General features: G+C 41.8%; 3 protein-coding genes across 3 annotated transcripts; 1 reads left to right on the top strand and 2 right to left on the bottom strand.

Annotated features, from left to right (window-relative positions):
* The first annotated feature begins 15,283 nt into the window (after positions 1–15,283).
* On the top strand, positions 15,284–34,240 carry LOC141468502 (guanylate cyclase soluble subunit beta-2-like). The gene is given in 17 exon segments (XM_074153600.1): positions 15,284–15,432; positions 15,434–15,557; positions 16,329–16,402; positions 17,259–17,353; positions 17,548–17,708; positions 18,082–18,181; positions 19,331–19,551; positions 19,640–19,745; positions 21,441–21,544; positions 23,082–23,298; positions 27,234–27,554; positions 28,317–28,465; positions 30,740–30,886; positions 31,173–31,327; positions 32,863–33,077; positions 33,161–33,283; positions 34,089–34,240. Coding segments are annotated over 17 exon segments (2,613 nt in total).
* Positions 34,241–39,058: 4,818 nt separating this feature from the next.
* CCDC195 (coiled-coil domain containing 195) lies at positions 39,059–43,511 on the bottom strand. The gene is made up of 3 exons (XM_074153598.1): positions 43,247–43,511; positions 41,675–41,927; positions 39,059–39,191 (listed from the first exon to the last, which is right to left on the bottom strand). The coding sequence occupies exons 1-3, from the start codon at positions 43,509–43,511 to the stop codon at positions 39,059–39,061; spliced, it is 651 nt and encodes a 216-aa protein (XP_074009699.1).
* A 13,707-nt stretch (positions 43,512–57,218) lies between these two features.
* Positions 57,219–224,769, bottom strand: DOCK10 (dedicator of cytokinesis 10). Its single transcript, XM_074153246.1, has 57 exons — positions 224,155–224,769; positions 161,514–161,633; positions 153,464–153,553; positions 151,137–151,238; positions 145,136–145,218; positions 140,370–140,442; positions 139,918–140,049; positions 139,509–139,643; positions 135,220–135,403; positions 133,483–133,568; positions 131,898–131,981; positions 130,605–130,760; positions 128,900–129,121; positions 128,041–128,163; positions 127,336–127,418; positions 121,354–121,476; positions 120,145–120,224; positions 112,331–112,518; positions 111,640–111,705; positions 110,689–110,781; positions 108,668–108,791; positions 108,394–108,515; positions 107,632–107,718; positions 107,019–107,111; positions 104,044–104,162; positions 101,182–101,251; positions 98,048–98,161; positions 96,721–96,792; positions 95,935–96,081; positions 93,952–94,035; positions 91,039–91,135; positions 89,703–89,747; positions 89,029–89,204; positions 88,793–88,909; positions 87,663–87,774; positions 86,810–86,931; positions 86,610–86,724; positions 86,376–86,442; positions 85,578–85,625; positions 84,811–84,912; positions 82,455–82,579; positions 81,656–81,768; positions 80,783–80,920; positions 78,994–79,176; positions 78,328–78,438; positions 76,712–76,927; positions 75,954–76,011; positions 75,525–75,623; positions 73,693–73,799; positions 72,991–73,113; positions 71,931–72,044; positions 65,961–66,107; positions 65,252–65,462; positions 62,819–63,009; positions 62,036–62,136; positions 61,575–61,713; positions 57,219–57,954 (listed from the first exon to the last, which is right to left on the bottom strand). Exons 1-57 carry the CDS (start codon positions 224,767–224,769, stop codon positions 57,835–57,837), a joined length of 7,167 nt encoding a protein of 2,388 aa, XP_074009347.1. The 3' UTR covers positions 57,219–57,834.
* Between the last annotated feature and the right edge of the window lie 34,386 nt (positions 224,770–259,155).

The following is a 259,155-nucleotide window of genomic DNA, read 5'->3' as shown; positions in this document are numbered from 1 at the left end:
CCCGTAGCTCCATAAATTGGCATTGTGCTGCTGTTTTCCTCATCTGCCCAAGACAAAGTGTGCTGGTTAGTCCTTTGTCAGCTGTTTGAACTGCCCCAGCGGAACCTGCCTGAAGCAGAGTAGGGTGCGTTTACTCCCCTGGATACCCCGCTCTGGAAGAGCTGTGCTGGTGGCAACTCCTGGCTATGGTGAAAATGCAAAACTGGAGGCAGAGGGAGCAAGGCTTTCAGCAGCCAAAGGTCTATGTGAGATGGTAACGGCACATGACCACCAAGTAGTTAAGCACATTTGCACATTACAACCATCCGTTTTTAGTTCTATGTAAAAAATGTGAAACAACCATCAAAAACACAACTGTCTTTCAGCCGTTAAATGGCTCTCAACTCACAAGGTTGAGTTCAATGCAAAAAGTGATCTTTTAACAGATTTTATATCACAACAATAAATTCAGACAAGCTGCCTCTTTAAACCATGAGGTTATTGCTACTATCTTTACTACACTGTTATCAAAGGGCCAACAAACAGTACTCATATCCGGCACCAGACAGCACAAAAAAATAGATGGTCTTCTGTAAAAAAGCTCGCAAAGAGTGTAGATAAGGCAGGTTATGGGAAAAGTGTGCCAGGAAAGAAAGTCTGAAAGGAGGCCTAAAGCAAATGAGAAAAAAAAAACCCAAATCACATACTAGATATCTTGACCCTGCTGTTAACACGCATGAGATGACCTCTGTATGCACATGTCTCTTGCAGAGAGTCCAGTGGGCTTGGTAAATCAGGCCCATGTGTGCTGAGCCTGGCTTTTTGAACAGTCATAACAGGGACGCATGGTGAGGATAAGCTTTTGTTGCCAGTGAGTTATTTGTTTTACCTTCAGGAAATACCTAAATAAATAATATCCCGGTGAGAGGGCATGGTATGTTAATATGTGGTAGCGCAGACCCACTCCCATGAAATGGCTGCAGTTTCTCAAGACATTAAAAGAAAAAGTGCACGACAAACCAAGATCATAATGTATCAAGAGCTACATACACTAGAAGAAAAATCTATATGCAAGACCATTTTCCCAGAATGGGTGTATCAGATACATGGCAAAATCTTCCTAATATAAATACAGTGTATATTAACAGAAGCTTATTGTTACTGATGTACTTTACACAAGCCTGCTGTGCTGATAATAAAAACCAACAAACAGTAACAGCTTTTCCAGTCAATACTCAGGTTGGCAATCACATTCCTTAGCGTCTCTTTCTGACCCAAATTCTTTCCAGGGATTGAAATCACTTGTGGCCACTTCTCAAGGGTTATTTGGCTCCAGCTACCTGGCTAGGGGATGTTTTATTCATGTCATTACTAAAATCACTACTTCGATTTAAAATGCTGTTAGAGAGTCTACAGATTCTACCCATATAGCTTAAGCCAAGCAAAGTTCCTCAAATGAGCTACGTAGTGCATAGCACTCTTGAAAATATTCCTTAATTTGAGCAAACAGCAACTTTGCTATCACTGTAAAGAGAATCTGAATCTGTAACACGCTTCTGTCTCAGAATGGAGAGAGAACACTAGTAGTAAATTTAAGACAGGCACTAAGAATTATTTCTGGAATATGATTTTCTTCTTCTCAGTTCAATGGGATCCTGCCATGTCTCGCTGGGAGTTGAGGAATAAAAAAAATCCTGGAAAACTCTTAACTATAATCTCCCTTACCTACTTCTCTGGTTCTTCTAATTGAGAAGTTATAACAACGAGGGATAGGCATGTGCTATCATCAAAAACCTTTTTCAGCCAATAATACGGGTTCAGTTATATGCTTCATTACTTTTTATTGGTTGCAGAAATGTAGTATAAAAAAACAAAAGGAAGTGAAAATACAAAACAATGACAATATTCTGGCATTTTCAAAATGATAAAATTTCATTTTTTTCATCAGTATTACTTACCAATTTCCTTCAATTTTACTGTAAAGGCTGCTGTAAGGCATATTTCTGACGTCTCAAACATGCAGGACAACCGTATGTATGCACAGACAGTAGAAACACTTCCCATTCGTTTGCCCATGAAGAAGAGTGTTCAGCGTTAAAGCTCCAGCCGCTGTTCCCCGGAGACCCTGAGCAGATATTTCCCCCAGGTTGCAGAGGTGCAGCAGCAGGGCCAGTCCTTCCGGGGAGGGCTGTCGGAGGAGTATGGGGACGGTGGCACCTGTGGCTCTGCCCCCGGAGCCTTGAGTCCTCCGGCTGGGGTGCAGGAGGGGGGCTGCAGGGGTCCAGCTCCCCCGTCTCTCAGCAGCGGGGCAGCAGAGGAAGGGCCATCTCCACCTTCCCCATGGCCCCCTGCAAACATACTCACCAGCAGCAGCCTCCTGCAGGGAGAGGCCAAGGTGTGCCAGTGCCCCAGCTTGGCTGCCACCGTGCCTGCACTCTAGAGGATCTCACCAAGACCAGGCTGACCCACCAGCCTGGCAGCCAGGTCTCAGACCTGAGCGTTTCTGAGTGTGTCCGGTGTCAGATCCAGGCACCAAGTGCTTTCCAGGTATACACAGGTACTGAACAGGGTTTCCTTTTTATTTTTCCTTTCATTCTCTAGAACATAATTTTTGATCTAGGCACCCAGAGCTTCCCCAAAAAAGGCCAGTGTCCTTTTGTGACCTTGCCATCAATCCACCTGCCTTTAAGAAGGCCCTTAATTAAATTGCAAGGGTTTGGGTTCACCTTACCTGAAGACATTCAAGAATTCTCCTCAAAGATTTCCAATTTTATTTTATTTTTTAAATCAAGTAGGCATCTTAGCAGAAGAAGAATTTAACAAATGTGTGCATTAATGAAATACATGTGGGATGAATGTGAACTGCAAACCTTGTCTCTAGTATCAGATTGTTCAGGAAAATAAAAGCAAGTAAATTCTAGGATAGTCGCGAGGTGTTTTAGAAATAACAGGAGCGACACTTGTGCTATTTTAGCCATTTCATTGTCGAAATGCTATCACAGTTTAGCAACTCCTAGACATCAGGCAAAAGTTCAGCAAACCTCACTTAGTTTGCAGATTTCTTAAAACCAGGAATGCCAAAGATCCTTCTTCTGCCAAATTAGGCTAAGTCAGCCAAATAGAAAGGTGTAAATCCTGTCCTCTTGTGTACTCAGTGCCTCTAGCCGTTCTCAGGACCTGGCAGAGATTGAAGTTGCCTGCTATTAACTAGAAAAAGCGTGAGGCAGAATGCCAGCTTCTAAATTAAACAAACAAAAATCCTTTTCTTGTTAACTTTTAAAGACGTATATTTCTTTCACACCTAGCGCTCAGTGCATGGTCAAGTTTAAGTGAGTGGCTGGAAAAGTACCAAAGACACATACATACTTACATTGCTGAAAGAAAGACTGCATTTTTGAACGCAGCCCAGAGATCTATGAAGACATCCCTCGCTCTGTCTCTGGGCCAGCTGGACCTTTAGGAATTGGGAAGATTTTTGATCAGAGTGGAAAGTCCTAAAGATCATTTCACAGGCCTCATCAATCAGCTGAATGCTGGCCCGGTTGCTGTAGGAGCAACACGTCTAAAGAATTTTTCAATTAGTTAAAAGGGTGATTCATTTCATTGTAGATTTTCACTCAGGGATAGTGGCATGGGTTTTGGGTTGTTGTTTTTTTTAATAATTTTTTTATTAACTGTTGCTTTGACATTTCAGAACTGACTGCCCTGACTTCAAGGTCTTATCCCAGTGAACAGTCAGACCTCCAAAAAAGCCTTTATTAAATACATCTGTTACCCTTAATAACGTATTCCAAACACTTCTTCATCATGGGTAAGAGAACACATATATAAATGCATTTCTGAAAGAGGGGGAAATGATTGAAAGTGACTTGTTTATTGAAGTTTTGTGTAACGTATAGCTGGTACATCATATGCAGGAGCTGTGATGTTACTTACCACACACACTTGGGTCCCAGAAAATACAGTACTGGGCTGTTTAGAGGGTGACATATGGTGCTTACTAACAAGAAAACATGCATAGATGCCTGTGAGAAGAAATGCTATGATATTGCAGAGCTGCTTTTTAGTATTTGTATGAAAGCATGCAGAAATAAGAGAGGAGCGTCAAAGTCTGGCTCTGCATACCTTCTGCCAAACTCTTAGAAAACTCACTAGCAAGCCAGTATGGTCTGAAGAGGGCTAAAGAGCTGAAAAAAACCCCATGGGCAAATGGATGCAATTCTTTCCACAGGGAAAATTAATTTTCTAGTCATATGTCTCCAGAGCCCAAACCATTAACACTCTCTGTCTCTCCATGTGTTCTTCCGCTTCTCCGCTCTTTCCTAGGTATTTGCCACCAAAAAAAAAAATCCGAGCCAGGCTTCCCTGCACAGAAATCTACACCATACCAAGCAGTCCTTTATGTAACTCTGCCAAGCTCTTTCCACGCATGTCAGCATTAGGTTATGACATCATTTTTAGGATTTTTCCCTTCTGATTGAAACTCTTTGCACCAACCTCTGTGACCTCCTCCTCCTCCTGTGTGCAGCTGCCCCAGCTCTGAGGAACTGCCACAGCGCTGGATGCAAACCGGAGCAAGGCAGGAGGCTCTCATTGCTGCAACAGCATTACTTGTGACAGATGTCTTTCTTTAAAAATATATCTATATATACACACATACTCACATACATACACACACACATATATATTTATTCTCAGTAGAGAGTTTTAGCTTGCTTACCAACAATACAGTGCTTAAGACCTACCTCCTCATTCATAGTTGCATACATATTACCAACACATATCTTATGGAGGCCTTCTAAACTTGAAGCTTAAATGTTTAATTAAAACTTAATAAGCCTTTCAGGCCTACTTGTGCACAGCATCCGTTGGAGCCCAGCTGCTGCATGTGGCAAGGCGGTGCCAAGCTGGCTGTTGGATGCACTTGGTGCTTCATCAGACTTGTTGCTGAGAGAAGCTTCATCCAAGGGCTCATTTCTGCAGCCATAAGGAAAAAAAACATCTATTTGAAGTTAGTAGGAATTTAACCACTAGAGCAGGATTTTACTCACAGTGTTTTCTCCCTGGTATTACACAATGAGTGGAATGCAGAGGATTTTGCTCAGTGTTTTAATGAAGACCTGTGGCAATGGCAGAATTTGTCATTCAAGGATTTCCCAGGCCTACAAGAATGACTTGGCTTGAAGGATTGTGCGTCCAAACACACACATTACCCAATAGAATCTATTACTTTCCTGGTGCTCATCACTCCTAGTCCTGTGAATCAAGAGCTCTGTTGGGTAACCCTGCATCTCAATTATATTTTGGTGACACGCATGGATTTGAAAGGTTCTTCAGGATTACTTTGACCACAAAGTGCTCTGGTGCTGGATGACTGTTCTAACAGTTCTACCTCGTTTTCCCTTTGTTTAAGCATTGTGCAAGGCAGTATTTGCAATGCACAAGGAGATGGAGAGGTCATAGGAACAATCCTGAACGTGGGGCAGTTTTTCAGACAGTTATGCCATAAGCAGTACTTGTCAGAAGAGCCCAAAACCGGCACGACAGCAATGACCGTGCTGCTCTGGGCCAGGCAGTATTTTGGCATCGGAATATCCCATTGCTATTGCCATCTCTTATCCCCAAACACAGGAACCAAGGCATATAGCTGAGGATGTTAACCTATATTAGAAAAACAACCTCAAAAGGTAGTTTAATATTTCTTACCCAATTAATAATTCTCTCACCCTAGATTTGGAAGCAAGCAATGATATCTTCTCTTTAATGCCCATACTTCCAGTGAGGCAAGAGAAGACATAGCACCTGTTGCCCCAGAAGCTCCAGCAAGTTCCATGCATAAAACTGCATTACAATTTTTTGTAGCTGGCTGTTGCCAGAGGGCAAAATGAGGAATGAAACTGTTGACTTAGGGGCAGAAACGTGAATTCTGGTGAGCAGTGGAAGCCACTGTAACTTAGCATCTGTCATCTCAATGGCCAATCCTTTGAAAGACTTGTTGCTATAGATTTGGGTTGGCTTTACCTGTGAGATTCCTTGCTGCATTTCTGCTTTCAGCTGTAGTTAAGATTATAGTAACTAGCCTATACACGTTACTGGACAGCAGGATTACTGTTGTTCTTAATGTATTACACCATCAGGCAAGCTGTTGGGACAGAACAGCTGGACAAGTTGGAGCTAGCCTCCTCCCAATTAGCTGCTTGGTGGTTCTGCTTCTCAGTTAGAAACTCACATCTATCCAGTTTTACACGTGTACTTGCTTATTTCAGCTAACAAAAGAAGGTCCAGAGTACAGATCTGATGGCAAACAGCTCTGGAGCTACATGCTGGATCATCTCCCCTACACCCCGTTGCAGGTTGCATTGCTTTTCTGTTTCCCCTTAGGAAAACATGGACACCACCATTCACCTGCGTTACACAGGTCAGTCATGCGAGGCTTTGAAGAGGTGGTACAGCATAATTTGGTAACTGAGGTTTACTTTACACAGTCTACAGGCTGATCAAGCAAAAATAAATCAACATTTTAAAACTAATTCACAAATTAGTTTTAATCTATTTCTCACAAACGCTGGTGCTGGTAAAGGAGTATGAGGATGCCTTGTCCTCAGGGAGGTTCTCACCAGCCTGGCAGTCTTTTCCAGTCTCTTGCACATACTGCGTGCTGTGATGGCTGTGCTGTGCAGCACAGATTTTCCCAGTCAAGGTTCATTTGGAGCTGGTTTGTTTGCATTGCAGTGCTTCAGAAATACTCAGCTTTCCCTTTCCCAGAAGGCTATTCTGTCAGAGTAGGAAAAAGAAGGGAGAAAAGAAAGGGGGAAACTAGCCAAGCAGCAACAAAGGAGGCGAGCAAAGCCACAGCACGCTCCTTGGGGGGGCTGCAGGCACTGCTATGTGTGCAGCAGAGAGGACAAATTACTCCAACAGCAGTGTGGTCCTGCACACTTTGAAACGGTTACACACACGCAGACAAATTACAGCGTGCTTGCTGGCCACACAGACAAAACACAGTGCTGTCTCCGTATTACTCCATGCAGCCAAAGTTAGCATTGCACCTCTGAGCTGTAATTCATATTACAGTACAGCTCCTGGTTTACACTGTATATACACGTCATCCCACTTCACTGATTCCACAGCAATGTCCCACCCTAGCTCTTGTTTCCCCCTCCATGAAAGGTCAGCACTTGGATTTCCCATGCTTTCTTTCGGCAGTGAAAGCAGCAGCCCTGGTCAGGAAAAAAGGAGCAAAGCTGGGACGCACACAGCAGGAAAGGGTTACCTGCAGTTGCAAACAATTTTTTTTAAAAGCTGATGACCTTTCCAGATTTGGGCAGCTTTCTGCTATGTCCATTGCAAGGACAATGCCAGTTTCCAAGTGTATGACAAATTTACACTGGAGCTTGGGACACATGCACCCTAGCTGGCCAGTCCTGATCCTACCAGCAGCCTAGAGCTGAGCTCAAGCTGTTTATCCTGCTTCTTGGACAGCTTTGACAGTCTTTTTCAAGTTCTTCGCAGCTACAACTTAACTGCTTCATCCAGCTGGGGCAGAACTTGTTCAGGCGTAATAGACAGGGGCACAGTCACACCTTGTTCTAAACAAAATGGTCTTTCAACAAAATCAGGCTTTCAACAAAATAGTCAATCTTAAAATAAGAGAGAGACATTTATTCCCTAACCTCACTCAAAGACATGCTATATTTTTGATGAAACCAAGATGGTCCAAGTCAAGAATGGAAAACACTGAGTTTGGCAAAACTAATTATCAGAGGAAAAAATCAGTCTCCAAGGGAATTACTGGAGATCTCAAATGTATGTAGCTCCACATTTGATATTTAAAACCTCCAAATCTTATTTGTATTATATCTAGTATTCGTATCAGTGCAAAGCTACGCATAAATTCAAAATCAGAACAAAGACTTCTGTTGTCCCCTAATTAACCCATAGGAGCTATTGAATAGCCTCAGTACATTATAAACAGACCAAAAAGGTGCAGTGCATTTTCAGGAACTTGCTAGTTACTTGCTTGCTAGTAAGATTTTTTTTTTTTTTTACCATTGCTAATTTCCAAAAAGGTACTTTCTGTTACTGAGGATTAGCATAATCAGCCACAGCAGATGTCAGACCAACAATTTAAACTTCAGGGTGAATCTTTTTAAACCTCTAATGGTTTTGGCTATATCGTTCTGATTTGGGGGGGAAGGACCTCGCAATATAGATTCATTGTATAGAGATAAACAGGGAAGACAGAATACACAATAAACATCAGAAAGTGCATCAGAGAGATCATTTATCTTGTTTTCTTGGTAGTGCAGAGCTTAGCTCTTCTCTGCTCTGCACATCAGCTCCACAGACTGTGCCTTTCAAGTTTGTTCATCACTGATTGGATGCGAGGGGGTGGTTTAGGGCTGAAAGGAAACCTATGGAGATTTTTGGGCAATCCTCGGAAGGGATTCGCCAGGGTGACAGCCACTCCCCCATCACACCATGCTGCTGTCCTCGTCCCTACCCAGCCCTCCAAGGACAAGTGGTTGTCAAGTCAGGTGCTGGTTAGATCATCACCAACACCTACAGTTTCGAAAAGGAGAGATCAGAGAGGAGATTACAGTTGTAGGTGGAGACACAGAAAACACAAGGCTGCCTTCAACTACCTCTTATTACTTGCTATCAGCTAGTCTGTATCTGAGTTTCTTATCCCACCACCTCACCCTACCACAGACAGGCGGGTCACTTTAATTCTCCAGTTACCCCTTGTAGAAAAATAAATCTCTAAAAGCCAGCCAGCACCTATCGCCTGCCTCACTCCTGACCGTGGCATTTCTCCCGGTGCAGGAGGAACAGGAGCCTTCATCCCACTGTGCTTTTAGAGCACCACAGGCATGCACTGGGCACGGAGGCAAGCACTTCATTCTTTCAGGCTTCCTTTTCCTTCCACATTAGTAGAATCTATATTTGATCCTTAGAATTTACTCTCTTTTAACTTGTTAGCTATCCATGCTTGGACATTTAAAAACTGCTGGTTAGTAGTCCTTCTACTTGATAAATCTACAGTTTTCTTAGAGCTCCTTAGTCGCCTCTCTCTGCCCTTCAGACCTCTCTCGTATTACCATCACGGATTTCCCCTGGATTCTCCAGGATAGTTTACTACTCCCTGCCTACCACTTCCTAATTACTTACAAAGTTTAATTCCTTTGCTTAAGCAAGGGAAATTTGTTTTATACCTCCTTCTTTTCCCCAAAGTTTATCACTATCAAAGCTCAGGTCCAGTTCTTGGGGATCATGGGAGCTGTAGTCCTCTGAAAACTGAGGCCGGACTGGGCTTGCGCCCCTCCTAAAGCTGTAGAACAGTTTGGCCCTACTGACAAAACAGGATGTTAAACTTCACCTTTGCACAGAATGGATCCAAGTAATTTTCAAAGATGGGGTATAGCTCACAGGTTCAGTTCAAATTAGGAAAGCCAGAGTAAACAAGTATTTGTTAATAGTGGTATGAGAAATCTAAGCACACTGTATAATTAATGCTATTGCAAAATATTACTCGGAGGAGTAAAAGCAGCAAGGAAGACGAATGTTACATCTAAAGCACCAAGAGGGCATCCACGGTAGGTGGTTCAATGGGAAAGCTCACTAGAAGAAGGAGCTCTTTGCTGTGAAACAAGGCTCGATGCGATGGAGGGTGGGGCAGAACTCAGACAAAAGGAAAGTAAAACCATCAGTGTAATCGAAAAGATTTGCAATTTAGCAGTTATAGGTGTAATTAAGACCCACAGCCACAGGAAACCCAAGTCCACCTCTTAAGAACAAAACCCCCAGATATTTAATATGCCACAATGGAGGGTAGTCGGTTATCATTTCCAAAAGTAAAGCAGCATTTTCTCACAATATTAAAGCCAAATAAAGCTAGTGCCAACATTTAACAGTCCTTGGTTTTACGTTATTGGGGATGTGCTGCAAAATTGCTTTGGGTTCTTGAACTGTGCCCTTGGAGTTGTGTGAATTACATGGCAGACGGTAGGTGACATAAATAGCACCCCAAAGGCCCTCTTTTCAAAGCACAGGGAAGGGAAGCTGGTGGGATGGAAAAGAAATATACCACAGACCCCTCAGCTACAACCTTGTTTAACGGCACAGCCTGCACAGGCTGCTATCACACTACTGCTCCAGTTTGACACAAGCACCTTAAAGTTTGTAGTTACTTTGCCAAAGGAACAAGACCCCAGAAAGTGACCAAACATCTCCATATGGTAATATGTTGGAGCTGCGTGGCTCAGAGTGCAATACAGATGGAACAGCACAGCACCAAAGATTGATGAGCCTTGGCTTTTACCCATTTTTGCATTATTCTTTACTGCATTCTTCCAGTCTCCTGGATAACTGTGCCGCCTGTGAGCTGCAGCAGAAGCGAGCCCGGCCCAGGGAGTCCGGACAAATGATCCTTTGTAGCTCGTTGCAGTGATGTTAAAGCTGGAACAAATTTCATTAACTAGCAATCAGAGGCAAAAATACAAGTAATGAGCTATTTTCTATTTAGAAAGCAAAAATACTGGATGCCAGCTCTTGAGTGTAAGCAGTGATACAAGAGGCAAGCTAAAGAAAATACCCAGAGGAACACGCACAAAGAGTTTCAAGGGAAAGCTTCACGCAGCAAACGTACCCGCAGGGCCTGTTTCTCCTTTGCATCTTAGGGTCACAGACGCAGCCCCGACTGCCCCAGCTCGGGGCAGCCGAGAGCCTGGGAAGCGTCAGGGCGCGTGGCACAGGGAGAGGGGAACTCCATGGCACCAGGAGGGGACAGTGGAGCAGAGGGAGCGATGCCGAAGGCCATCCCGCTCTCCCACCAAACCTTTCATTTCTTCCACCCTCTCCCCGGCAGTGGGGTAAAAAGCGCTTGGGAATAGGTTTTGGACCTGAACCAGTAACTTTTCCTGAGAGTTCAGTGAAGCTGATTTTAAATACTATTGACTCCGTCTCCCATCTCCAGCTCAGCTTAACAGTTAACCAGAGGAGCTGGGTTTTGAAAGCCCTCTTAAGAATAAAGCCTGCACTAGTACAATTTCACTTTTGTTGAGTTAGTCTACTTTAATGACATTTACATTTTGCCCAGGGTCTTTAATAAGAATTCAGATCTAACTGTTGGGGTTTTTAAATATATATTTCAAAAATTGGAGCCATCCAAACTATGCAGGGCAGCACATCTTCGGTGTTTATTTTTATTCCTAATCTAGGCTCTACATCAGCTGTCTTCATGGTTTGGTAGCGTGAAGTACTGGAAGCCTACCAATACATATATATAAAACTTCCTTTTTGGTTTCCATTGGTAGAAGGACAGATTCTTTTTCTCTTTGAGTCACTAAAAAGTCACTGTGCAGGCTAATTCAAGACAAATGTGCACACATGATATCTGAATAACGGATGTGAGGCTGCATTTGAAGGAAGTATGCTAAAAAGGACTGCGTCCTAGGGGTCTTCAGTAGGAGAGAGTGCTGGCAACCGCTTGAAGAAAGGATTCTGTTACTGCTGGGGTATTTTGGGCTCCAGACTGCAATGTTTAGAATGTGCTCTGCTCAGACGGTTATGGGAGCAGCCTCTCCACCATGGCAACTAACATATGGCTTTGCATTGTTGCTAATAATCACACAACAGAAAGAAAAAGAAGAAAAAAGAAGGACACCCTTGAATACACAGACTATGAAAGATTATGACTGCATTCTCCAAGGCTGTAATCAGAATTATAAATTGCTATATTGCATATCTTCACTTCTCATCTAATTGAAAAAACAGTGTATACAGTTTTTGCAGGTAGCCTATTTATTTTGCTGAACTACCTAGAGCTCAAGGATGCTGTTTAGTACTAGCTGGGTACAAGCACAGCAAAAGGCCAGGGGAAATTGGCTCCTGATGTAATTATTTTTTGTCAGGTATGGATGAGTATCTTTTTTGCAAGGCCACAGCACCCCCTTTCTGAATTACTGCATCTTTTGCCACAAAGGCAGAAGAAATACAGGACACACTTGCTCACGAACTGCCAGGAAGGTTGCAGAACTTTACAGGGTTAGCAGCACAGTCCTTTGGCTGCTGTTTGGCTTCCAGACACATCACTTTTAGCAATTTATAAGGGACCGATGCATCTGATCAGTAGTTGACCCCATCCTCGGCACTGGACACCGAGCTGGTTATGGAGGAAGGATGGGCTATGTGCAGGTGAAGCCCATGGAGGACTTTTCAGACATACTTCAACTGAAGGTATCCTGTGCCCTCGCAACGAGGCTCAGCCTCGCGGGATAGAGACCAGAATACTGGTGAGCAGTTCTGTCTAAACTTATCCCCATCTACCCTATGTGTTCTGGGAAGCAAGAAACCCTCTGAAACTACAGACACTCGGCTCCAGCCTCCCCTTTACATACCCAAATACGCCTGCTCCACTGCCCCCGCAGCAGGTGGCAATTGGTGCCAGTGCCAGACCACTGCAACGGGGTCCAGTATAGACAGAGAGACCTGAACACACTGCGCCAAGAGAGACCATAATCCCCGTCACTGGAGCACACCAACAGATTGGGAAGGGGAGTATTGTTGTCTTCATTTTACACAGAGTGGGCTGAGATACAAAAACATGTAGGGTGTTCTGTCTTTGATTAAAGACTGGTGATTATACACAGAAATAGCTGCTGATCTCAAAATTCTAGGAAGCACAAAATATATTGTGCCAAAGGAATAAAAAAATTTTGAAAAGCATCACACCAGAAGTGTACTATAATTTTTTTCTCTCATTCTTTCTGTTCTCTTACCTGGAAGGCTTCTGTTATCCAGCTAGAGATTACAGAGGTGGCTGAGAGCACAGCATGGGCCATGGACTGCGAAGGGCGAGCAGCCCAATGACCTGCACACAAATAATTCTGACTTGAAGATACTTCATCCAATTTTCTCTCGTAATGACAAATAGACTTGAAATAACAATAGGATCAATTCACTTACCAGAGGGGCTAAAGCAATAATGATAAATTCAATTCTGGTATGAATTACCATGTGTAATGTAGATTTAGCAGACAGCCATTAATGTGAATTTTGGATAGCTTATTTGAATTGCATCTCCGAACCTTTTTGACAGTTGTTAATCTTTGTAACTAAAAATCATTGGCTTGTTTATTTAGGTGTCACACATACAATAAGAAAAAGAAAAGATGCTAAAATACATCTTTATTTGCCAATCCTGCCCGTGATTTAGGTTTTATGAACCTAAAAATTAGCTTTATTTATGTATACTAGAAATTAATCTATAAATTGAAGGCAATAAGCAAACCCATACAATTCTTAGATTCTCTTCCATTTCCTTTAGCTTTATCTTCCTGATTTATCATTTTGATTGTAAAATTATTAGCATTCATACCAACAGCAGGTTTATGTGGGTAAAATTCGCACAAACACACAAAAAATCAGTATCCTCATGGTGAGTGAAATTGTATTGATAGCACTGATAGCCATCAACTCCTAATCCTATTGATTTTTAGTTATTTTGCAGGCTGCGCTAAAGCGGCGAGCCCGGCTGTGCCATTGACACCCTATTTTTAAGGTAACCAAAATAAGGGTGTCTTCACCCTTTTTGGAGGAGAGCCGTTCATTTGCGCGGAAAGCAGAACCGCCGCAAACGGCGTGGCCAGAGGGACCGAGAGGGGGGCGAGAGGGGCCGAGAGGGGGGCGAGAGGGGGACGAGAGGGGGCGAGAGGGGGACGAGAGGGGGCGAGAGGGGCCGAGAGGGGGGCGAGAGGGGGCGAGAGGGGGGCGAGCGCGGGCTGGGCGGCCGCGGCAGGTCCCGGCTGCGGCGGGGAGCGGCCCCCCCCTAGGGGCGACCGTGCGGGCTGCAGGGCGGGCGGCGGGACTCGGGGCTGCGGGATGCGGGATGCGGGACCGGGGGCTGCGGAGCTGAGGGTCCGGCGCCGCCTCTTGCTCGGCAGCGGCCACGGGTGCTCCACGCATCAGTAGGGACAGCAGGCCCGGAGACAGGTCATCTGTGGCGCTGGGTAAGGTTAGCTCCGGCAGGTGTATGTTTAAATAAATATTTCCCGTTGTCCAGGAAATACAGAGGGATTTGCGTATCTATTTCTATGCTGAGCTAGTCCTCCCCAGCGCAGCTGCAGGAATACAGAGGGTGTGCAGGCTTTTGTCATTTCTCTTTTCCTAAGCCAGTCTCCAGCTAGTATTTGGCTGAGAATACAGCTTGTGAGAAAAAAAAACCAAACCACCACCCCCCATTTTATTGATCGGTGAGTTCACTAACATCTGCGGGATGGAAAGGGTGAGGGGGTTATATTTTGAGATCCTCCCTGTGGGAGGGCAGGGACAGCACAGGGCTGGCAGGAGGGCTGTGATCGTTAAAAGAGCAGCACCCGTGCCCAGTGTAGGGCTACCACCAGGTTTTGGTGTCCCTGCTCAACACGTGCAACACCGGTGAAGAGGGCTGAGCGATCAAAAGGGTGCAACAAGCACAATGTCTTGGAATCACCACAGCACGAGGAAAACCCTCCCTGCCAGCCCGGCACACCGTGCTGGCTCAGTGCACCGTCCCCTGCAGTGTCCTGCACCAAAGAGCAGCAGCGAGGTGGGTGAAACGGGGCTTTCACCACCCACAGAGCTCCTGTGCACATTTGGCTGACAGAGGACAGAGCCAGAATCAGGGGAAGAGTGTTTTTCCACACACAGTTCTGCATCGTGTCCTCTCAGGAGCCACTCTCAAAAGTGACCTACAAATAATTCTTTCCAAAATAAACCTAGGAAATGAGATAAGTCTGCCAGACACTAAAACCATGAATTCATTGCATCTAAACCCAATCCCTGTATTCCTGCTAACATCCCTCCTGCTGTCCTTTCCTCTCAGACAGGCGGGGTGGCTGCAGACGCAGCCTGGACGATGGGCAGTCGTGGGCAAGCGGCTTCATCTCCTGCTGCTTGTCAGGCCCGTGGCAGCAACGCACGGCTCAGCAGCATCCCCAGCTGAAGGAAAGATGCTGCTTCTCCCTACAAACCTCCTATCCTTGGGCAAGTGTGGTACTTGACTCCACCATCACTGTTCCTGCTCTGCTAAGAGCAGTTTTAACAAAGCTTTGGCGAGAGACACCCTCCCCTCTTGTCACCCTCCCGGGCGCTCGCCCCAGTGGGTCCTCGCAAGGTCAGGACCCGGTGCCTGCATCCTGCCGTCTCCGGCTGGGTCTGACCACACCATGCCCCAGCTGGCCATGCCGCGGGCTCCAGCAGCAGGGAACCGGGGCTGGGAAGCTGCCGTCACCTGCAAACGTGGCGGTGATGCCATTTCACAGAGATGCCCTTCGGCATCGCCCCGAATTCCTGCAACACCGGCCGCCACAGAAAACGCCCGTTTTCTGCCCCAGACCCGACAGCCAAGGACGCCTTGAGCCGCGCCTCGCTGGGCAGCCGCGGCACCGCGCCTCTGCCCGCGGCCACCGGCTGTCCCCGCGCGGGCAGCGGCGGGCGAGAGCGGCGGGGCCGGGCCTGGCCGTGCCGCCGCCCCCCGGGCAGGAGCGGGGCGGGCGCGGCGGGAGGCGGCGGCAGCCGGCGGCGGCGGCGGCAGGATGGTGAGCGGGCGGCCGGGCGGCGGCGGGGGGGAGCGGCTCGGGGGGCTGCGGGGACAGGCAGGGAGTACGGACCCTCCGCCAGCCCCGGGAGGTGCCTCCGGGAGGGGAGAGGGGGCGAGTCGGGACAGAGCGCTGCTGTCGGGGACAGACAGACAGCTCCTGTCGGGGACGGACGGACAGACAAACAGACAGCTCCTGTCGGGGACGGACGGACAGACAGACAGACAGCTCCTGGCCCGAGAGACCAGCCGGCCGAGAGCCTCCTGGCCGCCGTGCCCGTGCTAGCCCGCATTGCTTTGGTGCCACACCATCCTTAGGCTGTTGCTGCTGCGACAGTGCCACTTACGGTTATCCTGAAACATCCCACCCCCGTTCCATCTCCAGTGTCCGGCGTGTCGGGACTAAGGCGAGCACTAACAGTCGGGGCAAAGCCAAACTTACCTGCTGATGCTGGAGCTGGGCACGGCCGGTGGTCCCGCCGCCGCAGGGGACGTGCTCTGGGCTGCACAACACATCCCCGACCTGGTGTCTCTGGGTCCTTTGCTGTGAAACAGGATGGAACACGCTTGCTGTGTTTCTCTGGACGCTTATGAAATGCTGGGATAAAGGCTGTGCTGTTTACTGAAAGACATAATGGCTGTCAAACATTATTACTTTCTCTTTTGTAATATAAAACTAGCAGTGGAATCTTAAATACAAAAAGGTGGCACTTGGGCTGCGTTTTGAAAATCAGTATGTCTTTTCCATGCATTCGTGTATTTGCTTTTGCAGTATGGATTTATAAATACATGCCTGAAGTCTTTGGTGGTTGAAAAGTACGGTGAAGAAACATGGGAAAAATTAAGGTAATCTGTTCCAAATAAATTTAGTGTATTGGAAAAAAATGCTCAGGAATTTAGCAGCAGAGGATTACAATTCCTCACTGGTAAACAGCAGCTGATGTGTATCTCAATTCTTAGATGTAACTAGCAAGGCAAAACCAGGAGTTTCTTACCTTGTAACACTTCATACTCTAATTTGTCCCAATTAATTTGTTTTATCAGATAATTAAGGATGACATTTAGTCTTATAGACAGTTGTGCGATAGACTTGCTGGCTCACTGTGACAATATTGAAAAGTAATTACACTGGAAAGATGTCATCCTTGATATGAAGTCTGTTTAATTCCAGTACTTTCAGAAAAGCAGCTAAAGATAATAATCTTCTCTGGTTTTGTCTTTACTTTGTGAGCTGTATGGTATTTTCCAAGATATAAAGATATAAAAATGATACTTAGATACATACATATAATAGCCATTGAAACCAGTATAAAAAAATGAGCAAGTTTTTGGTCAAGTCTGTGGAGACCCAAGAGCTTGATATTGTGGCCACATTGAACAACAAGCCAGTAAACCAGCAGACAAACTAAGACTCCACTTGCTATAGCCCCATCCCCCCAGTATGATGTCTTAATCCTTGAAAGAGTTTACCGTAATACTATAACATGAAGTAGCAGAAATGGAGAGGTGGACACCATCATTCAGCCATGTTAAAGCAACACTCTTAAACCATTAGGGGAAGTAGCATGTTCCAATATAATGCCTGAAGGAGGTTAAAGAGTGGTTTAACAGCAAACAGTGCTTAATGAATGCCAGTTGGGTCACCCAAGCATGTTATATTTACAGCACTGCCGAGACAAGAATATTGTCTTCTCTGTTGCAGACTGCAGGCCGGAGTCCAGGATTCTTTCTTGACTTTTGAGGTTTACAAAGACGAGATCACAATGCAGCTTGTTGACAAAGCCTGCAAAATATTAGGTATGTGTCACCGTGCCTCAAAAATAAACCGTCCTGAGTGAAGCCTGAGACTGCAGCCCAAGTTTTAGTCTCATGTGCTCTTTGGAGTGTCCTCTGTACATTGCAGAATTTCTGCATTCACTCTTAATCCACCAGATAGCATTTCAAGAACTTCCAAACCTTTCTTATCCATTAAGGTATCTTTATTTTGCCAGGTGTTCCTGCTGATATGGTGCTGAGAGAGTTTGGAGAGTATTTCTTTGAATTCTGTAAACGCTCAGGCTATGACCACATGCTGAGGACACTGGGTGGAAATCTCTATGAGTTCATAGAGAACCTGGATGCATTGCACAGCTACCTCTCCCTTTCTTACCAGGCAAGTTCGAGTAGTAATTACTGAGCAGGTATGGGTGGACTCTGCCAGAGTTCACAACGGAAGGAACAGCATCTCATAGGTGTGAACAAATGATGCAATGACAGGCTCTCCCATGTTCTGAAACATCTTACTCCAAAATGTTAAGACAATTTTTATAATAATTTTTTTCTGAGTATTCCTCAACATTAGATATTATTTAGTATGTTGGCTCTAATGCATAGCATATTTTCCTTCACAGATAAGCATATTTAATTTTCTATATTTCAGCTTATTCAGATTACTGCTTGTTTTATTAAGACATGTGGTGCTTTTGTACAAGTGGAATTCACCAGCAAAAGATACTGAAATTTTGTTTTCCTTTGTTTTTCCTCAGGAGATGAATGCCCCATCTTTTAGAGTAGAAAAGAATGAAGATGGGTCAATGCATTTACATTACTATTCAGATAGAAGAGGTCTGTGCCATATTGTACCAGGTAATCAGATAGAATGCAGAGTACAGAGCAGCTGGTAATGCAGTATGTACACAGAATAATCATATATTCGCTGATAAACCTTTGCTCTGGTTTCAGAATCTTTTTTCAGATGAGCACTGGCCATGGAATTGAAGCCTGGTAGGGCTTAGCCACCAGACATCTGACCTTGGTATTTCCCTACTGCCTGATCACTCCTAGCTCCCAGTAGCTTCATCAAGATTTACAATATGACAACCCAGGCCATAAGTGTCCTTTCCTGCTATAGAATTCCTATAGAACTCCTACAGAATTCCCTTCCTGGAAGAAAAATTAAAGTTCATGGTGTGTCTAACTGTCAATTAGTTGTCAGTGACTCATGCTCCTTAAATTACAGTGAGGTACAAATTATAATTGATTGGAAGACATCCACCCATCCTGTAATAAATATTCCATGCAATCTGTAAAGGTACTATTGAACCCTGTTCAAAACTCAGTCTTTTCCTGGCATTTCTAGGAATCTCCAGAGTTGTACTTGTGCAAGTGTTAAACAGCTGTAAGTCTGTAAGAAATGATCATATTCCTTTCATTCATAGATGCTGCTGAATTTAGAAGTTTATCAGACGCTCCCCCTTTGTCAAAACTCATTTCATATTCCTGTTGAAGCACAGAATTATTTGGAATTTCAGACAGAGCTTTTCATGTCATTGTCCAGTATCTCGCCTAATAGCTAAACAGAAACGAGAGGACTGACTGCATCTTCATGAAAGATATTTCCTTCCTTTCAAAAGAAAATATTCTGCAATGACCGAAATAGATTGTTATAATGGAATTTCTTTAGACCCTGTGCATTTTTTGGGCTAATGGGAATTCATATTATTGCTGTGTATGACTATTTGGACGCATTCTTCAGATGTCCTGCTGAGCTTCTTCTAGTGAAAATAGGCATTTGTCATCAGACAAGACAAAAGAAGCAGTAACTTTAAAGCTTATCACCTATGCACTTATTCTTATCACGGCAACAGTAGTAGGAACGACATACGTTGCTTTCTTCTCCCAGAGTCCTTTGGAAAAGTGATTTCTGAAACAGTGAAATTCCACCGTGGGCTCTCTAAAAGGGAAAATGGAAAAGGTTTGTTCTTGGCAATATTTTGTCTTTTGTTTCCCCTTTAGGAATCATTGGTGCAGCAGCCCTGGATTTTTTTAATGTTGAGATTTCAATGGAAATAGTCAATCAAACGGAAGAAGAAGAAAGAACTGGGAAAAAAGAGCATATTGTTTTTCTTGTCACTCAAACCCCTGTATTTTCATACAAGGAAAGAAACGAATTTTCTTCCTCATCTCAGTACCTTTCTGACTCTGAAAAAAAAATTGAGAACAAACTGAATAAAGAGGTATTTTAATATTCATTATCACTATATTATTAAAATAACGATTAAAATAAAAACATCCTTGAATTTCCCTTTGGATTTATTTCAACAGGACCTTGAAAAAGCCAAGAACACAATTAGAGACAGAGGAAGCTCTGTTTGTCCTGTCAAGAAAAGTCACTGGAAAACAATAAGAGGAATAATCACATTAGGAAAAGGTGAGAAATCATTCAGAGGGAGTTTGTCATCATTTCTGAGCCTCTTCAGTAAGAAAGTCAGTAAGCCTCCCTACCTCCACCCACACATCCGTTTTGAAGTTACCATTCATATTTCCTCTGTGTCTTTTCAAAATGTTTTGGTTAAGTTTCTTTCAGTTAAACATTGGAAATGAAAGAAAAATTGCAGATAATAAGCACGCTTAGTAATGACACATACTTAAATGGAATATGAACTGTCACTTTTGTCTCTTAAAGAAAGTATTCTGAAAATACTTCTGAAAAGTATTCTTCTATAAAACGTCATTGTGTACTACATTTGATACTTCCTTCTCATGTCACTTGGTCTAAGATGATGAATTTAAAAGAGTGTTTTTTAACATGGTAGATGCTACTCCTTTGCTACGGTTGATAACTTTGGAAATTCTGACAGCCAAATTACACCCTCCACTACCAAAAATCTACCGCTAATCTAGTAATCTTTGCTTATACCTTCATATGTTGTATGTTTATATATGTTCATAAAACGGAAGAATTTTTTCAGTTAGGATCTTGGGATTCCCCAAGAGGAATGAGAATCCAGCTGAGTACTACCAAGATGTTTGGATTCTGGGAGGAGTGAAAAATTGAACCTGATATTATCCAGTGCGATGCCACACACATTACAAGAGCAGATATCTTGAGTAATAAGTTAATAAATATTCAAAATTAAATTTTAGAGTAGCATTTTTACTTAGAAAACCCCAACTCTAACAATAAATGCAAGAGTTACCAAGAGCCAGACTTTAAAAGATAAAAAACCCACATTGACTTCCCCTGAAGCAGTAAGAGGTCTAAAAATTGGGTCCTAAGTTTGTAATCTTTTTCACCAGTCTCCTAAGCGACCTGAGCATTTGTTATCAAGCAGAATTTATACTAGACTAACTGTTATAGCCACCTTTTGGGGCAAAGAGATCACTTGAAATAATCATCCTTTTGACTACTGTGGGTTACTGGAGAATCCAAGTTTATACTGTGAAGATCAAAGGCTTTGGGTGCTTCGGTCAGAGGAGCACTTCTGACTATTTTTACTCATTCATTTTACAAAAATGTCTGTTCACCAGCAAGCACAACCTGCTCTATAGATCTGTGACCATTTTGAAAAAAACGCAGGGTAAGTAAAATAGAAACAAATGGTAATTTGGTCTTTGTGCTACAGACTAGAGTTATTTGTACAGGAGATTGAAACCCAGATCATGCTGGGTTTTTTCTCCATAAATGTTCCTTGGTAGCTGGCAAAGTATATTAAATCCACTTCTGCATACATTTTTGTGGGGATATAGCTGTGCTACATTGCTGTGACATCTGCAAATTCATAGAGCAGCAACATCTACAGTTGTTCATCTATTCTTACTGTTTCTGCATAATTTCATGCATCTAATGCTCTGTGCTTTTTGTGTGGTTAAGTTTTAAACTCTCAGCCAACTCAGATTAGTTGCTAATCGGCAGTGTATTAAAACAGCTGCAGAGCATTTAGCACAGATATATGCACATTTCTGGACCCACATGCTGTTTACTTTGTCTTCACTCATGATGATATATGGGTCACTATTCACTCACTATGATATAGGGTCCTGTCTCACTGCGTGCTAGAAAGTAATGCTGACTGCTTTTATGAGGTGTGACACGATTAAAAACTACACATTTATCTTGCCACAGGTAAGCTCCTGAGAGGATTTGATCCTGTTTATCCCAAGAGCCTCTGGATTGACACAAAAACATTTTGCAATGGACTTCCTTTTCATATGGTTTTTGACAAAGAGGTAGGAGAAGCATGTGGTGAGGGCCTTTAGTGTGCATAAACCATATAGCTATTTTCTGCTGGTTTGACTGTCCTGCAGTTCACTGCTGCACGTGCTCTGGAAACAGGGAGACTCATTTGCAGGATTTGCAGAAGTGCTCCGTACAGAGACATGGAATAAAAGTCACTCATAACAACTGGATCATTTCAGATAGGAATCTCCTGTGAATTTATTGAGATTACCATGTCTGAAACAGCTGCAGATATGCCAACAAGGTGTATTGCAGCAGTCTATCCATTACCAAACACCAAACAGAATTTTCTGAGGTTTCTGGCCACCTTCCTGTCCTTGGATATGCTAGATACACAACCCATTCTTTAAAATGGATTTGTACTTACAGCTAATCACCCTCTCCTCCCAGTTACTAATTTATCCAAAGGCTTTTGTAAGGCTCTGCTGGCGACTGAGGCTCTATATGCTTCCAGAGTCTACTCGGACAGGATTCTGCTGGGAAAACCCAGCTACCTACTAAATTGGGCAGCATGCAACCCCATTTAGTAGGAACTGGACCCAAAAATCTCTTTATCTTCTGTGGGAGGATTGAGTGTCCTCTCCTGTGCACACATACTCTGCAGCAATGGAATTGCCTTTCCCTTGGCAGAGACTGCTCCATGGCTGGTTTCCAGCTAGCCTGGGTTCCCACTGAGCTGCAGTTCCTCTTGCTCCCAATTCCGTGCAGGGAATATTGACTTAGGACAGGAGCAAATAGAGGAGAAGCTGAGGATAGGACAGCAGAAGAAAGCTGAATACACTCAGGGAACACCTTTTGGCATCGTCCTGACAGAGATTCCAGAGCACATAGTCTGCTGCATGCCACTGTCCGCGTTAGCCAAAATTCAGAGGTTTAAACCTTTCAAGACATCCAGTCTGCATAATTTGATAAAATTACTAGTGTGGAAAAAGGGCAAGTCCTGCACCCATTATCGGTAGCTAGGTCAGAGCTTTATTAACTCTGATGACAAGCAGTGATGGCAGAGTGGACATTTCTGCGGGAGTTAAGAACTCATGGATGGTCAAGCGGGCTAAAAGAGAATGACTAAACCTTTACACAGTGATGGTTAAGAGAAAGTAACCCATGGCATCCATTAGAAAATTAATATTTGCTAAAATGTTTTATGCCACAGTTACTTTCTTTTTGGAATTCAGGACACGCCCTGGTATCTCTAGTTTTCTCTTGCAGCTGTAAGGCTATTTGTTAGGCCTACACAAACCCAAGCAAGGATAATAGCAGATAGCTTTGTTTCGTTTTTAACAATTGATAGGGAAGAGCATTTGCATAATAACATTCCTTTCTGGGGACTTTGTCTTGCTATGAAGGACACTCATTCAGAGCTTTGCAGTAATACGCTAATAAGATAGAAATTTTGCTTAGAAATAAGCCATGTAGTATAGCAAGGCATATAGTGTGTATACATGTGTAAACAGTGAGCAGCTATAGCTTGGCCTGAGCCCAAACAGGATATGAATTATAACACATTGTCCATATTTTCTTTTTAAGCTCAGAGTGAAGCAAGCTGGGGTGAGCATTCAAAAGATAGTGCCTGGCCTTCAGACCATGGGCATCTGCTTGGATCACTATTTCAGTATCGTTCACCCAGAAGTACCCTTCACCATCTCTAGCATTCAGAAATTCATCAACAGCCAATTTGTTTTCCAAACTAGAAGAGAGATGATGCCAGAGTCATGGAAACAACGGCCAATGCTAGAGCTGAGAGGTACTTCACTGTTTTCAATAGCATAAGTGTTCATATTAAATCAGGGATTATGCTGGAGCTGAACTAATGCCTTTCTGTGGACTCCTGGCTTCACATAAGTCCTATAAATGACCTTGTCTTTGTGCAGTGAGGAGAGGATTAGGTGATTCTGTTTAGAGAAACAGTACTTTAAGATGCTTATAGACAAATTCTGCTGTCACCTCACCAGATTTTGAAAGCTGTCAGTCAAATAACAACACCGCTCCCATTTGAAAGGCTTAGGAAGACAGTGTTTTTCTAATGCTGCAAACCCCACATATTTGCAGCTTTCCTGAGTAACAGGGGCAAAGCCAGGGGAGGATTAGATTGTTTTCTGAACCACCTCTCACCTCAGCTGTTCATGGAGTCACAGAATTGACTCAAATCCAGTTGAGTTTGGAAGGGACTTATGGTGATTTTCTAGTCCATCCATGCACAAAGCAGGCTCAACTAGAGCAGGTTACTCAGGGCCATGTTTAGTTGGGTTTTGAATATGTTGAAGGATGGAGACTCCCCAGCCTCCCTGGGTGACCCATTCCAGTGTTTAACCACCCTTATAGTAAAAAAGCTTTTTCTTATGCTTAAATGGAATTCCGGCATTTCAGTTAATGCCCATTGTCTCTTCTTTCATTGGATACCACTGAGAAAAGTATTTTTCACTCCCTCCTGTCAGGTATTTATACATATTGATAAGCTCCCCCTGAGGCTTGTCTTCTCTAGGCTGAACAACCCCACCTCTCTTAGCTTCTCCTTTTATGACAGATGCTCCAAGCCTTCCCAGGTCCTCCATCCTTTACTTCTTGAAAATAGAGACGTACTTTCTTCCAGCCCTCAGGAACCTCCCCCAGTCACTATGACTTTAAAAACTAATTGAGAGTGGCCTTGCAATGACACTGGCCAGCTCCCTCAGCACTCCTGGGTGCATCACATCAGGTCTCATGGACTTCCCTATATCCAATTTGTTTAAATGTTCACTAACCTGAACCTCCTGTGCCGATGGTAGGTCTTCATCACTCCAGACTTTCCCACTGGTCTCAGGGCCCTGAGGCTCCTGAATGGTGATTCTTACCTGCAAAGACTGAAGCAAAGAAGGCACTGTGTACCTTGGACTTTTCCATATCCTTTCTCAGCAGATCCCTTGCCCCATTCAGCAGCAGGCTCACATTTGCACTAGTCTTCCTTTTGTTGCTTATATACCTGTAGAAGGCCCTCTTGTTCCTCAACAGATACAACTCAAAGTGGGTTTTGGCTTTTTCAGCCCTGTCTCTTCCTCTGGGGTGACCTGACGTAGCTTTCACCTCGGGTATTCTTTGTTTTTTATGTTTGGGGTCACTCAGGAGCTCCTTGTTCAGCCATGCAGGCCCTTGCCATGTTTGCTTGACTTACGACACATTGGGATAGACCATTCCTGAACTTGGAAAAGGAGATCCTTGGAAATCAACCAGCTCTTCTGGACCCTTCTTCTTTCCAAGACTGTATCCCATGGGATTCTTCCAAACAGATCCCCGAATAGGACAAAGTCCAGTCTCCTGAATTCCAGTCTTGTGATCTTGCTTTATTGCCTTATTCACTCCTCTCTGGTTCCTGCGCTCCACCATCACACAGTCGTTGCAGTCAAGGCTGCACCCAGCTTTCACATCCATAGTTCTTCACTGTTTGTAAGTATCAGATCTAACAGGACACCTCCCCTTATTGGCTCATCAGTCTCTTGTGTCAGGAAGCTCACCTGTCAGTGCCTCAGTGCGCTCCAGAAACCTTCTTAATTGCTCATGCCCTGCTGTGTTTTCTGTCTAGCAGGTATCGAAGTAGCTGAAGTCCACCATGAAGCTGCCTCCGCTTGTCTTAAGAAGGTCTCATCTACGTTTTCTTCCTGAGCAGGGCATCTGTAGCAGATGATATCCATCACAACACCACTCACTCTAATCCTTATCTGGAAGCTCTTGGCTGGCTCATGATCCAGCCCTAGGCATAGCTCCTTGCATTTCCCTTGCTCTCTCACATAAAAGGCAGCTCCCCCTCCTTCCCTGCCTGTCCTTTCTAACAAGTCTGCATTCATCCTTTGCAGTACTCCAGGTGTGTGAGCTACCCTGCCTATCCTCTATGACCCCAATGCTTCACTGGGGACCTGTGGAAGGGACACAATGCCAGCCCTCAGAGCCAGCTTCTACTTATGGAGCCACTGGGCTCAGCACGGAGATGCGCTGAGCTGTGAAAAAGTAACTGTCCAGGTCTCACTTCCCCGTATCTCTACACATGAGTCTATGCAGCCAGCACAGAATTGCTTTGCCTTGCTAAGAATTTTCTTTGCCAAAGAAATTACTGCTTTGTACATGGAACAGCATTTTAAACCCAGCCACCCAGCACGGACTGTGCCAGTCCGCCAGCCCACAGATCTGGGATTGCATCTCTGGCACATACAGACGGCGATGAAATGCGGGGTGGACATTCCCACAAGCGGGGTGGACATTCCCGCAAGCATTGCTCCGGCCAGTGCCCGCTTCCCTTCTGCCAGGAGAGGGGCAGGAAGGGCAGGGGACCAGGGGAGAGCTTAGTGACAAAGTCCCAATGACATTGGTACAGCTGGAGGAGAGAAACGGCTTCCCCTGTACCCCCATGCATTTTGATTCCTAAAATGCGAAAACATGATTCATTCTTAATTTATGCCTTTGAGGGGAGTTATTTGCTACTGGCTGGGTTTCAAATGTGGATAAAAATAGATTAGTTCACTAGGCTTTTATTTTTTTGTAGTTGCATTTTCAGATTCTGATTTCTCTCTTCATCCCCCCAATGTTACATAAGAGTTTACCAGTTAAAATACTTTAGCAAAAAACATATTTTTTTGCTTTATTTTTTCTAAGAGGAATGAGAATGGAATGATTCTCTGCTTTTTGTAATTAACTGTAATGACATTTGGTTTAAGTGTTCTGTGACCTCAATTTTGCTTCTCTGAACTATATAATATGACCTAATTTTCCCTTCTCTCCTTTCACCTTTACATAATGAGTGCCAAACCTGGTATTCCTGAGATTCAGAAAAAATTAAGAATTTAGGGAGACTGAAAACAGTGATGTTACCAAAACAAGGAACTTTAAATAGTCACAGGTAAAATCTTACTTCCTCTTATGCTGTCAGGGTTAATTCACATGGTATCCCCGATGTTCCAGTCCTGTTAGTTTTTGAGCTGTTCATCCAGTTACCCTGGGGATGGGGTGAGAGACAAAGAAAGAAATAGGACTTCCTAGATCACTGTTCAGAAAACAAGGGTACTTATGAAGCAGATAAAGACTAATAATAACAAAATATGAAAAAAATCAAACCCATAATCAAATCTCAATAAAGAAACCAAAAACTCAATTGCCACCAAAAATCCCTTCTACCTTTCAGGCATTTTTGTACCTGCTTATTTAGATGATCCTAGTGACTGAAAGCTCCAGCTTCCAGGAAGGAAGGCTCCATTGACTTTACTGGGGGCCACATATTACCCACTGTGAAGTTAAACTTTAAATGTTTTATTTAATCTTTGTGAGTCTCAGATCCCCTGTGCGTGATGCTGACTCACTGGCTTCAGGAACATTTCAAGAACTAGTAGCACAGCAGAGAAGAGGAGAGGCAAGATGTGAGCACTGGGGTTCCTCGTGAAGGGGAGGCACCAGAAACATGGTTGGGCTCTATCTAGCAGTTACAATGAGTGAGGGACTATTTTCTGGGTCCTGATTTTTTTTATTTGCCAGTGTACCTCCTCCAAACAAGTCCACCTCTCAGTCCAGGAAACAGAGTAATTCCTGTAGTGACCTGTGATGACCATACAAAAAGCCACTGTCCTTAGAACACATCCCCCAAAATTAACATCAGTAATACTGAGCATCACACGAAAGTCCAAGCTGCTGAAAACTTTTACCGACGCTTGTTTCAAACAGGCCAGATGATCTGGATGGAGTCCCTGCAGTGCATGCTCTATCTCTGCTCACCTTTGCTTCGCACTTTGCACGAACTGGAGGAGCGACAGATGCATATTGCAGACATTGCACCTCACGACGTGACCAGGGATTTGATTCTTCTCAATCAGCAGCGACTGGCAGAGATGGAGCTCTCTAACCAGCTGGAGAGGAAGAAGGAAGAACTCCGGATACTGTCAAAGCACCTAGAGGAAGAGAAGAAAAAGACTGAAGCTCTGCTCTATGCCATGCTTCCTCAGCATGTGGCCAACCAGCTGAAAGAGGGGAAGCGAGTTGAGGCAGGTGAATGAATAGGATGCATTCGTGATGCATGATTTGTGTACCAGGTGATGGTGATAGAGAGACTGGGGTGCTGGCACAGCCCTATTGCCACTGTCGTGAAGTACATTCTCTACTTGGTGACATTCATGGGTAGGAGGAGGACCACAGATCCTTCACCTCACTGATAACAAAGCTTAGACTATTCTTTCAAACAAAGCTTCGGAAGCTATTTGCCAAAATTGTTCCTCAGGAGGTGAAAGGTAGTAGCAGCTGCCCAGTCAGGGAACAGAGTTCAATGTTTCAACAGGAAACCAAGATTTTGTTTTTAACATAGGTATATAGGGAAATGAGGGGTCAAAAATGGAAGGAATAAAGGAATCTGTCTTTCGTAGAAAATTTTCTTAATTCCTCTATGCTATCTATAAACCTAGAATCATGATTCCTGTTGTTATTAAGGACGGCAAGTAAGAATATGCTTAAATTCCCTTTAGTAAGCACATATATGAAGTTAGGGGTAAAAAGCTAAGTATACTCTTAATATGGATGGACAAGGGGATGCATTCAGATGTCTGGACTGTTTGAGATGTGTGATGATTCTTATATTTGATATACTCTTATATTGACATCTCTCTTTCATATCAGCACCCGTATATGAGTATTACAACTGATAGGTCATATGTCCTAGAAGAATGACAAGAAAGTAATCTTTGCAAATGGGTCTCAAAGAGATGCTGTGATTGTCCAGCCATTACAAGTACTTACTGCTGGTCTTTTTGCTCACAGGAGAGTTCAAGGAGTGCACTATATTGTTCAGCGATGTTGTGACCTTTACCAACATTTGTGCCCAATGTGAGCCTATTCAGATTGTTCTTATGTTAAATTCAATGTACCTGAGATTCGACAGACTGACCACGGTGCATGATGTGTACAAGGTATGTACTGATCGATAAAGGCTATAGAAATAGTCTGGAAAAAGATTTTTTTTTGTTTGGTTTTTTTTTTTTGTTTGTTTTTAAGTGCACTTAAATTCTCTTCCCCTCAGTGTGACTTTTGATAAACCATAAAATATCACAAATTTGTAGTAACCAAACAAAGAAACTAAAAAACAGGCAGAGGTGTGATTAAATGTGTTTAAAATTTTCAGACAGGAATGTGATGTCTATCATGGGCTAGAGTCTCTTTCCACAACGCTAACACCAGAATGGCTGTTCTTTCATACATCTTTCTCTCTCTCCTCTCTTAAATGCCTACCCAACATGACAGTATATCCCAGTTTATGGATCAATTTGAATAATTTTCCTAGTTCTTTTGTTCCAACCCATTGTAAATAGGTAACTATATCATTAAGTGTTTCCTTTGGTGTGAAATAACACTATAAACAATACCCAGATAATACCTAGACTTTGTTTTGCTTCATGGGGATCTTAGGCAATGGTATAGGTCTCCTTCTGATCCCAAAGAGCATTGGATAGATCTAGATTGTAATGTATGTGTTGTCTCCAAACCATGCTGGAAGGATCAGAGCCCTGGTTGACACGTAATAATAGCATTATTAACATCTCCAGAGCTACCCAGATTTGACGAACTCAAGAGCAAGTCCTGAGTTTCTGTCTGTCCCCAGCACATGAAATATTTAGAAATATGTAGAAATGGTAAAGGGTGAATCCAAATCTCATTCATTCCTTGCTCAGGCAAGGCATGTGGTTCGTCCCGCAATAAATTGTACTGGGAAATCAGAAGCATTTCTGCCTTGGCAAGGAAACTGTATTCAATAATTGAAGCATCCAGGACATGGCCCACAAATTTCAGGATAAATTAGCATCATATTCTATCTAAACCATACATCATGAGTAAATTATCTGTCACTATAATAATCTCCTTTTGATGCCTATATGTAACTCCTGTTAATATTGAAGGAGATTACCAGGGTACAGAGAGAGAAGATGAGATTACTATTTCAGGGAACTGAGAAAGAAATGAAATATTGAAATTGATCAAAGAAACTTGGCCCAAGCTTATAAACATCTGAAGTTGTGCATAAATCTTGTTTAATTAAATCTAGTACCATGGCCGAAAAATAATTAGAGTATCTATTTGCATTAGTAGTTTTTTTACAGTTGTTTTTAATTTGTTACAGAAAATTACTGGCATTACTATGGGGTTGGCTATCTGAGAGAAGGCATGCACAGGAACATATTTTTCAAGGCTAATGTGCTGGACAGTTTTAAGTCATTCTGTTAATGAACAAGCCCAAAGATGAGTTCCACTCTTCTATTGGTGTTCATTTTTAAGAAATCAAATTAATCGAATTTAAACTGATCTCTTATTTATTGATGGTAAGTGTAACAATAAAGTCTCATAAGAGCAGTTTGGAAAATTTCCTTACCGTGTAACAGTCTTTTACAGTGAATTTTAAATGTTTGAGGATTCTCTGTTTCAAACAGGCCTATTCCCAGTGAGATCTCTGGTACAGGTACAAACACCAAAGTATTTCTCAGGTGCTTTATCATGCACTTCAAGGAGACTGGTTGCCTGAAGGAGGACAAACCCTTCAGCATTCGTCTCGGAGGCTGCAGCATGTTGTGGAAAAACAGCAGGTTGTAAGGAAGGATATTCCTGAACTGTTTAGTTCACACTTTGCATTCTCTGACATCATGGAGATTGGAGGTTTCTTAATTTCATGTGATCCCCTTAATAATAATAATAATCACCAGTGAATAGACTTCCTTGTTTTATTGTGACTTTTTAAAAAAAGAAATCTCTTTTAAAAAAGAAATATGCTTTTAACACTGCCCTGGTTTGAGGACCAATTGTGAATTAGAGCTAATTAATAGCATTCAGCTAACAGATAACCTCCTGGCTCAGGAGTCTGTGCCTGGAGATAGCTCTTTACATATAGGTCTGCCCTGGGTAAGAGGAAGGCAAGAAGTCTGACACTTTCACAGCATCCCTTACTCCTTAGGGTCTCTCACACCGATGTCTAAAATGGGTCAAATAAGCAGGGACAGAATGCATGGAAATTTTTAGTGTGGAGTCAAGGAAAGGATCCCCATCTGAAGGAAACTCGAATGTGCTAGAGCTTTCTGATGACTGGAAACACCTTCTAGAAGAAAGGGGGAGTTGATGCAGGTAAGAAGAGCCCCAAACAGCAAAGCACTAGCCTGAGCAAGATGGCATACTCATATGTTTGTCCCTCTCGATTAAAGGTGGAGACAATTGGCGATGCCTATATGGTAGTCGGTGGGGTCCCTGTGCCTGTGCCCACTCATGCGGAGCGAGTTGCTAACTTTGCCTTGGGGATGATAATAGCAGCTAAAGGAGTACAGAACCCAGTTTCGGGAAATCCTATCCAAGTAAGTTGTTAATGCAAAGATGCACGTGTGTCTGTCTGCTTCTTGGGTTGGGCTTCTGGTTAATGCATTGCAGTAGGGCATCAAAGAGATCCTTCCGACTCCTCTGTGACTTTGGGCAAGGCCACATGGGTTCATTTTTTCATGAAGAGCCTCTTCCCATGGATATTTGATACTTTTCTGGTGTCCAGTGTTGTGTTAGGATGAACTTTTAGGTGGCTGGATAGCATTAAGAAAGATGTTAAATAACAAGTGACATTTTTGGGGGGTGTTTTATGTCTTTGTAAAGATTAGAGTTGGGATCCATACAGGTCCTGTTTTGGCTGGAGTTGTTGGAGAGAAGATGCCTCGTTATTGCTTGTTTGGAGACACAGTGAATATAGCTTCCCGGATGGAGAGTCATGGCGTCCCGAGTAAAATTCACCTAAGCTCCAGTGCATACCAGTGAGTAACTATGATGGAAACTTTGCCTGTTAAAAAAGCATGCTAAAAAACACTGCCTTGACAGCTGCAGCTTTCAGATGTAGGTGACGCTGTCTTTAGTCACTGATTTATGCAGCTTATTTATAAAGAAAAATCACTGCTTCCAAAGAGTTTTATTTATTCTGATTATTTCAAATGCACTTGTATATGGAGACAGAGGTTTGAGAGTCTCAATCCTAGAGAGCAAAATATGGGAAAAAATATTTGTGATAGCTTATTTGGAAAAAGCAATAGAGTGATGTAGATGTTAGAAAGACGGTCAGAACATTTAATTTGACATCCTGCATAACAAAAGCTTTAAAATCTCTCTGATTGAGCACAACAATTTGTGGCAAAATAGTTCTATTTGCACTTACTAAGGATTAACTGCATAAACCACTATCTTATTCATGCAGTAAGTAATTTACTTTCCTAAAACTCATGTCACTAAAAATTAAATACTACATTTTCAAGAATTTTATCTGTGCATAAAATATGTTTGCAAGAGATGGAAGTGAAGACAGGCTACAAAGGAGGAGTACAACACCATTGTCTGGGCTCGTAGGAGTGACATCAGGAAAGCCAGAGCTCAACTATCATTGAAATGGGCAAAGAAGGTTCAAAGGCAATAAGAGGAGCTTCTGCTATGTTAGCAGAATAGTCTAAATGGAAATGTGGACCTGCTGCGGCAGGTGATTTAGTGACAGTGCCCTGAATATAGGCTTGAGTTACTCAAGGCCTCTCTCGCCTCAGTCTTCACTGACAAGGTCTCAAAGTCCCTGCACCTACAGTCAGGGTTCAAGGAGTAGGTGAAGTACCAGTATTGGAAGAAGATCAGATCAGGGGTCTTTTGAGAAATCTCAATCTATAGAACTGTATGGGAGCAGATGGGATGCCTCCAAGGGTAATGAGAGAGCTGGGTGATGGCATTACACTGCTGCTGACTGTTGTCTTTAGAAGGTCATGAAGATCAGCACCATAGCAAGTGAAGAAAGCCAGTTGTTACACCTATACTGAAAAATGGCAAGGAGGACAGGCTGGAGACCTATAGGCTGGTTAGCTTCATGTCAGTCCCAGTGAGAATCAAGTCCTCTTGGGAGCTATTTTTGGACACTTAAGGTGGCAATTGAGAATAGCCTGGATTTACAAAGAGTAAATCATGCTTGACGAACCCGATTGCTTTCTCTGATGAAATGACTGGAGAGAGTTCTGTTTAACTGGTGTTGGCTGCTTCAGTTCTTAATTTCTATTTACTGATCAATAAGAACCCTTCACCATACTGAAGTATTTGACTATGCAATCCATTGATTTTTTGATCAGGCTGTACGTGTAAAACTGAAAAGCACAGCAGGCTTGAATAAACAGTTGAAACAAACCCTCAGTTGTTCACAGATCAATACTGTTTTTCCCGAACTGTTGTGATTTGATTACTTAGATTACAATAGCTCTTCTAAAACATCAGTGTCATTTTTGCTAATCTTGAATTTTCATGTGTCATTTTGCTTCTGATATTTTAGATGCCTAAAATACAAGAATTTTGAGATGACTGAAAGAGGAGAAATAGAAGTAAAAGGCAAAGGGAAAATGCACACGTACTTCCTCATTAGAAATAAAACTGCAACTGAGAATGAGATAATGGGAAGGCCAATGAAAGGCTTAGATTCTGGCCATGAATCTGTTCAGTCCTTTCAAGAAGGCAGAACTGAGACAATACCAAATTGTCATCAGCCAGGTAGAGTCGACTTATCTTTCCCTCCTTGAACAGATGAACATTAATACAATTCAGTTAAATATTCTTTTCTGTTCTTCTTTCAGTTACTCAGACTCTGCTAGAGAAGGACCAGACCCCAGCTATTGCAATGAAGTATATTGATGGCCCCACAGATGCGCAAAACAGCCTCAAAAGAAGAAATCAAGCAAAAATTGCAGATTTAAGAGGTAGTTATTTAGTTACTGTCTAGCAAAGACAACAGAAGTAGGAAATAACTGAGGCTTAATCTTGCAGCTTTGTTATATTCCTCTTCTGAATAACGATTGTTTTACTTAAGCAAGAAATTCATGCCATGTTGGTGAAACTAACCATCCTGCACACCATTTAGGGCCAAACAAATTCACCTGCAGAGCAATCCCAGGTGTTAATTGTGCACTAGAGAGAAAGAAGATGACATAGCTGTCAAATCCTTGAGTCCTTCTGGTAGACCAAACAGAACAGATAAATGGTAGACAGCTATTCACATGGGCACACCCCAATTGCTCATGTACACATCTGTACCAAAACCTTGCCATACAAACCCAATACAACATCTTTTCCTAGAAAAGCTGCTGTTTTTATTTGTAATTATGCAGAAGCCCTCATCAACACTAACCTGAGAAAGAGAGACCTCTCTGGCTATGCAACCTGTTGGTTGTCAAGCCAGTCTGCTGCAGGGGTTAGAAGAATTTATTATCATGCCCATATTCTGCAACCAAAGTTCATTGTCCTCTGAAGTAGCTAATACGGAAAAACAGATAATGGATTTGATGCCATAACAGCCTAATGTAATGCAGCAAGTCTTGTAATTCTATTTAGAAGTTTTGTGGATTTTATACAGACTAAATATGTTGCCACTGATTACTAGAAAATATTTTACTCCCTTCCCTCCCACCTGCTTAGGCGTGGTAGCTAATCTGGTTTATGGTATGCTGACAAACAGAAACCTCTATGGTCATTAAAAACTCACGCTGAAGGAGTGTTTCCTTTCAGGCAAAACTTATGATTCCAAAAGCGATGGGAGTCTCCATGGCAACCAGCATGCAGATGATGGTCCTTGTCCTCTAAACCAGGGAAGAGTCAAACCTGCTACTGAAGAATCACAGATTAGAAACGTTCGTTCTAATTTTTGCACTTTACTCTAAGTTTCTTACTTTTTACATTAAACAGAGCAATTTTATTATAATTTAGTGCATTTTGCTGTTGTGGGACTGATTTTGTATATCAGATACCACACGATTTTGTAAAAAAAAAAAATACAAAAAAAGAGACATTGCATCACCGGTTTCAGCAAAAAGAAAACAATGGAGAATATATATTTTTTTTTTAATCAATCTACACATGCCATATCATACCCCCACCGGGGAATGAAACCACCACAAGATGCTTTGAAGACCTATTTTTCAGTCTTTGAATATCCCTGTGTAAAAATCACTTTTTTGGTATGTCATGCAGCAAATTGAAAAAGAGGTGACTCATCCAGCTAGAAATATTCCTACTCAAATGAGCACTTGCCATAAAAGAGACATTCCCTGAAGTGACCATCTGTCTTGACTTCAGCACAGCCAACAACTTCTCCATGTAAGGTTAGCAGCGTTTGATCTACATTTTAAGTGTGATGACAGTTTGATCTCCTAACGGGTCTTTTATTGGGTAAAGGCATTATGCAGTAGAAGTGCAGAATAGAGCTAATACAACCTGTTTTTTATCACCCAGAAGAGAAAATTCTGTGTACTCTATAGCTTAGAGCAGTAAAAACCCATCTGCGACCTTCGAATCAGCCGTCCATGCGGTGCTTAGATGGTCATAGAAGGAGACACACATAGTGGAGTTATGTAGCATCAAATTCATCACAACACTGAAGGGCTGTTCAAGGCCTATGAAGCGTTCGAGACCTTCAAACAAGTTGCCAGTTTATTTCTCATTTTCTCACTCCAGCTAAACAAAAATAAAGTCTCAGGACTACAGAGGGAGCCTGTCAGTTCTGGAATTAATGTTGTTTGCGTCATTAAAAATAACAGCGTTAAAAATCAACATCACTTACCTGGTGTCAGAGGCTCCTCAGCTGAATTACTTCCATGCTGCTATATTCTTAAATTATGACTGATCAGAAATGGCAGATAACAATTGAAGTTCAGCTGTCAGGGATTTAAGATGTGGGAGCATAAACAATGGATATAAAGGTTGTGAACAATTCGGCACATCGTAAATTGTGCTCTCGCTCCCATAAACGGAGCTCGGAGTAGGTGAAATGTACTTGCACTGGGTGACTTTGACAGGAGATGCACCCTGCACACCAATTTATTACCTTTGGGCATGGATTCGTTATCTAAGGATGCAAGCATGGGACCCATTTGAACTTTGAGCAAGAACTATTGGAGAAGATGATAATGTTACTCCTCTGTTACAGTCTGGAGCATCACATTTCCACCTCTGTGTCTGCGGCAAGAGTGAGGCTCTTTAAACACCAGATAGAGAGGCAAGACTGATGAAAGGCATCTCCTCCTCTCTATAATATAACAAGATGAAATTTCACCTGGTTAGATTTTCTTTTTAAATCTCTGAGGCAGTAGCTCCCTTGTCTGGGTGCTCTACAGCTCTGTCTACGTTAGCAAGTAGTGCAGACCAGAAGAGGAGGATGTGTAGAGTGAAACCATCAGTGCTGTTTGTCCACACTGTAGATATTTCAGAGGGCTTGCTAGTGTGGTCCCACTCACTGAATACCTGATAGCTTTTGGAGCACCCACCTTACAAGCACATCCTCTGACTTAGTTTCATCCAGAAGATATCCATTCGTGTGCTTTGAGACCGCTCCACAGTGTGAAACAAAGTACGGTAAGTGGGTTTGACCAGGAAATTCAGTCAGGAGGGTGCTCCTGACTCTGAAATGCTGATGTAGACACATCAGGCCACCATGCAAGCACCATTCTGGGTGAGTGCAGTTTTATGAATGGCAGAATTGATTTGTGTATCTAGGCACTGTTCATTATTTTGGCGAGGGCGAGATCTACTGTAGATGAAGATGGATCTACGGATTATTATTGTTGAGTTGGATATCAAGATTTGAAACATTTGACTGTGTGCTACCCTCAGACACACGTCTAAATTTCACCTTCATCCTTGGTTACTCCACCCCATGGGCCCAGTGCTCATGGCTTTGCATTTATGCATTATGAACACATCTTTAAAAAGACTTTCCTAAAGAAAGATAACACCCAACTTCTCCCTCACTTACAATGATTTAAACATGAAATAACAGTTAAATCAGCACTATCCCATTGATCCAAGTTGAGAATCAACTCTGACAAGACTTCTTTGTTTCCAACCTAGAGACACGTTTCACTGCTCTTGAGTAGTCACACTGATGGAACGGAGAACACGTCATTAAACAAATGTCAGTGGTGGACTCTGTCTATATTGGCATTTGCTATGGAGATTTAAAGCCTTGCTGTCCTTGCTGTCTCTTGTCTTGCTGTTCCCTCCTCAAGAGGGAACCTCTTGCAGTCCCATGCTTGTGTGGCTGAGTATGACTGACCATCTCTCCAAAAGGAATGATTTCCAATTGGAAATGCTCTGCAATCCAAAAAGCCTGGCCGTCAGTGACTAGGGCTTGGTATATTCCAGAGTGGTTTCAGGTAGAAGCCCAGGGCTCCTCTGAACTTGTATGGATCCTCTTGGCAAGAAGAAAGAAAAGGACCATGGCTTAATTGCTGCCTGTATCTTTCTGCCCAAATTTTAACACTTGCTTTGCTTATTCCTGCCCTTTTCGCACTGAACAATCTATGAATGTTTAATATTGCAATGTTTTAATTGCCAGTAAGTGCTCCATGGTAAGTGACTTCATGCTGTACTGTGGTAAAACTGATGTGCTAAGTGGTTTCTCTGTGGCCTCTGCTACAGTCTGGTTCTCTTGGAGATGCAGAGCTAGGTCAAATCTGCACAACTGCTTTTAAAAATTAATGTGCCTGTGCATCATCATATGTTCCTAAATCTGTGGGCACTGCTAAAGACTGCAAAAGTATAATTCAAAAATAAATCTTTCCATTAATATACTGTTGGCCATTTGTCGATGACTACTTTGATTCCTTTCCCTCTTTTCCCTTCCACATTTTCTGCTAATTTGCTCTATGAGTCTACAAAAGTTTGTCTGTTATATCTATAATAAATGTCCAGTGAGTTTAATTTCTTGACCATACACAAAGTTACATGTATTTGTGTGACATCAGAATCGGCAGCCTACTACAATTAGCATTGTCATACGCTTACTAATACACGGTCTTAGTGTCAGTGACCTACCTACATTGAATTGACACAAAAAGGGTGGGAGAAGTGCATTCCCATTGCTGCTTCATGGAAGCTGAGGCTTAGAAAACTTAGAAGTTGATATTTTTTTTAAAGCTGTCTAGAGCATATGGAATCCCAAATCCCATTAAATCTGGTGTTCAACCATGAATTTTCAAAAGCGCTTGGGTAAATCAAAGGTCTAGGGGCCAGGTTTTCAAAGACATTTGTTGTTACTTTGCTAAGTGAAATCAACTGGATTTAGATACCTAACTGAACATATATGCAATGTCATGTTTCTTACAATGAAGCTTTCATTAAAACATTTACAAACCACTTCCCTGTAAACGCCTGCTGAAATAAGCTGTTCGGTAGACTTTCCAAACTGTAACCTCAGTTGCTGGAAACCACCAATTCATTACTTCTGACATTACAACGCAACTCTGTATGGACCCAAGCTGAAAATAAAATCCACAAATAAAATAGCAGTGAAATTGAAATTATTACTTCGTTGGTGAGACTATATTAGAAATGTGCTTAAATATACAAAACACGGTGAATTTCAAAATGAAAAAAGGAGCACAGATTTTTGTACAACATTACGTATAATCCAGCAGAGATTTTTTTCCACCAGGTCCCTGCTTTCACTTTTGAAGGCTTGAGTTTATGAATAGACAATGAGATGAAAATCTTCTTTAAAGTTATGGTACAAACATCTACTATCCATGTATTCTCTGTGCAATATCCAACTTTCAGTACTGCCTGTACATAAAGAAATAGCCATGTGCAGTATTTTTCATCCATAAATACTTGTAATCAAAATAAACATGCGGGACACTATCTTTACTCATCTGACTAGAGCCATCAAGTACTACTTATTTTTTACAAGCGGTTTGTAGTTCTCTCTCACATTTATTTTGCGTCTGTTTGCTAAGTTTCTGCTAATAATTGTTGGTCCAAGCCATGCTCAGAAGACATTCCTGAAAAAATCTGATATTAAAAATTCTTCCGATTTTGACTTGGCGTATGGTCTCTACTCTCTGACCAGATGAACACAGCAGGTCAGAAACAGATTTGCAGTCACATTTGCATATTGATTACTACTTGTTTTCCCCTGCACTCCCTTAGAGATGAGCCCCAAATGGACATAAACAGTCATTGCCAAGCTTTGCAGAAATTCAGAGTATTGTTTAAGAGAGCATTATGGATTTGTTAACAATACTAATATAGCAAAGTTAAGTTTCACATGCAGAGAAAACCTCACAGGCTCTTTAACAGCTCTTACTTTATCATTTGCATCAAATACCTTTCTGACAAGGGAATCAGCAAACACAAGCGGTGACATGGTTTCCACTGTTTGTGACAAACGCATCAAAACCAGGTTCAACATCCTATTTACAGCAATCCTAAGGTGAGGGATCCTTGAGACATGTTGCATAGAAGCTAGTGCGTGGAGGTACCTTTGCTATCATGTGGCTTCATCATGGTGTTCAGGCTTCCAGCTGGCTTTGGCGTGGCTTCCATTTCCTTGCTGAACATGGGGCCAGTGACCCGAAACACAGGCTGGGTGATTCTCCACAGGCACCCTGCCAAAGCGTTTTGCAGGAAAGGAACCTGACACGTATCTATCATTTAAGGCCAATTTATCTCAAGAATCAACGGGCCTTTAAAAATTCACCAGCTCACATATCCTTTTCAGTGATGGTGGTTAACTGTTTTGTGCTCTGATTTTGTGGGCTTTTGAGAGAACTTTGATTTTCAGTGTATGATGACATATCCATTGGTAAGAGGAAACTAACGGCCTTTACTTTACCCCTGGAGAAAAACAAGAAAGTATTATGAGGATTAAAAATGTATAAAATATGTAAAGAAACTAAAAAAAAAAACCCACCCTAGCAAGCAAAAGGTAAATGCTTTCAGCACTTGCATGCTGCATGGAAGCAGGATTTCATGCCTGGTTGGGATGAAGCTCGCATGGTCTTCCCAAGGGAGCGAGCATAGTTTGCCTGTCTGCTGGAAGCATCTGCCTTTTTCCATTGATCCTTACAGGTCCTTATCAGCGCCTGACCCTTAGCGTGCACATGCACCCGCATGTATCCAGGGGGTCCTTCAGTGGCTTCATTGTGTATTTGTGTCAGTAGCCAGCTCTGCAAGCGGGTGCGAGAAGAGCAGTTTCCAAGTGGTGAGTGTACTTTTGACAAATTACACTGACTGTGAAAGCAGAGGAACATGCTCCTTTGTGTGTCCTGCAAGTGGGTGGCCAGTAAGAGGATTGGGGTTTACAGAGTTTTGGTTTTCATTGTGACTCTCCTCTGCAATCACTGTCAGTTCACTCAGACCCTTGAGGAACACAAGAAAGGAAAATCATGAAACTATGGAAGTACTTCTTGATGGTTACAGGGGAGTGTCCTGCAGGGTGGAGGACCTCTGCAATTTCCTCGCCCCTTCTCACCTGCCGGTTAGACCTGTCCCACAGGAAGGTGAAACTATCAAGCCTGAACACCCCAATGATGACATTTGTACTCAATGTGCCTTATTCATTTTGGAATTTTACTATAATATTCCTGAAAACAATTCCCAGCCTCTCCTATCCTGCCTGGTGTATTAAAATATTTATTCTTTTTTATTTACCCAAAAAAGTGAAAATTATGGTATAAATAATGTTTTAGCATATATGAATGAAAATGTCATAGACATGCAAATTAGTGAGTATTTGTCAGCAGTGCTGTCATTTTATTGCTTGGATGCAACTGCACTCTAGATAAATCCAAGGATAAATCCTCTAAGGAGTTATTTTTAAAGCAGAAATATTCAACATCACATACAGGATTATAGCTTTGGAACTAAATGTGAGAAAATTACAATAAACAAAGAAGAGGAAAACCTGTCATGGCTCAGCATGCTGGGAAGGGAAAAAGTGATCGCTGAAAAAATTAAGCTTAATTAGCTTAATTTTGCAATGCTGAACTCATTGCCACAAATTATCCTACTAGTTAAAAGCTTACTAAGGTTTCCACCTGTATTAGACCTTTGTGTATATAAGGGAAACATCCACCATTTTTACCAGAAAATATATTAATTTTTTTTTGTTTTAAGAAACACAAAGCTTCATGCTCCAGGATATGACCCGGTCTGCAGAGGGGGGTAGGTAAAAAGCCTTTCCATAGCCCTTTCTTCTCCTGAATCAGCAACACCGAGTGGACATGAGGCATGGTGCCACACTCACTGCTGTTCAGAGCTGACAAGGCAGCTCTAAAGATAACAATAAAACAATAAGCACCGTTCCTGTCGCTGCTGGGTAACCGGTGCTCTTAAACCTGTAGTTCCCAAGGCATTAGTTGTAATTGATCTACGTCGCTATTTCGATTGCTTTGAAAGCTGTCGTTCCCCTTATGAGAAAGCAGCAGCATTTGTTGTTGCCGTCCCTGCTCCTGCAGACTGACCCCGTGTTCCCTAACAACACACACGCGCTTCCACAGGAGGTGGCTTCAGGGCAAACCTCTCAGAAGCTTTGTGTGCACTGAGATTCTTAAGTTTCCCTGAACCCAGCGGAGCATATGCTGAAATCCAGAGTTACAGGGTCAGGGTGCTTTTGAAAACAATACAAGTTCCCTGCCAGGGCCTAAGTTTAGGTGTTTAGATTCTGTAAAACATCTGACCCTGAAAGGTCCTTACAAGAAGACGTAGGTGCCCGTGAGAACTTGACCTCGTTGCCCGCTCCAGCACCTCAGCGAGGAGTGGGGCTGCTGGCCGGGTTTGCACGGGGATGGCCTCTCATCGGAGACCAGAGACACTCAGGGCTTGTCCAGCAGCCATTTCACTTAATGTGGAACTGTCCTGAGAGTATTTTTCTCAAGGCTGAAAGCATTAACCGGTAATGCTTTGATTGCAGGGGAAAGATGATACAGTACACATAAATCCATGGGCCATATTAATCACACTTTCAAAAGCATAGTTCGGAGTTCCTCGATATCTCCACGCTTTTTGTTCAAAGTTTAAAAAGCCCTTTCAAGCTTAGCTTGTCAACCTGCAAAACCCTGCCTGGCCTTAAGGGGGAGAAGATTTCAACCCCCTTCACTCCCCCCCTAAGCCTCTCCTTTCTATAGCAGATTTAAACTGCTAACACTGACAATCTTCACGCATTGCAAGGAGGAGCAGGACATCTTTCCCATCTGCTCAATGGCCATGTACATTCAATTTTGCTGATAATGAGCTAAACCCCAAAGCGTTAATAATTATTAGCTGAAACTGGCAACTAGCCCAGGGCAACTGATGGTGTGAAGGCAAATTGAACCCACCTGCACTTATAGACATGCTCCTGAAACAGCTTCATTTTTCTGGAATGGCTGTTGGAGAGACAGTTGGCCAGTGATTTTTCAAGTCCTTGCTCCTCTCCGCTGGTGAGCTGTGTTGTGGCAGGAAGGGCTGGTGGCTGGGCACTGCCTGGTACCTCCGTGAGCCCATTGCTTGGGGGCCTCTTGTGGGACATCACCCCAGAAGACGCGGGCGCTGGCAAAGTGGTGGAGTAGCGCCGCACCGTCATGGTGGTATCTAAGTAGCAGAGATAAAAGCAGAGCTAGGAACAATAATAATAAGAAGAATTCAGATATTCCCTGTGTATTTTTTATCACTTCCTTTTGGCTCAAAAAAGTTTTGTACATGGGGAGGCCAAAAGGCAGAGGAGGCCAAACAGCCCCTTTGGATCCCACCCCTTGCCCTAGAAGGCAGCTAGAGAGGAAAAGCCACAAGGTTGGAAAGCACTTTGCACGTCTTTCATGCTCGCCGAAAGACCAGTCAGCTATTCCCAAGCTGATGACTTCCATAGCCACAAGCAGCCCCAGTTCAAGTGCACTGGGCTCAGTGGGCTTAGCAGTAGACGTTATTCATAGCTTTACGTAAAGCAATTAGTACTGTTCAGCCTCTCACCTTGTTCATTTTCATAGACTTGTCTCTGTCAAAATTTGTAGGCGCATTTTTCTACAGCCCAGACCTCTCCTGGAGGCTGGTTCACAGCTGAGGCTAGGACAGCCACAGGGTCTGTGGAGCACATGGACTGTAACGGCAGCTGCAACTCATAGCACACACCGTACTAATGCCAAGAATTTGCGTTAGTGAAGCAGTTTTCCAGCGGACTGGATGTGACAGACACCAGACAAGGAGGTGACAGGCCTCAAGCATGTGCAATACCCAACAGCCTGACCCTGCCAATAACCACATCCAATTCTAGATAACTAATTCTCACAAAGCAACATTTTGTTCTAATTCTTGCTTCATTAAATACTCCAGAAGTCCCAACCAGAATTCGGTAACTGAGAAATATTTCCATTTTGCCCCTCTGATCTGTGAAGAGATAGTATTCCTATACAATGGCCCCTCTCTCCCTCAGCCTAAGCTAAATGCATTATCTGCAAAAAGAAACTGCACATCTGGCATGATGTATGCAACCCATCACTATTTGTTACTATTTATAGAATTTTTCTCGTCTTTTAATAAGGCAGGAGAGGTTACAGCACAATTACAACTGTTGGTCCTTTTCTGTCTGGAACAGACAGGGGACAGGCATGGGCAAAACCCCATCAAGATAGTCCATGCCCATGAAAACTCAAAGCAGCAAGTCAAATTCTGCTTAGACAAAGAAAAATTGAACTCTTTGAGTTGAACTCTTTGCTTGAGCAGCAGCAAAATACTCCACTAGGTTCAGCTTGGGGGATGTGCGTACCCCATAGAAAGATCCCAGAGTAAAATACCCAGTTGAGGTGGGTTTGGGTGAGAGAACTTCCATGAAGTTAACTGGGCAGACAGCTGGTGGCTGGTCTCCCGTTCCCCATAGCTAGGGAGATCCATCATGGGCTGCCCTGGCTCTTCAGTACCTGTCTGCTCCTTTGGTGCAAGCGCAGGACCAGCCACGATGCTTCCATGCAGGGATGCTGGAGAGCCAGCTGGTCCTTCCCCATCATCAGTGAGGCTCCTCGCATCGCCATCCCCACCTCCTCTTGCTGCTTCTTTCTCTGGCAGCGCCGTGCTCTGCCTGCAGACCTGCAGCTCTCCTCTCAGGGCCCTATTTTCCCTCTCCAGCTTGTTGATTTGGGATCTCATCTTACGGATGACCTGGAGGAGGTGTGTGTTTCCCTCCATGGTCCCACGCCGCGCAGCAAGGCTCCCCGCTCCCCCAGCAAAGCACCTGCCCTGTGGAGAAGCTCCTGGGCTGGCAGCGGGCAGACCCTGCCTTTAAAAGCCTCCTGACAATAGGAGTCCCTCCCCGCACGCCAGGCTCGGGCCAGTTCCCACTGCTGGGAGGGCTGGAGCGAGCTGTCGAGTGACTAAGAGAGGGCCCATGATTTATTGATTCAGGGTCTCGCATTTCAGAGCGGGGCTGGGCCTTTCACACGCGGCACAAATCACTGTCAACACAATATCGCTGCATCATCGGAAAACCCTCCCGCCCCCTCGCTTACCTTGGGCTTTGGATTTCTCCAAACGGACCAGGGAGGAAGAATCCACCCGGAGCCCATTTCCTTCGGTTTACCTGAAAAGGCCAGCGATCACCTCCGTGGCACAGAGGGAGCAATCACCCTTTGCTGGGCAACAATCCGTCTCTCCCTCAACACCGGGTGAGTTATTCATTTTCGCTTTTCGCAGCTGGAAAAGAATTAGTAATTTCTCAAAGGAAAATCAAATTTCCAAATGAAAGCTGATTTAGTGCAAGACCCCCGCTATTGACAAAGTGCACCAACAGCTGAGATGGATGAGCAGGTAAATTAAAGCTCTCCTGAAAGGCCGCAGCAGAGCCCGCTGCCCCTTCCCGGGCACTCGGGGAGGCTTTGCTGGAGTAGAGCACCTGCACCAGCATCCACGGGTGTAAGGAGAGACAGGCCGGGCATGAATCTTGCATTAGAAAAGGGAACACAATCTTCTGTGCTGCTCTCATCACCTAGTCCCTAGAACGATCTTCCTGCTGGCAATAAAACGCATAAACCTGCAGAATATCCTTTGCTCCCCAAGCCCCCCGGTCTAACTTACTTCAAAATATAAAACTGAGAATGCCAGAAGGCCAGTGGGAAAATACCTCAACACACCTTTTGCTTTGAGACCATTCAAACACTCTCCACCAGCTCAGCAGTGACTCAGGAATAGCTGAGAAAATAAGAACCTGTCAGCCACATGCACTACTCCCCTTTGCTGCTGGAGGCGGGTGGAAGGAAGCAAAGCTGGTGTGAGATGCTCAAAATAAGGCATGACATAGTTATATTTTTACTAGAGGGTGTCCAAGGAGAGCTATCCACAGCATCCATCATCTCTCATGAAATCACAGTGCGAGGGGAAGAGCACATCAGCCCTGCTGTGCTTCCCCTGCCCATTGTGGGGCTGGCAGCAGTCTGGACTGGACGTGCGTGAATCTCAGCAAAGGTCCTGATGGGTCATGGCTCTTCTCTCTCCAGCCCATCCCCGTCCTGATGGGTCACGGCTCTTCTCTCTCCAGCCCATCCAGATTGCACCAGCAAGAAGCATCAGCTTATGCTGAGATTTTTCCTCCCCTCCAGAGAGGTGCATGTTGCCAAGTGACATAACAATATACAAATGGGAAGGAGTGGGCAAAGCTGGGCTCAGAAATGGTCTTGGATCCAGGCTTAAACGTCAGTGCAGGTGCCTGGTGCTGGGGACAACGCGTGGCGAGCAAAACTGCTGGAAAAAAAATACAAATCCCCTCCATTCTGGAGTCATCGAAGGACTTAAGACATAGCAGCAACCCTCTAGTGTTGGTTTCAAATTCATGTTTCTGTTCCTCCAGCAAGTGGATCAGGTACTGGGGCAGGAATAGCACTCGCGGGTGATTGTAATATCGCTGCTGATCCTGCAGCTGGCAGGTTTGGATGGGCAGGGGATGCGTGCCAGCTCAGCAATTAGCTTACCCCGGCTGCAACTGAAGACACCTGCTCCTCCGATGCCACACACCGCTCTAACCAGACCAGAGCAGGCACGGACCTTTTGTTGTACCGGGGACTTCTGAGGAAACGGTGTTTTTCTTGTAACCTTGTCCTGCTGCTCCTGCTGCCGTGACGGGCTGGAGGAGGAGATGAGTCAGGAGTTTTGGACAACAAAAACCTGGCAAAGCTACATTTGCTGGCTGGGTTGGTCGGTGTGTCCCCATAAGCAGAGCCCCACGCACAAAACCTCGTATTTGTAAATTTGGTGGGCTTCAAGACGCGTGCAGGTGCTGCCACTCCACAGGTGGGACAGAGGCTCGGTGCCTTGTCACCGTGGCACACTCTTAGGCTGCAGATTTTGGCTGACCAGTGTACTCTCCTGCTTCCCTGGCAAAAACTATAGCTGTCTGGTTTTAACTCTGAAATACTTCAACTTAAAGCCATTTAACAGAAAGGACAGAGCCTCTTACACCTGAGCTGCTTTGGCAAGTTGTGCTTTGTAGGACATTGAACTGGCTCAAGTTGCACTCACCTTCAGCCCTATCCAAACCTTCTCATCAAGAAAAATACCCAGCCACAGAGGTGGGGTTCCTGGCAGCTGGCGGGCTCAAGCAGCCCCGCAGCAATCCCTGTGTGTGAGTGCCGGAGCGTGTGCTGTGTTTCAGGGGCTGTATGAACTGCATACCAAGTAGGTCTGCAACAGAAAACACGCGAACAAAACGCAGAAGCCTTGTGGAGCAGCTTCATCCGAAACCGGGAGGAGCTCGGCTCTTTATCCTGCCACTGCTTGATATTCTGCAGCTCCCTGCCCCTGCCCGGCACAGCGACACGAGATATTTGTGCATGTACGTGGCTGCTGCAGGGGGTCCCTGGGGAAGGGGCTACGCTGCAAGCAGAGAAGGCGTATTGTGAAAAATTTCAGCAAAAAATGACACTTGCATAGCTAGAGAAGCTGTTCAGCAATGGCGGTAGCTGTCTCGCTTGCCAGATCTGCTTTCTTGCTCCCCGGCAGGTTAGAGAGAGAGGAAGAAACACAGAGGACTCATTGCTATTCCAGTAAAACTATCTTTTTTTCTTTTTTTTTTTTCTTTTGCAAATCACAACATTTTGCCCTTGAAAATCCATTATCAGAAAGTGTGTGGATGTTTTCTGTGGCATTTCCACTGCAGCTGGCCGTGTGTCATGCCTCCCAGTGGCACAGGAGCCCCTCTGCAAGAAGACCAAGTCTCCCCTCTCTGGGGCTAAACCCAACCTGCAGAGCACAAATACCGGGCTTCAGCTTCCCATCAACAAGCACAAAAGCAGCACTGTAACATCCTCACCCTGCACCAGCACAGCGGGGACTGCTGCCTTGAGCTGAAGCTTCCCCATCCCACCACATGTGCTGGTCAGAGCGTGGCTGGGCTGCCACAGGTCAGAGTTTTGGGGAGGAGGAAATGGAGGCAGAGGACCGAGGCTGAACGTGGCTGGAGGTGGAAAGTCTCTTTCTCTTACTACTTAGCAACAGACAGTAACACTTCCTTTTTGCCTGGCATCATAACTCCTCCTAACCCATAGACTTCCATCCTTATGATGCTCTGCTCCCTCTCCAATACATCTGACTGCTGCTGCACCGTCCCCCTGCCTGCCACGAGGCACCCCATCGCTCTGCTGAGGACTAGCAACGCTGCATCCAGTCTCCAGCCTCACTGGGACGGGCTGGAGGGGAAGCACAGCAGCCTGCCCTCCCCGACAGGTAACTCACTGGAAAACCTGGAGGTGAGAGCAGCTTACAGCTCCATCATCCCTCCACCAAGCCTGAAGCCCAGGTCTCCATCAGGGCAGGAGCCTCCAGGGAAGGTTTTCTATTAGCAGGCCACGAATGTCAGCAACAGTGGATTTATGCATCCGATAAAAAATGACCAAGCAAAAGTGTAACAGCAGCACCAGTCAGGGTCAAAGCCAAATTCTTCCTCTTGCCACTGCATGAGAACATCGCTGTGCCCCAAGTCCTTGCTTGATTTCTGACTTTGACTTATGTTTTATGATTCGTTATGGTGCAAAAGAGCCTAATTCTCTTCTGAATCCGTCCACACAACTTAAGGAGGTAAAAAAAGATTTCAATGGGTTTAAAAATGAATAAATGTGTTTTAGTGTGTTGATTCTGTCTTGCTGGCATGCCCTTTTGATCATTTTGCTCCTGTAACCCTGAAGGGATTGAATAGGTCTCATACAAAAATTTTATCCCATATTGGCTGTCTCCTTATTTAATTCTCAGTTGGCTGCCCCATCTTAATAAAAGAGGTAAATTTATATTTTTCCCTGGTTTTGATTTTAATTTCTCCATGTTCACCCTTCTCAAAGTTTAGACATTTAGACCTCTAGGCATCTGAATTACCCATAGTCTATATATGCTTTACTTGGCCAGTCAGTCCTACTGCTTGAGGCTCAGCAGAAGGTTTGAGATTGATGTTCTACTTGAATGCATTTTCTTCCACGCACTTGAACAACAGCTGGAACGTGATGGGACATGTGACACGGTCCACAGGGGCCTTGCTCACCTGAGCCTGGAGTGCTGGCAGCCGCCGTAGCTGGCATCTGTGTCCTGGAGGTGCTGCTCTGCCAGGCCAGGTTGCACCTTGCTTTGAACAAGATTCGTCTGCAAATGCTTAGCCATGCAAAGAAATGCATCCTTCTTGTAACGGAAGGGTTCTGCAGACAAGATTTTGCAGCACAAATTGAAAATGTTCTAATAGTTTGACGAAACAGCTCAGCCTTTAAAGTTTGATGATCAAATCAGTGTTTAATACAGTTTCCTAACGTCCCCTGGCCACACATTCCCCAGGGAGACAGCTGCTGTCAGCCCCATCTTCCTGACCTGTGTGCTCCCCCGAGAGGTCCCCGTGGGGCCACTGCTCCATCCTTGGGTCAGCCTGGGCTCCTGGGCTGAGCTTCCACTGCGAGGGCAGGTACAGGAGCTCATACAAATTTCCACAGCAGTGCCTCAAGCCTACACCCCAGCAATCAGCTAATTACTCACTGGCTAAATTCATTGTGGGGCTGTTTGGAGTGCCCCCCCAGTTTTAGCTGTGGGAATGCCTTCCCCTCCTCCGAGCCGGCACCGCTCTGCTGCTGAACAAAGCAACCCGGAGGCCCATTTTGGTACATTCCAACAACAACAAATGTTGAAAAATTTCCATACTTATTCTGAAAAGTGTGAATTTTGGCTCCAAGCTATTGCACGGTTGAAACCTGCTATTCCTAAGCCCCTTCGGAAGACAGGGCATGGTATGCCGGTGCTGGGGCACCCCTGCCAGCGGGGTGCCAGTGCCATCGTGCCAGCAGGCTGCACTCCCTGCTTCAGGATGTCCCCAGAACCAGAACCCCCCCGCGCTGTGAAGGAACCCCCCTTTTCGCCCACACAGAAGGGCTTAGAGGGTGCCCTCGCACACGCAGCTCCACAGGGGCACGGCAGCAGCTCCCGTAAAGCCGCACTAGCCAAGGGCGAACGTCCCTGCGCCCATCTGGGCTGCCTGGGCTGCAGCCAGCCCCAACACTCTGCCCGGGAGCCGCCTTCCCGGCCACCCGCATCTCACTAGACCGTGACCAGCAGCTGACACGTGTCATTTCTGGAAAAAGCTGTTTTTCTGCGAGCGCTTGGGCAGCGGCTCTCCGGCAGAATGACAATTACCTAGCGGATGGGCAGGACGAGCCCGAGCAGGCGACTGCCCGTCTGCATCAGTGCTCTCCCTCCAGCATCGACGTGGGGAGAAGCAGCGCGGCAGCGAATGGAGCGGGAGGGGGACACAGGGACACCGGCTGCCTTCGGGGCACAGACATGACCAGCAGTGTTTGGAAAGGAAGGTGGGGAGCGGGTAGGGCAGAAGCTGTGGAAAGGTTCACTGGCCTCATGTGTAGCTGGGCGTGAGAGAATATAAAGCTGGCTGCTTTCTATGCTTTTGAATGAAATCTCGCCTTACACTCATAACTAATTAAAAGCTCCCTTTTAACCATGTCTGAGCAGTGACTTTTGCTCATGCTGAGTGCAGCGAGGCAGTTGAGAGGGGGGAGCAAGCTGAACAACCTCCCAGAAAGGAAACAAAATAGCAAAAATCAATTAACGTTTAAAGCATTCTTAGGTTTCATAATCTAATTAGGTAACGATGGCACAAATAAAGTTGTTTGATTAGTCTATTTAACAGGTAATTTTTTAACTTGTTAATGTCCATTAAGCATCCTTTTTCTTTTGCAGGACCATTTGCCTGTCTGTGCCTTAACCCCCCCACACGCGCAGAAAATCCCACACAAACCTTGTCAACAGGAACCCCCGCTCACACCCCCCTCGCTTCAGCGGCTGTGGGGAGCCAAGAACCCGCGCAACAGCACTCAACCCCTGGCCTGGTGTACACAGCCCCATAATCTCATTAGTGTCGCTTTGATTTTGAGTATCCGAGGTTTCAGAAAGGGGTCTGATTTCCAGCAGGGGATGCTCAATACTTTCAAAAAACCAGGCTTAACCTGAACGTGGGAAATAGAAATCCAAGATATGTGAGTCACATCCGAAAACCTTGGCGATGGTTTTGGACTGGGCTGGCAGTGACGCAGGGCTACAGAAATGCTTCAGAGAGCATTTCAGGCCCCCATGTTGCACTTCCAAGCCTCTGGGCCACTCTCCCTTTAAATGGATGCTCAAGTTAGCCTGGAATAATCAGAATTATGCTGCTTTATGCCAGCTCCCTGCAAGCACAACATATGCTACAGAGTACAAAACCATGCCTCGTGCAAGGAAATCTATATGCTCAGCTGGAGATTTTTGTAACTAGGAGCATGCACAGTTACCTGCACAGAGCTTGTGATAGCTTTCAAATGAAAACAAGCCATCACCCACGGGAGATAGCCTCATGATTACAGAGCGGCTCCAAGCAGAAAATCTATCCTAAAATTAAAAATAATAATTACTTCTTAATCAGTTTTCTTTTCTCAAACAAAACATACCATATAACATGTATATGAGGATATTTGAATCTGTGTAGCTATAAGATATCACACCATACGCAACCTATGCAAACACATCTACAATGTGACTCAGAACTACAGGGAACACCGCGTGGCATTTGCAGGTCACGAAAATGTATTGCAGAACAAGTAACACCCCTTAGTGGGCAAGTAACACCCTCGCAGCTGCTCTCCAACAACAACGACTGATTATCCCTAACTGAAACAGCATACGGGAGCAGCTTAAAAAGCACACAGAAAACGCATCCTCTATAGAGCTGGCAGGTAATTAATTGGAAGAAAGGGAAATGTGCATTTCTTTGCTACTGTTCATGGGGAGATGGTCACACTGAAAACTTCAAGATACTTGCTTTAGTGAGTAATTAAAAACCGCATGAAGAACCTCAACAACCTGGACAGATAAACCAGTAATTCCAACTGCAGTTTTGCATTCCTGAGGTTTTTCCAGAAACACCTGTACAATGTCAACTTAATCATAGAATAGTTTGGGTTAGAAAGGACCTTTAAAGGTCATCTGGTCCAAACTCCCTGCCATGGGCAGGGACATCTTCAACTAGACCAGGTTGCTCAGAGCCCCATCCATCCTGACCTTGAATGTTTCCAGGGGTGCAGCATCTGCCACCTCTCTGGGCAACCCGTGCCAGTGTTTCACCATCCTCATTGTAAAAATTTTCTTCCTTATATGTACTCTAAATCTTCCCTCTTTAAGTTTAAAACCACTACCCCTTTTCCTATCGCAACAACCCCCTTTAAGTACCAAAAGGCCGCATTAAGGTCTCCTCGGAGCCTTCTCTCCAGGCTGAACAACCCCAACTCTCTCAGCCTGTTCTCACAGAAGAGGTGCTCCAGCCCTCTGATCATCTTTATGGCCCTCCTCTGGACCTGCTCCAACAGGTCCATGTCTTTCCTGTGCTGAGGAATCCAGAGCTAAATGCTTTAATGAAGCATTACAAGCAACCACACACGTACCCCATGCAGATTGTGACTCCTGGCCTGAAGGACACTCATTACCCTAAATCCCACCGCAGTGGGCCTCAGGGATGCTCCTGAGGGCATGGGACAGGATTGATCCCAAACTTCTGTTCGGCACAACTTTGCCGCAGGGGCAGCAGCACCTCCTTCTGCAGTGCTGAGAGCCAGAATGGCTCGGGTGCCAATGTTTTTTCATCTCAAGGCTATACGTGTAAAAGAGACGTGACCTGCTAGCAAGGAGGCTCTCCCAAATGAGCTTTTTACCATTCTGCCTTAAAGCCAGTCACGTTCTTTTGGCCTGATAATCTGGACACTGTGACCACCTTCCCCTAACCTGCTGGTTTCATTATGCTTTTTATTTTTTCCATCTCCAAATGCTCCAACACGTGCCTGGGAGGCAGGAAAGTTAGTTGATATTTTCCATAGCTAATATTTCACCAAGGAACCGTGCCGGACTTCTCCTGAAAAGAATAATAATGTTCTCATTTCCTCCTTGGGCTGCCCTGCAAGCCGACGGCTGCCCAGAGCCGCTGTCTGCAGACAACGAATCAAAAAAGCGTTGGAGGTCCCTGTGTGGGGGACAGTGTGGGTGCCCAGGCTGGGGTCCACGTGCTCTGCCACTGGCCACAAGCCCACCCTGCCATGGCAGCTGCCTGGATCACCACCCTATCCATGCCTCCTCTCACAGCCCCTGCTCCAGCAATGGTTTTGAGGGTCTGTTTTCCTTCTGATGTACATCATGCTGCACGGACTGGGAAGAGGAGGCTTTGCAGCACTCCTCACTGGGGTGAGCATCACCGTCAGGGCCGGGCGCTGGTGTGCCCAGGTGGGGCATAGCCAGAGGGACCAGCCTCATTTAGAGCAAACTCCAATACATCCCTGATTTGAGTCATTTTGAAAGGAAAGCATCAATTTGGCCTGTACAAGCCAAAGTTTTCCCTGCTCTTCCCAACTAAAATTACTTATTCTGTTCAGTTTGAATTAGCAAATAATTTCAGTTATGTTTTCCAGTAAGAAGGATTAAGTGTTTGAAGCACAGGAGAGATTTGCTCCAGCCCCGGAGGAGGCAGCGGGAGCAGAGCTGTGTGAATTGCCACTACACGGGGTTTGTAAGGAGGCAGGAGCTACTGACCCTGTGGCCTTATGATCTGAATGCTCCGGCCTTGGCAGGTGCCGAGCTTGGAAACCTGACTGCTCCCGCACAGCTGATCTCGGGGAAGCACCGACCCACTGTCCTTAACTTTGGGCATCTTTACGTCTGCATTCAAGCTTCGATATCTCTCGCAAGCCATGTTCTTTCTGTCCTGTGCAGGCAGACCTGTCGTTCCCAGCAGAGAGCTCCCCCGGGGACAGTGCTCTCCTGCAGAGGAACTGACCCACAGCAATTTTGGAGCCTGAAAGACCGGCAAGTGGGTCTTCTCCTCGCTGTTGCCCAGCGTGTGCTCACTGGAGCGGGAGCCGTGGCCTTTCTTGTCAGGATGTATGTACTTGGGGCCACCACAAAAGCAAAAAAACCCCAAACAAAACAACAACAAAAAAGAGAATAACAGCCAAGAACATCAGATTTCTGATGACTCTGTTTTGTCTCAGTTGGCTCTCAGCTTGGTGGCTCTTGCTGTCCCTTTCCATCTCACGGCAGCAAGGTTTCACTGGTGAGGCTCCAGGGGTTTATTGCAGGGTTAGTGGGAGATCCTGGCTCCAGCCGCTGCCCACTCACTTCTGCAGACATTTCCGAAAGCCCTGAGCTTCCACAGCTCCTGGTGCTTTCAAGCCTTCTGTTTGCTCACTAGTTTCTGCTGCAATGATGAGTGCTTTAATTGCTACTGTCTGCCGTGTTTCCAGCCTCCATACGAAAGCAGGTTTGAGGAAATAATGCGTAGAAACAGACAACATTGACCAGACTGTTAATCACTGCAAGTGCATCCTTACATGGCCCAGCAGCACTTTGTGCTTCCAGAGCGGTGCCCGCAGGACGGCTGACACCCAGTAGCCAAGGGCCACCAGTCAGCTCCCCACTGCACACCCCTCTGTGCAGCAGCCGCCCCAGGAGAGGCAGCAGCAGCTCATCTGCCTTCTGCTGTGGCCCAGCTGTGCCCACCTCAGGTCCTTCAGCAGCCCCTCACTGCAAGGAGTGGAGCTGGAGGAGAAACTCTGCTTGCTCCATGTCACAGCGAGGACAGGAGGAGCAGGAGACCTGTGGGGCCATGCCGAGCAGCTCCTGCTTGAGCAGCTCGTGCCAAAGCAGAGGGGATACAGCAGTGGTGAAGCTGAAGGTCCTTCCTTGCCATGACCCTAGTTCTATATGGGGTTGGCAATTCTTTGTCTTTTAAATTATTTATCTCAATGCAATTCTCTTAAATGAGAAATGCATTCTAGGTTGTTTGGGGGGTTTTTTGTGTGTTTGGATTTTTTTTTTTTTCTTTCTTCTTCTACAGTTTTGGGTACTTCAAGAAACCCCATGTCTGTTCTAATTTGATATTTGATTTTACCATCCCTCAATTTTAACCGCCTAGGTTCAAAATTCACTTCATGGCTTTAATTTGGTTGTTGTGAATGCATAACACTGAACATTTTAGCAATAATCTAATTATGAGAAAAAGCTTTTGTATGCATACCAAACTTGTTAAAAATTGGTAAATGCATTCAAATCCATAGCAGATATTTTTCAGATATCTTTGATAGATCATCTTTCTTGAAGATTCATCCTCCCATATCAGTTACAGCTGAAATATCGAGTAGTCCAGAACATTCAAAACTGAAGTAACAGGTACACGCAGCCTGATGCTTCTCAGCACACACGGGACATCATTTTACATACTGAGATCCAAAAGTCAATGTTCAAAGCCAGGCAGGGATGTAATTTCACTTTTTGCCAGATCCAGGCCCATGGCTGGGCAGCACAAGGGCAGCATGTCTGGAGTATGAATGGTACAGATCATCCTCCTGTTTCTCATTTGGATACTAGCCAAAAAAAAGAAGAAAAAAAAAAAATCATCCCTGTTCAGATCAACATTACATTACCAACGTAACATTTCTCCAGTGAATGTTAAGATATAATTACCCTGCAAGGAATGATTCCTATTAAACTTTTAATACATCTCCCTCTAATTGAAATTTAAGCCTTGGGTTGTGGTTGGGTGTCACTAAAGATGTGATTAAACATAAAATATGTATAAATGCTTAACTCCTTTTGGGGTGTTGGGAGAGTTTCCACTCAGTAACAAACATAAATTATTTCTTTTGCACTCTAAAAAGTTTTTAAAGCAGCTCGATGTGAGGCTGGCGCAGGAAGATCTCCTTCCTCAGACGAAAGGGAATCTTTCACCAGCTTTGCCTACGGCAGTGGGGGGATGAGAGCCTCCCTGAGCCCTGGCATCGCTGCCCCCTGCATCCCACCGCCCCAAACCTCTCCCCCTGCCCCCTGCCTCTCCTCTGGCGCTGGCTGCCTTGCAATAGTCTTCTCTGGTGCCGCAGCTTCTCAGCCCACGCTTAGAAATCTTCTTATTCAGAACTGGTTGCCATGAAGGTATAATGGAGAAAAACGTAGATTTTCCTCTTATGCAAGAAATCTGAATGTGAGAGCTGAACATGCCGAGCAGCAGAAAGGATACCAACCATAGTCCTAAATCTAACACTTGCACATATGCTTTTTTTTTTCCCTATTAATAATAACCTTGCTCATAGCCTAAAAGAGTCCTTGTCAAAGTTTGATCTGTAAACACCTATGTATTTCCACACATTATCAAGAACTTAAAGACGTGAAGAAGTACCAGCAGCTGTTTTCCCTGTCCATCTTTACTTCTTTTCTTTAAGCCGCGCCAACTAACAAAATTTTGACTGCCACGTTTCCCTCGGCCACCTTTGCCTGGTCCCCTGGGACCTCTGTGCTCAGGCCACCGAGGCCCTGCACAGCCTGCAGTGAAAATAGAGCTGTGTTTCACCTGCCTTGAGCTGATTATTTGTGCATAAAAGAAAAAAAATAGTGACGGAATTTTGTTGTGTGGTTATTTTAAAATTGCCCTAACATTTGGAATAAAGCTAATCCAGAGAAGCACTTTCAAAAGTGATTGAAAAACAAGCCCAGCTGTAAGAATACACTGTGAAATAGTTTACTGGAGAGAATCTCAGCTCCAAGAGCAGCCGACCACGTTCTTGTGGTTGCCTTAGACAAAAGGAGTCTCAGAGTGGAGCTTTCGGCAGAAAAAAAAAATTGGTGTAGACCTCATGTAATCCTAAGAGTTCGAAAAGCAGCGATTGTATGAAAAGAGCCCTTTCTTACAGTGCCTGCTCTGTGACACGCAATGACCATCAGGCACGAGCCCTTGTGACACCCCTCAGTTGTGTGAGAGTTTCACAGCCCAGGGATGGGGGTGGACATGGGATTCTGCACCGACACATCTAATTTCTGCAGTTTTGGTCGCTGAACTCTATGGCGCCGAAGGGCCAAACCCCATCTTTGTAATAATCCTACAGCCTCGCATGCCTTCTGCATTTCTCTCATTCTCTCCCCTCAAACGCTGGGACAATGCATGGTTTAAAGCTCTATTTCTCTCCCTGTTGCGGCCCTGGTTCAAAGCTAACATTTGCTAATTGCTTTCACGGCACTATGTTGAAAGTGCTTGAACACGGCAGGGGAGGAAGAGCCATCTGGAGTTAGGAACCAGCTACGCTGGAGCCTGAGCTTCTCCTGCACCAGCAATAAGGTAACAGCCAGAACACGGGCTGGATTTTCTAATCCCTAGAGGAGGCTGCAGAGCTGGTGGCTTAAAACAAACCAAACCCCACAACCCTTAGACTTACACATGAAACTCATTTTGTGTGCAAGCTATTGAGAAAACAGTCCAGGGATCTCCTTACCTCTGCTTTACAGACCACAGCTTGGCTTCAGACCAGCCCGGTGTCAGCTTGCAACATTCCCTCGGTGCAAACCACGCTTTTGCAACCTAGTTATTCCCAAAGATGCCCAACAGATTTAGTTACTCAATTCTTGTGAACACTAATTAGAAACAGGCTGCCTCCAAATCACCTTCATGGCTTCTGAAGTACCCATCCATAAACACAAATCATGGTAAACGCAAAATGAGTCCAGTGAGACCAGCAAACCTAGGGACAAGAGGGCTCAATGCTCAGACTTATCTCCTCTCTACTGCGGGTTCCTGCTGTCCTCACCAATGACTGGTTCCTCCCATATATATAAACGAGCAGGTAACTTCTACCTGCTACAACAAGGCTACAACTTGAGTTGAGATTCACCAGCTGTGAACCCGGGGTGTCACAGGAAGATGTACAGGGAAGGAGACAGTAGGGCAGAAGGAGGCAACACACTGGAACAACCCTCCTGACATCCCCACGTAGCAAGACACAGCACTGGCCTCTGACCTGAACGAACACTTGTGAACCTGTGGAGGCCTCAGGGCAATCACCAGGGTTCTCCAGGGAAAATGAGCTACACCTTAATGGAACTGTGGGAACTGTATGCATAGAAGAGATGGTTCTTAACATATACGCACAAGGAGCAGGGACCCTTGAACACAGGGATTTTCTATCGTCAAAGGAAATGAACATGAAGTAGCATGGGAGTGCTGAGGTTAAAAGGAGCTCATGAAAGCTGGCAGAACCACTCCACCTCATCCCAACATGATGCAGAAACCGAAACATCTCACTAGAGGCACAGAGTTTCCCAACGGCCCCCAGACAAAATCTGGGACTATGAACTTCAAAGGAAGAGCAGAGCTTCCTTGGCCGCAAGCAGGAGGACTACACTGAGCCCCTGTTTCCCAGGGCAGCCTCAGCCCAGGGCCACGGAGAGGATCTGAAGCCACATTCTGCAGATGGTCATAAACGTTCCTATCTGCAGCCACAACACAACAGACAGCCAGGATGCAGGGGACATCCTGATCTCCACCGCTCTGCAAAGGGCTGACATGGGAATGAACCGATGCACAGACCTCCAAAGAGAAAATTTTATGGACGCTTTTATACACATACACAAATATTTTAATATAATGGTAACTGAAATGTTATCCATATTCTTAGTACTGTCATAATTAACTAAAAAGATATTTTTTAAATTTTGTAAAAATGACATATTTTACACATCTTCTATTTACAATTGCAATATACTTAAATGTTATAAAACATCCACTCTGACCTTTAAAATATATGTATACTAGGACTTAGTATTAGATATATTATAATTTATAGCAAACTTAGGGTTTGCTGTGTACCTATCTGTTCAATGGGAATTTCATAATCAGCCTGGCTTTATAAAGGCTGCTCAAAACCAAAAATCGACAACAAAAAAAAATGATAGGGAATGTGCAAATATTGGGGTAGGCAAAAAAATAATTAAAAAAAAAAAAATCAAGCTTACAGTTTTAAAAAATAACACTGTGAAGACTTCCAATAAATTAAAATCATAACCCACAAATCCTTTTCCTGGCATTGTCCGTGATCAAATTAATTTTCAGTACTATTAATCTAAAAGGAAAGAAACCCGACCAAACAATAAAAAAATCTTCCAGCCACCCCAGGTCTTCCCAACGCCGTGTGTTCCCACGCCGCAGTCAAGCATCAGGATTTGCTGGGGTGGTTGCTGCTGGCACAGACGAGCTGGCTCTATTGATGACTCGCGAATAGGTGCGCTCAATTCCTTGCTGTTTTGCTGAGTCCTCCTTGTATGCAATCTTTTCATAAAATAGAAAAGAAAAAAAAAAAAAACATGAAACAGTGAGAGAGATCTGAATAGTTTGGTGTCTGAAGTGTCCCTTGTCTAACCAAGGATTTCCCATTTTTTGCTTATTACACAATGATGCTAAGGATCTGACAGAGAAAAAGGACCTTTGCCCAGGGACCCCAGAAGAGACCAGAGGCTGCAGCGAGCGGGAGGAGGGACGTCCTCTGAGCTGGGGGGATAAACGGGGCTGGGATGGGGTCAGCAGCTTCTGCCATGTGGTACTTCATGGGGTTCCCTCAACAACGTTTCTCTAACAACTTCCATACAAACATTGAGAACTCACCTACACTCTATAAACTCAGCAGACACCTGCCCAAGCACCTACTGCCCGTGATACAGACTGGCCCCAGCTTTCCCATGCAGTTTTCGGGGTATGCAGCATCCCCACTGAGCTCCACACTCACAGCAGCTGAAAAAACGTGTCCATTAGCAGGGTTTGGACCAATTGCCAGGCTGAGGCTGTGGGCAGAGCTGCGCTCTCAGGGAGGAGCAGTGGCCAAAGCTTGCTCTGCCCTGTCCTACATATAGGCTTTAGCAAGAAGAAAGATTTTTTTTTTTCTGAAATTCTTTTTAGCCTTGGTAATAGCTATTTTTCCTACTTACTTCTATAAATACAGACTGGAAATCTGCCTTCTTCCATGGGGCACTATGTTGAAGCCTCCACAGCAGACATGGGACATCCCCACTGACCCGCAGCTGTCAGTGGTGGAGGAGAAACGTTTCCCCTTCACAAAGCTTCAGGTGTAATCTTACGCCATCAGCCCCCTGGTCGAGTTTGCGGATCAGCCACACCATTTACGACTCGGGCAAACATGACCACGCTGCCTCCTCCACAGCCTTCCTGCCTGATCCAGCAGCCCAGCAGCTCTGGGAAGGGGCTGCTCCCTCGCCACAGGCTGGAGGAAGCGCCTCGGGACTGGGGCGCTCCCTGGCAGCTCCCAGCAAAGCTGGGGGGGCTGCAAGGAGAGAAGGGCAGCCTGGTCACAGGCGGGCTGTGGCTCACACTCTGCCCAGACCACTGGCCTCACCCAGACGTGACTTCAAACCCAGCAGTGTCCCCAGGGGTGGCAGCAGCAGAAGAGGAGCTCGGGGTGGCTGTTGCTGCACTGGGCTGTACTAGTCCTCCTGAAGCCTGCGCAGCCGGGGCCTGCACACTGCCCACTGCACCCCAGTCCCAGGGTACGGCCATGAGCAGCGAGGTGGGCAGGGCTCTGAGAAGCGGACCACACTCACGGGACAGGGGGGGCTCGGTGTAATCAACCCCTCTCTGTGCCAATCATTTGTCCCTAGCCCTTCCATCTGGCCGCTTTTGCTACTACTGGAACATACTTCTGTCAAGCTGCCCCACTGACCTCCCCAAGTTCCCCAACAGGATCCTAAAGAACACGCATCTCAACGCTGCTCATGGACAATACATCACACGTACACCTTGTCCCTCTTTGTGGACTCCTGAGCAAGGGAGTCATTAGACATGAAACTAAACAAACATACCAAGTAGAAAAACCAGCAAGTGAGGAAAGTACATGACATTAAAAGAAAAAAATAGATGTAAGAAAAATGAACATACCACTTTTGGCTATAGTATTGAGGGAAATGTTAGACAGGGAAGAAGAGAAGCTGTATAAGCAAGGACCATGACAGAGCTGTCAGAAAAGAAAAACAAAACAGAACAAGAAAAGAGAAAAAACATATGGTGATGAAAGAGTCACTGTCAGTGGGTGAGCAAACAAAACCCTCTCGAATACGACAACAGGAAAGATGGCAAATCTTACTGGTGTAAAGCACACAGCACAGTTACAACAGAGCTTCAAGGTTCCCAACTGCGAGATAAATGTTTCGGCCACAATTTATAGCATATGATTTCTCTGAGGCCACGTTCTGCTCAGAAGCAGGGAGCTCATGCATTCATTGCAAGAGAAGTAGAGTTTTCCCAAAAAACCATGCTGCCTGGAAAACTGAGCTGTCACTTACAAGGCTGCCCCACAGGGCTGCAAGTTTTCAGCGTGGACTCTCAAATTCAGATGATTTTGGTTAAACAGATGACAATTTTTACTTTTGCCAGATGAACTCTTAGCTTTTCATATTAACATTGTTATGTACAAGTAATTTTGTATTATTTAGTCTTTTCATTTACATGAAGAAAACTCAGAGTTCACTGATACAAAATATAGGTGTGAGTGTTTAATGGAACTCACCAAATATTTTATGAATGCTGAAACCGATGGGCTGCTCATGCCTCATTTAAGTTGACCATATATTTTCCATTCTTGTGGGGAACAGTAGTTCACACAAGACATATGGTACTGCCTATGCACACTGACTGAATGGCCAAAATAACTTCCATGGGACAGGCACGAACATTGAATAACAAATGACACCCTGAATACTTACATACTTAACATAACAAACAGTGATAAATATTAGTTATGATAAAATTACTGGAATGCTTGAGGTTCACAAATCCTTATACACCTAAACAGCAAGGGAGAACAAAACAGCAACCACCACTGAGCTTGACCCCCACCTGCCATCCACCAAGCTTGCAAAGCAATTACACAGCCCTATGCCCTGGGAAAAACTAGCTCAATTCCACAGTAAGAGTAACAATGGGCCAAAAATTCCAGTAAATCCTTATTCTCTTCATATGTGAAGATGAATAATAGAGTATTGTCTAATGGGGTGCCAATTAGACTCTTCAGTGAGATGCCATCACTGACACCAATGGTTAAATAAAGTAACTGTACACAAACAGTGTTTATGTGTGCAATAGGCACCTGGAAATACAGTGCAACTGCTAGAGAAGAAGTATTTCTCAGGTGCAAGTTAAGGTGGCCTACACATAAGCAGGCAGAGAAATAATTAAGTGTGATTTAATTTGCACTTTAATATGTAGAATCACTTGATATTTAAATTAAAACAGAAAACATAATAAAAAAATATCTACATAGACACAGCAACAGAATAGCTGTAAGTGTGCTCTGAAGTCCAGTTCAGTATTTTGGGATGTATTTCATCTAATGTAGCCATGCATGCTCTTCCTTCTGAAGCTGAAGAGTTTTAACATGCCATGTATTTCAACAGCGTACTTCAAGATAAAAAAACAAAAAAGAAATAACTCTTGCTCTGAAAACTGAACACAAATAGAAGCTATAAGGATATCTCCTCTAGTTATAAGCTAGGTCTTAAAAGCAATTTACTGTTTTAATTAAATACATCACAGCTGTAGGATAAAGCAAGCAAAGCATAAAACACTAGTTTAACTGGTTATCTTTCTATACCTCTAGGCATCAGTCTGCCTTTAGGTTCATGAACATTCAACTTCTCAATATGTAGCAAGACAGGTAATAAGACAAATTTTTGTTCATCAATCAGATTCATTATATATAATACAGCTGGATTTAAAAAAACAGAGAGGAAAAAAACCCCAAAAGAGTAAACTATGTTTCCTCAGTCACTGTTGCACTACCAGGTTTTACTTTTAGTATTTTGCTTTACAGCTTCATTTGTCACCAGAAGACACTAGCAGTCACCCTCATTCAGCCCAATCAGCACCAAAACAGATGATCTAACCTGTTCATTCATAACTGCAGACAGCTCACTGAGCATATCCTTATAATGAGACTTCATCTCTCCCTGATATTCAAATTGGTCCTCCTTAATAAGACGTTCGTTGACATCAAGAGCATGTCCACATGCTTCTGCAAATTGCCTACAAGCACAAAAACACAAAGAACAACCATATAAATTTTGCAGTAATGAAAAATATCTATCTATACACATACACACACTACTGTATCTCTTCTTCCCCTTGCAAATTACACCTTGTTAGAAACGAATTTCAGAACTCATCCTCAGAACAAGAGGAATGTAGGCTACTAGGATAGCCCAAAACTTCGGTAAATGTTTTCTTGGGAAAGGCTTGTAAGATAGGGTAAATGCAGATGTAAATTAGCCCAGTTCAATTCAGCCTGATTTCACGTCACATCTACTCATGCTATGCAGAGGGTGGAAAGTCTAAATTTAATGTTTACCTGAAGATTTCCTTCAGAAGCTTAACTTGATTATCAGGATATCTCTTAGCATTTGTCTCTTCAAGAAAAGCTCGAGCATAGGCCATTGGTCCAGCATTTACCTGGGGGAAAAATACATGGCTTAGGTGCAAAGCAGTTTATTGTCATTGCCTCTTGTATTCCAAGGCTTGGGGACTGGCCTCAGGCAACCAAGCCTCTGTGATGACCATCACTCCTTTGTGTCACCTGAACGAAACCTGAAGAGCTTTACTGAGGAAAAGGGAGCTGGTCAGCCCCGCACAAACTGCATATCTTTGTTGGCCTTTGGAAGTCCTCAGCTAGTTAACCACCTAGAAAGCTATATGTTTGAACTCATTCTAATGAGGGCACCAGAAATACATGCACCTCTCACCAATCCCAACTTTTCTAAATAGGAGATGACAAAACTAATTCTAACAAAACTCCCTTTAAACTGTGTGCATGCTTGGCTGTGTGATGGGCTGTATTCTCAAGCGACATGTGATAGTCTTGTTAGAAAGGTCTTAATACACATTTGAAGAAGATTTGACTGAAGTAGCTATAGTAGCTATATTTGCACATAAATCCAGCAATCATCAACATCAGTGGAGAATTTTCCATTGCCTTACATTTTTAAAGTGCACTCCAACAGCGATGGAATACAAGATATGACCAGAAATATAAAACAGACAAAACACGTCTGGAATGATGAAAATCAGAATAAAAATTTAGGTAGACACATTAAAAAAAAAAAAAAAAGAAAAAAAAAAGGCAAGTTGTCATTACCTTGACACTGACACTTCCTTGGAGTTTGAGCTGCAGTCGGATCATGTCCACTTCTTCCATTGTGCAAAGCTGATTGAGCTCTGAGACTTTTTTGGACATCTCATCAATCGCTACTTCGATAGGGTTCAGCTCTGTGCTGGTTTGGCTTATGACTTGAATACGCTTCTTCACGTAGGGAAACAAGTGACTGGCTACTCAAAAGCAAGAAATATATCAGAGAAACTCACCCAACAAGACAATATTTAAGAAAGCAAAACAATTAAGTCAAAGTATGAGCTTTTGACTTTGTCAATCAATCTATGCAAATTAATTTTAATCATCAAATGAGTGAAAGTGACACAGCAGGTGCAAACTGAATTTTGATGTACCTGGCACAGGAAAAGCATTTCCTTTTGAATTCACCACTCTTTGCTACTGAGATGTCACAACCACGTGGCAAAAAGCTCTCCCCACGTAGATTTCAGAATCCACAAATTTCTTCTTCTGAGTTAAAGCACTAAATGATAAGCCTGTACCGAACTTCAAACAGCTCAAAACATCCCATCAAACATGTTTCAAGTTAGAGGAAGGAGCCTCTAGTTTAGCTGAACTGGGTACTGCCCACCCACAGATGAACTACTATTACAACAACATCCTTAAAGTAGTAAGGAGTTACTTTTAGTATTCAACCTAAATACTGCTGTGGGAGCTGACAGAGGTATTAAAACCCCTTCCTTCCAGTCAAGGCCTTTTCACAGATCTCAGGGAGTCTGGCAAAGGTACAGTTACAGTGCATTAAGTCTGATCTAAACTAACAATCTTTTCCTGATTGTCCCATATGCTTTGGGAGGCGTCCCAAACTGTGTATGCCCTCCTCCGGTGAGCATCTGCTGTCCATCAGCTCAGACCTAAACGAACTCCAGCTTACAGGGTGGCTGTCTCCTTGGAGAACTGGAAACCCAGGACTTCCAGAGCTGGAAGCATGAGTCACAACTCTGCACGGCTGAGAACCAGCAATCCACAGAGTGCAGCCAGACTTGTTCTCTGCACCACACAGGCAGCAGCCGCTGGGGCAGAAACGCTGAGCAGGTACTGTTCCAGCCACCCAGTACCTCTGCCCAGCACAATGAACTTCCATGGCTCCTCCAGTCATATCAGTAAACCCTGCTTTCTTCTCAAACTGAAAGCACCTCTTTTTACGCGGGAAGTAAATGAAAATATATGACTTTATCAAAGGAGGCTGGGAAAGAAAGATGTTTCCTTTACAGAAAAGCACTGAGGTGAGGCAGGTGCCAGAGGGAAAAGCAGGGGAGAAGAGAAGGTCATCAAGTTCCCAGCTAAGGCCAAAGATGGAGGCAGGCTGAGAGAGCTGGGAGCTGATGGCAGCACGTAATAGCCTCGAGAAAATGTTCTGCTGGAAGAACAACCCTCTCTGTTTTTGCCAGACATACCATAACAGCTGCACTTTCAAGTCAGTGAAACTACCTGCTTCAATACAGGTCTCAAAACACCTACTGCTGCTCAAGCACTTTAAAAACCCACACACAAGCTGCTACTCTTTTCTTCTTCTTACAAGCAAAGCTGTGTCACGTAATGATGCCCCCAGACATCAGTGCCTCTTTCCTGACTTGTCAGAACAAAACTTTTGGGTGACCACGCCTGTACTGCAAGCAGCTTTCTTTGCTTTGCCCTTTGGGGGAAGCAGATGCACTGAAGTCGGTGAGGAACTGGATTTTCTGTCACTCAGGAGCCTCTGCTGTGAGCATCAGCCTCTCTGCTCACAACTGCCCATGAGAACATCTTCATCTCAGACAGTTTCTCATACTCCCAGCCAAAATTCAGACAGGTCAAGTTTCAGTAGTACTTTCATGAAGGATGCCTCTTTAAAAAGAGATTTCAATCACGATAAGGAACTAAACATTTCCTGTTTAATAAGACGCAGTAAGAACAGACACAGCTAGCGCTCCTGATATTCGTGTCTTAAAACACTGATTGTGCCCAATGAGATGAAATATTACCTCTTCCTTTAAAAAATGCTCCTATTTTGAACAAAAACTCCTATCTGCTAAGTTTTACTCTTCTTTGCAGAATAGGCACCCTACTTTGCTTTTTCTTTGACTTGTTTGTTATTAAAAGAACAATGGTTCTGAGTGCTAAGCTGCCTCCAGCAGAACCACTCCCAAATTACATCACTCCAAGAACAGCTAAGATGTCAATAATAAGGAAAAATAAGACAGCCGATGACTCCACAAATGAAAATAACTTTCCCTAGGACGGTCAGCAGGATTGTAAGAAAGCACATACTTTGCCAATGGACACACTGAGAAGATTACTTATCATTCTGCACAACACGCTGTGCCCGCTGACTGTGGAAAACCTGGCATGTGAAACGCACTGCTGGGCTCAGCTGGCAAAGGTGGGAGGGGAGGGGGAAAGCAGCCTGAGCAAACATACTTGTCAGGATTGTGCGTCTCTTGCACTGCTCTTCTACACCTCCGTGCTTTTTTCCTGAGAGCGTGAAAGGTGTTTCAAACACAAAACGGTTGATGTTGTGATGCATTTCAAAGTCAGTCTTTCGATCTTCGGCTTCTTTCTCTTCAAAGAAAGGCGTGACATATGTCACCTGGATGTAGGCATATTTTGGATCCAGGTCTTTGGGGTTGACCTGTGTTAACAGTAGCAAACAATAAAATCCTGTTAAGTGTGAGGAACTGTCAAGGCATCCATTATATTTCTGATGCTTTTATCTATCATGGCAATACTCAGTAAAACTGAGACTTCCAAATGTAATATTCAGACCACAGATTAATACAAAGATACTTAACTAATAACAGTTAGACTTTTGAATACAGTCAATGGCAAAAGCGGGTGAAAGCTAAATGAGAGAGAAAACAACCTGCTTCTGCACTGCAGTAAACATCTGCATGCTCTCTGCAGGCATACCCTGGCATATGTTCTGTTCCTGCGATGCCCTGCTGTAACATCATCGTTTCCATACAGCACCTGCCAGACTGTAAGGCTAAGGTCCTTTTTTGGTTGTAGAACTAGGTCATAGTAGTTCACACACGCGCACACTCATTTCACATTCATTCAAAACATAGCTCTCAACATGAACCATGCACTCACTTCTCCCCCTTGCACAAGAACTGCACATCTTTCACACCTTATTGGAATCCTGGATGATCTTCACGTTATCTATTCCAAACTTGTCTGCATAAAGTTTCATCAACCTCTGAGAGATCTCAGACAAGCCAGTTAATTTGGGTTCCTTATAGATATATTCTTTACCTTCCTCTTCTTCAAAAAAGCCCTGTTTGGAAAGAAACGGAAGGATACAGTGAGCACAACTGACAGGGCAAAGCTGGAACGAGGTGCTTACACCTGGAATCAAGGTTGCCTCCCCACCAGAGCCTCCAGTATGCCATTTCCAGCACCTAAGGTAAAAGCTTACCTCTCTCAGCTCCTAGCAGACACATACCTAGATGTCTGCATTTATACTGGTATCTCCCAAGTTACCCAGGAAATAACTCACACATTTATTCATGTAAGAGATCTAGCTGTTTAAAGAATTAAAGTGCCTTCTTGACAATGTCGATGTGTATGATGAAAAAACCCTAATGAATTAAAAATTGGACATTAAAAAGTCTTTAATTTTTAATAATTTGGTTAAATTAACTATTTCGGAAGCACGAGTGTACCAGCTGTTTGCTGGATGCCCAGCCCAGCTGGGTGCCTGCAGCTTGCCACCTCCAGCACATCCCATCTGGGAGCTACGTGTGCACAGGGCACTGCTGCCTGCAGCGATGTGCAGGGCCATGGCATGGGAGCACCTGGGAACTGGTCTGCATCTGTTCAGGGCGGCTGAAGAAGAACTCTGGTGGCATCTTGAAAGGCCATATGGAATTGCAGCATTTTCACAGACAATTAGTAAATGATTAACATTTGAAAAAAAAAAAGAAAAAAGAAAAAGACACAGGGACTGTACTCCTTTGCAAAAAAGCTCAATCTCATTAAGGTCATTTACTTATTACACTGGATGGACTTTGCAGAGCTTTAGTAAAAGGCTCCATTGAAGAGATGAACAAGAACCTGCCAGGCTTCAGAAGAAATGCTGACCTCAGAAAATTAACAGTGTTGCATCGCGTGCAGGTGAGACACTCAACTGCTACAGGATGAACATGTACATCAACACTCTGCAAGCAGCTTTCCCAGCTGAGCAGAACGCAGCAGGTGCCCCATTAATAAGGACTGGATTTGTCCCAGCGCCATGCGCAGCACCAGCCCTCCTCCTAGGATTCCATATGCTGCTGCTGAAATCTGGCAGTGCTAACTGCTGCAGCTGTACCCAAAGCCTCTTCCTTTCACCTTAATGCAAAGTGACCCAAAGGAAAATACCTGCAGCTGCAGGGATAAAGGGGAAAGGAAGACAGCATTAATGATGTCAGACCCAATGCCCTTTAAACTTAACACGACGAGGCTTAGACAGCTAATTCTACAATATGGCTAGGCAAACTGCCATCTGTTGTAAAAGAGAGAAGCACAAATGAGTGAAGTCAAGAGATATCTTCAAAATCTCTTTGGGAAGGTACTTGTGCAAAATACACCCTTTTCATGTTGAAGCATATTTCAAGTTTGGCCACTAAAATTCTAGAGTAGGCAAATCTTCCCCCAAAATACACAGAATTAAAATACATTAGCTGTAAATCTCAAAGTTTGCTTAGGAAAAAAAAAACCCTAAGCTTTACTTCAACACGGATTAACAAATATGTGCATCTGACTTCTCCTTCAGAGAGGACAAGGAGCAATAAAATGGTCTTTTAATTTGTCAAGTGCCAGCAGCAACGTGGGCACTACTGGAAACCAATGACTAATAGCAGCAACAGCAGCTTGTCTGACAGTATCTTAATCAGTCTCACAGTGACCTTCTAACATTGTACATTTTTAAACAATATTATCAATTAAACTCCACAGGCATATGAAGAACTTCACAGGTAATTAGAGATCAAATCTAGAGCTCAAAAGCTGACACCCTATAAACATTTACTGAGCTGGGCAGGCAACTGACTTTCTATTGATTTCACTGAGAAAAGATCTGCAGGATCATAACCTTGTTTCTGATCTTGTTTCCACTGAAGCAAAACTGCTTTATGTGGGAAAACCTCATTAGTCTCATGCAACCATACAGGCTGCTCAGGTTCGCTTCTGTCCAAAAACATCTGTTTTCTGCTACTATTCAATGTTTTCAACAAAAGCCCTCATGTTTTCCAAATTAATCACATAGCAAACTAGAATATAGTTAAACACTGATTCTCTGTATGTTTGCATGCTGGAACACAGTGTTTATATGTAAGTGCCAAACCTCTGTGCTGATGCTGCATGGCACACTGATGATATCTGTATTAATGGTTTTGCTTAAAAAAAACCCCAAACCTGAAAACAAACAACTAACAGATTTAGTCTCGTCTCTAATGCAAGAGACATCATTTAAGTACATATTCCCTACAGTATTTCAGCTGACAAGTGGCAAGATGTTAATTGTGAGCTATAAATAATCGTGTCTGCCATATGCTCTATGTCTGGCAACAACTATTGAAAGTAAGATTAAGTACTTTTTACAAGCCAAATATGCTCCAATTTCAGGAATTTAAAATATTAAACAACCAAGGTCACATTATCAATGCATATCGCTAGATTATTTTCATACTGGTTGGGTTTGCCCTGCAAGATCAATGCAGCCTTACAGATGAAAATTATTACATGGAGCAGCCAAATGTAATGGAAGGGAGATGACCTCCTGGACAGTAGGTTATTGGTTTTCACTGAGCTCTGATGTGCTGTCAAGGTGTGACCTGGGTTGTCACCACTGGAGCACTGAAAAGGCCCTTCCTTCCTCCCCGTACGCCCTCAGTCACAGCCCTTGGAGCTCACAGCAACTCTGACTCTTTCTACCCTTTGTTAGAAGAATACACTCCGTCCCTGCAGCTGATGAGCCAAAAGTAAAGCCTTCTGCTTTACCTGCCAAGAATTAGCATTTAATGGATTCTTCCCCATCTGCATCGAGTGAGCATCACTTCCTATGGTAAGTCAGTACATTCCACTTTTTGGTAAGGAAGCTACAGTTGTGTTATGACATTTGGAAAAGGGAACTTGTCTTCTGATCTTCAGATGTAAACCTGCAGTCAGCTTACTGCTATGAAAATCTGCCCTCCAACTTCTACAGCTTCTTGCACTTCTACAGATAGGAGAACAAAACCTCAGCTCTACCTTTACCTAACACTGCTCAGAAAACAAGTCTTGAACATCTTTGCTTATCAGCACAATATGAGTTTTCAGCTATTCAACATATTTAACAGCTTTTTTTTTTTTTTAATTCAAGAATGATCTTGATTTCTCGAAAGACTTATCTGTAAATAAAATTATAAACACTGGCTAGTGTGGCCACTTGGTGGTGCAACGAGATGTTGTCACCAAAGGTGCATAACAGTTTGCAGTCTAAAACAGCAACTGCCATGAGAATGAGATCTGGCTCCCTGAGCTGGCAAATAAAGCTCTCTGGTGAAAACAAGCGACTACATCCTCCCTAAGGACCACATTCATTCAAATCACCCTTCCAGAGGGTCCCTGCAGCAATGCAGTAACCAAATACTGTCTCCACCTTTGCATGAAGAAGAATAGTTTTCAGATGCAGCTGCAGATTTTCTTTTTCCACCAAGAACCCCCAAAATTCTCTCAACAAACAGTATTCGCAACATTCTTTTGTCCTTTAACCTGCTTTCTCTGCAGTTTTTGTTTCAGTTAAGAAATAGCAGTGTTCCATTTTTACAAAACATATATACGTATGTATTAATTATTGATATAATTGATAAAAAGTTTAATGATTAAATGCATATATGCAATAATGTATGGTTTATATGTGTGTGCTTGTATGTATCTACCCACAGGTATTTTATAGACCAATGTACGTGTAAGACAAAGGGAATCCCATACCTGCATACTGAGCATCCATACATGCATACTGAGTTTCCTTCTAGGGTATTTCCTTTGTAGCGGCCCAAGCAGAGCAATTCATACTGGTTTACACTGGTTTAACTGTGTAATACTAGTAAAATCTGCAACCATTAGCTTTTGGGAGGAAGTGTGCAAAGTCTGCCAGAAGCACAAAGAAGGGAACTGCTTTCAATGTTTTGAATGAATTGGGCACCGAGACTGCTTTCAGCACAGAGGGCTGCAGTACTCTTGGCAACAGTGGGACGAAAAGGACCCATACCTTTCCACTTGCACAGCCAAACTGGAAGCAAGTGGCACATGGGACAAAGGGACTGACAGAAATACAGGAATAAAACCTTCCGAAGGGAAAAATATGCAGGCATAACTGGTATATGGGAGGACACTACTCTGTCCATCTCTCTTCCAGGTCAAGCTCCCACACCTGCCACGGTGCTTTGTGGACTGGTAAGCTCTCCTTAATCAGTTCTGCACACCCACTCCTATTTTCCTTGGTAAATGAGGCACAAGTAATGCTGATGGGAATGATCTACCTTTAATTATTTGCACTGTGCCATCCATTTTTGTCCCTATGCCTCTGCAAGGAGCAATGCAGAGCAGTCCCACTTTCTACCTTACAACATCTCTTCTGCAAAAGGAAAGGACGAAGCTGTGCTTGTTTGCATTTAGAGCTCAGTGTCCGGGGGCACCAGGGAACAGACCCAGCAATACGCAGCTATGAAAAAGTCATATGCTTTAGAGCACTAAAGCTGTTTAAATGAAGTTGTCCTTGTGGCACTGGCGGCTGAAAAGTCATGGTACTTTAACAGAGATTTCAACCCCGTTCAGCAGAACTGCCGCAGCTAAATTACCCACTTAGAAGCAGCTGCCTCTGGGAGAGCCCTGGCAAGAAGTTGCAAGTAGGAGAGACCCATTTCCCCCTCTGCTGCCCTCATTTTGAGGAAGGACTTGCCGTTGCCCTCTGACTCCCAATTTGCTTGCTCCTATGAGGGACGATCAGGCAGGTGGCTGCAGCCTGCCCAGAGAGCTCCTGTTACCACTGCCACACGTCAGAGACTGCACAGGCCAGGACAGCAGGCTTGCATTCAAACAGCACTAATGCTACACCGAGCTTTTCATTGGAGGAAGAAGGGGTCCAATCCCACTCCCAGTGAAGCTGAGAGACAAACTTTCACTGAGATGAGATGATGCAGCATTGGGCCCCACAGTGCACACACAACATGGCGACAGATAGAGCTTGGTAATTCAGGTAACTGAACAAACAAAAATTAGTTTGCAGGATGCAACAATGAATAAAACGATGTTATTTTATCTGCCATGAACCAAAGAATCGAGAGCACAGGAAAGTTAATGTTAAGTAACAGTACAGGGAAGGATGGAGGACGTGTGAGGAGAATTAAACAAAACATGCAAAAGAACTAGACTTACCACAGCCTTGAATAAGATCAAAAGGAGAAAAGAGCAAATTTCTGCATTAAAATCTAATTAGCAAACAGAATGATGCACATCAATCTGTTGTTTACACACCTTATTATTTCAGAGTAAAGGATATTGTGTGCTTGCCAAAACTAGGTCTTAAAAGAATACACTGGATTGCTACATTGGCTTGTAGCAGAAGAAAGCACAAAATAATGCTTTGAGGATGCTGAAGGACAGCAGAGGGAATAAAACTACTCTATAGTATATTGCACAGAATCAGAGGTGGCCTGAAAGCAGAAGTCAGAGTCAGTGTGAAACACAGCAAAACATCTACTGCATACTGCTCTGCTTTAAGCTCTATTTGAAGAGATGGCCATATATCAAAGATGTCTTATCTGGTTTTATCTAAGTTTTACTCTGAGAAAACTTGCCCTGCCTCAGTCTCAGTTTTGCTTGATGAAGTCAAGAAGTAAAGCTGATGTACAGGTCTGTTCTCCATAACACCACTAAATCCATTGCAGCAGATGCACCCCAGTGCTCTCTCTTCTGACTAAAATCCTCCTTGGAGTGTGACCCACGAGGCACTTTCTACCCCATGACCCACTGCCAAGTGTTTTCCTCTTTTACCTTCCCTGAAATACATCAGGATTAGAAGAACATGTCTGAAATCTGGGAATCTGTGGAGACAAAAGAACATAAGCTGACTTACCTGCCCATAAAATGCAACACGGTAATATCGCCCAAAGAGACGTTTCTCAGAGTTCACTACTTCTGCAACCTTCAGGTACGAGCGGTGGATGTCATAGTACAAATCAGACAGTCTCTACATTAGGAAACACGGAGAGTGAGGGGAAGTGAGCAAGCACGAGTACTTTGAGAAATGACACTAAGGCTCTACAGAAGCATGGCTTGCCTTAACTGGATTACCGAATCTTTGAGAAGACGGCTGCACGTGCTCAGGTTTAATGACACATGCTTTGTCAGCAGCCACTAAAGATTCATTTCAAGGTTTCTGTCATCTTCTGAGCACACAGTTTTGTGGCAGTGGCTGCCTTTGTGTACAGGGTCACACAGTAAGGCCAGCATCCCACCACTGGGCAGTGGTAGGGGCCTACTAACAGGTCAGAGAACTCCAGTGTCCTACGTGCAGGCGAAAGCAGGGTGCCAATAACTCCAATCAGCTCCCAACCTTATGCAAAGACATGGCATCCACAATTATCACTAAGAAGCCCTTTCTTGGGACAGTGAACCAAAATTTCAGCTAAGTTTAAATCTGAGGACCTGCTTCCTCACATACAGCTTATAGCTACCCACCTCTCTGCTTTTTTTTTAAATTTAAAACCAGAAAAATCAGTAAATGATATTATTATCTTGTTATCCATTATGTATTGAAATTGCCATGTAAATAAGAAATGAAGATAACTCTGGAATTGTGAAGATATCACACAATTTATCAGCAGTTTCAAAACTTAAATACAAAGTAAATATGTTCTTGGTTTAAAAACACGTATAAAAATTCACATCCACTGGCTAACACAAGAGTTTTGTTTGAAAATGTTTTGTTCATTTATTGTTGTATTGATGCTGAAAAGAGAAAGGTAAGGTACAAGAGTTTTTCATTTAGTGACAGCACAAAACATTAAAAGAAGAAGTTACAGACAGGAAGAAAAAAACATTCTGTTTAAAGAAAGCACCTTTTTTTTTTCCCTAAAATATTTTGGTCTTTACCGATGTCTTAAGATAATTAAAAAAAAAATAAACCAACTTACTTTAAAGTCCCTCTGCTTCTCAAAAACAGCAATGATGGGCTTATTAACCTCAGCAATGAGCTCATATCTCTCAGACTTCCACAGGTATTCAACACACAACTCCAGCTGCTCCACAAGAACACTCTGCAGTTCCACAAATACAAATAGTTCAGTGACTCAAGAGCTGGTGGCATTTAATTAACAGCAATGCAGCAAAAGGACAAACTCACTATTTCATTTTTGTTCTGTATATTCTATATTACTATTTATTTCAACAACACAATGTTTAATCAGGTATTGGTGACCTAGCTCTTCTTTAGATAAAAAAAAAAACCCTGAAATAACAGTAATATGAAAATACTTGAATACTTGATATATAATCATAAAATAGTTTGGGTTGCAAGGGACCCTAAAGGTCATCTAGTTTCAACTCCCCTGCCATGGGCAGGGACACCTCACACTAGACCAGGTTACTCAAAGCCTTGTGAGGATGGGGCACCTCATTCAGAAGAACAGGTTTGCTTCATGGGCTCCCCCCTGCCCTAACTTCCAGCTCTCGTAATTAACATTCTGGTTAGCTAAACACCTATTCCTGCTATTTAGTACAACAGCTATGACATTTCACTCAAAAGCTGTGTGCCTTTTAATATCACCTGAAGTATGTTCTCACTATAATTTGTTGTAACATGCACAAGCAAGTATATAAATTGTAATGCTGCTGACCTCATTATAGGGAGTATCTTGCATCCCAGAGTCCTCCTTCATAGCACCTTCTTCTTTAATGTTGGGGGTAATGCTCAGAAAAGCAGGCCATCCCATGGAAAATAAGCCTTGAAGTGCAAGTCATAACAATGTCAAATAATGATTGAATAACCAAATAATTCAAAAAGTTATTGGATGCCATTAAAAACAGAGAGATTTATTTGACTGGATTAGTTACTGTTTTCACAGCCCAAGTGATGAGAAGCACAAATGGGACCGACTGAATTTATGAGACTATTACACATTTTCTCTACAATATAAACCCACTTGTTCAGCCAACGGGCAACTATAACATTTTCCTGATGCAATCTTATTCCTCTCTTTGGCATTTCGGTTCCTTAGCTGTACAGTCCTTGTAAAACTATACGTGCAACACTCATCTATACAGCAATTACCATCACAGGCTGAGGCCAGGCAACTTACACTCATGAAACCAGGGCTGTGACTCTTGGCCTGACCTACAGACACTTGACGCTACCTGCTGGGACCTGCACTCGTCCCACCCATCAGGTTTCCTAAGTGAGAGGGGCACAGTTCCTAACTGAGGAACTCTTGCGGAAAGCCCAGTCTGGTAGCAGAAGCTGCTGATGGGAAGGTTCACAGGATTAAAACCGAGATTACATTTAATATTTGCTAAGCTAGTGCCTTAGTGCAATGGTTGCAGAAAGAACAACTTACAAAGACATCGCACATTACAGATCAGGCAGTGCCTCACCTGCAAAGATTTTACTACCACTCTTGAATGGCAAAAAGTAAACTTTCCAGTGGAGGCGACAAACTCCTGACATGGTTCATGTTCAATTTAAAAGTAGGAAAATGCTAGTAAGGCACAATTAAAAAGCTGATCTTCACACATTGAGACAGAGGGGTTCCTTCTCATCTGCCAAGCTTTGAAAATCATTTAAACATAGGTTTAAAACAACCCAGGAGTTCCTCACTCTGCATACTGTGATCTGTTATTCATGCAAAGTATTTTACCACTAGTGAACCATCTCTGAAATACTGCTCTTCGCAGAAAACTTCCTTCTAAAAGGATGCATTTTTTCATCTCATCCACAGACACTTCCAAGTATATCAGAGAACCATGGTCTCTCCAAAACTAAGAGCTTTCTCTTCCCCAGATATTTGCCCTTGCCCCCCAGAAATTACTAAAATATCTCATGCCGAGAACTACTTTGAAATACACATTTCATAAACTAAATAACCACTGGCATAGAAGCATTTAATAATATAAGCCTGCACTTTATTTCTCTAATAAGCATCACAGATAAAGAAAAAAGAAAAAAGAAAAAAGAAAAAAGAAAAAAGAAAAAAGAAAAAAGAAAAAAGAAAAAAGAAAAAAGAAAAAAGAAAAAAGAAAAAAGAAAAAAGAAAAAAGAAAAAAGAAAAAAGAAAAAAAATCTTTATCTATGCTAAGTTACATATGGATAACCAGACACTGATTCTGCCCCTGTGCTCTCCCAGCTTTGGCTAGCCAAGGAATTGGATGTGGATTTGCATGCTAAACACCAATTGACCTGAGAGGGATTGCTGTTGCTGATGAAGAGCAGACTGCTCTCTTGGCTGAAAAGCCCTTAACCAGAGACATTCTGAGCAATTCATCAAACCAGCCAAAGAGCATCAGGAAAGTAACATATAAGGTTTCCAACATTACTTGCTTGCTATTACAGCCATCAACATGCACTATCAATATTTTTGCTTTGGTAGATATTTTTCCAGATAACTGGAGAACAGTAATTTGATTCCCTAATTATGTTATTTGACCCATAAACAGGCACGGTTAGAGCACTCACTTCCTCCATTGTGAGTTGTTAGTAACACATTACTATCAGAGACTTGACCATCTTCCAGGAGCATACGTGAGGTACAAATCTTTTCCATTTTCCAGTAACCTATGATAGTGTAAGATGGTATTAGTACACTGCTACTGGTATGTGTTAATACATGCATATTTAATAACAACAGACTAACAAGTGAAGCATTCTCTTTTAGCACTAGCTTACTAAACATTTAATTAACCCTCTTTACACAAAACACACACTTTCACTGTTCCAGTGCTAATACTAGCATTTACAATACATTTAAAAAATAAAATATTTGGGAAGAATTCCAGCAAATTTAAGAATACTTTAACTATAAGAAAGGAAAGCAGGACAGCCAAAAATTATTTTCAACAATAATATTTATAGATACATAGTTGGTGTAGAATATGTCGATCTTACCCTTTCTTTTCAGGTACTCCGCAATTAGAGCAGCAATATGAATATAGCACATAGCAGCCTGTAATGAGAGACCAAGATACACATACACGTTAAAGTACACAGTTACAGAACATATATGATAAGAAGCACATATTTTTCAAGTCATGCTGCAGAAAAGGGAACACAAAATTAATAAAACCATGTAACAAACTAAAGGATTAAATGATGAAATCCTTCTTACATGTTAATATCACTAGATGTCTCGGGTAAAAGCATAGATTTGCTCAAGAAAACCATTAAGATTACTTAGTAAATAAGACATTCCTGGGTTATGCACTGGAGTTTTACATCACCCATTTAGTTTTTTGATGAGAAGGACAAAGTGGTATGAATGAAGCTCCTCTCCTGCGTGGTAGTGAGGGAGAAGAAAATCCTTTATGTAAGTTATGCCCCATTCATAACTTCATCTACGCTACACCTGCTGTGCCCGTTAGGGTTAAGCAGCAGAGATGCTAACGTGATACTGACCACAGCTTCCCGTCAGACATTTTCAAGTCTCACTCAAGCACATATCAGGTAGTCAGAATTAGACAAACTGGGATAATGAACACATGGTATCTCTAGGTGTTTTTCAAACCTGTCTTCTTCTAATTTCAAGTATATGAGAGAGGCTGTATGTTTCTCTTAGATCACTACTGCTGTCTGTCTTTCAGAGCCCCTTTCATCAGAACATCTCAGACTAAAGACAAATGGATTTCCTATTCATTTATTTACATTACCTCTGATAAATCTCCATTTCTTGCATGAATCTTGGCCATGCTTTCAAGCCATGTCCTACGTAATTCAGGTGTGCTGGCATATGAATTTGCTAGGCTGTACTGCAGATCCACAAGCATCTCTGGGTCTTTCTCATGCTCCTTCATCTGAGCTGTGGCCATTAAAACTGTTCTGATGCGTTTGGTCAGATCCTTCACCTCTGCTGGGAAATTAACGTTCTTTGGGAAAGATAAGCAACACATCACTAAAACCATCCAAAAAGCCACATGCAGAACCCCTGAACGACCTAAAGTCCTGCTTATGGAAGACCTTCTTCCCCTTCCCTAATTCAGCAGGCTTCGAAGCAGAGCCACAGTTCCACACTACGTACATATTGTACACAAATCCTTGATGGTTTTTACTGATGTGTCATAGCACCTGCCAGATATCCCAGTCAGTCAGCTGTACAACTGCCTGTGCGCAGCAACACCAATGCAGTCAGCAAACGGAAACATTTGTTCCTCGGTTGATTACTGCATCTAGAATCAGATTCTCCTATACTTCCAGCTGACGAACAGCACCGTGCACGAGAGATAGTGCTGCTTAACTACACTCACAGCACATTTCACCCCAGTGAATAAAGCACGACAGGCTGGCTCCTGGCCTTCTCACACTGCGCGAGATTAAAAGAGAGTCCTTGTATTACTCATATCAGCTGCTCTCAACTCAGCTCTGCAGTTTCTCTTTTTCAGATGGGCAATGAAATACATTTCTATTTTCACACTTTTTTCCCCCTTGTTCCCTTTGTTTAAAAGTAAAAACATCCAGAAAAATTAAGTGAAATTAAATCCTCCCCTCTCTGTCACACATAGATGAGCGTGTTACAGAAGCAGTGTGCCTGACTGCACTGCTAGGAAATCAAAGCTGGACTTTGGAAACGAATACAATTGTAACTGCATCTTATTTAATAAGACATCAAATTACTTATGCTAATTATCTACCAATTTGCTTAACCTAACTTTATTATTAGCCTCAGTGGAGATACCGTAAAGTCACCTTCAGAGAACAAAAGCCAAAGTATAAAATTCAAAATGCATGTTGACAAATATTTGGACAGGAATTGTAAAAATTAAAAATTGAAATCCTTTTCCAATACTTTTAGTAGAGACAATGAATATAATAGCAAAGGTAACTAATCTAAGAGCTAAGTGCCTTTTTCAGGGGGTTAGCAAGCTGTTACAAAACCCAATGGCTTGCATGTTTTTGCTACAGGTTTACTGAACAGAGTAAAGGGACAGTTTGTAGACTATAAATTGTTTGTCAACTGCAATTGTGTTCCATTAGTCACAACGCATGATATCTTCTCTAACAACAGGTGAATGAACAAAATAAGCAGTGAATAACAAAGAATACAATTTTCAAATAAAAATCTCCTTTTCTGTTTTAAAAATTATTTTCCATTATTAAGCTTCTGAGTCACAAACGTTTTCATGGATTTCAGGCAGCCTAAAAAAGGCACACTATGAATGCATAAATCACTGTCTAATAAAAGCCAGCAATTTTATTCACTGAAACACTTGCTCCTCTGAAATTGTTGACCTTTTGCAAGCGGTAGCAATTGACAAAAAATATTTCTTACTTTCATCTGCTTGTCTCCATTAGCAAAATTATTTATAATTGCAAGTGAATGCTGAAAACGAGATCCACCAATCCCCGCATCCGCTATCAGCTGGCTCACTGCTTTGATGAGCTGTTTGGGGGGAGAAAACACAGGGTGCAATTAGCAAAGAAAATCAAAGTTCCTGAATAGATTTTAACCTGTATTTTAATAGAACTTCATGTACCAGGCTAGCAGGGATGCACTTTTATACCTGTCTTAAAAAGATAACATACAAAGGCAAGGACTGTGAGTAATCTTTCCAATGTTTGCAATTCCTCGTATATTGCAGTTTAAGACTTTACATTTCTGTTACTATATCATCAGATTCTGTTTAGTTCCTTCATTAGCTATGTTCTCACTGCTGTAAGCAATGCACGTGAATTAAGAATAGCCATTTATTTGGCTATTTATTGGCTGTGTGGCTACATTCACAGCTGCTGTCTCTCCCTGGAACAGAGCCGGGCAGCCCAGGAACAGCAGAGAAGCCAGCCCAATGTCTTCACACTTGGCAGGAAAATCGAGCTGCCACAGAGAATAGCCTGTCTGAGGACTCCAAAAGAATTACTTTGCTACAATGTATAAAAATAATAATGATAAAAACCAATGCACATAAGCTAAATACTGATGATCTCACGCTTCACTTACCTGTAGATGGGATCTGACTATTGATTTCTGCTTGTTAAATTCAAAGTTCTTTCTCATGAAAAAATAAAGAAGAGCAGATGCTTCTGTCTGAGTTGAACGTGACCTATGGTTACAACACTTCAGGATTTCATAGCAGAGTGAACCACAGAGATCTGCTTGTCCTTGGAAGAATGCTGATGGGAACTATTGAAAAAAATGCGTGAATACTCTCAGGCCATGGTACAGTTATTGAGTCAACACTTCTTTCTGTTAAGCTTTAGTAAAAACAACTCTCCCATATTCATTGACACCAGGTTTTACTGAAAAAATTACCCACTGGCTAAACATAATCCCATGTGCAAATTAAAATTAAATAAAAACTGCACACAGGTTTTCATACAAACACCATATGCAATGCCACAATCAAACTGGCCACCAGGAAGCCCAGCCAGCAGCTGGGCACAGCAAGCATAAAAGCAGAACAGCCTCTCTGCAAGGAATGCAGAGAAGCTAACCAGGCAAAGTGCATGTGGGCTTCTGCACTGCTACAAAAGCTGCTCAGGAGAAAGAAAATACTTTGAATAGCAAAGTCAGCAAATTTCCCGGGGTCAAGGGTCTGAACAGCAGGAGACAACAGAGAGCGAAGGATGGCTCTCCAAACCACACCTACTATTTATCAGCAGGGTGAATACAACAGAAGACGGACTGGGGAGTAGTGGAAGATGTACATAATGGGTACAGATCTCAAGTATTGCCCCAGAGGTTCTGCTGCAGGAGCCATGACAGAACCCTGTTCCCACAGAACTATGAAGAATATGAAGAACTATGAGAATTCTATTCTGAGGATGAATGAAAAGGGTGATCCTGGATATTTTTTCGTGCTCCCAATTGCACAGAGTTCCTCTGTTCCTGACTGTCTGGTATGTCATTTAGAGCTGTCTATGGATGGTGTACTTCCTATTTCCTGCATGTCCTCAAGCTACGTTACTGGGAGAAGCATGACCTCCTCCTTCTTTCCTCTGAGATAACCACCAGGAGGCCACACGGTTTAAACTGATCTACACTGTTGTGCTTCATAGAAACACCTGGGAGATCGGGCCAGCCTTGCTTACTCTCACTTCCCCATAGCAATTGTTACTTGTTCTGGTTAGTTTTAAGGGGATCTCACCTAAGTCTATGACTTGGAAATTGTGCAGCCTTTGCAGAAGGCACAATGAAGCCTTTGCATAAGATCACACAAATATGTGATCATGCCACATGATCATTTATAAATGTGCAATGCAAGCAAATAAACAATTTGACACATGAGCATGTTTTTGTCCAAAAGCCTCTTCTCTCTTGGAAACAAGTTATTTGTAAAACTGTATTAGTTTGGATGAACTTTTGGTGAAGGGTATGGAATACTCTCCTGCAAGCTCCTCTGGAGACAGCTGTAATCATTCATTGCTGGATTCTGCAACCCGGGCATCTGCCAGGAAGACCGTGTACCTCTAGAGTTTCAAGCTTTCTTCCACGGGTGGTAAAAACATGAAAGCCAGTGACATAGCCAGATACTCCAGATCTGGACATTACTTATCTATTTGCCTTATAAGTTTCACTGTCTTAGTAAATTTTTCATTTTCCAAAATAGAACAAATTCTTCAGATATTTTGAACTTCTCTCTTTTAATCAGCAATAAATAAAAAGATCCTTGTCAGGAATAAGCATTAATACAGTGAAGTTCAAAACTCTTTCAAAGTACCTGATTGTCCTCCAGCTGCACTTGCTGTCACATTAATCGGTCAGACTGAGAAAATAAAACTGTAGTTACCTTGGCTACAAACAGCCGTAGAGCAGCAAAGACGTGCTTGAGAGCTGCTGCTGACTGGTTGATTTGCAAAAAGAGCATGTGTGTGTCAAAGACTTTCTTCATCAATGCATTCTGGCAATCAGATTGCTGGAGCTGCCTCTGAGAAGTTCACAGACAAGAAAGGACGTTCTGGTTATTAAAGTGAATAAACAGAACAAGGATCTCCTGGACTTTACATTGGAGTGTTCCTAGGGAGATGCTTTCTTCAATGTAAAATCTCTGTGGACGAGGCATTCCCACCTTGCTGCAGACTTGTTTTACATGGCAGGTTTTCAAGGACGGCACTTTCCTGTGCTTGTACTCCTACTTGCGGATGGTATACACTAGACTTAAGGGCTAGGGTAACAGAAAGGAGATACTAAATCTAGAATGAGCTTCCTGCTTTATTGTGGCTGTGAGACCTTCAGTAAGTCATCTAGGCCAATATTGATAGAGCAATTTTTGAAGACGTACAGAATCCACCTGAGGACTTGAAGAGATACAGATGATAAACAGTTCAGAAATCTTTTGTCTACAACCTCTGAAATCTAGTGGGATAAGCACGACTCAGATAAAGTGACGCGCCAGTAAATGCACCACACTTTAATGCAGCTCAGGGCTGTACATAGCCCTGGATACCTAGGACGCTGCTCTTCCACATCCTTCTATTCAGTTTGGGCACTGTGAGTCAATTTCTTCATAAAATACCTTTACTGAGGACTGGAATATTTTATTTCCCTATCCTGCTGTCTCAGGCTCTTCAAGTTTCCTGTGTGCCTGCTCCACCAGGCCTTCCTTCCACCACATATCCCACATGGCACCAGTTCAAGCAGAAAATGAAACAGCAAAACATACCTGGTGATTCAGAGTGTAAAGACACAAGAGGTCAAGGATCGTGAGGGAAACTTCTGTAGCGATGTTTGCCTCCGTGTCTACATACTGTACAATGTCCGTTTCGTTGGTGCTGCCTGCAACATATAAAAGGCAAGATGACTAACAATCTTCTGAGTGTAGTTAAAGATGATGTAATCTGCAATCTGGTCATTAAGTCTCAGCACAGTAGAGATGGGTTCCTAACTGTACATTTAACCAAAGGGGTATTTTGAAGAAAACTGTTCACAGGAGATGAAAGGGGAGGGAATTTTAGACAACTTTTACCAGCTGCACCAATGATGTAAGTATATTCTTTCATTGCTTCTGCTTGTCGTCAAAGGAGGAGAGAAACTTAATTGGAAAGTGGGATACATGATTTTGATCTCATCATTTAAAGAACCTCTGTCATGAAAAGGTCACTTTTGTTGCTAGGTCTAATAAATGTAATATTTCAGTCAGTGTAATCTGCTCGAACAGCAAGGTACATAATCATAGATGCAAGAGATGCTGCGAAGGGGGGAATAACTTGTCATTAAGGCTATTTAAATGTGTCAGGTTATTGCAATTAATTTTGTTTCCAAATGACCTTTGACCAAATTTAAGCTCACATTTCATAGTCTCCTATAAAAAAAAAAAGGCAGAGTCAGCGGCTCTATTCATGTTTAGGCTCTTCTTTTCAGGCTGTCTTACACTGGCACTCATGAAAATGGATTTAATCATACAGAACCTGATCCAAAGCCCATAGAATTCCAGAGCGAAGTAAATATTTTCTTGTACTTACTTGCAGTGCTGCTGTCTATCATCTGCAAGAGTTTGGGGTTAGAAAGTGCATTTTTGCCACGGATTATTGGTAACGTTTGAGATCTGTGATGCTTGTGGCCATCATGACTAGAAGTAGAATGCATCCTAAAATTGAAAGGTACCATTAAAAAACAGAAACAAAGAATAAAACATCATGCCTACACAGAATTTTTTCATGTCAGAATTTTCTGCAGTACTTCTCAAAAGCCAAGTTAAACAAACTGATGAAAAATTTTTCAGAGAAAGAAAGATGAAGAAGAAAGTTAGAGAGGTGGACAAGACAAACATGTGCTATGATTTCTTGAGATCACAGGAGAAAAAGCCCTCATTGAGCATTGAAAAAAAGCATCAGCTTAAATAGCTGGCTAGTGTTTAGAAACTGCCTTTGGGTAAAGAGAACTGAGATGAGTTCTGTTAACTCAGAATACAAGAAAAATGTATCCTGCTCATGAAAGAACTAATGCAGCTTCTACGAGGGGAAAAAAATGGTGACAAACTGACAATGACAGTAAAAATGTGTGTGCATGTGTGTGTGTTCTTTTAACCCTCTTTGATGCTGACAAACCCATCATTAATTTATAATGAGAAGCTTAGAACTAAAATAACAATGCTTATCATAATTTTTGTTAATATTTTGAATTTGTAACCACTATAGAACGTGGAAAGATTTAACATCTCTCAAAATTTAGGTCACTTATTAAAATACACTTTTATTTAATTTCTTTAAAAAAAGTAGCTTTCTAGACTTGCATAATGTAAAAATATTCTAGGACAGAATTACCTCCTGAACCTAGCTAAACCCTCTTTTATCTTCGCTATTTTTTTACAAAAATAATTTAGAAAACTAACATTTCAGATTTTAAAAAAGGAAAAGTTCCCAACACAGGTATGGAATTAATGGTCAGACTTTTCCCAATCAATGTGATAGTCTTTCATTAAAGGTCACAGTGGAAGGATTTGGGTGGATAACCTGGCAAACTAATGGATTTAGAATACATAGAAATTTGATCTCAAGGGGTTTTTTTATGTTTGGTTTTGTGGTGGTTTTTTTTGGGGGGGGGTTGTGGAAAGTCTGGTTTCATATGAACGTTTCAGCAATCAGAAATTCATAAACGTAAGTGTAAGTTAGAGCTCATCATGAGCAATACGTCAACTCTCAACACATCATCAAAAAATGCTCTGTATAACAAAAGGCCAAACAAATAGCCATTTGGACAACAAAGTGAGGGGATAACGTGAAGGCCCTGGAAACAGCAGAAATGTGACTTAATTTTCTGGATTGCCATCATGTTGGTTCATCTGCAAAATGCAGCAAAACAACAGCCTAAAGGCTGCTTCTCAGTTCCAGCTGGGGTAATGAAATCTGTGCTGCTTCTCAAAAACGGCACACTGGAGGAACAAAGACAGACATGTGGCAGAGAAAGCAACTTTTTCCCCGCTTTGTTCTGTTCCAAGATACGGGCGTGTAATTGCGAGTATATTCTAGCTATACATAAATGAGAAAAGTCAATGATCCAAGCTCATGAGGAAGGGCGACTTTCTCACCATGCTCTTAGATACGAGCACAAGCTGCACAGAGTAAAAAGTTTGCTTTTTCTCTAGAGTTTTACAATATTAACATGAAAAAGATCCCACTTAGCCTTAAAAGGATCAAAAAGATTATTAAAGATGTGCTGCACTTGCTGCTTGTTACCACGCAGTCCATGAAAATGATTAAATCTTGCAATGTTTAGACTAAGAAGATGGAGGAAGAAAAGATTAGGAAAGAAAGATTCTGTAACTAGCAACATGGACATAACCGTACAGAATTATGTTACACTTAGCAGCACGGAAGTAAAAATACGGGTGTCAACCAAACCTACTCTGAAGATTGACTTTGTGTTGCTAGATACTTCCCCCTCTGCAACCCCAGGTTACCGGGGAGAAACGAATTCCCCAATGCTGTAAGTGCGTCCATATTTACCCCTAAAGCAGAAGGATTCCAAGAAACCACAAGACTGCGGACCTATGAGAACTCCTTCAGGTTGGGAGAAACTGTGGATTATCTTTCAGATAGGCATCTGAGCTGAAAAGAACAGCTACTGTTTCTGCAATACTTAACAATACTGACAGTAACTAAGGATTCTTCTGAACATAACATTTTAAACAACAGCTTATAAGTCAAGGTGAATTTAAAGGGACTCAATTCTTTTACAGTTTATGGCTTTGTGGGCTCTAAAATGTGTCACATGTTGTGTCAACCTCTTTTCAGTCAACACCGTGACAGTGAACAAGGGCTGGAGGATGACAACAAAGATTGTGGTTTTACAGGAGTTAATAATACAACGTGTCATTACCATTGCGAGAGCAGACCCGATGCCTGGCCAGAGGAGTTTGAACCTTTAAGGGTTCCATTATTCTGGGTGGCCTGAACAAACTTAAAAGCAGCAGCAATTTTCCTGTTAAGAGAAAATAACTGTTAATCTGTTACGGAACGTGACATTGATTTCGCCATGCCTCTGAAGAATAAATACAGGCCTGACAAAACCTACCATGGAGCATGAACTGGTTCATCTGGTGACCTTTCGTTTTTCCACAGTATGACATATAGACAGTTCACAGCGGTAACATTAAATTAAAAATGAAACATCAACTGAGACAAAGTGTGCATTTCACATTTCACAGCTGGAAGACAGTCTCGTGCTTTTTCAGAAAATGGGTAGAGACAGAAGATTTTTTTTTTATTGCTGTGGAACATTTACCTATGCCCATTAAAACTATTCTTTCCATTATACGGATGGAAAATAAAGTATTTAAATTCCTTTGTTAGGCACATGCACAGAAATACAGTTGAGAATGGCCCAGTTTTGAGTTATAAATGCAGTAGTGGTTATCATATCATCACATGCAATTAATCTTTTACACCAGGTTTGTACTCGGATGTCCAGAACATCATGGTAACATTGTCTGCATTAAAGAAAAAATGAAGCATACATTGGCTTCAGTATGTCAGACTGATGCTTTCAGGAGAAAACTGTTAGATACATTGTTAACCTCATTTAAGCCTAATGTAATGCAGTAATATTTAAATACTGTAACATACAGTCTATAACTAGATAATTACCTTACAATATTGCGTTTTCCTAGATACCTGAAATTTTGCAGACAAACCCTGAAAGATAAAACAACACATTTTATGTCTATTAATGTCTTCCTAATTATGAAAAAATCCTGAATCTTAGTGCCTCAAAGAGGCTTGTAGCTTACGCCCCTCCTAGTAAGCAAACAGAATAGAATACAGCAGTTCCCAGCCTGGGGATGCACAAGATGTGGCACCACTTCCCACACCCTTGTTCTCCTTCTCCATGGTTGAAGATTCCTGCTTGGTGAGGAGGCAAAGTCAAAGACTTGGCTGCAAAAGCATTGCTTCTTCACCAATTGAAGTTAAATAATTCGCATTTCATTTATGAGACGGTGAGGAAATCCATGCTACCTGCATGGATTCTGCAGACATGCACAGATTGGATTGAGCAAACCACCTCGGAGATGTGAAAAGCAGGTAATCTTGCATTGCATGGCTTTTCTTATGGTTTGGAAGTTTTGGGGAGCTAAATACTTTTCTCAAGGAAAGAACAGAATCTCAACCTCAAATATGGAAACTACTATGAAAACCTTTTATAGGAGGAATACCTGAAGCACTATGCCTCCTGTTCACGGAAATGACCAACATGTTGGAGGATAAGGATTTTATTAGTAATGTCTCATTACGACTTTGGAAGATTATGGCAAAATAATCTAAGATACAAGAGCTATTCTCAGCCTACTCCACTAAGAGGACAAACCCAAAGAGAAATTATTTGCAGCAGTCACTTTAGAACATAATAATTTAACATAAAAGCAACCAATCACAAAGTGAACTTACTCTAAAATGCTGAAAAAGTCTGTTATTTCTGAGAATGGTGCTCGCAACCAGTAGGAAATAAGCGCATCTAAAGGGAGATATTAAAATGTATTATGTATCTGTTACAGGAAATTAAACTTGACCAAAAGCCTGTAAAATACACTGATAATTGTTCTAAGTTAATTTTTGTTTGGATTCAGCATTCACAATATTTTACAATAACATAAATCAGGTAGTGAGCACACATTTTCTTACCTTCCGAAATGGTTTTCATAATGTGAAGGAAGCACATAAGAAGGCTTCTAGTTTCAGCTTGATCCAACTTGTCAAAACGAAGAGTTGATCCAATCAAAGACAAAGGTCTCATGATCTGTTGAGTTGACAGCAAGGGGCCTTGTTAAGTATAGTGACAGGTTTCCACCTCTAGTAACCGTTTCCAACATTTGCACATGTACCTTTTCACACGTGTCAGTTCTCTCACTGTTTTTTTCATTGGTACTTGGGTTAGATTCAAGACTTGCTAAGGAAGCTCTGGAGTCAGCATGGTTTGCTGCAGAGATAGCTATTGATGAAAAGGCTGTAAATGAAAGTCATAGCAAACATGCTAAACTAAACATTTATGGAGACAAAAACTAACAAGAAAAATGGAAAACTTAAAATGTGTCACATGCTGGATTGACATCAGTGCTTTGAAATTCCAATAGCAAAGCTATTGATGCTAATGATATTGATATGTTTAGTACTGAAAACATGCAACAAGTTGAAGTAAAATGATTCAGTTTGCCATTATTCATGGCACTAAATTGGCCTGTTGCATTCCATAAGGCCTGACCTAAAGCCACAAAAATCAGTGGAAAGATGCCCATGCACTTCCCTGAATTTTGAAATGGAGGTTTGGAGGAAGTGAAGAACATAAGTTGTTTTTCTACCCTTCCATTAAGTCTGGAAAAATTAATAATACTTGCCTCCAGGAGACTTCAGGAGTTTTCAGAAGAAACCTTGGAACTATTCTTAAGTCAGGCAGAGACTACAAGAATGAACTCAGGCACAGGGATTTGTGAGAGCCTGAATACTGGCATCGTTCCAAAGCAGGAGAGTGAGTGAAGCAGTGGAAGAAGAGCGGCTTCACAAGAGAAATAAAAATCAATCCATAAACACCCAAAGGGAAGAGAAACATCGCATACCATGTTTCCCTGAATATTACATAAAATGGGTTAATGATATCCTTTATGAATACAAAGCAGAAAGCACGATGGTTTGAGATACACAGAAATCTACCTGTGTGCATGTTCAATCTCTCATTTATACCTGCTATAGAGTTCAGAACATCTTTGGAAAAGGACGTGTCCACAGAGTTTGCATGTTTCATTGCTGGCTGGCTCTGAAATCCTCCGGCTGTGCTCAAGTCATCCCTAGATCCCTGTATTTTGAAAGAAACAGAACAAACTCCTGTAAATTATATCACTCATAACTTTCATAATGACAGCACACCAGACAGGCTTTTCTTAGACACTGAGCTTGAAAACCTACTTTCAGTTGCTTAGACATGACAGCCTGAAAAGATCAAGGCTCACCATAATATGCCAAATAGTTACCTGCAATATAAAACCCTCACATAATTGAAGTTGAAAAGGACACATCAAGTGTAACACTGTTTGCTCCTTAAACGCTAGCACAGCATTGGGAAAGGAGCATTACCGGCTGTCAGCAATGATCAGATGAAACAGGCTCTTTTGCTGGAAGGACTGAAAGACACAGCGCCCCTGCAGAAACCTGTTTCTAGTTTTTAAAGCAGGGCTATGATTATAACACATCTAATCTTTTAAGAAATAAACAAAAATGCTCTTCCACATGCACAGTTTATATGGATTTTCTGTGGTGGTAAAGCTGTTTTATGATGTTTCTGTACCCCTTCCCTCCTTCAGCTACTTGTGTGCGTTCTCTCTGCCTCCTGGTCTAGCTCATGGTCCCTCTGTTGTACCAGTGAAACTGCCTGTGGGTGCATGACGTAACCCTACAAAGAATCTGTGGGTGACAGGAGATTTTCCTGACAACAGTGTCTCCCAGCCACCAGCCAAGGGACCCACCTGAGGAAAGGGTCCTCAGCCTCCAGCCCGTGGCACCAGGGCAGACGTACCGGACTGACTGGCTGGGGCTGCAAACCTCTAACTTTGAGTTTCCAGCACCGGGACAGCCAGTGTCCTGGGTCTGTTCCAGACCCACAGTCTGTACCTTGCCACTGAAGACTCCCAGGGCCCTGCAACTGCTCCACAAATCGAGACGTTCCAAATTGTGGATGCAAAACAAATCAGCATTTTCAGAACTGCACTTAGTTAGCTAATTTGTGACCAGCATAAACTTGGACGTCTTCCCACCAGACTGACGGGGTCAGACCTCGGTTTGATCGTTTCAGTGTTTGGAAAAATCACATGAATTACCTGATTGGAAGTATTGATATTGAAAAGGAACATATCCTTCATGTAAATCCTTGGCATATTGTCCAAAAGCATTCCATAAAGTGGCATGTACAGGTTTGCTATTTGTGCCTGTTTTGCCTAAAAAATAAAAGATACAACATATTCCTGAAGAAATTAAGTAAGGTATACTAGCGGCTAAGGAAGTTTCATATATGTTTAGACACTGTATGAACAAGCAAATGAAAAAGTTTCTTTACCGGCTCTGCGTATCGATCATCAAATGAATGCTTTGCCATTAAGTTTTTAAGCACAGCCAAAGCTAAGTGCCTAATATCCTGGTCTTCTTGCAAGGCAAAGCCAACCTCCCGTAGCAGGACTCCAATTAGAAAATGTTTACGACAAAATTCATTGGTCAATGTATACTCTGGAATATCTTGGAACAGAACGGACAAGAATGCTTAAATTATTATATAGGTTACCTAACACCACCACACCCCCCCCCCCCCCCCTTTGCCATATTTTCAATAACTTTCATTGATTTAATCCACTGTTAAACCTTAATTTCCTGATCTGACCACTCCATTTTGCTCCCTCACTTGCTAAAATGAATGAATCTAATATTATTATTTATCAAAATCATGCAGTTTTTACAGTTTAATAATAAAAGACAATTTATATACACATTCCCATACAAGAATCTCAAATGTTTTGCACATAAGACTATTCACTTCTTTAAGGCATAGAGTCCAAATTGTTGTTCCTATATTCTAGCTAGAAGAGATCTAAACCACAGAGATCCAGACTAATTCCACTTTTGAAAACGGTAAATAATTTTTGCCTAAATTTGCCACAGCTCAGTGCCAGCAAAGTAAATCATAAAACCCTTGATGCACAATTCTGCTTACTTTTTATACACTCATTTTGTTCATACCTGATGTTCGATACTCCTGTGTTGATTCTGAAGGCGTCACAGGGTCTTCATTTTTCATAAAGATAAAACAAAAATAGGCATAAACAATGCATATTTTTTACTTATTAAGTGTAAAAGATATATTTGCTTCATTTGGTGTGGTTTTTTTAAAAAAAAATTGGACTCAAATTTGAATGAAACAGCTTCTACTTCTAAAGAAAGCTGAGTGTCAGAACTGAACTAACTTTTTGGTGCTGAAAACTGAAGCAAAAAGGAGAGAAGGGCCCATAGTTTGACATGCTGTACTGAGAGATGATTCTGCCTTCCACTCTCAGTAGCTTAAAGGACCACATCCCAGGTGAACTCCCCAGAGTCCATGGAAATCAGTCAGAACTGGGAAATGTGCCCAGCGCCTTTGAAACCAATAGGAAAAGCACCCAGCACTGGGCATTGGCCACAAAGATAGGTTTGAAATAACAGATTTCAATGCACAGATGGGACACACAGGTGGCTGCTGGCTTTGGGGCATGGGCAGGGTGGATTTCCCTCCTGTGGTAGAGCATAGGCAAAATCTGTTCATGTGTCTCTGCAAAACATGGGTTACACACAGTATCCCCTGCCTTGAGAAGCAGCTCAGGAGACATTTCTAACAGATTCTGAAATAGGCCTCTCTAGCCTCACTGCTCCAGGTAAAACACTGCAGTATGTGGTGACCACGTAAAATTCAGGATTGCCAGAGGCCAAGAAAGTAAATGCAGTTGGGAGAAAAGGGCTATTGCATGCATGGGACCTGCCTGCCAGCCCTAGAGACACTCTGGAAGCAAAAGTACCAATGGCTTATTATCTGAGAGATGGATGTTTCCAAACTCCTGCTGCATGTCCAGTTCAGATCTTCCTCACGAAGGAGGGGCTGTCACATGGACAAGTCATGCTCCCAGCAGCCACAGGAAAGCCTGTTCCCAAATATTTAAGTTTCACAATGCCCTTATCACTGCCTCAGCTTCTTCCCCTTCCTGTCATACCTGTTCAAACCCTTCCCTAGCTCACCACCTCCCAAGGCTACTGCAGCTTTAGTAATTAATCTTCAGAAATAGTCCAGTTCATTTGTCTCAAAACTTCCAGTGAAATAGTCACCTCCCACCAGCTAAGTGGGCTGTCAGGGGTTGCATTTATTTAAAGGCATTCTGAAATGATGTCATTATTTTTTACACTGCTTAAGTACCACACCTGAAAAAACACTTGTGGCTTCTGTGCCCAATGTGCAGACACGATACTTCAGAGAGCTGATTGTTACCTGCTCTTTGAACCTTCCGATAATTTGCCATTGTACAGAAACCCTTTCAGGGTGGCACCTTACCAGGAATGTTTGAAGACCGTATGGGCAGGCACAGGGGGATAAAGTGTTCATGGTGACAGACTTCTTGGAGAAAGTCAAATTTGAACTGATGTAAAGTCTGAAAATCAGAACAGGCAATGGCTCAGTTCACATTAAACCAGGGAAAACAGTAAGACAGAGCTGCACTACTATTTACCTCTACCTCAAAATTCATACCCACTCCCAAGAATGAAACCTTATGTCTTGTTATGCCAAGCTGCGTGAATAACAAACATTTAGGTTTCGTCTCTGATATCAAATGAACTTGTAACAGTCAAACAAGCTTTCTGGATTCCTCAACTCTGATTTTCCATTGAAGATGTACTGATAAATATAAGCTTGATCCAAGCTAAATACTTAAGGCATATTTAAAGCTGCGCTCAGTCTTTTGATGGTATATACTATAGCATATAATCATAGTGAAGTATCTTCTCCAGTTCACACAAATTTGAGACTGTCGTAACTATTATGAACTTTTTTTCACACCCCCTACCCCTTCTTTTTTTTATTTCTTCTTTTTTTGGTTAACCAAATACAAAGTTTCAGCCACACAGATCAGATCCAAAATTTATTGATAGTGGTGGAAACTTCCTCTATTGAGGCCAGTGTGTTACAGCTCTGAGGGATTTGGGTATTATATAACTTTGGTATTATTTCCTTAATATCTCCCTTCCAAGAAGCCATCTATGATCTTTTGTGGAGCCTTGCAATTACCTCAAGAATTTATCATTCCCACTATAACGATGTGCCACTGAAGTATAAAGATAATACATGACATCCGGTAATAAATTTTTATTTCCATCTTCTCAGCAGCAGCAAACAGTCATTCAGTACTACCAATATGACACTGCATCAATCTAGGTCAAGTGTTTCCCCAGCATTAGAAAGCACTTGTAAAGGTCTTTTTATTTGCCCTGTGTTTAAGTCTGTCAGTCCCTAAAATTAATTTGTAGCATTTCTGCTGCCACCATCAAGGTAGGATACCCGGAACACGCACTATTCAGAGTCTACTGAGGAGTGGATGATGTGGAAATTTTTCCCTGAAATGTTTTATTGCACTGTAGTACCTTGTCAGGAAAACAGCTGGACATGCAATTCAGGGTCTAACGGCAAATACAGAAATGAAGCACCTGAAACGTGTTTCCCAAGAGGAACTGTGACATTTTGAGGGAACACAACAATGAACTGAATTCTAATGAGGTATTTCAACTTTTGAATAAATATTTCTCAAAACAATGTTTAAATGTCAAAATCTGGAATACTGTGAGGGATATTTCTGTGGAACAGAAATGATGATACTTCACTCACAATTACAATAAATTCAAAATGCAATGTTATAGACTGATACACCCACAAACTATTTGTTCAAGCAGCAATATACACTGTTAAATTTTCTGATGAGAAAGGTCAGATTGCAGTATCATCTTTTTGATACATAAACAATCCAGTTAAAGCAGCAAAAGACACACAGAAAGAAATCCTCCAGCACGTTTAAATGACAGCCTCTTGCTTAGGTGTCTCACTGAAGACTAAAACAACGCAAGGCCTCTCTCTCCTTTAGGTCAGAAATCTCTGATTTTATTTTGTGGCTATTGTTTTCAAGTTCTGCAAACCCTGCTCCAGTGGTACATCTGTCTCATTTCTGCAGTGATTCTGCTTCCACACGTCCTGGCAGATGGCCCTGGAGGGATGCTGAGGGGCTGGCAACGCTCACACACTTACTGCCAAGGAGGTGCTAAGTTCTGCTCTGCACACTGACTGATCTCAGGCTTTTCCACTGGCCGTTAATTGGCTTTTTTAATTAAACATCTGTTTCTGTGGTTGAATGTACTTAGGGAAGTTTGAAATGTGGAAACAATTTTCAGATTGCATAATATTATTTTCAGAATGATAGACTTCAGGCTATGACATTAATACCGAGAGACTCCATTCTACATCTGTTCCAAAGATGAGGTGAAAGACGCAAGTGCAGCATGAAGCTGGTTTCAGTAAAAAGCAAAACAGACCTGGAGTAATCTCACTCATTACCTACAAATGCCCAGATCACCACTAAAGAATTATAAAAAGTTAATGGACAAAAGTTTTGTAAGCTTTTTCAGGAAAGGTGAGTCATTCGAATTGTATATCTTGAATACATTCTGTTATCTACCATCTTATATGCTCTGATATAATAGCTCAGAAACCCAGTCATGAAAGAGAAAAAGCCTGTGACTCATCCTGATGGATGAAGAGGAAAGGAGTCAAGCTGAATAATTTTGGGATCTCTTGCAGTTTGAAATTTATTGTTCAAACTATATCACTGGCTATTAGAGGGATTATAGAAGAAATTCAGGCTGCAGGGAATTTTCCTCATAGCAAGCACAAACTAATTTGGAGCAGACTGGCTTTCTTGCATCATCAATGAGGTAAGAACACACCACTCATTCAAAGTAACTGAGATGTTACATTCTCACTTGAATTTACACAATGGTAACTTGTTCATATGCTCTTACTTTAATCTCCTCAAAGAAAATTACTGTCAATTGCTGCAGATATTTATAGACCAAACCACAAGTGCACTCTCCAAAGAATCAAAGCTTAAATTCAAGGAATTTCTGACTGGTCAGCTTTCTGCGTGCTTTGGTCTGAGCCGTCTTTGCAGAGCCTGCCTTCACAGGGTTCAGCGTGTAGTTGATTTCACATGGCTATTTACTCCCAGCAAAGGGGATACATGGCTTAAAACCTATCTGTTTTAACAGATATTTACAGTAAATTTTTTCACTGACTTGAGTTCTGATCATGACGAAGCTATGGAATAGATCATAGTTTCAATATAAAAATATTCTGCTAGCAAGTCACTTCAGGAAAATAAACCAAAATACAACACCCCACCCCCCCAAAAAATCAAAACTATACCTTGCTATCTCCTGTTCCAAACATACTTATATAATTGTTGACAATCTTGAACAGAAATCCACGATCCATAAATGTAAAACAGCGCTAAGAAAGGGGGGAAAAAAAGAATTATTATTTTATAGCCAAAAAAGCAGTACATGACCTCACTTACCTGGCTGTTTGCCTTGTGTAACCTGATTCACTTGTGCAGGTGAAGTTAGTCTCATAGCAAGGCAAGGAAAACCAGGTGAATCTGGCTTGATTTTTTAATATATTTTCAGTAATAATAAATTCATTAAACTTTTCATTTTCACTGTGTCTACAGTCTAAATTAACTATCACAGCGTACAGTGCACTAGGAGAAAGCTTATCTAATGGAAGTCATTAATGTATGGCAACACTCACTCACTAGAGGTGGTACGTGACAGGAGCTGACCTGAATATCTCCTTCAGTCACAGAGCAATGACTCTTGAGGAATCAATCCAGCTACAATACTTGCTGTCTATAAGCTACATTATCTCTCTGGGAGCAAATATGCCACTACATTACTTTATGATGAAGGTGTAAAGGCTTTTGAGGGCCTTCATGCTACAGGTACTGACATTTTCTCCTTGCAGGGTCAGCCTACCAGCTAGGGAATGCAATCTGGACTCCCCATCTTCTCCAGTGTTCCTGAACTCTGCAAAACTAGCAAAACCCTGAGCCTTCTGCCACACAGCATTTAAACATGACTGCTGCAAGCCCAGCCTGGAGAAAGCTGTATCATCTCTAACCTGTGTAATTCTTTCCGGCAGATGAGATTCGAAAAGAAATTAAAACACAGCCATATGCCATATCATATAATGCAACATTATTGTCTTCCCAGTTTAGCTGAGTAACACACAAAAATAGCATTCAAATCTGCAACACCTCCACCACTGCAATACCATTTAACTACTGACTGAGCCCCTCCATTTATGCTCCTGCCTCAAACCAGCTTCATCTTCCAAATGATCCAACACTACGGACAGATACAGCTCAACGTCATTATGCCAACAGCAACTAGGGCTTCCATATGATATCAGCAACAGAGGCCAACATGGTGGACAGCAAGCTTATTATTTATTACCTATTTATAAAAGGAGAAAAATCCACCTCCAGTTTGTGGTTGTTTTCCTTATAACCTTTCAGGAACATTTTATTGCTGGAATACTGCTCACTCCTAATGCTGTGCTTCAATTTGTGAGAACAGATTCGAGCTTGGGTTTCAGTGTGTACTATATACAATGTTCTGTACATCATTAATGTACATCACTCCATTAATGGAAAGGGGGGAGTGTGTGTGTCCAGTTTAAATCCAGATTAAGTATCTGGCCACACAACTTATTGAATGGCAATTTTTCCATGCTCCACAGCTAATTCAATGCTAGGAAAATAAAAATGTTTGAGAAACATTAGGACAAAATGATAAAATGCAACTTCTTTTAGAGACTTTTCCAAATAGCATACATATTTTCTTTTATTTGGTAAATCAAAGAGCATTACAGAGTTAAAAAGTTAGGTTACAGTATTTCACATAGAACTTGCAATTTGCTCATTCTGGTTTGTAAAAGCTGCCCACTCCATTGGAAATTAGAAAATATTAATCCACCCACAGTCATTCAGAGCTATAGTATTTAAAGAAAAAATACCAGCTCAACTGTAACTACATTTTCATTCCTTACCAAACTTTTTACCCATTTGAATGTAATGTAAGAATCTGCAAAATTTGAAAACTTGGGCTTTTTGAGAGAATAGATATAAATGAATCAGAATTGCTTTAAAGCAGACTGAGATAAAACTTTTGCATTCTCAAAGACCCAAGGGCATAGAAAAACTGAATTATAGGTCAACACTAAACTTAGAAACTGAGCCATCATTCACTTGGAATCGGCTTTATTCCCTTTGACTAGACTAGAATAGTCTCCAGTTTGCATTAAGTATGGGGAAATAAGTGCATATGCTGTAAGGACAAAACATCTCACCTTGAGAAATTTTGCAGTGCTGTAGTTTGCATTCCTGGTTTCTTCAAGAGCATCTTTGTACTTCCAAACAACATGGTCTGCTAAGACCATCACAAGTGTATCCAGCTCAGTTTGAAATGAATCTGGAAACCTTTGAGTTCGAGAAACCTAAGCAGGGAATAGATCATCACTTGAGAGTGAAAAACGTTGCACATTAAACCTGAAAATACATTCAGGCCACGAATAAAGACAATAAAACACAGGTCATTCAACATAGAACAAAAATATTCCTAGAGTACCATGGATCTATTCTGCGTATAGACACCCAAGGGAGAATCTGATCCACAGGCAAATGGGAAATCTTATCCTCAGATTCCAGCACAAGTATACCAGGAGCATCTTTGATAATCAGGCAGAAAGAGGTCAAAGCACTCATCTCCAGCTATGCAAAGTTTGCCCAAAGCAAAGCAGAGTTTCTAAATCATTTATTTGCTGTCTGGCATAATTACCTGTTGGGTAACCAGCACAAATTAGAGAATTCTCATTCCATTCTAGCCCATCCATTACAAAGTTGATGCAACTGTATTTTCAGCCCACAAGTTCTGTACAAGCAAGAATAGGTTTGAGCCTTGCAGGTAATATAATGTTTTTGTGGGTAAAAACAATATTTTACAAAGTATAACAGGGTTTCTTTTTTTGACCAGTCAAGAAGAAAAGTCCAGGTATGGGTATTTCCCAGGATTCTGTATTTTATATTTTCCATAAGACACTTATTGCCTACTTAATTGAGATCACATATATACTTACCTTTGTTTTGTTTGTATCAACCAAGTGCTGTGCCATTGATTTTAAGATAACTGCAAAGAAGAACCAGGAATGCTGTTCAAAAGAAGGAAAAAAGAGATTAGAAAAAATGATCATCTGATGAATACTTTACAATGCATTACCACTCCTTATAGATGAATTGCATTTGTCAGTAATGCACAATGATAAACTCTACATGACAAATAAATAAAAAAGCCTAAGTGCCAGCTATTTGAGTAACATTGGATCATGTCATTAAGAGAGCTGAAGCCATCTCAGGCACCTTCTCACTGTGGCTCTGTGCAATAAGGAGCCTGCAAACACCACTCCTACAATCCTTCCCTTCCTGCTGAGCACCATCTTCATTGTTTGTTTGTAGGTACTTGGCAGAAATGTATCATGCAGAGAACCTCAGAGAACAGAACCTGAGAATAAACTGCTTTGTTACTTCCAGCAGATCGGTAACTTGGCCCAGAATAAGATGGTACTTGTTTAAAAGAAACTTCAAATATACTTCAAATACCATTTGTAATAGTAAACAAGTAGGATACGATTAATATCTGTGTCCTCACATATCTCAGGAGAGATATATTTCACGTATCTCAGAAGATACATGAAACAAATACACTCAAAAAGCTTACGAATTGCAAAAATAAAAACCCCAGCAAACCCAACCACAAGTACTTTTGCATGGCCCAGGTTTCCTGCAGGCCAGCTTTTCTGCTTTTTTCAGCCTAATTTTGCTATTCCAGTGGCTCCACGCAGGAAATAAGAACTGTTTCACTCTAAACAGTTGAACATATTTTTGCCACTGGGAACTCCAGAGCTGGACTGGCTAACTCCTATACCAGGCTCAGTGATGGGGCTTGCACATGTATGAATTTCTTAGACTCGGTTTGACACGAGAAACCTCAGGAAACCTCAGTCATTCTCATATTGGTCATTGTCAATCAAAGGCAGCAGCTGAAATCAGATAAAAATGTCCTACTTAGAGATGAATATTCTCCCTGCACCTTCCAAAACAAAAATTAAAACAAAGTATCCTAAAAGTAATTGCTCACATGATATTGTGAACATTAGATTTCCAACTCAGACTGAGCTGTAACAAAAAGGAGGAATTTTATTATGCAAACCACGGCATTCTGAGAAATGTGTTATGCTGGGAAACTGTAGCAAGTCTGGTAAGTCTGTTCTGTTGAATCACTTCAGGATGTGATTTGTGCAAAGCTCATACAGGGAAAGAGGAGAGGAGAAAGAGATGTGACAAGTGAGTTTCAGGCAGAAAACCAGTAGTAAAACTACAAATGTGCTAATTCAAGCTATCATTCACCTTTAAAACCTGTTTCACTGTTACTTGGTCATTTAACTTCAGAAGACCAGTCATATTCTTGGCCAGCTCCTCATGGACAGTCCTTTCTTCAAATGATTTGGTCCTGAACACATACTGAAGAAGAGAGGAATAATAAAAATTATCAAAATGTACATGAAAACAAATAGAAAAAACCTCAGCAGGAGAAGATAACTTACTTATACACCACTAACAGCTGACAATCTTTGCCACCAAAATATCCCGACTGACCAATACAGTCACATAAAGTTTAATTCCCATAGCAGTAATGGTACAACACTGCTCTCCTACAAAATCTCAGTTTTAAACATAACTTCCTGTTGATTTCAGCTTAATGTGAACCAAGAAGAATTTCTGCTTAAAACCAGTGCTACAGTTTACTTCTTCAATAGGGCATAGGACCCTGACACCTCTAAACTGCCTTTCAAGCCATTTCACCAGGGAAAAAACAATAAGCAAGCAGAGGAAGGAGGGAGGGTTTTTCACCCACATAGTCAGGGCCACCTTTCACTTGCTCCTTTCTTCCAGGGGCAACAGCTAGTCAGGGCTGGTAAAAATTCTTCATCCTGAAAGGCATAGAGCACCCACTGGAGCTGACAGAAGGGGAAAACTGTACTGTTTTAGAAATCAAGCCCTCAAGCGAAGAATCTATCTACCAAGTTGCTCAGAACTCATAAATCTAGTATGAGTTTTATTCAACATTTTAAGCTAATAATTTGGTACTGGGATCCATTACTCCTTCCCTAAAGCAAAAGCTCTACCAGTCCATCAGTTAGGACGAAATACCTTTTCAGTTCAACCAGGTAGATAAAAGAAGGGGATGTCACTTGAAAATATTCTATTAATATTCAACCTTGTTTCCAAAGCGGATGCCATAAGCTTCTTCCTGTGCAGTTTGATGCTTCTGGGTCCAGTTATTTAAGTCAGTGCAATTTCACATTATTATTGCATCTGAATGACTCACAATTCTCAACTTACTTATTCCAAAAATAGCATTTCTAATGTAGGTATTCATTTCCTTACCGATGGATAACACAGATTAACAGTTATTTGCTTTTGACTGCTGCTGGAAATGGGAAAACAGGCAAAATGGACTTTTTGGTGTACTTGTCACTAAAATTTGACTACTAAAATGCTGAGATGCATCACCTGTAAACATGTACTTTCATGAACTATGAAAGTAAATCCATACCACGGAAATATCAACCAACAGTTGTCAACACTGAAATTAAAACAGTTTTCCCATTTAGTAAGACAACTCCTACCATATTTTCATTATTCTACCCACGAACATGCTAAAGTTTCAGAGCTCATCAGGAATGTATTTGTTTTCACTTTATTCCTAAAGTTAAAGAAACCCCAAAAAACTCCCCAAAACTTATGCCATATATATTACTCATAATGCACAAATGACATGTACATTATGAAAACTACTTGTTGCACAGTGAATCAGAATATCATGATAGCCAGAAGCCCGTACAGAGATTTGTCACTCACAGCTGCTTTCCATGACTAGCGGGGATCTCTCATTGCTATCATGACCTCCATTTGTTCTGTCACCACTGAAGCAGAGCAGGCCAAGAGACAAAGTGATGGCAACATCTACTTCAATTCTTCACATAACACTCAAAGATATTACAACTTCTATGCAACAAATAATGCCTTACTCACTACTGATTCATCTAGTAAGACTAGAACAAAATTTTCCAGCCCTCTCCCCCGCAATTAAAAGGCAGAGAAAAAAATAAAGGCAAGTGAAAAAAAAAAGTGTAATACCCTTAAATGACGTTCATTTGTCTATTAATTTTTCTGTCTATGCCAGTAACAGCAGCTAATTTCTTCTTCTAATTAAAAACACGCTTCTTCATAGAATTCTCAGCTTATAAAGCTGTTACCCAAATATGCTATTGATGAGATACTTGCTGGCCAATAGCATTATTCATAGCCATTTAAAGGATATTAAATTGACACAGGTAACAAACAAGGAGATAATTTTTAAAGACGTCACTCCTTTGACCTTTTAAATAATACTACAGCTTTCCCGGAACCAAACTCCATACATAGAACATATCCATACATATTCTATATATACCCTCCTTCTTCAGAACAATAATAGGTGAAAAAAGCTGAATAAACAGGGAACAGTTACAAAAATCTGAACAGCACACACAACAATACAGGATCTTGAAACTAAAATCATGTCTTTAGAAAATAATCAAAAGCTTAGTTAAAAAGCTATAGCTTCCTAAGAAACATGCAGCTATCTTGCAACCATGAAGAGCACCCAGAAGTACCTCTTCCACAAAAATTGTCACTTGGGGATCCTTTTCAACTACAATGACAGCAACCCTGTACATGTGTAATACAGATGGCCAGCTATTTAAAAATGATAAACCTCATCACGTCAAGACAAATGCTGCGAACTGTGAGCAAAATACATTAAATGTCTCTCACTGGTATCTATCTTGCTGAAGTCTCATGATCTTCCATGTATTTATCTCCCCTTTTCCTCCTCTCAAACCCTGCGAGGTGGGAAATTCTCAGTTTAACACCATTTCACAAAAAATGACACTAAGCCTACACTCCTAGATGCTCAGTGGAAGGGCATTTGCACCAGGTCTTGCTTCTAAAGTGTAAGCTCTAGTCATCACCTGATTATGGGGAATTGTCCCCCCCACATCGCAGTACCCTGTAAGAGTGCACTGCAGCTTCCTCCTCCTGTGCTTGCTCAACTTGGTGTCCTTTGGAAAGCAAACTGCACCATGCAGAGGAAACACGAGCAGCCCTTTGTCCTCCTCAGAGTAAGGCTGTGAGCCAGGATACAGCTGAGTTTAGTTGAAAAGGACACTCCAGGAGTGTCCCTGCTCTACAGGATGGCCTTAAAGCACAAGAAACTTAAGGCAGAGGAGGAGAATTGACTCAGCCTCTTCCAAATGCTACGTTAGTTTCCCAACCAGAGTCACCCAGCCTACTAGTGGCAGAAAACTACTATGCAAATGCAGAGAAAGCTACAAACAAGGACAACTAATAGTAAACAGGAAAAAAAACCCAGAAAAAAAAACCCCAAAAGCAAACTCTCCCACATAAAATAGTTAACAGTATAACAGAAATCATACCGTCACATAAGAACTGATGCAATTGTCTAGTTGTTCTTCATGGCACTTAGCAACAATGTTAGTAAGAACTCTGCAGGATAAAAAAAGAAAAAAAAATATTGAGCTCTTTTCTATCATAAGGCTGAGAAAGTCTATCTAATGCATAACATTGTTTTGTTATTGTAACCTCATTTAAAACAGTCCATAAGGGATGTGATCCAACCAGTGAATAGCAAGTGCAGAAACTGTCCCACTGGAAAAAAACAGTCACTCCTTGGACTCTCCCTTTCTCTAACAAAATGCACCCAGTTTTAATGATAACAACTGTACTGACATTACAACATAAAAGACCATTAACTAACCAAAGCTTATACAGATGATTAGGAATAAGAAAAATTTTAGGATATTAATGAAACAGAAAAGCAAGAGCCTCTTTCTCTGGGAATGTTACTTGTCAGGTTCTTTCAGACCTTGGTAATTCTGTAAAGCTCTGATAATTTGCTTATGACGGCACTGTTAATCAGAGAAAAACACAAGCTCAAGCCTGAGCGTGCCCCTCTCCTGCACTGTTTGCCTGTAACCTTGGACGCAGCCCCAGCCTGAGTGTCCAAGCCCTTGGGAGCAAAAGGCTGAGCACAGCACCCTCTCCTTACTGCGCAGCCGGGACAGGTCGGACACTTGGTGCAACCACAGGTGCTTTGAGCTTCTGCAGATCAGCTTGGTGATCAGCAACATGGAAGAAAATTGCCTGGGTCATGCTGGCACCCACTCTCAAAACCTGAGCTTCTACTAAGAGCGGAGATGGCACCACTTGAGATCAAGTGTTTCAGCAAAGTTTTCTCTTCAATTTGTACCTGAGCCATCTTTGAGACCATCCTGTTTCAGAACACATGTCTGAGCAAGAAGTCTTCTTTAACTTAACCATGAGATTTCCTCTTGATTATAGGGATCTCATTTTTTCAGGATACTTAATATAGAAAAGACTCTGCAATTTTATAATCTGATTTTTATGCTAGAAGAATGGGGAGGAAACAGTTCATGATTCTCAAATGTCAAAAATTAGTGAACTGCATCTCAAATTCCGGGATACACATAATAACAGCATGACTAAAATGGATTATTAATATGCTTCAGTGTGGTCCACACAGATGTAGTCATTTTGACTAGCTTGGTGATTTGAGTGCTTTCTGCCAATTTCTATTATTGGATTCAAAACCTTCGTAATTCTTTTAAGTCAGTATTTTTCATATATCTCATTTCTTGTTGTTAGCAGGAGAAGTAAAACTTGTAGCAAAACACAAAAGCTATGACAAAAAGAGTTGTGTCCATTCCGATCCTTCAGCCTTTATTCTGGCAAAGATAAGACAGAGAAATGATGACAAGGCTTGGCCCCCAGACAAGTAAATAACCATGAGAGGGTATAAAAGGAATAATGTTTTCTCCCCAACACATAAGCCAATCTATGCTCTCATTCTGTTGTTGTTGCTTTTAATATGTTCAACACAAGCTGCTTCAAGCTATTCAGAAAAAAATACAATGTGTGTATATATAGGACACGTCAATGACTGGCATACACAGCAGACGTGTGTATTCCTCTTGACATCAACTCTACCAGCACAAAAGCTACCACACATTCAAGAAAAACATCAAGAATCCTTCTTTTCTTTTTTTTTTTTTTTTTTTGCCAGGTGGGTATACAGTCAAAATTCTTCCATATTTTCACCTAAACAGCTACTTCTTCTATAGCATTTCTTTTCCAGTCAGATAACGGATACTGAAATTCTAGCCTGGGACACAGTTCTTCATTTTTCCTATCTAGCCTTAACATCAGTTGATTCGTTGGCCATAAAGGGATCCCGAACGAAGGTCTGCCTGCCTCTCTCCCTTTGAAAGTGATGATGCAGCAATGCAGTGATGAAATCACACACGTTTACAAGGAAATATTCTTCTAATCCTAGTGCCTGTGTGTGGTAAACCTGGATTTTGCCCTGCAAGGTGCCATGATCCTTTGATAAAGGATATGCAAACTCTAGTTTTCCAAGGCTAAGATGAGGAATTCTGCTTCCTTGTTCCTTTAAGTTTTCCTAATTAATCTCTCTTCAGGAACTAATTCTGAAGAACAATCTGTGGAAAGAAAGAAAATATACTGACAGCAGATTAGTCTAATGGGGTTGCTGAGGACAGTTGACGTTTTTTTTCCTACAAGTTGTAGCATAGTCCCCATGTTTAGCTACTGGCAGAAGTACAACAAAAACATCACTACGGCCAGAAGAAAATGCAATGCAACTTTCTGCCCTCCTACCAATAATAATCTTTCCAGTATTTTTTTTCCTGCTGCCCTGATTAACAGCATCAATAAAGACAACTTCATTATGTGAGGGTGAGAGACTCAGCAAATCATTCCAGCTGTTTGCCTGCTCACTGGAAAATGCCTTCATTGCTCTTCAGTTATTGCTTATATACTCTAATTAAAAAATGCCCCAGAACAGTGTGCCCTGGTTGTTTGACTCTGTGTTGGATGCTGCAAGATGCCAAGCTCTTCCTCTGCTGAACTCCATATCCTCAGACCCAAACATAAACCAAAACTCATATCCAGCTTTGTTAGGAAGCACTTAGCTCCTTAAAAATTAGACCTTCACCTATGATTGCCTCAGGGTACAGAGACATGTCCACCATGGTCAATGATTTCCTGGTTGGTCTCAGAGTCAGCCACATGATACCATGCTCTTCCATGCATATATTTGCATTTCCCCCCTGTGCTAAGTGGGAAGCAGGTGTTCTCACCTACTGAAGTGTAAATATCATAGTCAGCCTTTGTAAGAGTCACTATAATTGGACTAACTAGAGTGAATTCTTTTCCTTGTACAGAAAATATTCAGATACCTGGTCACAGCTGTTGTAACTTCATCGTCATTGTTTTGCACCAAAACCCAGAAGAGTTGATTCAGGACTACAGGAAGAAAATTCATAATTACATGGATCTTCTCAATCCTCAGCAAATTCTGTAACGGATGTAAGAAAGAAAATGAGAGATTTCCAATACAAGCAATGAAAGCTGATGACTTGCTTTCCTGCTTCAGCAGGTAAAATGCAGTGCAGCCACTGGTGGAATACCAGTAGGAAAACAGGACAACTATGTAGAGGACTGGCTCCCAATTGAGTTTGTTTTAAACACGACCATCAACACAACTGTGGTTATTGTCCAAATTTCAGAATTCCAATATTTTGCTCTACCCTCACTTAAGGAAAAAAAAAGTTAAAAAAGAGAAATCAAAACAAATTTTCATATTTCAATAAGGAAAAGTATGTAAGAGCAATAAAAAAATGTAATTACTATTTTCAAGACATGTATTTCCTAATATTTTTAGGAAAAATCATTCTTTTTATGCAGAGATCTGATAAACTGAACGTGTGGCTAAAATACTTATGTTAAAAGCACATTAGTATAAAGTAGTATTAACATTCTAATCTGACTGGACTGACATTATATTGTCTTCTCTGATCAAGGAGGATAAAGAGCTTTTAATTAAAAATAACCCTCCTTTGAGTTCTTCCTAGGTTTTTATTATATTCAGTCATTTCCAAATAATTCCAGAACTTCTTCAAAGGTATTAATGATTTCTAAATAAAAGCAAAATACTCTGGAGAAAATTACTTATTGCCTTGTTACATTGAATAGTTGATCCCTTGTCACATACTACATTGTCTCTATTTTCTAATAAAATTACTGAAAACTTTTTAAAAGGTAAACTACAAACAGCAAATAAAGAAGAGTGCAATGCCGGTAGTTTAGGTAACTGACTTACTGTGTAGAAAGTGGCGAAGTTTTTATGGATTCCTAAACATTGTCCAATATGCTCAATGGCTTCCCAAAAATTAATAGTTAAGGATCTCATTCCATAAAGGTATAAACTCTAAATAACACTGATGCTTTGATTTTTGAAAATATCCCTTAATCATTAATTTAAATCAAGACAACATTTAAAAACAATGCAAATCCTTTCAAGTCTACCCGCATCTATCAACAAAATAGTAGCCACCTTTGGGGACTTGCCCAGAGAACTCTCATGATTTATTGGAACTTATTGTTTGTCTATTAAAACAAAAATCTCTTCCCAAGCAGCTTTATAAAATATGATTAAGGTACACTCAAACAGGAAAACATTAACAACGAAGGAAAGGAGGAAAGCACCTATACAATGGACCTGGACAGGCTGGAGAGGTGGGCCCAGTTGAACCTCATGAGGTTCAACAAAAGCAAGTGCAGGATTCTGCACCTGGGAAGAAACAATCCTCAGTATAAATACAGACTGGGGGATGAGGTATTAGAAAGCAGCCCTGATGAAAGGGACTTGGGGGTGCTGATGGACGAGAAGCTGGACATGAGCAGGCAGTGTGCTCTCGCAGCCCAGAAGGCCAATCACATCCTGGGCTGCATCAAAAGAAGTGTTGCCAGCAGATGCAGAGAGGTGATTCTGCCACTTTACTCTGCTCTGGTGAGACCTCACCTGGAGTACTGTGTGCAGGTCTGGAGCCCTCAATATAGAAAGGACATGGACCTGATGGAGCGGGTCCAGAGGAGGGCCACCAAAATGATCAGGGGGCTGGAGCACCTCTCCTATGAGGACAGACTGAGGGAGCTGGGGTTGTTTAGCTTGGAGAAAAGGAGGCTCCGGGGAGACCTCATAGCGGCCTTCCAGTACCTGAGGGGGGCCTACAGGAAGGCTGGGGAGGGTCTGTTTACAAAGACCTGCAGCGACAGGACGAGGGGCAATGGTTTTAAGTTGGAGAAGGGGAGATTTAGATTGGATATTAGGAAAAAATTCTTTACCGTGAGGGTGGTGGAACACTGGAACAGGTTGCCCAGGGAGGTGGTTGAGGCCCCTTCCCTTGAGATATTCAAGGTGAAGCTCGACGAGGCCCTGGGCAACCTGGTCTAGTTGGGGGTGTCCCTGCTGACTGCGGGGAGGTCGGACTAGATGACCTTTGGAGGTCCCTTCCGGCCTGGACCAATCTATGAATCTATGAATGGTAACATCTAAACCTCCAAACACCTATTAAATTTTACAGACTGCTAAATGGAGTTTAGATGTTTTTAGAGCTAGTACTGTGAAACAGTGTCACAGCTACCCTTCAGTCTTCTTGCTTATCTTCCTGGTAGAGTTCAGTAAATAGATTGCAAAGCAAGAACTCTAAATTTCACCATTCATGAACAGGTAAAGAATCACGGCCCTACATTTTACCTGCTGCTCTTCTAATTTGCTTGTAATACTCCTCCTTTCTCTCAGCTTTTGACCTCTACTGAACACAGTCACATTTAATGCAGCTCTTGCTTATTTGTTTCATCTCTGCAGAAAGGGTATGTTCTTTCTGATTTCAGAACTTGACAGGAAACAAGCACCCTTGATTCATACAAGAGAAATACGCTGGACAGCCCTTCAGATGGCATCCAGGTTTTTAGTGAAAGTACAAAGAGCCAAGCGGGAGGCAAGTATACAATGTATCCCAGACAAGAGAGGACTAGCAGGAATACTGCAGCTCTACAGGCTACAGCTCCTTTTCCCAAACATTCCTAGAGCAACACTCTGCCATCCTTTAACAGGATTTGAGGCTTGGCACAGGCTGGATTATCAAAGTTGATGGGGCAGATGCAGCCAAGCTCTAAATGAGAAGGGATGGGAGACAGCTCTGTGACCACTAATGCATCTGTCACATCAACTAAGTCTAACTGGAGTTGTCATGGACCCATCACTTCCTGGTAAGTCTACGCCATGTTTAGAATTGCGCAGTGATGGATCAGTTGAGACAAAGCCCTAAATACAATTTTATAGCACGGTTCATGCTACAGGTTACTTTACCTTACAGGAATTGATAAAGTTTGAGGTAGGAGGCTGGGATAGATCCTTTTCCCGTTCTTGGCACTGATGGAAAAAATTATTCAGGTATGGATCCTAGAATGATAAACATTCACATTAATGTATATTATAGAAAATATTACAATTCATAAATTCTTCCTTCATAAACTGGTTACAGCAATCACCCCGTGATACTGAAGAACTCACTTGGTCCCTACCACCCCAGATATAAGACACAGAAAGGCAGGTCAACTTATGTAGCCCAACCCATTGGCCAGCACAGCTTGCCATATACAACTTATCTTTGTGGGCCATTAATTTTTTCCTCACAATCTAAGGGATTTCAAGGGCCAGATTTTTTTTTCTTCCTGGTGCTCACAATTTACTTTCCTCCTGCTTAAACTGATATCCCATGATTTTTCTGTTGGTATAATCTTAATAATTAATATTTTTGCTTGAAGTGTGTATTCCATCATTTTCATCTTGCCCTTCTACACTCAAATAACCTTTACATGACAGAAACACATTTATACAAGATTTAAAAACATCTTTCAGACATTCCTTGACACTTTTTGTTTGTAAGCAGGTAACAGAGCTAAAAGGAAATTCAGCTTACCTGAGTATTTACTGTTGATACAACAAAAGTAGAGACTTTGAAAAGTGGTTTCCCACTATCTACCCATTTTACATCACAGCTGATCTGCTATTAGAACAAAAACAAATAAAAATATGTTTTCCCATTTATCTCCCACTTATTTAAGTCTGCATCAAATTTTCACTGCATAGCTTTGCACATGCGTGTGCATGAACTGTGCTAGCTACTGTGCTTCCACAACCGCAGAATTATTGCAATACAAACCCACTTTTCAGCCCATGAACGTTATCATTCAAGGGTCTAGGTCACTGCCCCACCCTGTCCTCATGACAATAGTGAAACAAACACAAGGAGGCAGAAATAATCCAAGCTGGACAGGATCAGTGGGAAAGTATGATATCACACCACAAAACTGGAGAATGAATCATGATCGTGGATCATGTCAGCTGGAGAATGAATGTCACATGGCCTGAGTTTGTGAAGAGGTCTCTCTGGCCACTCTCATTCATGTTTTGGAAAAGTTAAGTATAATATTGCAGAATACACAGTTACAAAATACACTTTTTCCATGTACACCTGTGAATCAGCAACACACAATTCTTGGTTCAGTGGTACACATATTAGTTTATATACTCAATGATATGCACAGCAATATCCTAAAACAGATGCCCTATTTATCATTTATACTTCCAGGCAAGTGCCAATGCAAATCTGATCTCATGTAAAACATCTGCAAAGAAATGCTCTGCACCATTGGAATAACATGAAAGTATGAATTAATACCTTTCCACTGGTTGGTTCTTGAAGGCTCAAGTAATTGGGAGGCAGACTGCTTGCCACGGGCACATTGTGTTCTTGGGAAGCTAACTGGGCTTCTTTCAACAAAGGAAGCCATGCATATCCCACTGTGCACAAAGAACAAATCGATATAACTCTTTGGAAAAACAAGCTTCTCAAGTTCAAAGGAAGACAATAATATCCAGCCAGAAATTCTGCAATCCTTATTTGAATGTACATCATTTATATTTATAATTGAAAGTAATTCTACTACAGGTACCTGGTGTTTCCAGAGCCTCTTTCTTTTTGGCATTAGCTTTTGCATTTATGTCACAGGTGACATGATAAAATGAAAACAGAATGTGGTGTTTCTTATGGAGTTGAGTGGGAAGTTCAATTTTCACCTGAAATGTAAAATGTTACACCTCACTTTAGTTTAAAAATCGATTAAACCAGGCATCAGAGATGGTCTCAATGAGTGACATCTCTCTCTACACAGAGGTCTAAGTACAGCCTGCCTTTACTGGCTAATGTTTGTCCGCATGGGTAATAGATGTTCTCTTAAGGAAATTGTTTAGGAAGATCATCCATCACTTCTACTTAAAACAGCTTTTGTCCTCTCCGTCTTGTGGATGAATATTTGCATTTATGATGAAAGAGCGTAAGATGAAAGAGGACAGAACTAAAGAATGATGCACCCTGCTTAGAAGTGATCACTTGCACTGTAGCAGCCATAAATAGCTATCACCATTCCCATATTTTCAGGATGCCCAAACCAAAAACTAAAATGACACCACTGTTACTGCTTCATCATCATTTCATGGCAAAGACCAAGTAATAAAGGCTGACATGAAAATAAACTTGTATTTACGATTTCTGCTCAGTGTTAAATCCCATATCATGTCATCCATGAATCCCTACAGATTGGGTTTGAGGCATTATTAACCTATTGGAATAAAAATACAAAGTAATCAAAACATGTTACCACAGGAACTAACAAAAAAAGACCCCTTGCCCTTGTGGGCCATGATAGAGTTTACCCAAGCTAATCCTATGCTTAAAGTAAGATCTAGAAATTGTTGATAAATGCTTCCAGTGTTAAATCAGCTTACGGGTAAGAATCTTAGACCATAAACATAGATATGAAATGGGCATTCATACATGGAGATTAAGACAACTTTCTTGATAACATACTACATTCTTTTAAAGACTGCACGTGCTGTACTAGGAACATTTAGGACAGGTGCACACCTCTTCCAGCCAAATCTGCTATTAATATCTGAATTCAGCTCTTTGTTCAAGTTGAAAGTAATCTGCCCAAACCAGATGGCTCACTAGCATCACATGAAGGACATTTTCAGACGTGTTAAAACCCAAACGAAACACTGCTCGCAAAAGAGTAGCGGGGCGTTCAAGATCTCTGAAGATGTAATGGTTTAAGTTCCATCTCAGTTCCTAAACACGAATCTTAAAATTGATACTTCATGTGTAGTTGTACATTATTTGCTGGTCTTGTGCCTGCCATTTTATCAAAGTAAATTTTAACTGAAAAAGGAAGTTTTTCCAAGATCAAGCCCACAGTTTGGAAAACACTGGCTATATACTAATGCTGCCAGCCTCGTCACACATAAAGCAGTAGTGGAAAATCCAGAACAGAGACGTGACATTCGCGGGCCATGAAACACACTAGTCTCTGAAAGGGTGAAATTAAGTTCACCTGCAGAAAGCCTAGGGAATCAGTATGTGGTGTTGGTGAAACGTAAAGATGCACGTGCGACTAACATTTGGCAAAGGCCAACGTATGAAATCTATTCTATAGCTGCATCCTCAAAAGCACCAACTAAATGACTTGCTGCAGCCACTGCACGTCACTGTACATTCTGTTCAGACCACTGGATCAACAAAAATGCCCCAATGCAGATCTTATATCTCAGAGAGGATTTGTTCTGACATTTGGCTCCACCCTTCATCATCATGTTTACTGTTTCCATTAAATTCAGAGACGCAGCTGGACCCTTAATGTAATCCAGACGTGCATTTTAGAGAGCTAGACTGTTCCTAATTAATTCTACAGCATCTTAACTGTACTCAGAACATCTCACAAAAGAAGGACTCGCTGAGTTGATTTAAGACAAAAAAAAACCCAAAACAAAACATGAGACTGTATGTAAATCTACATAACACAGGCCCATCCAGATACACAAGCAACTGTAACAGAACTATTCTTTACACATAGTTTTCTATCTCACTGTCAAACATGTGGGATTGACAGACACTTCATGAAAGAAAAAGCAGACTGACCTCATCATAGAAATCAGGATTCTGGGAATGATGTAGCACAGCGGTGTAGGCTGCTGTTGTAAATAACGGTCCACCTGGCTTCCCATAAATACACTGATAAAAGTAACATGCTTTAGTTACATTGTGAAATTCTGCTGATGATATTAGTCTTGGTATATCTAATATGCATGTACGTTGAAAACAGTATCATGATAATTACTTTGGTAAAATATTAAAAGAAATATTTTAAGTGCTCAAACCTGCAATTTTTTATACACGCTTCCAGTAAAAGTCCATCGATTCTGTGAAAATTACCCTACACTCTGCTAAGCAAGGCAGACTCCTTAGACTTCTTCCTTGCCGTTATCAATTTCAGAGTTTTCTGCAAAAAGCTTTACAAAAGCTTTTTCACTTTTATGTAGTTCAACGCACAATACAATGCCTTTACTGACTTTTCAATGTTACAAAAGCTACACCAGTTAACAGTCTCCTTGCTGGCAGCATCCAGTCTGGATGCTCTTGATTATTGAGTGATAACAACTTTGTTTATTGGTGGGGAAACTACAGTACAATACTATGCAATAGCCCTTCACCAATAGCAAAGTTAAAAGTTTAAGGTTCTTTTAATTTTGTGCCTTGCTCTTTTCAATCAAGTGTCCTGAGCTCAGTGAGAAATGAAGGGTAAATGGTAAATTTTAGAATAAGCAAGTTGCACTGTAAAAAATGGCAATATTTTCTGATATTGTCTTCTTTTCCCTCTACCAGTCAGAAAGCCGGCATTGCAAAATGGCACTGTGAGCTGGAATCATTACGACCAGCTGGGATCAAACAGAACAAGAGTGCACATGTATAAGGATGCATGACAACATTCCCTCTTTAATTGTTCTGGGTTAGTATTGCCCTGATTTTAGGGTTTTGTAAGTAATGTCCTCAGGAACACTGTTCTCTGAATATACTCTTGTTGTGGCTCACCTTCAGTGGCTTCGCTCCTTCTTCATCAGAGCTTTTAAATTCAATGCACACTGTTATATTCCGTGCCTGAAAAGACAGGAACGTATTAAAGCTGAGATCAAAAACGGGGTACCAATAAAAACTATAAGGGCTGAAATAAGCTGTTTTCAAAATCTAGGAGAAACGTACAGAGGGTATATCAACACTTAAAATGCCTTGAAGTCACAGTGATATCACTAGAAATAGTATTTCCAACAAGAACTGGCAAAATGCAAGCCAGGCCTCAAACTGACCACGTCGAAGCAGATTATAGGGTTACCAGCACTTACCTGTGTCTTGTCCTTAATTAATTTTCAATCACCATGAAAACACAAGTAGTACTCATGTTTCATTTAAGAACTACAAATACTATCCAGATTAATTTTATCTGCATGCATCATTTCATTAAAATACAGCCCTTCTTAAAATTGTGAAAAAGCTATTACCATGTTATCTTTGAATCATTGATAGAACTTAACATTAATCCATAGATTCACTTCATTAAAATTGTACCAATGTTATATGATTGCAAAAACTGAAAAAGATCAAAAGCCAAGTCAGTGACTCGCATCACCATTTTCCCCTCCATTAGGATGAACACTCCTTCATTTCAATGAGAGCTCATACAGTACACTACTACCCAGCATTGGCCTGAATTGGTCACATACTGTACCTTGTTGAAGAATTTTTGGCTATCATACTTGAGGTGTTTTGGATATATGTATATTTGGTTCTTGTATACTCTGTAAGGTCGAGAATATTTCGTTGATTCCTGTACAAACTCCTCAACTTCCACTGTAGGTTGATGCTCCTTTATGTCATTAAATGGCTTGATTGGAATAAAAGATGAAGTTACACAGTCTTCAAAAGAACAGAAAAGAAAACCATCACATATTATGTTTGTTTTTACAGTCTTGCTACTAAGAATAAGTAATATTGACATAGAACAAGTAAAATCCTGCCTTGACTTGCAAAGAGTAAGTAATGCTGAGATGCAAGAGGTCAAATTCTGCCTTAAATTGCATCCATGTTACCTCAGAACAATTACGAGGTATCATCCTTATATGGTTTATCTGAGTTAAATAGTACAGCACTGAATACCTCATTTGACACACACAGTATTTGAGCATAACAGCACCATTGGTATACAGATAGTTTCAACAGAATATACTGATGTGATGCTGTTTCTAATTAATTTTAGAGCTCAATATCTCATTTAAGCTTTTCTATTATCTAATAACAGTAAACAAAATGAAGAAACAAGTAGTGCAGAACTAGATTAATTATATGATGCAACTGGGATAACAGAAATCAGATCAAGAAACAGAAGATGAAAATAGGCACTCTGTCACCCAGACAGGAAGAGATTAAAAAAGGATAGAGTATACTCTGTCTGCCTGTGCCATTAAATCAGTGAGATATTTATCTTCAGCATGGGGAACTCAAGGGCTGTTTGGCAAATGTGTCCGATTGACTTGTACGCAGCCAACAGACATAGCTCCTGAATTAAGCTGGAAAGATCTAGATATGAAAACTTCTGTCTTTCCCAATCAAAATTAGCAGCATTAAAAGGGAACATCTAAGTTAAATCACTTGCATTTGTCAGCCAGCAGTGACCACCGCCTGCTGTAGAGAAGCCTTGAGAAGGTTTATTCTCCTCAGCACCAGAAATAGTTCCCTGTACACCATCACTCAAATTCATCCGTTGGTCAATGAAGATACTCAGAGTCGCTTTTGAAGGTTTGCTCTTCTGCTACTAACATTCCCAGGACCTGTGAGACTCTGCTCACTGCTCTTGGCCTACAAGGCTAAGACGAGCACTTTTCTGTTTGGGCAAATCTCAAGCAAACCATCTTAAAATATAAGGATGCGTTACATCTTATAATCTGGCCAGCTTCCCCTCAAACTTGCTATATAAGTATTCTGATTGTGTCTAGTTTTTAACATCGTTAACATTGGTTTTCATTAGAGAAATCCAGGGACCAACCCAAGGATTAGAATGCAGTGCTAAGGCCTCTCTGCAGAAGCCCGCCTGTGCCCTCCACTTCCAGTGGCCCGTAGAAAATCCACAGGGAAATAGGAATAGCATTTAACTGAACACAGAAAGAGTAGTGAGTAATAAATGAAGTTTTTAAATAGCAGTAGCTCAGATGGGAGAGCAGCGATAGCCTGTAGAGAGCGAGAAGAGGCAGCAGTGACAGGAAGAAGCCAGCTGGAAATGCAGGCTCCTGCGGCCACTTGTGACAGCCTGGTGTCTCCCGGCTGCGCTCCCACCGCACAGACACACACACAGGGGCAACAGCCCCCTTTGCCACCAGCCACGTGCCTCTCGGCTACAAGCTACTCTTCCTGATGCCTCCCACAAGAATGGGGCCTCACAGCTCAGGGTCTTAATGGAATTTCAGCAGGGAAAGCAGGAGGGAAGCCTGGCCCTATTCCCAGCTTCGGGGCCCCGACCTTCCAGCACAAAGGACAAGCAGCAGGGACCATGCAGCACAGCTGGGACCTTCGGGAAGCTTCTTCTCTCTCCCCCTTTGCTAGAGCTGTGCGAGTTTGGCTTCCCCCCATGCAGCAGAAAAGGCAGAAGTTTGGTTTCAGGTAAAACACTGTCAGACAGCATCATCGGATACACCACTGCCTCCAGCTCTTGTTGTAGCTATAGTAAGTAAAGTCTTATAAAAACAAAGATCTACTTCTGTTGTCTAATGCAAATCAATGCTAATGTGAAGCAGTGCAGTGTTGGTCCCTGGAGACACAATCGTACTGGCAAATTCTTGACAAGATCTTTGGCCAACTTCCTTTTCAGGGGCTTTTCTTGGCAATAAAGGATTTTAGCACTAGCCTAGCATGACTTATTTTGGGTGGGAAGGAAGTGTCATAACAGAACTGGTTACAGTGATGGTTTTTATCAGAGTTAGGTTGATGGTTGGACTAGATGATCTTAAAGGTCCCTTCCAACCTAGACAATTCTATGATTCTATGGTTACTGATATTACAAGGCTTCCTTCAGAGCTGGCTGAAGTCAATAAGAGTTTTCACAGAGATTTTAACGAGTCCTACAGCATGGAAGTTTTCTGGTAGTTTTTAAATTATTTTACTGCCTTATTCGGAGTAAGACACATTTACCAAACAATGTTTAAGCTGTTACTCCTTAGCGTGAGGGAATCGCGAGAGGGAGCGAGAGGCTGACGTGCCTGGGGGCGGGCCGGGCGAGCCGCGGCAAATTTAAAAGCGGCCATAGCGCGAGCTTCACCCAGACCACGCGGACAGCGACAGCGGCAGCTAGCTACAACAAGGTTAGAGCACGTGCCAGGGGCGTGTGTGAGCAAGGACGAGTATTCTAGCGCGCAGGATCACGTGTGCAGAGCGTGTGGGGCTTGTGCACAGGACAGAGGGGAGTCAGTGAGTGATCGGTCTGTTCAGGCTCAAGGGAGGAAATAGCAATGAAACGCCCCAAAGCCCCTGTGAAGAAGAACATGGGAACTCAGACCGAGCTCCCACACCAAGATGCAGCAGTTCAGGGCCCTGGCTGTACCGAATGCCTGAGCCTGGCTGTGGTACCACAGGGACTCAGAGACACCCATTGTGTGAGATGTGAGCAGGTAAACGACCTGCTCAGGCAGGTGGTGGAACTGAGAGAAGAGGTTGAAAGATTAAGAAGTATTAGAGAATGTGAAAGTGAAATAGACTGGTGGAGCCATACACTGTGGCAGCAAGAAGAGGCTCCAACAAAAATAGATGATCCCCTCCCGCCCTGTCACCGGACAGAGAGAGAGGACTTAATAGAAAGGGGGGAATGGAGGCTGGTCCTTCCTCAGAGAGGGAAGCGGAACCCCAAACAGCCTCCCTCACCTTCCCAGTTACACCTGCATAATAGGTTTGGACTTCTAGATTTTGGGGACGAGGTAAATGAGAACAATGAGAACGATCTACCCAGTGAGGCACCCAGGAGTAGTCACCCACCCCCATGCCTCAGGACGTCATCAACCAAGAAAAAAAGAAAGGTGGTCGTAATAGGTGACTCCCTTCTGAGGGGAACAGAGGGCCCAATCTGTAGACCGGACCCATCCCACAGGGAAGTCACCTGCCTCCCAGGGGCCAGGATTAAAGATATACAAAGGGAAATTCATTCCCTGGTTCAACCCTCAGATTACTACCCACTTCTGATATTTCAAGTGGGCAATGATGAGGTGGGCACTAGAAAGCTAAAAACAATGAAGAGACCTGGGAAGACTGGTCAAAGGATCAGGAGCACAGGTGGTGCTCTCTTCGATCCTACCAGTCACAGGGGTGGATGAAGGAATAAATAGGAAGATTCAAAAGATAAACTCGTGGCTAAAAGACTGGTGTAAATGGCAAGGCATTGGATTCTTCGATCATGGGCAGATCTACAGGTCACCAAGCATGCTGGCAGCAGGCGGGGGAAACCTAACCCAAAGGGGAAAAAGGATATTGGCACAAGAACTAGCAGGGCTCATTGAAAGAGCTTTAAACTAGATTCGAAGGGGGATGGGGTTGGAACCAGGGTCACTAAAGTGGTGTCTGGGAGTAGCGTGCCAGTGCCAGTAGGTAAAGGTACCAGCAAGGCCCTACAGTCTACTACAGCAGTTGATGTAGGGGAGAGAGACACAAGTGGCAGAAAAGACATGAGGAGTAGCGACAAGATAGTAACTGCTGAAAAGTCTGCACATGGACAGGTGGGAATTAGTGCTTGCCCTCCCAGAAAAATAGTGGGACAATTAGCCCGGCTGAAGTGTATCTACATGAATGCACGCAGTATGGGCAACAAACAGGAGGAGCTGGAAGCCATTGTGCAGCATGAAAGCTATGATGTAGTTGCCATCACGGAAACGTGGTGGGATGAATCGAATGACTGGAGTGCTGCAATGGATGGCTACAAGCTCTTCAGAAGGGACAGGCAAGGAAGGAGAGGAGGAGGAGTGGCCCTGTATGTTAGGGAGGAATATGAATGTGTGGAGATGAATGATGGTAATAGTAGAGTTGAGTGCCTATGGGTACGAATCAAGGGGAGGACCAGCAAGGCAGATATTGTGTTAGGAGTCTACTACAGACCACCCAACCAGGATACAGAGGTTGATGAAATGTTCTATAAGCAGCTAGCAGGGGTCTCGAGATCACTTGCACTTGTCCTGGTGGGTGACTTCAACCTACCAGATATCAGCTGGGCACTCCACACAGCTGAGAGGGAACAGTCTAGGAGGTTTCTGGAGTGTGTCGGGGATAACTTTCTGACACAGCTGGTGAGTGAGCCAACTAGGGAAGGAGCACTACTAGATCTGCTGTTTGTAAACAGAGAGGAACTTGTGGGGGATGTAACGGTTGGAGGCCGTCTGGGGTACAGTGATCACGAAATGATAGAGTTTCTGATTCTCAGGGAAGCGAGAAGGGGAGCCAGCAGGACTGCCATCATGGACTTCCGGAGGGCAGACTTTGGACTTTTCAAGAGTCTGCTTGACAGAGTCCCTTGGGAGGCAGCCCTGAAGGGCAAAGGAGTCCAGGAAGGCTGGACATTTTTCAAGGAGGAAGTCTTAAAAGCGCAGGGGCAGGCCATCCCTGTGCGCAGGAAAGCGAGCTGTCGAGGGAAGAGACCGGCCTGGCTGAACAAAGAGATAAGGTCACAGCTCAGGGAAAAAAGGAAAGTTTATGTCCTTTGGAAAAAAGGACAGGCGACTCAGGAAGATTACAAAGGTATAGTAAAGTTATGCAGGGAAAAGATTAGAAAGGCCAAAGCTCAACTAGAACTTAACCTGGCCCTGGATGTTAAAAACAATAAAAAGAATTTCTATAAATATATTAATAGCAAGAGGAGGACTCGGGAGAACCTCCACCCTCTCCTCGATATGGAAGGTAACATAGTGACAAAGGATGAGGAGAAGGCTGAGGTACTGAATGCCTTCTTTGCCTCAGTCTTTAGCAGTGGAGTAGGGTGTCCCCCAAGTGCCCAGACCCCTGAACCAGCAGACAGGGGCGGGGAACGGGATCAAGCCCCCATAATTCTAAGGGAGATGGTGAGGGACTTGCTCCAAAACCTCGACATAAACAAGTCTATGGGCCCAGATAGGATTCACCTGAGGGTTCTGAGGGAGCTGTCAGAAGTGCTTGCAGAGCCACTCTCCATCATCTACCAACAGTCGTGGCAAACTGGGGAGGTCCCAGCTGACTGGCGTCTAGCAAATGTGACGCCCATCCACAAGAAGGGTCGGAAGGATGATCCGGGGAACTACAGGCCTGTCAGTCTGACCTCGGTGCCTGGGAAGGTGATGGAACAGATCATCCTGAGTGCCATTATGCAACGCATGAAGGATGCCCAGGTGATCAGGCCCAGCCAGCACGGGTTCATGAGGGGCAGGTCCTGCTTGACAAACTTGATCTCCTTCTATGACAAAGTGACTCACTTGCTGGATGAAGGAAAGGCTGTGGATGTTGTTTACCTGGACTTTAGCAAGGCCTTTGATACAGTCTCCCACAGTATCCTCCTGGAGAAACTGGCTGCCCATGGCTTAGATGGGTATACTCTCCACTGGGTTAAAAACTGGCTGGAGGGCCGGGCCCAGAGAGTTGTGGTGAATAGGGTGAAGTCCAGTTGGCAACCAGTCACGAGTGGTGTCCCACAGGGCTCGGTACTGGGGCCGGTTCTCTTCAACATCTTTATCAATGATCTGGACGAGGGGATCGAGTGCACCCTCAGTAAGTTTGCAGACGACACCAAGTTGGGTGGGAGTGTTGATCTGCTGGAGGGTAGAGAGGCTTTGCAGAGGGATCTGGGCAGGCTGGATGGATGGGCTGAGACCAACGGGATGAGGTTCAACAAGGCCAAGTGCCGGGTCCTGCACTTGGGTCACAACAACCCCAGGCAGCGCTACAGGCTTGGGGCAGAGTGGCTGGAGAGCTGCCTGGCAGAAAAGGACCTGGGGGTGTTGATCGACTGTCGGCTGAACATGAGCCAGCAGTTTGCCCAGGTGGCCAAAAAGGCCAACAGCATCCTGGCCTGTATCAGGAATAGCGTGGTGAGTAGGACCCGAGAAGTGACTGTCCCCCTGTACTCGGCACTGGTGAGACCCCACCTCGAGTACTGTGTCCAGTTTTGGGCCCCCTACCACAAGAAGGACATTGAGGTGCTGGAGCAGGTCCAGAGAAGGGCAACGAAGCTGGTGAGGGGTCTGGAGAATAAGTCTTACGAGGAGAGGCTGAGGGAGCTGGGGTTGTTCAGTCTGGGGAAGAGGAGACTGAGGGGAGACCTTATCGCTCTCTACAAGTACCTGAAAGGAGGCTGTAGAGAGGCGGGGGTCGGTCTCTTCTCCCAAGTTACAGATGATAGGACAAGGGGCAATGGCTTCAAGTTACGCCAGGGGAGGTTCAGGTTAGATATTAGGAAATATTTCTTTACTGAAAGGGTTGTCAGACATTGGAATGGGCTGCCCAGGAAAGTGGTTGAGGCACCATCCCTGGAGGTATTCAAGAGAGGAGTTGACATGGTGCTCAGGGATATGGATTAGTGTTGGGTTGTGTTTTGTGTGTGGTTTTTTTGTTTGGTTTTTTTTGTTGGGTTTGGTGGTTAGTGGTTTTTTTTTTGTGTGTGTTTTTTTTTTTGTTTTTGTTTGTTTAATCGGTTGGACTAGATGATCTTAAAAGGTCCCTTCCAACCTAGGTGATTCTGTGATTTTTGTTGACTTTCCACAGGAACTGGGCACTTTACTAACACATACCCTTTAAAGTCAGACTTTGATCTGGCTGCAGCGCACAGCGAGTCAGGTAACAGTACAAGGCCCAAGCTGCTTCAGACCATTCTGCCTACTCCAAGCTATCAGCTTGTTTTAATTTCAAAACTAAAAATTTATTTTGAAATGTTAGTGAAACTTTTTTTTTATCTAATGCCGTATGAAGACGGTATAAAGACTTCAGAGGAATTCAATGAACCTGTGCTTTTTGCAACAGTGGGCCACAGAAAGGTGGCCCATGAAACAGAAAATTTAAAAAGAGAAAAAATGATCAAGTTAAAAGCATCTGTCTTAGCAGTTGCTGCACTGATGCCCGAGTGGCCTCTGAAGTAAGTCTTCCACCTAGTCTGCGTTCTTGAAACCTGCTGCATGTCCCACACGTGCTAATTCTCAGAGGATATGAGCACCACAGCCCATCAATAGTGCAGGACTATTAACCTCAAGCTACAGAAGTCCACTCAGCTCTTTGGCCTAATCCCTTAGAGATCAAAAAGTGGTCCTTGGACTTTCATCACACGTGGATTCAGCATGTTGTGTTCCATACCCCTGGATATATCTGGCCAGGTGCAGGATGAAACAAAGAATGGTATAATTCAAGAAAACAAATCAAGAACACTCCCCTGCGTACATTTTTCTATACAACAATAGACACTTCTATCAGAACTGTCTCAAGGTAGCAATTATGGCTGGAAAGCCTAGGACAATGTCCTTTTTAATTATAATAATTAATTATAAAGTGGAATCATACTTGGATGTTCCAAAGGAACACAATCAACCGCAATCTCCAAACAGCCAGGTATAGTCTGTATTTTGCTAATCTTCTCTGCTCTGCAATGACAGAAATGAAAACATTTTAGAAAATTAAAACAAGGGAGATGAGATCCATCATAGGAATTAATCTAAAATGATAACCAGACTCTGATTTAAGATATATTTATATATTAAACACTTTAACATACACCTGTTGGCTATTAAACTCAAATCAAGTATTTCTCTTTCTAAAATCCGAATCAAATGTTCTCTAAAAGGAATTGTGACCACTGAGATGAAAGGCATTCACAGCATCATGGCTTCTGCAAGTGCCATGCTGAAAAAGGACCAAGACATATTCCTCGTGCCCAACCAATTTGAGAAAAGGCAAAATGGTGATGCTGAACTCCCTTTATCTAGGAATTGCTTTAGACAGACCCAGCAGTGGTGACTCTAATAAGAGTAGTGAGAATTTCAGTAAAGTTTCTTGACAAGTAACAGTAAAATGGCATAAGAGGCCCGATCTAATCCCTGTAGTTGATATTCAATCTTTCTACGATCTGTTTTTAAATAAATGGAACAGGAAAAGTTACATAGTTCATTTCTAGGCACATTTATAGTAGAACGGTCAGGAAGAAATTCATGGTTCAATTCTCATGTCACTTATCCAGTATAAACAAAGACTCTGCTCTATAATTAACCTATTTTACACCTGTGTGGAAGACTATATAGCCAAACTGCTATTCACTAATTTACACACTGTCAAACATTTGGAGAAGTTTTTTCCTTCCAATGTCCACTCTGCAGTTTGTCATGGAGACTCTAACAAACAAAAGCAAGGAGTGAGGAAACCATTAAAGAATGTTTTTACCCCTTCTCTCTCTCTCCCCCTCCCGCCCCTTCCTTTTTTTTCCCCCTGAGATAATGTTCTCTTGTTGGTTACTTCACCTGATGGAAGCTAATTTAAGGAATCACTATCTTTAGGTTATAATAACATTTATTAATGTGCCAAATGATGTTTCAGCTTTCCTGGAAAGTCCAGCCTAAAGCACTCTTTGGCAGGTAATAAGCTAATGTGAAAAACACTAATTTAATATGGTCACTTTGGCACACTGTTAAATGAAGAAAAAAAAGCTGTGAAAATTATTCTGCACAGCTTTATAAAGCTTTTATTCCTTCTCAAACCAAATTAAAAACTGTTCCTTACCTTCTGTATTCTGCTATTAGTTTAATCAAATCTTCCATGGAAATCTTATTACTTTCTTGCCTGAATAAAGGTGAGAATCGGGAGTCTCTGTCAACATTTCCCTGATTATCTTTAAACACTGGTCTACAAAGAAAGAAAAAATGACATGTTTATTAACACTTACCCATATATATTTGAACATTTGAAATTGTCATGTAATCTTTTAACTAGGTTATGATATGAATTCTTACACAACTGCTAAGGCCCCCTGCAGAGCTTCACACAAGACAGCTCTTCCGAGCTGTACATTTGCAGAAGCACAGGCAGTTTCAGGCTACTCGAATGTGCAGTCCCAGTCCTGCGAAGACTTAAGACCTTGTTTAATCTGACATGATGCAGAAAGTCCCCACTGACCTCAGGTGGAGCGTGACTGCTCACAATTGGGAGCTGCTGGGGTTTAATGCTAGAACAGATCACCATAGTGTTCAGCATCCACTATTTTTTCCCCTCTTCTGTTGCCAAGTCTCACTCGAGAGAACTGGAAGTGCACAGCACCTCACCGGAGCCAGCCCTATGTCCCACCCACCCCTTCACCGCCCTGGTTGCAATGCTGCCTTCTCCTTATTTCAAGGAAGCATTTTGAAGAATTCATTACATCAGTAGGTAGCTTCGTCCAAGAAGTTATTATCCGATCAAGATCATGATAATTTTAGATAACAGAAATCATGGCAAGATGACAAATCCCAACCACTACATCTCACCACATAAAGAAACGTATGCTCTTGCAGAACCAGGTTAAAGACCTCTACTGAATCTTCCTATGCATTAAATCTGTTCTGTGTCCTCCAGGAGCATGACACCAACTCACCGGGGCTTAGCTTTCCTTTACAAAACAAGTTTGTGGAGCATTGACTACATTTTTGGTGAACTAGCTACAAAGTGCCAAGTGAAACGGAAAAAAAGGATACCCAGCTGTAACTGGGAGCAGTAAGTATTAGCTGTTGTGAGCACAGGAATACATTCTCAGATATTTCCATTCCTGCTCATTGACACTTGCAGGACTTAATTAAGACATTCCAGTGCCCTTTGTATATCCCCAAGGGTCACACATGCTGGCTGGACTGGATAATGTAACAGCTACCCAAATTAATGAACCTTGGATTCAACAGTAGTATGCGAAAACATTTCTTAACAAAAGTAAAATGTTCTTGACACTAAGTGCTGTTTTGTGAATCATTTGGCCAATCTTGCTTCCTTAATTTACTTCTCTGTTCCACTGCCAGCGAGAAGAAGAATTGATGCCAGCACAAATTGTTGCCAGATGCAAAATAATGGAGTAAACCTTTGGAAGAGGATCCCAAGGATAAGTATAAATGCACCGTGTCTTAACTTAATTAACTGAGAGAAGCATCACTACTTAATTTCTTTGTAACTGTAGAGAATAATCAACTCTCTTCTATCAGATTTTTGCCTCCAGCAGTTAGAGGGAATAAGGTCCACACCAACACGTCATGTCAAAAATCTTGTCATTACAGAAAACCAGATCTAATTTCTGGCAGCCACCACTTTACAAATCCTATTAAACTACTGTCAGACAAAAAAAAAAAAAAAAGAAAGAAAAAAAGATAAAATTTAATAATTACTACAGTATTGGTGACACTGATGTTTCTTGGACTCAGCACTGCTTCCTTTTCCCGACTAACAGAGAGGACTAAAACATTCAGTGAGTTATTTCTGCCGTGCCACTGGGTTCTGCAATGTGATGCTGAGCAAAACCAGGCTCTGCTGCAACTTATTAACTAATTCCTGTGCAGGCTCTGACACCGAGCAAACCACTGCACAGCACAGCAGGGCTGGGGGTCTTCATAGTGTAGAAGGAAAAAGAACCAGGTCTGTGCTAGCAATAGCTTACTCCAGGTCAGTGGTGCTGAGCATCGAGCACTGCCTCCCAGGAGGCTCAGGGACACAGCATCATCACCTCCTCCACTCTGGCCATTCTGGTGTGGAGTCAGAAGGGTTTTACAGAGCCTACAGCCTGCCTACAACCACTCCTCCCCAGCATCAGTGCTCCCTCGGTATCTTATGCCCTACCTCTAGAACTGTTCCTCGTCAGTTCAGCGTAATATCCCAGCCTAAATAATACACCCAGGATAAAATTAAAGGCATGAAACCAGGTATCCACAATACGAAACAGGTATTTGTACCCCTCCGACTTACACAGAACACCTCATTAACGTAAAGCTCTTGCCACTACAGGAGCAAATTAGATGTCCATTGAAAACTAGGTAATTCTTCTTAAAACCAGGTATGTTTTGTACACTGAGGGAAGAGTCAAATGGCTTTGTGCTGGTCAAACCGTACTGGTGTCTCTGTTCCCCTGTCTCATTAAAGCTGAAGAATTGCCAGAGCAGCAAGTATTACGCCTGCAGTTAAGTAATCACAATCCCATGTTTTGCTAGATCCTTTCAGGCTGCTGGGCGCAGGTGGAACAAAAGCGATCCTTGTCACAGTGAACATACTGAAGGCATTTGAGAACGACAGCCATCACAGCAAAGAAACGGAAACGTAATAAAACACTTCTGCAACCCAGGAGTCCAATATTTCTCTAATATATTAACGATTCCTTGCTGTCGGTTACAGAGAGATTGTAGTAAGAAAAATTTCATAGATTCTACTGTTCTGACATTGTTAGCTGATAGTCCACAATCATAAAAATTCTTGAAGCATGGAAAACCTATACAATGTTCATAATTCAACATTGAAAAAGCTAGTTTTTAAGTAGTGTCTTATGATTTGTGGGAAAATCGCTCACCTCTAGGGTTAGAGATTCATTGTGAGATCTGCAGCTACTGTAAATCAATGCAGCCTCACTACCTTCAGCTACATCAACCTACACCAGTTGAGAACCGAACCAGCCGCTGCCCAATGTATTGAAGGATTAAACTATTAGGCTCTAAAACATGAAGTTTACGAGGGTGGAGAAGGTTTGAAGGAACAACAGAGTGTAAAAAACTAATCTCTGTGAGTGAAGTTTCCTCACATCTACAATATGTAGCTCAGGCACATATTTGCAAACTTTGGCAGTTCTGTCAGGAATATGAGAATGGAAGATGAATTTGACACACTGTAATTCTAACACATACCATAATTATACCTGCAAGAGCATATAGACACCAGATACCACCAACGCCAGCAAGAAATCAGGGAGGAACCCTGAGTCATGCTTTTGCATGATGCTAACAAACTGGATGCCACGTAAGCTAATTAAGAGTTTCAGTCACATGCACAACACTTAACTGTCAAGATTTTGGCTCAGTGAATGGATATGTAAAAATCGCACTGTGGCCATCTGTAACTGCTTTAAGGGGGGAAAATTTCCACACAAAAACAGGAGTGTGGTTAATGCCAGAATGAAATAACTGGAAAACACATTTCCAAACCCAGGGTTTTGCTATTTATCATAGCCAAACCATTTTTTCCCTGTAGAGTGATAGCCTCCTGTGGAAACTTCTCATTTCAAGCTGTGAAAACAGAAATAGATTTTATAGGGCCAAATTATACTTTGCTTTTACCAAAGAGAGTCCTGAGTAATGTTAATACACAAACAGATGTAAATAAGTGCAGAATTTGACCCAATGAACTAAATAAATTCCTTGTGCAACATCACTGATAACAACAAGTTCATACATGTGGTATATTTAGTCAATGATTTTTAAACTATGTTATCTCATGTGATTTATAATGAAAAACTTTAAAAGCTGATAAACACACCCAAGTATATTTTCTGTAATTAATTCTACAGATGGGAGGAAAGCTTTTTAATGGTATGGGCAGTGAAGCACCAAATTAGGACGCCATCCAGACAACACTGCCTGCTGGAACTGAGGGATGTCCACAAACCCCAGCTATGTCCTCTGCCCACATGCAGGCCATCTGTGTAATGCACACACAGTAAGTCTGCAAAAAGTTGCACTCACTGTGCATTTGCTAACACCACAAGTGTATATTCCTATTTATACCTGGGAAATCGCAGCCAGAAATATTGGCCAGGCAAACATATTTAGGCACGATCTGACCCTGTCCCAGGGAAAGCAAAAATGTATGACGTGGAGATGTTTTTGATTTTATTTTCTAAGACTGTGGACTGCACATTGAAAAAGAAGCTTGTAATTTTGGAGAGAATACCTAGTGAAACAGATCAATGCCATCTCTGAAACTGAAAAAGTATGGAACTAGAGCCAAGGGTTTCCATTGACAAAAAGTCTCAAAGACTGAGGAAGGTTCAGACTCCCAGGTATTCTCATACCCAGTGTACTGAACATCAGACAGGCAAGCTCCTCTCAGACAGAGCTCTATTGTTCTCATCCTGCCTTATGTCCTTTGCCCCATTCCAGCCTGTGTCAATTAACCAATCTGCATGGAATTCCCAAAAAGACAATGTCTGTTCCTTTACCCTATGCATAGCGTTGAGTGCAGCAGCAGCAACCGCTGTGCTCCACTTTGATGAATAGTAGTTAAGCAGAGCAATCCATCTATATAAAACAGTTCTGCTCACGTGGCTGTGGTGACTGGAAGCTGCTGCTGTCATATACCATGTTACTAGAACCCAAAAAACTCAAATGCAGGTTTAAATCTGGTGGAGCATTATTTGTTAGTCAAGCTTGATCTAATCAAAATTTTATTCCTTATTCCAAATCAAACTGGCCTGGTATTAAAAAATAAATTTATGCAGTTATGATTGAGGTAACCAAGGAGTTGCCAACTGGTATTTTAATGATAAAATATCTGAAATAACACAGAACTGAAAAGAGAGGAGAATCTTCTGAAAAGCACCATTTTCTCAGCACACCCCAGCTTGACAGGCAGTTAGGGTGCCATCCACCTTACGGGGATAGAAGTAAAAACTTCATTCATGTCTGTTAGACTTCTCTTAGGCAGAGCACATGCAGACCTGCAGCTACAATTTTGGGCCGAGGCCCAGTACTACGTAACTTGCTTGAGCAGCGCAGCCACAGTGCATACACAGCCCAGCGTCCACCTACAGAATAGGATGGCACAGCCCAAACCCTGTTCCTCCTACTCCCTCTCACCTACAGGCAATAGGCATTGCCACTTGGAGAATCCTATCAAAGGGAAACGTACTTCCTTCAAAATAAGAAACAAAATCTTTCTGGTTTTGTTGTTCCGTTGGTGTTTGGTTTTTTTTTCCCAAGAAACACTCTGAAATAAGATTTGCTGAAGATGTGGAAGAATGTTTTAGCCTTATCCACATGCAAGAGTGACTCGGCAGACTCTGAACTAGTGAAAATCATCACACCACCTAAAGATAGCTACGGCAATGACTGAGTTGCACAGGACATCCCACTGATGGTACCTCCACAGACCACAGGCAGGCAGGACAGAGTTAATAAAAAACCTCAAGTCAGACTAATGTCAAGCCTGCAGCTCTCTCCATTCCATGCTAAAAGTAGCGCTGTCAACCCAGAGACACCCATCAATATAGTTTTGATGAATGGTCCTTCGGATACACAGAAGTAGTAAATATTAATGAGTATCCTTGAGCTTGAGATGACAGAGCACATTATCTGTCTTTCTCTTGAGCACGCACGTACTTCTGTTCCTACTGGATATTGACAAAAATATATGTCAATAAAAAATAAATGAACTCTTCAAACGGCTGTACCTTACTGAATGTTTTCTCCTTTGCCATCTAAGCACCATATTCTAAAATCACAAGCTTTCTGCTCTGCATGGCAGGGGAAACTGTGCACTTCTGGTTGCTCCATACCTCCACACCAGAAGCCCACAGCCGTACAGCTGTCCCTCATGGTCATGGGCAATGCCACAGTGGGACTTTTTCACCCAGCGCTCACTCCTCTTTCCTCCCTACAGCTTCAGGCAGCTCTCCACCTGGCCTGCCATGGTCAGAACAGAAGCCACAGAAGTCCAAGAACAGAATAACCTACAAGACACTTATAAAATTATAGAAAGAGTAATACATACCTCACCGACCAAGCAAATGGCATACGGTATTTCCCCAGCTTGCTGCAGAACTGTTTATTGGATTTTAACACTTTCTGTGCACACTACAAAAAAGAAAACATGAGTTATTTCATCTATATGATTATAGTATCTGAAATGCAGCACAGAGTACATCCAAGCACTCCTCTTCTGAAGAGGCTATAGTGTCCGTAAAAAAAATTAACCTGATACTGCCCATAACAGAAGGTCCTGGGTGGACAGCAAAGATATCACAAATGAATATGATGATACTGAAATATTAACCCCCTTCACCATCCCTTTAGTCGGACCTGTGTAAGTTACAGTTATTTTTCTAGTTTTCTGTAATATACCCAACGCAGATGCACTGCCCGCTCTCAGCGAGTAACAGATGTCTACCCCAACTTTTCGCATATATGAAGTGCTCTACCTCATTATTCCTAAAAGATTGCTGAAGGAGAATTTCACTCTGCTGAGACATAACTAGCATAGGAATGCACCACGAATGCATTATGTTGCAGACAAATGGCACTTCATTCGTTCAGTCAATGGAACTTGGCCATTTGCTTTCTTAGATGTGGGCCACCTGTGAGCTTGTCCTGTTCAGCAACCACACACTGGTGACATTTGTGAGCCCAACTTGCAAAGTCCTCAGCTTCCAACAGGCTGCAGCCGACAAGGAACAAACTGATGTTCCTGTTACATTACCTTAAAAGAATCAGGATTCTTAATGTAAGGTTCAGCACTACTGGCAATGTTTCCCGTAAGCACCTTTTCTATTTTTGCCACTAATACTATCTCAGAATGAGGATTACTTATGGAGAAAAGAGCCTGTGGATAAAAGAGAGAACAGTTAAATAGTATATAGCAATACCGGAGAAATTAAATACTGCCAGTGCTCTCTGTTGATGGAAACAGTAACAAAACAAATTCAGAAAGGATTATTGAGGATTATCATCTCTACATATTCAATACAGCCAGACGGAAAATAAAATCTCTGTGCTGGTGCTGAAGTAGCTTGTGCAGAAGCAGCACCTTGCGAACAGACTGACCCGAGTCAAACAGCAGTATGATCCCAGTAGCATCACCTAACCTAACTGTTCCTCTTGGACAGGACTTAAATGCTGGCCTCAGTCAGTCACACCGCAGGGGAATGACAGGGAGGAGAAAAGGTAATGTGTGGGGTTTCAGGGTGAGGCTTACAGGAACAGCAAGAATGTGGAAGCACTTTTTGATTAATGCAGCATTTGGGTGTCGCTTTAAGTTGCGATTTTGTTTGGCTGGTTTGGGAAAGGTCAGCAAACGAAACCAACGAGCACAGGAAACATGGGTGGTTTCTCCAACAGACTAACTTTTTTTTGAAGTTTTGATTGTAAATGGTTTTAAAGTCTATACAAAAAGCTCAAAAATCAAGCATCTGTATACAAGTACCACTGATACACAAAAAAAAGAGTGTTCTTGAAAATAAGAACCACTGGTAGTACAAATAAATGCTCTGATGAAAATGAATACTACTACTGCACTAAAGTCACACTTCACTAAGTCACACAAGTCACATGTGAAATACCTGTTTTGGATATTTCAGCCATTCTTCTGGGAACCCCTTGACCTGTGGTTCTTCCATTTCACTTGAGTTTATATTGTCAACAGTGCCATTTTCTAACGACAATGTGGAACCTGAAATCATCTGTCTAACGAGTGTGTGGTTCAAATCCACGTGGAAATCAGCAGACATCTTCCTGCCATCCCTGACATCATACAGCGCCACGCTCACAAAGAAAGGCTCTACCTGGAGGAAACACCAGAAACATAATATAGCAGTAACTGAGACCAATGGGGTAAACTATCTTTTAATTGTTTCCTGAGGCTAGGAAAAAAAGAAAGCAAACAAACATTATTTACAAATTATGAGATCCATTAAAAACACACACCTGCCAAAGGTCGTTTCCAACCATGCGGTTTTTGGGGCTTTTAAAGGTAGTTTGTTAACAATGTGACAGAAGAGTAATTGACAGCTAACTTAAAACTTGCAGATTAAAAAACAAATGTATTTGTCACAGATAATTATTAGAGTAAATGAACAGAGAGAATAAAAGAAAAAGAAAGAAGAATCAGGGTGGGCTTTCAGGGATTGCCAGAAACGCGGTACAAAGATGACAAATTTAAGTAGATGAAAAATGTTTACTGGTACAAACACAAATGTGTGGGTGTATTATTCTGTGGGAAACACATGTTCCATTTTGCTACAAAACCAAGAGCATTCAAGTCGCTCTGACAGTACCCACTTATTCTATCACATAGTACCAGGGAACTGAGTCCTATGACTGTAAGTAACCTCCAAAGAGCCTCCATAATATGAAATTAATCAGTCTCAGAATAAGAATAAGACCTTCTGAGCTGTCCAGAAATCATAATCTTAAAACTTTGGAGATAAGGAACAACACATCGCAGGTAGAATATTCTATGCTTTTTCAGTCTCTGTAGTGAATTATTGCATGCCCTCGGTACAGTTATCATGACTTGATTTAAACAGTTATTCCAGTCTGCCAAAACAAGAGTATTGATTACATCATGCTGAATATGCATCACTGTAGAGGTCATCTTCAAATAAAAAAAAAAAAAAAAAAATAAAAAATCAATGCCTCAATATGTAATGTATGAAAGTTGAGTTGCCAGGATGCTAATTTCTCAAAATCTCCTTGCTTCAGAGGAGAACTAACTAAAAGCTATGGACTGGCAGCTACATGTCGCTTTTCCCTGCCATTTTTTCCTAAATAAAAACAAGCAAAATTTTCTGGTTTGTCCTGATTTTATCTGGGCTGTTCCACTAGATGAAGCATCCAGTCCATTCTATTTTGCCTTCCCTTCTGTAATTTAATCTGCTTGGTTCCTGGTCTCTGTCTGGAAAACAGTTCACCAGCAAGTGATACTCAATTGCCTCCTTACAAAGGTCTTGGCAGTGTAAACTTGTTCTTCTTATAGCAATTGTTAAGAATCCTCAAGGATTTTAAAATTTGTAATTCCTCAATGAACGGTAGCTAAAAGTCCAAAATCTAAATCAGCTTCAAAATACTTACTGAGAAGTTTATCAGTTTTATTATTCAATCCAAAGGGATAGGCAGAGGAGGAGTGAATGCAGTATGCGTGCATGATACAGCTTTCATTTTACTTTTTCTTTCCAAAATAAGAAGTACACAGAAAGAGAGGGGAAAGAAAAAAAAAGGAAAAAAAAAAAGAGAGAGAAAAATCGCAGAGAAATAAGTAAAGCTTACATTGGTTGAAGGATCATTTTCATTTTCAGTAACACAGGCCTGGAGATTCAAACTGAGGGATTTGCAAGTTACCAGGATCCTCTTTGCAGGCTTTTCTTCAAATGGCTTGAGCACCGAGTTTGTCCCTGGCAATTCTTTTTTCTGAGGATTCAAGGACTGAAATAAGTTGGGCGATTTGTTATACATAGGAAGAGCATGGCATTCCAAAAGTAAGTTAGCTTGTTAAAGGCCTTGACAATCAATGAAGCACCTGAAAACCTCAAAAAAATCACTGCTGATAGCTTCACATTACTATTGTAAATGAGTGTTATTCCTAATTTTTAGACCAAGAAGCAAAGCAAAAAGATTGCCTGAGGACATAACATAATGTCAGAGGCAGAATTAGTGATCCTATAACTTTAGAACAGATTTTTTTTCTTGTTTATTGATTGCTTCTGAAACGTTAATCTATATGAGGAAACTAAAAGCTAAACAGCCTCATATTTTCAGACTATAACACCATATTTTAGGATTAGATTTTAGACGTTTCCCCTCCTTTCTCCTTACTTAGGCAACACATAATTATTTCAATTTGCTTAATATTTTTTATAATGACGCTACAGTTGATTGACAACAGGTTCAAGTCTGAATATATACTGATCCCGATTTTACTTAAGTCTTCTTTTTAACTAAAGTTTCCAGTTAAATCACCAAAAATGTACATTCAGTGCAAAGAATAACATTATTTGAATTATGAACTTTGACACTAAATGATAAGCAAACTGAAGATAAAAAGCAAAGCAACCTGCACTTCCTACACTTCCAGCTAAAATTTTTTTCACATAGATAGCCCCTTGTACCTCCAACTGTACTTTCCCACTGCTTTTTATATCCATTCACATTTCTGTAGTTAAATTCAGTGTAATGTATAACAATAAAACCACTGTTCTTGTAACTTTCCCAGTCCAAGAGAAGGTTCCCTCCTGCAATATTTCCAGTTTGCTTTAATGATTCAAAGCTTAGCTAGACTGGACTAGATGACCTCCAGTCAAAGCTTAGCTAGACTGGACTAGATGACCTCCAGAGGTCACTTCCATCCTCAACCGCTCTGTGATCAGACATGGGCAGAATCTATAGAGAAATCTCTACTGACTAGAGATAGCTCCCCTCACCCTTCAAAGCTGAAGTCTCGGGTATACTCAGTTGCTTGCTGATCTCCAGTCCACTCTAGTGGCTTAGCTAACCCAGTCAGCTTAGCCCACACGTATTTTAACACTTCTAAGAGCTTAAAAAAAATAATATTATTTCACTTACTGCTATATCAGGATCCAAAGAGAAAAGGTTTAGTCGCTCTGTATTTCGAGAGGCTTTCACTGTTTCTTCTGTTTCTGTGATGTACTGTGGTGACAGAAAATAAATTAGTTTTCTGCATAAGAACAGAAATCCACAGAGTTGCTAGACTTCTAAATGAATGATCAATGTTTCACTTGTAACAACACTTCTCATTTCTGCAGTAGTTATCCCAAAGCATCTTCAAGCACTCTTTGAAGGTTATATGCTTGTAAAGCAGGAATTTTCAGGCCATGATATACTTCTAAGGAACCTCAAAATAGATCAATTGAGTAATTCAAGTTCATATCTGTTAGTAAGGAATCCATAGTGTAAGATGTCAGAACGGTGGATCGCTGCACTAAATGTAGGGATTCACAAGTTGAGGAAGAAGAAAAAAAAACAAACAACCCAGCCCCACAGAAAACACTTGTGTCAGGGGAAGGGCAGAAAGGGGAGCAGGAAAGTGCAGCCCAGCCTCACAGGTGGGCAGGCATACAGAGTGAGCGGGTCACCCAGAGACAAGGCTGGGAGTCCTCTCCTGCCACAAGGCAGGATCACTCACACCCATTTTATTTCTGACGGACACGTGCCTAAGTTAATAATAAGCTCTCTGATAAAACCCACTCAACAACTTCCTGAAGCCACCTGCAGGCCAATAGTAGTCTTTTGAGATAATTTTAAGATACCTTTGAGATACCTGCATTAACTAAACCATTAGAAATTATCTATCCACAGACGAGATGATCAGATACTGCTGTTATCCTTAATGAACTCAGTTGCATTTTTTCTGGTTGGTTAGCTGTTTTGTTTTTATTTTGGGTTTGTTGTTGTTTTGGTTTGGTTTTTTTTGTTTTTAAATTCTATGTGACGACTTCATATACATGAATACAACCTAAAGTAAGATGTAGATCAAATTCTGTCCTCATTTGCATATACAGCTTTCAGTTCAAATCTGTGGGAGTAACATCCTCAAATAGCATTTGGTTGTGTAGAGAGATAGTATCTATAAAAGCCCACTGACAGAAGATTACAAACATCATACATTCATTTAAGAAAAAGCAGTGAAATATTTCCAATCTAGCTTTTCATCAAAAACTTCTTAGCACTGTCTACAATTATCTCCTCCACATGAAGCAGTTTATGAGATCCAGAAGACAAACACCTCCCCTGATACTACATGCATCTTTCAATGAAACTACAGAAGGTGATGAGCAGTTCACAGCTTGTTTCCTTGCAAGTCACACAGGAAATCCTGTCTCTCCAAGGGCTAAAGTCTTCTGAAATGCAGTTAAAGAGAGTAAATATTTCACAGATAACTGCAGAGACCAGATCCTTACTGACTTCACAGGTCTAAATCAAACCACAGTGCAGCTTTTCTCATTTAAACACAGCCATCAGCTGTTCAGAAGAAAATTATTCCTGTCATTTGTCGTAGCTCTAACAAACACAATGGGCTGTGCTCTATTTTCAAATCTTTCACAATATTTATGACATCTATTGGCAGATGTTTTTTCACCTAGATAGCACTTTCCACTAAGCTTGTAAAGACACATATAACATCCATTACTTTTGCGAAGTCTGGGTGCAAGGTGTTCTCTGAAGAATCGGTCTCTTCTTGAGAGTAATCATAATTCACTGAAACTTCTGCAGGGTCTTGAAAAGAAGAAAAAAACACAAAAATATTTTTATTATACTTGCTATAACCATTGGGGTTAAAAAAAAAAAAAGAAAACCTATCCCTCTGCTATTTCTTTTTATTCCCTTTAATTCCCTTTAGTATCATCAGACTAACAAAAGGAAGAGATGCTAATGGAAACCCCTGTCCTCCTCAACCTCATTTCCCACTGTTGCTTACTGTACCTTAGTCTATATTTAGGCTTTCAAACAAGAGGCCTGACTCTACTCAGTGAAATGTCTGACACGTTCGTCCATGACAAATATTCACACCACAACAAAGACACCTTCCTTTGCTCTCTTGGTCCCTTCTGAGGCAACATCGAGGGTTTATATCAACCAAAAGATTTCGGACTCCCAGTAAAGGGAGTCTTGAGTGAGGCAGGCAGGACCTTACCTGCTCTTCGGAAAGGGGACGGATGCAGTCAGGACTCCGTGAGCTGCAAATCTATGGATCCAGAGAAGAGCACGATACAGCAACCCCTTTGCTTTACTCAGCTCACCAGGGACTGTTCTGCTTTCACTAGGTAATTCAGCCCAATGCGAAATAAGTCATTACAGCCATTTAGGACTCTTCTGCCAAGAAACTATCATGCCTTTTCACAAGTTAACTCCATAGCACATTCCTGTTGCTTGTTATCAGTTTTTTTTTAACAGTAGAGACTTCTGTTTTCTGTTAGCCTTATGTCTTTGACCTTTTATGCACATATTTCTGCCTGTTTCATTAATATCCCTTATGGGTGGGATTTTCAAAAGCACTTCTCTGACTCTGAAGTGCAAGCCCCTTGTGCCTCCAAATTATAAACATCTTTGGCTATATGATGAGTACCCTGTCCCTCCAAAATCATAATCTGTTATAGCCACCAGCCTAAAGCCTTCAATTAGCTCTGAACTTCCCCAAGACTCAGATGCATGTAGATTCAAAGCTTTGATTCACTCAGAGCACAAGCAGTTCAAATCCATATTAAGGTTTCAAGTGTTTTCAGTCTTAGAATTTCAGCTGGGGTTCATCCAAACTGAACGTGGATTTATTATGTGGAGGAATGAATTACTGCCACAGGAAGAGTGCAGTATAACAGAGCATCCAATTCTTTCTTCCACAGTGAAAGCATATTAATATGCAAACTCAAAAAGCAAGAAATGAAAAGTCAACAAGCTTCCAGGGAAAGAGCAATATAACAGAGCTAGGTTTTTTTTTTTTAATTATTAGCTCCAGATTTTTAAAGAAAACAAAACACTGGAAAAAGAACTAATCTAACCTCTCTCCAGCACAAAACTCTTTAAAACCTTCAGACTCCCAAGACAGTAAAACACAAAGTACTAGCAAGATCATTGACAGAGAGGACTATATTTCAAAAAGAGCTGCATATGCAAAGCAGAGCCACGTTGCTCCTGCTGACTTTGTGGGGAGCGGCTTTACCTCTCCCACAGCCTCTTGAAAATGATCCGTGGGGAGTTAGCTGAGATTGTTCAGGGATTGCCAAAAGACTGGTGCTGCTTCGTCAGAAATCGATAGGTGTATAATCCATTACAGACTCAGGCAGTTAAAATGAGTCAGTAGCGGTATCTGAAGGTTCAATTTTTTCCATTTGATTAAGAAAAAACAATGCAAGAGACTATTCACTCTTACCAAGTTTCAGATCAGTGAGATCTGCACTTTTCCTCTCCTGAATGGTTCCCTCTGGATTTATTTGCAGGATTTTGTTGAGAGTGAAAATCCAGTCATCCATATCCTGCTCATTTTCAGCTGCCAGCACAAAGTATGTGAGGTCATTCATTTTCAACTCAAAGGCATGTTTCCTAAGCCTATTATTCTGTTGGAACAAAAGGAAAAGAAAAATAATCACTAGAATTAATTATAAAAAGATACTGAAAAAGGCATCCATAAGATGGACTTGTATATGGTATATATATGGTATACATATGTATATGTATAATAGAGATTAACTGGTAAATCTCTCCAGAAGATTGCAATAGGACAAATTCCTCCACGTGAAAAAGTTACAATTTCCACTGCTGCCTTTGTGTTAGAAGGATTTCTAAAACGACTATGGCGATTTCAGTATTTCTTTGCAGAAGGCAAAAGGTTTAATGCTGTTCAGTCATTGCAATGTTACCCTTTTCAAGTATAGAATAAGAACCAATGCCCAGTATATTGCCAACAGATTGAGTTCTGAGATCTGTATTACCAGATTTCACCTGCAGTAGATCATTAATCCATAAGTATCTGTCATAAGAATTAACAGGCGCTTAGTTACTGAAACTAAGTTACTGACACTTGCTCAATAAAATTAAACAAAGTGATGTGATCTAATATAACGTACTTCATTCCTCAAATTTATCGAATTAGTGAGGCTTTTATCTCTTAGTCTTATGGAAGCAGTTGCATCAATTATCTCTCCTCCTTGCTTAAATCTGAAAGAGCACTCACACATCCTACCCCCGCCATTACTTTATCAAACTTCTACAACCACTGACTCTGGACATCAGTGCCACTGTTTTGTTTTCAATATTCCAGAAAAATGCCATCACTTTGTTGACACATCTAACCTTGGAGTGATGCTGACAAGGGAAAAACAATTTGTCCACCGGTCATTTCACTCAATTTTATTCTTCTTCATTAACGGTCTGAAATAACATGACAATGGTATCCCATAGTTCTACATGCTACGACTATTTCTCAGTACAGTCCCATACCAACTGGTTACTAAGAATAGCTTCTAAGCCAGACAGTGAGATGGTAGTGATCCTTTTATTTAAGAGGAAGAGGCAAAATCTGATACAGATTAGCAGAGGAGACCGAGAACCCGAGACACTGAAAATAAAGTTCCATGAACGTTTTTTTTTCCAGCAGCAGATATGATTTAGAAGATTCCTACCCAATCTGTTGTTAATCATTTGCTCCAGTCCTTAAATTACATGTCATGACCCAGCTCAGGAATCAGTTAAGACTGAACAACTTCTTCTGGAGCTACTTGGGTCAACAGTCAGTCAAATCTTGGCTTTTCAAACACTTGGAATTGTGTGTGTGTATGTGCGTGCGTGTGTGTTATTTTTTAGTTCTGCTACTGGAAATTCTCTTGGTAGGAAATAGTTTTCCTCTCAAGTACTTTATTGAGGACAATATTCCTTCAGGGATATAAATTCTTACCCAACATAGGGTAAGAATAGGGTTGGGATTTGTAGCAATTGGTTCTTGGAGTCCAATACTTTTCTTGATCCTGAAATCACTCTAATCCTCCAATCACCACATTAATTCAAATTAATATAAAACAAGGACTAAAATTTCACTGAAACATGTTTTTACTGATGTAACACGAGGGCTTGACCAAGAGCTAGTTGAACAAACCTATGCCAAGAATCCTAGATAGTGGCCACTCAAAACTTTTAAAGACAGATTATTTGTGTATGTGGATTATGTATACCAGTTTATGCACTATCTATAAAGAAAAATGCTACATTTCAATTTATCTTCAGAAAGTATAAAGAGCATTAAATTGAATGCATTTCTTGTCTATATTATCTACTTCCCCTTACAGACACGGCCAAGATCTTTAAATCAGACACTGTAACACTATTAGGCATTATCTAATAGAGCAATACATCTCACATGCTGAATCTTAAAACATTAGGGCAGGAAAACTTCAATATCCACTTTTCCATCTGCACTTCAGACTTCTGGCAAGCAGATGAGATCTACAGCAAAGTCTTTGTTTCAAATCTAAAGCCAACTATTTTCTTCCTGATGAGTTAACAGGAAAAAAAAAAAAAAAGTACCATTTCTCAGTTTGCTTCTCTTTAAGTCCTTCCATATGGTATGCGGACCTTGAGGTTGACTTGTAATCTTCAACACTTAATTTCAAGTTTAAAATTTCTTCCAGAAGGAAATATTCAAAAAGAAACTATGGATGAACTATAAATGAAACATCAGGCTAAGTCTAATGCCTGCAGGGTCATTCTTCCAAAATAACAGAATTGTTTTGGAAGTATTTTTTATTTTATCTGGAGACGATTTCTCCAGGATATTTACTACAATTTAGATATCCAACCTCAATCAAACAGGAACTCAACGTCATTCATAGAGTTAAACGATTTATAGTGGTATTAAAACTCATTAAATCAGAACTTTCACATCACAGTTTTCCTCTAAATCTTCAGTTTTACCCAACTCTGTCTCCACATTCTATAGTCACCCCTTTTTATTGCAACTCTAAGCCAGGTTTTCTTTTTCAGCCCTATGATTCTAAGTTCATCACAGGCTTTGATAGCTGACGATACTTGCCCTATTACCCCCTCAACTAAGATTCTCAATTCTTGCTAGTGAAGGTAGCCCATAAATTTGTGTATCCAATTCTAACTGTCAATCAAAGAACAGTCCCGAAAACTAGTGTCTGGGGGAGGTGAGAGGAGAACATGCAGTTCAAACGGTTTGGGACAATCTGCAGGAACACTGTAGATTTAGAAGGCAGCCATGAAAGTTCAGGAGGAGGATTTCAAAGGTTTCTTGAGCTTTTTTTGTCAGAGGTTAGTCAAAAAAGGCCAGAAATCTTACAGTCAAGACATTTCTGCTACCATGGAGTGTCATCAGAAACAACACAGCAGAAGAGACACTCTTTGGAAGAGCATTAAATCTGTACCTAAAACCACACTTACCATGACATTCAGGGCTTAACTAGAGGTCTTGCTGAGACCCATTTTCAAAGAAAGCACACGCTGCCAGCAAGCAGGTGACACAGTCATTTCTAAACATGATTTCTGTATAAGAATATCCTCTACCTCTTCTGCCACAATTCCAAGCTGCCAGCCAGGGTCTTTCAAGCCAATGGACTGACACAGCCAAACATCATTGTCCTTCTACACATTTATCTCCGTCCTGTCCCTACACCTGTCTGTAAAAAAACCCACCCTTTTCAACTACACAGGGGAAACAGTAACTTCCTACAGAGTTGGGTACTTCCCTGGGTGCAGGAATAAGGTTCTGCAGGGGGCTGTCAGCAAATATGAATTACGCACTGATTATTTTTCTTGCTCTAAAGGGCCTATTTAGGGGCCCAACCAACAAAAGCCTGTATTTATCAGGGGGTCTTCCCTTGCATTACCTGAAAGGTTTATTTCAAAGCAACCTTCAAATCAGTCCGCATTAGCACTGTTACCAGTCTTTACTGCTTAAGTAGTAAAGAGTAAAGTGCAGCTAAAAAAAAAGGAATGTCCTTATATAGTGACAAATGGGGCTAGATCAACCACAGTAACATACTGCTTAAGATAACATCTGGTTTAGAATGTAAAGAAAAGAGAGGAAAAAAAGAAAAAAGAGAAATATATTAACAGAATTAGAGGAAAGGCAGTGCAAGAGGGGGGAAAAATTTAAGAACTCAATCTTAGGGGCAACAACAACAAAAAAGGTGGTGTCAGACGTTTCTGGCTATTTATTTTTCCAAGCCACAATAAACAATAAGGCTCTGTCCTACCTGCTGCCATTAAGACTCTCTATCACCTCCAAAAGTGATGATTTTCAAGCAGGCTCAGGATACGGGATTCATTTACTGCTTGCCCAACAGCTGATGCTTTGTAACCTGAGTCTCTTTAACCCACAATGAGTGAGCATGCTCTTGTTAAGCATGAGGTAAAATCTGGCAGCTAAGAAAATAATTTCAGCGAAAAGAAACATTTTATGATATTTTTTTCCCATGTGTGCTATGGGCAAAGAGCATATGCATGATCTGCTACCAGAATTCAGCTGTGTTTTTTATAACCTGTCAGTCTGAGCACTTGCACCAATTTAAAGAGCAAAACTAATGGTGTTTTCATTTCATGAAGCTGCTAATGGGACCACTATTATATTAATGTATATGTTCTTCTATTTTTCTTTTTAAATTTATCTGACACCCAAATAATACCATGAAATAAACTGAAACTTACCTGTACGACTCCTGTACAAGAATCCAAGAAAATACATCCCTTTGGCTCCTTTGATATTTTTTCATCTTTATAAAAATTCATAATATATGAGTTATCTGACAACTGCGTCAGCTGGAAGTAGCGCTTTTTGAATGACTGAAGTAGTAAAAAAAAAAAAAAAAAAAAGATAATTGTTGTACTGCAAATTATTTTCATTGATACTTTATTCACGAGGTTTAAATAATAGGCAACTCCTACCTGCACTTCAATCACACTATTTTGCAGACAACTACAATATTACTTTACTATCATTTAAAGCAATGTAATCAAACCTGACATACAAACAGCTAAATGACAATGCAAACAAGTATGCCTCTGTGGGGAATATAAAACCAAATGGAATAAAGAAAGAATAATGCTGTCCCCTTACCCGAACAGTAATGCTATTGTTAACAGTGCTGTTGAAATTCCCTTTATAAAGCCATCCAGACTTATAAACTCCTGCTGCTAATCCTCCTCCTCCACCACCACCACCTTTTGAAGATGAGTGGGATGTTGTATCCTGTATGAAAGACATGATTAATATTGCACGGACTTGCTTTTTGAATGCTAAGGCGAAAGAAAGCTGTAATGCTTGAATATCTGCTTGACAACAAATAATCATCCTTTCATTCCTTTTAAAATAAGATGTTATTAATATGTCTGCTCTGCACATGATAACATAAGGGACAAAGCTGTTCCATTAACTTCAGAGTTATTTAAAATATGAAATATTTTATAGGAGATAACGAGCCTCCATTATTATTCTTTATTTGACACTGAAGCAATAAATAACCCTTCCTATGGGAAAAAAAACACACATCAAAAAACCAGAATACATACTTCATCCTTATCCACATCTTCATGATCAATTTCAAATGAATGTGATGGCAGTTTCTCTGGTTTGCATTCATTTCTGGGAGGGGAGAAAAGTCTTTATTATTTTACTTTTCTTTTTTTTTTAATAAATGCTATTTCAGGGAGGCAATCATCCCGAGCCCCCATGGCAACTTCAGTACAGCTATTTCTTTCATCTTATTACCTCTTTTAAAAATCACTACAGTTTCAAAATACAGCTTTTTTCTTAAGCCCCATATATGTTTGGGCTTTTTTCAATACTACTATGAAGTTGCAACAGTTCTATACAAACAATGAAATACCACTTCTTGTTCTCTTTGCTGCTCTTCCACCACAACAGGCAATAAAAACCCACTTCCAAAGAGATACCCCATTTAAAGAGTTCATTCCCATTATTTGACAGCCTTAAAAGCTTTTTCTAACCAAGAAGAACATCAGAACATTCAGCTTAAAGCTTCTGCATTTCTTCACTATTTCAAGATATTTTTTACGATTCAATATGACAAGCACAGCCTTAAAGTAATTTTTAAAAATACACAGATGTCTTTTTGATGTGGTGCCATTTAATAAGTTACTTAACTTTAAGCACATAAGTAATTGTACTTAATCCCAGAGTACATCGCATGTTGCAGAATTAAACCTTAAGTAACAGCTAAATACACGATAAAAATTCAAAGCTATTTTTAATCGGAGAAAAAATAAATTTTACTGTAGCCTGAGAAATACCAACATTGTTTTTAAATTACTGAAGATTACAAATCTCGTCTTGGAAATCTTCAGTTATCATATGAAAACCTACAAAAGTTGTCATGCTAAAAGCCATCATTTATCAGGAAGACCAACTTTTCCAGCACTTACTTTCATTTACCTAGCCCAAGAAGGGGAACGGAGCAACACTACTCTCTACTGTGCAATGAAGCAAATCCAAACAGAAGGTGAGAAACCACACACTCCTGAGCTAGTTTCCTCTCTCGACTTAGCAAACTTTAGCCTACACTACCACATAATGTTAAATGTCACTAATTTAAGAAGTGGTGACTTCGACCTTTTTCATTTTCTATTCATTCATACACAAGTTACAGATTAGAAAGACGAGTAATGAGCAATACCTATCTCCTCTTCACTTTCCCCATTTCAAAGTTGGTGTTCTCATGATGTGACTACCCCACTGCAATCAAAGTCAGCGTTTCAGCAGAGCCAGGAGAACCAAGTGCACACAGAACGCAGGAGTATTTTATTCTCTGTTTTAGTTTGTTTTGGTTTTGGTGTTTATTTAATGTAAACAACTGATCAATATTTTAAATAAAACACTTGAAATCTGTTGACAACTGACACCTGTAAAAGCGTTAATATTCAGAATATTTGTGCTGGAAATCCATTGCAGGTTTTCCAATGCAATCAAAGGCAGCTGTTAAAAATTCTTACACAAACACTCCTTCCCACCCAAAAGAACATCAAAATCTCAAGCCAAATCCCACCTTTACATTCAAGTCTTCAGATTTTTAGACAAAAACCCTATTAGCTTATTCGTTATTCTAATAAAGAGCTAAAAGTGCACTGCAGTGCTCTTGGGGTGATGTGTAAGTAGACTGACTGATGCTCTCTGGCCACACATGGACAGATAACACCACTGCACACATTTGCTTGAGGATCTGTACCAGTAAAGGACAAATTAGTCAGCTACTAAAAAAACCCATCAAAACAAAACCTAAACCCTAATGCCCTTAATGCTTCTGGGAGAGGAAGGAGTCAGAAATCCCCTGGATTAGCGGAGCGTTGACCCCTCACCATACAACACAGCACCTCTGTCACATTATGCCATTCCACGGTCAGGGAGTGAGCCTGTCCCATTAAATCACAGCCCTTCCACAAGCCTGGGCACATGGTAAGCTTCTTAGAAAGAATGAAATCCTTCTGACCTCTCCGCAGAACTATAAAAGAGAAAAGGACAGACCACTACTGCTTCGGGTGTCAGACCTCACTGAGCACCTGCGAAACACTCGTCCACTCAGACCTCTGTATCATTCTCCACAAGAGAAGTTTCACCCTTCCTTGGATGGGAATCTGTTTGGGCATCCTCCTCATCATTCTAGGGCAGGCAGGCAAAGCGTGGTACGGACATGATCCTGTTTAGTATACTCTCTTTTTCTCTGCCTATTGCCTCTTCAGACCCATATGAAGATGCAGAATTCCACAGGATCAGATCTGAGATATCTACCAAATGTTCCAGGTTTTCTATAAACGACAGCAAAAAGTTTGCTAATGACTATTTCTGTTACCAGACATACGGTCACCACAGCACACACCAAGCAACCCCTGCTCTTCCTCAACCCTTCCACTTGCTCAAGAAGCAAGAACACACCAGCACAAAGCATCAAAAATGGTATAAAAAGAGGTAGTGAGAGCACACAGAGAGGAATTTAAGGGGTAGAAAGACCTGAGAAAAATCTCAAAGGAGGAACACACTCAGAGAAAAACTAAAGCAATTGCTAAACATTTTGGTCATGTTGTTGTGCACATGTCATTGAGCTCTTCCCCAGTGCCACGCTACTTCAGTGGAATTGCACCATGGACACGTTGAGTCCTCACTGCCTGCCCAAGGTGGTGGGCATCACATTGCAGCTGCTTTCCAATCAGGAACAGTCAGCATTCAGAAAGAATAACTCTGATATCTGATAAAAATCCATTATGCCATGCAGCCATTACTTGACATGTATGACCGTGTGAAACAGCACAGCATGATCTCATGTACAAACAAGTAGCATTGCTGAAGGCTGCTGAGTCCCAATTTGTGTGTTTCTCAATGGGAAAGCCCATGGGAAAGTTCCGTACACCCTCAGCAAATGGCAGTACTTTAGCCAATGTTAGATCCGGTATTGTAGATGATATTCCTTTCTCATGATGCAAAGCTAACTGCTTAACACTCGTCCAATCTTGCCCAATACAACGATATCCTATAAAGGAATCAATACAACAATATGCTCAGATTTCTGATACTGCAACAGCAGTTTTGCATAAATGAAACAAAAAATTGTGGAAACTGGGCAGCAAAAGCTATCAACAGTGACATGACAAGGATGTATCAAGCCACTATTTTTAGTACAGAGATTTAGTCTAAAACACTGAACTTTGTAACACGCATATGCAAATCAAGGTCCATTGATGCTGAAGAGGCTGGAAATGGTATGAAACGAGGTGGACTTCAAATCAGCTCTGATCAAGGTATGTTAAGCTCAAAAGCCATAGCAACTTTCAGCAAATAAAATACAGACACCCCTGCTATAAATTTGCTTCTGAAACATCATCCAGTGCTGCATCCAAACCATTCCTGACCGCTGTGTTCTGATACAAGACAAAACAAGATCTCTTGTTTTCTTACAATCCCCTATGCAAGGGAGAAAAAAAGGAAAGATGTGAGACACCATAACATCCCTGGAGCATGAAGTCCATGAGAGCAAATCATATTAAGCACCATATTAAAATAACCTTCGCAGAAGAGGATGTATGTAATAATCTAAAACGTAGTTTTGCGCAGAGTAATGCAACCACATCTGTCAAATGCGTATTTCATAAGAGTGAAGGTGCTTAAAGGTTAAATGGAAAACTGCTGTGCTGCAAGCATTTTTCTTGAGCACTAAATGCATTCATTTTCTAAAACAATCAGTAGACTGGCTACTTAAGAAAAGGTATGTTTATAATCTCTGATTAGCAAAACTGCTTTTAATGGCTTTTTGTAGTACCATATTCACTGTTCATAAAAATTCATAAAAAATTCAATGTTCATAAAAAAACATCCAAGAGAGAATTCAGGTCTGAGGGAAGTCTTCCAGCACAAAACCCTCTGAACAAAGCATCTAAAGAGACCATAAGAATCAGTTTATTGATCCCTGCAACAATATGTTTAGTTAGTACTAGTTTCCATCCAGCCCAAGCCTGGAGCACCCATTCCTGTGTTATGTGCACGTAACAACCTTTTTCACCCAGTATTGTGATTTTAATGTCTTGCATTCCAGGAAAGGAGGCAGTAACACAGCTTGTTTGGGCATTCAGTCATTTGATTAACTACTCCCTAAAACACTCCTCAGGACGCAGGATAAGAACCTGCCAGAATCAGGACTATGGGTAGAAACTCACACATGAAGGAATGAGAAGCAAATTCTTAATTTCTTTCCACTCAAGTTGCGGAACTTGTTCCTTCTCCTCCCCACACCTTTACGCTGATTTTAATGTACTGCCTCCAAGCCCAGAAGGGCCCCTGGCTCACCCAGACACCTGTACCATATCACCAGTGCTGCGCCAGCACACACTGTACACATTGCACCTAGATCTTCTGTACCGTCCAGCTATGAAGCGCTAAGTGAAATGCTACTCCTTTGTTACACAGGGTAACTAAAAGGAGAATTAATCCCAGTTAAAGGTGAGTGACATTTATGCATTATTAAGGAAAATGGAAAGCCAGCTTTCCTGTATCAACTGTGCTTTGAATACGCAAATACACTTCTAGGGATTTGAATCAGCACTAATAGAGTTTGTTGATACTAGTGAATTCTGCAGAGTCTTGAACTTTCGCTAAAGGACCTTTTCTTCCCCTTTTTAAAAATGCAAGGTGCCATAAATACGGTAAACCAAGCAGAGCACATAAGACAAAGGAAAGTGCAAATATGGACAAAGCTCAGCAAAATGACACAAACCTAATAGGAAAAAAAAAAAAACAAACCAAAAAAAAAAGCAGAGCTTATGCAAAATCTTACTGTGGTAAGTGTCGAAAGTCTTCTGAATACTGTTCGTATTTGTAGTTCACAACATGCCAATGGGAACTGTAGTATTTACAAGCCTAAAGAGAAAAAACACAAACAACAACAACAGAATTACTACAACTGTTTAGACTCAAGAAGGCCAGAGAACAAAGAAAGATCTGAGAGAGTCCTTTGTGCTAGAGAACATATTCTTCTCTTTTATAGCTGGGTGTACAGTTCTTAAAGGAAAGCAGTCATATGTTTCCACATTTTGAAGCACAATTTCCCTTTTAAATCAAATGCACTGAATCATATCAAATGGAGGAGGGGGCTGATAGCAATTCAACATGCTTTACTCTGTAGGAAGCATCATTAAATTATATCACTACTGCTTCAAAAGACACTGCTTAGTTTGGGCTTGACTTTCTCCATGGGCATTAATTACACATTTTTTGTTTGCATCCTGTTTCATCATCTAAGCCTTCCATTGTAAATACATTTACCCTACTCCTGTTGTTCCTCCTTGTTGCAGCGCAAGCCCTCTACTTCTTGTTCTGCCCTTAAGGATTGATCTTTAACCTCTCAACAACATTCATGAATATATTAATAGGACTATCATTTCTCACCAGAGTCTCATTTTCCTTTCCACACTGAATTTGCTCAGTCATCTCATCACCTCATTGTAGTTTTTATTTTCTGGAAACTTCTTGCCGGTTTTGCATTCATCTTTTGAAATTGCTCTTAATATATCAATCTCCCTTAAACAAGGGAACCAGACCTGAACAAAGACTATTCCAAAGGACTTCACTATGCTGCCATATAATAACTGTGCGATTTACTCGATGCAGAATTTTTATCAATGCAATTAAACACAACATGACATTTTTAAAGGCAACAAGATGCATGAAATACATAGTTATTGATTAGGTACACATCTACAAGAAAAATGACACAATGTCAGAATTTCCAGTGACTCTTGCTACAGAGTGTAAAATGCAAAGTGATAGTTGTACAGTACGTTCAAGAATTTACTCCAGTATTGTATTATTTTCTACCCACACTCCGCCTGAACGGTTGCACCTGCCCATGTGAGATGGACAGGAAAGAAAGACAGCGATGAAGCCTAAAACCTAACAGTAGAAGCTGCTGCCCAAGGCCACAGGGAAAAGGAAGCATGTCAGGAAGGAAAATGGTGGAGATCTACGGTAGAGAAAGCAGCAGCAGCATTGAAAGCCATCTGAGATGGGAACAAGAAAGACAGTCTCACAGAAAGGCATGGGAAGGATGAGACTCCGGGAGACAAAGAGTATAGAATAAAGGATAGATTAAAGATATTTACATATCAAAAACCACACAGAGAAAACAGAAGTAAAGGCAACAAAGGGACAGGTTAAATTAGTACTGCTCTGACTGACCAAGAGTAATCCCTCTCTTCCCTGCCAGCCTCTTCTGAAGCTCCCATAGGAGTCATTGCTTGCACAGCGCTCTCTGCCTCAGAGGGACACAGAGGGGATTATCAGGCTGCTGGAGCAAAAACTGAGAAGGGCTGAAAACTTAAAGGCAATGCTTTCTAAATTACTCAGCATTGGCTTAAAAAAATCTCCTTTTTAAATCTTATGTGAAACATACAGAGTACGTAGCCACAAATGAATTTAGGAAGTAATCTTGGATGTGATCACAGTCTTCTGTGACAGCTTTATCCGTTTTAGAGAATGGAAAAGGTGGCAAGGAAGTGGATGCACATTTATAGGCAGTTCTCTCCTACCCTGACACTGAACTGAGCAGTTGAGCATGACCAAAGGCTGTCCGCAGTAAATGCGTTCCATGTGGATCTAGCATCTACTTTCTGGTCTGACATAAACCCTCATTATCTTACAGGATGCAGAATAAAGTGTGACCATTAGACAATATAAAATAATCCCATACTTGCTGAGAATGAACATACTACTATAGCATTATAACTGACTAACTCTCCACCTTGCAGGGTCAGGTCCAAAGCCTACCCATGACAACCATGATCCTATACCATTCCAATGTTGGTTGCACTTTGCCTTTGAATAGAGTAGGGGCATGGGGGGGCAGGGCAGGGAGAAAGAACCAAAAAAACTCCTGTTTTGTGAATCTTCATGAAATTACTTGGTCACCCTTGTATTTGCGTGATCTAAGTTTTAGATAAAATATTTGCTAGTCACCTGGGCTATAAGAATGTTCTTACAAGAGCAACACATACTCTGTTCTACATGAGCCAGTGAAAAGCTCGTTCACTGAACATTGTGAGGATGAGCACAGACCCCCCAATTCACACTTCACTTGCTTTCTACTTGGCAAACGTAAACCAAGTGAACCCTCTACAGAAAGGACCAGTTTTTCCCTGTGGTACTTTCATTACTAAGTATTCTACTTAACAGATGCAATTAAAGCCCACAGAGAATTCTCAATGCAGGCTTTCATTGCAAGCATTATAGGCTGATGTGTTCAAAAAAACAGTTGTGAATAACATATAGAACGGGCCACAGTATTTTAGCTTATAACTATAAAGGTTTATTGTGCTCCTCCAAGAAAAAGCTAATCAAAATAAAAATCAAAGGAGACAAGCAGCACATTCAAGTATCATTCAGTAAATTCACAAAAGGCGAGCCAATTCAGTGCAACAGTTAATGCTGTTCTTGAACTAGCTTGTTGTGGCTATCCATTGGAAAGTAGATGTAGCTTTTTTTTAAAAAAAGTTAAAAAAAAAAGTTACAGCATTTGCTTCTGCTGACTCTAATGACTTTTAATGATTTTATTTTTTTTTTAATTGGAAATTATTATTACAAATTGAATTTTAGCACGGAGGAAAATACCGGTGAACCTGATTTGAGGAACAAGAAAGACCTTTCTAGAGGCAGATATTTCATCAAGAAGCCAGGGCTGGATCCTACTGTTCTTGGCAAAGAGTAGAGGCACCAGCGCAGGGGCTGTTGAGCTCGAGTGGACTGTGGGGGAGGAAAAATATAGACGGAGAAATGGAAGCTTTGGGACGTGGGAGGGTTGGCAGACGTTTGCATGAACTTTCCTACTGCATTGTTGACCAGGCAGGCTGCACAGCCCATTCCCAAGGGCCCTATCAAATTCAGGTCATTTTCTTTTTCTTTTTTTTTTTTTTTTTTTTTTTTTCGCCCAGCTGGCCTAATTTTTCCTTAGAGAGACAGACAATCCTGCAAGCTTTTTCCACCTGTAACTTCTTAGCTCTGGTTCTGGCAATGACAGCATGATGGCTACCACAGTGAGAGAGGCAGTAAAAAAAAGATTTACCCCGCAATGCAAATGGACCTTCTGGAGAGAAAAAAAAAAAAAAAAAAAAAGACAGAGAATGGGAAGTGAGAGAAACACAAATGAACACCTTGAAACATTTGAAAGCAACTTCCCTGCTCATATTCTCTCTAAGATAGCACCAGGCATGTGGGCTCCAGAAATACAGATGCACCTATGATAAAGGTCACTCGTGGAACACTGGGCGTCCTGCAGAGAAACTGCATGCACAAGAGCAATCCCACCACCTCACTCACCCTTGAAAAGCAGCGATTTCTGACGTGGAAAAGCAGGAGATGTTGAACAGGGAAGCACAAGCCCCTGCAAGAGCTTGGAAACAGAAAGCAAAGACCTTGCAGAGCTGGATGTGGCCACAGTGCTAAAGGGGAAGCTGCAGAGACGGCTCTGTGCTCTGCCCTGTGACCGGGGACATGCGTGTCACTGCTCATAAAGCCTTCCCAACCGCTTCTCCCTCCCGTGACCTCGACTGTGACAACCACAGGCAGCGTGCAGGGATTTGGGAAGGCGGAAGGCGGTGCGATCACCCTGGCTCGAAATTCATCCCTCCACCCCAGGCCTACCCTGCTCCCTCAGGGCCGCGACACGACGGGCTGCTGGCAACCCAGACCTTCGTTTGCTCTTGACGCCGTTTCCAAATTAACACGGCTCACACATATAGTAAAGCCTGGTGACACAGCATTGTAACAAAGCAAAGCATTCAACTACACTACTCTTTTAAAGTATTAAACATTTTTTTTTTAAGTATTTACCTCTTGTGCCATCAAAAGGCCCGCTGTCCTTTACTAATGCATGTTACTGTCCCGACACTACAGTTCTTTAAAGTATTGACAACACTTAGATTTTGAAGTTGGGGAAATCTACACTGTGATGAGCAATGATAAAACTTTCTTTGTGACATTCATCAACAGGAATTCCCATTTTAATTTGACTTTGAAATCTGTGAGAGCAATGCAGATCGGCCTGTAAATAAAAAAGCCTCAGAAATCAACTCTGTGGAAACACAACCACTTTCAGTAGTTATACAGAAGACTGTGGCTCTTTTAACATTATAATTAATAAAACTCACGTTTAATAATTAGTTACAGATCCTGTAGACAAAACCTGCAAAATCTCAAATAAAAAAAATTCCCCAGATGAATGGTGAGGGCTCTAAAAACTTACTGCAAGTGACAGCTCCAACACAGGAAAAATCTACACAGGAAAGGCGTCCACATGAATACTGTACTACAGAAGACAAAATTAACTACATCAGCCACCAAATGACATTTCAATATTCTTACACTGTTATTTCATTTTGATGTAGAGCTTTTCAGCCAGCATGGTCCTTACTGCTCTGAGGATTAAGTGTGAGGACTACAGTTACATCCACAAATGAAACAGAGCCAACACTGGGGTGCAGGGCAGCTCAGTCTCCACAGCTCTCCTCAGAAAGCTCACTTCACTGTCTTCTTCTTTAACAGTCACTTCCGTAAGTTAAAACACCACAACTTGGTGTCCAATATAGAGTCCCTGAACGTGTGTAAGTCCTGCTGCGTGTGCAGAGTGCCACTAGCATACTCTGCTCTGGGCTCCCTCACTCCATGCCGAAAAGGAAGAATTTTACTTTGTTTCTTGTGGAGTGAACGTTTCTATTTGCCAAAATTATGGACCATAAGGACAATGTTGAGTGGGATACACACACAGAGCAGACTCCGTGAGGAGTGAGTCAATTCAGAATTTGGGAGGAAACTGCACAGTAAAGTACAGAAGGACTTCAAGGAAGACAGGAACACTAAGTAAAAATAAACACTGAAGACAATTTCATTCCATCTTCAGAAGTTTCTGGAAACTTCTCTTTTCTTACAACCTAATTTAGCTACTGAAGCTCCTCCTGCTTCAGAAAAGTTAAGAAAAAGTTAAGAAAAATCCACATGGAAAATATCCTAAGACAACTACAGGTATAGGAATGATTGATTCACAATATTTACCTTTAGAATATACCTAAAAATTAGGTATAGATTAATAGAGGGACTCAGATATGAATCTATGATAAAATTTAAAATATTTATGCTTCTTTGCATCCTACAGAAAATATTTAGTTATCAAAGGATTATTTATTTATTCAAGTCACCTTAATTTTATTTTTTTAAATTTTCATTTTACAGTTTCAGCAGAAAGAGAAGGTTAGACACCTTATTTAAAGTAAGTCCTTCCGCCTCACCCATCACTGTAACATCTGAACATCACCAACAGTGAAAGTTTTTGATTACTAAGGAATCTAAAAGCAGTATTAAGAGAACTGATTTAGATAAACTAGAGGCACAAACCTTCCACTACTGGTGGACAGCATCAAATGCTATTCATACTGAAAGCTTTCCTCAGCAACATCAGCCCCCTCTTTCCTTGTCTGGCTTCTCAGCTTTTTGCATCCATAAGCCAATATTGCACAGGCAATCAAGTCATCCTGGAGTGCCTCTAAGTACTGTTTACGATCACTTGAGCAAAGGGAATCTGATCAAATCCCCAAGCTGTCATATATATGGATTTTGGTAAGGGCTGGGTTAAAAAAAAACCCTGATCTTTTAAGGACTCTAGCATTGAAAGAGCTAGAGGTGGAAGTAAAGCCTCCTACTGTCACCAGTAGGAAAAAAATGCCCAGGAACAGCCAGAGTTTTAAGGCATTATCACAGACTTCTGACAAGCCTTTTAAATGACCTAGCAGTACTTTATAGACAAGACCATCTGAACACCACAAAATGTCCAGGAGGATGAGACAGGAGATGATGGATCTGAGCTCTTGACATAGCTTCAGTACCACGTCCTCACACTGCACCATACGAAGAAAATTAGTTTCACCTTCAACAGCAGACCCTTCATTTGTAGTTAACTGACTTGCTCCATGTCTTCATGTCACAACTTGCTAAACTACTGAGATAGCGTAATACACACGAATGGTCAGAGATAGCTGTTACCACTCACGGGGAACACCAAAATGGCTTCAGTGAGGTGAAGCTGTACAATGCCCTCGTACAGCTTCCCTAACAGCCTGATCAGGAAATAGACATTTGATCCCAGGTTGTAACAAGTCCAACCGACCAACAGATAGTCAAGTATGTACAAGATGGATGCCTTCACTGTTCATGATATGATAGTATATTTGAAGAAAGAGAAGAATTCTTCACTTAGTAAAGTGTTAGATTTTTCACAGCTCTAAAAAAAGAAGCAAAGGTCACAAATCCCACACCTGCACATCTATCCAGAAGTGCTGAACACCATCCTCAAACACCACAGACTGCTGCTGGATCACTACAGGTTTGTGCAATTGCTGCAGTGGACTACAACCACAGATCTTTATAGCACCCCATGCTCAGTTTTACTTAATTTTGGACTAGAAGCCATCCTCTTCCTGGAGCTTAATTTATTTTATGAATAGCTTTTGGCTTTGTGGCAAAGTGGAACATGTGCATTACTACTTTAAAAGAGGGTCTTATCCTGCTAGTATTCCATGCACAGATTAGTTCTATAGTACTGTTTTTTTCCACTGCTTTGCTCCTCTCTCCCCCTCCCCTTGGCACGCTGACATTGCAGAGAAAGCTAATAGATGTGCTCAATATGTATTTTACCAGGTTGTCATTAACATCCCCTTGGAGTACTCAGCCGTAATGATTCCCAGACACTGTGTACTATGTTCCATTTTTAGACCCACCACTTTGTCTGTAAAGCCATGAGCACAGTGCTGGCCTTGCAACTTGTGGAACCTTAAAATAAAAAGCATACCCCCAAAGCGCTGAAAGGGCAGTGAGGCTTCTGGGAAGGTAGATAGTTCCACAAGCTATGTTATCTTTTAACCCTACTGTCAGATTAAGAAAGATGGCAAAGTTCAGGCAATTTGAGGTGGCAGTAAATTGTTATTGCTCTTTCTAGACCTGCTGGAGAGAAACAGGGCCAGCCTGTAAAATGTCATGTTGCATACAATTCAACAGCTATATTTCTGCCTAATCTTGGATTTTATGTTTTCTAATCCCTATGTTTGTCTGGAACTGACTTTTCCTCCACAAATTATCTTGCAGTTATAGTGCATATGAAATATCCCATACTCGTTCAAATCAGGAAGCCAGGTGTGAAAAATCCCAATCTGTGAAAAAAAGGCAGAGAATGCATACATTATGGGCTAATTATAAGTGCTTGGAATTATATCCCTTATAGAAGCTGGCTGAAAATTTCGTTTCATAAATCTGTTTTCTTAATGCAAATAACGAGCTATACTTTACATCTCCAGTGAAAAATGGGGAACGTTCAGGGAGCCATCTAAAGTAAATTCCTTTGAACAGTGCATCCAGCACCTCCAATGTCCTTCCAAGTGACAACCTGAAATATCCCTGAGGTAGCAGGAAGAGCAATCTTCTCCTACAGTCAGAGATCAGGCACAGAAACAATGCAACTACAGGTTTTTTTAAAGCTAGAACAATTAATCACCCCTGGTGGGGCTCTAACTGCCATGGAAGAACTTTGCTTGACTTTCTACTATGAAGGTAGAACAGACTCTAAATATTGACAATAAATATAAACCCCTATACATCCTTCACACTGCAACTAGTCCTCAGATAGCTATAATGTACACTTCCAAATAAAATACATACCTTTTAATAACCCTAACAGTCTAAAACAGTATCAAATAATTATCTTTTTTGAAAGATAACAATATTTTAAAAGTGCAAAGCACATTCAGATCACCAATGTTTAGCACTCATGTAAAAATACCAACATCAACATCGGTGGACTAGTAGTGACAGGGAATGCAGCTGGAAAACAGTAGAACGAGAGGCTGATTCAGTGCATTTGCAATTTTTCTTGATACAAACATCTCAGAATAGGCACCTGCAGATACGCTGTTAACCCTCCCCTTCCTTCTTGCCTCCAAAATTCAAACCTGATTCAAATCACCTAAACAATATTAAAAGAAAAAAAAGATGTTCCATTATAATTACAGCAAGCCTCCCACAAACCCCTGGTTTTATTTAGAATTCAAGGATACACACACTAGATATTTACCTCTTTAACAAATAAATTTTCTGCTTTTTGTTCTGCATCTTCAGGTACAGAAGGATAGAGCGTCCTGATTTCCAGTGAAATTGTGTCTGTCTGACAAGAAACAAAAAAAGCGCAAATTAGTCAGAGTAACAGAACAGCAGTTTTGTCTCATGAAGAGGTTAAGAACCTCATTAGTATGGCTTGCGTTTTTCAGTTTGTCATGCAGCCAATACACATGCACACCAACAACTACAACCCAGCTCCTGCCCACACACGCTATTCAATACTATCAGCTAGAGCATTAATTACAAGCAAGAGCAGTGCTTGAAGAGATTTCTGGGAATAAAATTGTTCCAAGCAAACTTTCTTCAGTTTCTGAGGTTTCTGATAAAAAAAAAAATCATCAAGTCTTCCTTACATCCTCTCCCAGAAACGTACGCCAAATCCAACAGAGTTACTTGCTTCCTCCACTTCCCTTCTGCACCTCACGCCTTTTCAGCAAGGAATGTGGAACCAGAACTAAAAGGTTTGGGTCTTTTGGAAGGAGAAGAGAGGAGCAGAGAGCCTTCCCAATAAGATGCAAAGGACTGCCACGGGACAGCTCGATGGCTGGAACGCAAGTGGAACAAGGCAACAGCTTCTCAGTGGGGCATTTCCACCCGCGGGCACAGAGAACAGAGGAGGATTGCCATGGGACTCCTGACCTTTCCTGCAACCTCCTTTCAGACTAAGCAGATCCTGCACAAATTACCCCATTTTTTTTGAAAGCAGCTCCCAACTGATCTGGCTCGTCAGGCCCCATAGAAGGAAACAGAGAAGTGGATCTCCAGAAAGTGTCCACAAGGAGCCAAGCTTCCTTTAGTTCCCACCAGGCCAACAAAAGGCCACGACCACCAGCAGTGGTCCTCTGTGTGACCCAGGGCCTCCATGCTGAGTTCAGGTGAGAGAGCCACTTTGCAAAAGTCACACGAGACGAAGCTTTGGGGTATTTTGAATTTATCCACAGATCTGGCCCATGTATTTCCTCTGCCATAAGAGGGGAAAACAAACAAAACCAAACCCCAGCAGACTGGATTAGGCTCTGAGTTGCAATGGAGTAACTCCACTCAAGACAACAAAGGACTGAAACCAAGATGAATCTGATCTCCCAAGATCATTTTCTCGTCCATTACAGAAAGGCAGATGATTTCCAGAGGAAGGCCTATGGCATACAACTGGTATAGTGTGAAGAATCACTATTTACTAATACCATGAATCAGCCTGCAGTATCTGTGTGCCCCTGGAGGACTTCCTCCCAATTCCCAGTCTCAGACTAAAAAGTGATGTTTTTTTCTGTTCAAATTGAAGCACCCAGACTCTGTGCGACAATTGACTGGATATTATTGACTGCATTTCACCTTACAGGTTACACAGACCACACTGATTCCCCCCTCATCACTTTCCATATAAGTAATTATGAAAGAAATTCATGTATCCCTCAGGCAGATGCAAACATCATGGGATTCCCCCAACCTTTTTGTGCTTCATCTGGATAGCTCAGGATACAATGTGATTAAAACACTTTGGCTCCCACAAATAATGATGGTGCCTCGCAGACACCATAAGGTGAAAAAAACCCTGTTGTTCTGACAAACTAAGTGCAGGTTCATAAATGCAGGTTTCTGGGCTCTACTCAGCTGTACTACCAAAGCCAGCGTGCAGTGGAGATCTACATGGTCATTTAGTCTATGAGTAAAAGAGACAGTAGATGGAGAAGTAGGAATTTTCAGGACACTTTTAGTAATAGTGAAGATGAATCCTTGGTTGCTTAGGGACTTTCCAGCAGTACCCACAGTCTCTGGAACACGCTTCATTGCTTCTACTTCACACATATATGACATTTTAAGACCCTTTTTTTAAGCAGTCCCGAGAAGATGCAATCCCTGAGCACAACTGAAAAGCCACAGGTGACCCTGAGGTCCATCATACGGGGTTCTTCCCAGGGCTGGTGCCCCGTTGCCAGCAGCAGCAGCCACAAAGAACGCACACCGTCCCCCCGTGATATCACCGCTGCTGAAGACCAGCTGCTGTTTCCAGACTAAGGTAGATTGGGAGTCCACAAGAGAAGAGACGTGTGATGCACTCTGTACCCTGCACTGGCCCTATTGGGATGGTGACTAAGCGGCAGAGAGACCAACAACCTCTTCTGCTTGCCCACAACAAAACTTATCTCCCCCACGTATTACGCAGAAGATTGTTTCCAGTATTTTTTTTAGACATACAGCAAGTCAAATTTTTTATCTAATACAGCGCTTGTCGACTGATATCAACACACTGACTGAAACAGCTAATATTTGCCTTAATGGGGTCATTGTGTCTCCCTTCCCTTCCACAGCTTTTAAAAAAACTGTAGCTGAAGATGACATGTAACTCAAGCCCACTGTTCCATGTGTGGTGTCCTCCCCTACTCTCCTTCTCAACAAGACTGCACCTGAAAGAAAGAAACACAGCCATGCACAACAGAAATCAGGTAACACTGGGCTCGCTGCATTTGCAGACTTTGCCAAATATCATCACAGATTTACTTACATAGAACTGGGACATGGAAAATCTTGTGTATTGTTATATTTAAACTTGTTTTAAAAACTACAAAGCACTTCCCTTCCGAGAATTAGTTATGTTCAACCACTTAGCTGCAAAAGCCTTGCCACAAAAACACTTCCTGTTCATAGTTGATTATTTAAAAAGTTAAATGCTTTTAAAGACAGATCAGGCATAGCATGTATTCACCAAAACCTTTTTACTTCAGAAAAAAATAAATTTCAGCAACAGACTACATGCTTCTGGAAGGGCCGTCAAAAAAATAAAGGGTTTTATTTGCAGAATTCAGCATTTATAAATGTGCTTTGAATGCAGCCTAATTTTCCAATGTTTAGGCAATCATAGCAATTGCCTGTTCAAATCAGAGGCAAGTTATCTTCTGATTTGTGTATGCGAACTGTGATAATCAAATAATGCAGGTATCTGCCTAACATATTAAATTCCATAATTCTGAATTTTTTTTAAATCTATTTTATATAAATATCCTATATCCAACAATGATTTCTTGCATTTACCCATGCTGTCTCCTCTGCATAAACTGTTGGCCCCAGGTGTTTGATTAGTTGCAAGGTGCAATTTAATTAAGCCCTCTCTCCTGCTACATCCACTTTCTACAGTGAAAGCCACAAGTTCATATTGCTCCTTATCAACGATTGATTAAGAATAATGTTTTCAGACAGTGTCTGCTTCTCACTGACACGGCGAGTTTAGTATTTGAAAATTGAGTTCAAACTCCATTAGCTATTTCAAACATTTTTTCTCTGAATCTATTCTAATAGCTTTTAGTCTGAAAGTATGTTACCAGTGGTTAAATCTTCAGACGGATGCATCAAAAATGATTATATTTACTTCCTGAAAAGGCAGCCCTTCTAAGAGAGCTAACCACACACAGGCAGAAATGTTCCTGTATATTAATGCTTAGATGCAATCTCTCTAAAGAAAAGCTGGTCAGCCCTGTTTTCATTTACTTAACATTACCAAAAGCTATAATGAGATAGTCCATGAAATGAAAAAGCAGGATAAGATGCAACTTTGCTGTACAAATACCACTGTGCAAATGCTGTCGCTACATGGGGCTCCCAACAGGCTGCTGTCTGCTGTCCCAGCACAGACCCCACCGAGGAGGTGCACACACGGGGGCAAAGCGAAAGGGAAGCAAGCACAGAGCACATTTAAAGGACAGATTTTGCCCCATCACTCACTGAAACACGTTCGGTGTAAGAGGCTACGCTTTGCCCACACAGTGTTTGCTTTGCTGGCTGCATTAGCTCCATTTCAATAGCTGGAGTGCATGCCTCTACATCTAGATAACTCTCGCTTTGCTGCTCCTCCCAGTCGATGCAAAGTTGCATGTCAAGGATACCCACATCCCATTAGTCATGAGAATAATGGACTCAATTTCTGCTCCTCTACGGATGAGCAGATACTGCCTATCACATGGGGAAGTGGGAGAGAAGTCATGTGCTATTGAAAATAACCCATGATCTCACCACTGTAACTCTTCTGATCTTAGAAATAACAGTCAGGTTTACAGGGTTATTTCCAAGGAGGCTCCAATTCCTGCGCTTAGAGCTGCCCCTATGGCACATGCGCTGTGTTCCATGTGAAGAGGCAGCATTGTTGCCTACTCTTGCCCTCTCTGCCTAAAGATGCATCTGGTTCTGTTGTGAGCTTCTGTATCCAAACAAACAACTTTTGTCCCTGCACAACATCTAGATAGGAGAGATTCCACAATCTGAAAAACACAGAGATTTTGACTCTTCCTTGTTCACAGCTGAAAAAAAGAAGCCTGGAAACAGTCACACCTGCAGTGATGGAGAGTATCAGCACTGCACAACTCAGCCACTCTTCTAAGGCCTCTGTGATACCTGGAGGGCACCTTCCAAAAGCCCAGGAGAGCCAGGAGCACGTCTCATACTGAACTTCAATAGGTTTTGCATTACACAGGCAAGTTTTGCCACCTTACACCTGTCTTAATTTAGGCAATGAAATATTATTTGTATTGTAGGTTCAAAACAGACATTCAGCCATATTTACACAATTAGTTTTAAGAAAATCTGAGTTCCACTTTTCAAACAGAGATTTAAAAAATAGTACGTGGGGAGAAGAGAAGGAACAAATTTTCACAACCCAGAGAGTTTAACATGTTTCATACCGTATCAAATTGAAGTACCTATTAAATACTTTCAGCTACCTTTTTATGACAATGAACCTAATTTATCAACATATTGTTAACATATATTTAGTTACTAAACCTCCACACAAGCAAAGGTGCTGAGCCTGTTGCCACTTAAGGGAGGATACCAATGATTCCACACAAAACTTGAGATCCTGGAGATTTGAAAAGAGAATGCTGGGGTTCAGTGAATTTCCTAAGAATTGTGACATGAAGAAAGGACAAAAAAATACTTCTGAAAGAATACAACAAGCATTTTGCTTGGATACATGAAGGGGCTTAGGAGCAGAAGTAGAAATGTATGACAACAACTCCATGCAAGACTAAGATGTGAAAGGCTAAAAGTGGAAGGGAGACCACTCTGAAGAAAGCTGTCATACTTCTTTCACGGCCTCCTCTCCAGTCAGCACCCAGGAGAAAAGTGAGAAACAGGAATGCCAGGCAGCAGAGGTTCCAGTTGTCAAGGGAGAGTGTGGCCAGGTCTGGCAAACAGGAGCATGGTAACCCAGTGGTGAGGATGCAAACCTGACAGCATCACCACCAAGCGTGCATTTTTACGAGCGCAACAGGAAGCCCATCAACTCCCACTTATTACCACCAAGAAGTAGAGTGCAAGCTCATACTCATGTGACAGGGAGCTCCTGTGAAGCTCTGCAGATCCTTCCTCCACACAGTTGCTGTATTGCTGCAGAAATTTCCACTGGCCATTATTTCACAGCACAGCAACAGAAGGGTAATTTGTTCACAGGGTCCAGGAGCAGGTGAAAAATGAAGCTGAGCTGACATGCTCTTTCTCAAATGGAAACTGGACTTCGGGCAGGCAGGAGGAGAGTTAGCAAGCAAGGCATTGCTAGGAAAACAAGAAGTGGAACTGATGTGAATCTGTGATATTTTTTTTTTAAAAAAACGGATTATTAAGCACAGTTACAAAAGAGTGAAGCATCCTTTCCCTGGCTGGAGTAAAACCGGAGAATGCATCTTCGTAATGTATACATCTTGTATCCTTCTGTTGAAATGCAAGAAAATGGAGGAATACAGTCTGTCAGGTTCAGATTGATACCAAGAATTCTTCGCTGTTCCACAGACTTCTAAGATGTTGGAAACGACCAACAAAAGTCTTGTGAGAATAACTGCAATTCTGAGATGAAACAAGATCAGACAGTACTGCCGCTATGATGATTGATAACCGATCTGTATCTGATACACGTGGTGAATACTACAGATCCAGAAATGGGAAATCATTATTAAAAGCAGAATTTTCTCTTATGCTCAGCTTAGCTACCTCAGCTAATTCTTTTGGTGGGGTTTCACTCTGAAGAAACTTTTGCCTATAGGATGTGCTAATGTACAGGCCCAAACTGGGGCTGCATCAACATTGAGCCACAAAGTCTGAAGCAACTGTAATCATTAGGAGTTAAACAGTAACGTCTACCATTTCCTGGGGCATTATCACATTAAATAACACTCAGAGCCAGCCTGAGGACCTCCTAATTCAGTCAGACGTGGATCTCTCCCTACTCAAATGGCCGACACAGACTTTGTGCACAGGTGATATTTCAGCAGGAAAGAGCAGGGCTATAAATTGGCACTCTGCAGCTGAAAAACCTGTCTGCTGTGAAAGCTCTGCAGTCTTGTCTGGTGCCACAGGCTCCTGTTACTGCAGCTGGCTTCAACAGAAGAAAACAAAGAAAAGAGACAGGTTTATTGCAAGGATACGGACCCTACCTGCCACTGCCACTGCTCTTCCCTGAGTACAGACAACCTCTACTATGCAAGTACCTCTCTCGTCTGTCTTAATCTTTTCTTCTTTTTTTTTTTTTTATTTAAATAGTTTATGCAGAACAGTTGCAAAGCATAACACAGAGGAAACAAAACAGAAATAGCTACTAAAAGCCAGGAGCGGCTGCTCAAAATGAAATGAAAATAAGGATATGAAAATACAGTGTGACAGGCAGGGGTCTTGAGCTGTAGGACATGATTCTTCTTTCGCTGGGAGGGTTTACTCCACTGACTTGAGCTCAGTTACTCTAAATCAAGGGGCTCAAGGGCCTTGTGACAGCACACAGTATGTCTAGTCAGCTTTATAACGCTAAATTTCAATTTCGTAAGTTCACAAATGTGCAAAATGGATAAAGGAATTAACAGTGATGAGGAAATCTATTCTGTTTAGTTTTCTCTTAATCCCACGAGCACATTAACTCAGTTAATGCCACCAAGGAAATAGAGCTATTTAGTAAAACAAAGCAGTCGATTAGATTAAGCCGGCCCCAGAGGACAGTAGCAGCGCCATAAGCTGATGGGAAGGGCCCTCACACAGCAGTTACAATTGGTCACAAATTGAAATGTATTTCTGTTAGAGAATGCCTATTCATCAAAATCTAAATCTTTTACAGAGATCGGCTGATTTTGAAGAAGTTGCTATACGATGCAGACAACCTGCCAGCTTCCTTGGCTGGCAGCAGGCCTCCCCAGCTGCCCAGCAATCAGCCCCTGCCCTCCTGAGCTGCCCCACCACTGCCATGGCGAGGGCTGCCCTGGACTTCCAAGTTCTCCGTTTCTTTGCAGCTTGTCAGGACAAGCAACAGGGAACCTGGGATGAAGTCAGGCAGCTCCCTGGCTGTGGGCTCCTGTATCCACTGCCCGCCAGCATCCCACCGCAGGAGCCTGCCTCAGCACTGGGGACTCTGTAACCCTCATCACTCAGGATGCCAGATCTCAAACCCCACTGGAAAAGAAATGAAGACAACCCCAAAACCAAACAAAAATCAAGTCCATTTGGATTGATCTTTCAATATATCAGCAATGGCACGACTTGGAAATAAGTTACAGCCACCATCTAAAAAATATGACACTGAGCAGAAGGCTGGGAATCATGGGCTGCCTGATTCTAGTGGCCAAATACATTAGACAGGATAGGATAAGAATGACCGGATGTAAGCTATGGAAGTGTGATTAAATTAGATTATCATAGAAAGGAGAGATTCCAGCACTGGCCAAAATACCACTGTGCTGTGCAAACAGACAAGTATGTTATGGAATAACATGTTTTCTGAGTTCCTGAAGTATATTTGGGAACACCAGGGCTTTGAGCTTTATCTAATCCTGAACAGTAAGTTCACCCATAGACAAATGTCAGAAAAAAAAATAAAAGTGAATTTGGTGGGAGGGCAGTAAGACATTATGCATAAATTAAGATAATCTTAGAGAGCCCTTGGGCAACTTCCAGCTCTCCCTCTAGCAATGAAGATGAAATAAATAAATAAATGAAGAAACAAACCTAAGAGAAAGAATAACACATATTTGCCTTATACTTACTGAAAAGTCATCGTCAGGGAATAATATCAGATCCTTAAACTGGTTATCCCCAATATTTTTTTCAATCTCTGCAATAACAGCTTCATAATCCAACGGCTCCAAGAGTTTGGGTTTTTCCTGCTGTAGAAAAAAAGAAGAGATCAGGTAATCTCTCTACACTCAAATTTGCCTTCATCCCCCTTCATGAACTGAGATCTGCTACATTTTTCCTTTTTTACACCAAACTACGAATAACTTCTTCTGCCCTCCCCATTCTTCACAGCTTGTTGCAGCTGAGCTCATGCGAGAATAGCGGAAGTGAGAAAGCTGGGCCAGTTGTAACAGTCACTCTCCATCTGACAACTCAAGAGCAATCCGACAGCTCACTACAGGGACCAAACCCACCACGATAACTTACCTGTCACCCTCAGGAACACTCTCTTTCTTTCTCTGTAAGTACACATAGGCAAATAGACAGATGGACACAATTTGTAACCTACTAAGTATACGTAACCCACTAATCTTCAGTTTTACACAGTCCCACCTCTTGAACTGCTGGTAGCTTTTGAGTGCCACCACATTGTTTTACTCAGTTTATTCCAGGAGCCTAACCTTGAATTATTACCATCTGGTGCCCATCCTCATGGTTTCTCTTGTCAGGAATGGGATTAATATCATTGTAACAGGACTATTATTGCCTGAAGCAGCAGTAAAGTAAGAAGCCACCATAGGAACAACCAAACAGAAGTAAAGTCACACTGGCTCGTAATACAACCCAAAAATAGAAAAAGAGAAGCCCATCTGACATGCTAGAATACATTAAACAAATGAGGAGTCATGTATTAGAGTGACAACATTTGCTTAACTCAAAGACTTAAGCATCAGAGAGAGTAAATGAGAAAGGGCAAAAGAACTGTTAGAAGTGATGGAAAAGCAGGCGATGAGAGACACAAAGGACACTAGTGGAAAGTGAAAGCAGAAAGGCTTCCGCAGAGCACTTTTTCAGTCTGATGCAATGGTGGACATTAAGTAAGTTGTATTTCACCCACTGTTCTTGCACTGTGCTATCCAGAATAACATCAAATTTCCCTTCCTCCCTCCCTCCTTCTTCCCTAAACCAAAACCATGGTGTACTGGAAAAGAAAGCTTTCACATCTCCATAAAACAAATTTCTCCAATGGACATTCTCATGATTCTCCATCATATTTGATCATATATATATAATTCACATATGGTCTATTATACATGTAATGGTCCAAATGAGAGAGGTGATTCTGCCACTTTACTCTGCTCTGGTGAGACCTCACCTGGAGTACTGTGTGCAGGTCTGGAGCCCTCAATATAGAAAGGACATGGACCTGATGGAGCGGGTCCAGAGGAGGGCCACCAAAATGGTCAGGGGGCTGGAGCACCTCTCCTATGAGGACAGACTGAGGGAGCTGGGGTTGTTTAGCTTGGAGAAAAGGAGGCTCCGGGGAGACCTCATAGCGGCCTTCCAGTACCTGAGGGGGGCCTACAGGAAGGCTGGGGAGGGTCTGTTTACAAAGGCCTGCAGCGACAGGACGAGGGGCAATGGTTTTAAGCTGGAGAAGGGGAGATTTAGATTGGATATTAGGAAAAAATTCTTTACCGTGAGGGTGGTGGAACACTGGAACAGGTTGCCCAGGGAGGTGGTGGTTGAGGCCCCTTCCCTTGAGATATTCAAGGTGAAGCTCAACGAGGCCCTGGGCAACCTGGTCTAGTTGGGGGTGTCCCTGCTGACTGCAGGGAGGTCAGACTAGATGACCTTTGGAGGTCCCTTCCGGCCTGGACCAATCTATGAATCTATGAATCTATGAATATACAAGTTTCTCCTTCTTTTGACTTCATTCTAGAAAGATGCTGCTTTTTCAGTAATTACAGTCATCTCAAGGTTTCTCCCCAGCCCTTGTTTCCCTTCTATATTAAGTTCAAGACTCCCTTTCCTATCAAATGTATCTATGAAAAGTTTAATTAAGTATCAGTGACAGTCACATAAAACAAGGATTAAAACACTGGAATACGCATGTTCCTAGAAAGTTATTCAATTGCTGAACAGCTTATGATAGAATCACAGAATAACTCAGGACCTCTGCAGGTCATCTACTCGAAACCCCTGCTCAAAGTAGGCCAAGCTAGAACGGGCTGTTAGGGAATTTGTCCAGATAAGTCTTGAAAACCTCCAAGGATGGAGATGCAATTTAAAAAATTGGAGCTGTTCCTTCATCAGTTCAGTCTAATAACTCTCTTCTCAGTCTATTAACTCTCTTAATGCCGGTTTGCCATCTTAAGAATTAATAAACTTCTAAAAATCATTAGCATCTAGCATTCACAAGCCAAAAGCACTATCTACTGATGGTGAGATATTAAAGACTTGTAGAAGACAGACAAGACCAACACATAACAGTAATAAATGAAACTTTTTTGAAAGCTCTTTCCCAAGGAAACTGGTTCATGAATATTGCTATGCGATGCGAGGGAGAGGCAGGAAAGAGAAGCAATACTGGACATATCTAATTATGCTGTACCTTTAACTACTAACTCCCAGGAAACCACTAAAAGATCTGACTGTATGATTAAAATAAAAAGAGATTCTGACACACAGCTGCTGTGCTAGGTTCCTTCCTAGATGAATCTGGAGACGGACGAGGACTGTTGTCTGTCTTGCCTTAGAGTTATGAAAGGGAGACTGAATTAGAAATAAAACTTGGGGTTGTTTAACAGAAAAAAGAAACTTATCTAGAGGAAGCCCACTATAAAACACAAAAGGCCCAAATGGGAAGAAACAGCTTTAAAGTTTAATTTAGATTCTGTGACAGAACTGCATAGCAGTGTGTGATGTTCAGGTAAGACAAGGCACCCTAGAAGGACACATGAGACTTCATATTAACCCAGTCACGTTACCTTAGACTATCCCAAGCTGGTACTTAGCCCTGGCCAGTACCAGTTGACACATTAATATCCCGTCCTGCTCAAGAAGTGCTCGAATTGAGTAGCAGCTGTACTGGAGTGAGGGTTCAGCCTGCTGTTTACCAACAGCAGTTCCCCACAGGAACGTAACGGGTTCATCCAACCATCTCGGCATGCTCAGCTCGCTCTCGGTTCCTTCCAAGTTATGCTGAGTCACAGCAGTATCCTTTAGCCACGAGTTTCAGACTCTCCTGCATTAAATCTACCATTGTTTCTATTTATTAAATATTCCTCTATAGACATAAGCTTCAAAGAGTTAAAACATGAAGAGAAAACACCAGTGCACACTGAGTGTACCATCTCTGCTGTACAACTCATTTAGGGAACGATGCCAAGGTCTGAACAAAGTTCACCCAGTCCAAGTTTAGCAGAAAGTAAACTTGCAGTAACGTAACTGTTACCTTTGGTAGGAAACCTTATAGCAACCACTTATAAGAAAACTCAAAGTGAAAAAAATACATGCGCTGACATTTATGAGGTACAAGTGTTTCACGCAGGCATTTTTCCCGTGTAGCAGTTTCACTAAAACGTGTACGTTTTCTGCAGAAAGTTTGTGACATTGACTAATGTTAGCATTAGGCTAATGGTTTTGCTACAATCTCAACTTCTAATAAATCAGACATGCCGCTGACACCATAAATGTGCAGTCTTCAAAATCAGAGATATGTCCACACAATATTAATCTAGGTCAGATGCTTCTTGGAAAGGTCCATGAATATTAGCTTTCAAAATCTCTTAAAAAAACATAAAGTAAGCAAATGACATAAGTAGCCACCTTCCTATTGAAGTCATAGACTAAGAGAGAGCTGGGGAATCCCACAAATTTTGGGACCTCTCTTGAAATACAGGGGAATCCCATAAAAACGTGTGGCATTTGCAGGTTCTCTATGCCAACGGAAACTACCCTTTTTGCTAGGGCTGGAGAACGAAGAGTTATTCCTTCTTCCCCCTGGAAATCCCTGTGAGGCTGGGCTGAGCAGAGCTACACCTCCTTCAAAATTACTGTCACGAAGATGTTCAGCTGCAGCCAGAGGCAGGGTAAGCTATGTCACCCTGGCCTCTCTGTTCTCTTCAGAAACCGGCAGCACTCAGAAAGAAAAATCAAAAAAATCACTGCAAAACTTTTCAGTGAAGCACCTCAATATTTATGGTGATGTTTTTCTACTGATGCAATGACAAATGCCATTCTTCCTTCTATGGCACTAAAGCAAAATCCCATATAAAATGCAATACTGTATATCATGCCAACTCCCATAAATCAGAGATGCAAGTAATGGCCCATCCTCCTCAATACACCCACTGCAGAGATAACCCAGTCCAGTCCCTGCCAACATCAAGCATGACAGTATAACAAACATGATGCCTCTCTTTATCAACTCTGCACGTTCTTACAAACCTTAAGACTATGCAATGTGGACACCGACTCCATCCTTTGCAGAGCCAGTAGTTTGGATTTGGCAAAGCTTAGCACTGCAATGCTTAGTACTGCATTTGTGATGGGAAGTGGCAGCTGGTTTAGCTAGCAGTTTATCTCCAGAAGGCGTGGAATGACTGCTCAGTTTTCCCCACACAGGCAGACAGAAGCAGCGATGTTGGGATTAGCGAATTTTTCCCTGCGAGCACTAGCAGAGATTTGTAAATGAGTAGGGCTGATTTAAAGCTAATTTAATAACCATAGTGCTGCCTCTTCTCAATTTAACTTGTCTGTTCTTTTTGGAAACAGACCAACCTAGCAATCTGTGCCAAGATCGAATTATGCTGGCTTGGATTTTATAATGCTTTTTATATTCTCTATCTCAAGTGAGTAATGAATTACATTTAGTTGTACTGAAATGGTTGTGAATACATCTAGTAAAAAGGCACTCTCTAATTCCTCACCTGCTACAACAATCACAGCAGTATCATTTACCTCACACCCTGACAGTGTTGTGGAGCATAATTCTGTATGTTGTTGAGCCAACTTTTCCAAACTCTTTTTGAATAGCGAAGACATCTTTAACGAGCACCAGAGCCAACAGAGGGATAATCACTGCTTACTTTCACGTGGGTGAAACAGCCCAGATTCCACCAGTGACATACAGCTTGATGGCCATCATCTTCTGGGCTAGGTACAAAAGCATTATTTTTCCCAGTAATAATGACCAAAAATATCCACATAAATGATTTTACAGAAACCGATAGGGTACCTGGCTTGCCTCCAGCTGCACAGACATTGTGCATTGATGCTAGCACCCATCTTCTCTTCATAATTATAGGATAAGATGACTTCCATATCATCCTCCTGAAGCTGTATTTCTGTGAACACTCATTAAAGGAGGAAATGATGTAACTGAGACCAAGAGTCTCTGGATAGTCATTCCAAGCACTTCCCTATTCTAAAAATAAACTAGACCAAATGCTATGATTTTCTAATACTTTAATGGCGTATTATTCCCAGACATAACCCTGAGCATCTAAAATCTATTGAATTTAATATAGATGTTTAAATTAATTTCTTCTCTTCCCCATGCCAGGAAGAAGAAAATTAAAGAAACAGATACAGGGAAAGAATCTAAGCTGATGGACTTCAGTTACCTGGACTAAAATGTCTTCATGACAGGAGGATCCACTGCATGTGCATAAAAAGTCAAAAGAATTGTGATGGCCAGATTGGTCAAAATCAAGCAGGACTCTGATTTTAGATTTCATCCAAGCAATAGCCTGTATAAAATTAAAATTGATTCTAGTACACATTTGAAATACTGAAATGGGCAGACTTACAAGAGACAGTGCCACTTAATCAAGTAACAGCACCATCTTCCTTCATTTTTATGGACTTTTCAGTGATACTATTATAACCAAGCCCAATCCTACTAAAACTCACAACAGGAAATTAAATTACATTCTGGGATGACATCAATGTGAAGTGTTTCTCACACTTCTTGCTCTTCCTTTTCTTTCCCCAGTTAAATACTGTCTCTGGCATAATAGATGACTTTTTTTTTTTTTTTTAATATGGTTACTATAGGTAGTTAATTTTATTCCACCAGGGTGGGACAATTTAAATTAAATATTTCTTTGCCAAGCCTGTCCAAGCTGAAGCTAAAAATCTGCTGGGACTCCATGATTTTTGGAGGAGAGGTAGCATAAAGGCTGAATTTAACCCTGCCCTCAGATGTGCTAGCGAAACAGAGTGCCCAGCAGCTCCAAGGTGTGCCAGTCACGGAGCTGAAGCTGAGGCTAGAAAACCGTTCGCTTTTTATGGAGTCACTAAAACTTTTGCTTGTTTGTAGGACCAATGCACGTCTCTATTCACCATTAGGCAGCACAGCATTTTGATGCCAGGGACAATTTCCATGTGAAAGGTACCTGCATTGGGCACACCATTTGCCCCCAGCAGCTGAGATGATGGGTGAGCAGCCGGATGACCCAATGTGCTCTGGGTGGCAAGTCCCATGCCACCGTTTGTACCCGGAGCAGAGACAGCGCGGCCACGCAGGGATTGCGGTGTCCCCAACACCTGCAAGCAGCTCAGCTGGGAGACAGGTCTCATCAACTCAAAATGCCCTCGCCCCACAGGCCTGCCCTCTCTCCACTCCCAGCACACTCCACAGCGTGTTATGGATTTTAAAAAGTAAGTTTTGAATTTCAAGCACAGGGGAGGAAATTCGGGGTCTGCAAAAGGTATTTGGGGAAAGGACAGGGAAGCAAAGCCAGAACCAGCAGGCAGATGGTCCCTCCTTTTATTTCAGATCTTGCCATTTTTAGGATTGCTTGGCCTGGTATGCAGCTATTTACAGTCAACAAACTCGCTGGCCACCTTACAAAGGCTACATTTGGCTAAGTATATGATCCACAGTCAACAAATTTATTAAAAATAGTGGTACAAAGAAAATTTTCCCCCCTCCCTTCCAGCCTAAAACACATGCGCTTGTCAGGTCCAAAATGTTTAATTTGTCATGTGTTTCAGCAAACCGTGGAGAATTGCACTTGGAAAGAATCCAGCCAGTCTTTCAGGCCTGCACAGCACAACCGATACGCTCCTCAGTGTCAGCGGTGAAGCCGACATGCCAATAAATTTCATTAAGGGGATTGCCAGTTCCCACAAGATTCTGGTACAGAGAAAACTGCAAAGAATTACAAAAAGATTCAACCCCCCAAATTCCTAGTGTTTCAGAACTTGATTTCCAAAATGCTATAGTACCTATCAGCTTAAGCAGCGCAAAAGCAGGGGATCCTGTGGAAGATGCTCCTGGGAATAAAGAAAGTGAAAAGTCATTTTCTTTCATTAAAGCCTCTATTGAAAGAAAATTCTAATTGACACAAATAAGGGATTTGCTTGAATAAATGAGACTTAGGCTGTGCAAATACAGCTTGGATAGGATGAATCCTAATTGCTTACATTGGAAATTACCATCGTTTTGTGGATCAGAATCTATACGGATCTACTTTGTGTATTTTCCAGCTTTAAAAGTTACCATAAGAGAATTCAGTGTGCTAAATATTTGAAAAATGGCAACACCTCATCTGGATGAGCTAACAGATCATTTTCATTTTAACTGATGGGCCAGCTGCAGCCACTGGCGGCTTCAGTGGCACACAGACACGTAACTTCTCCAGCAAGCCAACTGACGAGAGACCAGGGTTACGACTACTCAAACCAGAAACCTGTTCTCAGGCAACTGGGAGTGACCCACTCTTTCTATTACCTTTTATTTCTCAAGTTAGAATTCATCGTTGCTTTCGTTATGAATTTTGAAAGCACCAGGCCTCGTAAAACTCCCTCACTCATGGTTAAAACGTGCAAGCCACACAGGGCTGTTGGTTCAGCAAAGCACCCATGATGGGGGGAGAGAGGGGACGCTTCATGCTACGCTCGACTTAGTCATAAGTGCTTCCTGAATTCTGTTTCTCAACCATGATTATACACCCGGCATTGTAGCCTCGCTGAGGTGCTTTCTGAACGTGGAAGGTACATGCATGGGCAAGTACACACATGTGCACCTTCAATGACCAGCACTTGCCATTTTAGACATTAGATAAAACTACCAACATAGTCTGCAAAATATTCAAGGTAGCAAGAAAACAACCTACTTGTCCTCTATGTTTATGCAGTAGCTGGAAACCCTTTTTAGAAGGGAGATAAACACATTACATTTAATCAGAAAATGACTAAAATCAGCATTATCACACCACTTACAACAAGACCTCTATAGAAACTCCTAAGTTGTTAAACTAAATTTCATGTATTGGCTTTTCAAAATGTCAAAAAGGACAGCTTCTAAATAGTGAGTACTTCTGAAGCCTAGACTAAATATTTGCCCATGGGTCACTTCAGGGGAAAAACAAGGAAGTCTTGTAAAGTATTTTAAGGTGGTTTTTTTAAGTTTAATTTATACAGACCTCTAACCTGGCAACACTCAGCCACTTCACTCCCCTTACCTGACCTTAGCCAGAAAAAAAAAAAAAAAAAAGAAAGCACAGGTATAGCAACAAAAGGTTTTCTTTAAAGCTACCATGCTGAATCTATTCATAAGGAAAGCAAGCAAAAGCCAAAGATGCGATTCACTCGTCTTCATAGATGATGTTCATGTTCATACCTGAACAGACAGGTAGGATGTGCTGGAAGGGGGTTGGGAAGAAGGGGTGGGAGCTGTGGGGGCCAGAGCTGGAGCGCTCTGCCTGGCCGCTTGCCTCATTAATGATTACTTCACCCCAAGGAAGGAGAAGTGAATTGTCCTGCCCTGGGCACCGCAAAGGGGATGCTGGTCTGATTCTGCTTCAACTATTCTGTAAACACTCTTTGCTTCATGTTCGCTTTTTCCAGCATGGTCCCACGTGGGCAGATTCATGGTCGCCAATGGGAATGTTAACAAAACCATCCTGCAACCCACACCTAGTAGATTTGACCAAAGCTTTTAAGCTTCCAGTACAAAGTTTATGTAAACAGCACTTCTGATTCTGTCTGTGTATACAAACACACGCACGCACACACACACATATAAATATATATATATAACTTCACATATACACAGAGAGTCATTGTAGTCTAAGGAAAATCTACATTAAAAATAAAGATGCTCCCGATTTTTTGCCCTTAATTGGTGCTCAGATGACCCTCATAGCAAAGGTAGAAACCCAGCTCTGGCACCTACAGCATCTATACAGCAATAATAGAACTGGTTGTAGCAACAAGATCAGACCAAACCAGTGCCCCTCATTTGTGCAACCTGTATGAATAAGGGAGATGGAGCGATCTACCCACGTTCATCTGCGTACAGGTTCAGGGGAAGGACGGAAGGGAGGATACGCCAGGTGTTGCCAGCTCCTCCACCAGGCTCATCTAGCACAAACTTACTGCTAGATCAGGGGCATATTTTACATAACACTGCGCACAGAGCAAAATTGTCTTTAAAAACATTTTTATTTACTTTGAAAATACAGATTTCTTTTTAGTAGACCTTGTTTTCAGGGTACATGGGAGACTTTTTTTTAAGGACTGAAGGGAAAACTCTACTGTCTGTTCATTAGGTCATGCTCTGATGCTAAAGATTTTGTATTGCAAGTCTGATGAAGTTGCCACACAGAACATAAGCAAACTGCATTGACCATTTCCACTTAAACACTAAAATTTAGATGTATGAAGTCTTAGACCTGTAGACTGAGCAAACAGCTTTTTTGAAACGGGCTCAACCACTTCAGGAGCCCTTGAAGCAAAAACAACTGACAAAAATGTTTGCATTAGCTCTAAATAAACTTTTCAAAAATACCATTTGACTTCTAGAGAGTACTTAGTAAGAAAGTCACTGTCCCGTAGGGCAAATCTCATATATGCTGTTCCGCTTCATTTTACTCAGTGAATATCTCCCTTTTTCTACCTACACTATGGTTACTTATCTCTTCATGAGTTAGATATTTTTCATGCTACATATCTGAGTAAATAATTGTAAGTATTTCCACAGAGGCTTTTATCTGTAAAAAGTAGTATCATCTATACGTGACCATTATAAACTCAGCTCTCACAATGATGTTAAAATTATAATCTTTCCTTGACATCAACTACCCTCCCAATCAATTATCTAGCTATCAAGTCATTTATACACACACAATGTAAATGAGAGCAAAATCTGGTCAACCACACTGAGCTCAATCAACAATATACAATCAATTAAAACTAATCAGATAATAATCAGTCTTACAAAAAAAGAAAAAAAAAAAAAAAAAAAAAAGGAGTTTCCAGTAAACAATACAAGTCCATCTACAGAAAATACAGGTCTAAATGTAGTACACTAAGAAATGCACTCTTTGAATAAGGTCCCCCTCTACAAAAGCCTTTGCAGCTGCAGCGGGTGCTAACACCACTCTGAAATCTGCAGCATCGGAGGTGCGGAGGACTGATGCATGAAGGAGAGATTGGCTCCTGGTTGATAGCAAAAAGTGCCTGTAGGCCAAAGATTTAACATGCTCCAATTATGAAATATTGGGTAGAAAGACACAGGTCACAAGCCACAATAGTAAAGCCAAGTGTGACTGCGTTTCCTAAGGGCTAAACAAACTATTGAGAAATACGCTCGCAGAGTAACACGGCACAGTGACCCCATCTTAGTCTATCTAAGGCCTGAAAAGAACAGAAATCAGAACAGATTCCTCTGAAAACCTGAGTAATACCCCTGACATTACAGCAGCCAGACTCTTCATAGCAAGTGCAGTAAGAACCACGAGCCACTGATGAAAAAGGCACGTTATCTATTTCCAATTAAAGGCAACAGGCACACAGTCACAAGTGCTCTAAGTTTTAGGTCAGGGTATGATACGTTTTATTGACTCTTAGAAATCACAACAATTTAAAGTTTTTTTGGCACCATTAAATTGAACAGACTCTCAGCTTCTATTATCTGAGGATACAGGCAAAAATGAACAAGTATATTCCGCTTTATCTGCAGGCAGCCTACTGATTTATTTTTACTATTTGGGCTTTATTTCCAGCCATATTTTCCTGTAAGGCTTCAACCACTTCTGGTGGGCACTATTCGTGTATAGTCAGGATTTGTAGAATAATAAAAAAAATCCCTCCTAACCTGGATTTAAGAGGATAAGTCAAGCAGCAGCACCTACCTCCTACCAAAGTCTTGTGAACTGTCGGGGTTAGATGCTTTCAGCAGCACCACTAGCATTCGTTCTTAGGACCTAATACCATGAAACTTAAGCTTGGTATCTTTGACTGTATGCCAGTAGCTCAGGGCAGCCAGAACTATGCTGTAAAGTAGCCTTGTCAAAAAGATTCATTTCCATATAAAATATCTATCCAAAATGGCAGCTAGTCGCAAGCAAAACCCCAAACACTCTAGTAGATGAACCATAGACCATCTTAACCAGCCTGTGACCAAGTGTTACAACTACAATGTTATTTTCCTTCCTATTTGAAAAAGTTAATGAGAATAATCTTCTTCAGTGTATTATCACTGATTCGTTGCTGCACTGGACATGCAGAATAGCCTTGAAAGAGACTCCAGCATGCACACGCAAACACAGCTTGCAATTGGAGATACAAAACTACAGAAGAAAACCAAACACCTCTTGCCATGAAGAAAAAGATCCTTTGTTTCCAAATAATTCTTGGGGAAGCTGTTAAATATTTGACATCTAAAGTAACCTCTGAAGTTAAGAGAATAAACTGAAAGCCAGTACTTGCCTAAGGCTTCTTAATAGAAGGCTCTAAGCATTTTACCTAAATTGCCTGCAGTTTTAATTTCCTTCAGAAAAGCGAAGGCACAACGCAGTTAACATGAACTGCCCAGTGTCACACAGCAGAGTTACAGGAGGCACAGTCCTGGCCCAAAGCCATCAATGGCAAAGCTGTCATCTACCTCGTAGGGCAGAACCTCACTCCAGCTTTCCACCAAGGGCTCTGGAGCTTTCTCCCTTGGCTCCTTGCACTGTAGGAGGACAGTGGCTTTCTCCTCCTCCTCCTGGCCTCCAGAGGCACAAACTGCCCACAGCAGATTGTGAGATCTGAAATAGCACAGAGTAACTTTCTACTCCAGAACCAGCATTATGGATTTTCATGGAACTACCAAGCACATGCTACCAGGCACCAGAGAGACAACGCTGCTCTCAGTATGTGTCTGATCAACAGTGTGATGCTATACAACAGTTTCCCTAACACACTTGAGTTCTGTAACTCCTGAACTCCCCATGCTTCAGTCTCAGACTTCGATAATCGTTCTCCAATGTTCAGTTCCTCCTCACACAGATTGACAAGTCTCAGTCAATCCTACATACACACTGAGGAATAAATCCTACTCTCTCCTTCAGGTAGTGTCTTTGACCTGCAATTTCTTAGCAATTTTGTAGAAGAGATGGAAGAATGGGTGCATACTCACGCAGCTTAATCTGTGAATTTCTCTTTGATTCACTCGCCTAATGGTCCTTCTTTTCTTCCGCAGTTCACTGGGCTCCCTTCTGAATCTCCCGCGAAAGCTCATTGTATCCGTAGGAATTCAAGCAGCAAACAAATCTCTCTTTAAAAACTGTGCTCCTTTAACCTCTTTCCTTCAGCAGCTTCAGCGTAACAACTGGAAGCTGTGTATGCAGTTCAAGGGGGAAGTATGTCTAAAACTTACATGCTGTATCCACAGTAACTGAACAGAAAGAAGAAGAAACCCAGCAATAACTCATTTCTTCCTGTGAATAATATTCTGCTATTAAGGCGAGAGCGTCTCATTAAAGTATAAATACACCCAGCCCCCGCCTCCAATGCAAATCAAAATAGGAAGTTGTAGAAAAAACACTTGCAACTGAACATCTATCTTTGTCTCAAAAGCTATTACATCCTCTCTCCTCACCACCTTCCCCGACTCGAAAGCCAAAACAGCTGCACTCTTACTTCATGTGCACGTATGTCTGCAAGCCAAAAAAAGGCATTCACAGAACAGGAACCTCCTACCGAGCCCCTCGGAAGCAGACTTCAATCACAGAGCACGCAGCCACAGGTTCGTGCTGCCGGGGCCCAGAATCATCTCTGCTTTTGGACTAAGGTAACAGTTCCCCTTTCAAAGTGGTGTGAAACATCAGTAAGAGGAAGCACCTTCCAAATTCCTAAATCTGCCGACAGTTATAAAAAGGGAAAAACAGGTAAATTTATATGCTAATATCCAAAATACGTTTTTGGCTTGTAAAAACCCGGGTTTAGAAGTGCTTGTCCCTGCCAACTAAGAAAAATCACTGCTTGCGTGAACCCTGCTCCCACCTCAGGTGAGAGTGAAGCTGCCAGACAGAGCCTGTTCCCCAGATGCCCCGCACAGGGGCAATCACAGCAGCTCCTCCACCCCACTGCCCCACGCTGGGGCAATCACAGCAGCACCCCCACAGGATAGGAGCCCCTCACTCAGTGCCTCCGAACTGCAGAGGCAATGGGAGCAGTGACACAGGCAAACTGTTCTTAATTAAGGTAGGAGACTGGCCCAATGCTCAGCTGTCTGAAAGCTGGCAGGGCACAAAGGTCTTTTAAAACTGAACAAACCCCCTCAGTGCCCACACATGTGCGTGCACACACACAGCCCCTTTTCTTCTCCTTTGTTCCAGCTGAGGATTCATCCTGCTGTAGCAGCAAAGCTGCATTCCCTCTATGCACATAGTCTTTATGTGCCATGCATTCATTTTTTTTTATTAATAACAGTGTGCATAACTAAGACATATTGCCAGTTTTTCTGCTTTTTCATTCCGGATTTTTTGCAAGTTGGATGATGAGCATCTTTTTCATGACTTGTTTCAAGTAAGTACTCTTTCTGAGATCTGCAACTTTACCCTGAGTGCCTTTTCTTTTTCTTTCCAGCAAATAATTTTGAGTTCTATGAACTCTTTCACGGATTTTTCAGTTAGTAACATTTGATTCAAAGTAACAAACCTCTGCAGAATTTCCACGTGATCGTTCCACACGCAGCAGTCACATAGAGCCCAGCATGTTTGACCTGAGCACTACAAAACAATGCATCGGCCTGATGAGCTTGCTCTCATCTTCCACAGGCAAAACATGGTACAACCTCATGAATTAAACCCCCATCTCATCATTATCTCCATAATTTAGCTTTGCCTTTGAGAAGGCCACCTCCTTTAAACTGAGCGTTACCAGCCTGCTCAGCAAGTGCTCAAGACAGATTTCACTGTACTCCTACTTGGTGGTGAAAAGCATCTACATCTGGCAATAGAAAACAGAAAAGACAACAGAAACCCTTTGCCAAGGTATGCAGACATTTCAAGTGGCTACCAATATAGCATCGCAACGCTAACCAAGTTGGAATCACCCTTGTTTTCTCTCAAACCACCATGCTATCTATACTGAGTCCCAACTGCCTCTCGCATAACATAGTAAACACACCTGCCAAGATAAGAGGTCCTTGCCAGAAGTTAAATTTAATGCCGAATCCATCAGCTCTGCTGGCTTAACCTTAAGCAGGTATCAATTCCTCTCAGAGGCTCCTTCGCCTATCAACTCCTTTCATCAACTGTCACACAGAACAAGCTGACTCCATCTTTCCTTTCCTCGGGAAGGCTCCCTCCCAGCTCCTGCCTCCAGCAGCAGTGAGGAGCCCTTCCAGGGCATCCTTTCCACCCAGATAAGGGTCACCACCACTTCCTGAAACTTTGATGAACTTGCGTTACTCCCAAATAACACAAAAGATGAACTTAGGTTCAAGTTTCCAGCTGGTCCTTATCCAATTTATCCTGAGTATACACTAACTATCTTCTCTCCAAAGGATTTTCATTCCTAATACTATTAAACCTCATTTATTTCCATATGTCTGACAGCCAGTTTTTCAGACTTCATGCTAAAGGCACTGAGCATTGTATTTTCTCAACACCAAGGCATTAAAAGGTTGAAGCAATGAAGTAACAAAGCATTCACTACAGCATTCACTCAGAGATATAAACAGAACGAACAGTAAACAACTGCAAATAAAGATTCCACTTTCTTAGATTTGTTTTGAATGCAAATCCCTCTACACTTGTAATGGGGAATAACATCACCAGTAAAATGTCTAATAATGCTTTGTCCTGCAGCAGAAGTACACAGCAAATTTCATTAGCATCAGCATGACTGTAAAAGATTTCCTAATTTTTCCTCAAAGACTTCTCTGTGTCTTCAGTTGAAGATATCAGGTACTTTAAGATGATCACAAAATTGGTTATGTTAATATGAATAAAGCTCCTGTGCTGCTTTTGAATTCAGAACTATTATGTATAAGGTGAGAAGTATTATCCATACCCCAAGTTGTCCCAAGAAAAGATGAATTTGGTCACAGGAAATCCACAAGCCTTAGTTTACATTTTTGAACTGCTGTATCAGATTCATACAGTCAAAATAAGGAAGTTGAAGCGCTTCAAAAAACGATAAAATATGTAAAGGTAGTCAATTCAGTGTTTAATTACCATCTGCTCTGCTGTCTTTGCTGAATATTTTCATCTGTTCCCAGCATTTTGAAGAAACTTACTAATATCTAGATAGGAAAAAATAATAACTACTTCTATTAAGGAACCACTATGAACTCCATTTGCTTCAGAGCCACCAACATTCAGTTTTCTGATAGGGGTCACAAATTCTTTAATAACTTTTTCATTCTCTTTTCCTACATTTCTTCTAGAGCTTCTGTCCAACTTAATTTATTTCCTTCTTAAATCTATTCACTGTCATGCTTCATTGACTTCAGTTTGAATCTATGATATATAGCAATATGAAAAAATGTACTGCTGGACAAAATTAATCCACTGCTATAGTATGTTGTGCAATCATTGCAAAATGAATTTCACTAGTGCTTTGCTAGCAGCCACATAACGATACAAAAATTAAAACCCTAAAGTGTGTATTTTCAACTAACATAAAAGACACTCCAAAACAGGCTAAATATATGAGCTACTGTGCAGCCAATACTAAATTCACCATACTGTCCTTCTAAAATAATATAATCTATCACCCCCCACCAAGAAGGTTCGAGAAATGAAGCTTCAGTTCGCCACACTGGCTTTTTCAAATTTAGAGGAGAAAATAAAAAAAATCACACGCAAAGATTGAATTCACAGCAAGTTTCAGGGAATGAATGCTTCCCTTCAGCTCAGGACTTCTGTCTGAGAGCAATGCTGACATGTACAGAGTGCAAGTCAAAAACACAGTCTTGACTTATGCCCATGTATATATGAGTAACTGCACACCCACAGTCATTAGCATCTAATCCTGACTCAGGCCTTTTATTTAATAGATTTGAGAGAAGTAGTTTAATTAATAAGTAAGAAAACCTGCAACCTGCTCTAGTGGAGATGTCCCTGCCCATGGCAGGGGGGTTGGAACTCCATGGTCTCTAAGGTCCCTTCCAACCCAAACCATTCTGTGATTCTGTGTGAAAACTCCTTTTGCTGGAACAAGGTGCATCAAGTGCCTATTATGTCTATTCTGAAATTAAATTCTGAAATGAAAGACAAACCTCTCATAACAAAGCTTGCTTCATTTATAAACGAAGACCACCAAGATGACAGTGACACTGCCATTCAGACAGTCTGGAGCGTAGACCACTACTGAGAAATCTGGCTGACAAACTTAACACTTTGCTACTTGGCAGAGTGCACATAAGGTACCTACCTGCTTCCCTTGAATGACTTGTGGCACATCAGAGCTCCTGGTAGAACCACATCAATAAAGTTGTTGAAGAAAAACGAAAGGATGACAGCCATGCCAAACATCCAGCCCTTGGAGTAGAAACAGAAACAATTCTGCACCTCGCAACGATGACTTTAGCAGATGGCCAGCTATCAGCTCAGGTACCAGTGAGAGGAAAAAATAAGGTACCCTGGAGAGGGTCACAAAGGGCTAGCTTTTATTAAAGAAAAAAATACTTCCATTTTAAAAATTATTTTTATTTTAAAAAACCGCTAACTTACTGCAGATAGCCTTCCAGCCTTCTCCATCCCATATTATGCGTAAGTCACAAAATTTGGAGACCTTGCTGGTGTATTCAACACAGTTAATACGCCACAGCATGCCGGCAGCGCCAGGAGATAAGGTATATTAATACATACTGATGCTGCTTCTCATGTATTCCTCACCTGGACCTCAATTTCAGTCCTCCAGCAAGGCCACCATCACTGTCTCTCACACCCCAAGCAGCTAGAATTCAGTTATGCATTTGGACAAAGCCGTATCTGATACAATTTTCCACCCTTTGTGTGGTCAGACCACTGGCTAGGAAACTGATTGCAGTGAGTGGCAACATACTGCATGTATTTTCAGATATGTTTGCCAAAGATCTACTAATGGGACTGTGAGACTAAAAGTGAGGTGTCAATGACCGTACACCCGTGTTTGTCTTACCTGCATCTTCCAGGTGTCAGGAACAGCGTGTGTTCTGTAGCAGTTTGTGAATGCATGTAAAAACTGCACTGGAGAAAAGCTCCATGCTGGATGGGTAAAGCAGATCACTACACCAGGACAGGATCGGAGCAGCTACCAGACAATGCAGGAAGCCCTGGTTATCTCCCCTCCGACCCCTTTGGCATCAAAGATCGGGGGGAATAAAGAAGAGATGGTCTATTGGAATTAAATGTTCAGTATTGGTCTGCCATTTGAAAATGTTTGGTTTTTTAAAGAGGGTAAAAATATAAAACCAAAACTATTAAACAGAAAGGTAAAAACAATTTAGTTAGGGAAAAACTACATATGAAGCAGCCTTTTGCAAAGTCACTCTGGTATTGAATCGACTAGAAGCAAATTACACTGTTTTTGAGAAATGTGACTTCACTTACGGTCTAACACCTTAAGCTGAAACATCAACGTTCGCATACAAACCCTGCGTGAAGCCATTAGAACAGCTGATGCTGCATTTTGCCTACAAATCCATCCAGCTAGCTCTGACCAGGCAAAGGTCCATCACACTAAAAAAGCTGAGGTCTCCAAGGCAGGGCAACAATGTCCCTGCATAAATACCCGTGAAAAGAAGCCCCTTATATTTGTCAGAGCTCTGCTAACATATCTTTCCAGACAACAGTCCCCAATGTCAGTGACTCCACACACGTCAATCCATTTATTTTCTTCCCAGCCTGGCAGCGCGCTGATCTCAGCTATTCCTTCCTCTGTGCCTTCACCTTCACTTCATGCCCCAGATATTAGTGCACTCACGCAGAACAAATTTGCGAGAGGCTGCTGGATTTCTTTGCCCTGCCTGAAAGGCTAAAACACACCCTCCAGTTGAACTGGTGGCACCAGGAGCCCTCCAAGGCCCATCTCTTCGCGCATTGCCAGAGCTGATAAGATTCACCTGTGGCTGAAAGTGTCCCCCGGGGGGGTGAGGAAAAGGCCTCAGGGAGGACAGTTTGGCAGCTCCCAGCCTGATCTCACACACAGCCCCTAAGGGTCCTTACACCACATGTATTTCATCACCTCAAAATGGCCTTATAAGCACTCACAAGAGTTTGCTGGCAAGGCCCACATTCCAAAAGCCACTTACGTCCCTTTTGCTGATTTTACCACTCCTAAAGAGGGGTAAAAAAGCCTTGGTGCTCTCCCATGTGGGAGGTGGGCTGAGCTGAGCCAGCAGCAGTCCCCTACTGCTCCCACAGCCCGGGAACGCTGCTCCATGTGCGCATACCTTGACAGTCCCTCCTTGCCACAGTAATGTTTCTATCAGCCAACCCCGCAAGAATATAGACACAACAGAGCATCGTTCAGCACCTTTCCAAGCTAGAAACCCACCCACACCTGGAATGAACATAATGCATTCCATTGCCACTAGACAGAGAAGGGCCTTGGAGAACCTGATGATGCAACCCCAAAGGCCTCCAGCTGCAGCCGCACAGTGTCATAGAATCATAGAATGGTTTGGGTTGGAAGGGATCTTAAAGATCATCTAGTTCCAACACCCCTGCCACAGGCAGAGACACCTCCACTAGACCAGGTTGCTCCAAGCCCCATCCGGCCTGGCCTTAAACATCTCCAGGGATGGGGCATCCACAACTTCTCTGGGCAACCTGCGCCAGTGTCTCATCACCCTCACAGTAAAGAATTTCTTCCTAATATCTAGTCTAAATCTCCCCTCTTTCAGTTTAAAACTATTAACCCCCCTGTCCTATCACTACACTCCCTCATAAAGAGTCCCTCCCCAGCTTTCATGTAGGCCCCCTTCAGGTACTGGAAGTGTGTGTGTGGGGGGGCTATAAGGTCTCCCTGGAGCCTTCTCTTCTCCAGGCTGAACAACACCAACTCTCTCAGCCTGTCCCTGTAGAAGAGGGCTCCAGCCCTCTTATCATCTTCATGGCCCTCCTCTGGACTTGCTCCAACAGGTCCATGTATCACCTACAGAAAAACAATATCATGGATCTCATAACTGCTGCAGTTCCTCAAGTACCCCCTGGAGATAGCAGCCACAGTGGGGGCAAGAAAAGAGGGGTGCTGATTGTGTGCTGTGGTGATACCTGCTGGTCCTCTTTGCATGCACGAGAGTCCCTGCTGCACAGCAGAGCTGCAGACTCACATGTAGCACAACTGAATGCAGCCATCAGGGGCTTTTGTTCCAGGTATCTTTGCACAGGTTGGACAGAAATAGAGCTATACTTACTCTCTTCAGCAAAAAAAAACCTTCTTACATCAGTAGTCAGGTTGGAAGAATAAACTTTCCATTAGCAATGCTGTCCTGCTGATGTGTATAAAAGCAAAATATGCAATTACTTTAATTTCTTCTTCAGTTTGATCCATTGGAAAATTTCAAACAAACATTACTCTTTTGTTTTCATCTACTTGGACTGGAATCAGCCCTTGATAACAAAACACATAGTGATGAAGAGCCATAAAAGGCGATTAAATAATTTAATCATCTAAATTTACTATCTCCAGACATGTCGATGCCGCTGCGATTCTGGCTTCCGCTGCATGCTTTTCAGATTGTAATTCTAATACTCGCTATTCATGTCTATGCTACGTTGCAGAAATGATTCTTCTTTACGGAGAAAAGCTCAGATCAAACAACATCTGGTTTGTAAAGAGAATCCACATTTTCACCCAATTTTCCAGCTGGAATAACTGAAGCAAAAGGAGGTCAGGCAACTCACTCATTCACTCAAGGTCAAAATCAACATCTACAATGCCATAACATTAATATAAAATAACCTGGGATCCTCTTCATTGTTTTTTCTACATACAGAAATATACTCCCCCCCACATATGTGCAAGTTGACTGAATGACCGTTACTGCATCTGATATCACATAGTTGTAACATATACTCAATGTTACAAATTCCTGTTTGGTCTTTTCTAGTGCCTGTGGGTATCTTAAGCAATTAAGAAAGCAACTGCATATAATAATTCATCATCTGGATCCTATAATTGAAAGCTAAATAATGGCATTTTGGAAGAGAGAAAAAGCACACATATTTCAAGCAAGATTATTTTCTTATTTTAGCAAAAAAGGAGTGAAATGTAAAACCCTGAATGTCAGATTTACATTAGTTAAGCTTGGTATGTGGAAAAGAGAAAAAGACAACTTGCATCCTTTTGACATTCCCTTTCTCCTACCGATCTCTTGGAACACAGAAAGCAAAACTGTATATTCTAATAGATAGTGCGAACACCTGATACAGTATTTCTCACTCTGACATTATTTTCTGTACACCCAGAGAACTGTTTCACCTTTCTAGGTTTTGGTTTTAATTTCTTAATTAAAAACTGCTAATCCTAATTGAAACTTGTAACAAATGTGCAATCTTCGGTATTACCAAAATAAGAAGGTAAAAAACCTCCAGGAAAATACCAAAGTGGCCGTTGTTACGATCCCAGAGTGAGCCATACAGTTTGTGAAAGCCAGTGTAAAGTTATTAAAACTGACTATAACCCAAACCTTGGGAAAAAAAATATATAACATAATCCATGAAGTTCTACTCCCGCAGTTACCCCAGGCTCACAGGAAGGAATACCCAGTGGACCGCTGCGGGTCCTGATGCACAGACAAAGAGGTACCACGCACCAGCCACGCACAGGGACTGTAACCAGCAACAAATGCAAAATGATTCGCGGGAGTGGAGTAAACCAAGCTGGCACACCTGCATGTGTAAGAAGCAAGACAATGCCACGTACAACACTATTTCAGTAGCAAACGAAATACTGAATGTTCACCTGGATGCCTCGCTAAACTCCAGTTGATGTAAGCACAGTCATACTGGGCAGGATGACAGTTCATTCATCCTAGATTCCTGCACCTGTGAGAATCCACAGATGCTTAGGTAAAAGTATAGAAAACAGTCAGTATAATAGTATTTCTCCTGAATACTCTTCCAGTTTCCACTCATGCAGGTTTCCAGCATCAGGTGGCATCTGCATACTTACTAGTTCTCAAAGATTCTAAGGTTTTTCCAGTCACTCTTCAAACCTACACAGACACTAGACATTTTCCCACACTACACAAACATTTTGTGGGAAGGAAGTCCAGTTTTAATATTCATTCCATTAAATTGTTTTTGTCCAAATTTGCCTCCCGATTAGTTTCATTTGATGATCCCTGCTTCTTTTGTTGAAAGAAGAAACTGCGAGCAAAGTCTAAATGTCTCTGACCACTCTTGAGTTTTATGACTTCCATCGCATTCCCTCATAGTTATTTTTCAGGCCAGTCCATGTCCAGTCTTTGTTTATATACGTAGTCATGGACTAGCTTCGCTGATCCTCCTCACCCCTCTCTGTGATCTTCCAATTCCAGTAAGTCTGTTTTGAACTGTAGGAGGTATTAAAGCCCTTCCAAGAAGCTGCTATGGAACTCTGCTATCCAAGGACAGATCAAAAAGCAAAATTTATTTATGATTTCTCGGTGAGATGGAAAGCAGGACCAAAACTATGTCATTCTTAACACAGTAAAGCTGCTCTAAACTTCCAGGTCCCAGCCTCCGCAAAGCGCAGAGCTGAATCATAGTAATTCCTCTTCCTTCAGCTTCTCCAGATGACTCTGTCTGATGGGATGAGTGCAAGCCAGTATTCCAGCCCTTGTGTTTCTCCCCACTCCCACGTCTTGCTCTGTGTATCCAACATGCAAATATAAGCCCTTGCACCTTCACTCTTGCCTTATCATCAAACTTAAACTGGTCACTGACAACCTGACTCTGTATCAAGAGGATTTTTTTTAATTTGGAAATTCTGGGGCTTTTTTAATTTGGAAATTCTGGAAAGTCCAGAAAATTCCCCTCTTACTGTAGAAGTAGCTAGAACATCCTGACTCTTATATTAAGCACCACTTGGCCTGGGTACAAAATAACCGGTCAAGAAATCAGAAGCTAAGAGGTTAACTTATGATTTCCTACGAATACACACTACAGCCAGGCAAAAGGATGTGGATGGGCAATGAAGCAGAGTTTGCTGCAGTTCCTCGTCACTCTGCTCCTTGGTCTGCCTGAAACGCTGCAGACACAGTCTGACTCAGGGAGCCAATCCTTTTGTGAAAATATTTCCAAGAAATACAGTTGTCTTTTGAATGCGTTTTACAAAAAGCAATGTTTAGCCACCAATTCAGATTCTTTTTGTAGGCTCATGTAACTTAAAATTGCCTTTCATTTCATTTGAAAAAGGAAAATTGGCAAGCGCTTAGTATGCACAAAAGCTTTTGGCAGCTTAAAAATACTGTGTAAAGAAACTTCTCAGTGGGAGCTGGTACAAACTTTTATGTCAACTCATCTCTCAAACATTTAATTTGGGCAGGTCCTTTTTGGTGCATTCTTCAAGAACTGGCTTTTTTATATAGTGAAAACATTTTAGAGTTACATTTTATTAACCGATATTTACAGTTTCAATTAGATTCAGAGAAGTAAGGCAAAAACATATTGGTACAATTCCAGGTCTGGATTCACTTTTATCTTTCACATAAAAAAAAGAGTTAAGCATGTGTTCATAAACATTTCTATTATTTCCAAATAGTTCTTCAGTTCAAACTGTGTTCATGAGTTTTCTCTTTACTTCCATACATTCTGCTAAAATATTTTGTATTTACACAAGTGTTTGAGGAATGAGCATGCTCTCTGTCAGAGCTGCTTGGTCAGGGGGGTTCTTAACAAAAGCAGGTGATGGATGCACAAACACTCCAACCACAAGTCCTTCCTCGACTGATGTCTTTGCTACGTTGTCAGCAGAAACAACATCAGGTGCTAAATGGGACAAATGGTCATCATAAAGAATCAAATGCATCATAAAAAACAAAATATATTGTGTATCTTAAATATTGGAAAATGTATTCGTTAAAAGCCTGCATAGAAACAGTAAATATTTCCTACTAGATGTACGAGATTCAAGATTAGGATTACTTTCCCTGTATCTTCCACAGATCTGCAGCTCACAGTTGTCCAAAAGATGTGTACGGAGCACATGTCTAACACCTGGGAGCAGACAGACCGCGAGGGACACAGCTTCTTTCGTAACAGGCCAGTTAAAAGATAAAAGGAGACCCAACTGCAAGGTTGTAAGGCCAAAGAAACAGGACATTCCTGGCAACACACAAACTTTTAGATAACTGCTTAGATCACTGCACCTCCTAATGGGCTGTGCCCTTGCTTAGAACCAAAGAGCTAACGGTGGTCAATAGCCGGAGGAACTCAAGCGCTGCAAAAGCCAAAAGAGAGTCACAGCCTGAATAAGCAAATTCAGGCACGAGCGCCAGCTGGCAGGTGGAGAGATGGAACAGGCAGCTGGATGCTCTGTGCCTGCTTCCTTTCTGCAGGGAGCTCTATGGAGATGTGAAAAGACTCCTCAAGCACGTGGAAGAACGGGTTAAAAGATAGGAAAAGAGCTAAGGCACTGAAAAGAAAGAAGTGGAGATCATCTGTGTGAACACTTTTTAGTCTCTACCTTCAAGCCGCAAGTATCCAAAAGCGAGAAAAAATAGGCCCAGTTCCAAGCTCCGCTTCTCCCAAGAATTCATCCTCCTCTGCAATCCCATTAAGATCAGATCTCCTATAGAGATAGTTGCAATGCATGTTTGCACATAATTTACTGATGGAAGAAACATCTCAAAAAGGACAGTGGAGCACCTGGTTCCAGAAATCTACATTTCAGTGATTAATCTCTTTACTGTTAAGGCTTACCCTCTGAAAGAGCTAATTTTAGCGCATAAGTCATAACCTGTGGAAAACATGAAGGAAACACCAAACACGTATTGAAATGCCAAAGTTGAGTGATTGGTGACATGATGTTCAACTCCCAACGTTCTAGTTTCATAGCTAACCACTGATTGTTCCAGCAGGGCTACACACATTTTCCACTCTAACTTCATGATTTCTTTTTTTCTGGAGAGAAACACACAAGCAGCACGGAATTAACACTTCTGATCCACTTTACTGCATTAAGTCAGAACCTTACTCTGCTGGATTTGCACACGTACAACTGAGAACTGAATCTGGCCATCTCATCTTCAGCAAGTATCAATACTAATGAAAAGAAAATGAGCACATCAGTTGACAGATGAGAATTGAGGAAAAACAAACACCAAAGGCATGAAGTGTTCAATTCAATTGGTTCCATACACTGTATTCAGAGTGATCCCCGAGGCAGAATGGAGTCTGACAAACATTACAATGGCTATTTTTCATCAAAAACCACACACACAGAATCTATTATGTTTTAAGCTAACCACAAATTGGTAATAATTATTAACAGACTGCAATTGCAGCAGTAAGATATTGCACACAGATTCTTTCGGTTTAGACAGAACATAACATTTTGTTCTGGAAAGGCAGCAAAGTAACAGGATAAAAAAAGTACATTTTTTATAATATGTATTTATTTACAGAGTTCCTCGACTTTAAAATAAGAGTCCTAGAAGAACTGAAATAATTGAGGCCCAGAACAACGAAGGAATCAGATTCTTTCTGACTGGAAATGTGTGCACACATGGACAACTACCACACCTCAGCCTAGGAGATTATGGTCCACGATCTGAGCCAGCTTCAGCTGGAGTAGACATGGAATAGTGCCCTGAGATGATGTCAGACCCTCGCCACCCAAAACATCCTGAAGTATTCATGTGACATGCTTTGGTGCTGAATCCTCATCCTTTCCCCACCGCGGCATTCCTCGCTCCAATCACTAACTCAAGCTGGAAGCCTTAATTATTCAAGGATGTGACCCAAAAGCTAAAAGACCAGGAACTGTTCCTGTATTTCCTCGACACCCCGCCTTCCTCCATCTTCCTTTGCTCTGAACATTCAGAAGACACTGCGCCTGTTCCTGTATTCCTGAAACAACAGTACTGCAGTAAACAAGAGTTCACTTACTTGAATACTTTGGCAGATGATTCATTTCTTGTTTCACTCACAAAAGCAAAGCAGCCAGTTAGTACTAGCTGACAGGCTGAAATACTGCTTAGCCTTAGAAATGAAATCCTGCGTTTTGCCTTTACAAACCTTTCTTTGGTTAAGGGAGTATCAAAATCATTCGCTTGTGTTTGCCCAGTTCCTCTTAAGCTACAGGAAGCATCGCAGTCTGGAACTAGTCTGTATTCACCCACACATTGGCAGTAGTCATCCAACAGTAATGAAGTGGTGATGCCTTTCATCAAAACCTTGTATGATTCAGGAAATGTAATCTAGAAGTCAGAATCTCCTGAGGGTTTTTAGATATCAAGTGGCAACCCCCCGGGATGCACAGAAAAGGAAAAGATCACCAATGCTAGCCATACTAGGTTTTACAGCACACAGTAGTCACACTTCAGTTTACACTGTAGATGTACTCACAGTTTCTACTCCTCCGTTGATCCTTCTGCCGCAGCTGATGGGGCAATGGTTCAGCAGCTGCTACTGAGCGAAATGACTCCTGTTGCACTGTGCCACGTTACTCCGCTTTGTGGGCCAGAGGTTGCTGGAGAAGCTACGGAGCAACAGACCTTCCACATGCATTAAAATCAAATGATTCTGCTAAATGGAAGAGTATGAAGCGTGGAGATAAAGGCTCAGAGATTTATCTCTTCATCTCTCATGAGCAATGAAACTTTGCATAAGGCTTTTGTCTGAAATGTGCTGAACTGGAATTCTGATTTAATTAAACGGGGTTTAGACCAAACGTATTAAGATTACTGCTGTAAACAAGAAATGTCATGGAAGTGAGAAATATCAGGAACAGTTCTGTCACGCTCCATTCAGATTTCCAATCCACCTAGGAGGAGAATGGAGTGCATTTATCCTGAAGTCAAAGTTGAAGATGGTTTTCCACTTTGAGAAGGAAGGGGTGGAAGAAGGGCAAGAGGAGGGATGAACACCAGTAGGAAGAGATATATTCACCATGAAGCAAAAACAAAGCTTTTGATAAGAACAAGGAGGGAGGCAAAAGCAGTATCAGAATATCTTGATGTGTCAACATAGAGTGGTTTACCCCCAAAAATCGAATCTTACCAAAGTTAAACAGCAGTGTGCCTAATGAATTTCAGATGAGAAGAAATGGCATTTTCCCCTTCCCCTAGCTTCTCTCTTTCTCATCCCGGAACTTTTCCTCTCTTACACACTGTCTTTGCCTCTCTCCCAACAGCTTTTACTTTGGCAGTACTTTCACTTGGCTGATGTTCTCTGAGGGCCCCAGTTTCTTTATGGCTCCCTCCCTCACTCAGCCTACCTCTTACAGGCCATAGCTGTTTCCAAGCTAAATCAATATCCCCACGTTTGTAGCCAAAGGCCTGAAGTGGACTCTGGACTCAGCTATATGCATTTTGAACCAGATCCGATCTACTCAGAAGATTCTATACCTACAAGAGCACAAAAAATAAAGCCCCGACTGGCTCTCGGTGCTGCAGCCAGAGGTGAGTTAATACCAGTGAGAGGCAAGGGCTGAGGACTGGCACTGATACTGTTCTCTGAAAGCACAAGTTTAATTTACTATTCCTTTCTATGCTTCTGGAACCGGCTGCAGCTCAGCACACTCAGCAGAAGAGAACCAGTCTACGAGAGCCTGGGCCAAGGACAGTACGTACATGTTAAGATGACAAGCCCTGCTGGCACCCCACTGCCGCTCGCCCACCCAGCCCCAGGCTCTCCAGCTGCCCTGTGCGGTGCTGGTCAGAGCTCCAGCTGCGGATGCCCACAGGCAGGCAGGAGATCACTGGTAATGCAGCGTGAACGCCTGAGAGGTTCGGGGGGCGTGCATGAAGCATTGCAGGTGGATTTCTGCATCCTTCTGGCTCATACGTGCTGCCTGCGCCGCCCCAACCCGTCTCCTACGAGCTATGGGCAGCGACACCACTAATGGAGACATGTTCCTGTAACAGAGCTTGAGCAGCATGGGACAACACCGCTTCTCAGCCAGGATCTGGTAGCAGGCAGTGCCCCTGCTTCCAGCCTGTTTCTGTAGGTATTAGCTGTCAGCCCGACCCACCCGCCCAGCCCGGGCAGCACAGTGCCAGGAGCACACGCATCCCCTCACCAAAACCTCACCGTGGGAGGCAAAAGACCAAATGATTTGAACTGAGTTACGAGTGTGGAACCACTTGTGCTGCCTGAGATGCGCATAAAAAAAACCCAGAGAATGTCTCTGAAAATAGACCTAGAGGCTGCTGGTGACAAATTCATACATGTATGTGTATACATACATAAAAATGTTTTATATCTCTGTACAGTGCTACACTGTCTACTGACAGCATGAAAAAAAATACCCCTACTAAATTCTGTGTGAACTACATTTCAAAGCATTTCCTTTAAGTCTCCAGATCGTCAAAGATATTATTGTGGTTATTTTAGATGGTTCACCCTGTAACTAGTATTTGGCATTTAGTGCCACGCTCATCTCTTTATTATTACCCAGAGTTTATTTTTTCCTTATAATTTATTCAAGTATTTGATGTTGCGATAAACACAGGAAAGCAGACAAACATAAACGCAGGATCTGCACTCATGGCTGATTTGGTGTATGAGGGCACCGCACCGTGTAAATACCTTAAGGTTCCTATAACCACAACTCACCCAATTCCAAAATCCCAGACCAGTCAGATTACTAGGGTTTTTGTTCTTCACTCTCCTACCTTCCTCTGTAGGAAGATCTAAAGAGCAAAATGATCAAGGGAAACATGGAAAGCTGGCATTTACTACAGCCCATCAGAACTAGAGCCAAGCAGAACTTCAGACAGAGCATCGCAGACAAAACTGCGACAAATCAAGCATGTGTGTGCATAGATTTGTTTATAAATGTGCTTATTACACAAAGCAAGTGTGGCAGCAGATGGCCAAAGCCTGAAAAACCTGAAGTGTTGGTTTTGGTTGGTTTTTTTCTCCTCTTATGTGTGTTTGTTTCTCTTTTTTCCTTTTTGGCTATAATCAAGTTACTTTGCCTTTTTATGGGTCAATTTTCTTCTCTCTTACAAAGCATTTTGAACACGCATCTTAAACTGTGATTTTTGTCAAATGCCTAAAATCAGAAAGCCTTCCCAAAGCACTCCCAAGGACTGCTACTTACTGAGACTGTTCTGTGCCCCTTTAATTTATACCCTACTCTTTCAGGTATGCATTGCTTACAAATAAATAGCTTGCTTCTCTTTTTAAAAATTTAAAGATAATAAATTCCTCTTATGTAGGAGGATATTTTCATCGCTTTATTGTTTTGAGTCCACACTCTTTATAAGCTGTCATACGAATTTGGTTACCAGATTCATAATAATTTCATTCCACATACTGTCATACTACACGCGCTGCTGCAACACTAATAAGAAGTGAAAGCAATATAAAACGTTGCTCAGAGTACTGAAGTCAGATGGAGAAGGTTTGCTGAGTGGAAAAAGGCTGTTTTTAATGCCATCTCTTTTTCAACCATATGCATACTTTAAATGTTACTGCAACACACTGAAGTATGAAAACAGATCCACATCTTGGGCTCATTCTCCTCTGTATTTAAGGAACTATACCCAGAGCCAGAGTTCCCGCCTAAACTGGTAAAAGGCAAAACCAAACCAAAAGTCTGTCAGCACAGAGGAAGGAGCGGTGCTCAGAAGAAGAGAGATGGACAGGGTCTCTCCCAGGCTGCTGTGCTGACCCTGCCGGAGCACCCGTGCCCAAGGGAAGGGGCTGGCAACCCCTCTGCAGTCCCTAGCCCGGGCACGCCGAGCCCTGGGCACGGGATGCAAAGAAGCCTCAAAGGCAACAAGAACAGTTGCAAAAACGGCTCTGAAGTGGAACTGCATTTTGTGCACCACTTACTATTTTTCCTCTTTACATTCTAATGTTACTCATTTATTCAAACACAGGCCTGCTTTCTGTTCCTGCTGAGGTCAGGGACTGAAGTGGAAGTTGATTAAGGTCAAATAAAGTTACATATGTTTATTGTTGCTTAAAAATGTATTACACATTGAAGCTTCTGACTTGACCTAAAAGATATGAATACTTTGAATATTTCTTTTGAACTTTACAGCCCTGGGTAGTCTGGCTTTCCAAAGACAATCCCTCCTCCAAGACACTGGGGGAAGAGAACACCCTTCTCTTCCCAGAGTTGAGCCTCATACAGAACTCCAAAAGCCACTGAAGTCCTCCCCTTTTGGGTACACACAGACACATTCCCACCTAAAAAAAACAGCAAGTCCTGAGTCAGAGATGTTGCAATTTTTAGAGTTGCCGTCTATTGATAGCACTCAGTATGCATATGGTACAAATTTTCAGTAGGTAAATGCATACAAATGAGGAAATGAGTGCACTGAATTATTTCGACAAGAAACAAAGTCCACACAGATCATGCAACAAAACTTAAGGAACACAATTCTGGAGGTAAGCTTTAGTATTAGATGAGGAAAAATTCTCAAAGGTATGCTTTTCTTGTTTGCACTGCTTTTAGAAGACTAAAATTCCGTTTACAAACTAAGTGACCTGAGGAGCAGCTCGGGTGGCCCTTTTGCAGCCGGGGAGGTTTTCTTATTGCTTCTGTAACTGGAAAGAGCAGAGAAAATCTCTGCAAGCTGTGTCTTTTCAGAGGTGAAAAACTGAATAAAGACAGCAGTATTGTCACCTTGCTGTTGCTGTGTTCAAGCTAACATGCCAGTTCAAGTTACAGTATTTTATTCAAGATGCAAAACATTTTGCCACTGTTTTGTGTAGCTGGTTACCAAGGGTGAGGCGGGGTGGGAGGGGTGGAGAGGAGGATCATACCCTCAAATATCACACTTTGCTCTTATCTTCCACTCAAATTGCAGCTGCCACAGTTCATAATAAATCACATGAAATACCAAAGAATGACCTACTACATAAAGCTCAACTCCTTTGCAAGCCACGAGTTCCAAATGCAAAGCATCATCCTAAACGTTAGGGCCCCCACTCCAAACACCAAACAGTTCCACATAACCCCACGTACTAAATCTTCTTCCTTCAGGCATCTTCCTCTTCTCCTTTTTCTTGCAGAAACAGCACATACAATCATTTGCATTCATTCTTCAGAGGTTTTTAATATCTCAAACTTCACCATCTGACGGACTTACTTTGAAAACCAGCTCTTACACACATACTCTTAAAGGTACAGAAAACAAGAAGATGGTCTATTAAATGCAGAGTCACTGAACGCATTGATTCAACTTGTACATCTAGTTAGAGGTTGTTTGGATACTTATTTTGCATGTGTCTGGCAACTCCCAGGATTGTGTCCAAGAGAAGACGACACACAATAGTCATTGACAAAGAATTTCCAGTTTTGCCTTTCTGACATCTCTCCCTGCTCTGTGGATCCAGCCAAGATCTAAAACTGATTATTAATCTGTCTTGCCCAAGGATAAAACCAAATTTTTAAACTAAGAAACTGAAGAGAAAAAAAAAAAATACTGTTAATATAGACTTCTATCTTTACTTTCTGCAAGGACTAGAATGCTAGAAATACCTGCTGTGATGCCTAAAGGTTTCCTACAAGGATTACTAGGTACAGCTGGAAGCCGTACTCAGGCCTTATCCCTTTCTTTCCTCATGGAGCGCACCCACAGCGTTTCCTCTTGGAGCGCCACTGGCAAAGGCACAATTTCTAGAATAATATCCCACAAGGATGCTCCCCTTCAGGGATTAACAAAGGAAAATGGAGCACATCTACAGAACTGTATATGTACTGGAAGTATTTTAGGGTAGACTGCTGTTCTCTGTGCCTCAGGATTCTTTCCGTATTCAAGGCAACATTGAGATTTTACTTTTGCTTCACACGGGACAGGCAAACTTGCAAGAATAGCAGAGCCTGGGGACTGAAAAGTGCCATTCAAAAAGAAGGATTAGTTTATCTCCTGAAATCAATATCAAATACTAACACTCTCAGTAGGGAGCATATAGCCAGTGGCACACAAGCTACAAAGAGGAGAGCCATTTCATCTGAAGGCATGAAAAGATATAACGACAGATCTTCAGCTGACAGGAGCCCACAGCCTCTGGCGATCACACCCAGGCAAATCAGTGTATTTCAGATATTCTGCATTTTGGGATTTCCTTGCCCCTCTTCTTTGGGCACCCCAATCACTCACTGCCCTCAGACATGAAAACTCAGTAGTCTCGTTGGGATCAGTTTAGCTCCTGGCATCTGCACAATGTGCGTAATGACATTGTAAACTAAACACTCTTTTGCTTGTCTATGTAGTTGTCTCCGCTGTATTATCCAGACATAAACTTCAATGATCTACAACAGACCAAGGGGAAAAAGCATAAACTGTTAGGACCATAACACATGGTTTATTAAGGTCCAGTAGCCTCCAGCCCTCTTTATCATGCTGCTCTTTCAAGTAACATGAATTCTGGTGGAAACGGGACCATCCATTTCTGACGCAGAAGTGCTCTAAAGCAGCACTTTCTTCACAACTCTCCAGGTCTCCACACTGATACTAAACCTAACTGCGAAGCTCAATGGCAAATCATTGTAGATAGTTACCTAATTAACTGCTTCTAAATGAAAAGGTACAGTAATAATACGCATCCAGAAGAGAAACAAAGATGTGCGAGGAAAGACCATTTTCCTGAGTTGTCCGCTGCCCAGCAGCTTTCCTCTGAAGCACCTGCCTGCACCTCCACCAGCCTCATGCCAGGGCTGAACCCCCTCATCCTCCTCTCCTCAAAGGGACCAAGGGGGAGAAAACCATCCCACAGCTTTCCTGGGGAAGGGCAGCCTTTCGACAGGACAAACACCAGTGCATTAACTGTTGCTGGAGAAAACAAACCCCCTGTAACTAGGATGGGTGGATGCGTTTGAGAGCAGGAACGGATCCCTAAAGGCCCACATCCAGCAGCAGGTAACAGACCATCTGACCAGAGTGCATCTCCTTTGGGTACCCCCAGTTCCACAGGGTGGTGACAGCTTCCACAGCTCCCTCCACGCTGCGGGGAAGCTCTACTTCTCCGAGAGCCCAGGGACCTTTGCTGTAGCTCTTGGAGGCACACTCTCCCAGGATTTACCACATAAAGAAGTGTAACGCAAACTGCTGCTAACTGGATCTGGGTATGGGGAGGTTGGTGCATTGTTTGCTACCACGACTTTGCACCCAAGACTACCTTCTTCTTCCAAGGACTGAAGAAAGTTGCACAGATGATCCATAGTCGGACACGCTGCAATTTCTTCCAAACCCTTCTCATTTCATTATGCTTGAAATTACTACCAGGAAGGAGACAGTTATTTGTTTAAATGCTGTTGAGGTTGTTTATTTAACCATTAAGCAGAAAAAAAAGTAAAAAAAAAAAAAAAAAAAGAATTTGTTTTATAGATACTGGATTTTAAAGCAAAAGAAGCTTAAATACCAGCTTCACAATGATGAAATTTATCCTCTTCCTCCTTATGACCATTAGCCCCCCCATGCACTGGATAATACCCTTAGCTGATACATAAAGCACTGCTCGGATTGGGTCCTAGCTATTATAGTTGCCATGACTGCACCACACACCTCTCTATGGGCAGCAATGCTCTATTCAAACCACTGCTAGATCTCACAACAGCTATTAAATTCTCTAATGTTACCATCACCCACTTACAACTAAGTTACTGCCCTGTGTGATCCACCAGGGAATCAGCATTTTGGACTTCATCATAACATACTTTATATTAAAAAAAAAAACAGTATCTACCACAAATTATATACAAGTGCCCTGAAAAACTGGCAAATACACTATTTTCAGTTTCTTGGTAATATTTTTATCAAGTGAGAGCCACACAGTACCAAATCTTTGCCACCTCAGACCCAAACCACTCCAGGCTTCTAGAAACGCTCACCATATGTGCATTTGGCAAGGAAGAGCAATAACTGAGCAGTTACTCCTCATTCTGAAACAGTGATTTATAATGAGGAACCACCCTGTCACTTATTCCTAATAAACTTACAGTTCTTATTGTATTCCCACCACAAAATAAAAATAATCCAATTTAATTCTGAAAGAAAATTTCTCTTGAAGACCGAGAGCCTTTCGACCCCGTCCCTTTCATTAAAGAACAGAGGCAACTCACTAAACCGGAAAGCGGTGATCCAGCAAACATTTTACTGCTGCAAACAGTTTGCAGCAAAGATATATGGGAGTTTATTTACATATAACTTGACAGAAATTCCAACTGCATCTTGGGTGAAAGTAAAGGCTTTTTGTTTTGTTTTGTTTGGCTTTTGGGTTTGTTTTTGTTTTTATGATGAACAGACTTCGCAAACATTTCCTAAGCTGTCTGCTGTTTGGAATTCCAAGTCTGAAATAAAACAACCATACTACCAGCTCCAAGGCTGCCCCTCTCGCAAATAGCAACAAAACCCACCAACAATTAAGCAACAGAACATCTACTTTGTATAGAGCTTATGTGCAGCCCACAGTTTCACCTATAAAGTAACATTTCAGCTCTGTTTGACGACAGAGACAGCAAATGTACCAGCAAACTATCCTACAGTGACAAACAGCCTGTCAATGCTCTCTCTCTACAAACACACAGGGGGAAAAAAAAAAAAAAAAATCATGTAACATCTGTAATAATAATTCTGTCATCTCTGCTGATTAAAGTATACCGTACCATTATGATGAGAGTCCTGGGTCTGCTCATTTCATCATCGCTATCCAGCGGCAGAATTTCATGTGACAACTCCTCTCGCCGTCGGCGCCTGCAGATATGTGGACAGTTCCTCTGTACCACAGAACGAAAGGCTTGGAGCAGAACAATGCTGGCAGCACAACCCATATCTGCATCCTGAAGCCTACAAAATAACTTCTATGTTTATGCTATGTTTGAAAAACAGTGGCTCCTTGTCCCTGAAAACAGCCTACAGTGCAGCTGCAGCCAGCTCGCTCTCCAATCGCTTCCTTGAGCTCTGATCATCTGATCACAACCAAAGAGCTTGGATGCAGATAGAGGAAAGATTTGATCCGCTCAAACTGAAACACACGCAATATTACGATGCTTTTTTCTCTCTCCCTCCCCCTCTGCTTCTGAATTCACATGAGAAAACGCGCTCCCTCTCTCGTACAATCAGCCGCCTCCTCTGATTCCAGTTTCATGGAACTGAAAGTATTAAAATTCCCAGTTCAAAAGAGCCAGCTGTTCATTAAACACACACAGAGGCATCCACAACAACTGGCAGGATCAGTTTAAATACCTTTTTAAAAAAGTCTCATGTAGCAAAATAGCAAACATCTGGAAAGTTATTAGCTCTCATTATCAGCACTGCTGTTTTTAAAATACTTTGCCTTGGGGTGTTTTGCCACGAAAAGAGGGACGTATTTAAGCTCACTGAGAGATTTGGGCTGTAATCTTTTCACTTCTTGCAATTTTCTGAAGGGCAGCAAGCTCATTTGAGTTGTAAATGTAACAAGTGGTAAGAAAAAAAAAAAAAACAAAAAAAAAACCAACGCAGAAATGTGGACGGCTTCATGCGGCTCATGCTAAAATAGCCGGGGCTCAATGAGAAACAGCAGTGTGCACCTCCGAAACGCCTTTCAATGCTGCAGTTGTTGCGTGTGCCCACACACGCGTGCCTTCTGCGGAGTAATACATTTTTACATCTACACAGGAGGCTTGTGTCGAGAAGGGTCTCTGCTGACAGGGTCTCACACCGAACCAAACACCGGTGACCTTCCAAGACGGGTAAGAGGAAAGCGTTTTAGTGTCGTATCAGCGGGGATGCAGGCAGGGAGAAGCAGCTGCCGGCAGCCAGCAGGAACAATTGGCCTCTCCGGCTCCTGCCTGACAAGTCATTCAAAAAGCAGGCAGGGATGCTTAGCAATCACATGGCTGGCCTGGAAACACAGCAAGCACTAATGGGAGAGGGTGTAAGATAATAGCACTTGAGAGGAAGTTAGCACTAAAAATATCTACAGAAAATGGATTTCTCTTACACATTAGGAAAACTAAGAATTTCCAATAGGATTTCCAGAGAAGCTGCTTTTAAGCTAATATGTATAACTTTATTATATGTGCACCCAAAACCGTATTTACCTTGCATCAAAAGGCTTCGATTTTTAATGAAGGCCATAAGAGTTTTGTCATTAATTCCCATGGGGGCATAAGCAACCTTATAGTGTCTGTTAATGAGATCTTTGTAAATAATACTCCTCCTCACAATTTCAGTCAGAAATTGCAGTGAAAACATTCTGTGGAAATACTTTCTTTCGGCTTGATTAGGGTTTAATTGCTCAGCGATCTGGCAAAGACATCATCATTTTAATTAAAGCGTTTGCCAGAAAAGCTAAATCCTTTAAATTTGTCCTTTAAAAGCAACAAACTCATTGCCATTATTTCTTGCCTTTGTTTCTTTAGAGTAAGCTGCTTTGAGCGGACAGGGAAAGCAGTCGGGAGCACGGGCAGGTGCTGCCCAGGCTCACCCTCAGCTCTGCCAATGCACCTCCCTGGCCCTTTCCCTCGGATCCCACCGGGCACAGACCTCACACGCTTAGGTGACGTGCCTGCCTGTCCACCGGCATACCCTGCCCTACAGAGGGGTGCTCACAGCACGCTCATTAGCTTGACTTTCCTAACGTGATTACAAGAGCGCAGTCGCACAGCTGGGTGGTTTCCACACCAAACCAGCAATCCTGCCTGCTGTCACTGCTATTGTTTACGTTTTCAACAGTCCCCTGCCTACTCCAGAGCCGCGACTGACACCTTGGCCACACAAAAGATGCACTTGGCAGCTGGGAGACCTACATTCCACCTCCAATTCCAGCAGCAGCAATAGGGAGCCTGGAAAACGTCTGTTGCTGGCTGTTATGGTAACTGCTCTGCTACCTCAGGGGCTGCTAATGCGTCTCCTGCCTGTACGTACAGCATCTTCTCTTACTCACCAGTGTTCAGTTGGGAGAGCTGGCAGGGGTTTTTATGAAATTTGGTTTCCATAGCACAGCCCAACACTGTCACACATGCGCGTGCGTGCACACGTACACGGAATAGCACTCTAGGGCTTGACCCAAAGCTTCACTTCGCTCTCAGTGAAGAATCCCATTCATTACGGTGGTCTTTGGATCAAACTACTTTCTGTCAGTGGGCCGAGTGACTTCATTACAATTATTTGTGGATTAAGCTATTATTAGATACAAATAGGAATGACACAATCTTGGCATTTCATCTCTTAGGAGAGAAAAATGACACTTAGTCCAAAAACAAGTAAACTAACAAACCAAAGCCAGCTAAAGTAGCCCCCAGGCCTTGAGCAGAATTCAGGAACTGAAAAAACAGCTAAGGCACAGGGGAAAAGAAATCACTGAAGAGCTAAAAAACCCCCTTCTGTTTTAAAGGAAATCTCACAGGAGCATGAGCTATGACTGAAAACCTCCCAGCCCACTAAAAATGCCTTGACACACACACAGTATCAACAGCTTTGTTTTTCAAATGTAGGGATCTCATTAGCATACATTATGCTTATATACCAACTATCAACAGTGTTAGTTACTCTTACAGTGAAGCATCAAGCACTATTTTGTGTTAATTAGCACTTTAATCCAGAGGCTGAATTCAGTGAAACCCCCTGGGAAGCAAAATACTCCTTTGTGCAAGCAACTCCTTAATTCCCCATTAGAAGACTCTGGCAGCAATGCTGGGCTAAGGCACAGCCACTGGAAGCCACCCGCTGCCCACGCTCACTCCGTTCTCATTCAGCTATGCTAAGGAGCCATGTAACACCAGAATAATGGTTTAGGGGAACAGGCTGGTAAGCAGACCACTAAAGGTGTCTCCGTGAAAAAAAAATAAAAATAAAAAGAAACTGGAGAGGCAAGGCAGTTGTTTTAACCCATATGACTTCAGTGACCAAACCCTTGGCAGCTCCAAGGGCTGGGTCTGTGCAGTAGTAAAGCTGCGCAAGAGCAGAAGTGGGTCACACTTGCCACGTCTTATAAAGCCAGTGATAAGAAAGCAGAGTTCAAAGGCGTCTGGATCCTCGAGCTAACAGCTATCCATCATCCAGCCTCAGCCTCCACATGAACGAGATGCCAGCTCTGCAGGGCCTGAAGAGGTAAACTGTCTGTGGCAGGAGGTCTGCAGCAGAGAATAAACCCTTCAACCTCCAAGCACTGTGTTATTTCTCTTCTGCAATATTTCTGCGTTTGTGTTTCTGCAGGCTGCAAGACTTTCTAAAGATGCTACCAAACATTTTCTAACACTCATATTTCATACCTCTTTAGCACACCACATTAAGAGTTTGTTTCCTTCCCACAGCTTGCTTTATTCCATTATTTGTTCTTTCCGTTTGTGTCATTTGGATTCACGTAATCTGAATAAACAGGATAAAACCTATTGGTATTCTGGTCTTCAGCTGAGGGCTTTAAACAGGAAGATAGAAAGGCGGCTCTCAGAGGAGATCCTCTAGTAAGAAGATGACTTTCCAAATGAAACACCGATCCTTCCTTCCAGCCCCAGAGGAGGCTGCATTCTCCTCAGGCAGGCAAGATGGGTGAAGTCTAGGAGAACCCTTTGCCCACACCTGCTCAGCTGTCAAGACAGCATGCACCATGTCAGGGGTTGTTTATGTGTCTGGAAAACAAGCCCTCCTCTCCAAGATGTGTTTGCACGATGTGCACTGAGAAGTTACACAGAAGCTCTTGAAGAGCATCATGACAGATGACTGCAAAAGCTATCCACAAAAACAGGAACACCCCTGAAACTGCTTACAACAGCCTGTTCAGTCTGACCCACAAAAGCCCCAAGCCACGAACAGGAACTAAAGACAGCATATGGGTACAATTAACAAGAACAGCATTGTTAGAGATGATAATGGTCATGCCACCACTACGACTTACCAAAAGATGCCCAAGTATCCAGCTGAGCAAGGTACTCGCTGGTGTAAAGCGGGTTTATACAAAGCTACTGTCACACAGGGCAATTTGTTGGCACTCTGAAGCCAACTCACAGGACCATTTACCTGAACTCTCAGTGGTTAATAAACTTGCAAAACAATGTCGATTCACTGAAAATCCTTCATCAGCGATAGTGCAAAAATTTGCCAGGTGAGCTAGTCACCTCGCATAGCTCAATCAGAGATAGCTTGGGAAGGTTCTAGTCCAGGTCATGTACTGGTACACAAAGACATGCACAGCACTCGGCTGAGCACACCTGAGGACTTCTGGAGTCAGACCCCCCTCCAAGCCCCAACCATTTTAAAGCACGAATTGTTCTTTTGGGAAGAGTAGAGCAGATCTTTTCAGTTTTTCAAGGCTATCCTACATGAGTTACTATTCCGCATACATCATCCTGGTAAAGGTGATGAGCAGCTCCCAGCACCACATAACAACATGGCCCGTGGCTGTCACTCACAGCTCCACACAGAGACCCACATTTATAGTAAAACTTCTGTTAAGTTCTAGCCCACACAAATAGCAGGCAAGCATTTGAAGCAAGATACAACAACAAAATGACAGCCTCTACCTTGATGCAGATGAGGATCACTCACGTTTTGGTGAGCTACTGTGTCATCTCTCAGCACCTTGTAATTTATTGCTCACATCACCTTTTCAAAACAAAAAGAGCCGATAGACACTCTCCTCTTAGCAAAGGGAATCTCCTCAGAAATATCAAAGATCCTTGTTTCCAGTATTTGTTTTCATAAAGGCTTGGAGGCATTTGCAAGGAAAGCAGAGGGGGAAAAAAAAATGTACCCAGGTTTGAAAGTCTCTCTTCATGCTCTGCTACTTCAAAACAAACAGTGGAATCCAAACCAGACTCTGAGGAACCAGCATCGAGACCCAGATCAGTCATGTGAAGGACTCCACAAGGTAGTCTTCATGGCAGTCTGCTTGATGACAGATATCCACATTAATGTGCCTCCTTTCCTTGCACGTTTTATGCCTGAGGAATAGCATAAGCTTTCAGTGTGTTTCTTCTAATGACTGTGTCCTTAAAGCAACGTGGCAGACATCACATTGTAGTGCCATCTCTCACTGCCACAGAGGCAGCATTTCCAATACCACCTACTGTTCTCTGTCTGCTGGCAGGTTGCTAATGGAGGTCTGGGGGACTATGAGAATCCATCTTCAGGAGCTGCCCTGTCTTCTCTTCCAACACAGTTATGTCCCAAAGCTTTCACATCCAGCCCAGTGGCCTACAAAGGGCTGTGAGGTGCCAGGCTGAACTGCTGCCATCATACATTTTGAGAAGAAAAAAAAAAAAAAAAAAGCTGTCAAGCGTAGACGGTGATCACACACTTATTTCAAAGAAAGCTTATGCACTCGCAGTTGCTAAAAGCCATAAACGGCATCCTTATCTTCCACTCATAACATACCCTCTTCCTGTCATTTAAAAACGTTCATGCACTGTATTTCAAAGCGATGCTTCAAAATAGTTAGATATCAGAAACACTGAGGTCTCAAACAGCAGAGCAGGCCCCAGGGTCTTGCCAAAGGTGACTAAGAGAGTCAGAATTACACAGGCTTTGTATTCCTTCAGTTTTCACCAGCTGCTCCTTAGGGACCCAGGCAAGCAGGCATTTACTGCAGTAACCGGTACTGAATGACACACAGCTTTTTCATCTTGAAATTGCATTTCCTTCCCACGAAGCTATCCTTGACCCACACAAACAATTCTTAACCATACTAAGTTACAGTCAGTGCAAACTCCCCAATTAGCAGCATGCAGATACAACTTTACAAGAGGGGCTTAAATCATTCAGCCACCTCATTTCTCTTCATTGTACCTTATACAGCAGCAGCAAGGCTTACACTAGTGCAACATTCAGGTGATACCTTGCTGGCACGGCCACAAAACCCTTGCAATGTCACCTGGCTACAGAGCAAGAAGGACTGCAGAAAGTAAGTGTATGGCACCCTCTAGGGAGTAGTAGATGAAAGACAAATCCACCACCAGACTTGGCTCTCCTGGCTGGGTATGACAAGTAATGTAGATTAAATGACTGTGTTTATAAAATCTTCTCTTTATGGGTAAAAAAAAAAAAAAAAAAAAAAAAAAAAGAAAGAAAAGAGAGAGAGAGAGAAATAACTGCATTATCCAAAACCTTTAAAAGAAGAGTCAGGTTTTCTCCACCAGAGCTATGGAGACAGCCCAAAGGCCAGGCTGAGGGATTAGGATTGCTTTTTCTTTCTAACCTTTTGACATACTGCACGGTTCCAACTGAGTGACAAGTTACACACAGATGTACCTTTAAAAGCAAAGAAGTCACCCCCTGAAGGCTGCCTGTGCAGCACAGTGCCACATGTGGCACAGAAAGACAGAGCACGTTGCGAGAACCTGTGCCTGCTGTAAGAGCACCCCTGTGGGAGCCCGGTGGCAGCGTGCTGCCCCAGGGACAGGCTGCCCAGCGCGGGACGTGTGCCCACAACTGGGAGCCCAGCAAGGGCTGTGCAACAGCAGACACGGGGCTGCGGGACAGCCCACCAGCTCATGGGAGATCAAGCTGCAAAACACATTCTTACATCTCTGCTGTTTCTTGACTTCATCTGCTGAAAACGGAAACCATCACATACGGACATGGAGGAGAAAAAAAAGCGGCTGAGAGAGACTGAGACAGTTGGGGTTGTTCAGCCTGGAGAAGAGAAGGCTCCAGGGAGACCTTATAGCCTCTTCCAGTACCTGAAGGGGGCCTACAGGAGAGATGGGGAGGGACTCTTCATCAGGGAGTGGAGCGATAGGATGAGGGGTAACGGCTTTAAACTGAAAGAGGGAAGATTTAGATTAGATATCAGGAAGAAATTCTTTACTGTGAGGGTGATGAGACACTGGCGCAGGTTGCTCAGAGAGGCTGTGGGTGCCCCATCCCTGGAGGTGTTCAAGGCCAGGCTGGATGGGGCTTGGAGCAACCTGGTCTAGTGGGAGGTGTCCCTGCCCATGGCAGGGGGGTTGGAACTAGATGATCTTTCAGGTCCCTTCCAGCTCTAACCATTCTATGATTCTATGATAACAAAAGTCTGATACCCACAGAAACAGGCTCCCTGTGACTGCACAGGCTAATGCCGCCTTTCTCTTCTCAGTATTGTTCTTCTCTTTCATGCTGATGTCTGGTGAAAAGTATTACACAGAAGTTGTGTGGAGTATTCTTAATTACTAACACACTGTACGTGGCCAAAATACAGAGGTTTCCCTCTGTTAGATCCCACAGCAGTTTACTAATGGCATCAACATACTGCAATCACTTACCAAATAAGGAAACAGACAAAGTGATAAAGAAGACTGAAGTAAGGATTTCCAACAGGCTAATGACAGAAGCCGGGCTAGAACACACATCTCTGGAGCTTCAACCTCTAAAGGGGTTTCTCAGAATATTATTTTTATACAAAATGTGAAATAAATTTATAACTTGCCTGCAAACAGTTGCCACATTCTTATTTGTAAGTAAAGTGAAGCACCCTGCTGATTTTCAAGTAATTTCTCACTTTGACAGGTAGTTTTCTACAATTACAGCCTCCGTGCCATCAATGGGATTATTCTCAGATCTTAGATTAAGTAAAATGAGAGAACTGTAGTGTGTAGGCAGTGACGAAAACCTCTTTATTTCAATGCACTTCAGTGGCTTCTGGATTTAGCACTAAATATTCTGAAGAGCGGCTAAGAGCATTGTTGTGGTTTCCTTAAACATGTAACAGGAAAAACAAATATTTAACTTCATACCAGGAAAAGTAACTACTTAACTTATAAAGCAAATGTTTGTTTGTTTTTTAAAGGAAATTTTATTATCCCATAAAACTGGAGGAGAATTAGTTGGAGTTACCAAAATTCATCCTTTCTCTGGCACAGCATTAAATAAAAACATGTATTAAGATAAACTGTGGGAAGAATTTTCACCAGAAATTACAACTAAGGCTGGGCTCACACTTCTGAAGCAAAGATTTTACAAATAAGCCACAGCAGAAAAAACAGGCACTACCCCATTGGTTCCCAAAAAAAACTGGTAGCAAATTATTACCCTCTTTTAGAAAGACCTACTTTCCACTTGCACACAACCCCTCAAACGGCATTATCAGCAGCTGGTCCTGCTTCCAGAAGACTTCCATTTCACTAACCCAATGGCAGAGAGTCTGAAAACCAAAACCAGCATGGGGGGGGGGGGGGGGGGGGGGGGGGAGCGCGAAACAAAAGCCACACTAGCTTTTTTTTCCCCTCTGTTATTTTTTGTGACAGATCTTACAGCTGCAGGAGTACAACTGGTCTGTTACTTTGTCAGGGCCCAAGACTTCCACGACGTGCAAAAACGCCAAAGACAACTTTTGTCTAGATGTTTCACAGATCAATTTTAAAGAATGAAACACACCCATCTACACAGAAAGCCACTGTTCCCACACAAGAGCAAATGCATTCTCTGTTTGCTGTCCCAGCACCAGCCCTGCGGCTTACAGAAATACCAGGAAGAGAAAGGAGCAACGTCCCTCAGCCCATTCTCCCAGTGGCACGCTGCATGGCTCTAAGAGAAGTCATCAGCCACTAATGAGGTTTTAAAAATAACATGTGGGTTTGGATGAGGTGCCACTTGTACAGCAATATACCTGGTATTAAATGGCCTGAATATGGGTTGTAGTTAATGAACTACACCTTCTCCTTTAAAATAGGATTAAAAACCTATCAAAACACTGCAAAAACTCTCACTGACATCAACAAACTTTGGACAAGAGCCATAAAAACCTGTATTGCTGACATCTCATCTTCAAGATGTGCAACCTAGTCTCTATTTCTGTAACAGCTACAGCTTGCCACCATTCAAAATTAATATTCTGTTCAAATACAGGCTAGAAATACAAAGCAAGAACAAATACAGAGACCGGAGTTATTTTCAAAAAGACACCACCCAAATCTGGAGTAAAGCAGAATTTTAGGACAGTGATATCTTGTTAGAAAATGCATTTCTTAGTCCAATTTGCCTCCAGTCCAAGCCAATGACATCTTTCTACTTACAAACCGGCTAAGAACAGATAACAAAAAATAGAACTGCGCCATAACCAGAACACTTTCAGCCTCTAACTCTTTGAAAAGATTGTATCTCTTTTTCAGCTCACAAGCAAGCCTGCAAGGGAAGGTATCTCTTGACCTGCTCCTACCTACTTGTAGGCTCCTTTACTTTTCAAACAACTCACATGAGTAGGAAAAAAATGCAAATACCTTAAAATTCGAGATAGGACTTCAAATGAGATAAATGAATTCTTTCTTTTAATGTTTCTCATAATGCTTAACGAAGAAAAATATTAACTGTTCACCATCAAGAAAGAGTGGAATCAGATATTAAATGAATGGGTCAGGCTTCATACGCAAATCCTAACTGCTTACATGAGACAGTTACAAGCACAGGCCCGACCAGATAAGCTCGAGAAGCAGGACTCTACTGATTGCAAAAAAACACGGGGGAAAACATTTAGAGAACTGGACTGTGGCACTCAGTGCCAGCCTGCGCGGCATGTGCTGAGGAATGGCCACAAGCCAGACGGAGAGGACACAAGACTTTGCTCTACTCTCTCTCCTTCACTGGGACCCTGAAGTCCACACACACAGAACTTCACCAGCTCCGCAGACCTGCAGTCTCAGTCTCCACCAGGAATTGCAGTAACTTTTTGCCCAGCACATCACTGTGCCTTATGCAGAGACAGTTAACTTTGATGGCATCTCCACCTAGGACACAGCTTTCCAGCACAGTCTCCCATTCTTTAGTATGTGCACATTTAGAATAACCTCCTGGAAGCCAAGCACATTTTTTATTTGTCTGCACTAAAAATGGAAAAAAACCCAAAACACACCACTTTTTTTTTCCCCATGTATGAAGGCAGGCCAGAGAGGTTAAACTGACGCACCTTCTGCCTCCCAGTTTTGGTATCCTTCCTCTCTCTCCCTGCTTTCTCTCTCTCAGAAGCCAGATCAACAGGACAACAGTAATACCCAACACCTTCTGGCTCCGAGTCAGACTATGCATGTGATAGAGATCAGCAGCACTTCCTACCTGGCTCTGCACATGCTGTTCACAGGAGGCTTTTGGATTTTCAAGCCAAGAAACCCCTTTCCAAACCCCCTAACAAGAACGATGGACTGTCCCAAGGAGCCAGGAGTTTAGCTGCCTAAAGCATTCCAGGTTAATTTAATAAATTTTTAATTCAAAACATCAAATGCCTTGAAGGTAAGAATTTCTACTGCAAGCTGGGAGTTCAGAAGCTGAAAATAAAGGGGGAAGAGCTAGAAGCAGTGGCCAGTGCCAAAATGATCATCAACTACTGATATGACACTGCCATGAGCAGAGTTCAATGTAGTCCTGGATACAATGCAAGGTGTCTCGAGCATAGGAAGTATTTATACTGCTATATTTAATAGTAATGACATGAATACCCTGGTGAGACATCCCTTAGAACACATGAACAGGTTTGGCCACCTCGAAGAGTGAACCAGTTGCAGAAAAGACCTGTTAACATGACCAGGGAATGAATCTGTTGAAGAAAGTACCTGGGTTGACATATTGGGTGCTCAGATACACAGTACAAGTCTACTGACACACCAGAGTCCTGTGGAAGGTCATCAAGACAGACAGAGGCTGAAGGACTCAACATAGGAGGAAATGCTGAAAAAAATACATTTGTCCACTGTTAAGAAATGAAGGCCGATGGGAAAACTTGCTGGTCTATATTCTACCTAGCAGCAGGGTATAAAGAAGACAGACTCTTCTTGGAGATACACTGGCAAGGGATGATACACAATGAACAGACCTTGTGAAAAGGGAAATTCCAATTAAATACAATAAAATAAGTTCTTCACTATGACGAGTGGTCAAACACTGAAACAGGGCACCATAGAGACTGTGGGATCTCCATCCTTGGAGAGTCTTGTCCTTAGCTGGACAAGGGCATGAGCAACCTTATTTGGCTGGACTTGCTTTGAGCAGGGAGCTGGACTTGACAACCTCCAGAAGTTCCTTCCAAACTAAGTTATTCCATGACTGTGTAAGAACACAGCTTATTTGGGCTAGAAAACCAGAGCCAGAATTTGTGCCCTGTCTCGGAGAGCCCTAAACACAACCGAAGCGGAAGAGCTACTCAAGCCAAAGACTAACACAAAGACAAGAACAAGAGACTACAAACTGGCCATTTAGGCCATACAATTTCACTTTGCAGAAGGCTCTGTTTCTAACCTAACATACAAATGAGCAAAAGAGGCTCCCAATCAGGCTGCTTTCAACTCTAAGTCAGCTGAATAATCTCTGCTTATTATTTCAAGGCAATTTCACTTCGAGGCAGGCTCCATATGCAAAGAGTTCAGCCAGGAGCAAGGAACCAAAAGGAAAAATCTCATTCAATTTCCGAGCATAAGCTTCTACAGATGCAAAATGGAAAATGAGGCAAAAAATGTGGATAAAAGTAAGAAAGGAAGTGCAAAGTAAATTTGTACATACAGGGGCCATCAAAAACTGTGTTGTCTCAGGTGCTGATGTCCCATCATCCCACTCCCCCAAACAGAGCAGCTGCAGATGTATCCTTTTATCTGACAGGAAAGATCCCACAAGAAGAATATGGATTACTTCCACTAACAGTACAATAACGTGGCTTCAGATCCCTTCTTTCTTATCAGTGCCAAGAATCCAATGGCAGTTTTTCCCAAAATAAAGCAGCTAAGAATCAGGACTCTCAAAGTTTTTCAAGCTATAAATATTAAGAAAGGGTCTTGTGGTTTTTGTTGGTTTGTTTGTTTTTTAAATATTGCTCAAAAAAACCCTCAAACCTGATAGGCCCAGGAGGAGCAAACCAAGCAGCCTTTCCCCATTTGATCACATCATGTATGCCCTAACCATGACATTTCTGGGACTAAAGCACACAGGGCAAATCATTAATTTCTACACAGGAATAGACCTACGGAGAATCCTACTGGCATAAACATCAGTCTCCACAAAGACAAGTCATTTCACAGAAATGGGATCTGGGGGTGTGTAGTGCCAGCTGCTATCATGCAACAGAAGCTACCCTCTTGGATACAATGTGGGGGTTGATGAGCCCCAAACCAGTTCCTTTCTTAGCAGATCTAGAACCTCAGGGAAGCTTATAACCCGCCTCCTTTTACACTAACTAGAAAGTCCAAGCTGCATAATGGAGCAGTGAGACCACCCACATAACAGCACCACAAGGTCCCTGAGACCAACAGTCCCCAGGGGGATGTCGCAGCCCTTTCAGAAAGGATACACCTGGAGCAACTCCTAATGTGGCTCCTCTGCCACCTCCCCCCGCCCCCCTCCTAAGGAAGTGCCCAAAAACAACAGTTTTGCCCTTACCACCATGGAAAGGAAAAAGCACCCCAAAAGGCAAAACACAACAAAAGCATCCTGTGCTTTTTAGAACCGATCTTGCTTTGCTTTTTTCACAGCACAATAATGTGCTCACTACATCAAACTGAGTAACAGCTATTTTAGCATCTAATGAGCGACATTGTGGTGTTCTGTCCCTTGGACAGCTTTTCTGTGCAACATGTGTTTTTCATTTCATGTCTCTTGTCAGGGTTTCACTCCCTTTCTTCTACTTGAACTCTAGAAGAGAATAAAATCATACAAAACCCAAAACTAATGAACCTGCATTGCTGGCGTCAATTGACATTCACATCCACAAGGCTCTTTATTCAACTAAATACAAAATTAGCAACACCAGCCCAACTGTAAATTGTTTGGTCTGTCTTTGTGATGCTGTAACACAGTCTCTAAAAACATATGTCTTCTGCTTGGTATTTCAGGCAAAAATCTTTAGAAGAATAATATTTTGATTAGTAACATGTGTGTTTTGAAAGATTAATACCGAAATCCAAAGGAGATTAAAATATGAGTAGAAACTATGAGCTGAATACACATATGTGCAAAGAGTTTTCATTCTCGGTGACTGAAATGCAAGTCATTTGTTTTTATTATTAAAGCCCTAAAACGTATCTGTTGTTGGCTTTTTTATTAACTAATATGTATAAAAAAAAAAAATCTGTTCTTGTAGAACTGTTTCAGAGCAAAATAAAAATGATCTAGTACAACAGAGGGATGTCAATCTCTATTTTATTATGACACATCTCAAATGAACTTCCAAAGGATCCTAGTAATTTTAGTTAGTACTTAAATGTTGACCTCTTCTCTATTTAGTCTTCCAGGATTTCTCAACCCCAGCAGGAAATAAAGCACAAAGTAGGCAGATAGTGCTTTTCAAGAAATCGTAATTATTTACGCTTACAAATGTATTGATTTATTTCAGGGAAGAAAGCAGTTCTATAATTGTGCTGAACATGCAATTAGACAGATGATCAACTTCCTGGACCACCCCTTCATTCTTCAGCTGGCAACTGGGCATTCAACAGGCTTATGTTCTTAAGTAACTCCAGCTGAAAAAGTGCAAATGCATAAGCAAATAATTTAAATGGTACAGACTACATGCCGGGCACTTTAACCCTAAAGATTGTTTTATTGTTGTTTTTTAAGGAAGTAAACATTCTGGTTGTCTATGCTGCCAAAACTTTCATTAGAGCATGCAATATCCAAGTGAATGCATGTTGATCCATACAGATTCCCTTTAAACATATCCCTTTTTCACACCAAGGAAAAACATTCTCAGCTTTCTCTTAAAATTTTGGTAGAAATTAAGATATAGAGATAGCAACTCTTCATTTCTGCTGAAATTTACTCCAACATATAATTAGTGCTGTAATTAAGATTCAAATCAGAAGTTAATGATCATTTATCACTTTATATGTAATGTTACAATGATTTCATGGTAACAGAGTTACAGCCAACAAAAGAGCTCTCACCTTGCTGTCACTTATGTTTCTGTCAAGCAGCTGAGCAAATTAAGAACAGTTACATCTAAATAAAGGCATATACACACAACTAAACACACAGTCAGCCGTAAGGGCGGACCTGGCTACAATTTCTTACTCTCAGCGTCTTACTCTTCATGTAATAATTCTAAATTCAACATGAGTACCCTTCACAAAAGATCAGGTTGGCAATTTGCTGAGGAGAGCGCTGAGGCAGATTGCTGGTGGCATACATTAGCACTGGGAAATGGAAGCCACAGCATCTCAAGTGAGACACCGAGAGAACGCGTGCTCCACCCAGCACAAGCTTATCAGCAGATCTCACCACTCTGTGAAGCAGCACCCTCTGGCTTTCAAATCTCACGTATCAGCCCCAAGCCTGAATGCCAGCCACAAAAGACTGCTGCACCCTGGTAGGAGGTAATTAATTAGAGGCATCCTGTTGAACCACTGTTCACATGAGTGTCAGCCAAGAGCAACAGGCATGGTGAAAGGTTAAGGGAGGTTCACCTCTATCTTGGTATTGCTGCTACCTTTGGGCTGTGAATAGCACTTGTCTGGGGTTTCAAGAGACAAAGGTACAATTCATCTCAAGAAAGTAATGAAGATGGATCCATCATCCTGCTCCACATGTAGATTTATCTGGTGATCGGGGAAGCATATAACCAAATAGCACCACAATTACTATTTGACTTTGGAGTGCTGAGGAACCCAGCATCTGCCTGTGACACACGACTTACGGAAGCTCTATCCTGATCCAGAAGAGCAAACCACACCAGTATGAGCCCATACATTAAAGGTAAATATAATCCCACTTGCCTACTCAACTATGCAGATAGAAATCTGAAGATGTTACATTGCAATCCAAAGAATTAATAGGAAATTCTGTGGTTTTTAACCAGAATCTGCTATATCTATTTAAAGTGACAAAGATATTTAAATCTGGCTGTTATTAACATTGTCTGTCCCACTGTAGCAACAAATGTTGAAGACCCAGATGGGTTAATGAGAAAGTCAACAGAACAGGAAATAGTGTTTCCTGCCAAACTGTCTAAAAGCAGTTGTACCGTTAGCACTTGCATTTCGCCAGTTTTTATTACTGTATCTTGCAGACAGACCTGAAAAAACTAAAAAATTCTCCTAAGCTGAGCCCATGATAAGAGCAATGAGGAAGTATTATTTCTTAGTCATGGTTCAATTTTTGTTTATTTTTCTACCCTTAAGACAGAAAAATATTTTTAAATCGTCCTTGTAAGCTAACGATAGCAGGGTCTGTTTGGCATACTGGTTATGGGGAACACCTGGAGCTCTGAGAGCAAAAAGACCACTGTCATCCTGCCTTATCTTTTTTCACCCTATATTAACAGCAATTAACTGAATGAAATCATAAGCTGCTTACTACTTCAATGCATTTTTCTTCAAGAAAGGAAAAAATCTTCATAAACAAGAATTAGAGGAGAATGGTGTGCTAATGTGCTAGGGTTTTGGCACTGAAGGAACCCATCCCAGTTCCCCTTGAGGCACAGTTGTGTCAATACACAAAGTTGTTAACTTAAAAAAAAAAAAGACACATGCTGTAAAACAGAACACACACACACACCCTCCTCATACATCACCCCAAAGAAAGCAAAAGAAACACAAATAGGCAGATTTCCCAGCAGCTCCAGGCATTAGTGATGCAAAGGCTCACCCTTAACAGCCACAATTAAAAGACAAGAAAAAAGATCATCTTCTTGTCCCTAAATATTCCCATTTGGCATCACTTACCTAAGTACTGTAGCAGTACATGAAAATATATTGAGTTCCACTGATTCAAGCCTCCAAACAAATATAAAGGGAGGGAGGAGGGGGAGAGAAAAGAGAAAAAAAAAAGGGGGGGGGAAGGAAACATGTGAGAGGGAAGATTCAGATTTCATTTTTTTAGTTTTAATTCCTGTAATTCTTGTATTGTAAACTATTAAGAACCACACGTATAAGGACTTCTTGTTTTTAAAAGTTTCATTCTTTTAATCATCAGCGGTCAATTGATAAAGCGTCCTTTCGTAAAACTGCAGCTGTTTTCTGGGGGGCAAAATGGCAAGGTCCACTCTGCTGCTGTTCCTTGACAGCGATCTTCCTCTTATCACCCCTTGTAAAGCACACCCACCTTCACCTCTGCACCGGGAACACAACTGAGGCTTACCAGCTACAATGCAAACTGTTCAAGATGGATTCAAGAGGTGCTGCCAGGGTGCTGTTAGACCCAGTACACCAGTCGGAACCGTAGGTGACCCACCATGTTCAGAACCAGCCCCTCACTGCTACAGCAAACAGGCTTCATACCTCAGCTTTTCAAGCTCCAATTATAAGTCATTTGCCAACTCACATTCTTTATCATACAAACACTTCCCCAAAATAAAGAAACCCACATTTTCAAATCTGAATCCCTGCCAGATCCTTTAGGATTAGGAGCAAGGCTCTTCTGAAAAAAAACACCCTGAAACACTGAAACAGTGGTAGGAAACAGAAACCCAGGAGTATCGGGGCACAAAGACCAAGTATAGAGGCCCTTATAGCTCATTCTAGCACATCCCTGCAGCCATCAGCATGGAATTTAAATGCCAAGTATCTCTACTTAAAAGCCCAAAAAACATGCATGCCACATTATTCTGAGGAAACAGATGTTAGCCCTGCCAGCTACCTATTTACTTAAGTCTACTTAAAAGTATGTATAAATCTATTGCTATGTTCTGGTTTTCCACACCAGACTGAACAGGGAACCACTGATAGAGAAATTCTTTAAGAAACAGACAGAGCAGAGAGGTTCTTCTTCAAGGAATCACTACCTATTATTTGAATTTTATTTTATTTAATGAACAGTCATTCAAATAGCAATTTTCTATACAAAACCATTTGTTTAATGTAAAACTTTACACTCAAGCAAGGAGAGAGGCATATTACCAAACCCAAAGAGTTTACATGGAGAGCATGGGGGTGAGAGGCGCAGGAGACAGCGCAACACGGGATAGCTGTTCAGTGAAGGGAAGGGGCAGAGAGAGTATCAGTCTGAAGACCTGGCAAGGAGAATTCCTGGAAGAAGTGGGTTTTGAGATGGCGTGCACGGCAAGCAGAGATAGGGTGCCTGACAGACAACTGACACACTGTTCCTGCACACAGAGGGGCATTAACAGAGGCTCAGAGACAAGTGGGAGAAAGACACAAAGAGCAAGAAGGACTGAGGACTGGAAGGGGCGAGGGCAGCAAAGCAGGGAGTGGGTAGATACAAGAATGAAGAAATGAGAGTAAGATGTTTAAGTGCAACATACAGGCCGTGCCCAGTCAATTTGAAGGGTTCTCATTGCAAGAACAACTTTAGAAAGAAAAAAAGGAGATAAGCCTCATATCGAGCTATGTCAGTTATTGTGCCCTGCTGCACTACTGCCCATCCTGCTTACTGCAACGCAAGTAACTTGTAACTTCCACCTGAAACTGCTCTGCAAACCGTTATCTCCTTACCCTTTCCGGAGAAAGAATACATAGAAGGCAAAAAGTATTTTATTGCCAACATCCACAGCAAGCTGGAGCTATCATTTCTACATATAAAAATCATCCAATCTTCTTCCATTTCCAAAATGAGCAGACTTAAACCACTTTGGTTTGCTGGGTTTCATGAACTGCAATTCTTTTCCGAAGTGAACTTTCTGTGAACACTTGGGTATGTATTTGAAATATACAAAGAAGGAGCAGGAAGTTTCTAAAGACACTTGGAGAAAAGCTATCATCTACCTAGACTGCAATGTTTTTGTGTATATTAGGGATTTCCCAACTTTGCTGTTAAACCACAGGTTATTATTTAGCCAGCAAAAGAGGATAAGCTAAATTTCTGCTTGTGTATCTCCTGAATTTCCATTCGGTAAGTTCTCCTAACTAACCTCCAAAACAGTTCTCATTGATTCCAGGGAAGCTATGAGGATAAATTCGTGCAGCACTGAAGAGACCGGTATCATTCAATTCTACTTAATGTTCTATGACTTTGTTTCCACCAGTGTTTTAGCAATTTTAGCTGTTTAATGAAATGGTGCCAGCAGACAATCACACAGCCCAAAGAGAAAACCAACTGTTACTCATGTAAAAGGCAACTGATGCTTAAAGTGAGGTGTGAGCTTTGGAACAGGCAGATGCTTTTTAGTAACTTGCTTTCAGATGAGAGCTGCGTATGATATTTCACTTCTGCACTGTTACTCTAATTGCTCTTTATTTGCTGCTGGAAGTCCACCTGCTGCACGTGAACGGAAGGAAAAAAAGTGTGTCTACATACTGACAAAGGAGACATGATAGCTCAGCACATATTTTAGTATGCATTGCAAATATGTGAATACAAAAGATACAGACCACATGATATTCTGGAACAAATATCAAAGTCTGCTCATTACTGCTTTTAATACTTACTCATCACTCCCTTTCTCTCTGCGTGCAGAATCAGAGGTGTGACCCAGGACTTGTTTTCCCAAGGTCTCTCCCCTGTCAACGCAGTTGTTCTGTACCGTGCACCTTCCTGTATTTTTTTCAGCATAGCTTAAAAGTTCAAAGCCATGAAATGGTTCCATCCCAAGGATGGCCAAGTTCTGGCCTCTGAACCGCTTTTGAGGCTCTTCTAACAAACAGAAAAGAAAAAAAAAAAAAAAAAGCCACCAGGAAAAAGGCTGTACACCTCTATCTCCAAAGAGAGACTGATATTGCTACAAATACCACAAGTTAATTCATGGCCTGTGAAATGCAATGGAGGCATTCCTAACAAAAGACATCAAGCCTGGCATGTGCCATGGTACTTGCACAGCAATGGAGAAAGCTCTTTCACAGCACAGACTCGAAAGTTCATTTATTAACTAAACCAGTCCAACCAAGAGCCCCCAGGCAGACTTCAACCCATCACTTTCACTCCAAAAGACTCAACAAGCCCTGAATACTTTCTCCTGCACCTACTCATAGCATGGAAAGGAGTACTGTATTTGCTTCCAAAGGGGAGAGAAGGGGGATATGGAGGACTGGCATCCTTCCCTCACTCTCAAACTGCACGTACATTTTATGCAATATCTGGGCACAGCCAGCCTTTCCTTTCTCCGTTCTGCTGACTTTTTGGCTTGGACTTTTCGCTGGGGCTGCCAAACCTTGCACAGAGCTAAAAGGGCAAGAAGACAGGGGGTGGAGAGAGGACAAGAAGGAAGCACCAACAAGTGTCTCACAGCAGACGAAAGGGATGGAAAAAGTTTCAGGGTTAGAAGCCAGTGACGCTCTTTTACATACCACTGTGGCCAGAAGATACCATAGCAGTCCTCCCCCTCACGTCCGTCCTCCCAGAATACTTGTTCTGCCCTGCACCTTTGGGGACACATCACCTGCAAACCAGAGCACCCCAGTGTGCTTATTTCCCCCACCTCTCAGCTGCAGCAGTACCAAGCACACCCACAGTGACAAGCCTGCAGCCTGCAAGGGTCAGGATGCAGACACTTGCTCCTGCTCAGACACCCTGCAAAGGAGTAGAAGGTCCCAAATTTCTCCCCCCACCCCACTCCTGGGCAAGTACTTGCACAAGTATCAAAGCAGCATAAACACTTCACGACCACATTTGATACCAAACGATACCATCAGAAATGCCAATGATGAAATAAGTCAAGTATTCCACATGGACACTAACTTTAAAGCCCCAGGAACAGACATGCACCATGCCTGTAGCAAAGATGAGAGGAAGTAATGGAGGTTGCATTTAAAATAGAGACAGTAGAGTTAATTCGAACTAGACTGTATTTCAGAACTTCAAGTAATAATCTTTGTACTGGTCCTATATTGCATTAAATCTAGTCACAGTGCAAATGTAGAAAATGGACCAGGAGAGAGAAAGGCAAGAGGAATTAATCCTAATATCAAGAAGGAATACAAAGAAATTGGTAAAGGTGTCACAGGAAAACTCCTGGTAACCACCCGCAGCTCTTCAAGGATTCCTCTAACTCATGCAAAATACAAAATTCTGGTTTGAATTTTAAGGAATAAGTTTTTGAAAGTCATAGGAATTTGAGTGGGGAGGGCAGAATGTGGAATGCAGTAAGGTTTACAAACCCCTCAAAATTGTCCCAAAACCTAGCAAAAACTCAAATCACAGAAGCAGCTTCTCACACTTCAGAAGTGTATTTTCTTCAAACCATGCTAACCTCTCCCAAAACAAGAAAAAAAACCCAACAAACCAATCTAGAACAAAGATCACTGAGGAACTAGCATCAAAACACAGACACATTTAACTCTAATAGTTAAAGTGTTCCAGACACCTTCAGATGTTTCTGGATCTTGTCTCTGCAGGGTCATTGTGCTCCCCACATGGTGAGCCTTTAACTTAGTCCTTGGAAAAGCAGGGGCATGTGTTATGAGACACTCCAGAGTCCAGAATTTCATTCTTGCCTATCAATTAGAAGTATAGTCCTCAAAATCAGCTGTCGTACATCAGCCTACTCACAGTTGCAAAAGCAGGTACATCTACCAGAAAACACCCATGGTCAACCAATGCATTTAAATGACGACAGTTTAAAAATTAAAATCCAACCAAAACCAAAGATAATAAACAAAGATTTTTTTTTCCCCTTTTGCTATGCTAAGCATATCTAGTCATTCCAGTTACAGAGAGAACATTCCTGCACTACTCTTGTTGATAAATAGTAACACTTAAAAAAAGAAGCTTTTTTCCCCCCTCTATCGTATCCAACTCCATTGCATTCATTAAATTTCATTATATCTACATCATTTAATTTAGGTCAACATGTCAAAGTAACCTAGAATCACGTTTGCTTTAAGTCGGCGAACATTACTCTCAAAGCTGAAAAGTCCATTTCAGACTCAATGACAGAATCGCCTTGTACTTGCTCCACACAACATGAACTCGGAAGTGGAGAACTACCCTCAGAACTAAGAAATTTGCTACAATGTCGACAGCTTATGAAATTTCTGTACAATGTATACCAACAGCACAACAGCAACTGTGGGAAGAAAATCTAGTAGTAAGCTAATTGTTAATTAATAATGAATGAATTAGTAATTTAAAATGTAATACAGTGGATTTTTTTTTCAATTTTTGAAGCTTTTTTTGTTTGTTTTGAGTCTGCAGAGATAAAACCTTGTTATACAGAGGCAGAAGACGACTCCTGTTGGATGGAGGCATCCATCTCCTGTTCCCTACATTCACCTGGGATCCTGATGATGGTAGCTACAGTTAGCACTGCTGTCTGCACAGCATGAACCCGCGCATGTCACAGACGTATCCAGATTTCCTCATCTGATGTATTTTTATACAAGCTTAAAGCACATCTACATTATGTCATCTCAAAACATTACATTGTGTTCCAAAACATGCAGTATTTGGGCTCCGGCTGAAAAATAGCATGACGGTACCCAAGCAAAGCGGCTGGATGTTAACTCCCCGAGTACGAGGTGGAGAGGAGAGGCTGGGGAGCACCATCCCCAGCGCTCCGAGGGAACTCTCTCCCTGTACTTGTAAAGCACTGTGTAAAATTTAAGAACAAAAAGCAACATCGACCCCTTGCCTGCGTGTATCATGGAGGAAAAAAAAAAAATGGTACCAGGGATGACAAGTAATCCACTAAAAATATATCCAAGCAGTGTGCTTAGATTGTAATTATGTATCATTGACATGGAGGTAGAAAGGAAAAAAAACAACAACAACAAAAAAAAGGCTACTGCATTGTGAGCCCAATATAAAAAAGCAAAGGAGAGGGGAGCAGTGGGAAATAAAAAGAAGAAAAAACCTCCTGAGTCTCTCCTGTAAGAGAACGGTTCCGGAAGGCTTCACTGACACACATTACCATTTAGCACTAATGCAGCTTGGTGCCCTCTTATTATACCACTATTTAGAGCCTGTTTGTGCCTGCCCAGAAAGGGACAACGTGAGCAGAAGTCATTTACACTAAGTAAGTACACAAAGGGCAGGCAGCTCTCAGTTTTCTTACAATTTACAGGAGACGGAAAACTTTGCCCACACCAGCAATGGGAATAGCGGGGCAGACTATCAAACAGCCTTAACAGCCAAGCAAACTATTCAGTCATATGGGGCAGGACAGCCCATGACGGGGACAAACTCGGAGACAATCATTCTAAGGCTCTTACTATAGATTTATTGCATGACCTTGGGCAGTTACCTCCTGGTGGTTTGTTCTTATTAACAAAAAGAGAGATAAAGTTGGCATTTGCTAATATAAGAATACACAGTTGGTATAAAACAGCACATATAATCTAGCTTCAGAAAATTATTGAATTCTGTGAAATGCAGGCAATCCTAAACTGGAAACATTACACATACTGCAAGTAAGTCTTTGTTATTTGTGTAATAATCACATCTGTGTCACTATTTCATAGCCCTTTGACCTTGTGCTAGAAAAGTTACAAACATGTTTTGACTTCTGGTAGCGACACATGCGCTGCAGAACTGCCTGTTTCAAACCACAACAATATTAAACCTTCTCTCTGCGCAACCATCCTCCAAAGCCAACACAAGGCTTAATTTTCCAAAGCCAACACAAGAAAATTTTGCAGATTCTCCTTCTCTTTGCTACTGCTATTCATTCTCTCCCTCCCCAGACCCCTTATTCAATCTTGTAAGCAAGGGAAAAAAAGTTAATGCAGCTTCTATAAATGGAGAGCATTTTGAGTTACTCAAGCTGACTCACTTCCCATGAATTTAAAACAAAGTGTTAGTCAAGTGACAGATTCAAAACAACAGTAAGAAACTCCACATTTAAATCCGAGTCCCTAGGTCTCCCTACCTACTAAACAATTGCCTAGGGTTCCACATGAAGGGCTTCTTTGCAGGAGTTATTCACCAACCTGATAAATCTTTCTTGCCACTCTCTTCATTTCTTTCCTTCGTTTTATCGTCTTCTTCAGCCTCTCTTTCCCCACAAAGTCTTTTCTCTTTTCCCCCATTTTCTCCAATGTTTTTGACTTCTTCCTAAACTATTTTCTTCCCTTCTCTGTCTCCACCCTTCCCGAGGCTCTCTTCCCTTATCTCCTTTTCCTCATTTCTGCATCAATTTAATCCCCGGTGCTAGTCTGAGATGAAGTTCCTAGAATTGCTCAGGAGAAGACTTTGGCCCTTTTGTCTGCCTGCAGAGGAGGGAGCCCAGCAGCTGGAGAATGTGCAAGCAGCGCATTCCTGCTGTGCCCTTTGCTTGGCTTGCCCTTACATCTGGGCTCCAGCAGCCAGCTGAAAACCATCAGATCCTTCTCAGGGCCACACCACTGCAAGCGGCCTTGGGATAGATACCCCAGCTGAAGAACAGCTACAAAATTACTTGTCAGACACTTCAAAACTAAACAAAAATGCTAAGAAAGGAAACTACTTGCAAATAACCAGGGTCTTGTCTTTGAACAGGCAAGGGATGTTGCACAGGATATTAATTAAAGGTAAATTTTGAAATACAGATTCATGAACAAGGTTCACAGGTAAAATACAAATATAAACTAGTTGTTTAATACTTCAGAATTGCACTGCATTCCCAGAAGGCTGCCAACATGCTAACTATGCCTGACAAGTTGTCTGCCCTGAGCAAACCACAACTTATCTCAAATGCAAAGGCTCCCGAAAGCAGAACCTTCACCAGCTCTAGACTGCAGATAATATTCCCTTACGCCTCTGCCACAAATTAACTGTCTCTCCTCAGCCACCAAAATGCGATGAGGCTTTCACTCTATGCACATGCTTTTAAGATTTCCTCACCAGGCTATCACCTCAGCCTTAACCAAAGAAAACACAAAAAAAAGAAAGACCCAATACATTAAGAACTCTGCAAGGACATAGACAAAAATCTAGTGGCTGGCCTGTGAAGTCTGAACATACATGTACGTACAACCACACAGAGTCTATTTTGTACACAGCTCCATGGTATATTCACTGTATAAATGCCTTAGTTTGGTTTGCCCTGGACAAACAGTAGACATCAGAATATCCTCAGAAGAAAGGGGCCTCTCACAGTCCAATCTGTGTCTTTGGAATAGCTCAGTTAACACTGTACCTTCTCAAGAGATGAAGTTTTCAGTGTCATTTCATTCACTGGCCTGATTCTCAACACGGAAGACCAATCGAAGCATGGCCACGTAATAAGGAAAGGCCATACAACGTGATCCTCCAGTATAAGCACAGCCCAAGCTCTGCTGTTATTATCCAGAGTACCAAGGCAGTGAGCGGGTACACTCTGTGAGGCTGTAAACAATATACATTACTCTTCTTGAGAGACTACAGCACGCCACTGGAGTCACAAAAAAAACCCCAAGAACCCCCAGTTTATTACGTACCCCAAACTAGAAATATACAATACAAAAAGAGACTTTATTATTTGTAATGAACATACCACATGAAACATACATTGAAAACAAATGGAATCTGTTCTTTCAGGGAGGAATTACAGCGGCCTCAGGTAAATAACAAGGAGAGAAACACATTTTTGGGGAAAGAGAAAGCCATGTAATCCAGCCTTCCACTCGAGAGAGACAGCCAGTACGAGGTCATTGGACACCACAACTCTCTGCTCTTGGCTGCAGTGTGATGGAAAGAAACCTCTGCCAAAAAAAAGACACATGGAGCAACAACCCAATTCCAGGCTGCTATTAAATTGTTTAAGTACAGAAGACAGACGAGGAGCAAGACCCCCCACAGCTCTTTTAGAAAAACAGTGTCACAATACTTTATGTAAAGGATGAGTACTGCAGCCAGCAGTACTTAGCCAAATTAATTGAGAACTGGAAATAATAGCATAACATGAAGTTTAATATTAGCAAAGCAGCTAGAAAGCTGATTTCTAGGAGCACCAACTGGCCCAACCCTATTTTAAAAACTTCCAGTGAAACATTGCTGCAGCTACAGACACAAATGAAGCAACAGACATACTAATTTCCCTCTCTTGTGCACAGCTATTTGGCTTTCTTGGGCAGTGGCAGCCAGCATTCACAAAGCAACTTCCAAACAAGCCTTTTCTATTAGAAGAGACAAAGAATTTCACAACAAAGTTTCAAAATACAATAAATTATTTACCTCCTGGATAGATGCTGATCTATTTCACTGACTAGTTTGGTGAATTGCCTTTTCTGCATGAAAGCTTAACTAGGCACTTATGGAAACAACCTGAAGTACTGCCACACCTGTTGAAGAGATGGGTAATTAAGGTAGAATGTGTTAACTTGTTCCAAAACACAGTAGCTACTGCCCCTTACCAACAAAATATGTACATGTATTCCACCCTCAACCTCTGTTTCCACTTTCTATCTTTCAAGGCACTAGAGAAGTTCCACTCTTACACAATACAACACCAAGTAATAAACATCCTTATTTCTGCCATCCCCTTTCCCCTCATTACACTGACACTTATTTCTGTCTACAAACAGGTTTGTGCTGAATACTAGCAACTATTTTCCTCATATTAAATGAATAAATATAAGGAAAAGGGAAGGTAAAGCACACAAAAGAAAAAGCAATATATTTGAAGACAGTAAAGAGCTAAAAGACACAACACTCCACTTTTCTCTAAGACAGCTAATGTCAAATAGGCATTTGATCCCTAGGCTCTTACCAAATTGCTAAGACACGAATGACCCCTACTGCAGGCGCCGTTACAAATCCTGCTGACAGAGGCCCAGCTGCAATTCAATACACGAGATACACCAAAGCAGTACCAGGAGGCTTAATTCTTTACGCTTCTCTACACCTTCACACTTTCCCTACTTTGTAGCAGCCAGGTATTTGCAGCTGTGCCACTTTCAGGACACTCCAGTCAGATTTAGTATAACTGGAAGGCAAGGTGCTGATACATCCAGAGAATCAGATGAGAAGCGATGCACCTCACTGAACACACCAGATTTTTCTCTTCTGCAAGAATATTCACTTCTGGTACAGAAAAGTCAGTACAAGTTCAGCAAGAAATTTCAGGTCCTGGGGGATTTTTCTACAATAGCAACACAACAGCCTTACCGCAACCGCTGTGCCACCCCAGCGTTCCCCGTGTGCCAGGCATGTGGGGCAGAGGAGCTTCACCGGGAAACACGCCTCAACAGACCTGCTGGCCCCAGCACTCCACATTATGGATCCAGAGGCACCGATCGCTGCCCAGCACAGAACATCACAGCTCCACGCGGCAGCCCCAAACCAGGCTACGGACAACCAGCAACCCAGGTCATGGCTGCCAAGGCATCTTCTGTCTGTTAGCCAAGATACAATGGTTAATTCTGCTCGTTCTTAGCTAATGTAGCTAGAAAAGGCTTAACCCTAAGACAAAAGCCTTGTACCCCGGCATGAGTCCTCAGCATAAGATACTTTATAAAAATTTGCCTTTCAAAGGCAACATTACTAGCAACCCAAAAAAGTGTGGTCAAAAGATGGTAACTTCATTAAGTTTCCCAGAGCCATAGATACTCAACGCAGCAAGCAACCCAGACTTCAGAACCATTGTGCCTGCTGGTGAATAAAACGTAACATCTGGAAGTCCCTAAGTGCTCCCACTGAGCAGTATAACTGAAACCAGAATTTGGCCTGGCGTCTTCAAATCTTAACTTCAGTATCTTTAAAAGACCATCTTTGCAGATCTGACTGCATTTGCCTCAGATATCAAATCAAAAGCTCTGATGAAATCCAGCACCAGTGTGTTTCATCAGTCAACAGGAAGTCAGACACAGAAGTGGCAGACAATTTTTGCTGCCCCACAACTGAAGTCTTGATGTTTTAAAGACAGATTGAGTAAACCATAACTCAAATGTATGAGCAGTAATTAAAATACTATATTCTTAAGTTAACAATATTAGATCTGTTAGCAACATCTTAAAAAACCACTCTCCTCAAGGGAACTAGACCATCAAATTCAGATTTGCTTCATCAGTCTCATTCTCTGGGTTTTTTTGCATTCTTACAGCAGAGAAAAATATACTTCTAATAGAACTTCATTTATAATACTTCAAGATGCCATTAGAGAATACAATAGTTCAGCTGGTATACGGACTTAAATATACTCTCTTAGGGGACAACTACTCAGCACGGTGTCCGGGCAGAGCCCAAACCGAGACAGTTTCTACAACGTTTCCACCAAAACTTCATCAACGTCATGTCCTGTTTGACAATGGGCCAAATTCTGATCTCTCTGTGCCCAGAGGGCAACACAGTGCAAATCTGCCAGCAGTAGCTGCAGAGACACTTGAGGATTTGACAAGGGCTGACAGCACGTACAACCTTCGTGGGAAGTCAGGAGAGAAAAGTAAGCTTCTACCAAGCTTTCACACGTCACAAGCTTGGAAATGCTTTATGAAGACCTTCAAAGCTGACCGCAAAAGCACTGCAAATCTAGTGAGGTAAAGAAAACAACTCCCATTTGGTGTACAGATAGCTAGGAAGCATGAACTGGCTGCTGCCTCCGAGCAGAGCAGCCGTTTCAGCGCTGCTCTCCACTTCTAATGGGCAAGGCCCCTCAGAAGATGGAAACAGCCACTAATTTTATGGGAAGAGAGTTGCAGAATTGTTTCCCGTTTTATGCAGAGACAGCGTGCACTGTGCTTAAGCACTGGCGTGGGGTAAGCTTTGATGAGTGATGACATTTCACTTACAACTTTCCCTCTTTCAGTTTTCAGTCTATTTCACGAACTGCGTTGCCTGAAAAACTAGAAAAGGAAAATATTTATCTGAATTACATGATTCACAGTAATGATATGCTTAATCATCTAAGAAGGAGTCATTAATCTCTCATAACACGTAGCTTTAAGTCCAAAGGGATCTTAATATAAAAATGGCTAATAAGTGACTCATAAAAGGCTAGTGATTCGAAAAAGCTAATGGACGTTTCTCTGTTCACTAACAACTTGCTGTCCATGCCTATCAGCTAAGTTCTTACATACAAGTACGTAACGGGAAAATACTGTTAAAGTAGTGCAGTAACAGTTTGCAGCTCTTTTGTGCAGTTCCACTGATGGAGAGAGATGGGGACTGAAGCCTCCGGCAAGGCATTTTAGAAGCGAATGTTACTATGAAGACTGGGGTCTGTGTTTCTGAGGCATTTGAGGCCCCCCTCCATGGGGTTTCCAGTGGAAATCACCAAGAGCGCACACGTGTCGCAGTAGTTATGGTCATCAACGAGCATCTGGGCTGTGAAGTACCTAAAAACCACGTGACTGAGGATAACTCGGGAGAGCCGGGGCGCTCGGTCCCGTCCCCCAGCTCGTACCGGCACCGGGGTCTTCGTGTTCCACTCCATCTGCCCGCGCAAAGCTCGCTCGAAAGGAAAAGAAAACCGGCGACACCCAAGAGAGGAAGACAGTCAGCAGAGAGAGGGACACCGGCAGCCGCCTGTAGCGATGAAACGGGGAGGCGCGGGCGGGAGGCGCGGCGGTACCGGCGAGCCGCCCGGGACGGCCAGCGCTCGCCCACAGGGGCGGTGCGGGCCGGGGGACCCAGCGCGGCTTCCCCCGCTCCGGTCCCCGCCGCGCCCCGGCTCCCGACCGCGCTTCGCACCTGGGCCGGTGCCCGCTCCCCGCCGCCGTCCGCCCGCCGCTGCCCCTCGCCGCACTCACCCGCAGCTGGAGCCGCCCGCTGGCGGCGGCGGCGGCCGTGGCCGCGCTGTGCCGCAGCTCCGCCGCCTGCCCCGGCCGCAGCAGGCTCCGGGTGAAGCGCCGCGTCCGCTCGCCGGCCATGGGCGCCGGCAGCCCCGCGCTCCGGCCGCCGCTCCCCGCCCGGGCCGAGGCGCCGTCAGGAAGCGGAACTGGGGGTTTCCCTCCCGCTCCCCCCGCGCGGGGGAGGTGTGCGGGGCGGGGGCCGCCCGCCGCCGCAGGGTTGGCGGCCCCTCCCCGGGGGAGCGTCGCGCCCCCGCCGCCCTCGCTGGCCATGTGCGCCCCGGCCGAGCGACGGCGCCGCGGGGACGGCCCCGCTCCCGCCCCGGCGGCTCCGGGGCGGCTGCGCGGCGAGGGGGCGACGGGGGGCCCCGCGGGGGCTGGGGGAGCGGGGCGCAGGGGGGAGAGCCCCGGCCCGGGCGCCCCTCTTTCCGCGCGTGTGGTTAGCGGGGGATGCCCCGGCAGGAAGGCTGCTGGGCTGGGATCCACAGGGGAAGAGCTGCTCTCGGTGTTAACCGCTCGCCAGCGTGGGGTTGTCGGCTCACCGGAGGAATCCGGAGCCCGTCCGGCAGGTTGCATGGGAAATCAGCTCTCTGGTCAGCCCTATCATCCTCGGAGCTGGTGGGACGCGTTTGCCAAGCAGCAAAGGCTAGTGTGGTCCCTGCACCGAGTGAGGCTGGATGCTTTCCAGTCCTTCCGCCAGTTGGCGTGGCGTCCCTCTTTCTTCACTATGGAAAACTTCGTCGGTACAAAATTAAGTTTAGCCAGTTAAGCCCACAAAAGTTACACAATAGTCACAGCTCTCCCCTCCTAGCAGAATGATTGCATCTTCTGTTAGTAGGAATATGGCTTTATGTCTTAACACCAAGCCGTAACACGGAGAATATAGGATTGCTGTGAGAGCCATGTCCAAATTTCTTCACACGATACTACTTCATTCCCCTCTGTGATGCGGAATTTTCACAATTCAGTTACACTAGTAGGCCTGGGAAAGGAGGCAACCATGAGCGATCACATATTTGAGCGTATGGCAATCCCTGCAAGACAAAATTGAAATAAAACCCGAGGAACTTCGGCAAGGCAATGATGCTGCACAGGTGTAAGGGCAACATTTGAAGCTGCAAAGGCGCTGAGGCACAAAACCCAACAGGGTCGCCTAACATTTAGTCAGACTGTTGTATTAGGGAATTAAATGTTGCAAAAACTCCTGCCTTACATCCTCATGGAGAAGCAGGTCTGTTTTGAGGTAGTTGGCTGTGTCTGTGGTACCAGCGTGCCATGAATTCACTGCAGCCTCTGCATAGCTCCCAGTTCTCTCCTCCAAACTTAGTAAAGATGCCAAAGGCAGCAATGCTAACAGGACATCATAGCCCAGGCTTTTAAGTATTCGTCTGCAAGGGAAACATTTTCCAGTAAGATGAATTATCTGAAGCGAGTTAAGTGCCTCAGAATTGGTTTAAAACAATTAAAGATACTAGTCTAGATATTTCTATCATTCAACAGGCATTATCTTGTAATATCTTGGAGATAATACTTGTCCGAAGCTAAAGCTCAGTAAGAAAGTACTACTGGATTGGAAAAATTTTCTTGCTCTTGAGAAATTTGACACAAAAAGCTACTGAGAGACGGAAAAAGGAGACTCCATTCACTTTGCAAACAATACAGATAAGGCTTATTATAGCAAACTACAGCTTGATGTTGCAAAGAAAGAAAAAAAAAAAGATTAAGTTCCCACCGTGGCCCTCAGGAAGCATTCTGCCTCAACAAAGATGTAACTTGTGATAAATTTGACTGCAATTTGTTGCAGACAGCAAAGAAAACACACATTGCATCTGTGAGAAAGAATAATGAAAATTAATAGTTTCTTCCATTCAGTACGTGCATGTACATTCTGGAAAATGATTTTAAGAAAATAATCACCATAATCCAGGTCAGGGTCCGGCAGCCACCCCTGGCTTCGGGCACAGCACTGTTGCTCCTGCTCGGATGTGGTCAGCTCTGCGGTCAGGCAGTAACAGCCTGTGTTCCACATAACTTGTCTCTTCACAGCTACACAAGAGCAAGCCGGGGGTGAGTGAATATGCAGATCCTTGTCAGTGAGCAGTTGGCTGCTTAAATCTATTAGTAGACATCAAGAAGTCAAAGAGCCAGCTGTTTCTGCACCACAAACGTTTTCAAGACTGCAGAAAAGCAAGCGATATCCACAGATACTGAAATAATGAGCAAAAAAAAGGCAGTTGGATTAAATATAACACATTTTTCATTATCACCCTCTTAAGTAAACATTCAGAGATCGTCTGGGCAAGGAGCTTTGTCAAGGATGACCTGGGTCTGCTGCCTCTGAAATTGTCATGCATAGTGCAAAGCACAAATATCCAGGATTTTACATGCATACAGTTGTTTACCAAATAATTATTATGCAAAATTAATTATTTTGGTTTGTCTCGGAGTTCCTCTGTATTTAAGAAGTCACAGGGTGGCTCCAAGTAATTCAAGAATCTTGCTATGGCATACTCTATGTATGGTTTCTATACAAATTTAACTATTTATACGAGATTTGTAAGGATGTAGGCTGATCATTGAAGAGCTACAACTGACTGATCTGAGTGGAACTATTAATATTAATCAATTAACATATGTATGTATTTAATGAATCAGGACCAAGTAGATAATTAAGTGTAAACCTCAAGCACCAGGCAAACATGTATCCTTTTCAGAAAGACTTACTAATAAAAATCATCCTGCTTGTAGAAGACAGGCTTTGTACTTGTTTTACAGGCTCATCAAGGTCAGAATATTTTTCCTTAATTATAGAATACCAGACCTGACCTCATATTTAGTTACATTGCTGGGTCAAAACTCTTGTCCTTTTAGAGTGTTAAATATAAGAAGTTGAGGAGAAAAGAACACTGCAGGAAAAAAATATTGAAAGGACACCATAGTATTGAAGTACGCAGTTTCAATGAGAACAAAGACATATACGTATTTAACAGTATCTCTTACCAGAGCACACAATCAGATTAGTGGCCAGAAAAATGAGTATGTCAGGTTGATCTGACCTCATCCATACTTTTGAACTCTAGAGATATCCTCCTCCACCACCCCACCTCCCAGATTGTATACTACAAGAAATATTTATTCATCCAAACCAGTTGCTGTTGGATAAGTTGGGTTTGCATTGTGAATAGAATGAGGCATAAATTGTGCATTGAAGCCAGGAGAAAAAAAATCTTTACCCCGCCATTGGATCAAGAGCAGGCCCCCCTGGGAAAGAAAAGAAATTATTCTTATTCCGTTGAGGATCATATATTTTTGCAATAGCACAGCAAGTGAAGTCACCTGCTACTTGAAGCTACCAATGCAACACAACAAGTGACCGAAGTCTATCTACAAGTGCCTCATGGGACAAGTGGAACCGCTATTTTAAAAGAGAAAGCTTATTACTATAGGGGTCGAACAAGGAAAGCAAAAAAACTGAAGGAAGATTACTTTTATTCACAATTATATTTGGTGTTAGAGAAGTAAAATGAGAGGTTACCTTGCAGTTATTTAGAGTCAGAGGGCACATTCACCTGTATGGCCCCCAACTTCCCCCTACAGAAGCTATTACATTAGAGCTGCATCTATTGAAGATTTAATATTTACTGACAGATTTTATGCGGCAGAATTTGCATGGTCTTTAACTTGTATAATGTTAAGTGTAAAGGGGGCACTACCTAGAAGTTAAGGCAATAGTCTGGACACCTGGGTTGGTTCTATTCTGCAGAACTTATCTTACTCTGACTTCCCTCTGAAAGATGGGAAAAATAGCACTTTGCTACCTCACCATGGATGTAGTTTAAAGGTGTTCAAATGTTTAGTTCACAAGGTCAAAATAGGTAACAAGTCTAGATATGGCTGTAAGTAAATATTTTTAAGAACAAAAGGAATTAACACTAATGTTAATTATTTTAAACTGTTTATCAGTCTCATTCATATCTGGAGTTTCACTCAAAATTTTCATCTAAATACTGTATTCCATTTTCTGACCAGCTGTACAATTCCCAATAGTCACTCTCCCCAGTAAAAAGGTTTCAATACTTTCACCTTCAATATGGTAGAAGTGGAAGATCAGTATTTTTTATGAGTTATTCAGATGCTATATTAAGAATAGCATTATAAATACCTAGCTAGAACTTTAAAAAATAAGTGCTTTCCGCTTCAGCTGCACAAAAGCAAACCCTGGAATTTGTAACAGCTGTATTAGCCCTTAGGAGAAGATTCACACGTGTATTTATGCACCTTTATGGAGCAGAAGCATTACTCGGTGATTCACAAGATACTCGTCTCATCGTGTAAGCAGTCTGGCACTCACAGGACTCCAGGCATCTTCAAATACAGAGTGCCTTGCTTAAGTATGCCGAAAATAACAAGTTTGGTGTTTATGTGTTTCCCTCTGCAAAGCTGTTAGGAATTCTCAGGCGTGGCAGCACGGCCCTTCTAAGACTCATTCATGTCCCGTCTCTGCCATGTCATTAGGTCCATTTTAGATACTCATAAAATTCTAACCTGAAAGCTGCAAGGAAAATCATGTCAAATCAATTTCAAGTTTATCTTAATCACTGGATGGCTGATGTGTTACCAGATTCAAAATATTTCTCCATTATCAATTACATTAAATATACATTGCTGAGAGACTCCATTTGGTATGAATGATACAAGTTCATTCATGATTTAATTGCAACACCAAGCCATTTGTTAATAGAGTGAGGTCAGCTGTCATGACAAGCGTGTATCCATATCATCTTTTGCATTGGTGAAATTGCACATAATCACACAAATAAAACTATAGGTCAAGCAGGCTTTACCCTTTAAAGTAGACATTCTACCTGTTCCACATAGCATTTGACAGGTGTGCATCATCATAGCTAGCTCTCTAGTTTGAAAAACAGGCAGAAAAGCTAAATATAAAATAACAGAAGCTTAAGGTAATTCCATGTGGTCACAGTCTTCATTTAGGAATATTCAGAGCAACTTGAAACTTCCAGTAAGAGCTCCACCTGCACATTTTTCACTGTACTTATAGATGATACTAAAGGCAAGATTAATTGTCTTCACACTATTAATTCTCACTTTGATGTCCCGTACATAGTCTTCTTCCACGGTAAGCATATTTTACCATTTGTGGAAGTCAACTAGGTCAAGATCCCGACCTTTGCATTTTTAAATGCTGTTTTTCTGTGGTACTCTATACAAAGTGTACTTGGCATTGAGGATTGCATTCCAGGAGAGTTCTTTTTCTTAACACTCAGTCTGCTTGATTTTCCTACTGCCTGAAATGATTAGTAGGACAAGTCTCATGACCTCTAAATTTTATTTTAAAATCTGTTTAGCCTGCTACCTCACCAGTACAAATTTCCAATTGAAATGAACTGGGGTGAGTGCTCAACGCAACCATAATTGAATGGGTAATTCTCTTGGGTAAAAGCTTGATGCTTTGCTGTATTTTCCTTTTTACAAGCAGATATTGCACAAATCTCTTTTCCTTCATGAAAATGCAGAGCACATAGGCTGTAAGGTCTATGGTATAAAAATAAACAGCAAAACCAGCCAACCTCTCTTTACCTCTGCCAAGCCCCTTGGGCATTGCACATGCACAAAAGCAGTCAACTCCTTTGAAAAGAGAGACAATAACCATAATCAAAGAATAAACCAGACAATACAAGTAAGTCAGAAAAGCCAGTATATAGTTCAGCTACATTATAAAAGTTGGAAGCAGGTTTCAACAGAGAACAGGTCCAGTTCAAAGCAGTAGGAAGCAAAGCCTGACCCTACCATTGCCCACTTCATGTGGTGGTTGGTTGGGGTGCAGAAAGATGCCTATAGCAATGTGCTGCTGCCAGGGCCAGGAGCATCAGTGGGAAACAGCTACCCTGGAGACTGCAAATTCTGCATGGCAGACATGAGGGATAAGGATAAATCTATGGGACACTATTCAGTACTGTCTTTTGGGGAGGAAAGAATTTTTTTTTTCTTTTTTGGTCCATTTAACCAAAAAAATGGAAGAGTGGATGCAAATCTGCCTATTGGAGTTTGGAGTCAAAGCACTCCACTTGTGGAGGAGGTTGAACAGGGAATGCATGCCAGCAGCTTGCGCATCCATAACTGCAGCGAGTGGCCTCTCCCCTTATCTTTGCCTTCCTCCCACTGTCTCCCAATGCTAAATTCTGCCTGCGCAGTGGAGGAATTATCCTCAAATATCATAGGAAAAGCAGAGGCCTTTCTTCTGCTCCTTCTGAGGTAGAACTGCTGTTCTACCACCACGCTAGAAAATTGACTAGGACCCACTGCACCAGCCCAAGCCCTCCTGACTGTCGGGCTGTCCCACCGCAGGCATCTCTGCCTTCAGTGCACAGTCTAGTCCCTATCACAAACACACACAACGGCTCTCCTCAGAGTGGAAACATGGCCACATCATGTGGTTTTGGGGTCAGTTTTGTTCTCCTCCTCCTTCTGTATCTCCTCCTTCTTCTCACACAAAGTGTTTGAAGTCACTTTTGGTTTCACTACATGCACAAGCCTGGGCTGTGAGACCAAGTCGTCCCACTCACTTTGCCACCAAACTGCAGAAAGATTTAAGGTGTCTCCCACAGCTCCTCTGGAATCTCATCCGGACACTGCAAAAACACCATTGCCAGAGATGACTTATTTGCGGAAAACACTCAGAATAGTTTTGAAAAGCAAACTGATTTAATCTGGTACTCTGTAAAACATCCAGAGACCTGCATTTTCCAAGCTAGAAGACTCTTGGGCCCACCCCCACTTCTGAGTCAGACCAATTGAACAAAGTGCTACACCATAAACATGTGTCAGGAAAAAAAATGTAAACAGGCATTCTGAAATTTACTTCCTAGAGGTTTATCTTGCCAAAGGTTGCCACTTGGTTCTTCCCTTACAAGGGAGCTTGTGGAATAAAAAGGGAAATAATCAAATTATTTTCCTCATCTGCCTCATGTCCAGTCACAAACAGGTCAAAAATAAAAAAAAATAATCTCAACAACTCTCAAGGATGCATTGGCAGGAGAAAGAGGGGAAAAGGTTCTCATTGATGTATAAACTCTTTGCCTAGCAGCTGATTATAACCAATTTATGTAAGTGAAAATCTGGAGTTTAATCTAATTTCTGTGAGTTTAGAAACTGCCTCTGTGTCCGATTTGCTGCAACATAAATATTTAAAGTTTGTATGCCTTTGAGCTAGCACTTGCTATTTACAAACGCCAACACTAGAATGGCAATAGGCTTGCTTTTAATTTAAATTTAGATACATAATAAATTAAAATGACTGATTGTATTTTAAACAAAAATCCTTTTCACCTATCCAGCAACAGGGTGAATTTGCTCGGATTGTAACTCGTATGATGTAAATGAAAGCAGCAGGCAGTGTGAGTGTATTACACACTGGAGAATCAAATGTCTTCTTTCCGATGGATGTCTTGAATCTTTGGGGGTATGTGATAACATCTATAAATAGAAGTACTAATACAGTAACAGAGCACAAAAATGCTAATAATATTAGGAAGTGATTTGTTATAAAATGAAAGAACAGATGGCCCTGCTAGCTGCATAACTTCTTACAGAGGCAGCCACCCAAGGACACCAACTGAAAAGCTGAACACGAACTTTTGCCTGCATCAGGCAACGTAAAATAATTCTGTCCCACTGACTGTAACAGCGGCAGGTGCCAACGTCTCTCTCCTTATTCTCATAAATAAAAACATTCAACACGATGGAATAAGAAGTACTCCGCTTAGGGTAACTCTATATACTTAATGTAACTGGAGAAGAGTGTTAGAAAACTCTCTCGCAACTGTACTCTGAAGCTGTTATCAGATTCTTGATTTTAGTCGATAGTAACAATACATCATGTTATTGAGACTGATCAAATCTCATTAAAGTTAATGGGACTAAATCCACTAATTTCACTGGGCTTTGGCATTTTCCCCTACATAAGCAAAAAGATTCCAATTTACTTACCACTGAAGCACATTTTTAATCTGAGGGACAAACTCTGTCCTGAAACGCACACGTGTTCGCATTCAACTGCCATAGAAGTTAAATTAATGTGGAAAGGGGAGAAAGGCGCAGGCATACCATTTAAGGGAAGATTTTTACAATATTTACCACCTCCCTTTATCTATATGCCACCTTTTACTTTACCATCTATGCAGTGGAACATAGAGCCTCTCATTTCCCCAAGTGCAGAAACCGAAGTAAGTTTAAAAGATGGCCTTCACCGTTACCTCCTACAGCAAAAACAGTCATGCAGAATGTTTTTGGTCCAGCTTTTGCCCTCAGCACCTGTGACAATAAGGCACCTGGTTGTTTTTTTTTTTCATATTTACTTACTGCAACAGTTATTATCAACTACGACAGATATTCCCAGCAGGTCAAATCACTGTAGCATCCAGGACCAAGTGAGGTTCTGCTACAGCCCCACTGTCTCAGCAGTTTATAAGGCTACAAGCCACTGGGAATGACTCATGGGTGGATCAGAGACCAGGGAACAGAAATGAGATGCTTCCCTACTCTCTTCCCTACTCTCCACATCTGGAGAGCTGGTGGGGTTAGGAAACCAAAAACACTTTGGCACTGCAAGCAGCAGGTGGAGTTCACAGAAGTGTAAAAAGCAGACCTAGATGCTGAGAAGGTGCCATTTTCATAAACAATTGTTCTTAAAAGATGAGTACATTTGGAAAGCTGAAAAAAACTTTAAATGTCTAACACGTAAAGAGCACTAAAAATATCAGAAAACACAAGTATTACAGGCTGCATTAGTGTACCACCTGGGATTTGATACTGCACATGCACATAGGCATACACTGTGACTGTATTTCTCTGAGATCAGTGGGATGAGTAGCCAGATACCAAACTCTAAAAAAAAGTCTCTAGCATCAGCATCTGCCTACATAGTAAGCTGCCCAGGGGGCTTTGGCTGTGCCTCTGGGCCCATCACAATTAGACTGCTGCTCTGTTTTCTGAGCTGCTTGGTCTTCCTTAAGGCCATTTCTTCAACTTTTCTTTGAAATAAAACATTTTCTCCTTATTCAGCCATAAGATGACATGGATCTGTGATGCTTAATAGCTCCTTTGAGGGATAATAGCAAAAGCATCAGGAGTTAACATCAAGATTACTTTTATGACTAGAATGTAATTATTTATCACTAATGGCACATTAATAACTCTAGTTCCCTGAATTCCCAATTTAACATGCAGGGAGTCCCTGACTGTGTCCTTAAATGTTGTTTTTATGTGGACCCCAACAGCTTAAAACTTCTAGGCCCAATTTCTCATCACCTTACACTTGCATAGAAGTGGAATGATGCATGCAAATCGGGCATAACACATGCCATAAACAAAAGCGTGGATATTACTGGTCTCTCCCTTCTCTGTAGGCTCACACTGTAAAGTCCCTCTTTAAAGCTTTATCCCTACCCAGATTTCACTTAGGGTGGCAACACTTGAGGTTTTGCCAGCTGATTAGTCACAGGTGGGAGATAAGCTCTGCCCTGTAAATGGTTTCCCACCTATAGTGCTAAGTTACAATTAGATGATTAAACCAGAAAGAATACTAATAATCCATGAATTCTAAAAACCCAATTCCCTTGTCATTGTTTATTCCATTTTACGTTCTCTCTTTTATCCTCAACTTGCCTCAGTTTAGATAAGGAAGTTTTTATGTAGAAAAGACATGAATGGTCATAGGGGCCGTAAGAGTTCATTTAGTTTATTTTCCTTTTCAGAGGCAGGGTCAAGAATACCTCCAAGGCTTGATATTGTGTCCCTTCCCTCCACATACCCTCTCCCTTCTTTTCTTCCTCGACTAAACTCTAATTTTTCTCATCACTAAGAGATTTACAGTAACATCAATATCTTGGTGTTCCTATCTAGGTGCCAGACACTGCTGTATCTTTCTGCTGCTTGTCTTGGAGAGTTACTCTCCAATTTAATATTTGTGCATCTGATTTCTCCAAAATGCAATGCTTTGGACCTGGACTGGATGTCAAGGGGTGAATTTCAGACCATTTCTTAAAGTTCTGAATACTGGTATTTTATGCATCAAAACACTTGCAACCCTTCCCTGCGCAGCATCATCTAGAGATGTTAACAGATAATCTTTGTTCTACTCTTATGTCACTAGTGAAAATATTAATGACAATTAGGCTGAGGACAGCGGTCTCTTGAAATTACCTCCTGTTTTAGCAAACCAAGTGATACCTAACCTTTGGACAGTTTTCAGCTGATTGTGTAGTCAACTGAGGATGATTTCAGCTAGACCATGCTGCTTTAGTCTGTTTATGAGAATGTCATGTGGGAATGTGTTATGAGTACGACTCATATCAGATATAGCACAACCCCGCTCTGGAAGGCCAGTTGGTCTGTCAAGGAAGAAAATTTCACTGTCTGAATGCAAATGTTTTGACACATCTATTGCTTAGGCAATCTGGGTACACAGAGCACAGAGAAGAAACAAGATGCAAAAAACCCCCACAGATTTATATTCCTCTCCTGAGTAATAATTGCCAGTATCTCTAGTTTTTTCATACCCTCTCTGTCTCAATCCTCATTTGATTGCTGCACACACCAAAAAGGCAATAGCATTCCAGCTTTCTATTGCAGCAGAGAAATAGAGACTTAAGGTCATTTACTCCCACTCCTGTGACCAGCCTTACTGCCCACACACAAGTGCAGCTCCAGAACCCCCCTGCTTTTAAGTGACAGACACACAGTCACATAGTAATAAGGTACTGAAGAATCCTCAGGAAAAGCGGAAGGGTGCTGTAGACTGGCTGTGATGTCTTGGTGCCCTGCAGACACTCCAGTCTGTAGGCTGGGTACCTCAACCCCACAGCCAGAGATTAAGGGCACTATCCTGGGAGAAAGGGATTCAGATGAACTCACCTTAACAGTAAGATAATCTGAGAGTTCCAGCATTTCAGATGAGTGCCCCAGCCACTGAGCTGCTGGATAAGGCGTGCAACCTATTTACTTCCCCTTTTGAGGGATGTTCTCTACAACAACCCTGCCTCAATCTGTCAGGCAGACTTGGAAAGTATCAGACTGGGCTCTGCAGGTGAGTCAGTTAGAAGGATGCAGACTGTGAATCCTAAAAGGATTTAAGCATTCCTGTTGTGCACGGGTACTTAATACCGCCCAGAATGAGATACTTTGGGGCATCTCAAGAAGCCAAAATGTGATGACTTGGGGCACCAGTATAAGTTTAGACAGCAGCAGGAGACTAGCAGAGTCAGTGTCTTCTGAATTTTAATTTTGTAGGGAAGTAGCAGCCAGATACTTCAAGTTTAAATAGGGCTAAATCCCATTGTTGGCCAGTGAGATTTTTATGCTGTGCTTTCTTTGCCTCATTTGGTGGGGGTACACAGCAGCTTTTGGTAGACACTTCAATAAATCAGCATTTTGAAACAGAGTGAGGAAATTCAAGTAACAATAAAAGCCATTTGGATCCATATCCTTCCCAAGACAATGCAGGGTAAAGGTTCAGAGTGGAAGCAGAGGCCTGAAGGGGGAAGAAGGTTAGGCACAGGTTCCAAGTAGTAAAATGGGCAGAAACATCTAATCAGTGATGTACCTATCCAAAGTAGCTAATGAAGAAGATACAGCAAAAGACAAAACAATTCCCGTGGAACTGTTTTAAGGAATAGCATCAAGGAACAAACAATACAAGTTCATTATGTTCTTGTTAAGGTCAAAGTCTGTCTATTTTACAATGAAAATTGAACATCTCCTATCGAGACCTCTGCATACTCTTTTTTTCCAGACTGTTTGTAGCTAGCCCTGGATTTGCCCAAGAGTGGTAATAGCACAGAAGGGCTGAAAGGAGTCTAGTACAGCCCAGCTACTCAAGAGCTAAAGCAACAGGTGTTCAGGTTCCTAGAGACACTATATTTCTGTGTCTGGAAAACAGTGGGATTTAATACACTGGTTGAGGATTTCTAGAATAAAAAAAAAAAAAATTAAAAAAAGAGTTATGTTGAGAGGTGAAGGCAATAGGACAACAAAAGGCCTGGAGTGAGCCAACTTCTATTCTAACAATGGAGAATTCAGAATTGTGATGGAAAGATACCAAATACAGAACTCTTGCATGCTTAATGCAGAGGTGAGATCCTATCCTGCACCAGTAAGACAATGTGGTCTGTTTCCCAAAGATTTTCCACCATATGATTTATATATCTGCGCAGTTATCCTGCCAGAGAACTACATCCAGTCTGTGGAGGCACGGTAGAGATCAGTGTTTATACATGTGTTACAGTACTACAGCACTTAGCTAGTATGTTCCAGAACTGTAATATTTAGCTATTCCTGTACATGAGTTTTGGAAGATCAAGGATTGTAAGTCAGAGCCTAAAAAATATACCCCACTCTCACACACATTGCCTTTATGCATATATAGGACAGTAACATTCAAGAGCTGTCCTGGAGAACACAAACATTGGAGAGTAAAGTACTACACAATATGCTGGAAATAAATAAATAAAAGTTTAAGAGCTCTTCCCAGTTAAAGCTTTTCAAATAGAAATATCATACACTTTAAAATTTTACATCACTTCCATTTAATACCCACGGGAAAAAGTCAGACTGGTTAGAATTTAGAACATTCTGTGATTCTTTATTTTGCATTAAACTCAGCATATCATTGGGTAAATTAGCCCTTTCGACATCATCTTGCTGGTGAGAACGTGACATATTTCATGTCTAGTTTTATACTAGGTACCACATATTACTCATGGTACCCCACTTCCTCCCAGTCTTTGCTGACTCACAATTATAATTGACTGCTTTTAGTCTATATTTAACCCTCCATATTGTTTATTATAGTATTTAAACTGATTGCCTACCCTATGGATACAACAAATTACCTTCTCAGCTATCTGATGTTTTCAAATTTTCTCTGAAGCTACGTTCACATAAATACAAATGTCACACATACACACATGCAACAGAAACATTAGTATTTAAATCAGAAAATGACATTAACAATGAGGAAAAAAATGCATCTTGTTCTTCAGTGGGGCATTTCCTCTTAACATAGATTTATATGAAAAAAAAACAAGCAGGAAATTACTTTCCCAAATGGTCTATATCAAATACACCATTTTCAGGGTGTACTGAAGGGAAAACTTGAAGGCAGGAAATTTGGCTTGGGGTTCCAGCCTGGGCATGGATTTTTATTGCAAATTCTAGTGAATGACTTTGGACCAGATAAAAAATACAGTTAAAAACATAGCTGTATGACTTGACATAGAATACTTCAGCATTCCTGCAGAATGCCAAAATACAAGGGTATGTTTACTCTTTTTTTTGTGTGTGCATTCTCTTTCTGTATTTCCACAGAGATCTGAATTATTTTTGTACAGTGGTAGGTCTTCACTAAGAAACAGAGGAGTTCCTGGTGCTTACAGTATAGCCAAAGGAATGGGAATCGTGGGTTTGAAATCTCTCAAGAAAAGACATTTCTGTTCCAACCTACTGTTTTCTAAAAAATCAGTCCAAATGCAAAATACTGAAAAGTGGTTTAAAGAGGACAGTTTAGGACAAGGAATCCCTGCACGCCTTTTGCTTAAATGTGTATTGAAATAAACACTTAGCCACAACCGAGCCCGCTCCTATCAAGGTGCCCTGTGTGCTCTGAGGAACATACTTTTAGACACATGGGGCATTATCAACCTGAGCAGGGCGGTCTGTGTTGCTTAGGCAGCAGTTTGGCAGGGTTTGTAGGATCACAGCTTTGCGCTTAAATCACCTGATCTCCACCTGGTTGCATGCTGGCTGGTAAATCCTTTTTGGGGGCTAGCTTTAAATTCCCGCTGTGTTCAAACACAGCTGATGGTCTGCAGCCCCTCCAGAAAAGACCCACTGGTTTGGATTTTAATAGGCACAGTGGTGCCATCGCTTGTTAACTCTTAGTAGCCCCCAAACAGCCAGAGATTTTAAACTACTTGGCACGCTGTTTTCAAGAGAAAAGATGGGAAAGAAACAATGGTCTGTAGTATCACAACTGCTTTTTCAGAATGGCAAACATTAGAACATTTCTCTGGAGTCAGCAGCCTAGAAAAATGCACACATCATCTTCTGTGCCAGATTTGCTGCATATTCTTAAGGAAGGTGCAAGCCATTACCAAACAGCCCACCCACAAGCTTTGCATTTAGACGATATCTTTGCCTCCTATGCACCATTTGCAGGCATTCTTTTCTTTCACAGACTTTAATTTCCACCTATTTCCAAACTTGAATTCTATCCCACTCTCAGCTCTGCAGTAGAAGTCAAAGTAAAAGACAATTTTGCCAGCAAAATACACAGATCACATTGGTTGGGAAAGCTGGGCTGGGTGCAGCGCTGCCACAGCAAGGGAAAGAGAAGTCCTACCACCCTTAGAAGTAGGAAGGGAGTAACAGCACCACTGCAGCTGTGGGCTGGCACCACTCTACGCCTGGTTGTGACCTGCGGGTTCCCATAAGAACCATTTTATAAGGAAGTGAAGAAAGGAAGAAAAGAACAAAGGCATAAAACATGAATTTTAAGGTCTCTCTCTAGCTTCAAAACCTCCATGCTTCACAGAGTACATTTCTTCAGATTCCACAAGTTTGATCCAGCGATTTTCCCCCTTCACAGTCTTAAAAATGCTTTCCATATGTTTTACATTCTTCTAATGTATTTTCCGTGTATATAATACATTGTCTATCCTATTTCTAGTCAGCCATTTTGTCTAATCAGCAGGACGCTCTCTCTGATCCAATAATTCATTTGGCAGGATCAGGCTCAAAGTCCTGTTATCTGGGAGTACTCCTATTACTAAGAGTAATTTGCTAATATACTAAAGGTAGCACTGCAGATGCTGGTGTCTTTGCTTTTGCAATATTAATTAGCAAGAATCATATTCCACAATGCTCTAGGTTACAGCTGCCCCAAAACATATGCTTATAATTTCCTCCTGGGTTGAAACTTCTCCAGCATAAATTATTTTCTTGTGATCCCAATCTGTGTAAGTGTTCTGGTGCCCAGGACAGTCTGAAGTATATTGGATTGCATTTGTTTCAATTTAGCAGTCCTTGTTGATTAATAGCTCTTAACTCATCTCCTCACACAATTTCCTCCAAGTATTCAGATAATCCATCTTCCACTGCCAGCGTTAAATAAAAGCATCATCTTCCCTTTAGAGAATATCATGGAGAGGTTCCCACTCCCCAGAACTAATACAACATTTCATACCTCTGTCTCCTGGCCGTCCTCACCCAAGCCACTCACAGCCTAATGAACTTCTGCTCCCAGATCATTCCCTTTCAGGAGCTTTTCATCCCCTAGACCATTCTGTGCAGAACAGACACTTAGAGGTCCTAATAGGGAAATAACTGGTTTACTCTGGTTTGGTTACTGGTACCAAAACTAACAGAGTACATCTCAGGCTCAGACACAGAAGCAGGTGGCAGGGCATGGAAGAACGGGTCATTTCAAGCATGTCCTGCCACCCCTGGCTGCCTTCCAGACCCACAGCAATTCTGCAGCTACAGTCACATGAGGCCTCCCCTTGGAGCATGTGGTCCATGAACCACTTCATTAATGTTACCTTGCAACTTACTGCTTTCCACGCTTAACACGATGCCAGACAGACAACTTCTTAGCATAACCCCTCAGACAGGTACAGGCTGCTGGCCTCAGTTACTTGAAGGCAGTCTTTAGAAAAGGAATAAGGTTATATGATGTAACTTGAGGAGGTCATTGTGTGGTCTGAGCCAAACACCAATTAATAGTAAACTTATCACACAGGGCTCTCACTGGGAAGCCACTGCCAGACTGGCAGTGAAGTCTGACCAGTGTGAGGTGACTGGTAAGTCACAGGGGGTGCCATAACCCACAGCCCATGACCAACTAACAACAACCTCTCCAGAGCCTGCCCTCTCATCAACTGCATCTCTCCCTACTAGGGAGAGCCTTGATTTAGGGAGGGATTCCAGCCAGGTGCCCTATGCTGACAGTCTGTAAAGAAAGATGCACAGGACTGCTGGTCTAGTCATTCTAAAGCACACCATAAAGTACAGCCACCTGGAGATGTAGATCCAAAGTGCCAAGTCCATAATTCCGCTTTGCACTTATTCAGTCATCCCTCTGTACACTTTCCTTACAATCATACACTCAAGCTCCCATCATCACCTGGACCTATCACCACATACAGCGTTACTTCTGAAGTTGAATGTGGATATTTCCCCATCTACCTATCATCTTTGTACAGGTGTCTTGTGTGGACCTCCGCTAGACACCCTGATTGTTAGTCTGATCCTAACATTTACCAGTCATACGCTTAAGCAACCATCATTTCAGCTGTACAGCTATAACAGTTATCTACTTGTCTCTCAGGCCAGCTCAGCATTTGGTTCCCCTTTTCTACTAAAATTCATAAGACTTAGCAGCTACATGCGTTTGAGAATTCCAGTTCATCTTTGCATAGCTTTTTGAAGACAAACTGCTAATGTGGGCACACAGAAATTTCCATGCACCTTGGTATTAAGGCACCTTACTAGAGAAAACCTCGGCTACCTTCTATGCATATTATCATCCTCTGTAGCTTGACACAGCAAGTTGCACCTGAACACGGAATGCTTACTAACCGTAAAAAAAGCTGATTTTATTAATCGTTCTGCATAAATTCAGACAACTTACTGAAGCTCTGAAAAGAATGTAACAGTGAAGGAAGCAATTCGTCATGTTAGTGACTTTACAATCTGTTCATCCTGCTGTGCTCATCAAACTTGACAGCCATTTTCAGAACCTGCAACTCATTTTAAGTTTGCATTATAAGAAACTTTCAAATATAGAAATGCCAAAATAGGAGAGCGTTCCCCTCCAAACAATGATGCCATAAGTGCTGAAAATGGAGTGTTTAAATTATTTTAAACCTTACGCTTGGGTGGGGCTGAGGAAGGGAGAGGCTTAGGATGGATTGCCTAATGTGTAGTTCCTCAGAGCATCAGTAGATTGCAGCAGAGTGTTAAGTACAACCTGACAGGAGGGCGTTAGAGGACAGGAGCACCACAAGATCCTGTCATGACAGAATGTGCTTGAAGTCAACATGGCGATACAGAGCTATCTGGGAGAATTTTGCTGAACAGGCTTGAACAATAAGAAGGTGGGCTTAAAATAACCTTAAACCTAGAGCTTGTTTTTTCTTAGGCCAATGTTAGTCTTTGAGCCTCTTCGCCAGCCAGTGACATGATGGAATGACGTCACTGATTTGGGAAAGTGATGTTTCCTGTCTGTGGTACCAGCTCTGCAAGTTTGGTTTTGATTAAGGAAGGAGGATGCTGGGTTTGGATTCTTTTCTCCTTAAAATGCCATAGTGGAATCCAGCAACTTATGAGAGAAAGAAAATAAGAAAAATAAAAGCAATAGATTAATATGAGACAGTAGTTGTATAAAGCAGTCAACAGCGTAGATAAAAAGTAAAATTTGGCAATAATAAAACAACATAATCTAGCACTCCAATAATAAAGCCACCATACAGAATTGTTTCTCTCTTGATGATACATTTGAATATAAGAAAAAACAGTATTTCAATCAAAGCTCCCAGCAGTTATTAGTGGGGTCTCTGTTCACTTCAATTGTTCTTTTTCTCTAATTTGATTGTAAATAATAACTCCCCAGCTGTGTCTTCTGTAACCAATTGAATCTCTATAGGTTCCTATATTTAGATGGCACATAACCATGCACAAAAAGTAACAAAGACATAAAGAATACTGCTTAGCCTTTAGCAAAATCATACAAAAGAGCTAATGAAGCTCACTCTAATAAGCTTTACTGAATGACCAGCTGTAAACCTTCATTTGTATTCCACAACAGGAATACTCAGTGCAGATGAGAATGTTACCCTTCCTCTAAAGGTATCGAGTTACTCCCTTTCCAAATTATCATGCCTCAATGGGCAGCACAGATTTCTTGCAAACTGAAAGCAATGCCATTGCTAGAAATGATCCTGTGCAACCAGTCAAAGGCAGATACTTCTCCATACAAGGAAATTTCAGGTGAAAAAAGTTTTACTGGTCTTCCTAGTTTAAGCCGACTGGCAGGCTACCTGAAAAAATAAACATAACCATGCTGGTACTGAGAACAGCATCTTCCTTTTCACAATTTCTTCTCTGCCTGCATCATGCCCTCCTCTCAAGTCAGCATCTCTGTGCTGCTGTGCTAGCAATAAAACCAGTGGGCAGAAGAAATTCTAGCCACAAGGGAGAAGGTCAAGACTTAGCGGCTCATGCTTCTCTACTATCAAAATACGGAGCCTCTGACCAACATTGTTTTATAGGAACCTTGGCACGTCCCTTGTCCCAATAAACAACTGGTACCCAGACCAGCCATGCACTGTGCTATTCAAGAGTTTACACAGCAGGGTTACAGCACTGACACCTGCCTGAAAGCAAGACAAACACAGAAAGATACAAGCTCCTCTAAGGAGCAGGTGAATCATACCTGTCCACTGCCAATACTGCTTAGTCCTCAGAAAACACAGGGCCAGAACACACTAAAGGTGTGAAGGCAGAGCTACGGCTGCCCTTTCTCCAGCCATCCGAGGGAGCAGTTGCCAGATACAAATTTCCATTACTAATTACTATATGACAATATTAGGGCATATATATTGTAGCACAGAGGGCAGACATATCACAGTTCACTAGACTTGTTATCTGCAGCTGGCTGGTTGTTTAGGGTGCCATCACAGCAAATAAAATACACTGATAAAATGAAGTGAATTCTGTGGAGGGCCACCAAAATAGTCAGTGGGCTGACGCATTTTCTTCTTTACCTTCTGCGGCTGAACATGGACTGTCTTGTGGAGCAACAGGAGGGCCATCATTGTGGGATATTTGCACAGACTAACCTCAGTTGCTCAAGCTGGATTCTTGAGTGAGGAAGTAAAGAGTCCTAAGTTAATACACTTCTGTATGCTAAGTTAGTAATGCTTTTTGCAGAGGACAATGCTGGCCAGGAGCCTACCAAGACGCTCTGGGCCTATTAAATGCTGAGGCAACATGGTGAACATAAGGAACAATAAGGCAGCTACATTTAGATGGTAGGAGTTTTATTATTGTCCTCTACTTGGAGTTATTCCAATTGTACATAACAAGAGTTGGAAAAGAGCCTGGAGAGAGCAGAGAATATAAAATCAAAAAAATAACATACTTCTCTGGAAGTTTCATCAGCTTCTATAGCAAAAAGGTGAGTACTCATGTCCAAAGAGGCTTAGGTCAGTGGTTGACCGGAAAACACCAGTAAGGGAAAGCTTCCACCCATGTAGCTAACCTACTAAGCAAATATATCTTGAAGAAAATATCTAACCACTCTCTTTTAAACCCAGAAAATACTGTTATTAGGCCTTCTATGCTAACTGCTAACAGAACTAATATGGAATTTCTGCTTCTGATGGAACTTTCTTCTCCTGGAAAATGCCAGGACCTCAAAACTAGAATTTTCTCCTTAAATAATAGCCCGGTAAAGAGGAACATAGGAAAGGAAGGTTTAGATCCCCTTCTTTTTGGGTCAGTGTCCTGAACGTGAAGTCACACACATGTAGAGTCTCTTACTTGTATCTGCAACACGGCACTTAACAGCATAATGTTATTAAGTTCAAGGGCAGATTACATGGTCCATTTCCATATAGAAACAGGAGTAAAAGCTACTCTCCTCTGCAAAAGGATTTTAGCTGGTGAAAGCTTGCAGGAGACAAAAAACAGCTAACGGGCATTTGAAATGGAAATATCAGACCTTTGTGAGTCATGGTCAAGCTCATTTTGATACCAGAATTGTAAGTTCAATGTATTTTTGTAAAAGGAAGCTATAATATTAACAGTAGACTTTATAGAGTCTGTCTCTCCTGCTTGGAACTGTTTCATTTTGGGTACGTAATTAAATATTCACTGAGCCAAAGAGTGAGAGAGACAAAGAAAGGTAGAGTGGTGAACAGGAAAACCAAGGCAGGAAAACTCTTTTCAAAAAAACCCCAAACTTGTTAAAGGAGTCAGTTTCACTCCCATGCAAAATTATGACAACATTTACACTATTTATTTATTCATTTATTAAACCAAAAGGCTAACCCTGGCTAACTAAAGGCCTGGCTATGAGGCCCTCATCTGAAATCTTTACATTCTTGAAATTCAACAGCCACAAACAAGGTAAAGAAACAAGAGGAGCAGTACAAACTTAGTCTTGGTAGAGTACTCAGTTCTGGTTACCATACCAGTATCTATGTTATTTTTCTAGATTTAAAGTAGACAGAGAAGGATCAGACAGCCTCCCTTTTATTTTGTATAGATCTTTAATAACTCTATACTTATTAACATGATTTCATTGTGAATGTTCCCTACACTGCCTTTCAAACTAAGAATAAAATTGTCCCTAATCTACAGGGTAAATTGAATACAATGTAAAGCTAAAAAACCAGCCCCTTTCATTATGAAGGGCAAAAAATAATAATATTAATAAAATGACTACAAGAGATGAAAGAGAGCTTTATTCCATCTCTTTCAAAAATACATGATTTATTCAAGATGTGCATATTTTCAAGTTACATGGTTTCCCTTGATGAATATTCCAGTGTGTTTCTCAAAGTCCTGGTTTAGTGAGTATGACAAGATGTTCACACACTTTTTTACGGTAAGGAAGAATGCCAAGAGTATAGCTGAAGAGGCCAGATTTGTAATATGGTAGGAACAGTCCAGGAATTCTGTCTTATTTGTTGGCAGCCAATACCAGATTTCCAGCAGAAAAGACCCTCCATCTAGAATTAAAATAACTCTCCCATAGCTTCATACTGAGAACATATTTGTGGCCAATAGAGGCAATAGTAATTCTTCAAAGACTCCTTGGTACCCACACAGACCCTTGAGAAACTTGAGCTCATTGATGCTTAATAAATACATTAAACTGATGTTACAAGGAAGACGGCCACTGAAGTTTGGGGACCTATGCTGGCCACAAGCCTCTTCGGAGAGACACACAGCTGTAACTCAGGAAGAAAGCCTACATGCTGGCAGACTGGGAAATTAAATGGGAGAGTCGGATACAGAACAATGCAGGTCAGAAGGGAGGCTCCAGAAATGTAAACCAGACATTTGCCATTAAAATACCAGATAGGAAAAAGGGATTGAAAACCACTGAACCACATTTTACTCTTAGCTTCAGTAGTCAGTTGGAGTGATCACAGTTCACTCCATTTACCCTGACAGCTTGCTCCCGGTATCAGCAACACCCAGCTTAGGATACCTACTGTTGAAATGTGCCAAGTGCTTTACAGTGCACATTAATACCACTGTAATTACTTTCAAAACTTGGAAAGTACAGCCTGGGACAAAGAAATGCTTTGCCTTACATACTGGGCAAGTTACTACAGCTGGAATTCAAGTTTCCCCAGCCGAACCTAGGGCTCTTCTCCCTTTGCCTACATGCTCTGTGAGTGGAAATGCTTTGAGTGTACAGAAAGAAGAAAAATTCTGGAAATGAGTCAAGCTTCAGTCGCTGCATCTATATCCACCTTTGTGTGCAATCAGAGAACACTGACCTAGAAGGTACCGTAGGAGACTATTGCCAGGTTCAAAAGGCAGACAGATGCTCCTTTATCTGGCACCTAATCCCCTCCTTGCCCCACGCAGGATCAGTGTGTGCTGAGCTCCCCCGGGGTAAGGTGTTCTCCCTCAAGAACCAGACAGTTCAAAGATCCCACAGACCAGTCCTTGGATGGCCAAAGAACATTTTGGATTCCCTGTTGGTTTTTCCCACTTACGAGCCCAAGGCCTCCACACAAATACATACTTTAAACCAAGCTTAAAGCAGAGCAAGGATTTAAATATTGCATTACACTCTTTGGACTGCAGAACACTGCAATAGATCACAAATGCCTCTAAGCAAAACTAACCAAAAGAAGATGCTACAGTCTTTCACCCATAGATAGCTTTTACCCATGTACTGGTACAAAGTTTCTCACAAGGAGATCTTCACTGCGATGATGACCTTCAGAGAGATGTAAAATAAACACCACATAGCAATTAACAGGTCAAATACTGTTATATACATAGTAAAAAAACTCCATCAAAATATAGTTTTACAGAGAAATGTGTTTCTCCAAAACAGCAGGAAAATTACCAAACCTTTTGGTACTGTACAAAGAGAGAATCCTCTTACTGATTGCTGTAGGTTCCAGGTAAGGCAGTATCTGCAATCTACAGCTGTAAGTCTAGAAAATTAGACATGCAGCAGCTGAAAGCTACAGATCACTTTCCAATAGTTACATGCATATTAAGTATATACTGGAAGCTAGCACACAAATCTTGCTCAAATAGTTGATAAAATATACATCACACTTTAAACATATTGGGCCAAATTCACTCTGAGTTTAACTCCATTTCAACACCTTCTTCAAAATGGTAGGGAGATAAATTAGTGGATGCTGTTAGAGAGCTGTTACACTGTGTGCTATAGGGATATGTGTAGACAGGCTGATTGACAAAGAAAGGGATTTCAAAGTAAGAAAGTTGCAGGACCAAAGAGGGAAAGGAAAAAAACATACTGAAAAATGCAGCAGCGAAATGCATTGCATTCATAAGCATTACTTTCTCATTCAGAGAGCAGTTTGCACTATTCTTATCACAGATGCCGGTCCTGCAACCCAGACTGCAAATGGTAAAAAGATGCAGTAGGAAAGAAAAAAGAAGGTGGGAGAATCAGCAGTAAAATTAAAACCACTTCAAAACTCTGTAGGAAATAAACCAACTCCAAGTACATGTTAGGATCATAGGTTCCCCTTCTTGGGAGCATCTTTATAGGTGCTCCTAGGCAAAACAGAACTTACCTAATTTGGTCCTCAAAAATGCAGCTGTGAGAGGGTAGAGGTGGGAATACCCTATTTAAAATCTTCTATACCCAGAGGGTTAATTTTAGCTCTACTTCTTTATCCTTGCAATAGTCTGCATGAAATAAGAAGTGTGTGCTGGGCACTAAGGTCTCCAGACTAAGATGCTGAAAGAATGTATGTTTGTTTTGTTTATGTTAACTTCTTGTGATAGTTTGTTGATTTTTTTATATATATACCTGTATGTTATAAAATATGCCAATATAAATTTTTTTATATATATATTTATATATAAGAATAGTCATCATTCAGAGGCAGCCCCCATGTCAAGTACCTGAGACACTTCTCATTTCAGTCATTGCAGAGAGGATATGAGTCTTCCCAAAGTTTCTTTACGAAAAGCTTTTGAAAGGGCTGCTTTTTTTTCAGTTTTTTTGAAATAACATAGAACTGTGCACAATGGCAGAGAGAAAATTATTAACCTCTCAAGTCATTCTTTCATTAGAATTTCTTTTGAATTGCTGAGCTTTCTGATTGCTCCTCAAACTCCCATTGAAGTTGGCAAGAGCTGCAGGCTCTCAACTGGCTGGGAAACAGGCTCTTAGTGTAGAGATCAAGAGCGGAGCAGGGAAGAGGATCTTGATTTGATTCAAAAGGCAATGGATGCTATGGATGCTAAATGCCTCTGTGGATCTAAAGAGAGAGGACAAGTTCAGAGCAGAAAAATCCACCGAGGATTAACTAAAGACTCAGAACCCCCTTCTGCCTCAGGGAGCTCCTGAGCTGCAGTCTGGACTAGGTGGAACTTTGGTTTGGCTCCATGTATCTGTTCTTGGGCTCATTTTTAGCACACACTGGCAAGATCATGTATTTAATTTCAGCCAAATCTTTTCCTGACTTAAAGAGCTGTCTGCTACTTTCCAACTTCTGTCTTTAACTACCTGTTTGATATCGTCTTCTATTTTTTCTGATTATTCACCTTCCCTCTCTCTCCCATTCTCATAAATTTAAAAAAAAAACACAACCAAATACTTTACATTTGAGAGCAGCGGAGCGAGGGACCATGCTGGGTTAGCTTTAAAAAGGTAAATGACAGTGTAAGATGATGAAATGAGTCATATGGGAAAAGGATGCCGAAGGAAGACCAGGGGTAAGTTAACTCAGAAGCAGCAGGAGGAATGAAAAGGAGAGGCAGGTGAGAGCAACAGCCAACCTGCTGCAACAGCAAGTTAGATGGGAAAGAATTAAAACAAAACAATGAAAGTATCCAGTTAGAAAGAGAAAAAGCTGAGATGGAGCCCATCGTGCCTGCATCTATGCCTGTGGGCAGCCCAGCTGCTGTCTGCCTGCACTGAACACAGACTGGTTTCTCCAGCCAGGTACTGGCAGCATCTCAGGAGCCCGCTCCCCTCTTCCACCTTTCGCCCTCCAGCAGCCAGGTTCCCAGGAGCGGGCAGTTCCGCCTGCACTCCCTGACCAAAACACGCAGAAGCCAGCAGGGCCTGAAGTGTTTTAACTTCTAGCATTTCTCCACACATTCTTTACATGTTTTTCATCTCTTTGAAGGTTCTTGCTTGATTACAGCACAAAAACTGGCCTCTATAATTCAAATCAGAAAACAGCATCAGCAATAGAAAGAGTAGTTTGCTGTGCACACCAAGATCTACACTGCACATATTTCCACGTATCAGCGACCCTGTGCTCTCTGAAGAGACTGGTACCTGCCTCCTAACCACTCACCCCAAGACAGAAATAATTTTAATTCTTTACAAACTACCTTCCTACTCTTCCTCCTCTAGGGACTAAACAAATTCTACAATTCATGTTTTCCAGAAAGTGTCTATTAGTAAAACAGTGACTAATGATCCCCTTGTCCTAAATCCTGCCCTTTTCACACCATCTTCATTTACTTTGGCAGCTTTCAGTCAAGCATCTTTGTAAACCTCTCACATTGTACTAGTTTGCTTTCTTTTTATCATGTATTTTGAATTATGGACACCTGTCACACCAGGATTTTTTTGAAGAAAGCCAATGTTTGGTGTAACTGACAGAACAATCTCATGATGATGAATATTTGCTGCACAAAACAGGGTTGCAGCAAGCACAAAGGCCAAATCATAACAAGAGAAATGAGGAAGGAAAGTGTATTTTTTTTTCTGCCTCTTTCTCACTCTGCCTTCCCAACAGCAAAGAGTCTATGGTTATCACATCTGCCTGCTCTTGGCGAGATGGATTTTTGGTTTGATAGCTGAAAGAAAAATAACCTCTGAAAGAAATTTGATTCAACGTTAAATGTTTTAGATGCTCTCAATAAAAGGAGGATGGTAAAAACCGTTAATTTGATGCAAAACTAGATATTTTCCTTATAGATTTAGAGCCTCATTAACCTACTGATATTAGTTAAATCACACATTCAAATGACATCTCAAATGTTAAAATCAAATGTTTTGTCAGCTCCAGAATGAAACATTAAGTCTAAAATTGTAGAGTTCCCGCTTCCTTTTCTTAAAGGAAATATTTGCCAAATTTGACAAACATAGTTTTGGTTTTCCAGAATTTTTCTGCTTTTTTGAGAATAAGTATTTATTTTAAAATTACACCTGTTATGACAACACAAACAACTTTTCACTCAGCCACATCATGCCGTGTGAATGCAAGTAACTGCAAGGAGACCAAACAAAAAACAGGGGAAAAAAATGAGCTAAATTTTACTGCTGATCTAGCTCAATCCTTGAGTCTCCCTCCTGCCTATAGATAATCAAACAGCAAAATATAAAGAGTGGCAGCATGTCCACCTGAAGACCGTAAAGCTGGTTCAGAATTTGCAGACATGTTCCATGACTGTAAATCTCAGCAACCACTTTAGGAAACAGGAGCTGAATTTTAAACTGGTAACAAAATTTAACAGGGGTGAGTGTCTCAGAGCGGATGTCTATAAACCACAGTGAATATTTTTCTAAATATGGCCTTGGTTTCAGGATGACAAGAAAAATCAGAAACAAGGTAAATTTCAGGTGAATTTTAAGTTGACATGAAACAGATGTTTTTCTCCTAACTAAGGTTTTTGTTCACGACAGTTCAGATACTCTCTATAATTTTAAGTCTCTTAAATTACTAAAATAACATAATATTGCCCAGGACAAAACTCAACATAAGAATATCCAGTGAAGCCCCATCTGTTCAAGAGGAGAATGCTAATGAAGACTGAAAAAGGCAATTGCACTTTTATTTTGTTTTTAGTTGCTTTTTTCATCTATTCATAAATTGCAAATGAGAGAACCGGAATAAACTGCCAGCATATTACACTCATGCCCAAGACCTCCATAGCCGAGTATCCCACTTCTCCCTGTGGGTTCTTCCAGCTTTTTGGAGAACCCTCTTATTATCATTCCCACACTAGCACGCTAATACTTTGCAATTTGGCTTCTGGCTCCCATCCTCGTCTCTCAAATGTCTTTGCCTGCTCGCCCACCTCAAAGACAGCACATTTTATAACACTAATTAGGGTTGGACTGTGGCGATACAAAAATTGCATCTCCTCTTGGAACTCTTCTATACCCTAATAACCATGTGTTTGGTTCAGTTTTAAATGCGTGGACTTTGAGTGCACAGCAGGAACACATGGCCTCTGCTGGGGTTGGAGCTCTGCACCTGAGACACCACGAGGCAACACCCCTGGGACGATTCAGTCCAGGAAAGCCCTGCTGGAGACAGTTTTGTTAAGCTGTACCTTCAGAGTGTCTCTCACTAAGAGGTTTTTCTCTCCTTTTCTCTTTTGCTCATCTCATGGAAATAAGGTTTCTACTCTTCATTAGAAGTACTACTTGTGTCCAATTCGCCTCCAGATTTTTATGTTCCATTACACCAAAAATAACAAGGGAAATGCCAGTAGAATCAGGTGAATATTTTGGTGGCATAAGGACACAGAAGTGGCATAAGGACATTATAAGAATAAAAGGAAGATAACAAAGCAACAAATTTACACAAACAGATGCTCACACTTAAGCTTTTCACAATGGTAGTAATTACAAACCTTTGAGTTAAACAAAATATAGGCAGAGAGGCTATCAACCTGTTCATTTATATTAAGAGGGCGAGTTCACAACTGCCGCAGAGTTGATGGAGGGTGCGCTGGCTACTGCATCTTACCTGAAGATCTGAAGACATGCTGTGACCAGCAGCAGGTCTGGGAGCAGCATCTGCCTGATCTCCTTCGTATTCTTTATTTGTATTGTGTACTTAAACTACAAACTGTACCCATCAGGAGCTCTCTCTTCCAAGCAGCTCTTAGGCCCAGCACATTGGATTCCAGTCTGAGGTAAAATTCGCTGGAGCTTGCTATAACTCAGACTACAATAATAATACGCTACATTCACAAGATTTTATGTTAATGCAATGGAAAAAAAATAGGTGCCTGTCTTGAATTTAGCCCATGGCTTTGCCTGAGGCTAAAATACATGCTAAGTGAGCTTGAACTAATAATGTCATCTCTGTGATTGCTAATGATTTAATTAAATGACTATAGTTACATTCAAATAAATATCTGAATCTCATTTTGTGAAGTACAAAAAATTGTTTTAATTAAACCTGATTACAGAAGTCATCTAAGGAAGCATTCTCTTTAGTACTTCTGCATTGAAATGGAATCTATTAATCACTTTGATCTTCATATTTAAAATACTACAAAAATAAGTGCCTGTAAAAGGAATTGTTGTCATGTTCTATAGAAATACAGTGGTACAAAACCCTATCTTAATGTGAAATTATAGATGAAAAATGAAAGACTACTGAAGCTCAAAATTCAATAGTGCTCTTCCTGTGCCTGTGAAATCGCTCAGATTTTTTACAGACAATGGTATCCTTTCAGTTTTAGAAGAAAATATAATACTGTTGTGTGTTCTACAGTGGAAATACAGTTGCTGTGAGAACCACCACAGTGAATTTCCATACAGATGTATGGAATATCCTCAACCAAACAGTGGAATTAAAATAGTTTTCAGCATTCATATTTTTGGTTTTTAAATAAAAAAAATAATCTATGACAGTAGAACCTCAGATTCAGATAAACACACTGCTCAACTCCAACGATTTGAAGCTTTTTCACTGTTAACAGGTCCTCACCAAAAATAATTGCAACCTAAAATAATTTAATTTCTTTGACACATTGACCTAGATAAGCTGATTTCAGAAAGCTGAGTTTTCTACCTGGACTGACATGACTCAGTGTATTAAAGTTACTAGAAAAACAGAAGACGTGTGCTGGAAGAGTCCAATTCTGCAGAGGCTGCTAGATTCCTTTTACTGCCATTTGAAGAGTTTGCGGAAAATCAGGTTTTTAAGACTTTAATACTAAACCCTTCCAAACTGGAACAGTATAAAGCCTTATCTTATGTACGATCTCCTTCCTCCAGGATAATTATTAAAGACAAAGGCCTAGAAAGTTGGGTACAAGAGTTGCTATTAGATGAAAGAAAATGTGTTTTATTCACTTATATATAGTGGGTAATTCCTGAGCAACTTGCCCAAAATATTCGAATCTGGACTGTTGCAGCCATGATCTGGCTGTGTATTGAGCATAGCTTGCTTTATGAACTGATCGCCTATAGTTTCTATTATTCTCTCATGTCCTACTTTCCTGAATTTTGAGTGTTCTTCCTGGGCTGTACATGTTATGGATTCAGATCTGAAAGATTGACATTTCCTTCACATAACTAAAGCATATATGCTCCTTTTTCTTGAATTCTGCTAAAGTTTTCCACAATTGTTTCCACAGCTACAAACAATGGCTGGATAACCACACTGCATCCTAAGTGTTTACCTCTAAAGATACAGTCAACTGTAAGCTCTTTTCTTTTTAAAAAATAGTAAAAGCAGCTGGTGACCTCAGACAAGCTTAAATTTCTGCAGCTATAACCAGCAGAACCTTCTTTCAGAAAAAAGAATTAAGGCTTTCTGGCATGCTATAAAATGAAATGTGAAATTTCAAACTTGTGGAACAGGATCTCAGCCGGTGTAAGTCCCTTCTGTTCCTGCTAATCTAGAAAATTCAATTCAGGCTGCCTAAGAATCCAGCCCAAGGTTTCCTTCTCTAGTTAATAGCTAGCAAATGAGGTCCTGCAGAAGGACCAATATGTTCCTACTGTTGTCCCCTTGTTTTTTGTATCTGTCATTTACAAGCCACATTGACATATTCCCTCCAATAATAAGATCCTACTCTAATTTCCTATAGATTACCTGATTGATCTGGATTATGTGCAATTGCAGTTTTGGAGGCTAAAAATTTGGTAATTAGATTGGGAATGGAGGCTTGTGATGATTACATCTTGAATACTTGTTTCCTACCTTTTCTACTGTAACTGGGTGCCACTGCTAACACTTCTGGCAAACATTTAAGACTATTCCAAGTATCTAGCTTATATTTCTACTAAACAACGCATTCTAATCAGACCATTAAAATCCAAAAAATGAAAAGACTTACTGACAAACAGAACCAAAACCCTCCAGACACGCATCTTCTGCAGCTCCTCTACTGACACCGCCAAGTGAAGCCGACAGACACGATAGCACAGTAAAATTACATAATTTGTAGTCTTATTTCAAGAATTTCATGTGTCCTCGTGGCTGCTATGCATTGAAATAAGAAATGACATAAAATAACCCCAACCAAGAAACCTTCATACAGACAGTGTCTTACTGACAAGATATTTTATCTTTTTCCTGCATTTCACGACTACGCTGTTGCCAACTGTCTGAAGACATCGCAGAAGATGTATCTAGACATTCCAGGGCCCTTCTGTTGAGCTTTCCATTGGCCTGAGTCTCCTCTTGACAAGAGCTTATAAGCCACTTCCTCGCTCCCCCCTGCCCAAACTTGAACTTCTGACATTGCTGTGATTCTGAAATCATTTCCTTTGTCCATACTCCGCCTTCACAATGAATCCTGTTAATTAAATCATCCTTCTGATACCAGAGCAGTACTTCATCTATCTGAAAAATTGCAGCTTTGGCCATTCCCACCACAGACTGAAAAGCCATATGATGTTTATTAGCATGCAGCATGTGTCACTCTGAGTTGGCTGGGAGGTTGATGGAGTTAACTTGAATGCCATACTGGTATTCTCACTGGCAGATCTCCAGTTCCTCTTTGCCACCTGCAAACCACGTCCCTCAAAGAGGATGCTCACTTCACCATTCCCTGCGTGAACACCAGCTCTTGAACATATTCCTTTCTTTCCCTTATTTAACAGGTATGGCAAGGCGGTCACAGAGAGAAGCAATGGCTTTGTAGAGCTTTCCAGCTGAATAACTTTGAATTGTTGAATAGTTTACCCAAGTTTAGCCCTCATTTAACTAAGCAGAGTCTCTTAGTATTTCTTGAACAAGTCCTTTTTGAATTTATTTACTCTTAACTATCAGTCCAGTACAAGTATGGCTGCAGGTTTTCATTCAGCTTCCAACAGGAGAATCAGTGCTTCGTCTTGCACTTTGAGTTGAGGAAATTCTTTAAGAAAATGATGAATTTTCTGAGAGATACAGGTTCAGGTCAGTCAAAATGATTGGAAATTTGAATTTGTTGAGCTCTTTCGATGATCCCAAGGGTCTCTTCCAACCTGGATGATTCTATGATTCTATGATTCTATGAAAATGGTGGGAGGAAGAACTAAGAACATTTAGGAAATAAAATGGGGAGAGCTTACATTTCAAAAGGAAACAACTTGACACAAAACCAAAATAAACACTTTCCCTAACAAACCCATTCAACTGAAAGTTCAGGGGATTTTGTTTTGTTTCTTAAATTCTTTCCCCCCCCAAGTTTAATCAGCAAGCTGAAAGCTCATCACTTAGGACAGCTCTGCCTTCTTTACTGTTGTTCTACTAAAAAGTAGGAACTACTTTTTTTTTTAAATTTTCAAGCTTAATATTAGTTTGCATTCCTCCCCAGCATTACGTTTTCTTCTCTCTTTTTATCCAGTGTAGTACTCTTGCCATTGAACTACTTCCTTTTTCCTTATGATCTGAACCCACTCTCACTGAAAATGGGGTACTCCACGTTTAGGCAATTGAATGACTTAGTTTAGTCTGAAAAACTTTCACAGAGAGAAAAAGGAGTATTCCTAAACAATTCAGAGCCTCATATTTTAAGGGCTTTCTGTCGTATATCATGATTTCAGCCCTTAGATTTAGTGGCATTTGTTACAAATTATTAAAATGGCAGTTCAGCTAGAGGTGTTGTTTAGCAATATTTTGTGTGAATGGTAAAGAAAGAATGCTTCCTCTTAGAGGACAGTGGAATAACCTCTACGATTTAATTAGCCTTAACAAAAGAGGTGCCTAGAATGAGAAAGAGCTACCTGAATCTCAAGTTTAAACAGCTCTTTATAGGCTAGTACTGCACTATTAGGTTAGTTTAACAAGCAATTATAATTACTGGGAGAGCAACTTCTCTATTAAATATCAGGGAGAAATCACTACAGCTCCAGCTATGAATATAATTGGACATTTAACGAAAAGTGTATACCCAGAGCTCTCTTCTCTTTTTAACAAATTCATTTTAGAGTTAAAATGCACCACAGCAGTGCACTCAGAGATATTTCAGGGAGAAAGGTGACTATTTTATGCTAAGATTATTTTTTTTTAAAACCTGATGGTATAATTAACAACCCCTAGGAGTAAAAGTACCAAACATTAAAAAATAGTATGACAATAAATCACGTACAGCACAACTTCAGTATTCAAAAACTGGTGACTAAGTTGATTATTCATTCTGTATTTGAACACTCAGGTAATTTGAACAGGTGGAAAAGTTCCCAGTAATTTATGTCTCTCACTAAAATCTACTGTTGCTAATTTTAGGCTCATGAATTTAAAAGTGCTGTACACTTCCAGAAGTTAGGTGTGCCAGAGAAGCCTCGACCATTCTCGGACCTTTAGAAGGCAAATTCTAACACCAGGATTCCTGCCTGCTGCAAACCAGAGCTTTGGCAAGATCCTGAATAACCAAGATTCTTAATTAGTATTTGCATTAGGGTTCTTAAAATTTCTGCCTGTATCTGGGTCTTTAACAAAATCTGAAGGAAATAAGCTTCAATTTTTTCAGCAAAATCTTAAATGTATCTTAAATGATGCAAGAGGAAAGTTCATCAGTCCCTGGAACAGTGATGTACCTTTGTTAACCCTCTCATGGTGGCATTGGCACTTTCAAATGAGCAGACAGAGACAAGAAAAGGCATTGAAGAATATGAGAGAGACAGCGAGTGCTGAAATCATTAGTTAGCCTAAATCAATAAAAAAAATAAATTTTATACGTGGTCCATATCTAAGGCTAGGCCTACCTCTGTCTAAAGAGAGAGGAAGGGCTTATATATTTGAGTGCAGTTTGCTATATCTTGGATTCAAGGCAAGTTTTTTTTTAACAAAGCATGTTCTGTAGCCCTACTTCATTTTCACTGTGATCCCATTCCTAATGTATATTGTTAGAAAGGATGAAGTATTGTATCAGTTTCTTACCTGGTAGAAAACATTATTTTCCTCTTTTAAAAGAAAAATATTTATAGCTTGTTTTCTTGTGGTTTTCTTGGTGAAGCAGCAATAGCAGATGGTCTGCTGCTGTCATTTACACAGAGATATTCTTGAAATCAGCTCTGACTTCACTGGAAGTTACAAGGACATGACATCTGAAAGCTAGTGGTCACAGCCATCACATGAGTGCACCCACATGCTCCACTGGGAGACAGAGCCAGGCAGGAGAGATCAGGCAGGAACAGCCTCAACAGCTCAGGTCCAGGACCAAAGGCAAGTGAGCTTGGTGGGGCACCATCAGACGCCCCCGGGGCTGCTGATCTGACCCTCCCACACCACAACAGGGTGCTGACACACAGCAAGGTTTCTGCACTGACTCCAGCCCAATTGCGAAACATGGTCTGGTTGCAGACCTTCAGTTTTCTGTGAACATGCACATATATGGAGAAGAGAAGGAAAATGCCAACTACAGAAATGGTAACAAAAGAAATGGCTTTTGTATACAAGTTTCAAATGACAGCTGCAAATGTTTTTAATCAGGATAACTGAATGATCTTGTTGCTACATACTCTCTTGGCAGGATGCTTTTAAAATAATCTAATAGTGTAAAATAATACAGTTTTCCTGAACAAGATTGATCTCAAACCTGCCAAATATGCCACTCAATATGCACTCTGTGGAGCCCATAAACATATTTTAAAGAAAAAAAAAAAAGCTCTTATTTTGAGCCAGTAGTGTGAACGACATGCTGGATTCAAGAGCAAATAAGAAAACTGAATCAAATTCTTCTTTCAACTACCTTCATATTCTTAGTGAAGACAGAATAAAATTGTCATTCAATCTAACTTCAGTAAGTATATAATGTGAGACAAAAAAGAAGCCCCGTAGTAGAACTGTGCAGATCCTGAGCTAAGCCTCTACACTTCATGCTGAAGTGCTCACAGGTTCTGATCTCCTGGTGGAGCTGCGGACTGAATGTTCATCGCTACATAAGACTAAATAGTATCTTGAAATGCTGGACCTGTTTACTAAGTTAATGTGTGTCTACAGCTTAATGCTGTCTCTAATTAATTTAAGCCTAAACAAAGTGAAACTTATTTAAACCAAATGAAGTGTACTACCAATTTCTGTCATAATTTTATGACAAATGCCACCTATACTTAAAACAACCCTAAATGGAAAAGTCTTCAATATAACCTTTCCAATTTATATCGTTGTTAATAATTGAGAACTGACCCTAACATAAGCTTTCTACATCTGCAGGCAGAACTTTCCCACCATCAAGTTAATTTCCTAAAGATACCTTACGTTAGGGTGGAAAAGCATTGAAGAATGAATCAGTGCTTTAAGAATAAATCCGATTGCGGACAGCCATATTAAGTTTGAAGCAAGGGAATGAAAAAAATCTAGTTACGCGAGACAGAAAAGAAGATTCTCTACCAGAACTGTAAAGGACAGGGCAGAAGCAGAGGACTCCAAACCAGCATGGCACAAACCAGATGGAAGGAGAACACACGAGCGTGTCCTCTAGGGCCAGGGGGAGAAGTGGAATGCTACTCAGTTCAGCAATGTTTTTCTCCTTGTGATCAAAATATTAAAAAGAATGAACCACAAAGTTTAACAAATACTGTTCTCCATGACTGAGTCACAACATGCTCCTTTCTCCTGTGTTTTTCACTTCAGCCCAGCACTTTAAGTGACCTACTAACTCAGGTTCTTTAGATCCACTAGGAAGGCTGAATAAAATAATATCTCAGAGCACAGCAACTTTATTCCACTTCTGTCATTACGAAAGAACAAATAATATAAACTGTCTTCATATTTGAAAATATATGATACCAAAAATGGTACACAGATGAACAAGGAGATCCTTTCATTTGGAAATAAAATGAATCAAAAATTACTGAACAGCACAGGATCCAACTGTATGGAAAATAAATAAGATGCTTTTCTTGCTGGGAGTGACTGACTTGTTGGATGGATTTTTTTTTTCTGCCTTAACTAAGGCAAAATTATATCTATGATGCATTGAAATATTTTGCATATTGCTATGACAAAAGAAAACTTTAAGGGATAGCGTTACAAAGTGTTATCTAAGGATTTTCTTTTCGTTTTCTGTATGGGAAAAGAAGTAGGATGCGATCCAGCTAGCTCTCAACAGAATTCCTTGCAGATTTAACCTCTGGTGTATAAATAATCACAATTTAGTACATATTTTGAACCGAGGTTTTGTTTAAGATTATCTTCTGTTGGCAGACATAGACCTGTTCCACATGTACACCAAGAACCTTCCTTGCCTAATCTGTGTTTCTAAATTACTGTTATTAAAGTCTATGAAAAAAACTGTTGTCCTTTGCCTTCCAATGGAATACAAGCACAGTGAACAAAATTTGCATCTGCTGTAGCTCTGAGTTAGAAGAGTCAAACAAAAGAAGAATGTATTAATATTCATTTGTATTTGTTTAGCACAGAAAAGGACTCTGACATTGTTAAAGAAGGAGATGCTGGGCTAATGAAATCTATAAAAGGATTTGATGACGTCTGGGAGGAAACCAGCTGGAGC

This window comes from Numenius arquata, chromosome 9, assembly GCF_964106895.1.
Source record: "Numenius arquata chromosome 9, bNumArq3.hap1.1, whole genome shotgun sequence".
Lineage (NCBI taxonomy): Eukaryota > Metazoa > Chordata > Aves > Charadriiformes > Scolopacidae > Numenius > Numenius arquata.
This window is presented reverse-complemented; position numbering and strand designations above follow the sequence as displayed.

Bases quoted from the DNA above. Each gene is read 5' to 3' on its own strand.
- CCDC195 (XM_074153598.1), bottom strand. From the start codon at position 43,511: ATGGAGGGAAACACACACCTCCTCCAGGTCATCCGTAAGATGAGATCC. The intron at 41,928-43,246 runs GTACTGAAGAGC...TCTGCTACTTAG, and splicing joins TGCACCAAAGGAGCAGACAG to ATACCACCATGACGGTGCGG. The intron at 39,192-41,674 runs GTGGGTTCAATT...GTTTTTCTCCAG, and splicing joins GAGCATGTCTATAAGTGCAG to GGGTAAAGTAAAGGCCGTTA.
- DOCK10 (XM_074153246.1), bottom strand. From the start codon at position 224,769: ATGCAACCTGCCGGACGGGCTCCGGATTCCTCCGGTGAGCCGACAACC. The intron at 76,012-76,711 runs GTAATGTAAATA...CTCTCATTACAG, and splicing joins GAAATGGAGATTTATCAGAG to GCTGCTATGTGCTATATTCA. The intron at 61,714-62,035 runs GTAAACATTAAA...TTGTGCTTGTAG, and splicing joins CTTCTGAAGGAAATCTTCAG to GCAATTTGCAGAAGCATGTG.